The sequence below is a fragment of the Scomber scombrus genome, chromosome 17 (assembly GCF_963691925.1).
Source record: "Scomber scombrus chromosome 17, fScoSco1.1, whole genome shotgun sequence".
Taxonomy (NCBI): domain Eukaryota; kingdom Metazoa; phylum Chordata; class Actinopteri; order Scombriformes; family Scombridae; genus Scomber; species Scomber scombrus.
In genome coordinates, this window is record NC_084986.1 from 23131128 (window position 1) to 23419485 (window position 288358).

Genomic DNA, 288358 nt, shown 5'->3' on the forward strand with positions numbered 1-288358 from the left:
GCCTGTCAGTGTGAGACAGATGGAACATGATGATCACAGTGGTGAAATTAAGCGATACCACATAAAAAAAAACGATGATAAAGTGTCAGATGTTAAGGATCCTAAAGGAATGGGGACCAATTGAGCTCGATCCAGTAACCTTTGTGCTGTTTGACATTAGTCCTCTGTGTTGGCTTAACATTTAATTGACCAGACAGCAACCGTGACTGAAGCCCCTGAGGGGGGCAACATTAATCCCACCCGCTGGGACAGCTTTCCATTTATAGCCTCTGTTAGCATCCCATTACCTGCAATTCATATCAACTCTTTGGTGTAACGAATATGAACATGTGTACACCTAAAACAAAAATGGACTCACATGCAAACCTACCACATAGTCACATGCAGATGTTTACATTCACCTGACCTAAAGCTCTTTTAGAAGGTTAGAAGTTTCCTCCTTTTTTCTATTATTGTCTCATAAAATATTTAATGACAGGATTGAAAATGACTGTCAGGCCACATAGTGTCATAGCTAGAGACGGGCGCTCATGTTGAATTGTCACTTTGACATTGAAGGACATTGAAAGTGCATCTTTGTGGGATGCTCTAAGCTCTGCAAATACCCAACAGCATTATCCTCTTCAAAATCCCTGTAAAAGAAGGCGTACTTTGGTTCATTTTGAATAAGATGGCTACATTTTTGGCAATATTTTCTGTACTTCTTCCATTTCACATCAAAAGGTCAGCCAGTATAGTCCATATAAACCAGCCAACTGAGAAAAATAAAGAGAAGTAATAGAAATTGATTGCAGCCTCACTCTCAGATCATTGATGGATGATCTTCAGTGACCCAACAGTCTTTTCTCAACTTCTCTACAAAACCTGTATTTTTCATACCTATCAACCTTCAGTTTGCAATGATACACTTCATTTAGAAACGTTGCCCTCATATCAGACACTCAAGCTCACCATTCAAAACATATTTCATGTAGAGTGTAGCTGTTAAAAATAGCTTTCGTGCCTTTCATCTTATCTCACTCTGCTACTGTATATGTGAATGTTGTACTGTACCCTGCTCTACTTTTCTTTCATCAATTTAGCAGTTCTCTATCAGGCAATGGGAGGAAATGTATTAACAGTGTCTTCCATATGTTTTATTTTAGTTTGAGTTTATAGAGCAAATTAACCCTGTAATGCCAAGTGAATCATTTTTGATACATGAGTTTATGAGACCTCTACATCATCAGTGTGATCTTTTTTTTTTCATGAAAAACCTGATGTATGATCGCATACATGTAGTACACAGATTAACCAACAGGGGGCAGAAGGCATGCAACAGGGGACCTTTAATTCGAGGCATCCAAGATAGAAGTTGTCAATCAGTGACCCATATTTTTTAGGCCTGGATATTTTTGTCAGTTTTGAAAAAGTTACCGTAAGAAAAACTTTCAAATAGTTAGTCATACTTCAATAGGAATAGTTACTGGATTGATGCAATATTGAATTACTAAATATTTTGCAGATTATTTTATGGTAAATTCCTGTTGAAAAAGAGATTTTCTTCAAATTAGATACAGCATGTATAGAAGGTAATGAATCTGTAAATCTGTCAATTGTCATTTTAGTGCATTTCATGTGTATCAAATATGATAAAAATTAAATATACTGGCAATTATTTGATGGTTCAGACTTTACAGGGTTAAAATATTAAATATATTAAAAATGGATGATATTTTTCAAGAGACATCTTTGTTAAATACATGTAAAAGTTAGTTGTCAATACTGAGTTTCACATTCATAAAACTATTCATTTTATATGAGCATATGCCCCTTTTTCCCTCTAAAATTATAATAGGTATCAGCCTTTTGTTTGGCTGGAAATAATGTGATGGACAAGGTTGCATTAGTACCCCCAGGGGCCCCTGGGTACTGAAGCTCATGTCACCCCCAAACTAACTTTTACTTTATTCTGATTGGATAACATTGCTGTCATTGGAAATATTTAGTTTTGGACATAGGTTTCTGATAGTGACCATAATTATCAACGTCAAGAGAATGGGTCAAGACCTGTGTTGTATTTCTGTAGAGCCTGACATCATTGAGGGCCCCTTCGTGCTAAAGGGCCCCTGAGCATTTGCCCAGATTGTCCGTATGGTAGATCCGGCCATGGTGATGGAATGGATGAAACAGTATGAATGTGAAGCAGGATGAGGAAAGAAATATTATAACTGTCCTCAGATGGAAATGGTTAGATGAAGTATATAAGGTCAGCACCTTTACTAGAGTCTCAACATTTGCTAATGCATGATAGAATCAAACTACTATCTATTCATCACGTGAACTATTTACTGTACAGTCCTGGGTGAATTCCCATTGGAATAATCCCACCAGCCCGATGCTTCTACTCTGAGGTTAAGCTGATAACTTCACCCGAAGGCTTTCCTCCAGTCCTTGATCACATCACTGATTATAATGAGATGAGCTGTGAAGCAGAGAGAACAATCATGTCAACTCATGAAGAGGGTCTAAAAATAATCTGTGTCTGCCATCAGGCCTGACACTGCTGGGAAATATTTTCACACAGAGAGAGGAGGAAATGTTTTCTATGTTATAATCATAGAATCTAAACTGGCTGCTTTACACTGGATTTTACTGTAGGAACAACTGCAGAGACTGGTAGGAGGATTGAATGATGATATTTAATTTTGCTGGTGCCTTCAGAAAAATCAATCAATCCATCAATCAAACTTTCTTTTTATAACAGCTTTCATACAGGTTAATGTAGTTCAAAGTGATTCACAGTTGATTGACAATCTGATAATAAGACAGAACTAGTGTAGACCATGGACAACATAAAGAAAAGGAATACAGACAATGAATTAATAAAAACAAAGAACAAATTACAAAGAAAAAGAACAAATTGAAACCAATGCATGCAAGAGAAAAACAATTAAAATAAAATAAAATATATATAAATAATTAAATAAATAGAAATAAGAGAGAATAAGAAAAAAAAGTGTATTAAAAGTTAGAGTAAAAAACAAGGGGAATAAATAAATATATATATTAAATTAAATAAATAAGAAAAAAATAAATACATGAATGAATAGATAAATCAATATAAGTAAGAGAGAATAGGAAAAAAGTGTATTACAAGTGAGAGTAAAAAATTAGAAAAGAATTTAAATAAAGTAAAATAAATAAGAGAAAATAATAAATAAATAAATAATAAGAAAGAATAAGAAAAAATGTGTATGTATTAAAAGTTAGAGTAAAAGAAACTAGGGCAATAAAAAGGATGTTTTCGTTTAAACCTACATTATAGAAGATACAATTTTATTGATTGTTTTGCAGAACATCACACACACGTCTACAAATAATGAAAAGCAATTATTGAATCCAGAAATTGACCAAAATGAATGGTTGTACTGTTAAGACATTTATTGATAGTATCATTAAACATTTTGCACTCAAAGAGTAAAATGACTGCCTTTAAATCTGTACACTGGGCAGTATTTCATTCCATATTTACATATTTTGAGCCGCCACAAGAGGGCACTGTTGCCACGAAACTAGGATAAATAAATCAGTTATTGTTTGGTACCGTACAGTGTTTTTATTACTATGTGAACAGGCTTCAATTCTTCTTTGCATCCATAAAAGATTTTGAAAATGATTTTTTATTTGATTTTTAAGAAAATGAATCAAATATGATGCTATTTTCTGTTTTGACAGTGTATCTAATAAACTGGGTTGGGTTTATCCACTAAAATGAACAAAAAAGCAGGAATAGTCTGCCCAATTAGACTCATCAATTCCTCCAAAAACTGGATTGTTTTAGTGTATTTTGCCTCATGCTTTCTTCACTATTACTGTGCAGGTTGCAGAGCTATATTAGCTGCACATGACCAGGCTGTGAAATGTAGAACTGAATCGACCTTTATCCCTGCAAACATTATGACTTGTCACACAGGTGTTTCTAATAGCTTTTAACTGCAAATAATCATGAGTTGCCACATTTAATTACAGTAATTACTAGGAGGGAGCCATCATTAATGTAATTAGTCGCACCTGTGCCTTTTACTGCTACGACAAGTCGATGAGTCAGCTGAAAACAAAAAGCTCTATGGATCTGATTTATGTGGGAATGATACAATAAAGAGTGTGCTGATGCAGGTCAGAAGGATTTAACAAAAATCAGTGATGCTCATCACATAAGTCAAATCCAAAAGGTGAGGAAGCATATGTCTTAAGTTTAGTCAATATAATAGAAAAGCCTTGTATCTTTTTTTATTTTGGCGGTTCAGGCAAGGTTTAACTTGGATTGTTCATTCCATAAATAACATAAATTATGAAATACTGCCTGAAAAGGGACATGCATCTTTAATCGTCATCTTTAATCATTTCTGTTTCAATAAACCTCCGCATGTAGTCTCAATTTACAGGTTAATAAAAAGCTATCATTGTACGTACCCAAAATCAATCAATCTAACTTTATTTGTATAGCAATTTTCATAAATGGTTATATAACAAAGTGTTTCTTTTTTTTTTAAAGCAACACTGTCATAACTAGGATAAGGAATCTGCAGTGAGGAAACATTAATTTAAAAAAAGGTAGTATAAAACATTTTGACTAATTCAAACACAGATATGACTAAAAAGTTTGAGCACTGCTGATCTTTTATGCAGGAAATTATACACATTCATTTATATAGTAGCAACTCAAACAATAAATCATGTGTAAAAAATATAAAATATGCTCTGCAGTTGTATTTTTGACAAATACAGGAGACATAAAGATTATGTTTGTGCAAGTTGATCTTTATTCATTTTCATGTACAGTGCATTTTTCTTTTCAGTCATCCCTTTTAAATCAGTCCCACCGCACTGGAATACTATTTAGTGTACAATAAAGGTCCAGTGGCCTAAAAAAAAAAAAAAAAAAAAGCTGGGGGGAGTTTGAATCAAACATCATATCATATTTCTTCAAAACAGCATAAACATCAGCTTTTCATGGACAGCACACACATATTCCAAAAACATCATATTATGGCCAAGGTCTAGAATCAGCTGTGTCATGACATTTCAGAATAAAACCTGTACACAATATTACTGGTCTGGTTACACACATATATTTATCAGCTGTTTGTGCTGTTTGAAATGAGTCCTGAAGGAACATGTATTCATTGCACATATGACACACATTTGAGGAACAGTGCACTTCTTGGTTATCACTACATCCTGACATGAAAAAATAAAATAACACAGTTTAATGTGTCTAGCATTATTTTTAATTAAACTGCCAATGTGAGATTTTTCACTGACAAATGAAACAAGATTAATGTGCAAAAATACATATTTGAAGTGGCAAGATGTTTTTTTCAGAGCAAGGCTAATTTTTCACCTATATCCACCTAATCGACATTTTGTGAAGTTTTCATACAAATTCGAGTGTTTGTAATTCATACCTATCTTAAGGTATCTTATTATGCTGCTCTCAGTTATATCATGTGACCTCCTAGAAAAAACGATCACAAAATGCTGAATCTCCAATCAGTAAACTTAGGCAGACAACTAATATCAGACCACTAATGATGTTTATTTTTGAAGTGCACAGTATCATTTCCTGTTTTGCGCTGTCAAAACAACCAATATCTAGCAGTTCTTTCTACAATGTGAGCCACAAAAGTCGGTAAAACAATGTTTAGGTGTGTGTTTGGCCTTGTTGCAGTCTCACGCTTTTCGTCGCATGACTTAAAAGTAGTTCCCATCAGTCTCAGACCACAGAAGTGGTGCTTTCTGGGTTGATCCGGACCGGCCTGGTGCTTTTCCTCAGGTCCTGCAGCTGTTTGGCCGGCTTCCCCACGCCCTCCTCGAACCTGCGCTCCACCACGGGCAGCACGGTGTCGTGGAGGAAGGAGGCGTTCTGCAAGATGAAGGATTTCTTCTCGGGGTCCTGCTCACAGCGGAGGCTGTAGTCCACGTGCTGCACAGCCACCAGGATGATCTCCCTGAGGCTCTCCAGCAGCACCATGTGCAGCTCGGGGAAGTAGAGCTTCAGGCCTTCCTCCAAGAAGCTCATCATCTGCTTGGTGAAGGCCACGATGGTGTAGCTCAGGTTCACCCAGCAGTCGTCACCGGTGTACTGCTCAAAGCTGCCCATGCCACAGGTACGCATCTCGTCCTGAAGACAAAAACAGAGATGAAAGCTTAAACAAAACCCAATGCCTGCTAGTTTGTTTTGTAGAAAAACCCGTCTACACTTGGGTAGAAACCACTATGTAATAATAATAATAATACAATTTATTTAATATAGCACCTTTCATAGAAATTAAATTCACAAAGTGCTTAACAAGAATAAAACTTGAAAAGACCATGAAAACACAATCAATGAGGTACAAGCAAGAAAAACAATAAAGTCCAGATTAAAACATAGAAAAAAACACAGGCAGAGGACCTTAAAAGGAAACACACAACAGAACCAAGCACTAAAACAGTTTAAGGTAAAAGAAAGGACAATTTAAACAGGTGAATCTTTGCTGTTTGAGTTGCTTTTTAAAAACTTATACAGAGGCTGCAGATCGTAAGTCTAAAGGTAGAGAGTTCCATTGTGTTGGAGCCCTATCACCTTTTGTTTTCAGAAGGGAACGAGGGACAACCAGTAGGCCCTGGTCAGCTCAATGACCTACTGGGTATATATGGAAGGAGAAGGTGCCTGATTGTGCAAGGCTCCGTAAATGATTAAAAGAACCTTAAAATAAATTCTGAACCTGATGGGGAGCCAATGTAATGAACATAAAATGTGTGTAATGTGTGACCTCTGGCTGGACCTGGTAAACAGCCTAGCAGCAGCATTCTGGACCAACTGTGGAGATGTTTTGCTGAGACGGCATTGCAATAGTCATGCCGGGACAACACAAAATGCATGGATGATGATCTCCAGCTCAGGCCGAGACACTAAAGATCTGAGATTTATGATGTTTCTTAATTGGAAGAGACATGCACCAGTCAACGTCCTGACCGAAGATAACACTGAGATTTTTTAAGTTGCATCATATAGCAGAGGAAAGAGAATCAATGCTCTGAGCAACCTTGGGAGTTAATGAATGAGGCAATAATGAATAGTTGAAAAAAATGGTTGGATATCCAATCTTTCATGGCGATAAGACAGTCTCGCAAGATAAACAACTTGTGGGTGTTTTCAGGTTTAAAGCAGATGTGCAGAGGTATATAAACTAAAATGTAAGGTAAACATATTCACTGTACAATTAAAACACTGTTAGACTTGTATTCAAGTAGCAACAGAAACCTTAAGAGACAAGAGAACAAAAGAAGACGGAAAAACAGACCTTGAGTTTAGTCAGAGCCTCGGGGGTCATGAGGTTCATCCTCCTCCACATCTCCTCTGAGTTCCGGTGCTTGGTGGCTTCGATGATGATGTCCTTGTAGCTCAGCAGTCCTGCCTTGATGTCTTTGACCAGCAGGGACTGCAGGGTGAAGGTCAGGTCCAGGCCGATCTCCGTCAGCTGCTGGCAGTGTTCCTTCGCCACTTTGACGCACTCCGCCGCCGTCGACAGGCTCTCCTTACTGTCGAACACCTGATGAAGACCAAAAATCACTTTATTAATCTATGTTTTAAAATTTCACTAAAATAAACATAAACATTTAGATTAAACACTGCACCATCTGGTGGCCGTGTATGAGAATTACGCCTCAACTAATGATTTTATTGTGTTCATGTTCCATCTTTCCTAGCCTTCTTAATCAATAACTTTCCAGGTTCTTATTTGTCTGATTCTCCTTCTACCTGCTTGGTGAAGGCATCCACAAACATCCTCATGGTTGATCTGGACCAGACAACGAAGGCAGAGTAGCAGCCCGTGTTCCCCGCAAAGTCCATCTCAAACTCCTTGGCCGTCTCCAGCAGGCAGGTGAAGAAGATGTTGCAGAGTTTGTGGATGTAGAGCAGCGTGGCCCCTTCGATGCGGAGCTGGCGTATGGCCGTCTGGACTGCTGCGGCGCGGTTCTTCAGAAACAGCTCGCAGGCCTTGGTGGACTGGCCTGAAATATAGATGGAAAACATTGCCGTAATTATCGTCTCAACCAAACCATATAACAAATTCCACAATTTCATCAAGTTTGGCAATTTATCAAAGCTTTCACACCCAAATCCAAATCTATAATTACATCACTAGGTCAGCCAATAATTTCCACCCCACCTTTACAACTTTTTCTAAATGTTCAATTAGATTCAGAGCTCCTATCTGTTGGAAATGTTTACCTGATCATATTAGAAATTCCACCAGTCTAAAAGCATTTAAGAAATTAACCATACTCTTCTTTCTGGATCAATTAAGTAATGCAACATCATAACCGCTCTCACTATCATGTTCTATGCATCGGTAATTGTCACCTTTCTTGTAACACCTTTAGTTTTTTTAATGTTTTTGTTCAGCTTTTGTCTGTATATGTCAGTATTATCTGAATAACAGCTATAAACCTCAAAGGTGTCCTGTTGATTATCATAGAAGACTATGAAAGCCAGCAAATATACACCACTGAGAAGTATTTCTGCTATAAAATGATACATACATACAAAATTAAATGATTAATTCATCAAAATCATTGAAGATTCATTTTCAATTAAATAATTGACTGATTGTTTCAACTCCGAGAGACAGTAGGAGTATAAACATTATTATGACAGTATAATAAATCAATTAAAGGGTGTGTGAAGATATGAAAGGTTGTTAGAGGCTCCAAAAAACAAGACAGAAACCTTAACCTACAAATGCTCTACAACTGAGAAGTTTAAGAAGCTGCACCAAGACTCAAGGATTGGGGAAAAATACAGATCTAAATACATGTGTCTGTAAGTGAACAGCTGCACACACCGATTATAGATCTAATTATGTGCACTTTAACAGCCCTGAGGGGCAAAATCAGACAGCACGTGATTTGCATGCCTAGTCCAAATATTCAAATGCATTCAACAACATGCAAAATAACTGCAACCAACATGGATGATTGAAGTGAATGAGTAACCCTCAGGCTGCCTTTTAACCAGGAAACACTGAACTGGACCAGTGTGAATATGTTGAACTGTGAGAATGTGAAGAGGAGCGTTCGTGTGTGAGGTGTTACTAAAGAGAAAATAAAAGGACCTAGTCTGATAAGCTGGGACACGGCTCGCCTGGTCGCTTTCGGTCCACCGCGAAGTGACCGATCTGGAGACAACTCAAATACCAGGACCTCCGTCAGCTGCCGTACACGCTCTTCCACCTTGGACCTCAGCTCTTTCACCCTTTGAGTGACCGGCTGGTCTTTGAGATACTCGTTGAGCTTGTCCAGCAGGTCCACCGCGCCCTCAAAGTCTCTCTGAGCGATGCACACGTCCAGATCTTCGGGGAGCTCCTGGATCCACTCGAGGCTGAGATCCACGTTCTCTTCGGCGCCTGCCTGGTCCTCGTCATCCTCCATGTCGAAGGGGTTGTTGGACACCTCAGCCCTCACCGGAGAAGTGGGGACCTCCTCCTCTTTCTTGTGCCTGTCCTTTGTGACTCTGCTCTTCTTGGTTTCATCTAAAATCTCCAACCACTCCTTCTTGACTTTGCTGTTCTCCGCCTGGAAGATGCGGCTGTCGGGGAACATGAGGATCTTGAACATGTCCTTCATGGGCGGGTTGTCTTTCACGTTGACCACGGCGAAGCTCTCCAGGTCGTACAGGGCGTTGTACTTGTACTTGACCGTGCCTCGGCGGTTCGGCAGCCAGGTGGCGATCAACAGGCAGTCGTTCATCAGGAAGGCGTGGACCTTCTGGATGGGTGACATGTTGTCTACATCAAACTCAACAAGGTCTCCATTGTAAACCAAGTGCCTCCCAGGGGTATCCATGATGTTTTTACCCCCTTCCACCTTCTCCAGCAGGGAGGTCAGCGTCCTCTGCTTCACCTCCTCTGTTTCTTTGGGGAAAGCAGCCTGCATCTCCTTGGAGGTTTCATCTTTGTCAGCTGACAGCAAGGCCTGAGTGATGCTCTCCATGATGGTCTTCTGCTCGGTCAGGATGTGACTGAGCTGGTACATCTCACTCTCCAGGTAGGAGATCTCTTTGGCAGTTTCGATGAACTGTCTGTAGTTCTTGTAGACATTTTTCTTCAGGTTTTGAGCCGTCTCATCGGCCAACGTTTGGATTTTCTGACGGTGTTCCTGAAGGTCTCTGTCACCATCGGATTGTTGGGACAGCTGCTTTACGTAGTTTTGAGGGTCGAAATTGGGAGATTCGAGAAGCTTCCGTAGTCGATTACCCGTTTCCGACATCTTGCGTCGTGTTTATTCGACTTATTTAGTGTTTATAAACAGACACACACACAGAAAGAGCTCATCCAGGAGACGTCTCTTGCAACCCAAACAGGAAGTAGTACACCCTAAAACGTCACGGGATTCAGAGAAAAAGGGCTGGCCAACAAAATCGAATAACAACAAAAATGTATGCTTAAATTTGGTCATAAATTTGAGTTGTATCCAGATTTTTAATTGTTACACCACTTAAAATATAATCAATGTTTAATATAAAAATGACATAATACACATTCACATTGATTTAATCAGAAAATTACAACCGAAAACGCTCAAGAGAGCTTTTTTGGTTGGCCAACTCCCTGTAGGGAAGAGACTACACATCCCAGAATTCATTCTGTTGAGTTCAAAATAGGGGGCGTCAAGTTCCCGAGTTACTCAGCTCTAAAGCGGAAACGAGGCGCTCAACTGTGTCACAACAAAAGTAAAGTATTGCAGCTGTTAAAAAAAGCATTTGTGTAGCAACAGTGCAACAGACACTTGTTCTTATGTAAATAAATAATAAACAAAAAAACTATTATCTGAACCACACTGTTTCTCTTTATTGACAAAATGATCCAAATATTTATCTTACAATTTGCAGAAGAAAAGAAACAAACAAAACAAATAAACAACAACTCTGAGCAAGAGGGAGTTACAGCACATAAAAGGATTTGAAACATAAACAGGTGTTATTAGTTGCCACAGCCTTTGGATGACAGGAAATGAATCAATGTACTGAATGACCTCCTTTGTGGAAACCAAATTAGGCTTTTTCCCTGTAAATTTGCTTTTAAGAACATTCAATTTAGCCAGTAAAATTAAAGGTTTTGTCATATATAGCTGAGAATTTAATGTTGGTCTTATCTTTTAGTATTCCAAAAAATGCATGAATTAAATCAGATACTGTAGCACTCTGAGTTTAACTATGAATGAAGGTATTTTTTAATATGGTTATGCTATTTTTTAAATTATTATTAGTTGTAGTAAAAGTAGTAGTAGCATAATTATGTTATTCACAAAAACTTTTTTTTAAAACCAGTACCAAAACAAGCGAACAGCAGTTTCAATTGATTTACACCGCTACCACATATGTAGTTTTATTTTGAAGTCCTCAACGGAAATGATTTTGCTGTATGGTGATACACTTGACAGATGAACAGTTGGCGCTAGCTTTGGACTGACAGCTAGCAAACATCATCGTCCAACATGCAAATATGAATGTTTTTACTGATTTTATTGATTTTATTTGACTTTGGTGGTGATGTCAGATGTTGTGTTAGAGATATGTACAAGCTACATTAGTTAGTTAGTTGTTTTTTTGGCAAGCTAACGTACACATTAACCCAGGCTAGGTGGCTAACTTCAGGTACCTCCCAGCATCTCTTCTCTTCTTTTATCATGGATGATGATTTTCTGCTTGCTATCCAGCTTCAGGAGCAGTTTAACGCTGAATATGAGTCGTCAGTATTTCCATCAAACAGCTCTGGGGATAATGACTTCGGACACAGCAGTAAGAAACGGAGAGTGGAGGTAGCAGGAGGGGGCGGCAGCAGCAGCGATGTTGTCCCCTACTGGAAGCCGACCCCGCAGCCTGAGAGGCCGCTGTCCATCGTGGATGAGTCCTGGGAGACGCTGGACCCCAACCCCGATGTCAGAGCCATGTTCCTGGAGTTCAACGACACGTTCTTCTGGGGGAAACTCTGCGGAGTGGAGGTGAAGTGGAGCTCCAGGATGACACTGTAAGTCACTTTCTATTGTTGTCATTTGTTATGTGGTTTTTATTGTTAGGCTAGAATGTCACTGACCTCTATTTCTCTTCTCATGTCTCATCCTGTAGGTGTGCTGGTGTGTGTTCATATGAGGGTCGAGGTGGACTGTGTTCGATCAGACTCAGTGCACCTCTGCTGAAGCTGAGACCTCGAAAAGACTTGGTGCAGGTGACACAGATCTTGATTCTTTAGAGTGTTTTATCAAAAGGACTCTCTTGTAACTTTTTATAGAAGTACATCACAATATGCACCAAATACAACTAACCGGTCAAAGTGAATGACCAGAAAGACATTTACAGTAGGCTCAAAAATGTCTATCAAGATTCTGTGTGCACTGGTCACACAGCTCATAATAAGACGTACGCTTTATAAAACCAGTTTAAATATAGCGGACATAGGGTTGAAAATGTATAGCCTCTTATAATGTAAATACTGGTAAAGTGAAGTGGTAGGTCAGATAAAATAAGGGCCCGATCAATACTGGGGGAAAAAATTCTAATATCTATATATTGTTATATGTCAGAATAAACATAATAAAACTTTTTTTAGCAATCATCCCGCAAATGTGTTTATCAAACACTTGTGACAAAGATATGTAATGAAGGTGTGATATTTTACACTTTAATAATACACATTATTGTGTACAATGGCATCAGTGCATTGAAAGTGCAAACTTCAGTGGGAATTTAATAATTATATATTAAACTTGAAGTAAGAAAAATGATCAAGTATACACAAAATGCTGCTTATATAACTTTATTTTAAAAATTGGCACATATCGGACAACATATCCGCCAATATCAATATACCGGCCAAAAATATCAGTTGACTGATGTATCGGTTGGGCTCCAGATAAAATCCATCAATACACAATAGTTTCTTACTTTCAATTTCATTTAATTTGTCCTTAATTTATTTGTTCTCCAGCTCCAAAGTGTCAAGTGTGTATTAGTATAGGAGATTAGATCAGAAAATATGACCAGAAAGATTTTCTTAGATTGATTTTTGTGGTTTGTGTGTTTGTTTGTTTCTGCAGACTCTTCTCCACGAAATGATCCACGCGCTCCTGTTTGTGACCCAGAACAACCGAGACCGTGACGGTCATGGACCCGAGTTCTGCAAACACATGAACCGTATCAACGAGGCCACTGGGACGAGTATTTCTGTAGGTGTATCTTCTTCTACAGTTTTAAAAAATGTAGCTAATATCTTATCAGCGATCTTATCAATAGAACCTCTCAACCGTCTGTCCTCGTCAGGTTTACCACAGCTTCCACGATGAGGTGGATGTGTACCGGCAGCACTGGTGGCGATGCGACGGGCCCTGTCAGAACCGCAAACCCTACTTTGGCTATGTGAAGAGGGCCATGAATCGAGCGCCGTCTTCTCTGGACCCATGGTGGGAGGATCATCGGAGGACGTGTGGCGGGACGTACACCAAGGTCAAGGAGCCTGAAGGATACGGAAAAAAAGGAAAGAAGAATGGAAAAACTGATGGGAAAACCTCAGAGAAGAAGCCCTCCGGAACTGGAAAGCCTTCGAGTACAACTACAGGTAAAATACCAGTACCTCCTCTGTGTATTCACTGGTAATAGCTGGCCTATTTTTCCAAATATTGTCAGCTATGTGCTACTGAATACAGTTACTGCTACTTAACAGTGCTACCCTTTACCCTACACTTAGTTAAAAATACAGTACATTGGGTTCTCTGTAAATGCTTCACAATAAGGCTGTATTCAGACTAAATCAGGCATTGCGGCAAAAACACCAGTCCTCCCACTCATTTAAATAGGGGTAGTGTGTTCAGGCTGCTGGGGTGTTGGCCACAGAGAGGAAGTTGATCCAGAGTCAACATTCTGCAGTGACCAATCACAGCCAGCAATCACACTGACCAGAACTGAAAAACCCTGCCATGAGGGAGGATGAAGACATTACAAGGACGAGGGGAGGACATTTCTTTTTGTTGTTGTCAGCTTCTTGATTCATTTTAAAGAAGACAACAGATAAACCGAGAGAGAGAGAGAGAGAGAGAGAGAGAGAGAGAGAGAGAGAGAGAGAGCAGCTGTGGTCAAGCGAGCTATAGAGTGATTGAAGAGTGGTGGAAGGGAGAAAGACAGTGAATCAGATCAATAAAATGTTATTTTTGGGTTGTTTCAAAGCACTTATGTTCTTAACTTGTTCAAAATCTCAAACAACCGTGCGACAATTTTCCACAACGCCTAATTTGGTTTGAACTTGGCCTAAAAGCCACTTCATCTTTCACTAGTTGGCTCCTTATAATAGAAACTAGCAGCAGAAGGAACTGTTTGCATTGGCAGTGATGTCATACAGCTCTGATACCACTGTAGGAGAGAACAGTAAACAGTGAGACACCATTACTATCAGTGAGGCTGGACTACATGCGTGTTTCCATCTGAATCCCCTAATCTAAATATATTGAATGGGTATTGGATAAAAAATGTAGACTTTAACTACTTTAAAGTGGGATTTGATTTCATGAACATCTTCAGGATTATAACTTTAAGTAGAGTGAATGAAGTTTCACTTCTCACGTCTCAAAGAAAATCTCATTTCTACCTTTTCCCTCTCTCAGGTTCTGGATCTCAGGATATAAGAAACATCATACCATTTAGTGGCAAAGGCTTCTCACTAGGAGGAAAGTCCTCCACGTCTTCCTCACTATTTAACAAGCCTCCAGTGCCTGCTGGGAAAACAGCTCCATCCAGCTCCATCTCCTCTCCCAGGAAACCCCTCACCCCTTCATCTCCAGCTAAAGGGCTCAATACTCCTGTTGGCTCAAGCCTGAACAACCCAACCACAGGAGTCTCTAGCACCTTTCCTTCCATTAGACCAGTAGCCTCTGGGGGGCAAAAGCCACCCATAAAGAGGTCCGTCAGTAACACAAGGGTGTTTGTCAGCGTCAACGGGTCACCGGTGAGACTGCCAAAACCCCACAGCACCCTGAGCAGCAGCCAAGGAGCAGATAGAATCAAACAGAAGTCCATTGGGGGCCTTTTCAACATTACAGGCCTCAGGAAGTCCACGAGTCAATCCTCAACCTCAATCTCAACCACAGACACTAAAAGAGATTCACTGATGTCACCAAAAGGTACTATGGGTGCTACCTCTGCCCCTTCCTTCTTCCCTAAACAATCTAGCAACCATTCATCTTCCACCTCCAGCATATCCAAGCCTAATCCCAACAATTCCAACCATTCCAAATATCCACCCGTCATTCCAACCAAAGGCAGCCAAGCCAAACCAACACAGTCCAAGTATTTCCACGATTCTACCAGAGACAGTAAACCAGGAGCTTCCAGCGGGGGTCAGGTATCGAGGAAGAGGCCGCTGGACGATAGCGGCGGCTCAGCCAGCATCTTAAACTTCTTCCATAAGACATTAAGCAGCGATTCAGATACCTCAAGGGAGTCGGTAAAGATAGAAGCACCTGCAATGCAGCAAAGAACTGCCACCGCTACCGCTACCTCCTCCACCTCCTCCTCCTCTTCGGTGATGATGGTCAGCTGCCCCGTTTGCCAAGCAAAGGTGCAGGAGTCGAAGATCAATGCACATCTTGATTCCTGCCTCTCCTGATTGAGGACTGATAGAAGGGAGGTTGCAATAAAAAGGTTCCAAAAGGAGAACGTTTCAGGGAGTTTGCAGTGTTGAGTTTTAGTGCTTGTATTATATCTCCTTTTTAGACTCTCGCCTGAAGTTTTTGATACATTTTCATATTTAGAAAAAATGACATCACTGTTGGTTTGAAATGAATTTGCCTCTGTTAAGTTTTACTACCAGGTTGGTTTGTTTTCTTTAAGCTTTTCATATCACTTAACTGCAATAAGGATCATTCTTTTCTCACTGGTGCCTGTTGGACAGTTTGTGCCTTTTACTGATAATGTAAGCCAACAAGATCAGTTCAGTTCAAAACCTCCTCCACTCTTTTACCACCAATTATGGTTTAAATTTAGAAGTTGCTGTGTTGTTAAGTTATTTTCGCCTCCTGTGGGGGGGCGGATGGATCGTGCAGTTCCTGCAGTCAGATGTATCCTACACCTCAGATCCGCCTCCGCTGCCCTTCAGACAGCAGGAGACAGCGACCGACCTCTGCTGATCTGCAGGAATCAGATTTCAGACTTGGAAGCTATTTATTTCTGCAGGTCTTCACATTTACACTGCACCCAAAAGCCAGGCAGGGTCAGACAGTGCAAGGGGTATCTTAATTTATGTTTTAAGTTTTCAGAACTGCACAGGTATTACTATCAATCAGATCTACGGAAGATTATTTGACATGCTTTTATTTAGGAGGGTGGGGTGGAAATGTTCAATTTTATATGTGTATTTTTAATTTTTATGTGTTGTTTGTTTCTAAAGGAAGCTGCTGAATATGTGAAGGTTTTATTACTAAATAAAATATTTTACAATTATGGTTTCTTAATTATTTAGTTTGAAGCTGAATTCATGCCATCATCTTACAATTAATCGTCGCATCTACTGAGAGAAACTCTGATATGATAAATTACCACAACAAGTTAAAGTAAAGTAAAGTAGTTCATGCTGTCAATAAAAGGAGTACTAACATAAAGAACAAAATAAAACACAATTTAGTGACATCTTCTAAAGTGATGCTATTAGAAGTTGTTAACACATTCATTAATCAAAGTGGTTGTTTTTTATTTGATGTGTGCATATTATGTTATGGATTTGGGTCTTGAAATAAGGTTTATGTTGCTTCAAACAGCTTCAACCACTTGCTCTCATCACAGGGTAAAAAAACAAGACCAATTTGAGGGACTTGCAACTTTATAGTGAACAGAGGCCCCCTGCAGACAGCGGGGGTAGATCAGGCTGATGGTGGGTGTAACGGAGCCCGTGGGGGAGCAGAAGGAGGGCGATGAGGGGAGAGGTCAGAGGTCAGACAACGCAAAGCCAGCTGCCGATCAGGACTACGCCCTCCCGTCCCCGCAGGACAGATTGGAGCGAGGCCAGGGGCAGTGACACAGCGTGTCAGCATACACCCGTTTCATTTTAATGACCAGGGTCTGCTGCTGCCGCACAAATCCTTGATTACCATCTGGCTGCATGCTCATCACCCTTTGAAGTGGAAAAATAGATCTCGAGAGAAAGAAGATGCTTCAGGTGCTGAAATGTGATGGTTAAAGAAAAAGAAAGGGGGAAACAGTTCTTACATGTTCAGATTTGTTATTTACAGCCTTAAGTGTCTGAATGACTATTTCTGACTTTTGCACTCAGGGAAAAACAGCTTACTTACTTCAAGATTCAAGATTCATACCATGGCACTAGAAGGTAAATCATATTTCCTACTTCTTCACAAAGAAAAACAGTTCACTTTCACTTGACCCAACCCGAAAGTTCAGTCAGGAGTTTTTGACCCTACACACCTGTAAATAAGACTAAATGGTGCATGAAGACTGTTTTGAAGTTGAAGGTTATGACTACGAAGGACACTTGAAGGCTGTGAGGAATTATAGTGCATTCCATTTGTACTCAAAAGACAGATTTTCCGAGTTCCCAGTCGGAAATTTCAACTGGAAAGACCCCTGAAGTCGGATTTCCGACTCGGAAGGTCGGACGAACCTCACCAACCTGACTTCAAAATCCACCCAGATAGCAAATTTACTGTGGCCCAGATGAAGCCCACCCCCAACACTTTCGGCACTTTCATCTGGCCCACATACAGCGTTGAATGATAGCACTGGGGCGGTCAGATCTGGGCCACAAGCGAGCCATAGCAATGCCGTATGTCAACCAAGAAAAAACATAAACCAGAACTGGCCAACATCCTGAATACACATACCTGACAGCACCGCATATTTACCAAAAAAGGTCCACATTTGATATGGGATATTTAGGCCATATTTGCTATTTTACATGTGGGGCATTCCATTTGGTCTGGGCCATAAGAAGGCCAACAGTGCTGCATCATTGCCTGAAGTGGCCCACTTCCATATGCTTTCTGGGCAAGATGGTAGCCATCAACAGTGTGAAAGTTGTGCTGTTTATTAGCACTTCTGTTTTATTTGTGTCTCATTAAATCAGTCGTACACACAGCACTGTCCAACTTCTATCTGTGGACATGTTGCTACGATGTTTGTATGAGCAAAATACAGCGAAATGCGTTTTTATCGACTGATATTGCTAACAATGGTTAACCTGGCTGGTTTTCTGACTTCTTGAACTGGAACAATTAAAACTCGGGTATGACACTGACTTCCGACTTCCGAGGTAAATGGAACACGGCATTACTCGTTGTTTCCTGTCATAGAGAGGAAACTTCTCTTACTTCATCCCCATCATAGCTCCAGAACAGGAACCTGTGTTTTTATTGTATTTTCAATGTAGATATAGATTCCACATATCCACATTGATTTGTAGTGGTTTAAATCATATCAATATCCAGCCATCACAATAACTACACCTCAGCATGACTCCTTTCCCTTGTTTGACTCAGGAACCTGTCATCCTCATCCGCTTCCGAGGCCTCTGAGCAGAAGGAAACCCCATGTCATTGACAGCAGCTGTTGTTAGCAGCTATTCCACATCCATGACCTGCTGCATGCTGACACGCTATAGGAAGCTGACCTCCTCCAAACACACACACACATATTATACACCCCCTCCCTTCTTCCTTTCAGAGCCTATTGTCTCTCTTTGACAATGATGTGTCCCAGAAAAGCTCCAAGTTCAATGTGCCGTTGTTCTGTTGGCTGTCGCGGTAGCTCGATGAGACTGAAAGCACACTTTCTGATAGAGGTTCCAGTCCTTCCACTGCAAAGATCATTCAAATATGTTGATCTTCACCTTTGAGTAACCACAAAAACTTTTGAACAGCAGTTCAAATGTTAATAATCTACAGACACTGTCACTTTTTCTTGTTCAAATATGTTTCTATCCATAGTAGTGGCCTTCAGTCACATTGGTTCAAACTGAAATATCTTGACAGCTGTTATGTGCATTTCCATTAAAGTTTTTACAGACATTCATTCATGGTCCCCAGACAATGAATTGTACTGACATTTATATTGACTTTACTTTCTTGCACCATCATGAGGTCGACACGTGTGGTCCAGATTGAAATATCTCAACAACTTTCCAATGGACTGCCATGAAATTTGAGATAGCAACCCTGGAGGCTCAGTTCTAATGGAGCGATGATCGTCTAGCTTTTCATGCAGCTCCACCAGCAGGTCAAAGTTTTCCCTAATTCAGCCATGAAATACTGTACAGATATAGATGTTCCCCAGAGGATAACATCTATTGACTGTGGTGATCTTTGAACTTTTCCTGGAGCGCCAATATAAGGTTGAGATCTTTGTTTTTTTACTGAATTTTCTCAACACTTTTTGGATGGTTTGCTGTGAAATTTGATACTGAGATTCATGGTCCCCAAAGGATGTATTGTAAAAACTGGATCCCCTGACCATAAGTCATTAGTTCAGAATTGTAAATTGCCCTTCACTGGTTCATGACCAATTAATCTCAATCTCATTATACCTGTAAAGACTCAGAGTCATAAGTATGGTTTAGACTCTTAGTTTTGCGTAATATATACTTTAATTTATGCAATGTTAAAAGTGTCAATCACCAAACTACCACGGTGAAAATCCATGTTATTGTAAATATGTATATATATATTGTGTGTGTGGCTCTCAATAAGAGAAACTAATTGTCAATATTCTATGGCATTACATGGTTTTTCCTATCTCTTGTAATGCAGATAAAACTTACAGCATTGATGTAGGCTACTAAATAATGCCATGTTCAGTGAAAGCATCTGATTTCAACCATAATGCCCAATGTGCCAAAATGTATGAAAAATGTTTAAATTAATATTCTATGCATGGTGGGAATGATGCTATGAGGCAAGGCAAGGTCACCTTCATATTCAAATGGTTTATTTTGTCCAACCAACATTCAAACATCCAAGGAAATTAAATATATAAGGATACCAAGAAGAGAACCACAGAAATCTTTGCTCGATAAATGACTTAAATGATATATCTGGGATCAAAATTGTCAATAAAGTATCTATTGACTGGTTTATCATTTTTTGGTTGTTTAACAGCAACACATTTGATATTTGAAGTGGCATAAGGCATAAAAAAAATGTAAAAGGATGGACAATAAGAAGGAAAATTGGGAAAAAAGGGAATAATAAAATAATGTAGCAAACAAAGTAAAAGAAGCGATTAAAGTTTATGATGAGATGGTCTTTTCCTTTTACTGTCGTTATTTTGGTCTTTAGCGAGGTAGCACTTTCCAGCAGAGATATAAGCGGATATCCTTAGACCGTTATTAGCCGGCCTATAGACTAAGTGATGCAAACTCTTTGTGCTTTTCATCAGGCCGATTAACACGGGACTGCTATGTTTACATGCATCCCCAGGGGGTGCCGTCATATGCCTAATCCTTTGATCTTAGGGAACAGTGATGATGGTGGTGGTGAAAGCTTATAGTGGGGTATTTCTGCTTATAAAACCCCTGAACAAAACAGATTGTCCTTGGTCAGGCTCTTTAAACTGTGCAGCTGTGGACTGTCAGCTGATGGCTAATTGTTTTAAGCACAGGATTAGGCTGTACAGAGGGGATGGGATGCTTTTCAAGGGCGAATAAAGCAATATGATAGTGTGTTGACTGATAGCATGGTGATAAGTCAAAAGCAATTAACAGTTTGAGACACAAACCCTGTTAGTTCATAACGCTATTTAGCTGTAAATACAAGAGTTTTATTTGTTGAATCAACATTTAATGGATTTAAATAGAAATTTTAACACATGATACAGTAGATAACACATTTTAGCTAGTGGGCTAGCTAGCTAGCTAATACAACTTGGTAATATTGTTTTATTATGTTTATAACATTATTTAAGTCTTCAAGTCTGGTTCTTTGTAGATATGTGTGATTTATTGTCTCTTTTTTCATTATGTCAAACAAACAAAAGCTAGAGTTAGCTGTAGCTAAGACTGTTAGCATTTGTTTCTAAGTAACATTAGCTTTTGACTTTGCTTCCCATGATTAGAGGTAAAAACCAAAAGTATAACACTTTATATTTCTTTTACATTTGATTTTAATCAATCAACAAACTATTTATGTATTAAGTTATATTTTAACATGTGATTTCTTTTACTAGTCAACGTTTATCAGTTTTAGGGCTCCATGAACGACATCACTGAAATATTTTTGTAACATTGACAACTATGTTTCGTATAACATGCTGTTACCGTTGTTTTTGCTGAGATTTATAAACTGCTAACCTGAGATTGATACTAATGTGCTTATCAAATTTTCAATAAAATCTATTAAGCAACTTTCCCGAACATGTTGAACTATTCCTTTTAAACAATCCATAACGTTTTAACATTTTTTTGAAGTCTTTCTTTCAGTTTTTTAAACAATTATTTATTTGATATGAAATCAAAATATCATCAAAACATTATTTCTTCCTGAACAAAATAATGGTGGTAAAAATGCGTATTGCACCTTTAAAAAAACAATTGTTTTTTGTTTTACTTGAGACCTCACCTGGCTGTAATAGGGTCTTTTTCCCTTTTATTGTTGGGTATAACGAGCACATGAAAAGAATGATGAGGTTTGATGTCTCAACTGTAAGAGAGAAGTCAGTGAAATGTAATTCATTTCAGTCGAGTGATTAGGAATACCACGCTGCAGGCTCCATCCATCTGCCTCACTTTGTGTGTGTATGTGCATGTGTGTGTGTGGCACAGCACATGCCTCTCTCTTGTTGAGGAGCGTGTGTGATGCTTTAGTCTGCCGGTTTCAATGTTATTGTTGTGTTATTGTTGTGTTATTGTTGTGACGGCACTGCAGGCTAGGGGGGGGCGGGAAATGAAGCCCACCATCTGTCCTTTGTAGTGTCACCATTGTCCCCCACACACGCGCACACACACGTTCCTGCCATGACTTCTCAAACCCTGTGTCTAAACTCTGCTGTTATCAGGGGAATTTATTATATTGTTTTTATTGTAGGGACTCAAAATAACACAATTTTCCATTGAGAGCCAGCTGGCAGTCATGTAGGTGTAATGTTACACATTACACCTACATACAGTATAGTACACACAGTCACACAGTATTGACATTGCATGTGGGTGATCATTTAACAGAACATTGTAAAGTATATATCTATAAGATCATAAATTATAATTCACTCAGTTTATCAGCAAACTTAAATATATAAATAAACTTTTAGCCTTCATGTTGATGATATTGTTTTACAAACTATATTTTATATTTTTATTTATTTATTTCATGAAATCCTTTTAATTGAGACAAAAGTCTCTCAATCAATATCTTGAACAAGAATCAATATACACTTAATATATATTGTTTTTTTTAAATATAGGAATAAATCTGAATGCTGGAGATTAAAAACAGAAGAAGAAAAGAACCAGTTTTCATGCCTCTAAAGTGTTTGCAGGGAGACGCCCAGCAGCCACTGTGTTTAAAAGACAGGAAGTGGATGTTAGTACTCAGCCAGAATCCAGCAGGCAAATTTGCAACAACCAATCATAACAGGACCAGAAAGTAAGCTTCACAGTAAAAGCTGATTTACCACATAGCTCTTGTTCCCACATGATAGCCTTTAAAATACAATCTTTCTGACCCTGTACAATGTTGAAATATATGGATGCCAAAATAATCCAGCAAGTGCAGTTAATCAGAGCGGTATACTTTCTACTACTCTGGAGTTAATACAGTATAACAATAAAGTGTAAAGATCTACTACACACAATAAGATAAGATAAAAATTATTCCTTTATTAGTCGCATGGTGGGGACATTTACATTATTGAAGCAGCAAAAGTGGACAGTGAAATTAGAAAGAGCATAAATAAAAGAAAATAAAGAACAATAAATAAGTAAGTAAGTACAAAAGCAATAAAAACAAAAGTAGTAAAAATACAGTTTTAAAAAGTGTTACATAGATAGTGTTAAGTATCCCACATGGATTTGTAGGATGCCAAATAAATAATAATAATACATAAAAATCTCATATCCCCTTTTTTTAAATTTAAAAATAAAAAATCAACTCAAGTCCCAATTCCCATCTTTTTTCAGCCAGTAACCAAGACATTTATAAGAGGATACTCTTTCAATTGCTGTCCCATTAAGAATAATAATAATAATCAGTTTTCTAGAAAACCGTATGCATTTTGTTTGATCATATTTTAAAAGTAATTTAAGATTTAATTATAATTTTCTGTAGTCTACAGTACATCCTGCACACCAACAGGCTGACATACTGCCAAGGGGGAGAAACATCCCAAACCAATTAACTATTCATTATAGTACATTGCCTAGTGCCTGTAATTACCCTCCTTTAATGAATAATAAACCTTTAACATTTGTATGGAAGATGATTAGGGCCACATGTAAGAGAATATTTGAGTACTGAGATTAAAGTTAGAATTATGACATTTCTCAAATTAAACTTCAGAATAAACAGAATTATGACTTTAATATCAGAATTCAAATAATTGTTCACACGTTGCCCTTCTTATCTTCCATACATGTGCCATGTTTATCAATCATGCTTTGATTGTGATTATCTCACCGGAAGTCACCTCAACTCATTCCGGCTCACTTGACGTGGCGTCGCTGACCGCCTCGGCAGAGAAAACCACGGCTGTTGCTCGTTGTGTTCAGTGCGGGGGGACGGTTGTGTACTCTTGGGACGAAACAGTCGACATCAACGTAAATACTCATATTATTACACTCAGCTGCACACGGGGGAGATGAACGGTAAGTCAGCGAACGGCACAGCGGGAGGAATGGCCTGTATTGAGGGTCTACCCCCGCTGCCGAAGAGCCTTAGCGGCTTGCTGAACTCCAGCGGCGGCTCCTGGAGAGAAATGGAGAGGATGTATGTAAAGAAAACCATGATCCAGGACGACCTGAGCAGAGGCAGGAACAACGCCGACAACCTCCTGGCAAACAAGCCGGCCAACCTCGACGCTGCTCTGGCTCTTCTACGGAAAGAGATGGTAATATTTTAGAAAACATATGTCTCATTTTATCGAGAAGAAAGTGTTTTTCACCGCTGGTTTATCTTGTCTGTCCAGTCGCGTTAAGCCAGACTCTCCTAAGAAACTCCAGCAGCCTGATGTCGCCTGGTTTATAGGCAAATTTACACACCTCTTAGCACACAATTTAAGACCTTTTACACATTATTAGCGTATTCTGAAAAATTCGGCATATATGTAATTTACCATACAACACATTTTATAAAGTAAAACATCTTCTTTGTGAGATTGGTTTCGCTCGTTGCAACTGCCCACTTTAATTTTTTAGTGAAGGAAGAATATCAGTGGAACAAACCCCAAAATGACAAGTAGTGTAAAATGCATCTATATGAGAGTTATTTTGGGAATTTAATTGTAGCCGATTTTATCAAAAGGACCTATTGATTCAGGATGTGTAGAACTTTTTAATCTACTCAGTATTTAACGTCGTTTTTTTGCATTGGAAGTTAAAACTGGATTTTTAACAATGTAGTCTGGTATTAAGTACATAATCCTTAAGAGACAACAGGATCAGGGGCAACTTTGCTGTATAAATCCTGTAAGGATCAAATGAATGTTATGACATGGATTGAGATGCAAACACAATAACCCACTCATTACACTCAGTTAAAGTGCTGTCCTTTGCCAGCAGCAAGGATTTTCATATCAGAACCAGACCAGATTTCATTATCAATCACATTCCTCTCTGGCTCCTGGACAATAGTCAGTTTTTTGCCTAAGCCTATCCAGTGATTAAGATGAAACATGTTGCTGAAAGTTGATCCTTTGGCTGTTTGTATTTTTGTTACAGGCTTTGTTAAATCCTATTTCTGCTTCATGTGCTTTACCCTACTTACAGCAGTTCCCCAAGTGGAGGCTTATCGCTTTATTGCTGTTAATGTATTACTATGAGTTTGTAGCCCAGATAAATTGTTGATGTGCTTTATTTTAGAGGCTGTTTGTCCCACCCTAGTTTTCAGAGCGTAGTGCTCAGTCTCAGCTGTTTGAACTGACAGTGACTTTGCATGTGTGTCCACTGTGATTTGTTTGGAAGACAAAGCAGTGACCCTGAGTTCATACACACTGCATTGTCAGCTGAGTGTTATGCGGCAGAAAAATGTACTTTTCAACCTTGACCATAGTCCTTTTTTTGGACTTGAGTTAGTGATGTCATAATGTCAGGTGAGGCTGCAACACATTATTATTTTAATTATTGACTCAATCTGTCTTTTTTTAAAATTACCTGATGACGTCAATAAAATAACAGTTGAAAACTGCTTATCGAGCACTGCTTGCTTTGTTGAATCAACATTGTAAAAAAAAAACACATTGATATTCAATTTCCAAAGATGTAGAAAAGCAGCAAATCATTACATTTTTGATGATGAAACTAGTTAATCTTTGAATTTTTTCTTGATAAACAACATAAACCATTACTTATTTGTAAACATGGTCAGTAGTATTCCTGTTGATCATATAATTGATGAATGGAGGTATTCTTTGAGCATTGTTGACGGGCAGGTAATGTCATTTTCTCTATAGTTACCTGTAAAGCTGAGACACTGAAATAAGTGGAAAATCAATTGTTGATTGACAGAATATAAATGCGTTATATTATATTTTACATTATATTCTAATATATTATATTATAAGAATATAATATTGTGAGGATTTGCTGCATTGAGGTTTTAGACTGACTAGGCTATGGGTTTTAGACTGTTGTTGAAGATGTTGCCTTGGATTATTTTCCACAGTTATCCAACATTTAAAGGACAAACAATCCGTCAGTAATTTAGAACCGGTAAACTGTATATTTGAAAAACAGTTCAGAAAAGGCTATAAAAAAGTTGATTCCATCAGAGAAATGTATCACATACTAATCCGGATCTCACTACCACCCCCTCCAGGTGGGTTTGCGTCAGCAGGACATGTCCCTGCTGTGCCAGCTGTGGTCGCTCCACGAGTCCATCCAGGAGTACAAGGGCAGCTGCCAGGACCTGAGCGCCGCCTCCAGCCTCAGCATGATGGAGAACGGCTACTTCGACGAGGATGACGAGTTTTACCCCGAGCCGGGCGCCACTCCCACCGGGGAACAGCCTGACGGGGAAGTCGGAGACGGGACAGGAGCAATGGCAGGGGCCAAGAACGGGAGCGGCATCGGCAAGGACGACAGCTGGGACTCCTTTCACGTCACCATCTGAGGCCTCGTTCCCAACATTTCTTCTGTAGACAGATGCATATTTTGAGGGTAAAAGACTTGAGATAAGCTGGAGGAAGAAATGACTGGCTCCGTATACTTTTTGGACCCTGAGAAGGGAGTGGTTGGTTAGAGATAGTAGCTCGTTACTGTAATCGACTATACATTTAAATCTCCAGCTTAACTCCAACTCCTCCTCAGGTGAAACATATACCTGCTTGTGCTGCAGAATGTTTTTTCTTTTTTGCAGCGTAATCAGGAGCTTCATTAGACTGCGGGCATTTTTTTGACAAATGGCCTCCTAAACACCCTGTGAAACACTCAGGAGTTGAGATGGATTGTATTCAAAGACTCCCAAGACTCTGTATACTCAACATTTGGCAATATATTAGTTCTTTTTATTACCAGCTCTGCTGCTGCTTCTATATCCAGTGGTTTTGCTCGCCAGTCACCCCTTTTTGGCAGAACTTTTTCTACATATTGATGAACAAAGTTTTATTATTTATTATATAATATAAAAAACATGATCTTTGCTTTCCTTTTTCTCTATGGAAGTTTTGTACTGAAACTCTACCCAGGTACAAGGGTACAGCATTTACGGGTTAGAAGTCCAAGGAATTTGAAAGAAGGCGGGATTTCTGAACTCTTCAGCCATCGTGGTGTAAAGAGACGATCAACTTTTGTGGACATGTTGACGGAGATGATGTGAGCATTTCTTCTAAGCATTAATTGTGACTGTTTAGAGAGACGTAGAAGAGATCATCTCAAGAAAGGAGAAGTCGGTGAAGTGCTCACACCTGAATCCAGAGTAAAAATGTTTGAACGCAGAGGTCGACCACTTTTCCGACCTTTTTTCAAGAGAGCAGACATTTGCTCCGAAATGTGAAATGTTCAAAAATGCTGGAGACAGTTTTCGGCTGTCTGCATAGAATTGAAACCTGGAAGTCCAGTGTACTCGGCTGCAGATAGTCTACTTCAATTAACCTGACTGCGATGGCGCATCACAGGCAACTTCGATGTGTCACTGTTTCCTGACTTGGTGGTTGGTTGGTGTAAAAGGCCCTGATAGCATCCGTGTAATGGTTTGAAACTATATAGTTTGTATCATGTTTTAGTATTGCCTTTTTAATTACGATACATCTACAGAGAAGTTCAAGGATAATTCTTCTTGATTACAACTTGGATTTTATTAGTATTGTTTTGGCCATCACATATTGATAATAACATGTACATGCTTTTTGAAATCTGGAAATATCGATCTCAGCAATATTACAATATTATATAACCATATCCAATAGAAATGACAGCAATTCCAATAAGTGAGAAATATCCTTTGATATATCCAGGTAACAAGTGCTAACCAGCCAGCATAAATAGAAAACAGAAAAAAAACTGGATGAAATGAGCTTTTTAAAGAGCTTATTATTCAGGCCATTGCTGCAGCCAGCCATTCACCACATTACCAGCTTTTAGACTTTTTATTCTTATAAGTGTTGCAAAAAGTTGAGCAACAGTGATCAGCTGTGATCAACTCACACAATTTGCACTTGCTAGTTTGAATGTTTGTTTAATTATAAAGGTCACATTGAGAGAGAAAAAACAACAAAAGTGCATACATTTGATCAGCGGATGACGGTAATTGAGTTTAAAAGGTTCAGTTCTAAAGAGGTCTAACAAATTTGTTGAGTTCGTCTAAGCAGCGTGGCCTTCAGATGTTGCTCATTGTGAGAACACGCAGCTGTAGCTCTAAACCTGGTAGCAATGATGAATTACACACAGGGTACTTTCTACTTTGTATTTTTACATTAATCGATCTCATCCTAGCAACACATACTCTGCTGCATGATGCGTTTAAACAGGCTAAAGGCCAGTCTGAACATTATGTAACACTGGTCGGGTGGATGTATTAGGTATTATGTCAGTGTTTCAATATACCTGCATACCTTCTAGGACGGGGGTTTTCAAAAGTCTGAGACTGTGGGCCTCCCCTCAGACAAAGCTTGGAAAAAGGTGCCCCTTTCCTGGATTCCTCTAGGATCTTGATTGTTATTTGAGCCCATAGACGCTCAACTATTGAGCCAAGATTAGCCTCATTTTGTTGTTTGAAATAACTTCAGACTTCACCAAATACATAAAAAGGTCTATTTGAAGGCATTTATTAGTTTCTGACTCTACAATTCCCCCAAACTATCTCTGAACTATTCCATTAACCAAATCACACACATTTAGGGTATTCTATTTGATCTCCTTTGGATGACTAATATATATTTTTTCACTTCCATTCACTGAGCCTCCCCTCAAAGTGTTTGGAGTCCCCCTCCGACCCCCAGGGAGGCCTGCCTCCCACTTTGAAAACCTCTGTTCTTGTAGGGGCTGTTTAATTATGAGCTGTAGTAGACGACCAGTTTTTATTACTCGTCAATACTCGTCACTAACAAGATTGTAGCGTTTTTTTAATTCAGGAGAACTCGCCTTCATTATACGCCTGTGAACAAAATTTGGAAAAAAACCTTTCTCCTGTACACTGAAAAACACTCTGCCAGTGAATATCTGCTCCATGTTTGAAGGGTGTTTTTTGGTAGAAACGTTCGACAAAAACTCTCCGCAAAGGCAGCCTTACTTTCAACTCTAGGTTGTCTCCATTGTCCTGCAACAGGCAAAGACGTTTGGATGTGCAATACTCTTAACTTATACTACATATGCTTGGTCTTCTTTAATATCTAAACTTCAAAAACAACTTCAAAGGTCTCTGCTGACCTTGTAGCATGTAAATCCATTACTCTAAACTACAGATAACATTCTGCCAACACCTGCCGTCACTGTGAGAAGGTGTAGACCAGTGGTCTCCAACCCTGCTCCTGGAGAGCTACTGCCCTGCATGTTTTAGGTATCTCCTCACTCTAACACACCTGATTCTAATAATCAACTCGTTATCAAGCCCTTTGACGAGCCTCAGCTGCTTGATAACGAGTTAGAGTGAGGAGATACCTAAAACATGCAGGGCAGTAGCTCTCCAGGAGCAGGGTTGGAGACCACTGGTGTAGACAGTTCAATTTCTTTCAGTGGCGTGTTGATTATTGTGTCTGTATAGATCGTGTGACGCCATCTGTTTGTAGACTTCTCCGTAAATTGCGTGCTTGTGAAACACGAACCAAAGAAAGAACAGCACCTAACGAACGAAATGTGTTTGGTTTCAGGCGCAGAACTAAACGGCGTCCTAACCAATGTCTCTAGAATGATTTACGTTTTTCGTAAAAAGGTACAGCACCCGATGATATCTGATGTCTTGAAGAATGTCTTTACAAGTCAATGTGCAACTGATGAACAGAGTTGGACAGTGACTGTAAGCATATTTGTTCTGTCCTTTGAGGACTGACGGTTCATCGTTGCATTGATAACTACGCCTTTAGCGCACTCGAAGAAACCAATGTTTTACAATGGAAAACAGTGTTTGATTTCTTATACCGTTTTTTGTGAAAGTGATGTCAATGACTGACAAGTGAAAGTCTGAATGATGCTACATTTATTATAAAACACATCTGCAAAAAGTTCTGAAGTCACAAGTGTAGGAACAGTAACTATACAAAACCAGTAATTACATGAGGATGTACAGCAGTGTGACATTAAAGTAATAGTTTGACATTTTGTTCGCTCCTGTTCAACTCGTTAGCTTATACTTATACTTTTAGGGTGTTTATGCAGGACAAGACGAAATCGACAACACACGAAAGTAGTAGAGCATTTTCCCCGAAAATGTCAAACTATTCCTTTTTAATCATTTCTTTCCAAAATGTGAGGTAAAATGAATACCTTTCCTTTCCCATCAGTTCAAGTTCTGATCAGTTGCAAGATGTATTTTACCTGACACACACCTCTCAAAAACACACCACTACATTCTGTATTCTCTTCATATCTGTAATGTATTTTTTAGCCTCTAAATAGAACCAGAAAATGACTTGGAGGCATTGTAAAAATATGATGGTATTCGCTCCATCGTCAAATATGTTGAATGTTTGTTATTTTCATGTTTGTTTGATGAGCCACAACTGATTTGTCTGTACAGTAAACCTGAATCTGAATATTTGTATTTCCGTTGTATGGCTGCATCCAATCAACCTATCCCAAGCTTAATGCACATTCGATTGAACCGTTTGCTAATCGATGCCGTTAAAAACACACCAGTAAAAAGTTTTCATTGGATGTCTTCACAGTTAGTGCCTTTTGTAAAAACTGTCAGCTCGCAGATCTGTGGCGTGCTGTTCAAAGATGGGAGAATTTGTTCATAACCGTCGATCATTTGACTTGCTTGACATCGCACTTGGTTTTTAAAGCTGCTACAAGTAGACTTTGAAAGCTGACGACTTTAGCGACCTCCTAAATCCTTTAGTGGTTCAATCAATGCCCCCATGTAGCAACTACAAATCCAGAAGTGTCCCAGAAAGAGCATGTTAGGAACTCATTGGTTCCAGATTTGGATAAATCTAAAAAGATTCCTCCTCATAGTTTCTTACTCATTCAAAGGCTCTTTTTGCATTTGGTAGTGTTGAATTTGTATTGCTGGCACCCTTTGTCGTTTGAGGTCTTCATGGTCAGTCAGTTCTCTTGTTCTCTTGGTTTGATGCCCTCCAGGAACAGCATGCATCAAACATGAACTACAAACTGTCAAGACTCATTTGAGGCCAGCATCGTCAGGCACATCTACACGTAGCAGCTTTGAATACCAAAACTTGTACCAGCCTTAACATCAGTCATATCGTTTGCAAAATAAGCAACATGGTGCACTCCTCACTTGTACAAACATTCCAAGTGTTCCAGTGATACGTTTGCACTTGTTTGAGGCTGTTCTGTTTGAAAACCTCCCCAAAACTACCAACTACCTGCTCCTCTTTGAGTTGGTACAACACAGTGACACTACTGTAACTGTAAATCCAGCACAGTTAGAAGATGTGGGAGCTTAAAATCAAAGCACCAGCAAATTGTTCCCGAAAATCATACATTTCTTTCTTGTACAACCTAAAAAGATTCCCCTTTTTTCATGTGGTTAGTGGAAATGTAATGTGGTGATATCACCTCAGAGGATACTTGGAAAAAATGTCGTCTTGTGTTGTTCCCTCCTGGTTAGGAAATGTCAAGATAAATTCACATGAGGGGAAAAAAATTATGCTAAAACGTTTGAACATAGTTATACTTGTAATGTGTAGTTTGGTGGGTTTTTTGTTCATCTATCACATGATATTATGCCTACATACTTCCAGCGACAACAATGGATTTCATGTAAATCAGAAATGTTATGTTTTGGTGCAAGTCTCTCCAATTAAAGGGCTTTCTTTCTGGACCCGCCACTTTGCACCATTGTTGAACAATCACATAGAGAAATCTGTCATTCAGAACAGCAGAGAGACCAATTTTTCAGTTCAAGTGGCCTCAATAGACCAGATTGCATTGCAACCACAAAAATTTGATGTGTTTTGACTTAAGTGAAGGGTATCTCTGCTATCACGGTCACGCCTCAGCATTTGCACCCATGCTTAAGTGGTTGTTAAAAGGCATTCTGGCATACATGGGACATATTTGGAAGAGGGTGCACCAAAAAGGCAAATGATAACACTTGATGATATTTAATGATGCGGTTCAGAAGGAAAACTTTCCATATAACATGCTGTGAAAGGAACCCACATTTCTGCTACCTAAAATTATCTTTGCTCCTGAAAAACAGCCTGTAAATGCATAAAAACACGTAAAAATGTCAGTTTTTACAGCCAGTTATTACTGTTGACATATTGGATTTATGTTCAGATTATAATCCACCTTTTCTCGTTACCGGCTTTAGCCGTTAAATTGGTTTGATATCGGAAAAGTGAATTGTCTTAACTTCATATTTATACTGTATATCATTGATCATAATCATTCATTAAATCACAATTATAGTGGAAAGAAGGTTTTAATGTGTTTTGTGTTGCATAGACAAAATGAGAGTTTTCACAGAGAAGATGTGAAGGCTGTCGTTACCGTCCAACCATTCCTCCTGTTATTTAATCCGTGAATGACCATACTACTGTTTGTTTGGACGATAGTCTCCGTGATCTCTTATCATAGTTACTATACTGATATGAATTTAATAAAGTGATTCCATACATTTCAGGTTTGGACTGAACTTTTTTCATTCTTCTATATGAAGCACAGTTTGGATAATTGACCTTTGACGAATCACCTCATACAAACCATAAATGAGGCTGGTGGGAATGTTGTTTATTCGTTTTGTATTGGACACATTTAGGTTTCGATCTTCCGGCGCTACACCAGATGAAAAGTTACAGGATCACTAAAGTTTTTACAAGTTAACCTGATAGGAACATGAGTGTGTGTACAAATGTCATGGCGATCCAACCAAGAGTAGACGAAATATTTCACTCAAAACCAGAAACGTCAACTTCATAGTTACACTATAAGGAAATTCAGGAGGTCAGCAAGTTATTAGGATGTATCCTCAGGAAACCACGAATGTCTGTACAAAATTTCATGGCGATCCAACAGTTCTCAAGATATTTCACTGAAAACCACATATGTGACCCTCATAGTGACACCAGGAAGTCCAACAGTTGTTGAGATATGTCACTCAAAACCACATATGTGACTCTAGAGGACATTTCAGGAGGTCAGCAAGTTATTAGGATATATCCTCAGGGAAACAAGAATGTTGCCATCCTTAGAGCCATCCTGCTACTGTGGCTTTGTGCTACTTCATACTCCTATGTACTTTTTACTAGATTACATTTATCATTGCTAATCTCTTTACAGTATATAAACAGTGCACCTCATCCAGCTATGACATTAAACATGTTAATGAGTCAATAATGGTAATAATATAGTACTTAATTATAACAATGTATCATAATAATGTAACCATGAGAGGGCATTTTGCTTGTATAATGGAATAAAAGTGCATTTTTCTAATAATACTTAAATTTAAGTAAACTTTTAACGCCAGACTTTTACTTAAAACAGAGTATTTTTTTTGTCCTGTGCTACTTTTGCTTAATTAAAACATTCTGAATATCTAAATACCTCTCCCACCACTCTAGCCTAATTAATCCACTGTCCCCATGGCAACCCCTTACATACAGTATGTGGCAGTATTTTTTGTGATGATAATGAGAAAATCCTTCATTAAGTCAGCAAAAACAAATGAAATGTAGGCTTCTTTGTCTTTTCCATTATGTTTTTTACTGTACTGCTTGGTGTCCCTGTAGCACCAGCCAATAAGCTTCAGCCTCAAACTGCCTGCAGCAGCAAATGAAAAGAACAAAAGCAGCCCTATATATCAGAAAACAAGCATTCATTTAAAAGCTTTTCTAAAAGGGTTTTTTGAAGTTGATGGCCTTCTGTACAGACTGTTGTGCATCATTTGAAGCTTATTTGGCTTTTCTCTCTCTCTCTCTGTCTCTCTCTCTCTCTCTTTGCTCTGTGCTCGGGTCTCGTGTTTCCTTTCTGAGCGTCAGTTGGGAGATTAGAGCAGATTAACATAATCTTGACTGAGAGAGCAAATCCAAGGTGCACATCACTCTCTCCACAGGAAGGGAGGGATTGGGACACAGTGCGGCGGCCGAAGGCTTGTTTTTCGCAATAACACAGACATGCATGTTGATTTAAGTAGAACTCTGATATCTGATTTATGATCTTTTGGCAATAAACCCTCCTGTTGTCTTCCTGTCAACCGTGCAACTTTTGTTCCCTTGGTTTGACTTTTCATAGAGCATAAAGTATAAATCATCACCCGATTCCGTGTTAGAACTTTGTAGACAGCTTCATTCCAATTTATTACCACAGATTTTACACATATTTTTAGAAATTATACTCAATAGGCCTCATTTAAATGAAAGTATACCTTGTTTTTGAGTCCCGAGGACAACATTAAACGAGTCATGTGTTCCTCTGTCTCACATAGAGGTAGTCATCTAGAAAGACTACTCCTTTAACATGAAGCTTATTGGATTTTCACATTGAATGCCAAGTGTGCCGCTTAATCTAAATGAGGAATGTGACCTGCCTCCTCTCGTCTAACGACACTTTTTTCCAACTGTTTTATCTGAAACTGCAATGATTCATGAAGGATTCCCCTATGTTTATTCATTATCTAGTTATTTTGTGTTCTATGGTGGTAGGAAGTTGTTTTGGTATTGCCCATATTACCCACATTAACATCAGTATGATTGCAAAGTTGGGTACAGTAATTTGGGGGGTTTAATGCTACAAAGTGGCAGGTTGTACAGGGTTTGCGCAATCTTATTAAAAAAATGGCTGATTTGCACCAGCAGGATAAACTGACCCTCCGGCCTGCTCCACTCCTCCTTTTCCCGCACTCTAGTCCCCAGTTAATGGATGTGAGGCGACTGCTGTTACAGTAATCTGATTAGTCAGATTAAACTTCTGCATGCCAGAGTAATTGACCAACACTTTCCAGAAACTGCATTTAGAAAGTCTCTCAGGAGGTTTGTTCACAAAGGTTTGGTCTGGGGGGGGGGGGGGAATCAGTGGGAACAAGATATACTAGTATATGTCATAAATGTTGGGTTTGTGCATCGATTTAAGGAGTCTGGAAACACTGAGAGTAAAACAGGATGTAATAAATTGTATCAGGGATGAGACATGAAGTAAAAAGCTTGTTTTTTTCATGCACACCCACTGACATCTTGCAGTGGATCCATAAAAACATCAATGTACCTCTGGCAGAATAGGACGCTGTTATGTTTTTTGGCGGAGTTGGAATTTTAAAACTATCCAGACTGCGTTTATCTCCACAGAGACTGAAACAGAGATCCACCCAGTGTAACAACACCTAACAAAACATTCCACTCGCGTGAGCTGTCTCCTCCTCTGCTATTCACTCCCTGCACATACAAATCTGAGCCATTTCAAAATAAATAGCATTTTATTTTCTCCCCTTTTTCATCCCTCTGTGTGACAGGAAGTTTCAGAGCGTACATGACAGCAATTATCAAGCGTTTCTCTTGCAGTTCGTTTCTCTTCAAGTTCGCTTTACGTTATTTGTCACGCAAATCTCGTCTTTAATGGAACCACAGACGCTTCAACATTACTTCTTTGACATTTACAACAACAAAAGGCACGTTTAAGACCGTAGGAAGTATGATTCACTTTTGAAGAGCGCAGAATATTTATGATCTTCTTTTCAAGAGTCAGAAACAACAATGCGACAAATATGTGGGCGAGCTACTGGGAGTTTTTTTCTATCCTAGTAGCTGCTGCTCAAGGTAATATGACAACTTCCAAAGTTCATTGTTTAAAGCTGCTTGATGTAAATATATCTTTGGATCAATTCCAAAAAAACTTGTAGAACACTAGCATTAATATCACTGTATAACCTGCTAGAGCAGCAGTATAGTACAGTATACTTATGTCATGTTCTTTTTGACTGTTAATTAAAGCATAAAGTAACTTATTACCACAGGTTTTACACATATTTATGGTCAATTATTGTCAATAGGCCTCAGTTAAATGAAACTATACCTCATTTTCTAGTAATCTGTTGTTCTCTTGGGTCAAAAGAGGAGTGTTCATAGCAGAAAATATACATATCTTGAATGATAACTTTAAAAAAAAACACCCAAAAGAAGGGAGATGGAGCACAATGTTTTAGAAATAAAAACACAAAGGCAATAACAGTGATATCAGATAGAATAAATCATACGTTTTTGCTGATGAAACCAGTGTCTCACTATTCATTTTGATAATATATAGATGCTCCGTGCAGCACTGAATGTCAGTATGAGTGCTGCAGGGTGAGTTCTCACTCAGCAGATGGTTTTGTTCAGGAGGAATTCTGCCTGTTGTCACGTGCCCGTCTCTGCTCTGCTCTGCTACAGTTCATCATAATGTCACAACTCCTGCAAAGACTCCTGGTGGGACCGAGGCTGTGTTCAGCTGTGGTGAAAAAAATCCACACACACATACACACACACACTGTCGGTCTGCCGTGGACGTTTGTTTAACTGATTGAACGTTGCTCTGTTTACAGACGCGCTCCACATTCCTGAGGCCGACAGGGTTTATCAGCTGCAGTCTATCAACATGTTGATTATGATAATAAATACTATAAATCAGATGTCAGCTGTGGTTTCATGCAACACTCTGTAAAAGCTGACTCAGCTTGCCTTAAAACAGCAACTAATAACTTCAGTGGTGACTTTCAGCATACTGAGCTGCTCTAAATGTTATTGCAGCAGCTTCACAGTGACAAAAGTAAATAATGTTGGTACTTTGTAACTGGGCTGTCGTGAGAATGATGAAATCGGATGATGTAGATTAGTTGAGATTAGTCAGAAATCATCAAAATAATTGTTTTAATCATTTGGGAAAAGACATGTTCTGGTTGCAGCTTTTTAAATATGAATATTTGGAGTTTTGGAAAATCGGTAACACAAAACATGAATCTGAAGCCGTCACTTTGAGGTCTGGTATGTGCGTGAGGAGCATTTTTCACTTTTTTATGACATCTGACGGCCTAAATAATTAATTGATGATGAGAATAATTAAATTTAAAACCTGCAGCTCTAATAATACAAATATCAAAGTAAAATATTGGTCATTAACAGCAGTTTTAACACCAGCTTCCTTACTTCTCTCTACCTCTTCTGTCTATGATTGGTCGATTAACTGATTAGTTGCCCACTATTAGATGAATCCCCAACTATTCTGATAATTGACTATTTGTTTTGAGTCATCTTTTTAAGAGAACATGTGAAAATTCTCTGATTCCAGCTTCTCAAATGTTATTATTTTCTGGTTCTTTTGTCTTCTATAACAGTTAAATTCTTTGACTTGGACAAAAGAAGGTATTTTGAGACAGACATTTTCCTCCTTTTTCTGACATTTTATGGATCAAACAACTAATAGATTAATCAAGTATAAAAATAATAGCAAATCACATTGGCACATACAGTTTATAATCTGTTAGCATAGAAATAAACAAGGTGAAAGTCAGTAGTGCTGCACTTATCTCTTCCACCATGTGTGTCTATGTTTATCTGTGTGTGTACGCGTGTGAATTAAGGTAAGAATGTGAGCGATGAGCAGAAGAATGCGGAGGGAGTGTTGGGCTGGCTCCTGTCTAAACAGAGAGGTGGTTATTGTCAAATTACGACCTCGGGGTCCGTGTTTATGTCGTTTTTTCTTGGGAGAACGTGGACACTGGAATTAGAGCATGTTTAACAGTCATTGAGATCAGCAGATGTTCCCATTGCTGTAGTTGCTCCTCTCTGGGGCTTTCTGTAAAAAAAAGAAAGTAAGTTCTGCTTTGGAAAATCTCAGCTCAGGAGCTTGTTTTCCATATTAAAAACCAAAAATATGAAGAAAAAAAAAAAAGGACGAGGGCCACTGGCAATTCCTCTGTGTCCTTCCAAACAACAGATGGGATATTTTCTCTTTTCTCTGCTACACAATCTTGTCTTTCTTTCCATGAGTCTTGCAAGTTAACAGAAGAATGTCTAACATTTCTCTTAAGAATAAATATTTGTCATGTCATGAAGGTCCTCAAAAGTTGGATTCAGCATCCTTCATCGTCATCTTATTTGTCCCTGAGATAATTGGCACGTCTCAATCCGATAAATTGGGACGTTCAGTCAAATGTCAACATGTCCTGGATGCTCCACGGAAGCCTGGTGACGGCCTGAGCCATGCAGGTCTCCGACAGCAGGCCAACGCACACGGCCGTCAGCGACAGACGCCTGCTGCTGTTCAGGATCACTGGAGGAGAGACGGAGGGGAGAGAAAAACGACAAAATGTGACACTTTTCATTCATCGAGCACGCTCATTTGCCTTTCCTGCAACAAGACATGAAGGACTTAGCAGGACTTTAACTTTAAACATTCACACGCTCCTCCAGCACACTTGGCATCAGACAGACACTCTCTCTAATTTGTTCTTTATTAAAAATGACGCAGAGAAACTCCTCAGGAGAGCATCAGACCAGAAAATCACTCAACAGCCTCTCATTGTTTGCTCGTTCTCAGGCTAGCTGCCAGACGCGACGAGAGGAACAGATTTATGTTCCTGCTCTCAATTAAAAAGAGTGAAACAGCGAGAAGAAACGTGGAACTGAAGCTTTTCTGTTATGTAACGCTTTTATCTTCAATGTGTGTGAGTTCAGTGGAGTCTGGAGCAAAGGAGCAAAGAGATGTAGGAACAAAAAAAGAAAGGGTGGTTTCGCAACCTACTGGTGATTGAAAAGATTGTTTAGAAGAAAGGAGAACATTCCTCATGTCTCACCATATATAGTGACAGTTTCCCTGTTGAGCTGTGATGGAAGGTTTGTAACAAAAAAGACAGACTGTGGCACTAAGAAGACTAACTTTGAGATACATACACTTGATTTTGACCAGTTTGCACAGCTCAAGATTCACAATATTCTCAATATTCGCATGAACAAAGATGTGAAAAAGTGGGGACACTACAGCGAGTGTCAGGATAATTCCTATATCTGCACAGCACGGTAATCTAAAGTGTAGGTTTAGTACGATGGACAATATTTCCTACGCAGGTATTAATTTAACGCTCCAAAGAAGAACAAACCAGAAACTATTTACTACTTATTTACTTAAATCAGGTCGGTTGAATCAGTTTTCTCTTTTAAGTCCCTTCTTAAAACATACTTTTATTGGAGGGCCTTCCCTAATTATATTTGAGTTATCTCCTTTAAATACAGTTTGTTTATTCTTGCTTTTTTCCTAAATTGAAATTTTACAAAAAATGTAAATTGCTCAAATAGTTTTTTATATGTTCTATTTTGAAACGTAATTATTTTAGGATTTGAGTATTTTGCTCCCTTGAGAAGCACTTTGTAACTTTGATTTTGAAAAATGTTCTATAAATGAAGTTTATTATTATTACTAGTATCATTATCATTATAACTATTATTATTATTATCATTATTATTATTATTATTAATAGAAAGCCTGCCTCACTCCACCTGCTCAGCCTACCCACTACTGTAGGTGCATTCATTAAACCAGCCAATAGGTGGCAGTAGCACATCTGGGAATACAAACTGCATTAATATAACATGTATAGATCAATCAATTCTGAACTTCCTATTTCTGCAGTTCCAATTATAGTTCCAGCTTTTCTAACATCATATTTTAAATTATTATTATTATCTGTTTTGGGATGTCCAATCAGTTTTCACTTTTTCAACACATTTTGCCCATTGATGAATTAAGCGAGATCGGTGAGACCTCCTTCACAACTTCAGAGGTGACTGCTGAGTGGTTGAAGGATCTCTAGAGAACTTCCCGCTCTGGGGAACATTGAAAAAGGTTTTGTTGGTGGTAATCGCTCCTGCTGTTCAAACTGACCAATGGGAGATATCTTCCAAATGTGCTTACAGTATTAACGATGTTGGACAAAATCCACAGTCCTCTTTTGGGCAAAACTATATCTAAAACTATATCTGAAGATAATATGAGGCTTCAGCAGTTTGAGTTAGTCAAATCAAATGGATATCTTCCAAACTTAAAGTCATTTTAGTCTGAAATTCCCTTATATGTGTGCCTAGGGACAGAATTTCCGATGTATCCATTAATGAATTATTATTATTATCTTCTTTATTTCATTATCTTTTATGTCTTTTCAAATCAATTTAGACTAAAATAAATCACTCAATCAATTATGATACATTGTGTATTGTTATCTGAGAGGATTGTAAATCAGCATGGTGTAAACACACTGACAGTTTCTCAATATAAGTAGTCCCAAAGTAACCTGTTCAAAGTGAGTTCATGGATTATCCAGACTGAGGTGGACTTTGTTTTAGGAAAATATTGAATATCTTAAATGTATTTGGTTGGATGCAGAGAGTTGGGTGGACCAAAAACCTGAGCAAAGAAAACAAACAAACAGAAAATGTTCTCTTACCTCTGATAGCCTGTGAGTTTGAGGTGAGCACAAACAGCTTGATGAAGCCCAGGCAGAGCGGGGAGTAGTCATTCTCCCAGATGACTGCGGGGATGAAGAGGACCTTGCCGTAGCAGGACAGCAGCAGGGCTCTGAGGAGCAGTCTGAGCTCTATGGTCCTGCCCTGAAGACGACCCACCACCATCCAAAGGAACCACAGCACTCCACAGCAGAACGCCGACAGCTCTGCAGGGACGAACACAAGACATTCCTGAAACTCACAAACCACATTAAACTAACTATTTTAAATTTGATTAGATTTACATTCTGAATTTTACTAAAAAAAAAAAGATCAACAAATTAATCAATAATAAAAATTACCATTAATTGGAGCCCTACTGCAGATTTAACAAAAAAGTCATCATCGGTTGTTTTAGGGTTGTAATCGATCGATTAAGCTGTTGAATATTTTCTCGATTGATCGATTAATTGTTTGGTCCAGAAAATGTCAGAAAATGGAGATCACAGTTTCCCAAAGCCCAATGTGACCTCAATATATTCAGTTTACTGTCATAAAGGACTAGAGAGAAACTGGAATCACAACTTTTGGACTTTTTTCTGAGAAAATGACTCAAAACAATTAATCAATAATCAAAATAGTCCGTGATTAATCTAATAATTGGCAACTAATTGAATAATCAACTACTTGTTTTTCTGAGTAAAATTAAAGGAAAACATTAATTGTTTTGATAGGCGAGTCAACACACATCTGATGATGATTACACCGTCATGTGTTCGCATTTGATTGACAGCTCTGGTGCTCCATACAAACATCAGTATGTCTGATTCTCTTACCGAGGGCGGCCAATCCAAACATGCCGTAGAACTCCCATTCCTTGGTGTACCTGATGATGTCAGCAGGGTCGCTGCTCTGCTTTGAGCCATGAAGTGAAGACCACCTGAGGTAAGCCTCACACAGCAGGCAGAACACACACAACTTCCAGTGGATCTGAGGAGGTGGGGGAGAAGAAGTACAATCACAGCAAATGTGTGCGAGTGTGATATAAACACTGATGGTATAAGATGTTCTGTGACTTAGAACAACCTTTTCAGAGTTGCAGTAACCAGGGTTGAATGAGCATAAGAGTTAAAACCACTGAGGAAACTTACATCCAAGCTTGTGTTGAACAAAATGTGTCTGAAAGCTTGCGTCTTGCACAAAAGGGCATCAATCAGGATGATAACTGGATCATATTCAATGTACTTGTCCACTGGCTTCTGGCAAGACTCCTACAGAGAAGAAAAAAAACACACACGAGGCATCTATAACAACTCCAGCTACTACATAACTAGTTCATCTGTCATTTTCCTGATTGCTGCTTAGAGATTACACTAGTAGCATTAAAGATATTCAACTATTATATGTGAGCGTACATAACAACACGTGTATTATGAAAGAGTCTTATGGTTAGTATGAACAGGAGGAATGATTATAACAAGAAAAACCTGTGTCATTGTTCATTTGGGCTCCTGACTGTTGCTTTAAGACAAACTTGAAAAATTGTGAACTCGTCCTTTAACTAATGTTGTCAAAGTTGCCGTTTCCTGTAAAGCTACCAAATTTAAATACGCAATATTTTGACAGCCTGGTGACATGTGTGAAGAATTTCGTGGGGCAATGACTACATAACAAACTGACGAAATGATGCGGACATTAGCTAGTTATATGGGCACTTCAGTCGTGTTGTTTTAAAACAGGTTTAACAAGAGGTTTCGGCAGGGTGGGTACACGTTAGCTAGCATCACTATCATAAACAGCGACGTAAAATCAAGCAACTCAAACTCACACATATGGTTATCTTCAGGATCCCGTTACTGTAATCTCTGTGCAGCTCCGACGCTTTTTCATTACATTCAACACACCTGTAAGCTACTTTCCCCATTCTTCCCTCTGTTGACAGCTACGAAAAGCATGCTAACCATGCTAACCAGAGAGAGCGAGAGAGAGAGAATCAAACAGGAAGCAGAAGTCCACACAGTTCTACGTTCAAAATAAAAGCATATAAACTGAAATAAATATTTATTTGATTGTGTTCATTCATGGTCTCAATTACTATTTTCAAGTCTTCCTCCATACAGCATGATTTTCATTTTGTAAAAATATGGTCTTATTAAGTTTAAATTTCAGGGCATGGCTACATTGTGGTTGACAAGTTTCTGTCATGGCGACCACGTCGATTCGATAACATAACTGTGGCATAACCCTAGATTCAGTAGCCTATAACCATGTAACATTATGGTCACCTAAAAAAGTCTTGTTCCGTGTTTGGTTGTGATAAAGGGCCATCTAAGGAGTCTGCTGTTCAGTTTTTCTAGTAAGTACATTCTATTTGTATGGTTTTAGGCCTTCTTTTCATAAGCAAATAATAGCAGTAGCAGTAGCATTATCACAGTTAACCATAGACTGTAAATGGACTGTACTAACCAAGCTAGCAGCTAGCACTACGGTCAACTCCGCCCTCTCATCCAAATATGGTCATTTCTGGCTCCAAAAAAACAAGATGGTGACGGTCGCTTAACTCAAAGCTTCAAAACGGCAGTCCACAAACCAATGGGCGATGTCACAGTCCATTTTTTAGACTCTTGAAATGCGGATGTCACTGTCAATATTAGCACCAGCATTGATGTGTTTCATCTTTTTAGTGTGTTTTTCCCCCCTGTATGCTTTGAATGCTGTTTCTTTCTTGCATGTTCTCATTTTCTTTCATCTTTTGTGTTGTATAGCATTTTGTATAATGTTGTGGGTTTATATATATATGTATTGTTTTTCTTTGTGGAACCCAGGAAGAGTAGCTATTGCCCAGCGCAAATGCTAATGGAGATCCTAATAAATAGACAAAAATAAACAAACACTACAGTCATATTAGTTTATAACTCAGAAAACATGTTTTAGTGTGCAGTAACCTATCTCTGTGCGGTCTGCGACAGAGATACTGTCCACTAAAGTATTAACCAAGTTGCGTTATTGGTATAAACGTTCTGAATTAGGGACACTGACATGTTTTGTTGTATGAGTAAATTCAATAGCCCTTGTGTTCTACTAATATTCATGTTTCACGTGACTGTTTCAATCATTGTTATATTTTGTTGTACACAAATGTGTCTTATCATTATTCAGAGTGGACACAAGAACTGTCTCTAACTCCATCACACTGGATGTTAACTTCCAGAGCTTTTTTACCATATGTCACTCTTTAGTTGCAATGGCTGTATTTACCCTCTTCTCCTGTGGTCACTCTGCTGTGCTAAATCACATTGACTGAATCCACTTTAAACGTAATGTCTAATAGTTGAGAACAATATGTGTTGAATCCATCCCTTCATTTAGACACAAGGCCCTGCTGCCAGAGAATAGAGCTGTTTTCCACTGAGTAACTCACAGCCTCTGACAGGTGAGAGAAATCTACCATCTCTGATCACACTCACATATGTCAGAAATGTTCCTGTTGAATCCTGGTCATTTAAATAGTTCCTAAACCAATACATTTCTATGAACATAAAATATAATCACAATTTATACCTTGATTATCAAATTATTTAGTTTGAACTTTATTTATTACTATATTTATGGCTCCTCTTTTGTCACTCACTTTGGGCTAGTTTATGACAAATAAACACGGTTATGGAATTTCAGTTATAAAGGTGGATTCACAAAGAGTGGTTATCTTCAGTATTTTTATTGAACAGATTCAAACCCAGAGTCTCAATCAGACTAAGAGCCCTGCACAAAGTCAAACAGTCAGTCTTGCAGACACGCCCGTCTCAGGATGCATCAGATCATTCTGTTACACACTCTATGACTGCACTCTAGTTTATCACATCAGTAACATCAAACCACATGATTGAGAGTTTTATCCTAAGCAAATTTGAGTACAGACCTTCTCACACCATTACACATACATTTAGGTACTCTCTTACCAGATATGGGCTGATTTCCCATTAAAAGCAAGACATTAATGTTCAATGGGTTAGAAGTATTGCATTCTGTCACGTTTATAATACACAATATTACCTCTGTCATAAAATACAAGTGTGTTTAAGTTGTTTCTATGATTGTAATAGTGAGCTCACTATGACACACATCTGTCGGTGCCTCAGCCAGTATAACTGAAACATGATATGTTACTTTCAGCCACCTTTTTTTAAGTATCTGCATATCCACAGATAAATGCAACAATTTATTAATGCAGTTTTGAGTTAGCAAAATCTCCTTGCAATATTTTTCCCGAAATGATTATTTTGAATGCCAATCGGAACCAGCTGTAAAAGAAACCATAGATGAAAGGATTAAGCATTGAATTTGACAATGCGAGCCACATAATTGCTTCAGTCACAGGAACAGAAAATGAATTATAACCAAAATAATTAAATATCATGTAACTAAAGAAAGGAGTCCAACAGATTGTAAAAACTCCCATAACAATTGCCAGAGTTCTTGTGGCCTTTGTCTCCATCTTACTGACAGAAGTTCCAGACTTTGTGGCCTGGATGCTGCGTGCCTGTCTCCATGCAACAAGGAAAATCTTTAAGTAGATAAACAACATAACGATTAGTGGTAGGTAAAATGTTACAATAATTCCCAGTGTGCCATTGATGATTGCCAGTGTGACATCAATTAAACATTTTTCTTTGCATATATGTTGATTTGATCCTACCATTACAAAGACAACTGCAGTAACAACAGAAGCACCCCAGATCCCCAAAATCATAATCACGATAACACGATCATTTATCTTAATTCTGTATGTCAGAGGCTGACACACTGCATGATATCTGTCAATAGAAATACAACATAAATTCAGAATGGAAGATGCGGTCAGTGTTATCTCAAATCCGTCTCGTAGCTTACAAAATAAACCTCCACTGTACAAACACAAGCTAAAGGAAATTGTCATGCTGAGAGGAAAGACTAAAGCACCGACAAGCATGTCCACCACAGCCAGAGAGAGGATGAGGTAGTTAGTCGATGTGTGTAGCTGTTTGAAGTAAATGATGGAGATTATTACAAGAAGGTTTCCACATATTGTGACAACTGATAATAAGCTGCAGAAAACATAGAACAAAACACACATTGTGGAAGGGTTGCTGGTCAGTATGTAAGAAACATTATCTATTTCATAGCAGAGATGTACATCATCAACATTAATCCTGTAGACAGTAGATTCAAGTTTCATACTATGAAGATCCTGAAAATGAAATCAATATATGGTCAGCACTCAGTATTGTAAAAATACAGACATGATATTTCTTAAAATATAAACAATGAGTATTTTGCTCATGTCAACTCTCCAAAAGGTTTTTTTTAACAGTACCAACCTCAAGATGGTCTATGAGTTGCCGATGAGTCTCAATAGGAGCTGTGGCACTGCAGAATGTAACCGTGACATTTATCAGCACTTTTTACATTACCATAATTAAGACAAACTTTAGTCATCCAATCAGATGTGAGGAAATTGCAGCACAACTAGATTAATAAAGAAGTGTGTGTTTTTAAAAGAGATGATGTAAGATTTAATGTATGCACTGCAGTGTGTGCTGTAGTTCAGTACTTGTGTTTGTTTTACACAAACAATATTTGACAATGTCATAACTGCTAGATCATTTTCTGCAAGACATTGTAGGCCTACATGTATATATGTACATGGGGTTTGATTTTGAGCCTGAATCCAAATGAACATGGAAAAAAAAGTCAGAATTTACAATCAAAGACTCTCTGAGAGCACAAATGCTTAGGAAACACCGCAGAGTAGTTCTCTATCACATGGAGAATTTGTTGCTAACTCCTAACCAATTAATCACGATCCTACCCTCCAATCAAAACATAATCCACTGTAGGTTTTGCTTATACACTAAGTCACCACTCGGTGGTGCTAATGTAACAAACTTAAAGGCTGTAGGAATAATGTCATGTCATTTCCCATTGTGTTATGTGTGCTTACGTATGCTACCCAACAGTAGCTTTTAAAAAATAGCTACATAGCTCCACTTTGACCAGCCACAAGAGTAAAATGTAAAATGTGCAAATTATAAATTAGTTTAACTCCTGTCTTTGTATCCTCCTGGTGATGCCTCTCTTCCCTAACTTGTAACTATAAAGTGTGATTGTTGTTCAGAGACTCTTAAAATATTTTAGCTCTTCCTACTCTTCCCACATTCAGCACTTTTATAAATGTATGTGTATGTGGGTATTATATATGTATGTATTCTTGTAAGTTAAGTATGCCATATTAAATAAGCACAGTTTCGTTTTAAGCCCCTTTTGTACTAACTCAAGTACCACACCTAAAGTTGTGCTTTTCTGGTTTATGGACCAAATATGGTGTCAACTATATCTCTTATTGGATATTCACCTTGCCTCCCTGCCTGTCTGGGATAATGATTGGACTGAGGTCATGTGATTATATACCCAACCCATTTTGCTAGATACCCCATTGGCTGATACAGTCTAGATGCACATAATTGATTATTTTTGGTGTTTTTTTTACCTTTTTGACATTTTTCTTACATTTTTAACTAACCCATCTAAATTCTGTTGATAATGTGTTTTACGATGATCCTGATGATGGCAACAAGCCGAAATGCTTTGGTCTAACAATAACGTTGTTCTATATATTACAAATGCTTTTTGGATTTTTTTTTTCTTCTGCGTGCACCTTGGAAGTAGGGTGTAGTAGGGTGTAGTCACACAGTCGAAATGATGTGCGTAACTGAGTTTGCTTTATTTTTGCATTCATATGTGACGCTGGAATGCAGTAAAGCAGGAATATTTATTCCCCAAGTTCTAATCATATTTTACATGAGTACATATGTTTCGGAGGAGACACTGCCATGACTAAATACAGTGGAAAAAAGTCTCCTGTGCACAGTTAATACCATAGACTGAAACATGATGTCTGCAGTTTTTCTCTGTGCACTGATGCATATCTATGGATATTTTCATGCAGGCATACAGTCTATTGCTCTACACAGAAGTGGGTATATTTTTATAGTACCTGTTTATAGCAACCACCTGCAGACTCATCACTCATCATCCTGATTGACTCTGTGTTTTTTGCGGTCATTCATTCCTTTACATGTATCAGTTTGAGCCCGTATCAGGCAGTATTTAAATCACACTAACTAACCCTGGAACTAGGCCTACATCATAGTTGAAAGTGAGCTTGACTTTCCCTCGATTCCCATTGTTGCTCTGTTTTGCAATTCATTCAAAAAAACCAATAACATATACTTAACTGACTGAAATTGTACCACGCTGCCTCACCTGCATAAAAAAACACCTGAACTGTATCACTTCACCAGCACAAGCAGGTTCATAAACTGGCTTTAAAGTGGCTTTATAACACAGACTTGTGCAGTCAAGCATGTATAGTTTGTTGTTTTCCACATTTACTTTGGTTCCTCAATATAAAATGTCAGAACAGCACAGTAACATGACCGAGTGTCATGTTACACGTCATGTTAGTCAAGTCATGTTACAATGAACAAGTGTAAAGATAATGATCTTTATTGTACCAACGTTGATTCAAACTATACTTTTGTGGATAAGGTCAACACACACTGTCTGCATCACATCATTTAAACCCAGTAGCACACAATGCATTTACCATGCAGACAGAAGAAGTAATCAAGGTACTGTAGTCTTTTCCTGTGGAGCAAAAGTAATAAAATTGTCCTCAGTCTACAAAAAGCCTATAAATTGATTAGTTTGAATATCTGCCTTGGGTCAGAGGCCTTTACCATCTCTGCAGTTGCCCTCTGAATGACACAGCAATGGCAGGAATGTTGTAACCTAAAATGCTTTGGTCCCATTCATTAGTACCTTCCTTATTGTGTCTAAACCACAGAAGCCTGACTACAACAGGAACCCTGCTAGCTTCCATGGTGATTTGTGAAAGAAATGTATCCGTGTATCGACCAAAGTAATTTGTACGGTAAGGTGAAGTTAGTGATTCCCGGATCTCACATACCTACATCTCACATGACACTCACAGCATGACAAGCAATAATTCACTCTTGTGTGATGATTATCTATTATTATTATCTAACATATAAACCTGAGACTACACTACACTACACTAGACTAGCATATAATAGAATAGAGTAGAATAGAATATCAATTAAATGAAAAGAGACTTAAAAAAGTAAAATTTAAATTTAAGTTAAAATCTCTCTCACACACACACACACACACACACACACACACACACACACACACACACACACACACACACACACACACACACACACACACACACACACACACACACACAAGCATACAGTAGCATACAGTACTTAGTACCTACATAGACAGCCAGATGCTGCTTGTATTGCACTTGTGTAGCAGTAGATGTATTGTACATGATACAAATAAATAAGGATATTGCACTTCATAGTAAAAGATTGTCTATGATGCCTTAATTGCAGTGTTCTTTAGTATAGTGTTTAGGAAGGTGATAGCTTTTGGATAGAAACTGTTCATGAGTCTGTTGGTGTGTGCTGTGATTTTTCTGTAGTGCCTTCCTGAGGGCAGAGGGTCAAATAGGTAATCGATAGGATGCGGTGGATCTTTTAGGATGCAGGATGTCTTTTTATGATTGTGATTTATGATGTTTTAAATAATTTTATGATTGTATTTGTGTAAGAGCAAATAGACTTTCTTCATTGATATAAATGTTCACGGTGTCATTGTCAGAACTGTTTCTAACACTGCAAAGGTGTGGGGGTAAAAAAAAAAGATAAACATGTACATTGTTTTTTTTTCCATGAAAAACCTCCTACAGCATGTATAATACCACTCGCAAAATGACAGAATTTCTGACAAACCCGACCTCCATTGAAAGTTCAAAGGGTTATAGTAGCAGGCCTAAGATGTCCAGTAGCAGCACTAATCTCGAATGACCCTTAGGCTAAAATACTGATAAACATCAGTCATCAGTGTCACTGATTGTATCAGTCATTACTAGAAGTGCCTTTTCCAGCTCAGATTTGTAAAACAATGTGTTACTTCCTGCTTAACAACTTAGTGACAATGTGAAGTAGCATTGTAGTGTAACAGCATTAAGAGCAGCAATGCGATTGCTAAGTAAGCTTCAAGACAACAAACCTACAGTGACTGCAAATCTGTGAACAGATCAATCTCACCTGAATCAGCAAAGTCATTCATACTTTCCATCTCCAGCAGGCCTGAAAGGCTAAAGTAAATAAATATTATCTGACCCAATTATTGTTTATTATTGAACTGGATCTGTATTGATATGTTATGACTTCACACTTTACTTTAATTTGACCTTATTGTTATCACTGTAATATTTGTTTTGCTTCATATTGGTATTAAAAGCAATATGATGATGTAAAAAACAACGTACTTTTAAAAAAATCAGAAGTTTAATACACATAATTATGTCTCCAGTTGCAACAGCCTTCAATTAGAGGTGTGAATGTATGGTGTGATTGTTGGGTCCCTGGGCTACGTTTGTCACAAAAACATACAAACACACACACACACACACACACACACACACACACACACACACACACACACACACACACACACACACACACACACACACACACACACACACAGACACACATCCCCTGCCTGCATTATCTCACCTCTTCAACCTGGGTCCTCATTGTTTTCTAGCAGTAACTAAACTAATAGAACAAAACATATCCAAGGCAATGTAATGATCTTAACAATGGCACAATACACCCTTTGGTTAACACACTAAGACTAATTAAACAAAAAACAAGGATCAAACAATAAAATCTGAGAACAACAGTCAGCAATTTCCACAATATCAGTCGACTTTGATAGTCCAGGTCATAGTTGTGAAAGTAAATGGCTAAAATGATGCTGTCTAGTCACATTACAGCATCGTCATCCTTTACTAACCAGCTGGTAATGTAAGACAGAGAGAAATGCAACTAGTGATAAATAAGAACTAATCAGAAAAACATGTCAGAGTGTACATCTATATACGATGTTCGTGTCTTTATACAGTAGAAGCCTGGGTTCAGATTGAAATCAGCACTATGTTAAAAAAAAAAAACACATTTATAACAGTGAGACTACGGCTATTGTTTCTCTTTAGGTAGGGAATCTTGCCCTTGATTGAATGTGTGTCTTTTATAGTATGATTAACTATCTTTGGATCAAGTATAAACTTAGGTCAAGATTAAGTTCATGTATTGATTTAACACATAAACCTAACTTTATCTCAGGAATCGACAATCAGATACAGTTCCAAATGAAACTTGTTTGAAATATACAGCATGTGTTGAGTGTAAATGGTGTGTCTGTATAAACTACACATGCAATTATATTCTTGCAGGGTAAAATGAAAGGCCTTGACAAGCAAGTTAAGCACATGTATAATTGATATTAGTATGATGTGAACCAAGAAAGCCCAGACTTTAGCATTATTTTTTATTACTAACAATTACAATACAAATACACCAGATCAGATCCCAGGTATTTTCCATTAGTTGTCAAGGACAAACCTGCTATTGTGAAATCAGTGAGTTGAATGTGTACAGAAGAACATTCCTGAAAGTTAACCAGTTTTGATTGATCCTTTTCCATAAAGCCAGTTCCCATGCTATTGTGATTAACTTGTAAGAGGGGACTTGAATATTCGAAATTTACTGTCTGAACCAAAACCTCAATGGTTAAAGTCTCAATGGTTAAAGTTTAGGAAACTAAAATTGCTTGGCTTTCGCAAATTTCAAGCTTCATGGTCATTGCCTTCACCAACCATTAGCTGAAGTTTAATGCCAAAACTGGTAAGGACTGCCCAGCTTTGGAATGTTAAACAAACCAAAGCATTTGACAAGGATTGTAGTGAGAGTGACACTAAGTGTGTAAAGAGTTTCGAAGGTAGGTAGTTTTTAACATGAAGTCAGTCCCTCCAGGATTGTGATTGCAATAACTAACACAAATTCAAGAGATTCTCACAACATATGAAGAGCTTACACTTTTGCTAAATTACTGCAACTTTTCAGCATGACATGGGCAAATTAACAGATTGTACTTGTAATGTGTACCAGTTGTTGCACTTCATGTCATGGTAACTATCATAGACCAAGCAAAACAATGAGGTTTGCATTCAATTAATCAGAAGATTACAAGATGATTTTGTTCAGACAGCAAAGATGGACATAGTCTACCTAATTTTGGAAATGAAACTATAATTGTATGTTAAATCACTTTGAGACAATAGTTTTCATGAAAGAAAGTACAAAAATTAAAAAATTAGCACTGGAATACAGTTGTTTCTGTTATATGAGGTATATAAGTCATTACATATGATATGATTTTTCATTGGTCATTTTTTTTAATCACATTATTTTCTTTTGCCAGCAATTGTTCCAAATTCCTGCAGCTTTACCCTAATAGGAACACATACAACACTTCAAATTGTATCAGTTTTGAGGAAAATCTGTTGAAAAAATCAGTAAACACAAAAAACTTGTTGAAATCATGGAGGGACAGTAAAGTAAAGCTCCAAAGTAAGCTGCAATCTATCTTACTAGCTACAGTCGAATTAGTGGTTGTGTTGGAAAAAATAATGTGTAGTGGTTCCTCATTGTCTGGAAACAAGGAAGTTTTCAGAGTTATTGGTAATATTAGCAGCTGTTCCGCTCTTCATTGGACTTGAGGAAGCCTACACTCACTTACACTTACACAAGCCAAACTCCATCGCAGAAATAGTGTCAGACAGAAACAGACAGACAGAACACCTTGACTGAAATGTTTAACATTCAATATTCCCATTGACAAATTATACTTAACTGTCAAATCCTTTTCATCACTCACCACAGCAAAGGATCTCTGCACTGTCCCTGCATCCTGCACCTGTCTCTGACTCACTCTCATGCTCCTAGATGTCAGGAGAGGTGGTGGAGTGATCATTATTTAGTGAGCAGTATCTATTCTTTCATGTTTATAATCAGAACAAATTATACTGAATGTAAATACTGAATATGAATACTTTGGGAAACTCTGACACATAAATCTACAGTATACACAAAGAAGGTCATCGTGTCCGTAGTGTTCAGCGATGCAATCGACCTGTACATCTGATGACAATGATCAGTTCACTCAACTTGCCAGACAGGTGTGTGACTCAGACAAAGAATTCAGGAAGTTGACTGTCTCACACATCTAGTCAAAGCTTATGTTGTGAGACGTTCAGAACGATGTCTGTGCTGTCTTGACAAGAGCTCTTTTGGGAAGACAGAAGCCCTGAGAGGTAAATAAATGCAGATATCTTTTACATTGACATTTATCCAATTTTACCGAACAGATCAACGTATTTGGGAGCTATTTGTGGGTAAACCAGAATACATCATTTTTTCACATGTTCTTTATAAATAGAGAATGCCTTTATTGTAGATTTTGTAAGAGAATCTTGAGCACATTCTATTTGCAGTAAAAAAAAAAAAATGTAGCAAAAGACTGCTATTGACTGTTGTATTTTTTCTTTGCAACTTAGCAATAATTGCTCTATATAAATACAAACAAACAGTTGTGGTTTTAACGTAGTTCATCTGTAAATATGTGCTTTCATTAACTGCAAACAAGAGAACTTTCACTTTGTGCTGTGTTGACTGTAGCTAGGTTCAGCTCAACTCCTCGTCCAAAGCCAGTTTAGCACACACGCTATCAATTAGCATTAGGAGAGTTTAGTCTTGAATAGATCTTTAAAGGTGGCTCTGAAACAGCTGAAATCATTTGGATTACTTTTACAGGGAAATTATGTTAATTTCAACTAGCTAAATTATATACAGTACACACTGTAATTTTGAGGCTTATTTATTTATTTATTTGGATCCCCATTAGCCACTAGCAAGGTAGCAACTACCCTTCTTGGGATCCACACATAAATGAAGGAAAGGTCCTCAAAAGGCAATACTTTGGTTAAATTGCAGGAATAAAGACGATGGAAAACATTTTTTTTTAAAAAGGATAAAAACTTATGGATGGATTCACAATGGCATGGTTTTTGTTGCCATAATCATTCTTCCTGTTCATACTGACCATTAGAAGATCGCTACATAATGCACTTTCATTGTAAGGGATTGTTGCAAAATCCACAGTCTGCCTTCTGTGCAAAAACTAATATCAAATATTTCAATGTTACAGTGTTTTTAGTGCCAATGTTCCTCTTTTTGTTTCTATACTTCCACCACAGCTCAACAGGGAAACACTAAGAGGGAATTTGATGCTAAAAAGACTGTAAATGTGTCAGATATCACTTGATATGACTAACTCAGACTGCTGAAGCTGAATATCAGCTTCATATCTACTTTTAAATGACTGTGGTCACACTGTGGATTTTGTCCTCCATCACTTCCATTGAAAACACATGTGAAGGAGATCTTTTAATAGTCAGTATGAACAGGAGGAATGAGTACAGCGAGGAAAACCTCTTTCACTGTTCATATGATCACCTGAACCTGAAAATTGTGAACCCGTCCTTTAATGAGATCAGCAACACACTCTCATATGCAACACATTTATATTTAAAATTTCATATTTTCCAGGAACTTGCAAAAAGCAGTGCAATATTAAATGAAAATAATAAGATGGTAATAATTATCCTGTTTTAATGTGACAATTTGTGCTTAACAAAACCCTACAATGTGGACAGAGATACACATAAACATAAAACTGTAATCAATTAGAAATAGAAAAGAAAATTGGATATAGGAAGCAATAAACAAAATTAGGACAAAAAGGGTAAAATATACAACTAAGTCTTATTTAGTCTAAACAAGATTTAAAATTATTAACAGAATCAACTATTCTATAATGATAACCTGTTTTAAGTTTAGGGATTACAGTTGCTCTGTCCTCCAGTATAATTTGAGGGCAACAATTCTCAAACAAACTGGTGACTGTCTAGAATGAGAGTTTTAACCAGTTTGACTGGATCAGTTAGAGAAATAAGAGCCAGAAAAAGTAACTTTAGCCTAACAATGGCGTGATTAAGACATGAATGAGGTAAAAGGAATTGACCCAACCCAAGATCATAGGTTTGGTTTGTTTAGGACTTTTTCCATCAGATGGCTAAAATAAGAAACACAAATAAAGAGCCAGGTTTCACAAAAAGTCTACTTTATTGAATATATATTTGCTGGCACTCATTTAAACAAATGTATTGAGATTTTGTCTATGATTTAAACTGATATGTTACATTTTAATTTAATCATATAAATCTGAGTCTAAAATGAATATTTCAATTTTATGTGATATGTTTTAAAATGTATGACGTGAGTAATGTGCTCTGTTTGAACCGATTATCTGCTGTCAACCAAGCACACATTGAAATTACTGGCTAATTAAATTTATAAATAATGTCCACGTCATAATAATCCATTTACAAAAATAACTCCACTCATGGAAAAGAGAAAGGGATTGGTTTATATAAATATTTCACATAATAATGTCAAAGAAGATTCAGATTCAGATCTCAGATTCAGATAATTGTATTTTACCCGTAGGTAAATTTGATTTACATTGAGTGAGTCATCTCATGTCATGTTGTTACGCCCACTGACAGACAGTAAAAGACAAGAACATGATAGACAAAGTAATGACAGTGCTCAGACTAAAAGGAAAGATTGATGTTTGTAGCCTATCGATCACAGAATATTCTTAATTTAATCTTACACTGTAGACACACATAAGAGCAGTAATGTGATAGATATCTGCTATTTCTAATGAAAAGTTTCACATTATGTTAACATACGCACATTTAAAAAAAAAAAAAAAAAAAAAACTGACAAAAATGTCTCACAGAGATAAAGAAACAGTTCCTGGAACTGATAATGAGATTGGAAAATTGATACTATTGTATTCAAGCTATCAAGCTAGCACCAGGTGAGGGTTAGCTTGGCATAAAGACTGGAAACAGGTGGACTCAGCTAGCCTTGCTCTGTCCAAATATAACCAAAGCCACCTAACAACACATCCAAAGCTCACTAATAAACAAGTTATTTGTTTAATCTACACAAAAAAACAGTTTGCAGTCTTTATGCTAGAATAAGATAGCCAGCTGTTAGGGTTAGTTCCACATTTCTCACACGGACATTAAAGTGAAAGCAAATTTGTTTCTATGCCAACATGCTGAACCACAAACACGGACAGTGGTAAATGGAATGCCAGCAAGCCTTTAAACTTGACAAACAACTATGAGTTTCCACCCCAGTACCCAGGAACATACTGTATTGTATTTTTTTTTTTTTAAATTTCTGGCTTCCTTGGGAGCATTTTGAACAAAGCTACAAGAACCTTGTAGATTCAATACATCAAGATGTTGACCTATAAATCAAGATGTGTTACTATTAATAACACAAGGAACAAATGTATACATTACACCTGATTGTTCTGATTTGATAATTAGATATTATTGTGTTGATTTCCCCTCTAGTCAGGATGGCGTTACTAAAGGCAGTAGGGTTCATGATTGTCCTTCTGGCTGTGTACTACAGTCTGGAAAAGCAGGGATACACAGAGTCACTGAATGTGTTCTTTGAGGTAAGAATAAGAGTTTATACCATGAGATACTAGTGTGATTTGACAGCATCACTAAACATATTAAAGGCCATTTGTAGTATGACTGATCAATAGTAAATTCATATGTAGTTACTGTTGTTCTATGTTAGTGGCAATGGGCTTTACTGTGAAAACACAAGTAATGTCTGATGAAGTTATGATATGTTATGACAAACTGAAATTGAACTAATCAGATACAATTATTTTTCCAGGAATGGATGGATGCAAAACTGTCACACGCCAGAGAAAAAAGAGCGAGTGAGTAACATTTTGACAGTATCGAAAGATTGTATGAACTTTATCAGTGAGTAGCTTATTGCTGAAGATCCCCACCAGACATGTTTTACATAGCATATATAACAATACTCTGCTTTAAATAACAATTCACCTAATATGTTTTTGCTCACTAAAACAGAATCAGGAAATGAATATGCAGAAAGTCTAGGAATGTCAGACTATGCACATATATCATTCACAGTGAAGCTCAAACATCCAAGTTGCTGAACAAGAAGCAACAAGAAGAATTTGTCCTTTATTGTCACTGAATTATGAACTATCCATTCATTATACTGAGTTTGTCTGTTTCATGTGTTCACAGCTATCATAAATCAGACTGACTTTGTAATCGAAGTTACTGTATCTCTCTCTGACCCTGACCAACTCAAAACGGTTTTGGACACATTCACTCTTCCAATACAAATCAGTGGCTCATCTGTAATAACCAACATTAAGACCACAACAGGTAGGATGTCCTTCCATTTTGGAGCCCTATTGTTTGCCACTGTCAAATATATCTTATTCCTAACGGTAAACATGTCATTGAATCTCGACGATGTGTACTACTGTTTGTTCGTATAGTGTGTTCACCAGATGTGGCCGGATACCAGTGCAGATGTGAGGAGAACTTTGCTTGGTCATATGACAACTGCATTAGCCAGCAACCCTGTGATGCCATCATTGGTAACACATGTGGATGCATTAAGAGCCTTCCAGACGATGGCCAGTACTGTCAGCTAAACACCAGTCAACCAGGTAGGCTTAAGCGCTGTTCTCAGCACAACCAGAAGAGATGATGACTCAATTTACATTGTTTTATCATGCACTGAGGAAAAAACATACATGTGGATTCAGTCTTCATTCTTTGTAACATACTTTTTTTTGGTACTTTATACTTCTACTACATACAGCTGTAGTTAATAGTTACTTACACATTCAGATACCTCCATTCCACCATTATTTATAATCCTGCTGCAATAGAGTCTAACTCTATCAACCAATGAACTAACTCCATTTACTGTAGGTTGAGTTTAAATAGACCAACAATCATAATTACCATGATTTGTGTTATTTTTTAAATTTTTCTGGATACTGTTAATGGACTTAATGTTGCCTATAAATCAGGAACATTTATGGGTAAGTGTGTATTGTCTTGTATCAGGTATTTTTAGGGCTATTGCCTCTTTTGGCCATCAAATCCCCTCCAACACTCTGTTTGTGGCTATTTTATCAAGGAAAAGCATTGTAGTTTTAAGATTTAGATTTATTTTTGCTTCAATAAGTGGCCTCCAGTGTTCCTCCATTCTTCCATTTTCAATCTTCCATTTTTGGCAAGAGGGTGAGAGAGAAGTAATTGCTACTATAATCATGTAACAAGGAACCAGTGACAATCAGTTAAATACTCCCTCGTGTTCTTTGGCATGAACTGTAATTGTTCTAATAGCTGCTTTTTGGTATGAGGAAAATCAAGTTTTGCCTTGCATGAATAAAGTACAAGAGATTTGTTAGCTGTAGTGTTAAACATGATTAACATATAAGAGACATTTAAAAACATCTACTGTTTAGTTCTGGGAGTTATTTGCTAAAAACTGCATTAAATGTCCTGCATGGTTTTGAAAAACTAATACAGTGTGTAATTGAATTCCCCAATTCAAGCACCAACTGAAAAAGTTACATTTTCATGTCATGATGACTGCATTTGGTGAAAAATGTTGTGAATATTATTCTGTGATTGTTGCTCTGAGAATTTGTGTGTGAAATTGTGAATTGAACTAATCAGAAACAATATTAGATATTATTATTTTCTATAGAAAAACTGCATTTAATGTCCTCCATGGTTTTGCAGTTATATACAGTGTGTAATTGAAAATATAATAATGCGTTTTTTTTTCTTTGTTTTTTTACAGCACCAACAACACCATCCGTTATAACAACGATTGGTATGACACATGAACATATTGAAGATATTATTGTAGTATGACTGATCAATAGTAAATTCATATGTTGAGTTGTTCTATGTAGGTGGCAATGGGGCTTACTGTGAAAACACTAGCAATGTGTTTGATTTGTCAATGCTAATTATGAAAAGTGGTGAAATAGAACTAATCAGATTTTTTTTCTTCTTTTCTTTTCTTCAGTGACAACAACACCCTCATTCCCTCCGCTAGGTATGACACATGAACTTTAGATATTGAAGCTTTGTGTGTTCCTGAAAATTACACTGGCACTAGAAAAACTGAGAAAAATCTAATAGCTATTTCAGTGGTTTGAAATATACACTTTGCTGTAGGCTCAAACAGCCTCCATCCACAGACTGCACATACACCATGGACATTTCCAATTCAAGCACCAACCAAAAAAGTTAGCCAAAAAGTTACAATTCATGTCATAATGACTGCAGTTGATGAAAAAGTGTTGTGAATATGTTTCTATGATGGTAACTCCCTTTCTTGTTCTCCCCCACAGAACCTGTGGAATATGATTTATCCCTTGAGTTGCGCATCCCAGTCGCCAGTGTGCCATCAAATTTCATTGATCTGTTCAGGAACTTCCTAATAAATTTGGACTATCCACAACTCATCACCAAGTCTTTAAGTGTAACAAGCGTAAATTTTACCACAGGTAAGAATTACTGTTCATTTGTATGGCTGATTCAGTGCTGTTTTATAGAATAGTGTATAATCTGACTACTGTGGTTTAACTTTCTTTAAAGGCTGCTATCCAAACTCCACCGGAGGACTGTTATGTCAGTGTGAGGAGCAGTACGGTTGGTCATGTGACCAGTGTAACACCTACGGCACATGCAGCAATACCACCAGTGCAACCTGTAGCTGCATAAATAGCATTCCTTCTAATAAACAGTTCTGTCAACCACTCACAAGTAAGCATAGAGTGTTCAGCTGTTCCTTTGAAAGTATTGAAAGATGACAAATGAGGCTAAAACAGTATATAAGTATATCTGATGTTGATTATTATCTAAATGATACAGTTTTATATGGAAAAAAGTATAAAAATTGAATGTTCAATTTCTCTGCAGGTATCACGCCATGTCCAACACCTACTGGTATGGAAAAAAGTTTGCCTGTATTTTTTCTGGTAACAGAAGATACTTGAGGTCTGTTTCAGGAAGCAGGTTTAACAAACTCTGAGTCTATCTCTGAACTCTGAGTTGATGAAGTTCAAGATGGGAAAATCATGAGAGTTTTAGGATCCAGAACAGATAATCAGAGTCAGTTAAATCAACCCTGTTGACCCAAGGACAACAGGAGGGTTAACAAATGTAGATGAACACAGAAACACTGTTAAAAGATGCTCTGTAAAGCCTGTTTTAAAAACTCACTTTACATTTAGCTGTGCAACATATAAAATCTTAAAAAGTATTTTCAGCTGTACCACATTGTGATACCTGACTGTGACGTCACTTCATAAGAAATATGAGATCCGAATCTGATAGGTGTAAAGCATCAACAAGATTTTAAGGAGAACTGTTCAGACAACCTGAAAGTTATAGGAAAAAAAAGTCTACCCCCAAAAAAAGAGTTAAAATTATGTTTAAACCTGGAATGGATTTCCACATTCACTCAACCTGCTTTCTTGAATAGACCCTTTTTGGGAAAATAAAACAGCATTCATTTACCTAAAAGAGCATTTAATGATGCTTAGTATTGCTATATTGTTATAGCAATGTCCACACCAATGACAACAACACCAATGCCAACAACACCGATGACAACAACACAAATGCCAACAACACCAATGCCAACAACACCGATGACGACAACACCAATGCCAACAACACCGATGACGACAACACCAATGCCAACAACACCGATGACGACAACACCAATGCCAACAACACCGATGACAACAACACCAATGCCAACAACACCGATGACGACAACACCAATGCCAACAACACCGATGACGACAACACCAATGCCAACAACACCGATGACGACAACACCAATGCCAACAACACCGATGACGACAACACCAATGCCAACAACACCGATGACGACAACACCAATGACAACAACACCAGCGCCAGTAACCATGACAACGACGCCATTGATAACAACACCGCCAATTATGACAACAACGCCAATGGACACAACAACAACAACAACAGAGGGTATCACACATTACATGTAGAGAATCAAGTTGTGTATTTCTTGGGATGCTGCTTCTTTGTGATAACAACTGTCTCTGTTGTAGAGATGACCTTTTCATTCACCATCGACATGGATTTTCAACCTGAATTCAATGTTCCAACAAACCAAGTTTACATAAACATCAGTAACACTGTAAGTCTTAATGTGTCTTCTGTCTGTGTCATTCTGTTTTATCACAGTGTTGATGCAATGAATGTATTTAATATTTGATGTAATTGTACAGCCTATTTAAAGTAGACTATGTTCTGTCTCTAACAGATTCAAAAACAATGTGCTGCCAGCATCTCAGGTTTCAAAGCAGTTACACGACTTAATTTAAGGTAAGCTGATTCTTTTGATTTTACTCTCCTTAAATCCATTTTGGGAATAACATAATTTTCTACTGACAGTTTGACAGTTGTTGAAGTTGGCAGTACACTATATAAGAATATTGTCCAAGTAATTATTACTATGATTATTATTGATAATTAGGTAAAGAGAAAAGTGGTGGCACATAAGTCCAGAAGCCTCAGTCTGATATTTTGGAGGTATAGTTCGATTGATCACAGTGTGGTCTTGTAACACTATGAGTGGCTAAGTTAAATATGCATTGCAAATTTTAGTCATATATGGGGCTATTTACAAATGTGTGTATTTTCATTTCACTTACTCATTCCATGTCAGAATCATGTTTGAAGCTTACATTGCCTTTAGCACTAGCCACCTGCCTAATGCTGGTAAAATATGTGACCAGTAGACTTGCTTCACTCACCAGCCAGAAAGACAATGGTAATCTATTGAGCGGCTGGTGGAATTTCAACATTCATTAGCCATTTGGTCAGTGGACAAAAAAGTTAATTTAGAACCCCCATTTATTTTGAGTAACAGATCTTAACTGAACATAAACCAGAAATCATACAGTTTTCAAAACTCGTCTGTATGTAAGTCGTTAACGTCATGTTTCCAGAGCATATATAATGTGGTCTTAAATGGATAACATGATACCTGCTGGTGGCTCACTGGGATTAATTTCTACATTACAGGAGTGGAAGCACCATCGTTGAGTATACTGTCACAGCATCTGCTTTTAATGATGCAGAAATTAATGCACTACAATCCGGGATCTTTGGAGATCTGAAAGACACATACCCTATAATATTTGACAGTAAGACAATTTTACACATTAAAAAAATAAATAAATATATATACATATACACTAATGTGTAATAACTGTCTGACCATTGTGTTCATTTTTTAAAGGCACAGAGCCCTTAACGTTTGAACCAACTACAGTATTTTCTGGGGAGAATGTGATTGTGACGTGCGGCCGTCAAGTAGAGAATCTCAATCTTGACAGTTTGACTGCAGAGTGGACACGTGACGGCATCAAAATAATCGAAGATTCTTTACATACCTTTTCAATTAATAATGGAGAGGCCAAACTAACTGTGTCAAAAGCCTTTGACACTGACAGTGGTAAGAAAAGCTTTGGATCTGCTTCACTGCAGTCAATGGGGGGGATTTGTACATTGTTTACACATTTACAATGCAAGTGCTGTCAAGGACACTTGCCCTAGTGCTGTGACCTGCATGAATGCAGAACTCTGATTGGCTTGTCATATGGTGCAAAATCAACACTGTCGCTACTTTCAGTGTTTAGCCTGACCTAACAATGCTAACAAAATGTATGTGCACATGTTATTTATCACATGATAATGCCGATACTGATAGTAGGGAGTAAAACAATTCCTATATCAATATATCAACCAAAAATCTCACAAATACAAATTATATACATAAACGTTGTTATTAAATGCTTGTGAATATACAATATGTACAAAATATTTTAAAGCATTTTCTATCAACTATTTAACAAATTATGTACTAACTGAGCTTGGCACCTAATGCTGGTGTCATCTCATGTATTTTATACATAAACTGACGATCACCTCTCATTTCAGGAGTTTATGAATGTGAACTGAAACAAGGCCTAGCGGCTTTCCGACAGAAATCCAACAGACAATTTACTATCCAAGAGACACCCTTGATCCAAGTGTCGCCGATCACAAGCACTATTGAGTGTTCGGTTGGGAAAGTGGTGTCAGTGCAGTGCTCTGTCCAAAGCACCTACACGGTTGAGATTATAGGCACAACTGCAGCAGGTAACCCTGAAAAAAAGCACTAAAAGGCAAATCAACAATTGTTAAATAATTTGTGAAATAATTTAGTTCTTTAATAACTATATGAAAAAAATTATGTATATATTGATTATTTAAAATAAATTCTTCTTCTACTTCTTCTAATTGGAGTACTGTTTTATGTTTTTATGTTTAGGCTCAAATAGTGTAAACCATCAGTTCTCAATCCAAAGTTGTCCAAGCTCGGAAATCACATTCACTTGTCAAGAGGAAACCCATGATCAATTTAAACGCACTATAACCCTGAAGTTCACAGACAGTAAGTACTGATCCAGACATTACAAAACATTTATTACATTTCACTTTTAGATTTTTTTTTTCCTGTACTGTTTCTGAGATAATAATCTATTTCTTTCTATGCAGCCTTTGATTGTCGCAATGATCCAGTCTTTGGCAATGGAACTGATGGTGACGTGGCTGAAGTTCCCTGCAAGCCAGATGAAGCGGGAGAACAGACAGCCGTTTGTAGTGGAACTGAGGGTAAATGGGTCAATCAACAAAGCAACTGCATCCTAAAGGCAGTTCAGGATCTGCTCGATCAGTCTGAGGTGACCTGATTCTCCTGTTTCTGAAACAAAATATTGGTTTTATCCAAGTCTTAAAAGCATTTAGGGATGGCAAGAGAAATTACAAATTTGCATGAAAATTATGTAAGATAATCATGATTATTTGTTCACCTAGAAGTTTTTATTTGCCAATTATTTTCTCACTCAAAATTACTAATACATTAGTTTGTATATGATATATGTGAATCTTTGGTAAGGGTGATCATGTTTAATAGTTAAAAAAACATATAACCATTATAATAACTGGATACATGCTTTTAAAAAGAGTGTATACATACTGCAAAACACACAAGGCTGTCCATTCAGATCAATTCAGTCAAGTTACTATGGACATATTTATTTATTACTTTGGCACCATCTAGTGGTCATTTCTGTGTAGAATTTAAACACAGGTGGCCTGTGACTTCAGTAGGTATTCAAATCTCCCAACAATACATCACAGTCAGTCAGGGTCTTCCTTCCAGGAAACAATCATTAACATTGATTGATTGTAATATAAATGACTATGTTTTTGCCCTCATTGTAGAGATCTATCGTTCACTGTGTTTAGAAATGTCACTGTTTTTATCACGAATGCACCTAAACGATACTGTTCGCCACTGACAGCACATTTGGAGTGGCATAGAATATATTAACATTTGGGAGGATGTACAGTACCAGTCAAACATTTGGACAGATTTTCTCATTCTCCTGAATGAGAAAGTGTATCCAAACGTTTAAATGGTACTGTATATTTGTTTATATTTATTTCAAATGATTCGTCATTATTTAAGCTTACCAGTTGATAATGTATTAGCCCTCATAATGATGCATTCAGCTTCACTTCCAAATTGCACCTGCCAATTCCTAATTTCAGCAGGATTATTTCATTTTTCTACAATCTCATGCTGTTTGAATAAATTTTAAAAATACGATAAATGAATTAAAACCATGTACATAGTAGCTTTAACTTGAACCTTTAATTATTGTGTAAATATAATGTTTTTCTTTTAAATCTCACAGGACTTGACTAGCCAGTCACTGCCAGGATTCTTGGAGCGACTTAGCGGTGTTACTCTCAACTCCACAACGGCTGTAGTTGAATCTGCCAATAACATTAATGCCATTGTTCAAATACTAGACAATGTAGCAGCAGTGTCATCATCATCACAAATCACAGTATCTAAAAACTCAATGCAGGTATGTGTATTAGTCTGCTGAGATTAACACCTGTCCTAAACAATTCATGTTAATGAAAATATTAACTGCACTTCACATCGTCTAATATCTTCTTTCTTTTTAATGTAGGATGTCCTATTTGCTGTTGGTGTCCTCACCACAGATGAGGCAAGGAGTTCATGGGACAATCTAAACAATAACGAAACCAGTCCAGTAACAAGAAGTGGAGTTGAAAGTGCCAGCTCAACATTATTGCGTTCTGTTGAGACCATAACAAACTCCCTTACCAATGACTCTTTTACCATTAACACACCCTTTATTCTCTTGAACAAAACTGCAATTACAGGGACTTTCAATGAAGACTTTGATTCTGCAGTGGTGGTAGACATACCTGATGGTGGAAGCAATAATATCACAGTCATAACATTTGCCTCAATGGATAACGTACTCCCTCCAAGAGTTGAAAACAATTCAACCATCAAATTCATCAATGGGAGAGTGGTTCTTCTTCAGTCCAGTAACACCATCAATAATGTATCATTCACATTCGATATTACAAATGACACTCTGGGAAAACCTCAGTGTGTCTTCTGGAACTTCAGTCTCTTCGATGGTCTCGGAGGATGGGACGATGAGGGCTGCGAGTTGGTATCCAATGTTAACGAAACTGTCACCTGCAACTGCAACCATCTGACCTCGTTCTCAATCCTAATGTCACCCAACAGTCCAGATGACCCTGTGTTAGATATTATATCCTACATTGGCGTTGGCATATCCATGGCTTCCTTGGTCATATGCCTCATCATTGAAGCTGTCATATGGAGAAAAATAAGAAGGAACAACACATCGTACTTACGCCATGTTTCTATTGTTAACATTGCAGTGTCTCTCCTGATTGCAAATATTTGGTTTATTATTGGGGCTGCCATTTCAGATGCAGACACAGAAAACCCACCAGCATGCACTGCAGCTACATTTTTTATCCACCTTTTCTACTTAGCCCTGTTCTTCTGGATGTTAGCCTCAGGTCTCCTGTTGCTTTACCGCACAGTCAATGTCTTTGACCACGGTTTGACTAAAAAGTCTATGTTGGCTATTGGATTCTCTCTAGGCTATGGGGCACCCTTAATTATTGCAACTATAACTATAGCTGTAACAGCATCCAAAGATGAATACATCAGAGGAGAAGGGGTCTGCTGGCTCAACTGGGACGAGTCCAGAGCTCTGCTGGCGTTTGTGATCCCTGCGCTGCTAATAGTAGTGATAAACCTCCTGATCTTGATCGTGGTGATTTACAAAATGTTGAGGAGAAGGGCAGTTTCTACACAAGCAGATGACAGGCACGTTCTACTGGTCATTATTAGGAGTTTGGCTGTCCTCACACCATTTTTTGGAATAACTTGGGGACTGGGAGTCGGAATCTTGACAAACCCAAACAACAGAGGAATCCATATATCATTTGCATTCTTCAATTCGCTGCAGGTACATACATATGATACAGTAACACAGTAGTTACTAATGTATGTTTTGTTGTTATGTTATAGTATGGAACTTTCAATTATTCAATTGACTTTTTAACTCTTAGTTTGCTTTGCTTACCTGATGTTACTCTGTGTGTCTTTATAAAGGGTTTCTTCATATTGGTTTTTGGAACGCTGCTGGACAAAAAGGTATGTATGTCTACTATTATATACCAATGTTTAATATGTGAATTTGCTGCTGAACAGCAGAAAGCCAGCAAAGAGTCTCCAGAGTGATAAATGAAACAAATCCTGGGACATCATGATTTTACTGAGATATCTATAGATTATTGATTTAGTATCTCAAACAAAAAGGTCAAATACAATTCAGAAAGACCATTTTGAATGATCCATTCATTTGTTTAAAGGTTAACCAGACACTAAAACATGATTTATAATTCTATGTCACAGGACTTTAAAATTGAACCATACAATAGCAACAAGCATTTAATGCTCTGGTTTGATGAGGGGAGATCAATAGTAGAAGTAATTAAGTAATCTACGCCCGTAATAGATTATCCAGTACACTTATTCAAACTCATCACTGAATTTTTTAAACAAGAATGAAGTACAACTCATCAACAACTGTGTGAAAGTGTGAAATGCAATAATGCTTTTGCAGAACGCTCTCCTACCCAAGTCAAGCTTTCACACCTTTTAGTCATAACTTCCTGTAATAATCATAACCAGTAATAATAAAATGAAAATGTATTTGAGCATGCCACTGTCAGAAGCTGGCTTGATAGCTTTAGTATTAGCATGTGTTGCTTAGCCGCTGCTTTTCCTTGCAAGGCCTGCCCTACTCTGCCTCTGATTGACACTGATATTCTTACCCTAATTCGGACCAATCTCATTCATTATGCCAAAACCTAACCAACCAAACAATGAACAACGATCACTAGCCAATCAGAAGCAGTGTAGGGCAGGTCTTGCTAAGAAAAGGAGTGGGATCCATAATATTACCTCATTGAGCAATTGCTGATGAAAGTAAATTAGTGGCAGTGGCGGGTTTGGAACCCAAAACAATGGTAACAGTTTCTGCCTCAAATAAATAAAATTATACAAATTTAACCTCTAAACATGTTTTCTTGAAAGCAAACGTATTCAGTAAAATAGTAATTTTGGTGAATTCACTTTTCAGGTGCGGTCAGAACTTGCACCCAAGTCAGCAAGTTCCAGTGCAACAAAGGTAAGAACAGTTTTCTTATTCATGTCATTTTTTGTAAGTAGCTCACCAGTCCCTTTTCGAATATTATGGCAATTCATGTTTTCACCTTTATTCTTGATTTTAGACCACCAGTGCTGGAAACTCATCATCAAGTGGATTGGGTTTTTTCCGGAACTTGAGAAGAGGAGGAAGAGGTATAGCAACAGTTGAGAAAACAGAAAAAAACAAAGCCTCATTTTCTAAATGCTCGTGAAGATCGTTATTTGTCTCTCTGGCAGTATACGGTTTATCAAATGTCACTCCAATACTTTGGCCCAGAGGGAATTATCTCAACAATAAGTTGACGGCTTATCATTATGTTTTGCACAGACATTCAAGACCTGTTAGCAGACTTTGGTCATCGCAGTTACTCTGTCAATGCAGTCTGACCGTACCATTTAAAAGCACAGCCTCTTCTTTTAATATCAGCTGTATTGTTTCGCCACAGACTGAATCATATTGTTTTGTCACTGTTTTTTTCAGATGGTTACAATTTGTCGTCCAATCTCTCCGATATGCCTAACTCCATCAGCACTTGATCTGAGCAGACAGCTCCTGTTCATCAGAATGACAAACATAACTATTGCACTTTCTTCATCACCGCTATCACAAGGTTAAAAGTGTGAAGGTGAGATCTAAAGGATTATCGAAACACATGAGAAGAGACCGTCTTGATTTGGGAACGTTGGACAAAGCATTAATTCTGTCTTTCCAATACTTTATTTTGTTAAAGCACTGCTAATAACAACAGACAGATGTTAATGAATATTACATGCTGCATGTTTGATGTATAGTATTAATTGTATTGTAGTAGTAATTGTATTTAACATGTAACTATTTTCCTTCTTTGTTTTTGTTTTTGGCAAAAAATCATAAATTTACATGTACTTCTAAGGAAGAGCACATGCATAAGATAGTTTTTATATCTGATGTTTATAGAAAAAAGTGAATGAAACCATGATTATTTAGTTGTTTTGACATTTGATACATTGAACTGTATCATTTGTAGGTTTTGTAGTTTATGATATATATTTGCATATCCACAGTGCCACTATAAATACTTAACCATGCACTGTAAAACTGAATAAGTTCAACAGACTGATTACTTTAAAAATGTTTAAGTAGCTGTAATGATTTTAAATAAATATTAAGTGAAAAATACTTTCAGTTATAACTGTTTCTGTTTAGTTTAAAAAATACATATTTATCTAAACTTAAATATAGTGCATACATTTACTAATGTGTTTAATTTCTGCATTCTACATTAAATTGATTCAGTGATACTTGATGAAGTTCAATTCCACTGACTCATCCTTAACCCTACAGGCTACATTTAATATCACTGTGTCAGACCCTTGTTGGAACGTTGTTGTTTTTTGGTCAATTATTTTATTATTCACTATTTAATCTTTTTATTATCATCCACAAATCCCACCAAAAACCCAGACTCACAGTGAATTTAACCTTTAAGGACTGTGTGTGTAGCTCCAGCCTTTTGAGTAAACTTGCCAACATGTTAATATTACAGCTGCTTTTTGCCTTGAATAAATCAGTTTTCATAGGACAGGATACAATGTCAAGTACAGAATGAACACAAAAACATGTCACTGTGCCTAAGACGTAACCACGTTGGGTAGTTTTTAAAAGAACACTAGCTGGCTTACACAGCTGTGTGTATCATTGTTTCTGTCCTTGTTAGTGTAGTGGACAGTATCTCTGCACTTTACTAATCTACCACACACAGAGCAGCCACTGGAAGCAATTTGGGGTTAAGTTTCTTGCCCAAGGACACTTTGACATGCAGACAGGAGAACTGGGGATTGAACCACTGACCTTTGAGTTAGTGGACAACCCGCTCTACCTCCTGAGCCACAGCCACCCATTGAATCAGCTACTCTAGAGAGCTATTCAGAGTCCCCCTTATCCAAAATAGAGTGTGTGAAAATAATTACATTTAACACTTATAATGAAAATTAAATCAGATTTTTTAGATGAATTATTTGGAAGCCTAAGATATTTCATCTTATAGAATGAAAGTAAAACCTTATAGGGTGAAAATATATATGCTATAACAAACCGTTTATTTAAAATGTAGTTATGTAAGTGGAATGACCCCCTCCCTCTTTTGTGACATCCGTGGATTCAATTGAAAAATGAGTCTGTGTTTCCTCACATCACAATATGTAAAAATAGTAAGATTGGAAGCCATTTTACACCTCCTTAGTTTACATTCACAAGGTCCAGTGACGGTGTTGATGGTATATTACTTTTGTCCATCTTGGTAAATAATCAGAAGCTGATAGGAAACTCAACCGTTTAGCTAAACCGCCCTAAACCATTTCCCATTCATTCTCTATGGTAGTGCTGAACCAATACGGATGTAATGCACGTTCTGGCCACTATGTAAACGCTTTAACTCCGTCTCTCTTCCTCAACTCTTCATTCAGTGTCAGAGACTGGAGAAGATAAACTCTAGTGCATATAAGAAGATAATTGGTAAATAACTATTACACCTAAAGTTAGTAGTCAATAAACAGGAAAAAAAGCTCTGGAATGTCACATCCAGAGTGTTGGAGTTCAGAACAAATGCAATAAAATGTGTCACTGTCCTGAATTCAGGTATATTATCAGCGACCATAATAATCACTACTTAAATGAATACTAAAACATTGACGTGTCTGATGGTTTGTGGGTACAATTCCTCGTTAGTATAGTGGACAGTATCTCCGCCTGTCACGCGGAAGACCGGGGTTCGATTCCCCGACGGGGAGGTTTCTATTTTCTACCAGCTCTTCATTATTTACCAACACTAACAAAACAACAACATCATGCATGTTCCTCCCTGTCAAAAGCAGCGAGGATATAAACCTGTGTCATTCACACACAGAAATGAAGTAATGTGGCAAATATAAGTACATTTACTCTAAATAAAATAATAATACAATATTTATTTGTTTGGAAGAATATTTGTCAACCTGTGTTGTATGATGTTTTACAAAGTTTATCAGCTGTGCGGTTGTATATGTTCTACAATGAATTTTAGAGAAAACACGATTCCAACAAATAAGTGTTTCCGCCCGGTCTCGAACCGGGGACCTTTCGCGTGTGAGGCGAACGTGATAACCACTACACTACGGAAACTCTCAACACGTACCAAAGAACTGTACAAGAAAATTCAGGTTATAAGGACAAATAACTTTATTAAGTTCTTCGGGTGAGATGAGTGCCCGGCCATTTTTTTCAATTAAAAGCATAACTTTTATGTTAAGCTGTAAAATCCAACAGCAAAAGATGCAAAATGACGGTGAGCAAACTATATGTTTATTTCCCTGCTTTGCCCGCATTTGGATTTGCTCTCACAATTTGAGACGCCTGTATTATTAGTGTATGTGTTTGTGTTCCTTTTTTTATTATATTTTTTTATTGTTGCTTTGACTGCATTTTACATAAGTTTGTGACCAGTTTCATGTTCTCATTGACATTAATTGAAGGCAACAAGTTGTTAAGACAAATTTGATAAAACTCTAGAATTAATATCTGTTTGGTCCTTTTTTTTTCTTTTATGATTAAAAATACATGCATATACGGTATATTACAGTTTCCGTAGTGTAGTGGTTATCACGTTCGCCTAACACGCGAAAGGTCCCCGGTTCGAGACCGGGCGGAAACACTTATTTGTTGGAATCTAGTCTGAGTTCAAATAAAACAACAGAAAGTATACAACAGCGTGTGACACTGATTATACTAGTACAGGAAAAACAGTACCAAACAACAAATGACAACACCAGTGAATTGTTTCATGCAAATATTTAGGCTAAACACAGGGGAGTATAATCATGATGACTGATGATAATGATATCACCTGCTTGCACACAGCTCCCGCCCGGTTCGAAACAGACTGTACAATCAACACTGCTCCCAGTAAACCTCAATACGTAAATAATGTAAATAATGTCAAGGCTAAAATTTTACTACATATTTCTTACTATTATTGTTCTTATAGGGTTGTTTTGTACTTAGTATTTATTGTTCTCTATTCTTTTTCTTATTGCTGCTCTTATATTCTATTACTGTCCACTTGCTGCTGTGACAATGCACATGTCCCCATTGTGGGAAAACAGCGTAGAAATTAATACAACACAGGTTAACAAATATACTCACAAACAAATAAAAAAATCCTATATCATACACACATATATATATTTATTTATTTATTTTAATTAGAGAAGCCTAAATGTACTTATATTTGCCACATGATTTTATTTCTGTGTGTGAATGACACAGGTTTATATCCTCGCTGCATTTGACAGGGAGGATCATGCATGATGTTGTTGTGTTTGTTATGTTAGTGTTGGTAAATAATGAAGAGCTGGTAGAAAATAGAAACCTCCCCGTCGGGGAATCGAACCCCGGTCTTCCGCGTGACAGGCGGAGATACTGTCCACTATACTAACGAGGAATTGTACCCACAACCCATCAGACACGTCACCTCACACAATCATTTGGTATTCATTTAAGTAGTGATTATTGTGGTTGCTGATAATATACCTGAATTCAGGACAGTGACACATTTTATTGCATTTGTTCTGAACTCCAACACTCTGGATGTGACCTTCCAGAGCCTTTTTCCTGTTTATTGACTACTAACTTTAGGTGTAATAGTTATTTACCAATTATCTTCTTATATGCACCAGAGTTCATCTTCTCCAGTCTCTGACACTGAATGAAGAGTTGAGGAAGAAAGACGGAGTTAAAGTGTTTACATAGTGGCCAGAACGTGCATTACATCCGTATTGGTTCAGCACTACCATAGAGAATGAATGGGAAATGGTTTAGGGTTTAGCTAAACGGTTGAGTTTCCTACCAGCTGCTGATTATTTACCAAGATACTCCAACACTAACCGATAACCAACACTTTCATTAAGTGAATCTTCTCTTAGTGCTTCTTGTATTATTGCCTTTTTTTCTGAGCTCCGACACTGGCGTTATGATTAATTAATTAATCGTTAATTTAATGTTATTTTAAAAGCAAAAACAAACAAACACGGGGAAAAAAACACAAAAAACAAAACACTAATAATAATTTAAAAGAGGTTTATGTGGTGGGTTTTACCTGTGTTATCCTCCAGTCACTGACACTGAATGAAGAGTTGAGGAAGAGATACATTTTAGAAAACACATTTACAAGTGGCAAAACATTTTCACCAGTCCCGAAACAAATGTACAAATGACACAATCCTCACGGAAAGGGAATGTACCAAATACCAGAAGTGGTGGCAGAGTGAAGTTTTTTGTTTAAATCAATAAAAACAGAAACTGAAGCCTATTTAAAATGCTTTTTATGAAGGACTTTATTAGGAGTGGTTTAGTGTTATCACATTTGTTTTAAACAACTGTAAATATAATCCAGTATATCAGCTGTGAGGTTTTATATATTCTACAATGAATTTTAGAGAACACATGATCAAATAAGTGTTTACTACACTACGGAAACTGTTACAGATAATAAAGAAAATGTAAATCAAAATCTAACGACCATATAAGTTCTTCAGGCGAGATGAGTGACATGCCATAATTTTCAGCCAACAGCAGAAATTCAGTGTTTAGGTTAAACTTAAAGAGTATGGTATAGACCTGCTCTATGTGTAAAGTTCCTTGAGATGACTTTTGTTGCGATCGGGCGCTATATAAATAAAGATTGACTGATTGATTGATAGGTTAAGCTGCAAAATACCACAGAAAAAGATGCAAAATGACGGTGAACAAAGTATGTGGTGGGGGTCCTCTGACAGGTAGGAGGGGCCCTTTACATGTCTGTGACCTGGGGCCCACTGTCAGTCCCTCCATCATCATTATTACAGTCCTATACTTACATGTGACTACCAGTGCAGTGGAACTGTGTGCAAGCAGGTGATATCATTATCATCAGTCATCATAGTCATCATGATTATGTTTTCCTGTTTATTGACAACAAAGTTTAGGTGTAATAGTTGTATTTATTTACCGTTTCTCTTCTTATATGCACTAGAGTTCATCTTCTCCAGTCTCTGACACTGAATGAAGAGATGAGGAAGAGAGACGGAGTTGAAGCGCTTACATAGTGGCCAGAACGTGCATTGCAAATAAACCATATACAATATACAAAGACAAATAGGATTGTTTAAAATGTGTTTTTCCTGCACATTAATTCACTTTGAATACTTCATCCTTTGTATGAATGCTTCATGAATAACTTTTTATTATTATTGTTGTTATTATTACTGCTATTCCAACGAAATGATCCAATGAAAATGTCCTACAGTAAAGTGAAGACTGCAAGCTTCATTTAACTAGAGGAAATATGGAGTGGAGGGAAATCATATGTACTGTTTTAAGCTCTGATCATTATTGTCTTCAGGGGTCAGTATCACATCTTCTTTTCTCTATGAATCACACATTTAGATATTACCACAGACGTTTCCTGAAAATACTACTGTTCTGTACATACTTGTGTTGTTTTATAAGTGTATATTATAGAAGTGTTTCCGTCTGTAGTTTTATTAGAAACTTGCTGTAGATGATCATGGAGGCCTCTACACAGCCCCCCCAGCATTACATCACTGATATAGTTTTGTTGTGCGCTTTATTTCACTGCTTCATTCAGCTGCTGTCGTCCTAAATGACTCTTACTATGTTCAGTTCAAAGATTATTTACAACCAGTGTTTTTTTATTTTTTTTATTTTCATTATTTTAAAGTTGCAAGGACAGTAAAGAAAAAGAAAGAAAAGATAAAGACAAGACAAGACAAAGGAAGCTATGGAAGTATATTGCTGCCACGCCAGAAAATGAAAAATCAGTATCAGTATCTCTTCCTCCTCCTCCTCCTCATTGTCTCTCGGCCTCTTTGAGCGAGCTGTTGTTGTTGCTCGTCTCCGACCTCCTCTACACACTCCTCCTCCTCCTCCTCTTCCTCTTTGAGCGAGCTGTTGTTGCTGCTCTTCTCCGACCTCCTCTACACACTCCTCTTCCTCCTCTACACACTCCTCCTCCTCCTCCTCCTCACAGGACAGCACATGAAGTTTCTCAAAGCCTTCATACACCTCCTAAAAACCTCCCCACACATGTTGTTGGCAGCAGTAGGAGGAAGAGAAGAAGTCAATTCTTTGTCTTCTACAGCTTGCCTCTGTCCCTCTGTGTCTCTGATGTCAACGAGACCAGTGTCAATCTTCTTTTGGACACAGTGAAGGGATGGTGAGAGTCTTTTTCTCTGTCTTCCTCCGTTTGGTCCTCTCCTCCTCCTCAGGCAAGTCCTCCTCTTCCACGTACACCTCCTTCTCTTCTTCATCCTCCTCCACTTCTTTCTCTCGCTCTTCCTCCTCCTCGGTGTCGCTCTGCGTCTTTGCTGCCGCTCCTCCTGAGGGTCCTCCTCCTTCTCCTCACTGGACTCCTCCTCCTCAAAGCCTTCATCTGGTTCCTGTTCATCAAAACACTCATTAAACTTACCTTCATAATAGTTAAACTGCTCCTCCTCCTCCTCCTCGTCCTCCTCCACCAGTCTTGTCACCACGATCTGGTTGAAGGCGATTGGAGCTGACAGATGTTCCGGGCTGCTGTAAACCTGCAGTTTCAAGAGAAAAGCATGTCCGTATTTGGTGGTGAGAAATGGATTTACAGTGTCAAACAGCAGCTGGATTTAAAAAGTGTACCTCAGTGAAGCGGTGGGCCACCGAGCAGAGGTACGGCAGCTCCACAGTTGGTTCCTCGTCACCCTCGTCCTCCTGGCACTGCTGGTCTGCATCGGCTTTAGAAACCACAGCAACAACCATCATGCATTAAGTTAAAGAAAAGGAGAAAAAAAGTGTGTGTGTGTGTTGGCACTTACAATTAAAATAGCTGGTGTCCTCCTCAGTCCTCAGCTGGGGGATGAATGGAGGCTCTTCGTCCATAAGGAACCTCCAGCAGAGACCTCTAAAAAACGGGTGAGCCTTCACCTCTCCGGCTCCTCCTGGAGAACAAGTGAGACAAACAGACGTTGTAAATCCAGACAAAAAATAGTGAATGTGAGGAAACAACAAGTCTCCTATCAGCTCCCATCCTGTCTCTATCCACGTCTTCATCATTGGTGAATGTAACACTAACCTGTCCCCAGACGAATCTCCGCATTCTTCTGAAGGAGAAGGCTGATCAGGTCCTGTGCATCAGATGATGGGGCTGCTTCCCCCTCCGGCCAGACGATGTCATCTGAGAAACAACAAAAAGTACATACAGTATCAGTAATCCAATAACAGAATTCAAAGTTTATCTCCATCATAAAAAAAACAACAACAACAAAAACACTGAATATTAAAACAAGTTTAAAGTAAAAGAAACAAGAAATTCAACCACATGTTGCAAGGTTTTCATGAAAATCACAAAGTAGGATAATGCACATTTTGAATCATCTTTTAAAATAAAGAAAGATTCATTTAAATCTGTTAGCATGACTTAAATATAGAAGGGTCAATGACCTTTCCACCTTCCATGTGGTTTAGTCAAATTTAAAGTGGCTAAAATTTGAAAATAAACATCAATGAACTTGCACACATTCTTTTAGGCATGATCCAACATGATAACTTTGTATATTAAATAAAGGTAATGGAATACAATTGTTCTAAATATTACATTTAATCTGGGGAATCATGTCATTCAGGAACCATTTCCTTTTTTTAAATGAAGTAATTATTAGTATAAGTCCACTTAAATACACTGTAGGTGGATAAAATATTGAATATGTATCATTCTTTTGTGGTTACACCATTTGACATTTTCAGGAGCATTCAGTCTTACTTTTGGTAAAAAAAATGGTGCAAATGTCATTTCAAATGATGTGATTTTTCACCGACCCAGAAAGAGATGAACTGAAGTAAAGATTCTTACCTTCAATCACGTGTTGGAAGAGGTCGTCATAGTCGTTCCCATCAAATGGAATATCACCCACCAGAAACTCAAAGAGGATGATGCCTAGGGCCCACCAGTCCACAGGCTTTCCATACCCCGACTCTTGTATGGTCTCTGGGGCCATATAAGGAGCACTGCCCACTGTCTGAAGGTAGGAAACACAATATGATTAGAACAACCATCCAGGTTTGAGCTCAAATAAGCAGAGAAGAGAACGATCAAAGACTTACCTCTTTGTCCGTGAACTCCTTAACGATCCTGTTTACCGGTGCTTTCTGAACATCTTGGGCTATGTTCAGTGGACCTATTTTGGAGAGGCCAAAATCGGTCACCTTGATGTGGCCGGTGGAAGTGATCAACATGCTACAACAGAGGAAAGCAGAAACATGTCTCATGTTAGATTACACACCAAACTCTAACTCTACATGTCAGATTGATGGGACAGATTGATGACTCACTTAGCAGGTTTCAGGTCCCTGTGTATGATTCCAAAGCTGTGGAGGTATTCCAGAGCCATGGTGGTTTCGGCGACGTAGTACCTGCTCATCTTCGAGGAAAAGCGCTTCCGGTTCTCCAGCAAGGAGGCACAATCCCCACCTAGAAGGACAAGAGGAGACATGTTCTGAGTGTGTGTTTGGTGGGTAGCATGGATGGGCTCCATAGATAATAGAGGAAAGTCAGTTTAAAGCTCATTTATCTGTTCTATCCCTGTCTAAACAAACAACCTTCTTACCTGCTACATACTCCATGACAACACGGAGGTCTCTCTGAGTCTCAAATGCACAAAGCATTGATACTATATATGGGTTTTGGGTATAAGAGAGGATGGCTCTCTCCACCAACACCTGCTGAATATCATCCTCCGTTCTCAGGTTCTGCCAGTTGATGACTTTCATGGCAAAAGCCTGACTTGTTTCCCTGTGGCGCACAAGGTTTACAGATCTGCACAAGAAGGAAAAGGAAACATGAGCAGCTTCTACTACTGAACATCAGCTCTGATTTAACAAGAAACTACAAGATTCTTCAGTATGACGTTTCTCTGTGTTTGGACTGAACTCTCTGTGGAGTCCAAACAGGCTGTTAGAATGTAAAGAAGTCTTACTCACCCAAAGCTGCCACTGCTGAACTGTTTTATTGTGACAAAGTCACCCTCCTCTGGTTTTCTGGGTGGAGGGCAACACACTGAGCGGGTCTAAATCAAACACACAAAAGAGAAAAAATCTCTGTTATTAATGAGACAACTAAATATAATAAAGTATGCACTATAAACAAAGGGATGTGTGTGTTTCTTAAAATCAGTTTGGAAAAAAGAAACATGGTTGAAATTAAAACACCTACTTCATGGAGGAGTTTCTCCAGTTTATCCTGGAGCTCCATGAAGAACTGAGGACAGACCAGTTCTCTTTGGACAGTAGTCTCGCATTGTATAGAGAGCTCCACCAGCTGCCTCTGAATGAACTTCAGCGCATACGAAGCCTGGAGCAGTCCGCAATCACTGAACTCTGTTACTGTGTTCATTTTCACTGAGGAAGAAAGAATTTAAAATCAGGATCATTATTTCTGTTTTAAGCACCGTTAAAAATGAAAGACTGTAAAAGTTACATGAGACGATTTGAATGGAATGAGAGCAAATTTGATGGATTCAGCATGAAACAGAGTTTTCACTATATTAAATAAGTGAGAATGTAGCTGTTACTAAATCTGAAAATGATGTTGAATAAAATATGTTGGATTTAGTTAGTACAGGGTCCTTAAAATGTCTAAAATATTATTTAAGTTTAGTTTTTGATATTCAAGGTCTAAAAATGTCTGAAATTGTAGGAGTTAAGACATTACATTTGATTTGAGCGGAATTATATTTGTTCGGTTTACGTCATTTATCATTATTATCATTATTTTCTGACTATTTTGCATAGAGAAAGTAGAAAGAAAGAAATACTTACTGCTGCTAGTTGCTGCTGAGGTCTCAGGATAGATGTCCAACTTGTGGTTGAAGATGGAAGATGTAAATTCAGTTTTCTAACACTGATGTTAGAAAACACGTTTTTTTCTTCCAAACAAAATAAAAAAGCTAAAGTTTGTCTTTTTCGGATGTTAATTCCCTGCTACTGAACACAAACCTGACTGTCTTCTGTGGTTCAATAACTGGCATGAAGAATCATTTCAGTCGTCTGCTTACTGAAAGTTCCAAGATTCTATTATGTCATGCATTATACTGTGATGTCATGAAGGTAATTTACATATAGAACACTCTGTCTGTCACACACACACACCACTGTATGTAATATTAACCTTTTTTCTTCAACCCATATATTTCTCAATAAACTCTACTTATAATTGTAATAACCCTGTTTTCACACAAAGCTGTGGTTTCCTTGCATCTCTCCAGGCATCCATGATGGTAGGGACTAAGACATAAGGGAAAGATGCAATTTAAGAGATTTGGGAAACACCTTAGGAGACATGAGACGTATGCAGCATCACCAAATATAGCACCAAAAAAAAGCCTGAGCAGCAGCAGTGTAATCACTCAAAATACACATAAATGAGAATTTTGGGGGAAACTTGCAGCTGATTAGATTTGGTGGACTCAACCAAGTGGGCTGATTTGTAGGGGAGGTTGTTTGTACAGTTCGTTTTCTTGCTTCCTTTTGATCACTCCTGTTATCAGCAGCTGATGTTAGTGAATTGTTTAAATCTTACAAGAATTATTACTAAAAGACAAAAGACATTAAAAACATTGCACATGTGTGTTTATTATCAACCGCCCTGTGCTATGATTGGTTGAGAGGGACCGTGTTGTCACTATAGGGGCCTCCATGTTCTCATTGCCATTAATTGAAGGCCACAAGTTGTTAAGACAAATTTGATAAAACTCTAGAATTAATATCTGTTTTGGTCCTTTTCTTCTTTTCTTTTCTGATTAAAAATACATGCATATACGGTATATTACAGTTTCCGTAGTGTAGTGGTTATCACGTTCGCCTAACACGCGAAAGGTCCCCGGTTCGAGACCGGGCGGAAACACTTCTTTGATGGTGTCCTCTCTTCATTGTAGAATATATAAAACCCCACAGCTGATAAACTCGATAGCACTTCACTATTCCTAATAAATTCATTTATTGAAGCATTTTATATACAGTTTCTGATATTATTGATTTGAACCTTAATATATTTCTCTTTACAAGGTATAACTCTGATTAAAACAGTAGAAAATGCATTTTAATCCTTAATAATATAAATCCACATCGTCATTGTGCTATACTATATTCTACTAGCTTCTTATTATTGGCGTGTGAAACGTTGTTTGCAGTTTCCGTAGTGTAGTGGTTATCACGTTCGCCTAACACGCGAAAGGTCCCCGGTTCGAGACCGGGCGGAAACACTTATTTGTTGGAATCTAGTCTGAGTTCAAATAAAACAACAGAAAGTATACAACAGCGTGTGACACTGATTATACTAGTACAGGAAAAACAGTACCAAACAACAAATGACAACACCAGTGAATTGTTTCATGCAAATATTTAGGCTAAACACAGGGGAGTATAATCATGATGACTGATGATAATGATATCACCTGCTTGCACACAGCTCCCGCCCGGTTCGAAACAGACTGTACAATCAACACTGCTCCCAGTAAACCTCAATACGTAAATAATGTAAATAATGTCAAGGCTAAAATTTTACTACATATTTCTTACTATTATTGTTCTTATAGGGTTGTTTTGTACTTAGTATTTATTGTTCTCTATTCTTTTTCTTATTGCTGCTCTTTTCTTATTGCTGCTCTTATATTCTATTACTATATCGAACCTCCCCTTTCTCTCTAAGATCCTCGAGAAAGCAGTTGCTAATCAGCTGTGTAACTTTCTAAATAATAACAGCTTATTTGAGGATTTTCAGTCTGGATTCAGAGCTCATCATAGTACAGAAACTGCACTGGTAAAAGTTACAAATGACCTCCTAACTTCATCAGACAATGGACTTCTCTCTGTCCTCGTCCTGTTAGATCTTAGTGCTGCCTTCGATACTATTGATCATCAAATCCTGTTAAAGAGACTTGAACATTTAATTGGTATTAAAGGAACAGCATTAAACTGGTTTAAATCCTATCTGTCAGATAGATTTCAGTTTGTAAATGTTAATGATAAATCCTCCATGCAAACAAAAGTAAAACACGGTGTTCCTCAGGGTTCAGTGCTTGGACCAATACTATTCTCCTTATATATGCTTCCTTTAGGAAATATTATTCGGAAACACTCAATAAATTTTCATTGTTATGCAGATGATACTCAATTATATCTATCAATAAAGCCTAATGAAATCAACCAGTTAACTAAACTACAAACATGCATCAAGGACATAAAGGCCTGGATGACCTGTAACTTCCTGCTGTTAAACTCAGAAAAAACTGAAGTTATTGTGCTTGGCCCTAAACACCTTAGAAACACATTATCCAATGATATAACTACTCTGGATGGCATTACTTTGGCCTCCAGTACTACTGTAAGGAACCTAGGAGTTATATTTGACCAGGATCTGTCCTTTAATTCCCACATAAAACAAATTTCAAGGTCTGCCTATTTTCATCTGCGTAACATTTCAAAAATCAGACATATTCTGTCTCAAAATGATGCTGAAAAACTAATCCATGCATTTGTTACTTCTAGGCTGGATTATTGTAATTCATTATTATCAGGCTGCCCTAACAAGTCTCTAAAGACTCTCCAACTGGTCCAGAATGCAGCTGCACGCGTTCTGACAAAAACTAGAAAGAGAGATCACATTACTCCTATTTTAGCTTCACTGCATTGGCTTCCCATAAAATCAAGAATAGAATTTAAAATCCTTCTCCTCACTTTTAAAGCTCTTACTGGTCAGGCTCCATCATACCTTAAAGAGCTCATAGTACCTTATGTACCTACCAGAACACTGCGCTCCCAGAACGCAGGCCTACTTGTGGTACCTAGTATCTCTAAAAGTAGAATGGGAGGCAGAGCCTTCAGTTATCAGGCTCCTCTCCTGTGGAACCATCTCCCAGATTCGGTCCGGAGGGCAGACACCCTCTCTACTTTTAAGAGTAGGCTTAAAACTTTCCTTTTTGATAGAGCTTATAGTTAGCAAGCTCCTAGTTTATGCTGCTATAGGCTTAGACTGCCGGGGGACTCCTACCTCCATGATGCACTGAGCTCCTCTTTCCTCCTCTCTCTCTCTCTCTATCCATCCATCTATATCCAATAACATTCATGTACTATTAATGCATTCAGTAACCTACACTTCTTCCCCGGAGTTGTCTGTGCTTTCTCATCTCACAGGCAATCTGGGCCTGTAGACGTCCGGATGACAGATTCCAGTCCCGGACCTTCTAGCTTCAATGTTTATTTTCAATGTGCTACTCTCTCTCTCTCCTATTCTTCCTCTCTCTCCCCTCTACCCCAACCGGTCGAGGCAGATGGCCGCCCACTTTGAGCCTGGTTCTGCCTGAGGTTTCTTCCTGTTAAAAGGGAGTTTTTTCTTGCCATTGTCGCTAAATGCTTGCTCATGTGGGAATGTTGGGTCTCTTTATAAATTAAAACTTGAAGAGTACGGTTTAGAACCTGCTCTATGTGTAAAGTGCCTTGAGATAACTTTGTTGTGATTTGGCGCTATACAAATAAAGATTGATTGAGATTGATTGATACTGTCCACTTGCTGCTGTGACAATGCACATGTCCCCATTGTGGGAAAACAGCGTAGAAATTAATACAACACAGGTTAACAAATATACTCACAAACAAATAAAAAAATCCTATATCATACACACATATATATATTTATTTATTTATTTTAATTAGAGAAGCCTAAATGTACTTATATTTGCCACATGATTTTATTTCTGTGTGTGAATGACACAGGTTTATATCCTCGCTGCATTTGACAGGGAGGATCATGCATGATGTTGTTGTGTTTGTTATGTTAGTGTTGGTAAATAATGAAGAGCTGGTAGAAAATAGAAACCTCCCCGTCGGGGAATCGAACCCCGGTCTTCCGCGTGACAGGCGGAGATACTGTCCACTATACTAACGAGGAATTGTACCCACAACCCATCAGACACGTCACCTCACACAATCATTTGGTATTCATTTAAGTAGTGATTATTGTGGTTGCTGATAATATACCTGAATTCAGGACAGTGACACATTTTATTGCATTTGTTCTGAACTCCAACACTCTGGATGTGACCTTCCAGAGCCTTTTTCCTGTTTATTGACTACTAACTTTAGGTGTAATAGTTATTTACCAATTATCTTCTTATATGCACCAGAGTTCATCTTCTCCAGTCTCTGACACTGAATGAAGAGTTGAGGAAGAAAGACGGAGTTAAAGTGTTTACATAGTGGCCAGAACGTGCATTACATCCGTATTGGTTCAGCACTACCATAGAGAATGAATGGGAAATGGTTTAGGGTTTAGCTAAACGGTTGAGTTTCCTATCAGCTGCTGATTATTTACCAAGATACTCCAACACTAACCGATAACCAACACTTTCATTAAGTGAATCTTCTCTTAGTGCTTCTTGTATTATTGCCTTTTTTTCTGAGCTCCGACACTGGCGTTATGATTAATTAATTAATCGTTAATTTAATGTTATTTTAAAAGCAAAAACAAACAAACACGGGGAAAAAAACACAAAAAACAAAACACTAATAATAATTTAAAAGAGGTTTATGTGGTGGGTTTTACCTGTGTTATCCTCCAGTCACTGACACTGAATGAAGAGTTGAGGAAGAGATACATTTTAGAAAACACATTTACAAGTGGCAAAACATTTTCACCAGTCCCGAAACAAATGTACAAATGACACAATCCTCACGGAAAGGGAATGTACCAAATACCAGAAGTGGTGGCAGAGTGAAGTTTTTTGTTTAAATCAATAAAAACAGAAACTGAAGCCTATTTAAAATGCTTTTTATGAAGGACTTTATTAGGAGTGGTTTAGTGTTATCACATTTGTTTTAAACAACTGTAAATATAATCCAGTATATCAGCTGTGAGGTTTTATATATTCTACAATGAATTTTAGAGAACACATGATCAAATAAGTGTTTACTACACTACGGAAACTGTTACAGATAATAAAGAAAATGTAAATCAAAATCTAACGACCATATAAGTTCTTCAGGCGAGATGAGTGACATGCCATAATTTTCAGCCAACAGCAGAAATTCAGTGTTTAGGTTAAACTTAAAGAGTATGGTATAGACCTGCTCTATGTGTAAAGTTCCTTGAGATGACTTTTGTTGCGATCGGGCGCTATATAAATAAAGATTGACTGATTGATTGATAGGTTAAGCTGCAAAATACCACAGAAAAAGATGCAAAATGACGGTGAACAAAGTATGTGGTGGGGGTCCTCTGACAGGTAGGAGGGGCCCTTTACATGTCTGTGACCTGGGGCCCACTGTCAGTCCCTCCATCATCATTATTACAGTCCTATACTTACATGTGACTACCAGTGCAGTGGAACTGTGTGCAAGCAGGTGATATCATTATCATCAGTCATCATAGTCATCATGATTATGTTTTCCTGTTTATTGACAACAAAGTTTAGGTGTAATAGTTGTATTTATTTACCGTTTCTCTTCTTATATGCACTAGAGTTCATCTTCTCCAGTCTCTGACACTGAATGAAGAGATGAGGAAGAGAGACGGAGTTGAAGCGCTTACATAGTGGCCAGAACGTGCATTGCAAATAAACCATATACAATATACAAAGACAAATAGGATTGTTTAAAATGTGTTTTTCCTGCACATTAATTCACTTTGAATACTTCATCCTTTGTATGAATGCTTCATGAATAACTTTTTATTATTATTGTTGTTATTATTACTGCTATTCCAACGAAATGATCCAATGAAAATGTCCTACAGTAAAGTGAAGACTGCAAGCTTCATTTAACTAGAGGAAATATGGAGTGGAGGGAAATCATATGTACTGTTTTAAGCTCTGATCATTATTGTCTTCAGGGGTCAGTATCACATCTTCTTTTCTCTATGAATCACACATTTAGATATTACCACAGACGTTTCCTGAAAATACTACTGTTCTGTACATACTTGTGTTGTTTTATAAGTGTATATTATAGAAGTGTTTCCGTCTGTAGTTTTATTAGAAACTTGCTGTAGATGATCATGGAGGCCTCTACACAGCCCCCCCAGCATTACATCACTGATATAGTTTTGTTGTGCGCTTTATTTCACTGCTTCATTCAGCTGCTGTCGTCCTAAATGACTCTTACTATGTTCAGTTCAAAGATTATTTACAACCAGTGTTTTTTTATTTTTTTTATTTTCATTATTTTAAAGTTGCAAGGACAGTAAAGAAAAAGAAAGAAAAGATAAAGACAAGACAAGACAAAGGAAGCTATGGAAGTATATTGCTGCCACGCCAGAAAATGAAAAATCAGTATCAGTATCTCTTCCTCCTCCTCCTCCTCATTGTCTCTCGGCCTCTTTGAGCGAGCTGTTGTTGTTGCTCGTCTCCGACCTCCTCTACACACTCCTCCTCCTCCTCCTCTTCCTCTTTGAGCGAGCTGTTGTTGCTGCTCTTCTCCGACCTCCTCTACACACTCCTCTTCCTCCTCTACACACTCCTCCTCCTCCTCCTCCTCACAGGACAGCACATGAAGTTTCTCAAAGCCTTCATACACCTCCTAAAAACCTCCCCACACATGTTGTTGGCAGCAGTAGGAGGAAGAGAAGAAGTCAATTCTTTGTCTTCTACAGCTTGCCTCTGTCCCTCTGTGTCTCTGATGTCAACGAGACCAGTGTCAATCTTCTTTTGGACACAGTGAAGGGATGGTGAGAGTCTTTTTCTCTGTCTTCCTCCGTTTGGTCCTCTCCTCCTCCTCAGGCAAGTCCTCCTCTTCCACGTACACCTCCTTCTCTTCTTCATCCTCCTCCACTTCTTTCTCTCGCTCTTCCTCCTCCTCGGTGTCGCTCTGCGTCTTTGCTGCCGCTCCTCCTGAGGGTCCTCCTCCTTCTCCTCACTGGACTCCTCCTCCTCAAAGCCTTCATCTGGTTCCTGTTCATCAAAACACTCATTAAACTTACCTTCATAATAGTTAAACTGCTCCTCCTCCTCCTCCTCGTCCTCCTCCACCAGTCTTGTCACCACGATCTGGTTGAAGGCGATTGGAGCTGACAGATGTTCCGGGCTGCTGTAAACCTGCAGTTTCAAGAGAAAAGCATGTCCGTATTTGGTGGTGAGAAATGGATTTACAGTGTCAAACAGCAGCTGGATTTAAAAAGTGTACCTCAGTGAAGCGGTGGGCCACCGAGCAGAGGTACGGCAGCTCCACAGTTGGTTCCTCGTCACCCTCGTCCTCCTGGCACTGCTGGTCTGCATCGGCTTTAGAAACCACAGCAACAACCATCATGCATTAAGTTAAAGAAAAGGAGAAAAAAAGTGTGTGTGTGTGTTGGCACTTACAATTAAAATAGCTGGTGTCCTCCTCAGTCCTCAGCTGGGGGATGAATGGAGGCTCTTCGTCCATAAGGAACCTCCAGCAGAGACCTCTAAAAAACGGGTGAGCCTTCACCTCTCCGGCTCCTCCTGGAGAACAAGTGAGACAAACAGACGTTGTAAATCCAGACAAAAAATAGTGAATGTGAGGAAACAACAAGTCTCCTATCAGCTCCCATCCTGTCTCTATCCACGTCTTCATCATTGGTGAATGTAACACTAACCTGTCCCCAGACGAATCTCCGCATTCTTCTGAAGGAGAAGGCTGATCAGGTCCTGTGCATCAGATGATGGGGCTGCTTCCCCCTCCGGCCAGACGATGTCATCTGAGAAACAACAAAAAGTACATACAGTATCAGTAATCCAATAACAGAATTCAAAGTTTATCTCCATCATAAAAAAAACAACAACAACAAAAACACTGAATATTAAAACAAGTTTAAAGTAAAAGAAACAAGAAATTCAACCACATGTTGCAAGGTTTTCATGAAAATCACAAAGTAGGATAATGCACATTTTGAATCATCTTTTAAAATAAAGAAAGATTCATTTAAATCTGTTAGCATGACTTAAATATAGAAGGGTCAATGACCTTTCCACCTTCCATGTGGTTTAGTCAAATTTAAAGTGGCTAAAATTTGAAAATAAACATCAATGAACTTGCACACATTCTTTTAGGCATGATCCAACATGATAACTTTGTATATTAAATAAAGGTAATGGAATACAATTGTTCTAAATATTACATTTAATCTGGGGAATCATGTCATTCAGGAACCATTTCCTTTTTTTAAATGAAGTAATTATTAGTATAAGTCCACTTAAATACACTGTAGGTGGATAAAATATTGAATATGTATCATTCTTTTGTGGTTACACCATTTGACATTTTCAGGAGCATTCAGTCTTACTTTTGGTAAAAAAAATGGTGCAAATGTCATTTCAAATGATGTGATTTGTCACCGACCCAGAAAGAGATGAACTGAAGTAAAGATTCTTACCTTCAATCACGTGTTGGAAGAGGTCGTCATAGTCGTTCCCATCAAATGGAATATCACCCACCAGAAACTCAAAGAGGATGATGCCTAGGGCCCACCAGTCCACAGGCTTTCCATACCCCGACTCTTGTATGGTCTCTGGGGCCATATAAGGAGCACTGCCCACTGTCTGAAGGTAGGAAACACAATATGATTAGAACAACCATCCAGGTTTGAGCTCAAATAAGCAGAGAAGAGAACGATCAAAGACTTACCTCTTTGTCCGTGAACTCCTTAACGATCCTGTTTACCGGTGCTTTCTGAACATCTTGGGCTATGTTCAGTGGACCTATTTTGGAGAGGCCAAAATCGGTCACCTTGATGTGGCCGGTGGAAGTGATCAACATGCTACAACAGAGGAAAGCAGAAACATGTCTCATGTTAGATTACACACCAAACTCTAACTCTACATGTCAGATTGATGGGACAGATTGATGACTCACTTAGCAGGTTTCAGGTCCCTGTGTATGATTCCAAAGCTGTGGAGGTATTCCAGAGCCATGGTGGTTTCGGCGACGTAGTACCTGCTCATCTTCGAGGAAAAGCGCTTCCGGTTCTCCAGCAAGGAGGCACAATCCCCACCTAGAAGGACAAGAGGAGACATGTTCTGAGTGTGTGTTTGGTGGGTAGCATGGATGGGCTCCATAGATAATAGAGGAAAGTCAGTTTAAAGCTCATTTATCTGTTCTATCCCTGTCTAAACAAACAACCTTCTTACCTGCTACATACTCCATGACAACACGGAGGTCTCTCTGAGTCTCAAATGCACAAAGCATTGATACTATATATGGGTTTTGGGTATAAGAGAGGATGGCTCTCTCCACCAACACCTGCTGAATATCATCCTCCGTTCTCAGGTTCTGCCAGTTGATGACTTTCATGGCAAAAGCCTGACTTGTTTCCCTGTGGCGCACAAGGTTTACAGATCTGCACAAGAAGGAAAAGGAAACATGAGCAGCTTCTACTACTGAACATCAGCTCTGATTTAACAAGAAACTACAAGATTCTTCAGTATGACGTTTCTCTGTGTTTGGACTGAACTCTCTGTGGAGTCCAAACAGGCTGTTAGAATGTAAAGAAGTCTTACTCACCCAAAGCTGCCACTGCTGAACTGTTTTATTGTGACAAAGTCACCCTCCTCTGGTTTTCTGGGTGGAGGGCAACACACTGAGCGGGTCTAAATCAAACACACAAAAGAGAAAAAATCTCTGTTATTAATGAGACAACTAAATATAATAAAGTATGCACTATAAACAAAGGGATGTGTGTGTTTCTTAAAATCAGTTTGGAAAAAAGAAACATGGTTGAAATTAAAACACCTACTTCATGGAGGAGTTTCTCCAGTTTATCCTGGAGCTCCATGAAGAACTGAGGACAGACCAGTTCTCTTTGGACAGTAGTCTCGCATTGTATAGAGAGCTCCACCAGCTGCCTCTGAATGAACTTCAGCGCATACGAAGCCTGGAGCAGTCCGCAATCACTGAACTCTGTTACTGTGTTCATTTTCACTGAGGAAGAAAGAATTTAAAATCAGGATCATTATTTCTGTTTTGAGCACCGTTAAAAATGAAAGACTGTAAAAGTTACATGAGACGATTTGAATGGAATGAGAGCAAATTTGATGGATTCAGCATGAAACAGAGTTTTCACTATATTAAATAAGTGAGAATGTAGCTGTTACTAAATCTGAAAATGATGTTGAATAAAATATGTTGGATTTAGTTAGTACAGGGTCCTTAAAATGTCTAAAATATTATTTAAGTTTAGTTTTTGATATTCAAGGTCTAAAAATGTCTGAAATTGTAGGAGTTAAGACATTACATTTGATTTGAGCGGAATTATATTTGTTCGGTTTACGTCATTTATCATTATTATCATTATTTTCTGACTATTTTGCATAGAGAAAGTAGAAAGAAAGAAATACTTACTGCTGCTAGTTGCTGCTGAGGTCTCAGGATAGATGTCCAACTTGTGGTTGAAGATGGAAGATGTAAATTCAGTTTTCTAACACTGATGTTAGAAAACACGTTTTTTTCTTCCAAACAAAATAAAAAAGCTAAAGTTTGTCTTTTTCGGATGTTAATTCCCTGCTACTGAACACAAACCTGACTGTCTTCTGTGGTTCAATAACTGGAATGAAGAATCATTTCAGTCGTCTGCTTACTGAAAGTTCCAAGATTCTATTATGTCATGCATTATACTGTGATGTCATGAAGGTAATTTACATATAGAACACTCTGTCTGTCACACACACACACCACTGTATGTAATATTAACCTTTTTTCTTCAACCCATATATTTCTCAATAAACTCTACTTATAATTGTAATAACCCTGTTTTCACACAAAGCTGTGGTTTCCTTGCATCTCTCCAGGCATCCATGATGGTAGGGACTAAGACATAAGGGAAAGATGCAATTTAAGAGATTTGGGAAACACCTTAGGAGACATGAGACGTATGCAGCATCACCAAATATAGCACCAAAAAAAAGCCTGAGCAGCAGCAGTGTAATCACTCAAAATACACATAAATGAGAATTTTGGGGGAAACTTGCAGCTGATTAGATTTGGTGGACTCAACCAAGTGGGCTGATTTGTAGGGGAGGTTGTTTGTACAGTTCGTTTTCTTGCTTCCTTTTGATCACTCCTGTTATCAGCAGCTGATGTTAGTGAATTGTTTAAATCTTACAAGAATTATTACTAAAAGACAAAAGACATTAAAAACATTGCACATGTGTGTTTATTATCAACCGCCCTGTGCTATGATTGGTTGAGAGGGACCGTGTTGTCACTATAGGGGCCTCCATGTTCTCATTGCCATTAATTGAAGGCCACAAGTTGTTAAGACAAATTTGATAAAACTCTAGAATTAATATCTGTTTTGGTCCTTTTCTTCTTTTCTTTTCTGATTAAAAATACATGCATATACGGTATATTACAGTTTCCGTAGTGTAGTGGTTATCACGTTCGCCTAACACGCGAAAGGTCCCCGGTTCGAGACCGGGCGGAAACACTTATTTGTTGGTATTCAGTCTGACTTCATATAAAATTGAGCAAATAGTCATTCATATACAGCAGCATGTGGCGATGATTATACTACTTGAGGAGAAACAGTGCAACACCACCAGTGGATTGTTTCATGCAAATATTTAGACTAAACACAGGTGAGTATAATCACAACGACTATGATGACTAATGATAATGATATCACCTGCTTGCACACAGCTCCACTGCACTGGTAGTCATATGAGAGCAAGATGGCATGGCACTCTTCTCGTCTGAACTATTTAAATAAAGTTATATGTCATTTAAATTTTGAGATACAGTTTTATCAGCATGATTAAGAGTTTCCGTAGTGTAGTGGTTATCACGTTCGCCTCACACGCGAAAGGTCCCCGGTTCGAGACCGGGCGGAAACACTTCTTTGTTGGAATCCAGTCTGAGTTAAAATAAAACAACAGTAAGTATACAACAGCTTGTGACGCTGATTATACTAGTACAGGAAAAACAGTACAAAACAACAAATGATAACACCAGTTAATTGTTTCATGCAAATATTTAGGCTAAATACAGGGGAGTATATAATCATGATGACCAGGGGCAATTCTAGGATCAGACCTTTAGGGGGGCTCAGCTCCTAATGTGAATGTGACATACAATTCCCTGCAAGTGTTCAACCCCCCTGCTAAAAGACTCATTTCACTGGATAACGTAAATTACAACAATAAGTATTAATACATAGTAGAGTGGTCTAATATAATATATGATAATAATGGTCCAGAATAAAGAATCACAGATTTCTACAGAGAGGACCCAAAGATAGTTAATGAACCCTGAGAGAAAGACAATACTAATGACAGAACTATCCAAAGTACATTAAAGCTGTTAAAATAAAACCATTTGAACCTGTAGCATAATTGTTTGTCCCATCTCTAACAGACAGGCTCGCAAAATAATAATTGTTATTACAATCATAATTTATTTATTTTTAGGGGTGCTGAAATCAAATTTAGGGGTGCTTGAGCACCCTTAAAAAGGGTCTAAAATCGCCCCTGATGATGACTATGATGACTGATGATAATGATATCACAACTTATATTTGCCACATGATTTTATTTCTGTGTGTGAATGACACAGGTTTATATCCTCGATACATTTGACAGGGAGGATCATGCATGATGTTGTTGTGTTGGCTTTGTTAGTGTTGGTAAACAATGAAGAGCTGGTAGAAAATAGAAACCTCCCCGTCGGGGAATCGAACCCCGGTCTTCCGCGTGACAGGCGGAGATACTGTCCACTATACTAACGAGGAATTGTACCCACAACCCATCAGACACGTCAATCTTTTAGTATTCATTTAAGTAGTGATTATTATGGTCGCTGATGATATACCTGAATTCAGGACAGTGACACATTTTATTGCATTTGTTCTGAACTCCAACACTCTGGATGTGACCTTCCAGAGCTTTTTTCCTGTTTATTGACTACTAACTTGAGGTGTAATAGTTATTTACCAATTATCTTCTTATATGCACTAGAGTTCATCTTCTCCAGTCTCTGACACTGAATGAAGAGTTGAGGAAGAGAGACGGAGTTAAAGCGTTTACATAGTGGCCAGAACGTGCATTACATCCGTATTGGTTCAGCACTACCATAGAGAATGAATGGGAAATGGTTTAGGGCGGTTTAGCTAAACGGATGAGTTTCCTACCAGCTGCTAATTATTTACCAAGATACTCCAACACTAACCGATAACCTACACTTTTATTAAATGAACGCTTGTATTATTGCCTTTTTTCTGAGCTCCAACACTGGCGTTATGATTAATTAATTAATCGTTAATGTAATGTTATTTTAAAAGCAAAAACAAACAAACACGGGGAAAAAAACACAAAAAACAAACACTAATAATAATTTAAAATAAGTTTGTGTGGTGGGTTTTACCTGTGTTATTCTCCAGTCACTGACACTGAATGAAGAGTTTAGGAAGAGATACATTTTAGAAAACACATTTACAAGTGGCAAAACATTTTCACCAGTCCCGAAACAAATGTACAAATGACACAATCCTCACGGAAAGGGAATACCAAATACCAGAAGTGGTGCCAGAGTGAAGTTTTTTGCTTAAATCAATAAAAACAGAAACTGTAGCCTATTTAAAATGCTTTTTATGAAGGACTTTATTAGGAGTGGTTTAATGTTATCACATTTGTTTTAAACAACTGTAAATATAATCCAGTATATTAGCTGTGATGTTTTATCTATTCTACAATGAATTTTAGAGAACACATGATCAAATAAGTGTTTACGCCCGGTTTCGAACCGGGCGTAAACGTGATAACCACTACACTACGGAAACTGTAACCGATGATAAAGACTGTGTGGTGGGGGTCCTCTGACAGGTAGGAGGGGCCCTTTACATGTCTGGGGACCTGGGGCCCACTGTCAGTCCCTCCATCATCATTATTACAGTCCTATACTTACATGTGACTACCAGTGCAGTGGAGCTGTGTGCAAGCAGGTGATATCATTATCATCAGTCATCATAGTCATTGTGATTATACTCCCCTGTGTTTAGCCTAAATATTTGCATGAAACAATTCACTGGTATTGTCATTTGTTGTTTTGTACTGTTTTTCCTGTACTAGTATAATCAGTGTCACACGCTGTTCTATACTTGCTGTTTTATTTTAACTCAGACTGGATTCCAACAAATAAGTGTTTCCGCCCGGTCTCGAACCGGGGACCTCCTGCGCGGCAGCCGAGAATTTATATACAGTCTATGGCTTTAGCTAAACACCCTAAAACATTTCCCATTCATTCTCTATGGTAGTGCTAAACCACTACGGATGTAATATATTTTCAGCCGCTACGACTTGGTGGCGCTGTTTCCACCTCGCTCCTCTAGAGTCATTCTTCATTCTACACTGACGGTTCACTTCATACAGTCATTTTTCAAAGGTAAGACACGTAGTTTGTGATAAATATGAGTAATAAAATAGTAATACACTACAGGATGAATATACAGTCATGTCACCGGGTTTGTGTTACGATCTCATTCAAACTTTACCGCTGATTCACCTGTTGAGTGATGTGAGGGAATAGCTGGCTTTTCTCTTTTAGACAGGTTTGGTGTAATTACGGGATACATTTATTGTTTTATTATACTGTTTTTTTTTATGTCACGATGTTAAAACGTTAAAACGCGTCGTCAGTAATTATTTTATTTTAATTATAATGTGGTGAAATTCTGCCTTAATTCATGAATGAACATGAACTTTTTTTTACACTTATCTGAATAGTATTGATGTTGAGAGGTCATGTTATCGTGTATACGGCTTGCATGATGACTTGTTTGGTAGCTCCTATCAATATTATTATTATTATTATTATTATTATTATTATTATTATTATTATTATTATTATTATTATTATTATTATTATACCATTATAGCCGCAGTATTATTCAAATGTATGTTTTTACACTGTATTTCCATCACTGTCCAGACCACCTGCTGAACCCAAAGGAATCTGCACGAGCCACTAGAAGATGGTAATTGCACTATAGGTTGTTTGTCCATTTGTAATGTATTTCTGTTAATCCAATAAATAAATGATCTTATGCACTGTGATAATATGAGTAATATTTCAGTCATTTACTGATGAAAGTTTTTTGTTAGCTGATTGTCGTTCTGTCCCTTTCTGTCCCCTCTTGTACAGTGAAGAGACCTGTGTCCCTTCCTCCTGAGCTGCAGTTTCTGGTGAAAGAGCTCCCTAGTCCACAGCAAACAGAGACAACTGTCTCAGCACCAGGTGTGTATCATGATATGATATAATAATAACAATAACAAGTATAAATGTTCTGACCTCTCACTAATCTTTTTCTTTTTTCATCCTTGCTGTCTCAGCTGATCCTTCTGTTGCTGTTGCACCACGGACACTCAGACCAGCCCCACAGACCTGAGCAACCATGCAGTAATATGTTTTTATGACTACTCTGAAGATGTTACTCTGGCCTTAAAAAGGGTTTCATTTATTGTACAATCTATGATGATAATAAAACGTATAAAATGACTTCATCTCACCAAATATATTTACATTTTCATCCTTGTTACCACAGTTCCCAGTTCTATTCTAAAAATGTCATTGTGCCCAAAATATGTCCGTTATTAAACAGTCTATAATTAGAAAAATAGCAAGTGTAAATGTTATGACATCTCATTTATCCACTTTTTCTTTTTTCATCCTTGCTGTCTCAGCTAATCCTTCTGTTACCGTTCCCCCACGGGAAGGAAAATAAATAGAAGTCTCTGTGGTGCTCTGCTGGAAAGTCCCACTCATTAGTGCCTTCCTTAATGCGGTCTGAATTAGACAGAAACCTGACTACAACAGGAACCTTGATAGCGTCCATGGTGACTTGTGAAATAATATTTTGTATACTTGTATATTGTGTATGTGTATTGACTGATGTAATTTGGATGGTAGGGTGAATCTAAACTAGTAATGTCTGCATGTCAGGTACCTGAAAGTGTGTGTAAATTGTGTACTGAGTAATGTATTTGATTTTCCACTGAAGGCACATGTTGGAGTGGGTCTGATTAAAAAAGCTTTTCAATGAAAAACTTGATTTCAGCTTCAAAGCATTGGTCAGCTTATTTTCAATATGAATAATAGGTCAAAGAAGTTATTTTTAATTCATTTTGAATGCAGTAGTATATGATACAATATATGATATACTATATTACATGATATACTTTGGGCCTTCCTCTACAGTTATATACAAAAAATGATACACAGATTCCACACAGAACAGATGTTGATTCTAACGTGCCTCATGTGAAATTTTGAATAACTCTAACCAGAAGTTCAGGACCACTGACATGGAAAGCAATATTCAGAACAAAGGACAGCAGCCAAAAAGTGCTGCAATCTGATTGGCTGGCAATGAGTTACAACTATACGCGGCTAGTTTAAATAAAACAACAGCAAGTATAGAACAGCGTGTAACACTGATTATACTAGTACAGGAAGAACAGTACAAAACAACAAATGACAACACCAGTGAATTGTTTCATGCAAATATTTAGGCTAAACACAGGGGAGTATAATCATGATGACCGATGATAATGATATCACCTGCTTGCACACAGCTCCACTGCACTGGTAGTCACATGTAAGTATAGGACTGTAATAATGATGATGGAGGGCCTGACAGTGGGCCCCTGGTTGAGGGGGACCATGTTGTCACTATAGGGGCCTCCATGTTCTCATTGCCATTAATTGAAGGCCACAAGTTGTTAAGACAAATTTGATAAAACTCTAGAATTAATATCTGTTTTGGTCCTTTTTTTTCTTTGATGATTAAAAATACATGCATATACGACATCTTGCAGTTTCCGTAGTGTAGTGGTTATCACGTTCGCCTAACACGCGAAAGGTCCCCGGTTCGAGACCGGGCGGAAACACTTCTTTGTTGGTATTCAGTCTGAGTTCATATAAAATTGAGCAAATAGTCATTCATATACAGCAGCATGTGGCGATGATTATACTACTTGAGGAGAAACAGTGCAACACCACCAGTGGATTGTTTCATGCAAATATTAATGATATCACCTGCTTGCACACAGCTCCACTGCACTAGTAGTCACATGTAAGTATAGGACTGTAATAATGATGATGGAGGGACTGACAGTGGGCCCCAGGTCACAGACATGTAAAGGGCCCCTCCTACTAGTCAGAGGACCCCCACCACACAGTTTGTTCACGGTCATTTTGCATCTTTTTCTGTGGTATTTTGCAGCAGGTCTATACCGTATTCTTTAAGTTTAACCTAAAGACTGAATTTCTGCTGTTGGCTGAAAAATATGGCATGTCACTCTTCTCGCCTGAAGAACTTAATAAAGTTATATGGTCGTTAAATTTTGATTTAAATTTTCTTTGTAACTTTTATAGTTTCCGTAGTGTAGTGGTTATCACGTTCGCCTAACACGCGAAAGGTCCCCGGTTCGAGACCGGGCGGAAACACTTATTTGATCATGTGTTCTCTAAAATTCATTGTAGAATATATAAAACCTCACAGCTGATATACTGGATTATATTTACAGTTGTTTAAAACAAATGTGATAACACTACTCCACTTCTAATAAAGTCCTTCATAAAAAGCATTTTAAATAGGCTACAGTTTCTGTTTTTATTGATTTAAGCAAAAAACTTCACTCTGGCACCACTTCTGGTATTTGGTACATTCCCTTTCCGTGAGGATTGTGTCATTTGTACATTTGTTTCGGGACTGGTGAAAATGTTTTGCCACTTGTAAATGTGTTTTCTAAAATGTATCTCTTCCTAAACTCTTCATTCAGTGTCAGTGACTGGAGAATAACACAGGTAAAACCCACCACACAAACTTATTTTAAATTATTATTAGTGTTTGTTTTTTGTGTTTTTTTCCCCGTGTTTGTTTGTTTTTGCTTTTAAAATAACATTAAATTAACGATTAATTAATTAATCATAACGCCAGTGTTGGAGCTCAGAAAAAAGGCAATAATACAAGAAGCACTAAAAGAAGATTCGTGGCGTTCACTTAATAAAAGTGTCGGTTATCGGTTAGTGTTGGAGTATCTTGGTAAATAATCAGCAGCTGGTAGGAAACTCAACCGTTTAGCTAAACCACCCTGAACCACTTCCCATTCATTCTCTATGGTAGTGCTGAACCAATACGGATGTAATGCACGTTCTGGCCACTATGTAAACGCTTCTCTCTTCCTCAACTCTTCATTCAGTGTCAGAGACTGGAGAAGATGAACTCTAGTGCATATAAGAAGAGAAACTGTAAATAAATACTACTATTATTGACCGAGCGGGAGCTGTGTGCAAGCAGGTGATATCATTATCATCAGTCATCATGATTATACTCCCCTGTGTTTAGCCTTTAGCCTATTTGCATGAAACAATTCATTGGTGTTGTCATGTACTGTTTTTCCTGTTCTAGTATAATCAGTGTCACACGCTGTTGTATACTTGCTGTTGTTTTATATGAACTCAGACTGAATACCAACAAAGAAGTGTTTCCGCCCGGTCTCGAACCGGGGACCTTTCGCGTGTTAGGCGAACGTGATAACCACTACACTACGGAAACTGGAATATGCTTTATATGCATGTATTTTTAATCATAAAAGAAAAGAAAAAAGGACCAAAACAGATATTAATTCTAGAGTTTTATCAAATTTGTCTTAACAACTTGTTGCCTTCAATTGATGGCAATGAGAACATGGAGGCCCCTATAGTGACAACATGGTCCCCCTCAACCAATCATAGCAAAGGACGGTTGAAACCGAGTTTTCAGAATTCTCTCTATCAACGGCTGCTGGATTCTCCAAAGGTCTCTCCATAAGACTCCCCCAAAAGCAGATTGTTTGTCGTGGGTGGAAGTTCTGAGCTGCTGTCCAGAAGTTATCCCAAACAGTTATTTGATAACTCCAACCTAGAGACCGTTCCAGGTGAGCTACATCTAATTCTTGACCCCCTTTGAACTGTAGTTTGATATAGTGAACACTGTAAAGACTGAGCTGTTTATTTTTACCAGAGGTTTCCTGTGTTCCTGATAGAGAAGGGTAACTGCTGTGTTTAGACAATCACTGAAGGGTTAAACTGAGGAGAACTGTGTTGCTGTTATAATTTTAGTAAATCCTTATAATAATGCTTATTAAAGTCTAAATTCAATTACATTCTTAATTAGCCTAAATGTTTGTATGAGTAAATTTGTTAGATTCTGTGTTGTATTCATTTCCATGTTGTTGTTTTTCTAGTTTTAATCAGTGTTGTATAATTGAAATAGACATAGATAAAGGTCTAAATGAATAATGATACAAAATAAGAACTTTAATGAAGGATGTTATGGTGCTGTACTTTTATCAAATTTGTATTTAAACAATTTTAATTAAAGTGCGATTTATTATTATTATTATTATTATTAGCCTATTATCATGCAGTTATGAGTATTAATTAGTTTTAAACATCTGTAAATATAAACCAGTATATCAGCTGTGAGGTTTTATTTATTCTACAATGAATTTTAGAGAAAACACGATCAAATAAGTGTTTCCGCCCGGTCTCGAACCGGGGACCTTTCGCGTGTGAGGCGAACGTGATAACCACTACACTACGGAAACTACTCACCTTTCATCGACATGGTATTGAAAAAATTGAAAGAACATATGTCATCTTTATTAATTTTTCAGTGTGAGAAAAATGCCATTCCATCTTCCAGTAGAACCTTTTACACACTGCGTCTCTTGTTTTGATGATACAACAGTGGGCTCCAAAGGCACTTGCTTCATAGTGAACAGAGGGGGAACAGTATCTTACAGTAATATTCCAAGCTGTCAGGATGCGTTCCCCCTGTTTTAAATGGTCAAATTTAATGATATCAGCCTGAAAATTACAGGACGTATCTGTTGTGGGGAAAGAAGTCAGCAGTATGAATTTGAAAGATGTGTGAGCCTCCTTTCCTATGGAACAGAGGGGGAACAGTATCTGATAGTAATATTCCAAGCTGTCAGGATGTGTTCCCCCTGTTTTAAATGGTCAAATTTAGTGATATCAGCCTGAAAATCACAAGACTTATCTAATGCAATGTTTGCATTAGAAATGTCACTGGTGTTGTCATTTATAGTGATTTACTAAAACTATGTTTTTACTGTACTATTTAGTCTTTTTTGATATCTTAACTCAGAGTTAGTTCAAGCAAATAAGTGTTTCCGCCCGGTCTCGAACCGGGGACCTTTCGCGTGTTAGGCGAACGTGATAACCACTACACTACGGAAACTACTGACCACGATTATGTAGGCACGTGGTCAAATACAAAAGAAAAGGGAAAAGAAACATAAAATTGTGAGACAAAATCCAAACGCGTGCATTACAGGAAAATATAAGTGAAGCTTGTTGTTGACAGTCACCTCTGCTTTAGTTGGTAATGTTTTTTTGAAATTATCCCTTCATCTATTTATATTAGATAAGATTACATTTATTGTCCCGAAGGAAATTTGTCTTGGGCTAAAAATGCCAGGTGCAGCTGTACATATACAACAATACATAATAAGCACAGAAAAACAAAACATACACTACAACACAAATCAGAAAAGTGCTTCAAAGTGTAGCATATTGCACATAATAATATTGCCCTATTTACCTGTAGGTTTATATCGTCGCTGTATTACTCTGTTGGACAGGAGGAGCATGCATGATGTTGTTGATGTGTTGGCTTAATGGTGTTTAATGTTGGTAAATAATGAAGAGCTGGTAGAAAAAAGAAACCTCCCCGTCGGGGAATCGAACCCCGGTCTTCCGCGTGACAGGCGGAGATACTGTCCACTATACTAACGAGGAATTGTACCCACGACCAATAAGTTGTCGGTACAATTCCTCGTTAGTATATTGGCTGCAGGCTGTTTACCTGAATTGGGGGCAGTTACACATTTTATTGCATTTGTTCTGAACTCCAGCATCAGAATGTAACCTGAGTGTGTAAACTGTAACTATTATCTGTTATCAAACTAGCCTGTTGATAAATGTGTTGCCTGTGCATTATCTGGATACTCATATGAATTCCAGTGGCCCCTAACCTAATCCAATAATCAATAACCTATACTCAATGTAAAATAATGAATAATTTGATAATTTGAATATTAACTTCATATCATCTAAAATAACAATTTGATGAAACTACGTTTTATCAACCTAAAATGAACTTTTAGTAATATATTATAATTATACCCATTGTAAGAAAGTGAAGTCTGCATTTGTATCTACAAGGTGAAAATGTTTGTTATTCTACTTCTTGTTTTGTCATGCTGCTACTTTTTGTTTTTTACTTTTTTGTATTCAACTCAAAAACGAATAATTCATATTTGATGTATAATACAGTGAACACTATGTTTGAAAAGTTTAAGTTGCACATAAACCATTTTATTTGAACTCTCATCAGTAACATATTAACTGCTACACCATATAAATGTTGTGGAAAGTGTCTTGCTTGCTGTTTCAGCACCATCTGGTGGTTAAAAGCCTGAATAGCTCATCTCCTGGATGAGTGCAGCAACAGACGGACAGCTCAACACAGGTCCAGCATGATTTATTTGGATCAGAAAGGAATGGGAGCTTTGTGAATAGGTTAATTAATCACAGACACATACATGGCATACATGCAACTGAAGCCAAAAATGAAACACAACATATTAAAGTCTCAGTAAAATGCTTGTAATATATAGTGTAAGATCAAACTGAATTCAGAATCACAAGAATGTAGTTCTCTTGTGGTTCAAGTCAGTCTTACACTGGCTCACTGAAAGAAGTGATGCAAACACAAAAGAACTAAAATAAACATTTTGACCTTCTAAAGTTACCCTGACCTTTATACATATACCAACCTCACTCCCTCTGCTCCAAATGAAAAACAAAACATACCTGAACCACCTGATCAACCTGAAATCAACTGTCAAAGACACTTACAAAACAGTGATGACATACACAAGACAAGACAGAGGACAGCAGACAAGATCCAGACTGACAACATGAAGACAGAGAACACAGAATTGACAACATGACACTACAGAAACACAAAATGATGACAACCAGTGGTGATGACAAAGCACAGAGTGAAGTGCTTTAAATCAATCATTTAGTGCAGTTAAGCCAAATTAAATCCAAACCATGAGGTGCATCACAAAAACAGAAGTATGATTTTAATGCTGAACAGAACTACCCATCACACATCTCATAGGTTAGGCTATCTTTTCTCATAGACATGATCTTTTTAAATAATGTAATAAGAACGTTACAATTGTGCTAGGTAACAATTAAAATAAGGTTTCTGCAGGATGTTTATAACTAACACAAAAAAGTAATGTCAAATAATTGCAGCTTAAATCTGAAAGTCCAACTTTATTTTTCTACAAGAGAGTCATATGATGGCAGGCGGGATATCAAAACTAAACATAGTGCAGATGATCCTCAGACCATGGGAACAGGTTGTACCCAGCAGGAAAAGCAAAGACTTAAATTACAAAGGCAGAATATTTAGTTGGCTCTCCTGCAGATATGAAGGAAACAGTTAGTGGGAGTGTCTCTTCTCCAGCTATCTTCTCACAGACAGGTTTTCATTAGGAGTTAGCTGCAACTGTTGGGCTCAGACTGCCTCAGACAGTGTTAGTGATTCCTCTTTATCATCCTGAAGGACTCCATCCATCCTCCAGCAAGCTCTATTTAGAATACTTCAGGGCAAGCTGCATGGGAAATAAAACCAAAAAACACATACTTTTCAAATCTGAACTCTTATGTATCCATCAGCTGTGGAAGAATACATCCTTTACTTCAGTAAAAGTACCAATAATGAAATGTAAAAATGCTCCATACAAGTAAAAGTCCTGCATAAAAATGGTAATACAGTAAAAGTACATACATATTATCAGCTTGGTTTAGATGAAGTATAGCAGCAAAAGTTGTGCTTTGGCCTCTGACTGACATATGTAACATATATATTTATTATATGATATCATTAGATTATTAATACTGAAACATCAGTGTGTAAGCAGCATGTTACTGTTGTAGCTGCTGGAGATAGAGTTAATTTAAACTACTTGGCTGGTTTAGTCCAGTGGTTCCCAACCTAGGAGTCAGGCCCCTCCAAAGGGTCAGCAGATAAATGTGAGGGGTGGTGAGATAATAAATGGTGGATGAAATAAGAATTACAAGTTCTGATACACAAATGTGTTTACAATTTTAGGACTTTTTCTCTTATCTTTAATTTTTGCTGAAATATTGGATCATTTGAATATTTATTGAAATGAAAGTTTACAGGAAAAAAAATCACTATTTGGTGGAGCTGTTAATAACGCATAGACATCTGAAATGTGAGCCCGACTACACACTGCTTTTTGTAAGACGTCAAAAGACAAAAAGGTTGGAAACCCCTGGAAACCATTGTGTCAGCTCAACCTCGGAAAAGTAACTAAAGCTGTCAACTAAATGTAGTGAAGTATAAAGTACAATATTTCCCTCTGACATGTAGGAGGGGGTGGAGTATAAGGTAGCATCAAATGGTAACACTCATTTAAAGTACATGTACCTCAAAATTGGACAGAAAAAGTACAGCACTTGATTTACTCAAGTAGCTACTAAATGGTAGGTACATTTAGTTGCAAAACTGATTATTGATTATTTATGTTGTAGAAAAAGTGTTTGCCATTGAAACATCTGCATGTTTAGGTCACCTTATGAGCGGTGTCTGCAAACTGCTGGGCTTTGTGCATCAGCTCCACAGTCTTGTCCTCAGCACGAGTCAGTCTATCGCCACGCTCTCCAAGAGCCACATTCACCCTGTGAACTACATTACCCATAGCGCTCCCTTTGACACGCTTGCCAGGCTGAACTGTTCATACACACAAAAGAAGAGAAAATTAATTCAGGTAAACAGTCAAAAATAATAATAATAATTCAAAAAAATACAGTTTAGAACAAACATTCTCAATCATAAATAATTAAAAGCATCAATAAAACGGGTGGAAGGCAGTCACCAAATACATTTTTCATATGTTTCATCCTCTGGGATCTGTCAATATCCACAAGGAGCATTCTGACCTGGTGCCAGCATCACTGAGGTCATGTGGGACAATGAATATGTAGACTATATATCCTGGCAATCTGTTCCAGAGAAAGATGTCTCAACAACTAATGGCCATAGTGTTGACAGACTGAAGAGTGTGAGACACCACAGACTGCTAAAGTTGTTTGGTGAGTGCTTAAGTGTCAATGTGAAAAATTCCCACCAGCTTCAAATGTTTTTTAGATTCAAGATTAGATTGGATTCAACCCTGAGTCAGTCAGAGGTTATTCCCTTTCTGATTCACTGAAGCATCACTCTGTTTTATCAATAGTACAAAATATCATAGGTCGACTGAGGTTAAGCATGTTGCAGTGCTGTTTAAGTGTAAGTTGGTGCCTTGCTGCAGCCTGGCACCTCTCCCACCCATTACACGGCCCCTGTCAGTGGGTTCAATGGTGCACCGTGCTCCCTCTCAGTCTCAGGCCTCGTAAAGACCAGCCTTTGTGTCGACCTCCCCGAAATAAACAAAGTCTCTTCTCATCTGACCGTCACATCACAGAGCACAGAGACGCCTTTCTGCTGCAGCAGAGAGGTGCATTACAGTGAAGACAATAGACAAAAAGGCAGCAGGGAAAATAACCCAGAGAAACAAGCCCAGGGTAATATGACCTGAGGAGTCATGGTGTCATACAGTGAAGGTGTTAGGGACGAAACCTATGACAAGAAGTTGTTTTGAGTCCCAAAATAGAGAATAGGCCAAACATAGTAAAATGCTCAATATCCCGTCAAACGATACCTGCAATCGATCCTTTTTGCACCCAGAGCTACAAAATATGACTATTTTTATGGACTTGCTCACAGCCAATCAACGCAAGCATTCTTCAAATTCATGCAACATGTTATCTGCCCACTGCTACAGCAGCTACAACCCGTCTGTGGTGGTAAAGTCACTGTGAATTAGAGTTAGTTCACTTAGCAGTTCAGCAGCTAAAATGCCACCTAAACGCTGTGTGGCTACACAACACGCCTGTTACACCGGATAAAAGCAGGTGCACAAAATGTGTGATGGGTATCGAATGAAGTACTCAATTGGTATGGATATCACTTTAAGGGTACTTGGATAGTACTGGTATTATCATTTTTCAAATGATAGACTGCCTGAGTAGTAGAGCACTGTGAGTGGTCAATAAGACTAGAAAAGCACTTTATAAATGCAGTCCATTTAAGATCCAAAAAGACTCAATCCTACACTTCCCATAATGCATCCAATTACAACCCTAGACGCTCCATACCTAGTAAACCACATTTTTTACACTCCACACACCCAGTTTGTAAATCAGACATTCTGTTATTTATATGAAGTCCCTAGGCTTGACTTATCACACTCCTCTCACTTATCACCTTTATTACCTGAATTTGGAAGAGTTGCCTTCAACCTTACCTTGACCGTGTGAATGAGTTTGGTTTGCAATCATCATATTCTTCATACGATTCAAGAAGGCTTTGCAGCGGTAGATGACCAAATTCATGGTGCAGGCATCTGGCAGAACAAGGATAAAATGTTACAACAAAGGACATTAATAAAATGATTTCCAGATCTTAACCTGCATGCAGTCCTGAGCTGCAACGTCTAGCAATGAAATTGAAATTGCATTTGGCCCCTTCAAATGTCACGTACCTCCTGTGAGTTTGGACTGGCAGTTAATAAACTCTGTCTGTTTGGGGGGAATGTAGCTCTTCCGTCGGGCTTGCAGGGCTTTGGATGCAGAGGTGGGTGATGAACCACTGGGCCCAGCTCTGACCTCATGATGAGCACCCTGGCTCACTTTCCCCTGGTGGCCCGCCTTGCCCAGTTTCCCAGGCTTTCCCAGAGTCCCAGCCTTCCCATCCCAGTAGGTTTGGCAGGCATGGTACAAGATCTGGACAAATATACACTTCTCTGCTGATGAGCTGGCCACCCACTGGTCAACAGTACTGTCAAACACCAGGTCGAACTCCGGGCTGTCCTGAAAGAGCAGAGCACAGGCAGGGTATTCTAAATATTCAATTGTATGGGCATCTTTTAAATAATTATAACAAAACTTGTAAACAAGACTGGGGCCTGCCGATAAACTTGTTTTTTTGTGTGTTTCTGAGTGCTACTGACCTTTTTGGGGTTAATGCCGTTGACCTGTCGAAGCTGCTCCACTCTCCACTGGGACCTCCTGGTGAAGGCGGAGGAGCCAGCAAACTGCTTCACCTTTGTAATGAGGAGCTGATGTGGCCTTGTGTTGGTCACTACACAGACAACAAACAAGATCCTCAGGAAAGTGCTCTTGATATGAATTTAGGGTTGCCTCTACAATCTGATATGAAAGCCTTCAATAACTTTTTAGCAATAGAACAGCTAGGGAACTGCAGAAGACATAAGAAGCTGAACGTTCATATTATTCACCATCAATGGAAAATGGTTGGGGTAGTGGAATGAGCAGCAGAAGCAAACAGTGTTGGCATTGGGGAATAAGCAGGGTATTAGTGAGCAGAACTTTTTAGCAGTGGGGCTTCCCCAATGACCAGTGACAGCACTATTCAACCCAGCCGTGATATACAGTACACTACTCCTTGTTTTAAAGCTTATTGAAAGAACTCTGTTGCAGATCTTTATCTTGTGAATGGGGTTTGTATGGACCTAGCCTCGTCCTGATCTAAATATAACAGTTCAAAGGCCTTATTTATTGAACTGGAACATCACAGAGTCTTAAACAGTGATGATGAATCATCAAAGTGATTAATAATCTCTACCATCAGTAATAACTGACAGTCTATGAAGCCCACCATTTGCATAAATGTCATGGGATGTTATTAGTTGGCTCAAATGTAATGTTAATACAACTCACTATTTATAATGAGACATTTTAAAATTGTTCTTTTCATGCAAAATTAAATAAATAAATTAACATTGTTTGTTTTGGTGGGAAATGATACAGTTCAAGGCATGAGTCAACAAATGTCAATCCAACCATGACACTAGGACAAATTCCTAATCTTCAATGTTGACTGATAGCACTGCTCTCACAGCTCTCACAACTCTGTACTCTCCCAAACAATGACTGCTGTGATGCACCGTACATCAATGCATCTCTTCTGAGCCACAGTGACTGAGTTTAACTTTAAAAAAACAAAAAGAAAACAGGCTTATGTTTTCAGAATTGATGGTGGACTAAACTAAAACTGTTAAACAGACTGGCCTGTGAATCTGTGAATCCGATTTTGCTTCTGAGATACTACCCATCTACCCATGAGCAATGCTTTTCAGTTGAAACTACTCAAAGTGATGCTCACTGAAGGCCACTGGATGTAGAGCAGCTTCTACATCAATTCAGGGCTTAATTATAGCCAGCGATATCTCAAAGACTGACCCATCTGTGAGCAAATGATGACACTCTTTGAGGCGTCCTGAAAAGACTAGTGACTAAGACACTAATCATTTAACTGTAACATGCCTTATTCAGTCCCGACCAAGGACCTTTGTTGCATGCCATACCCCTTTCTCTCTCTCTACTTCCTCATCTGTAGGCTAGGAAGAATACAGTGTAACAACTGATGGCTATGAAGTCCTATCTATCTATCTATCTATCTATCTATCTATCTATCTATCTATCTATCTATCTATCTATCTATCTATCTATCTATCTATCTATCTATCTATCTATCTATCTATCTATCTATCTATCTATCTATCTATCTATCTATCTATCTATCTATCTATCTGTCTGTCTGTCTGTTTGTGTAATCTATCTAGCTCCTGTTACTGTCCTACAGCTAATCTTCAGCATATAAAGAAAGCCTACAAGTCATATTTAACCTGAAACACAGATGAATGTAGCGTAGTTTCCTTTGGCTCCAGTGGGCAGGAATGACATCCGCTTTCTTTGCCTCCTCTTCACCTCAACTGCCACTAGCATCCGCTCATCACGAGGGATAAAGACCTCTTTGTTGATGGAAGACTGAATGTTCATTGTAGTCCCACGACCTACACAGGTGATAGATGGAAATGACTGTGCTTGTTAGGTCAGTTCAAACATTGGACCAATATCCAGCTAGTGTATGGAGCCAAATCTGGGTTCGTTTTCTTCATTCGAAAAAAGAGATTTTAATACATTGTTGTATTTTTCAGAATTCAATATCAAAACTTGGACTTTCAGTTTCAAATCTCTTTTTCGAATGAAGAAAATAAATGACCCAGATTCGGCTCCATATTAGTGTAGCTGGGCAAAAAGACAAATCAGGGTCAAACCAGTTGCTTTTTACCGAGAAGTGTCTAAGACTAACACAAATCAGATCACAGATCATAGCCAAATACTGCAAAAGATTTGATTAATGATTGTGATTTTTTTTCATGTTAGGTAAACACATTCAAGATATGAATAAGATGAGAGAAAATCACTTCGGTATCAGCTAATTAAGTAACAAGATATGTTCAAGGTCTAATAGAAGTGCCCCCATTACATAGTTTGTTCATACTTACATTGTTTAAGATTGTCAAAATTATTTAATAATCAAATTTAAGGGGTTCCTGTGAAAAAATGTTTTCATGTTTGTATGTATTGGCTGTGACTTTCACATTTAAAACACTTAAGTCAAACATAAAATATATGTGCATAAAACAAATGTGATCATGTGAGGAATTAATAAATTAATTTAAAGTGTATGATGCTCATTTTGTCCATTATTCTATAAGAAATAATAAAGTTACATTTTACAATACATTTCCATCTCCAGAGTTTAGTGTCCATAGATTTTGTGTTCTCAATTTTGACTTTTGAAGTTCAGGTGTATTCAATATAAAGATCCTCAAAAGTAGTAAATATCTTCATCTTTATAGTCACAACAGTATGTTCATAATTCTAAAAGCATTCCTTTAAAATTAAGAAACATACTGTAGGTGCAAATGATTTGAGTTACCTGTCCTTGTCCTGTTCTCCACCAACAAATCAAGCGTGAATCTTCTAGTGGCTTCTGGGAGGTTTCTTGTTAGTTCAAAGTGTTATTAGTAGCCTGTTAGATTTACTTCAATTTCCAAAAGATTCCATCATGAATTTATACTCTGGCAGAGTGCACACCAAGAGGCATGCCCTGCTGTGAAGGCACACACACACTGCAGTCCATCCTATTTGAAGAGGCTGACATGCACGTGGAAATGAGAGAACAGTCACCATCTGTGCCACACATGCACGCGCAAACACTCACACTCACACTCACACTCTCTCACACACACACACACACACACACACAGTTTGGACAGCCTAATCCCTGATCCCCACTGTTCACGTCTACTCTGCTGTGCGTGTGCATCGCTGCACTGCTGCGTCTCACGCGGTTGGGGTGTTCAGGGCCTTGACACACAGGAAGTAGCAGTAGTGTGTGCGCTCTTGTTTTTTATTTTGGTGCTTTTTTAAATTTTTTGTCTGTGTTGCATCACCTAGAGATTCGGGCCTACTGTCTGCATGATGCCCATATGTCTCAGCAAAGTCATATTGACATAATACCTGCAATATTACACCTTTCACTATAATCTCAATGTCTATATGTGTAGAATATGTCAGACATGAAGTGAATGATATCTACATCTGATACACTGCCTCACTGTTATCAGAGTGACTCCTGCTTTCCCCAAATACCAGAGACAGCTGTGCCACATCTCACGGACAGAAGACAGTGTCTCTCTCTGACAAGATTTAGTGCTGCCCTGTGGATGGTTCAGTAACAGGACTAGTTACAGTGTTCTGACAATGATGATCTTATAATTAACATTGGTTGACATTCTTAGATGAACACCGTTTTTGGGACTGTTTGCTTATTGGTCCCTGACCTCAGTGTGGTTCTCTGTGATTATTAATTCATATTAATAATTTGATTGATTTTTTTTTAACAATTATCTTCTTTGTTTTAAAGAAAATGAGACTAATTGGGGAGTGGTTGATAAATAAAACTTAATAAAAAAGCTATTAAAGTGACTCAGGCAGGTCTAAAAGTTGGATCACAATAATACAATAATGTTCAGGTATCACTCTAATGTATCTTGTATTTTTCATAAACACATTTGTGGGTGTTTGTGAGAAAAAGGTTCTTACTGTGAGGTTACACCTATCACTGTATTTTGATTACGAATTTAGATTCTAAGTATAAATAATAACAATATACATTTATAGTGTAGCAGTAACTAAGGACCAGGTTACTACGGACCAGGACCAGGACCAGGACCAGGACCAGGACCAGGACCAGGACCAGGACCAGGACCAGGACCAGGACCAGGACCAGGACCAGGACCAGGACCAGGTTAGGAGGGAAAAGTACAGCTGGCTAGTTAGCATGAGGAATGATGGCTGACATGTTCAACAGACAAAGAGAGTTCTATGACCTCCCATGAAAAATCTAAAAAGCACACACTGAACACACAGAGAAGAAACACAGATGTACTTAAATGTATGAATGGAGACCAGAGAGGAGGTGTAGGTTCTTTAATTTTAATGAAAAATCAAAGATCTACCAAGGTAAAGCACCACATCATCAAGAATGAACAGGACAGCGAGGGCAGAAAGAGTGAGCATGACAACAGAATTGTGTGCAACGAAGGGTATTATTCATTTCAATCAATTCATTTCAATTCAAATTCAAAATCACTTGATGTGAGCTGTAGTCCATTGTTGAATAGTTTCATTCTAAAACAGCAAATGGCACTTTGAAAAATAATTAATTTTAACTATTACTAAATTATGAATTAAAGTCATAATAACTGACTTTATTCCAATTATTGATCTACAGCTATTTGAAATCTGATCGTTAACTTACTAAAGAGAATGAAAATGAACCTCAGCCACTGTCCTAGGCAATAAAAAGCTGCTGGGTGGAGTACCCCAACATCATACTACCATCTCTGTCCTCAGTACAATAGCGCACACTATTCCGACTTCCGGACAAGGACTCTCTAGACTGTATGTTCTTGCTTAGATATGGCACGGGTCAAGGTAAGCCTAAGGTGTTTCCACAGGAAGAAAAGTGTTGATGTGTAAACAAGGACAGGATGTTCAACAGTAGCATTATACATGAGCAGAGAAGGAAACACCATCAGTGATTGTCAATGACCATGCTGTTTATACATAAGCAATATATGTTCATGGAGAATTGTTATGCCACTTATTATGCATATTTGCAATGATACCTTTTAGTACCAGCCCAGCAAAATTAGGATATGTGGATTCCTGTCTTATTTTACTGTTTAACAGTGCTTGGGACTTTTCTCTATCCTTTTTTGGGGGGGCTTTTTTGCCTTTATTGGACAGTTAGTGGCAAAGAGGCCAACAGGAAACAAGGAGAGAGGCAGAAATGGGTATGACATGCAACAAACATCCCTAGCTGGACTCAAACCAGGGGCATTGCAGTTATATGGCATGCGCTGTAACCACTCGGCTGAGAGGGCGCTTATTTCCCTACCCTTTACATACTATAGTGATATTAGATGCTTTAAATTCAGCCTCATTGTTGTAGGTTTTTACAAGCGTTGATAAAAGTATAAACATTAATGCCAAAACTCTGATGGTTAGAAAATTATAGTACACAATATTATCATCTTGAAGACAGATAGGAAAATAGAAAGTGAAAAGAAAACAGAGGGATAAAATGCATAGCAGGTGCCCATCATGTGCTAGAATGACTTAAGTTATTTTATAGATGATGTGAATTATAGTGAGCATGTTTCAAAAAAATATGAAAAGGTACCACATCTCAAATTTCCTAGTTGAGGAGGACCAAATACCAACATTTCACTTGTTTAATTGGCTCACATCACAATAGAAAAAGTGCTTTGGCACAGAGCCTTCTTCAGTTACATTCTTCAGTTCAGTTATATTGTGATGTGAGCAAAATAAACAAGCAAAATATAGTATTTTGTCCTCCATGACTCGCAAATTTGAGACGTGCTACCTTTTCATATTTTTGAAACCCGCTGGATCTTGGGTTTATTACACGACTCAGAATCCCATTGTTGAAGTGCAACCTCCTTCCCCAATTCAGTTTGAATTGTAGTATTTTTAATAAACAATGATAAAGTTGCTTTTTTATATCAACATAAAAAATTAGGTTCTTTAACTTAATTACACCTTATCCACCATAAGCATAAGTGTAAATCCTAGTATTGTGGGAAGAAGTCAAAATAACAAAGTCAATGTGAAGCATTACATATCCTCTCAAAACATGACAAGGCATAAGGCTCATTTACTAAAGGGAATAAGATACATAAACACCAAGTATTAAAATCAAACATAAAAATGTACTATAAACATGTATCACAACAAAATAATGAACAAAATGTAAAAATAAAAAACAGTTAAAAGTTTAATTTATGGCAGGTTTGAATGCTTCTCATTAATGTTTTAAATGTACCTGTTCAAACTTGTAGATTGGGCAGGTTCTAAATGCTTGTTTGCATGCTTGTTTCTCCATTTCTCAGCAAAACAAAGCACATAATCTGTGTACATGGCACTTATCCATAACATGCTTTAATTCCTTGAAAAACTCAAAATTCTTAAAGATCCGCAAATAAATGTGTATAAAATATTCTCAGATGTCAATTTTTCATGGATGTCAAACCTGAGTCAGTCAACATTCACAAGCACTATTTTATTTAAAGTGTTTGACCCTGGTCTGATGAATGAATGATCATTTGGTAGGGCTGGGTATCACCAATCCAAGTACCCTTAAAGTGATACCGATACCAATTGAGTACTTAACTTGACACTCATTCCACATTTTGTGCACTTGCTTTTATCCGGTGTAACAGGCATGTAGTGTCGCCCCACTTTAGAGCGTTGTGGTGGCATCTTGGCTGCTAAACTGCTAAGCGCGCTAACTCAATGTGTTGATTGGTTGGGAGCAAGTCCATAAAAATGGTCCTATTTTCCAGCTCTGGGTGAAAAGGGACTGATTGGAGGTATCATTTGACGGGAGACGTTTCCATACTACTTGGTATTGGTTTATTTCGGTTGATACCTTAAAGGTATTGAGTACCGATACCCAGCCCTATAATTTGGTGAGATGCCTCAGAAGAGCAGTCAAACATCGAACCATATGCTGTATGAGAAGTTATTGTAGTGCCTCATATTTGACTGACATTTAAGTCAGACATCCTGCCATTATCTAAAAGAAAAACCATGGTTTGTTGGCAACGTACAAACATTTGGCCACCATTTTTTGTCACCTAAACAGTCAGTATTATGTCCTTAATTCAGAAATAGTTCATTCCATGTAAACATGATGATATGACACAACTTGGTGTGAGAGAGCTTCAGTTGAAGCTTTGAAGTTAAAGCCCCATGAAGTGATATTTTTCACATTAAAGGACTGTTTCACATTGTTTCAGATTTCTTCCTAAGGCTGAGTGTCCATATAGCGTTTTTTTCTGAGCTTCAGTGTCTTTTTTTCACTTCGCATATGCAGCAGCCTCGAGAATAAGCACTGCACCCAGCGTCTTTTTTTAGACCACTTTGACACTTGTGTGAGACTCCTTTGCACTTCTAGCGCAAAAGCTTGGAACTTTTCAAAGAAGTGCTGGTGTCATCACTGTCTCTCCTTTTTTAGGCAACCAATCATATAGGCTATAAGATGGGGGAATCCTCTGATAGCCGCTCATGGTAAAAAACAATGTCAAACAAACAGATAGTAGCCTAAGAAAAACAAACAGATAATAAAAGGGGTGATGCTACTCTATCATACGACGGAGTGGTAATATGTTAAGATATTGTTGTCATAGAAACAAAACCTCTCACTGCAGAAGTACTTCATCTTAGTGCTCCCCAGCGCTTTTCTGCCAGAGAAAAATGCTATACAGACACACATCCTAAAAGCAGCTCCTCTTACAGTAAAGGTCTTGTAGGTTTTAATGCTATTTCTCTGTTTTTCAGGCGAGTACTTTCAGCTATACTTAAAAGTAAAATTCAAGGTTTATCTGAACCTGACATATTTCCCATGCTAGTTTGGTTCTCTATGTCATGTTAATTTTGCTCTCTCCAGCTCCATTACAGAGATTCTAGCGATTCACAAGAAGACATTTCTCCCACAAAACAACGATCGTCTGTGTAAGCTGCATGGGCATCTATAGTCCCGTTTCCATTAAGGAAGTTCTGGAGGCAGGAACTTTACAGGAATGTCCTCCCACTTGAGCCCCGTATCCACTGAAGGAACTTCGGGGTAATTTTACGGGGCTGGGGCCGTTGGTGCATGTCTCCATAGCAGGAACCTCCCCCGAAGGACAACCTCCCGGAACTTTTACGGGGGCTAACCGAGCCCCTGCCTCGGGGTTGGTACTCTGAGCGGCCCCAAAAAAAACCCTGGGCGGGGCTTGAGGTTGACTCTGTGCTGATTTGGTATACTCAAAATTGGGATGTGGCGTCAACAGAAAGCGCTAATATAAGCAGCATTTTTAAAAACCCAGCAGAAGACGAACAGTAGTAGAAAGCGTTCATAGCGTCCACCGGCATGTACATGAACACACAAACCAGAATCGTGGCAACCACCACAGCTCCTTCCATGATTACCTCCTCGTTGTTGTTTTCTTTGTTATGCTTTTGGCATGTCGCTTCGGTAATGTCACGGTCAGAGTCCGGTGGGTCCTATCTGGTATGGAGACACAACGGCCTAGTCTAGAGGACCGAGTGAGAGGACGTTCCTGTAACTGTTCCGCCTCCTATATTTTACCAGTAACTTCCTTAGTTGAAACGGGACTTTGGTCCTCTCAGCTGTTGTGTCTCCATTACAGAGTAGGACTTTGATAGGACCCACCGGGCTCTGGAGCTGATATAATCATTCTGCAACAGTTTCGATCACTGCCCAATCACTTATTTTGGTTTTCTGTTGACGTCACATCCAGCTTTGAGTATACCCAATCAGCTCCGAGGCAACCTCAAGCCCCACCCAGGAATTTTCCGGCAGTGCATGGAGTAAATAGCCCGAGGCAGGGGCTCATTGCACCCAGTAAAAGTTTTGGGAGATTGTCCTTCAGGGGTAGTTCCTGCTATGGAGACGCGCACCAACAGTTACGGCCCTGTAAAATTACCCCGAATTTCCTGCAGTGGAAACGCCTAACCCTAACTCCTATACCAGTGTGCTAGCTAAGCGAACCACCCTGCATATTCATCCTTGCATGCCAGTTTGTTTACATATATGAGACTGACTTTGATGGTTTAGACTGTAAGGAAACAAAAAAATCTCAAAGTGCAAAGACGGTTTATCTCGTGTTGTGAAGATCATCATGAGTCATTTCTCTTTGACTGGCAGATTGTATTTATTTGAGGACCGTCAGGAAAGTCAATGTACAGAAACGGTTACCTCAAATAACCTGGACCTGATGTACTTCTCTAGGCAGTCAGTCATGATGCCCACAGCTATCTTTGTGAATCACTAGAATCTCTATAACAGCGCTAGAGAGAGCAAACTTAGTGCGACACATACAATCACAATGGCCACAATTTATAGGAAACATCAGGTTCAAATAACCAGAATTTCCCTTTAAGTAATCAAGTTACTTTTAATATAAAAGTCTACATGCAGCAGATCAGTAACCCTATTTTTCCCCCCCCACTTTATTTTGGAAGAATGGCTCACTGATTTCAACCGTAGCAGTGATAGAAGAAGCTGCTTCTAGAAATTCTTTTCTTTTTTGTATGTGTTGGAGATGACAGAGCAGTGAGAGGACAGGCAGACTTTACCCGAGTTTAACATGCTCAGTGGTGGAAACTGACTCATTTAAGCTTCTTTGTTTTAGTTTTACTCTGATACATTTGCTTAAATTTACTTGGAATGGAATTTGATTTAATTATTTTAAATACAAAAATGCATTGCTACGTGCTATGATCTGCTCTGACACTTTTCAGCATGTTAGAAATAAGACAAGCTGATGGTAAGACAAAGCTCTGTTGCATTGAGAGTATTTTGAAAGCCTTTCTGCCCCCTAGTGGTCAAATTCACTTAATGCTGCTTTAACTGGGATATTTTGACAGACTGTTTCTGATTATATAGAAGTACTCTGGTTTTAAGATTCAGTTTCTGTGCAGTGTATTTCATTGGAAAAGAATTCCCTTATCATAGCTGGCCTTTTCTATAACATGACAGTTCCATGTTCACTTAAAAGATGGAAATCATAAGACTGACATATTCCTCATAAGGAACAAGCATGGGGCTAGAACAGTCTGGACACTGGATGCCAGATGGACAGAACTTCTTAGTGAGACAAGTAACCATCAGTAGGAGCGTAACTGATACAGGCAACATAGTAGGGTGCTTTGCACAGGAAACAGTTGTTGCTGCTGAGAGAAAGGACCAGGAAACAGAGGACAGGCTTTGATTGCAAATACTAAGGGCTGGGCTCGGGCACAGTGTATGTCCACCAAGTCAAAGGTCACATCGAGGTTAGAGTGTGTAAACTGGGAGGAATTTAGATGTAGTGTGAAATCAGTGATTGTGTGTGCGTGTGTATGTGTGGGTCAATCCATTTTCAATTCACTCAATTATAACAGTCATTTCAGTTTCTTCTGCTAGCATTGTGTGAAGCCAAGGACCACGAATATTACCAGGGCTGGGTATCGTTTAAAAAATTATGATACCAGTACCAATCCAAAGTGATACTGATACCAACTGAGTACTTTATTCGATACCCATCATGTGAATAGAAGCATTAAATTGCGACTTCACCACCACAGAAGGTTTTAGCTGCTGTGGCAATGGGCCAATCACATGTCACATTAAACCAACTGAGTACTTTATTCGATACCCATCATGTGAATAGAAGCATTAAATTGCGACTTCACCACCACAGAAGGTTTTAGCTGCTGTGGCAATGGGCCAATCACATGTCACATTAAATTGAGGAACGCTTGCGTTGATTGGCTGTGAGCAAGTCCATACGTAATTTCTAGCTCTGGGTGCAAAAAGGATCGATTGCAGGTATCGTTTGAGGGGAGACGTTTTGATACTACTACTACTACCTTAAAAGTATTGAGTACCGATACCCAGTCCTAAATATTACAATGAAATCATTCAATAAATATTGAAACTTTAGTTGCCATCTGTGATCCCACCATGTACGAGAACTACAACTTTCTTTTGTTATGTTTTGTATGTATTATTACTGCCAAACATTACGCCAAACTCAACTCAAATTATTTTATAGTTCCAATGTCTCGCATTTCAGAAATGTATTTGTAACAGTATGTTAAATTATATATTTTTATGTTTAACACTTTTCAAAAACTGTATAAAGCCCTAATTATGAGGAAACTCTAAAAAGAAGAATGAAGATGCCATATAGTGTAAGCTTTTGGTTCTTGTTTCAAAAGGCATGAATAAAAAGTGAATAGAAAGTGAATTGACCTCAGTGATGGATGGCTCTAAGTGTGTGTTAGATTGAACTTGTGTTATGAGGTGTCTGTGTTGTCTTCTGCAGTTTCAAGTGGCTCTTGTGGTCTGTACATGAAGGTGAGGAGGAACAGAGCCACATCATAGGAACACCAATAGGCCGTGTGTGAAGTCACTGCCGACCAGTAGCGGCTCTCCACCATGCCCTCTCTCAACTCAAAGTCGATGCGTCTCTCCAGTTCCACTAAAACACAGAAAAAAGGACACATTAGTATCAAGTAAAGTATATAGTTTTGCTATATACTGTACATTACCATTATCCTCCAACAGCAGCCTCTCTGGAAGTCCATATGAAGTCAGCACGGGCCCCTTGCAGACTGGATCTCTTAAATGTTTCGATCTGAGACAGATTCCCGATAATGATTGATGCTACACATTAAGAGGATTTCTATGAACTGTCTTAAATGTATACTGGCGTTTCCCAAAGAACTTTAGCATCTCAGAGCGAGTGCACCCAAATGTCATTATGAGCTTCTGTTGTGTTGGCTGTATGTGATGATGAAGATGATGCTGAATACATTTTAAAATTATTTTGCATATTTGACTGTGAACCATGCTATTTATTGAAAGATACATTGCATAGTAAGAAAAAGCTTATTGAGCAGTGGTCTATTAGTCTATCTAATGGCGCTTTTCAACTATACTGTACAGTTCTAGCAATACTCGGCTCGACTCGGTTCGACACGGTACGGTTCCAGGAACGACCTTTTCCATTACAAAAATGTACATGTACAAACACATAAACAACGGAGGACATTGAGGCAGTGGTGTACTTGCTGCTGTATGTGGCTTTTTGTAACACACAAAGCAAGAAAATTGCTGAATGACTGTAACGCTGTTGCCGGTATTTAAAAATGCCGGGTTTGATTCTTGTGTGGGACGGCTCAAGACTCGTCCAGCGACAACTCTTCTGACCAATCAGTGGCCGGCAGTCTGTTGACGTCACATTTAGTATCGGCTCGGCTCGCTTTGAACCTCACCAGAGCAGTTACTAAAAAAGTACCAGGTACCAGGTACTTTCCCTAATGGAAACGCAAAAAAAACGAGTCAAGTCGGGCTAGAACTGTACAGTGGAAAAGCGCCATAATAGAAGAGGCTGACATTACTCTTATTGAAGTTTTAGTAGCAGGACCATACCTTAAATGCTCTTACATTTAATTCACCCATTCATACATTCATACATTGATGGCAGGCTACCACGCAGGGTGCCAACCTGCTCATCAGGGAGAAGCTAGCCATTCATTCTCATTCACACAACGGGAGCAATTTGGGGTTAAGTGTCTTGCCCAAGGACACATTGACATGTGGACTGGAGGAGCCGGGAATCGAACCGCCAATCTTCCAATTGGAGGACGACCTCTACCTCCTGAGCCACAACCACCCTACCATCCTCTCTTCCTCTATCACTCTTGTATTTTGCGCTTCACATGTGGGCAGTCTCAGTCAAGCTTCTCACTTTAACCCTAACGCAAGACACAACAGTCAGACCACAGCCAAGTGTCCCAGTGGAGTCGCTGTGCTCAGTGGTGCACATACTGGCCTTGTGGGCAACTCCACTCATGCTCCTCTAATGTAGTTCCAGTAGATCTGAGGCCTCTTCTCCTCATTCAGCGAGGGCTAAAAACCATGAACTCAATGCAGGAGCAGTGTCTTCAACCCCCACTCCTCCAGCTGCCTCTGTACAGTCTGGGTTACTATCCACTGTGGTGAACTGACATCTTCTGTCTTTATATCCACAAACAGAACCCGAACTTCAGTAACTGAATCGTTGCCCACCTCCAACAATTCCTTTAAGGGAAGGCATTCACTTCCACCGCAGCGACATAAAAGCCAGACTGTTTCATTATTTACTCAGCAGCAACAACACACACACAGTGCAGTTGAGTAGTCTTGCTTAGGAAGGTTCTGAACTGATTGAAATGACTCAGGAAGTATTTAAGTGGCAGCCATGATAAGAGCTGGTCCTTTAGCTCCTTTAGGCTCTGGCATAGGATACACCTGACCAACCTTTATGAAAGGAAAGGAGATAATTCCGTCCGACAATTCCTTGAGGCGGCAATATTTAACATGACCAAGTGACACACCATTCGTAAACAATTAAACCTAAATTACACATCCACAGTGGTCAATGTGCCCTCTGTCAAAGCTGTGTTCAATATGTTTGACACGTTCAATATGATACATTTGTTCCTCCCAAACGTATCTCCATATCTGTCTTAAGTGTAACTGAAGGTTTTGGGGGTCTGTTGCTGCCCATGTGTTACGATGGACACCCTATCAACTTCCCGACAACGCAGGCAGCAAGCAGAATAACCACGCTCATCAATCGTTTTTCTTAATATCTTGTTTAAACGCATCTTGTTGATGGTGTGGTCTTGGCTAGTGAATCGAAGCTTATTCGGTGAAGTTTCAGGAGCAGGACCACATCCTGAGGGGGTCTGTCGCTGTCTGTTGCTGCCTGGATGCTACAGCAGACTCTCTATAAGCTTCCCCACAATGCAGTCAGCAAGCAGGAGAACCATGCTCATCAATCATTTTTCTTAATAAATCGTTTAAACACATCTTGTTGATGGTGTGGAAAACAAAATTCAACAAACAAACAAATTAAGCCTAACATGAAGCAGTGGAGGTCATACAAGTTAAATTAATATGTCATCTCCTGCGAATGTCATCCTTTCATCATTTCAGCCATAAGATTCTGACATATGACATTCATTTGAGGTCCATTTCAGTAAGATACTAAAAAAAAGCACAACCATACTTACAAGAGGTGTGGTCCAGGACTGCTGAGGTGGACAGGGACATGGCAGGCTCTACCTCCCTTGTTTCCTCCTGTATTTCTTTGTCTTTATCCTCACTTTCTGCCACTGGCGCTCCTTCCTCTTGCGATGCCAGGTTTTCCACTTCGGAGGCTACACCTTCAGAATCTGACGGTTCCTCCTCCACTCCTCCCACCTGGCCACTGGATCTGGAAAAGCGGGAAAACAGGATTCCCCCGATTCCCTTTCCGAGACTTGCAGCACCTGAGGGGCACAAAGGTTCATGGGTCTTCTGTCTTTTCTTTTCAGTTTTGGTATTCTTGCCCAACTTTGTTGCCATTCTCACAAGGTTCCAGTTGACGTTGCCACAAGCTTTTATGGCTTCCTTGCTCAAGCTTATCAAGTCTAAAAATAAGTCTGCCAGCCAGCTCTAATTTACATGTTTGTGCCCGTTGGGTGAACTTTTACTTGCAAATTCTCACCGTTGACTTAGGCTGGGTATCCATACTCGATACCTTTAAGATGACGATCGAAATAAATTGAAACCAAGTAGTATTGAAACGTCTCACGTCAAACGATACCTGCAATCGATCCTTTTTGCACCCAGAGCTAGAAAATATGATTATTTGTATGGACTTGCTCACAGCCAATCGACGCAAGCATTCTTTGATTTAATGCAACATGTGATTGGCCAACTGCCACAGCAGCTAAAACCCATCTGTGGTGGTGATGCCTAGCAGGTCAGCAGCCAAGATGCCACTAAATGCTCTGTAGCGTGGCTACACTACACGCCTGTTACACCAGATAAAAGCAAGCACACAAAATGTGGAATGTGTATCGAATGAAGTACTCAACTGGTATCAGTATTATTTTAAGGGTACTTGGATTGGTACTGGTATCATAATTTTTTAAACAATACCCAGCCCTAGGTACTGTCATATTTTACTTTTTTAAATCAATGCTGCTGTCACATAAATTACTATATGGTGAGCCCCTTTAAGACATGAGATGCAGTTGAATTAAAAATGAAATAGCAGTTTTATATATAAGAGTATAAAGACCTAAAATGTCTGTCAGCAGCTTAAACTGGCCGATAGAATGCGTCTTGTCCACTCTACAGCTGATGCATACAGGAAGTAACATGATGCTGTCAGTCCAGGAGACAGGTGCTAATTGCTTCTATTGATTTGTTTAGAGAGTGCTTAATATGCTATAATGCCAGAAAAACAAGCACCTGCTGTTGCACTCAGCTCAGATCAGGTGTACAGTGTGCCTGTTACAGACAAATAGGATGACCCTTAGTTTCACATTCATCACAGATCTTTTCCTATTTTACTCTCGTTCTCGGTCTCGCTCAAGGTCCAGTGTATTACACTGGTTCTTCATCATGATAACTAAATCCTATACTTGCCATCAATACAGTCATAACCCTCATTTATATGTGCTCACCCATAATGCTGGCCTTGCCAAGGTTAGTGATGGATTCTCCATAGTGCCGTCGGACCTGAGGCGGGGAGGTACACGGGCTGGGAATGCTCTCTGAGTCTGACATGGATGTGGTGTCCTTCTGAGGGTTCAGCAGTGTGGGCCGGATCTGATCATACGGTGTGGGGCTGGTGGTATTATACCTACACATCAAAGCCACATCAACCTCAAGTCACTGAAAAATACAGTCATCTCGTCTTCAGTTCCAATTTCATTCAACTGAACATACTGTAGCTCCAGTTACACTCTGATTATAAGCATCACTGACAGAATGCAATCATTAGTAGTTTAACTTTCTTATACCATTTGAGTTATGTAAAGTGGTTAAAGCAACAAAATCATTTCACAAATATCAGATAAAGAAAAAAGAAAGAGACAGAGTATAAAACAATTCACTTTCATTGAGGAAAGTTCACCACTAACCATCATATTTTCTCATATACCACCACATGACTTGTCTTACCAGTTGATTTGAACAGGTGAAATGTTACTATAGTGCTTTAAGACAAGAGGCTCCAGTCTGTAGGCCTGAAAACAAAAACAAAAACAACAACAAGGTTATGTAAAAGAGTTCGCGAAAATGTACCTCTCAGCAATGTTATATTTGCACATTTTGTTCAATGTAATGGCCAGTTTGTCATTTAGTTTTATTATTATTATTATTATTATTTTATTGTGTAATTGGACCTTATACTTCATTCTGCTTAACTTTGACCTGTTGTTCTTCGTTTGTACACACCTTTTTGTGCCACCTAGTGGTAGCAAAAGTACAATACATCAATCAGTGTAAAACGAGATGGCAGGCATCTTGGCCGAGTCAATCATCAACCGATCCCCAGACAAAAGTGGACCAGGTACAAAATCTTATCAAATGTTATGGTTGAAACTTGTTTATTTATGCTTAATAACATTTGTAGTTTGATATGCTATACTAATTTGACTAATTTTAGCAATAGCAATAAGCTACGACACTGCTAATCAGGAAGTACTCATATAAGGGCAATGGGACTTTATGATCGTTCATGCAAAGGGAAAGAGTTAATGTAAGGAAATAAATAGTTTTATGAATGAATCGTTTTATACAGTAAAGTAAACCAATTGTCCCCATATGAGGACATTAATTTTTCAAAAACGACTTCCTGTTCAAAGACGATGCTTAGTTTTTGTACAGATATCTAGGAGAAATTAAAAATGCATACCAAACAAAAGTTTCAGGAAGCAATAGTATCCATTAAAAGTTTGTAACCAGCCAGAACTATTCCTAAAATATGACAATCATTGGCAGACAGATTTTTAAAAGTGTGTGACATTTGTAGTCTCAGCAGGACAATAAGAGGACTCACCACGGGGTCAGTGGGATGGAATATGTTGAAGAGGCGTTTGCAGATCGAAGTGGGGATGATGTGGTCCTGCACACCGTTACTTCCAGGACGAATCCCTCGTAATGCCAAGAAAACCGCCAGAGGAGAGCCCATGCAGAAGAAATTCTCTACCTATAAAATATGAGGCAATAAGAGACACTCCCCCTTGAGATGCTGTCAGAAACTACCTGCTCCAACAGAGTTGCCCAGTGGCAAGGTGTGTGTACTGGGCTACTCCAACGTGTGAATATGTACAACTGTGTATGTATACAAGAAGCAGGTTTCTGAATGAACTACTGACTCAACGCTCTTTTACTAACCATTAATATAAAAAAAAACCTGTCATTGCTTCCAATCAAGCACATTTTCAAACGTTACATCTTAATGGCGGTTACTCTTTGAAACTGGTCACTGTTTTATGAATGGCTGCATGCTGATGTCTACAGAGTATTCCTATATTTAGAAAAACACATATATTGTTACTAGTTTTTTAACTGTATTTAGTAATTATTGGAATTCCCTTTTAAAATTTGATTTGGAAAAAAAGTTGAATGGTGGACTTTAAACCCTTTAAAGAATCATGTATTTTCCTGTGGTGAATTGGTTTCTGCTTCCTTTCTTGTTCTAATACTGGATGCTCACTGCTTCTCATGTATTTGATTACCTTACCAGGTGCAATGCTACCTACCTTGAGGGGAATCACCTGTGTGTTTGCAATTTAAAGGTGCAGTGTGTAAGATTTAGTGGCATCTAGTGGTGAAGTTGCAGATTGCAACCAACTGAATAACCTCCCCTCACCCTCTCCTTTAAGCGTGTAGGAGAACCTATGGTGTTTGCAAAACTCACAAAAAAGCGAAAGGCACTCTCTAGCGCCAGTGTTGTCCATTCTGGGTTACTCTAGAAACATGGTGCTGCAACTTGGTGGTCTCTGTGGAGCAGGACCCACTCCCCATGTAGATATAAACGCTCATTGTGAGGTAACAAAAACACAATGATTCTTATTTTCATGTGATTATACACAAAATATAACTATGACTTTTATACTCTGTTTCTTCCAAGTCAATTCCACTAGATGCCACTAAATTCTACACACTGCACCTTTAAAAGGCTGCCACACTGCATGATTGTGACACTGATAAAGGTGGAAAACACTTTGCTTGTTGCTTGCTTTTGTAAAGAAAGAAAGTGATCTAATGTCATTGAGTGCAATCCTTAGAGAATGAAATGTCTGCAACACTATTACATGCTTTTCATGTTGACATGCCACACTTTACATACATCCAAGGTCAGGGAATACCATCTGTTACTTCCAGGCAGAGCGTTTGCACTTTCAGTCAGAGGGTTTGTATTTTGAAACATGTCTAGGGAACATGCTAAACAGCAAATGCCTGTCATTGGCCGGTGAGAACTGATTAACGATACTGTAAAGTACTGCACTTGTCAACATTACCTTGAATTTCAAGGCTGGCACTGCAGCACAGGATGAGGTCTGCAGACTCTGGAACTGATCTTCCAAGTCCCTTAACCTAGGCAGGATGGATGGATATGATACAATATGAAGATTCAAATGATTCAAATGTTATGCAGTTTGTTGAAATTGAAATGGGCATATTTCCTCTAACACTGTGGGCAAGGGTGAACACAGATGTAAACTCACTATGATCCACTAACTTTGATAATTAAAAGTGATAGCAAGAAGTTCACCTCCACACACACACACACACACACACACACGCACATACACACTGCTCAAAAAATTAAGAACACTTAAATCACACATCAGATCTTGATGAATGAATTATTCAAGTGTAAAATCTTTACTGCTGACATTGTATATTTTTTTGAAAACAACAGTGACAAAACAACAGTCAATGGAAATCACATCATCAACCCACTTCAAAATCAAACCGAAAATCAAAGTAAAAAAAAAAGAAATCACAGTACCTGAGGCGTGTCAGTCTCAGCTGCTCCTGAAGGTGGCGCTCTTCATCACTCGGCCACCGGGCCTTGGTTTCTTCTGGGTCTAGCACTTCTTGATGATGAAAGCGAATGGGGTCCCAGCCAGTCATGATGTCGAAGGTAATGACACAGCCCAGTGAGTGTGACACGATGGAAACCTTCCCGTTTTTCTCAAAGTCTGGATTCCGCGAGCAGAAGAGTGAGTAGAGACGGTTCAGCTCCAGAGTCAGACCCCTGTAAATCTACACACACACACACACACACACACACACACACACACACACACACACACACACACACACACACACACACACACACACACACACACACACACACATACACACACACACACACACACACACACACACAGACACACACACACACACAGGGTGAAAGTGATAAAAATAAAATAAAATAAAATATACAATAAACAATCTCTGTGTAAATAATCTGCAATTATATAAATGTGAAATATGCATAAATTCCTAATTGTATATACATATTTGCAGTGTTCCTGGGATTAACATAGTAAGGACAGCATCAGTGTTTTTTAGTGGGAGTGGGAGGTACTGGGAGCTGTGCTGTTGTACAGTCTGATGGCTGATGGTACTGTATGAAAGAGTCCCCCAAGCATTTTGAGGCATGTGGCTGTTATTGTATACTTACTATTTTATAATACACATTTTATTTGGACAATAAGATTTAAATACATTTGGTGGCTTCAGAGTCTCTGTTATTTAACAGACTGGCAGTAGACCATAATTAAATTGTGTCTGATGGGAGTTCATACACAGTCATGACTAATGCTCCCAAAATCTGAGACTGAGACTAAATGAAGCAACACAGCTGTGAGGAGACAGAATGAGGCTGAACTTAAAGGCTGGATGTGTTTGTAGAAAAACAAAATCATAGTCTCACCTCGTCTCTGTACAGAGGACTGGTGTAGTACATGATATCCATGGCACTGCTGTTCAGCATGTCTCTGAGACCTCGCACTTTATCCGGAGTGATGGAGTCCACTGTGTCTGCAAGAACACATCAACACACGTCAAACTGCTGTCGAACGTTGGATTGAGAGTCTGATCAGCTGTTAAACACACACAGTATGTTCATGTTTTACACTGATGGTAAGTAGATGTTGATGATCAGTGGGATGGTGCAGTTTGGTCCAGGGTGAGTCATGACAACTGCTAACCTAACGATCCTGGGATATTACATCAAGCGCCTCCGTTCAGTCAAAATGGCTCTTTGACCAAACCTTTTGTTCATGACAATCTATCACAAAACTTTTTTTACTGAGTGATGTTATTATTGAGTGGCATATTAATAACAAAGTTATTAGATGGGGGGGTTATAGTTTAATTGTGAGGGTCCTCCTTCTTCTATTTGCTCTATACTCACAACTGTGAGAAATACTGGATTAGTCCCCATCACAATGTTACTACCTTTAAAAAGTAGACAGGTGGATTTCTATAGAATCAGTTTTAAGGTAGAACAGATAACACTAGTGCAGTTTTCCTGCATAAGGACATCTTTTGTTTTGGATGATTGTGAGCAGAGGTGCAGCATACCTCCATCCAGAGCCAGTTTTGACCTCCATTCCACAGGAAGGAACTCTACGTGCTCTGTGGTGCGATCAGAGAAGTGCTTCTCCTCCATCTTTCTGGCAGCGTCTCTCATCCTGCACACCAGCCGACACAAAACAATTATTCTGGAGAATGTTTCTGATTGTGTGCTACTGCTGCTCCCACTGAACAGCTGCAGTTAACTCACATGCTGGTGTTCCTGATGATGCGGCCCTGGTCCATCTTCTGTCCGATGCCGTGCACCACGAACACAATGTGGGTAGTTTCAGGCGGGGTGTCCTCTGGTGCTGCCTCCTCCACGTAGCCCCGATGGAGACGGGTTCCGCTGCTGGAGGCTGGGAACATAGAGAGGACACATCAGTCGTTGAAGCGACGTATTCCACAGCAGTGTGTCTGATGTCACTGATGAGTGTGACAGGTTGATAACTTCTTCATCTTTATCTTAATCTGATCTTTATGGTCTACTGTTTTATCAGTGAGCGAGACATCAGCATACTACATTCATATTTCATAATAATCTTTAATAATTTGAGAGAAAATAAAGACTAAGTTAAGCAACTAGTGTAGTTTATTATGTTATATTGAGTTCAATGGCAGTTGTTACAGATTTTTAAATGTAACTGTTGATTTCAAGATGAATACTTAAAACCTAAAAGTTACTAGTAAATACTTTAATTACTGGAAGCTTTATTCTTCATATATGTTGATTTTCATACTTGTGGACAAACTGCAACTTTCTGTATGGTGACCTGACCTGCTGTACACTGACTACCAATTGAACACGAAAATTATTAGGAAATGATTTGGACTTTGCCCACTGGTAATATAAAGTTTTGCCAGTAGTTCTCATCTGAGTCCACAGCACTTTTATGATGCTTCATCCATGTTGGTTCAAAGATATTAATTCATTATTAATTAACTGATCCAATATAAATAAAAAGTCCTAAAGAAATTATAGAAATCATAACAGTTACTCAGTATCTCCATGACAACCAAACAAACTCCAACCACTGATTAGGGTATCGGTACCTTTAAGGTACTGACCGAAATAAATCGATACCAAGTAGTATCGAAACATCTCAAATGGTACCTGCAATTGCTCCTCGATCCAGAACTAGAAAATATGACTATTTGTATGGACTTGCTCACAGCCAATCAATGATAGCGTTCTTCGATTTAATGCAAAGTGATTGGCCCACTGCCACAGCAGCTAGAACCAATATGTGGTGGTGAAGTCGCAACTTAATGCCTCTATTCACATAATGGGTATCGAATGAAGTACTCAACTGGTATCAGTATCACTTTAAGGGTACTTGGATTGGTACTGGTATTATCATTTTTTAAACGATACCCAGCCCTACCACTGATGAACATATAATATGGTCCACACCATGGGAAAAACGATTGGTTGCTCAAAACTGAGTTGGGTAATCATTTGTTAAAAGTTGTTTTCATAGGGACTATTTCTTTGGTAGAAAGTAGTCCCAATGAAGACTGTTCACATAGACTTTTTCAGTTCAAAATCTGTAACTAGTCCAGTTATTCTAACAGTTTGGACACAGAATACATTAAAAATAGCATTAAACTGACATATTTGAATCCAATATTTTATGAATTGCCAGATAATTCATCTAATTCTTGACTTAAACCAGTCAGATATTGTTTGTTCTTCTGACCATACCATACTTCTGTAGATAAATAGATACAGAAGCATCTATTTGTCTACAGTGCTCTTGGGGTGTAGTCCTTTGGTGACCCTTGACCTTGTGTCTCACCAAGTCAAAGTCCTTTATCTCATGAGACTGTTTGGCTGAGCGAGACGGCCCACGATCCAATCTTTTCTCTTGCTTCCGCACATTGATCCACGTACCTTTAGAGAAGCCCAGTTTCTGAGTGACGGTGCGTGCTATCTTAGAGGTGGTGGCATCGCTGTACAGGTACACCTCATCCACACTGTGCCAGTCCACGTGACTCCGGCTCAGCTTCAGACTGTGGATGGCTGGGAGACAGTCACACAGTAATTAACACAAGCGAAACACTTACATCCAGTTTAATTAAATCACTATTCCCTGTGAGGATGAGTAGAATGTGTGTGTGGGTGTGTGTGTGTATGTGTGAAACATGTTAAACAAAAGTCTGAATGTGCCTCGTCTTTTCTCAGGTGAGCTTACTATTTGTTCAGATGGAGTCAGCTAAAACAGCATCACCTGACCTGTGCTGTGGCCTTGTTCTGAATGGCAGTTACACACACACACACACACACACACACACACACACACACACACACACACACACACACACACACACACACACACATCCCTTTCACAGCACCTGCAGCCATTACCTGCCTTTCTCTTCACCTCTGTTTTTAGCCATCAATCTAATTCCATAACACACTAATATATTGTCCACATTTACATCTTTCTAGGTCTACTTTCTTACATTCTTTAACATCCTTGCTCTCCACTGTGGTGGTCACCGACTCTAACTCATAGCTGTCCCACATCTGTTGCCCCCGGAAACGGGCGAGGTGTTCCAGCTCGATGAGGTCGCTCTCGTCCTCCTCCAGGGGAAGCCACGTTCCATCAATGAACCACTGACCTCTCATCACAGGGATACGGTCTTGCTCTGAGGGACAGCACATGAAGTTAACCACACTATCAGAAGTTGTTGTGCAGCCTGTGTTTGTTTCAAAATCAAAAGCTTAACCTCCCTCTTTCATTCGACTGTTTTTCAATGAAGAATGTGTAAAATGATGGAGAGGCCAGATTGGATGTAGTCTATATGGTATAACAGCATTATAGCATCTGTGTGTGAGAAAAGCTGCAGAGATATGTGTGTGTGTGTGTGTGTGTGTGTGTGTGTGTGTGTGTGTGTGTGTGTGTGTGTGTGTGTGTGTGCCAGAAACACATTTCCACTGTAAATAAAAAATGATCAGCTGTAAGTTATTGCAATAATAGCATCTAGGAGGGTTTTTACAGTCTTAATTTGAACTGAACTGATTAGTCTATCAATAAGAGAGAAAAAAATAGAAAATGACTCTATTTTAAAAATAGACTAATCGTTTACGTCATTTCTTCTTAAGTAAAAATGCTTAAAATGTGATTGTAAATGTGGTCTGAGCCTGTTTTTCTGGCACATGAGCAATGTGAGAAAATACGTGACTAATGTGCATAAATCACAAAGCATTCAATTTTTTTTGTTGCAGTTTTATAGGCTAAATAATTTGATTTGAAATTAAATTAATTGATCAAGACATGAATCAGCAGTCTAATCGATGATGAAAATAATCATTAGTCACAGTCCTAATTTAATTAGTCAAAGTTTTTGCTATCTAGGTGAAGTGAGGGAGTCGCAACAGAACAATTTAATTCTCAAAGGTATATTCTTAATTAAAACAAGGATTTAATTAGTTAATCTTAAAAGAGGGTTGACATGATTAGTCAATGAATTGATTGGTGGATCAACAGAATCAATTAAAAATGTGATAAGCCATTCCTTGTCAGAATAATCCATCAAGACAAGATGCTTCATGTATCAATGTAACGTTTAAAGTAAGGCTTTGAGGTTTGGACTATTGATCGAACCATACAAAGTCTCTCTGGAGATCATCTTGCTTTGGGAGACTCTGAGGGGGATTTTTCCACACTTTTCTAACACTTTATAAAGCTATTGTTGAAAATAGCTCACAGATTAGTTGAGAATGAAAACAGGAGTCAGTTGCAGATCTATTAATGTCACAAATAATCATATAATCTATCACAAAGTAGAAGAGCCAAATGTGATGTTTTCATATTGTTTGTTTGTGTGTGTCTGATGGTTAAGTGGCATTGCATTACGCCTATATCTGGAACAGTCATTCATAACAAGAATAATATGGATAGTGGGATAATAGCCATGCTGGATGTGCTATCAGTAGCCTATAATATGGTAGTCCTAATAGTGGTAGTGCTGGGATGGTACTATAGTAAGTATGTCAGTACTGGTGGAGTTGGCAACAACATTATTATAATATTATGAATAAAATGAATGCAATATTTTACTTCTTACTTCTTATTGGTTACAGTAGGAGTTATAATTCAGTAGAAGTGGGTTGGTTGAAAGTGAGCCTATTAGTAAAAGTAATGGTAGTAATTTTGGAGATAAATAATTGTGATGCTCACGGTTCCAGTAAACAGGGTAGCACTCCTTCTCCCTGATATCCACTTCATACAGCCCTCCTCTGACACACACTGCCTCCACGCTGATGTTGATGACCGAGTGTTTCATCTCTTCTGACACCGAGCTCCGCTGCCCTCCGCCCTGCTGCACCGCCGGCTCCGCCCGGACACTTCCACACTCCACCGCCGCACTTTCGGGCACAATCTCCCCGGACTTGGCTGTCTCCTTCCCCTCAGCAACGACCGGATCAACGGGGCGTTTGACCTTGTCGGGGTTCTGCTCAAAAAATCTCCTATAAAGAGTCTCTATTTTTAAAGAATCGTGTCCGACGAAAGGCTTCCACGTCCGCTTGTCCTCTTTGTAAAACCACCGAACCTCCTCCGGTCCCAGCTCCGTAACGACCTCACCCCGGTGCCTGGAGCTATTGGACCGGATGCGTTTCTTGGTTGTGACATTCCCATCACTTTCGGTGTAGTTTGGGTCGATGTCCAGATAGGATGAGCATGGAAATTCCTCCCCGGCCAGGCCCAACATGATGCCATCCTGGGATAACCGGTGCGAGTCGCCCCGTAGCAGCGGCAGGTGTCTGTCCAAGTCGGGCTGCGTTGGGTCCCTCTCCCCGGGGGTGACACCGTCTCCCATCGGGTTCTCGTCGTAGCCTGACACAAACACGTCATTTGCCATATCCCATTCGCTACTGCTGACTGAGTTATTCTCCGAGCTCTGTTGGCGGATAGTCGGTGTATCCTTCATATTGCTCATGTTTTTTATCGCCAACTATTCAACTAAAAACATAAAAATAGACTAATAAAAATATGACTGTTGTGTCTCTATCCTAACACTATTACAGCTACCGCTATGCCATACTAACCGCTTTTATCCCTCAGCTGGTAACATCTGTATGCTGAACCGCCCTGACCCCAACAACATTTCTTAACATTTTAGCGATAAATTTGAAACTATTAACACCGCTGGCAGTTTAAACGACATATTTCCTCCTGTTTTCTGATGTCCATATTCCCGTTTCCCCTCTCTTACTGCTGGAATCATCACTGAATGGTCCTAGCTAGGATGGTAATGCCCAGTCTCTTTATAATGTCAAGTTTGACAATTGACGAATGCCGCTTCCGGTTTAAGCATTCAAAATAAACTCCAGGCGAAATACGGATTTACATCGTAATACAGAAGAAACCACAGGGGCAATATTAGATCCTTTTTAGGGTTGTTCAAGCACCCCTAAATTTTATCTCAGCACCCCTATATTATTTTGCAAGCCTGTCTGTTAGAGATGGGACAAACACTTATGCTACAGGTTCAAATGGTTTTATTTTAACAGCTTTAATGTACTTTGGATAGTTCTGTCATTAATATTGTGTTTCCCTCAGGGTTCATTAACTATCTCAGGGTCCTCTCTGTAGAAATCTGTGATTGTTTATTCTGAACCATTATTATTATTATACATTATAGTAGACCACTCTACTATGTATTAATATTTATTGTTCCAGTGAAATTAGTAATTTAGCAGGGGGTTTGAACACTTGCAGGACATTGTATTTCAAATTCTCATTATTAGATCCTAGAATCGCCCCTGAGAAAACAAACACATAAGAAGAAATTATAATGGATGAAAACACCACAAAAATATTAAAGTACTTTATAACCTCAGTTAACAGGTACTTGATCTTCAAAAGCTGCTCATTTAACTAGCTATGTGAAGTTTGTGTCTTTTAATTTGAAGGCATATTCACTCTAAAACGGTGTTTTTTCAAGCTATCACTCGACAGCAAAATATAAGAGCCAGCTTCACTACAAAAAACTGAGATTCTATTTAAATGTAGTCTACTGAGATTCCGTTTAAATGTAGTCTTTAGCGTATTTAAAATAAAAAGATAGTGTATAAAGATGATTAATTCCACTCTTGGTGATAATATGTAGCCTGCTGTGGTACTTTTTTTTGGTAATATGTCTAAAATTCGTTGAACACTTTGGGACCTTTCAGGCCACCGTAGTTGTTATTGGGAGTTCCTGTCATGGCGGATATCAAAGTGTTTACCTGAGGATTTTGGAATAAATTCGCTTATTTTATGGCTTAAATGAAAAGGAAATGGCAGCGGTTTTCCTGGTGACCTTGTATGAGTACTCACCACTGTTTTACATTAGTGTGGTGTCTTTGTGCTTCGTTATTACTGCCGCCATGGTGCTCGGCTGGTAAGTGATATTTAGCAAGTTAGCTCAGGATTAAAGTATTCATAACATCTCATCTTTACGACTTCGCATGTAGACTACGTTATCACAACGGACGTAACCATGACAATATAACCTATATTCATCTGATGTACATTTCACTGCTAACCGTGGGAGAGTGAATGGCCCTGCCCCAATGCTCTGACAACACTAAACCCACACCAACGGGAGTGGAAGGGCTGAATGTCAGAGGAAAAACTGGATAGCAGCAGCAATAATGTTTTATATGGGCATCAATTATCTGTGTATCTAAGCCCAAACATGTCTAAAACACTGCGACTTCATCTGACTTAAATTTAGTTTGTATGGAAGCCCAAACATGTCTAAAACACTGCGACTTCATCTGACTTAAATTTAGTTTGTATGGAAGCCCAATTCTGCCAATGTTATTAAAAAGAAGTAAGTCTTTATAATGAGAAGCTTTCTCAAAATATTGACTTAGTATGTCAAAATATTGACATAGTATGTCAAAATATTGACTTAGTATGTCAAAATAATGACTTGGTTTCTCAAAATAATGACTTATCTCAAAATAATGACTCAGTATTTCAAAATAATAACAAACTATCTAAAATATAATGACTTAGTATTTCAAATGATTGAATTAGTATCTCAAAATAATGAGAAACTATCTAAAATATAATGACTTAGTATTTCAAATTATTGACTTGGTATCTCAAAATAATGACTTATCTCAAAATAATGACTCAGTATTTCAAAATAATAAGAAACTATCTAAAATATAATGACTTGGTATCTCATAATAATGAGAAACTATCTCATAATAATGACTTAGTATCTCATAATAATAAGAAACTATCTAAAATATAATGACTTGGTATCTCATAATAATGAGAAACTATCTCATAATAATGACTTAGTATCTCATAATAATAAGAAACTATCTAAAATATAATGACTTGGTATCTCATAATAATGAGAAATTATCTCATAATAATGACTTAGTATCTCATAATAATAAGAAACTATCTAAAATATAATGACTTGGTATCTCAAAATAATGACTTAGTAACTCAAAATAATGACAATTCTCAAAATAATGACTTAGTATCTCAAAATAATAAGAAACTCAAATATAATGACTTGGTATCTCAAAATAATTACTTATCTCAAACTAATGACTTATTATTGCAAAAATAATGACTTAGTATCTCAAAATAATGAGATTGTATCTCTAATGAGAAATTATCCAAAAATAATGACTTAGTTACTCAAAATAATGACTTATCGTATAGCTTATTAGTATCTCATTATTTTCAGATACTAAGTCATTATATCGAGATAAGTCATTATTTTTAGATACTAAGTCATTATATCGAGATAAGTCATTATTTTCTAGATACTGAGTCATTATTTTTAGATACTAAGTCATTATATCGAGATAAGTCATTATTTTTAGATACTAAGTCATTATATCGAGATAAGTCATTATTTTCTAGATACTTAGTCATTATTTTCTAGATACTTAGTCATTATTTTTAGATACTAAGTCATTATTTATAGATACTAAGTCATTATATCGAGATAAGTCATTTTGACTTAATAAGTCATTATTTTCACATACTAAGTCAGTATTTTGAAAAAGTTTCTCACTATTTTGACTTACAGAATCTTTTTTTCATCACACTGGCAGAAATGGGCTTTGATAAGTTTGTTTTATTAACAGAGAGACAACATAGTATTTTGATCAGAGTCTGACCGATATATCATTCAGCCGATATTATTGGCCGATATTGACCTATCACAGATATATCGGTATCTGCGTATATGTTGTCTGATATGTGCTGATATTTTTATTTCTATAAGCAGTATTTTATGTATATTTGACCCAGTTTTCTTAATTCAAGTTTAATATATGCTTCTTTTTTTTTTTTTGTTTCGCATGTTTTTTAAATTCATATCTAATTCTAATTATTACATTTCCAGATAGGTTTACTGTTTCAGAGCACTGGTGTCATTTCATGCAATAAAGTTTATTGTTAAACTTTAAAATATCATACCCTCATTACATTTGAGGGATCATTACAAAAAATTGTTTATATTCTGTACATATAACATTATCGGTCAATATATCGATATCGGAATTTTTTACTCCCTAATATCGTTCTCAGCATCAGCTCCAAAAGTATAGTATCAGTCAGGCCCCGATTTTGATTTAGAGATCCTAATCACTCAGTCAAGCACATGTATCAATAGAGTTTTAATTTAGTCTTAATAGTCTTAATTTGGTCTCAGTGTGGAAAAAGATCAACTTTTCCACAGATTGTCTTTGTGCATACAGCTCTCAAGATCATTAGAGATAACAGCTGTCTAGAACAGGACTGCTTGGTGTTCTTTGACAGCTATCACACTGTGCTTCATGTCCTGTAGGTTTGGGTTTGATGTTCCGGTGATCTTACGCAGCTCTGACGAGACAGAGTCCATCCTACCAACTCCTGAGAAGCAAATGGTCCAGGTGACCAATCCCTTCTGCCTGGAGATGTGCTCTGGGCCAATGTCAGTCACTGGTGAGAACAGCGTCGACATCTACAAGTACCAGTATCTTTAGAGTCCCAGGTCATGGTAACTGTAGGTTACTCTCCCTTGCAGATGGTGTATTTCTGAGGGCTTGCTGCTTGGAGCCCTGTATCTTGAGCTGTTTTTGGGGCTGTGAGATTGGCGCCCTGCAAGGAGCGCTGCAGGCTCACCAGCATGGCCCGAGACTCAGCACCCCCAGACATTTCCAAGAGGCCCTGCGCTTCCTCTACTCCTACTGCCAGAGCTTCTCGTATCCTTTATAACACAGTTACTTGTTGGTGATAATATGCAGGTTAGCGCCACCTGTCCCAACTTACCTTTCCTAACCGCAAATATTCAATTTGGGTTGTTTAGTGCATTAATGATCAGTATTGTGAAACCTGTCCTTTGAAGTACATTAATATCACTATTACAGCATCTGTCAACAGTTTAAACTTCTCCAATGAAGATATATTTTATATTATTACAAATGTGATTTACTGATTTGTCGTTCATGGTCTGTTTCTATAGCAGCCACCACAGGAAGGGTTATAATGTTTTGCTAGAATAATAAAATACACCATCTGGATCTGGAAATTCAAAGTAATTGTGCATTCGGCTTGTTCTAATGTTTCAATCATGGTCAACACACACACATGCCTGAGATATACTATCTTCGTCTTGTATACATTGTTCCTACATTAGCTCCTCTTGTTAGGCTCTTTGACCCCACCCTCTCAGTATCAGCAGTGAAGACAGAGAGGGGCACCATACACAGATTCCAGCTGACCAAGGGATCAGAGATTTTGGGCTGTTGCCGAGGAGATGCTACCCCCTAGTGGCTGTGCTGACACTGGCAGAGCAAGAAGCCAGGGACACGTACAACATTGTAAGTCCGTCCTAACTCTACCGATAATTAATTATAATTAATTAAGTTTCGATTTTGGTGCCATTTATCCCATTTCCACGCCTTGTACTTTAACCTCCTCCTCCTAGAGAATTAACCCGACTGACTTCAAATTGGCTCAGTGTCATCTTAAGACCTTGGAGATGAAAAGTTATCAAAATCTTTTGCTTCCATTATACCTAATGGGCATGGTGATGCGGCGAATTTGGATGTTTCGCCGTAAAACAGCGCTGGGGGGGGGGGGGGGGGGCAGTGCCCTGTCTCTCTGGGTACATTTAACCCAATTTAGCATAAAGACTAGAGGCATGTTAAGTTTATTTGTACTGTATAGTCCCCTCTACACAAGGATATACAGTTATAAACTCTCAGCATATGAAAAAAATACAAATCCATGATCCTCTCTCTCCTCTTTTAGGTGGCCAGTGTGACAGTTATTCATGTTCCTGATGACAAATACAGCCTGTCTGCAAGGATCGTCTTTCAGTACCTTTTCACCTCACAGGGGAACATGTATGAGCTAAAGGTACGTCACATTCGGTTTGAGCAGGTTGTTCCTACTTTTACCTCAAACTCAGATTCACACGTTCTGTACAGGAGTTGGATATATTTGGATCTATATTCTGTATTCTGGCTCACTGACATGGCACTTTCTGTGATATCATAACATTACAGCATTATATGTGTTATTCTTGCTATCATAAGTCAAAATGAAATTGAAAACCATGTCTCCTGCAGCCTCTCTTCATGTCAGCTGGCAGTGAGGGGGCATCTGGGTCTCCTGAATCAGACCATAACATCCAACAACCTGGTGAACCCACAGAGGAGGAGGCCAGCAGAGTGGAGCCGGTGCTAGAGGAAGAAGAAGAGGAGGAGGTGGAGAAGGAGGAGGAGGAGGATGAGGAAGAGGAGGACTGGTCAGATGGGAGGGGCAGAGACTGTGTAGTGTGTCAGAATGCAGCAGTGAACAGAGTGCTGCTGCCCTGCAGACACGCCTGTGTGTGTGACAGCTGCGTGTCTCACTTCCAGCACTGCCCCATCTGCAGGGCCTTTGTCCTGGAGTCCTTCGCCCTGGCACAGGGTGTAGCTGCTGGAGAGCAATGACTCCGTGTACAGCAAGAGAAGTTCCCCAGATAATGTGCAGGAATCATGGAATCATAAGTTCCATGAGTAAAAAAAAAAGGTCGCTAAGATGCAAAGGTACAGGTGCACTGCAGCAACTGCAACAATATAAAAAAACTCCATTAGACTGTATCTAGCATTTCAAACATTTTAAGATATATGAAGAAAAATAAGGAGAATGAAGTCTTACCTTTCAGGCTGCAGTTTAGCACCATCCTTTCTGTTGCAGCTGCCAGCAGAGATACAGGTATTGAATGTGAGGCTGTCTACATATGATTACTGGCAGAATCTGTGTACGACTTGAACCATGATGCTGTGTCCAAATGTCCCTCTACATACTGTATACAGTAGGCACTAATCTGTACTAGAGCCTGACCGATACTGGAATTTTGGGGCCAATGCAAGTACCGATATGAGGGTGTAAAAATATTCCGATATCAATACATCGGCCAATAATCTGATATATACAGAATATATACATAAACACTTTTTTTTCTTCAAATGTGGTTACAAAACACTTGTGACAAAGATATGAAACGGAGGCATGAGTTACAGTTTAAAAATAAACCACATTTTTCTGAAAGTGCACTTAAACAGTAAACCTCACTGGGAATTTAATATGTATATATTAAACTTGAATTAGGAAAAAAGATTAAATATACATATAATGCTGCCTTTGTATCTTTAAAAAAATATCAGCACATATTGGACGGCATCAACACAGATATGATACATCTGCGATAGGTCAATATCGGCTGATAATATCAACTGACCCATATATCGGTCGGGCTCTAATCTGTACTTTTAGTATACAAGAAATGGAAATACTTGACCACTTCATACTAATAGGACATGTATGATAGTATCAGACATCAGTTGCTACTTACTATCAGTTGAAACTCACAAAGAAGTGATTTTGCACAGTTTGGTTTTTTTTTGTGAGATCTTATTGGAGCTGTTTTACCACCTTCTTGCAGCTGTGTGCGTACATCATGGAGCAATTCTATACAACAATAGCATACTCCAAAGTGTTTTTAAGTCTGCATACTGATATCTTAGAATTAAGATACAGCTGCATTTTTTCAGTGGAGAGAGCGATGACATTTATCTCACATTTGAACGGTAACTGCATTCGCAAACCTTATACGAACAGAGGTTAGAAACATGCTCAACACTCCTTTCAGCAACAGACATGACATCTCCATGGTTACACTCATAGAAATACATGGACTGTTTAAGGTATTATGGTCACAGAGCAGCTAAACTGTTTATATGGGAGCTTCATTACATTACTTTAGCCTGTAATGATTTAATTTGAATGAACATGAAGTATAAGTGATGATGTTATATTAACTAGATGATATACAGACACTGAACTAAGCACAGCATGAGTTCAGATTAAGAAGTTGCTTTCATGTATGTAAAAAATGTAGATAAAGATTGACTGATATTTACATGTACAGATTGTTTACTCTTTCTTTTGGATGTGTTTGTTTTTAAAGAGATTGAGCAAGTTGAGTTTGACCTCTTTTACAGGACCGGTGCAGTATTCACCTGCCACAATGAAATCCTCATCTTTAATCTGATTCAGTGTGAATGATAGCGAAGAACTGAAGGCTTGACATTAAATGTGTTATTATCGCTCAGCGCTGCTATAACATTTGTTCTCATCGCAAAAGTATCACGTTTTTCCAGTTGACCAACTCTTTCCAAAGCTTTCAACCTTTCAGCTGCTGATTAGGACCGTGGACAGTTGAAAGCTCTGGAAAAAAAACTAGTGAGTGGACCTTGAGTGAAGAAATGTTCTGATAAAATGACTTAAAATGTACTCCTGATCTTGAAAACACTCTAAATGTGAAGTGTTATAAGGACCAGTTTTAACGTTTTAGTGGCATCCAGCAGTGAAGTTGTTTCAAAATTCTTACTTGGAACAATGTAGAAAAAAATTTACTGAAAAATTTCAAAAATCTAACAGTATTATAAATGTTTCTAAGTAATGAACTAGTTGAACTTGGATAATCACTTCTTCTTTCTTTGTTTCAGAGCTGAAAAGTTATCATTAGTCTTTTTTGATGGTTTGTTTGGAACATTTATGAACTGGCCAAATTTCTTTCCCATGCTTTGAGTGTGACCTTTTTGCTGTGTCATCACCATTCATACCTATACAACCAGTAGTGAAATGACTAAAGCACTAACTTTTTTATAGATACCTCTTCATTTTGCTGTAAGCATGCACCAGAAAGATGCATTTGACCCAAAGATATGGCCCTGGACACCCCTCAGTTAATTACTTTCACTCAATGATGATGAGAGAAATGAATGGACAATGTGAACATAGAATTTTAGTTACAATGGTTTATTTCCAGATATATGAAGATATTTTATACAAGTGTTGTGTGGGATATCAGGTGTGACCAGCCTCTTTGAGCCAGTAGTACTGAGGCAGCTCAGACCAAAAAAGTGGAAACAGGAGCTTGCTGTTACCGAGTAAAAATCACTTTGTTGGCAAATATAAGGACAACATACTTTTTTCTAATGTTGCTTCCAAAAAAAACCACGAAGAAACGGTTGGCATTTAAGCGTACAACACAGCAAGTCAATCCATGAGAATGCAACGCATAAAATGTCAGGTAAAGAAAAAGAACTATGACACAGAGGGTTTATACAGGCTTGTAATCCAGCTTGGACTCCAGCTTCTTTGAATCGGCCACCTTACGCACAGCTTTCATGAAGTCTTCCTGAGTTACGTACTCGCGGTCCGCCCGGATTGCAAACAAACCTGAGAAGAAACAAGATTACATGGATGAGGCTGTTCATAGATAGAGCAATGACACAGTGAATTAAATGACAAAAAATGTTTCATATCTAACCTGCTTCTGTGCACACGTTTCTCAGATCAGCTCCGTTGAAGCCATCTGACAGCTTCACAATAGCTTCGAAATCTGAAAACACAAAACATTCCACTTTGATTTGTCTCAGTTCCAAAGTTACTGCATCTTTTTCTGTGTTTATAGAAATAATAACCTTTGACCTTCTTGGTGTCAGTGGCTTATAATGTGACTTATCTAGAGAGTAAAGCTGAATGTGCTGCTGGAATCACTGAAGAACTACAGTCCATCTTCTTCCACTGTTTACTATGTATTTTAACCCTTGTAACGCTTTGTAAAAGAGCCACTCACAAACAATCAGCTTTTCAGTATTGCTGAAATTCTAACTGTTACACCATTACTAGTAAAGTTCGGTATCGTTTAAAAACGTACGATACCAGTACAAATCCAAGTACCCTTAAAGTGATACTGATACCAATTCAGTACTATATTCTATACCCATTACACATGTTGTGCACTTGCTTTTATCCGGTGAAACAGGCGTGTAGTGTAGCTACACTTTAGAGCGTTTAGGTGGCATCTCGGCTGATGAACTGCTAAGCGTGCTCACTCAAATTCACAACTTCACCACCACAGACGGGTTGTAGCTGCTGTGGCAGTGGGCCAATCACATGTCGCATTAAATCGCAGAATGCTTGAGTTGATTGGCTGTGAGCAAGTCCATACAATTAGTCATATTTTTTAGCCGTGGGTGTAAAAAGGATCGATTGCAGGTATCGTTTGATGGGAGACATTTCAATACTACTTGGTATCAATTTATTTCAGTTACAGATACCTTAAAAAGGTATCGAGTACCAACACCCAGCCCTAATCACTACTGAATAATAGTCATAGAAATAGAACTGCTTATTGTCAAATATAATTTAATATTTTCTCAAGTAATCAATAAATAATCTACTCTGAGAACTGAAAGCCAAATTTGACATGTTGATGCACAATTCAATGGCTGAAAAGATTATTCATTTATCAAATTAGATTTAGATAGATGTATTTTCTATCAACTCGTAGACCGATGACTCTAGACAACAACAGTCATTCATTCTCTCCAATTACTCTCAACTCAAAAGAAAGAACAGAAGAATGTTCTGTAAAATACTGTCAAATATGCATTGTTTATCAGCCACAGTATATAAATGCATCTCAGTCCAAAAAATTACACAACTTTGCAAAGGGCTTTAATATTGAAACGACCAACACAGGAAGTGGAGATGAGTGGGAGTGAGAGCTCCGTGAACCTCTGTATGTGACACGAGTGAGCGTCAGAGATGAACTTTTTGTGGACCACCCTGCTTCCATTTATTTCCTGTCTCTCACACTGAAAGTGCGTCATGGAATAGCAACAGCTGATTCATTTAGTCAAAATGAATCAGCTGTTGTTGTTGTTGTTGTTGTTTAGTCACTCCAAAAATGTAACTGAGGTAGCAGCTGACTGGAGACAGATGAACTCACTGACCTATTTCTCCGTGCTTGGTGATGGGACTGGAGTGGATCTTGAGGATGTCCAGACGAGCCTGTTCATTGGGCAGTTCGATGTCTGTGGAGTAATAGAAGGTTAGGCGTGCTGCGTGAGATCATACAGAGCTGACAGACGGTGATGATGATGGACAGGAACAGGAGGAGTGTCTTACGGATTTTGCGGTCCAATCTGCCGGGTCGCAGCAGGGCCGGGTCCAGAGTGTCGGGTCTGTTGGTGGCCATGATCATCTTGACTCTGTGCAGTGTGTCAAAACCGTCCATCTGGTTCAGCAGCTGACAGGAAACACACACATTAAACTCAACCAACCATTGCTTTTCATCATCTCGTACATTTCATTGTTGCACGTATGAGTAAAATCATCTATCTTTTTAATTCAATAAAGTGGGCCTGCTACTGAGTCATGCTGCACATGCTGCACTGTTGTGTCAAACTCCACAGAGCAGATCACACCAAACAGGAAGTCAGATACAGAGTCGGCAAAAAACTTATGGTCAATTTTCAAAATAAAACAATCTGTGCAGGCTTCCAAAGCACAAAAATGAAGGAAAATGCCAAATCAACTAAATGTGAGCAAGTTCACAAAATCAGGCTGTTTAGTTGTACTGCTACTGCAGTAATTATGGTAGCCTAAAGGCACTCGTTAGGATTTGATTGAGCTGCTGTAATTACTGTATTAACAGTACAGCTTAATTTAAAAAGGTAGATTTCTTGCCCGGAGTACACTACGCTCTGCTTCTGAAACACTCCCTGTGTTGTCCTGATAGTGCGCTGTGCAAAGGACGGAGCAAAACTGTGGCACTAACGGATCGCAGTGCATCCGTGTCCGGTGGAAACCCGGGTAACAAGGAAACTAAAAAGGCCCTGATAGCAGAAGGACTGATACATTCAGGATTACATCCAGTGGGTGTCGATGCTGATTGAAAACTTGAAATATGTGTTTTCTGACAAAACAATTTTGACCACTTCAATGGTTAAAGAAAAAAATTGTGACCAAAATATACACTGAGCGGGACATTTACAGTTGAATAATAACCATCAAAAAACATAACACTAACAGACAATATAAATGTATCTATATAAATCTGTAAATCTTACACAATTAAGTACTATTGGTAAAAGAGCCACTGTTAGCAAAAGAGATCAAGGTATTTTGTTTAACTCTAATTTGGAGGAAACGTTGTATTGCATTCTTGATTTTTCTTCTCTTCAGTAATAAATGTGTTTTCCTAATGTCGTCCATTTACCTCCATCAGAGTCCTCTGGATCTCTCTGTCAGCAGAGGTTCCCTCAGAGAAACGTCTGCCGCCTACAAGGACACAGCAGAGTAGAGACAGTGTATATTCAGTACACTTTTAAGTTACAGTACATTACAGATAAAGGACCACAACAACAAACATGCTGTATTAAAAACAGTTTCATCATAACAAACCCTGCAGTAGGGAAAGACCACCACCAGTTATTCTGTACTTGGGAAATGAACTACTTGGTTGTATAGTCTGGAGGTTACATCAAACATCTATCCAGTCTGAGCAGAAACTGTAAATTAGACTGAATGCTCAACACAACACACAGCGCGACAGATTCATGAGAGGCCAGAGACTGCTGATTGCTTTCAATCTGTATGGGTGAATGCAGCATAAGGCTACAGAAAACATTAGCTGCTTCTCAATAAAAGCCTTATAACTATGTCATGAACTAAAAAACTACACAAGCTGATGGACGTCACTCACCGATGGCATCGATCTCGTCCATGAAGATGATGCACGGCTGGTGGTCCCTGGCGTAGTTAAACATCTCTCTGATCAGCCTAGCACTCTCTCCAATGTATTTGTCCACAATGGAGCTGGACACCACCTGCAGCACACACACACACACACACACACAAACACACCATCAGCTAACTGACTGCACTGCGGCATGGAAGAACACACTGATGATGATGGCAGTGACACTACCTTGAGGAAGTTACAGTCCAGCTGACTGGCAACTGCTCTGGCCAGAAGAGTCTTCCCAGTGCCTGTGACACAAACAAACTCATCAATATCATAACAGGATTAAACAAAAACAATATGGATGTCATTGGTTTGTGATGTGGTGCAATAAAAATGCACAAATTCTTACTGAAACTTTTTGAGGAGGTCAGTTTGATACATACACATGATCAGACTACTAACCTGGAGGCCCGTAGAGAAGGCAACCTTTAGGAGGGATGATCCCCACCCTCTGGAAGAGCTCAGGGTTGGTCAGAGGCAGCTCGATCACCTGCCACGAAATCATAACAGCATTGGTTTGAAATCATTGGCTGGAAAAATCACAATCTAATCTAATCTAACCTTCTGATCTAAAACAGAACTACTGTCATTAAAGCACAACTGTAAACTGTCAGATAAACTGGTCAGAATGTGGCTACCAAACTCCAAAAAACAGCTGATGCTTGTCCTACCTCTCTCAGCTCTCTGATCTGTTCAGACAAGCCCCCGATCTCAGAGTAGGAGACGCTGCCAGGGTCCTCATGGGACATGTTGTACACCAGAGGGTCCACCTCTCTGGGCAAGTACCTTTGAGAGAACAGGAAATAACACACGCTGAGCATCAAACATCCCCAGCTATGTATATGGTTCACTCACAGACAGCTTTTATGGCACGTTCAGTACTAATGTATACTACATTCAAAGTTGTACATTTTGGGAGTCCCTGCTTGATATGTTTTTGGTGTGACGAGGAAAACGTACAAATATTAACAACAAAAAGTGTTTTATTAGCTGTAATTATTTCTGTAGGGGGTACACAGATATTTACAGATGCTCAATAATGACCCTAGAAAACCTAAGAGTACACATGAATAATCTACTGTACTGTCCACCAACAGCAGTGGCACTATTCGACACCAAAAACACCACATGGACCCAATCCACCTACTGATACTGTTAATTCATTTCAATGTGATAATCGTGTCTAGTCTACCTCATTATGGTGAGCGTGGTCATGTCCAAAGCCACTCTGGTGCCAGGCTTCAGCTGTGACTTGTCCAACTGGGATGAAAAATGTTACAGATTAGAGTTGACATTTTTAACACTAGGGCCAAGATTTACTGCATTGTCCTAGCTAACTGAATTTATAATCCAACAATGTTGTTTAAAAATAATAATAATATTTATTTAATAAATGTGTGGCCAAAATAATATGTACCTTAATTTATCATGTATTTATTTTCATGGATAAAGACAGATATAAAAAACAATGATAGATTAATGCCATTGATGCAGAAATCATTAAAAATCTAATTCAGCATAAAGCAGTCCTGCTTAGTCATTAAAACATTTCCCACATGTGAGTAATACCCCAAAGACAATAAAGAAACGGATACCCTGGTATACAGCATGACTAAACCTAACAATTGTACAGTATGGGTTAGTCACAATGTTTAGCTGACTCATCTTATTAAAACCATGTTCTATTGACCCATCACAATCTATATGAAGCTCACCATTAAAGTAAATTCAGATTAATTATCAACCTGACCAGTCTATTTCATGTTGTCATAATGTTTTGCGTAGTTTGACAGTAACTAAAGCTTAAGGTCAGAACATAAAATGGGGTGACTTGATATGCATGTAACCATAATCAAGTCTCCATGGAATTTGTCAGTTCTTTCATTGATGTTGTCATGAGAAGTTTCTAACCCTATAAGTTTAGTCATGTATCAGAAAGAGCTAAGAAACCCTGGAGAAGCTCTGAGTGGTCAGCACCTACCTGTCTACGGCATCCAACCACATATCGGGGGCCATTGGTTGCTTTGACAATGACTGGAATTAAAAACAAGAACCACATTAACTTCACATGTGTGACACAGTTTTACATAGAAATGTGAGATATCTGCCAGTGAACTTACATTTCTCCTCAGTTAGCTGTTTGAGCACTTCTCCGACAATCTGCAGAAACACAAGGCACACGTGGTTAGGTGAATAATTCAGCCTCTGCTCCTCTCCATCCTGGCTCTACTGTATCATCATCTTTACAGAAGTGTTTACAATTAAACTGAATCTTTAATAAGGCTGGATGATACAGAAAAATTATGTGATGTGTGATAAAACATGTTGGATATGATAGCAGCATCCACCATGTCTACTATTTTAACATGCCTCTATATGCATGTGCTAAAAGTAGAAATCCATCAGATGATAATACATGATAATAAATGGTGTTTAGAGTTTTGAACGGATCCCTGTCCATTTGACTTTGCCGACAAATGGATATTATTTTCACTGCTGATTAATCTTGAGCTATATTGATTACTGGGTTTCCATTACATTCATTCAGGAGTGGCATTCATTTGGCCTGTGCAGGAATGTCAAACCCAATACCAGATTGAAAACTTCCCACTGTTAAATTGATTTAAAGATGCATCTGGCAGTGATAGACTTAATCAGCATTGTGCACACTTGTTTGGAAAGGGCTTGAATATAACAATATAAGTTCTGCACTGCAGTTTTAAAATGACATATACCCTTTCTCCTTCATTACAAATACCAGAATCTATCAGAACATATGCAAATGCAGTCACTGACCACTTCATTAGGTACACCTGTGCAATATAATGCACCGGCTCTGCTTTAAATTATACCTGAAGGAAGCTTATACATGTTCAGTTTTTGTTGACATTATTAGAAAGATGATAATTCACCTCAATGTTTATTATTGAGGTCATAGTGGGTGGTGCTGGTGTACTGGAGTGCATTATATAGAAAGGTGTTTCTTATATTTTGTCTACCCCATTAACTTTCATAAAGGGGCTGCAAAATATTCGGAACACTTGTCAATATAATGCACTTCAATACACCAGCATCACCCACTATGACCTCAGCAAGAAACATTAAATAGTATTATCACCTTTCTGATCATGTAAACTAAAATGAAAATGTATGAGTTTCTTTAAAGCAGAATTTAAAGCAGAGCTGTTGTATTAGGTTGAACAGGTGTTCCTAATGAAGTGACCAGTGACTGTATATTGATCTTGGGGAGATGAACTGTTAGACACAAGAGGTATCGTATGACAGTCTAGTGTCAGTTTATGTGCACTGGAGGCTTCAAGCTTCCAGTTCACACTGGTAGAAGTTGAATATTTGACTAGGATTGGCTTCCTAACTAGTTATAATGTCCCAAAGCATGCTTGTAGGCCTACATCTAAAAATCTGATTTTCAATGAGTATAGAGACACTTTCAATTTTCAGTGACTAAATGTAAAATAAACAAAAACAAAAAACAGCCTATTGACAACATTCTGCACAGTTTAGTTCAAAACCTCAACTGTAGGAAGAATAAGACAAACACACTTATGAGTGAAACGTGCTGTAAAGAGTCAATACTCAGTCTACGGCTACAACAACTTCAAAAGCAGCCTTACCTGTCCAACACTTTGCAGAGCCTTGAGGTCGTTCTCTGACTTCTCATACTGTTTAGTTTGTTCTCTGAGCTGTTCCCTCACTGGAGATAAACAGAAAGGGATCAGATGTAACGCCGTACTGCAACAATCGTAGTTTAACACAGTCAAACATTTTCGTGAGGCTATTTTAGCTTCACGCTAGCGTTAGCGCTGCCTAACGTTAGCTTAGCATACAGCTCTTAACGATAACAATAACAGAAAACATTACGAATATCAAGGTATTATCATTTTGGGTTTAGCTTAACCGACTTTTATAAGTTATTAAACAATTTAATGGTTGTCTGCTTCTCGTTGGCCAATTTAACGCTCGCATTTTCTACGATAACGCTGCTGCATGACAAAGCACTAGCTAGCCGGTCAGCTAGCTCATTCTGACTGTCCCCACACAGTTTCATGTCATCGAAACAAACACGACGTCTTTCTGCCGCAACACGAAGACCACTTTTAGAAGTTGAATCCTCACGTTCTTTTAATCGTCCATCCACTTCTTTGTGTTCGAGTAATTTTTTCCTGTAATCTTGCAGCGCTTTATCCCTGGTTTCCGCCATGATGCTCCACTGACTGGCTGCTGGGTAACTGCAGCGTCACTTCTGCGTTACACTGTCAGTGCCTCCCACTGCATCGTGCCAATTTATTTTTTTGCCTAGGATTGTGAAGTCATTACCAAACCTACTCTGCCTCTAACTAACTAACTAAGTAGTACTCATTGCCTTGGTTGGTTGGGTTGGTTAGATTTAAGTATGAAGAGTGAGACAGGTTAGGGTCAATACAACAGATCTGCTATAAATTCTTCACTTATTAAACGTATACATTTTCAGTTTTTATTGACATTGTCCAAAAGGTGATAATTCCACTACACCGTACTCAAAGACCCATCCCACCCAGGTCACACTTTGTTTGAACTGCTGCCCTCAGGCAGACATTACAGGACAGTTAAAACACAGACAAGCAGGTTAAAAAACAGTTTTTATTCTAAAGTAATAACTGCTCTAAAAGCTCCAAAAACCTGATCCTGTAATAACTGCAACACCAATTTTGAGTGTAATATTAAGGGGAATTGTGCAATATTGGTGGCAGTGAGTGGAATGTTGTGTGTGTATTATGTGTTTTAGTTAGTTTAATACTTAGTTAGTTTTAGTACTAATTACTAATTAATTGTATTCTTTTACAAGCACCTTCTTTTTTCTTTTTTAACTTACCATAAGGATTGCTTTCAATTTCGTTGTACATGTACAATGACAATAAAGACTATTCTATTCTATTTTATGCTATTATTGAGGTCGTACTAAGTGGTGGTGATGTATTAGGGTGCATTATATTGACTGGTGTTCCTAATATGTTTTCCACTCTATCAATATACATGAGGGGGGCAAAATATGGGCAAAGATATCGTACTGCATAAAAACATACAGAGAACACTGTTCAAGCTGGGTTTCAAGTTCCAAGACTCTTAATGAAAACTCTTTACTTTATTGTTTGTTGAACAGAATATACGATAGAATAAAAAAAGAATATACAAGCAACCAGTCATTCCAGTTCATAAATAAAGGATAAATAAAGAAATATAAGATTTAATCATAATATTATAATAATAATAATCCAATAGAAAGAGAGAAAAATAAATAACTAAATAAAAAGTAAAGGTAAGTGACAGACATCTCCAATTAAAGCATTCTGAATAGATTTTTGATAACAAATAAACCTTTTATTGTTTTTTATATACTGTAGAGACTCGAAATAATATTTTATTTTTTATTTTAAAAACTTAAATGATGGGTTTGTGACTCTTAATGGAAACATTAAACACCCCAGTGTATGTGACCATTTTCTACCTAGACAGTTCCATAGTAGTCCAGCAGTGGCGCTGTTTGCTCGGAGCTGGCGGCTGCATGTGTGCGGCGTGTCAATCGGAAGCCCGCCTACCGCGCAGCCGCGCCCGATGCCTGCAGAAAAGGAACTGCGCACCACCGCAGCACGATAGAGGGGGCTCCCTGGGGCAGGAAACACGGAAACCTGGACTGCCTTTAAGAAACCACCGATTCTTGTTCTCAAACTACACCAAAAACATGACAGCGACTATTATTTCTCCCATGTTCGAGTACGGTGAAGTCTCAGACAAGGTATGCATATCCTGAAGTTTTTTTTTCACTGAAGTAAACATGCTAACATTGGCTTAGCCAGTTGTCTGACTGCAAGTTCGATGCTAAGTTTTAGGGCAGTGTGTTACATAATCCACGTTTGTCGGCTAGTTTTATGGTATGTGTCACGGGCTCAGCTTCTGTAAACCAAACAACGTAAGTCAAAAATAGGTGTTTGTGCTGCTGGCTGCTGCTGCTAACTACCCTCGTAATATTAGCGAAGTTAGGTTCACTGTTAACGTTCTTTCGAGATTGAAGCCACATACAGTAACGTTAGTCGGTGTTTAATACCAACATGTGTGCTGAAGTAGAGTACCTTTATTCAAATGTACATATGAAGTCATAATAGCTTTAGTACAGTTTTATTACACATAATCCAACAGGTTATTTGAATGCCATGTGCAACTGTTAGCTTATATTCTTTGCATTTGCCGTATGTATATTATATCAGTGTGTTAAGCAGTGAAGTGAAAGCTGTATTACGTTGGCTTGATTTATGCTTCTGCCTTCTTAGCCATCGTTTTAAATGCTTACTTAACGTTACTTACAGCTGCACTTCCCCTTGACACTTGAGGAACTGGGTTTTGAAACTGTAGCGTGGGCTGTGTGTGTTTGTGTGTGTGTGTGTGTCTGCGGGGGTATGAATAGTAAGTTGGCTTCTTTGTAGTGTTAATATTAGATTTTTACTCTGTTTATTGTGTCCTTTACGGTATGGAGCGAAATTTGGGCCATTAGTTTTCTTCGTTTGCAAAAGAAATTTAAAACTGAAAGTCCAATTTTTGATATCAAAGTTGGAAATATACCATGTTTTAAAAAAATATATTATTAATTCTTTTATTATGAATACATTGTTTATTTTCATTCAAGTCTTTCCTTTTTACAGTTTCAAATTTTATATTTTCGGGTTTTGGCTTTCACTGTCAGACATTTGGCCTTGACATTGCTGTGGGGGCGTGGTAAGAAGACATGGGGTTGCAGATAGAAATGAGCTATTAGCTAAATCATGTCCAAAGCATCTTTAATCTTTTTTGAGATTAATGTATTTTGTACTCCTGATATAAATACATTAAAAAGTCAGTTTTAGGCTGAGGTCGAAACGCACCTCCTATCGTCTTTTCTTTTCCACTCTTCCAGTCCGAGGGCACAGGAATGTTGTGAAGGAAAATTCATGAGAACCAAGGAAAAGACAAGCAGGGTGCAGTTATGTGCATCTTAGATATGGGGTCCCATGCTTTCCCACGGTGTTGTATCTTGCAGGCTGTGGAAAACTCTGTGAAAATTATTACTGCATTACTATGATTTGAACTGAATTAAAAAATGAATATAGGCTGCCAGTTACAAAACTGAAACTAATTATTTGTCACATTGAGAATGCCCATGCTCACCTTTTCCAAATCCCAATTATTGGATGAAATAGGCTACCGGTATGGAAGACAGGACTACAAATATACTACTGTACATCTTTCCTAAATTTCAAACAATTAAAAACATCATCTGATATATCAGATCCCTTTTTATTGAAACACTTCTGTGTTATTGTTTGTATGCCGATTACAATCTGTTATTAGCCTATGCATATAGTAGCTTAAGAACCATCATACAACTCTTCAACACCACCATAGATGGATAGATATATAAATACTTCCATAGCCGTGGTAATATGATTCCATTTGGGGGTGTTGACTATTATCACCCACCAAAAAATGTATTTGAGTTTATTAAATACCTTCCCTAAAGTGGCAAGTCTGGTAACTTCATTGATTATCTAAGTCAAGACAGGTCAACCGGTTAGGATCTAAAGAGATTCCTAGTTGAGCTACAGTGGAAGTATCATTAAGGAACAACAACAAAAAAAGAATTTAGCCCTATAAAAAAAAAAAAGATATTTGCTTGAGGTTATTAAATACCTCCAGCATCACCATCCACCCCACGGCAGAATCTATAAGTGCCACTTCATGCAATACATACAAAAACAGCATGAAATCTGCACCTCATTGGCTGTAAGGCAGTGTTTCTCAACCACTTATGGATACTTGTTTGATACATTTCTACATGTAGATTTGATATTTTAATATCATGTCTATACAATTCATTTGGATACTCTTAACAGAGTTGAAATATGAACTCCAGTTTGATTCTAGGTTTAGGTGGTAGGTTTATCTGATTATTATTAGACTTTAAATTTCAGTTTCTATTCAGAAGTTCTTGTTTCCATAGACTTATAGTTCCCATTTGAGTAAAGAAAGAAATGAGTCTGTGTTGAAAGCAAAGGCCACTTTATGTGCATTAACAGTAACAAGTATACAAAGTAACATGTGTCATAAATGACTTGGGCTTGGAAGGTAAAATAAAAGACATTTTAACCAGGTCCTGTTGAAGTTTGTTTTGAAGTATTTACTTGTGTTGGATGGTAAAGCACTTGTTTATTCTTGAGCATTACGACCTTGCCAAGACATCAAAACACATTCTTATGCAACACTGCACAAAATGCTCTCTGAGTTCTCATACCGGGCCATTAGTTTTCTTCCTTTGAAAAGAAATTTGAAACTGAAAGTCAATTTTTTTATATCAAAGTTGGAAATATACCATGTCTAAAAAAAAAAAAGTATTATTAATTATTTTATTTTGAATACATTGTTTATTGTCATCCAAGTCTTTCCTTTTTACAGTTTCAAATTTTATATGTTCGGTTTTCTTTCACTGTCAGACTTTTGGCTTTGACATTGCTGTGGGGGCGTGGTAAGAAGACATGGGGTTGCAGATAGAAATGAGCTATTACCTAAATCATGTCCAAAGCATCTTTAATCTTTTTTGAGATTAATGTATTTTGTACTCCTGATATAAATACATTAAAAAGTCAGTTTTAGGCTGAGGTCGAAACGCACCTGATGGGAAAATACAAATGTCTTATTTCTCACTACTCTGTCTCACTTCCTATCGTCTTTTCTTTTCCACTCTTCCAGTCAGAGGGTGCAGGAATGTTGTGAAGGAGAATTCATGAGAACTAAAGAAAAGACAAGCAGGGTGCAGTTATGTGACAGCAGATGTTACAAGTAGTGCATCTTAGATACGGGGTCCCATGCTTTCCCACGGTGTTGTATTATGCAGGCTGTGGAAAACACTGTGACAATTATTACTGCATTACTATGATTTGAACTGAATTAAAAAATGAATATAGGCTGCCAGTTACAAAACTGAAACAAATAATTTGTCACATTGAGAATGCCCATGCTCACCCTTTCAAATCCCAATTATTGGATGAAATAGGCTACCGGTATGGAAGACAGGCCTACAAATATACTACTGTACATCTTTCCTAAGTTTCAAACAATTAAAAACATCATCCGATATATCAGTACCCTTTTTATTGAAACACTTCTGTGTTATTGTTTGTATGCCGATTACAATCTGTTATAAGCCTATGCATATAGTAGCTTAAGAACCATCATACAACTCTTCAACACCACCATAGATGGATAGATATATAAATACTTCCATAGCCGTGGTAATATGATTCCATTTGGGGGTGTTGACTATTATCACCCACCAAAAAATGTATTTGAGTTTATTAAATACCTTCCCTAAAGTGGCAAGTCTGGTAACTTCATTGATTATCTAAGTCAAGACTGGTTAGGATTGTTTTGAAGTATTTACTTGTGTTGGATGTTAAAGCACTTGTTTATTCTTGAGCATTACGACCTTGCCAAGACATCAAAACACATTCTTATGCAACGCTGCACAACATGCTTTCACATTTGATACTAATATATGACTCATGTAAACAGAAGCACATTAGGTGCAACTTTCAGGAACAAAGATCATATTTGTTTATAAATCACCAGTTATTATTCATCTGGAATCAGTTCCACTTCTCTACTAGTTCTCGGTTGAGCACTCCGCTTGGCATGTGATCATTTACAGTAACTCCCAACACGTCACACTTCACCCAAGACTTAAAGCTGGAATGCAATATGTTTGTCTCCCCCTTGTGGCAGTCAGAGTAAAGGAGTAGGAATCTTTGGAATTCTCGTGACTCAATTAAATTCCAATTTGAATGGATAAATAAAGTAAATTATATTTATTTTATGGAAAGGATTACTTTCTCTCTCCATCTGTATAAAGTCCATAAATCTTGATGACACTACCTGATTGTTAAATGATTGTTTTGCAATCTGCAGTCCAAAAATAAAATATTAAATAAATAAATACATTCCTATTTGATTGAGAATAGTTTCTCCATTGAATGAAAGATAAAGGGGCCAATTTTCCGTCTGTTGCTCCAGTATACTGTGTGCTAAACCAAAAAAAGCTAACTGCTATAATGAATGAATTTGAAAGCATGTTGCAGTCTCCTGCCTGTATGAGAATAACAACATGAGAGGGAGTTGGAATGCCCCGCTGTGATGTTATTAACCCTTACATACTATTCAGGGTCAAATTTGACCTTTTCTTTTACATTTGAGAGTTGTAAAAACACCGTTAAACGTTTCTTCTAACTGGACTTTTCCTAATGTAACCGACAGTATACAAACATAGAAATAAAATGCATCTTTTTTTATTTTGGTGCAGCTGAAACACATTTTGAAATATGCAAATGTACAGGTTTGATGTGTGCTTATTGAAAAAAAAAAATCAAAAATCACCATGTATGTTGTTTATATTCAATCTGAGGTTAATCAAACATTTATTAATGACTGATGGGGAATTGAATTGGTGTAGAGACTGATTATGGGTCAGAATAGGAACAGTATGTGAGGGTTAACGTCATGTCTCCAGCAGTGGAGAGCACCTCTCTGCTGCACTGTTAGCTCAGGGAACTGCTGTTGTCCAACACACTGAGTGGGCTGAAACAGACTCAGCACAGAGTTACTTTCTTCACCTCCAGCTTGATTTGCATTGTTTAATACTCAGGGTGAGACGATAAACTCAGCTCACGAGATCGAGACGAGACGAGATTTTAACTATATTTTTAAGAAAACTTCTATGAGGAAATACATTACTGTTCTTTTATTTAAAATTCACGAAAGGGAAATTGAATTGAAATGTTTGAATTAATCATCTTGTAATGAATCACTTTTTTCTACTTTCTAAATATATAATTATCATATGCAGTATGCAGCACTGTAAAAGGTTTCCCCATATAGATATTTTATACATGGATAATTTTGGTATTTATGGAAGTAACAACCAAAAATACAAAAGTTAGATACAGTCACAAATACTAAAACGTAAATTGTAAAGAGTAGAAACAATTCTAATATATAAATATAATACACTATTATAATACACCAATGAGTGATGGTCAACCAGTCTCGTTTGTTACTACTGGAGTTTGCCGCTCTGCTCGGTTAATGTCAGTCTCTGAGGGGAAGTCTTTTTTTCTTTAGCATGTGCTTGCTGTAGATCTGACCTGATTCTAATAATTAACTCTTTATCAAGCCCTTTGACAAGCTTCAGCTGCTTGATAATGAGTTAATTATTAGAATCATGTGTGTTAGAGTGGGGAGATACCTAAAACATGCAGGGCAGTAGCTCTCCAGGAGCAGTGTTGGAGACCACTGGTGTAGACTTTGCAGGTGTTGCACCGCCCCTGCAGCTGAATTCCGCCATTTTCACTGCATCAACAAGTTTTGACATTTATGAATTGATTCAGAATCATCCACGTCTGCATTGCGATAAAAACATTTTTTTTTCCCCCAACCCCTAGTTATGTGGCACGCTCTCATACACGCTTTTGACGACAGGCACACAGAGAGGGCCTGAAAAAACGGATATGTTTCAACAGTCCACTGGGATTTGTGCTAGTATGCATTGTCCCTAACCTACTGTTGCAGCTGTAAAACTAGATAAATAGTTTTGAGCCTCATCCAACCCCCTCCATTTGATCCTGTAACATTTAAATGTCTAGAAGAGCCACATGATTAATGGCCAGCCCAGGAACAGCCTGCCCAACATGGGATTTAAAAACTCCAGTATACTAGAGATTTATCTTGGCAGTGCTTGAATGTAATGGATATTCATTTCTATGTAAGTGTTCTTTTAAATCACAGAGGATGAAATAGTGAGCTGGCTAACTGAAATGTTCTCTCTTTACAGAACAAAATGTTGGACTACAGCTACAACAGCAGACTCGGTGGAATTCAAATCACATCTGTCCCATGCAATGACGACCTCTCCCCCTGCACCCCCACTGAGTCCCTGCTGAACAGGAGGACGGTGGGAGCCCCCTCTGCAGGGGGTCTGTTCCAACGCCGTCACTCAGTCAATCTCTCCAGTGCAAAATTCAGCCAGAACCAGTTCATCAACAGGCTCAACGCGGATCCCTCCGTGTTTTTGGGCGGCAGTAACAACAAGGAGAACCGCGTGTGCGAGAGGTCCTTCTCGGAGCTGGGGGACAGGCCCGGTAGCCTGGCGTGCGTGCTCGGAAGCGGCCAGGTCAACTCGAGCCGATACAAGACGGAGCTGTGCAGACCCTTCAAAGAGCACGGCATCTGTAAGTACGGCGACAAGTGCCAGTTCGCCCACGGCATGCACGAGCTGCGAAACCTGAGCCGCCATCCTAAGTATAAGACTGAGCTGTGCCGCACCTTCCACACCATCGGTTACTGTCCGTACGGACCTCGCTGCCACTTCATACACAACGCAGACGAGTGCCGCGGACCCCCGCCCCTCGGCGCCTTCAACAAGATGGAGCGCCCTCGGCTGCAGCACAGCTTCAGCTTCGCCGGCTTCCCCAGCGCCGATGACCTCCAAAACAGCCCCACCTCTGTCACACCCCCACCCCTGTTCTCCACCGAGAACCTGACGGAGTGGCAGAGCAACCCTTTCACATACTCCAGCCAGGAGTTCGCCAGCCTATTCGGCCCCAGCCTGGGGTCCCCACCTTCGTCTGAACCTCAGGGACCAGCCCATCCTTCAGTGAACCCCCCCTGCTTTTTCCAGGCCGCATCAGAGAGCCCCCCCAGCCCCCCTGACTCTGTGTCTGACCAGGAGGGCTACCAGAGCAGCCAGGATAGCCACAGCGGCTCTGAGTCTCCCCTCCTGGATGCCTCCCGCCGCCTCCCCATCTTCAGCACGCTCTCTGTCACTGATGATTAAGGTTTCCTCATCACCTGGGCTTGAGATGGAGTGATGGGGTAAAAAGATAGAGAGGAAGATGGAGGCTTTTCTCCTCCCTTATCTCCCTGCTCTTTCTCTTAGCCCTGTTTACAGGAGAAGCAAACCGCTCCGCATTGTTGTAGCCACTGAGTCACATCAGAATATTGAATGCCTTATGACGACAGTCTTTTACTTTAAAAGACAGCCCCTCCCCCCCAATTCAGATCAAGTCTCTTCAATATGATGAACAGTTGGTAAACCCACACACTGGTGCCATGGTGGAATGATTGTGAAAAGTAGCTCAGAGATCAGATTAACATGGGTAGTCCCAGTGTGGTCAGAGTCTATGTGATCATGTTTGTGTTCCAGTACAGACTGTCTGGACTGTACAGTTGCAGTATTGTGTGGTGCCACACATATATTATTATCATAATGATGATCATTATTATTATTATTATTATTATTATTATTATTATTATTATTATTATTATTGCCTTTGCTGCAACCTTTACACCTCCCATAGGTCTGTGACACATCAGTGTTAAAGGCTGGGCACTGTAAAATTGACAACAGAAAGTCTCGGTGGACAGTTAAATTCTAAATGTGCCTTTGAACTTTTTTTTAGGTGAAGGCCTCATCTATCTTTTCCTCTAATCATCATGGGGGTTGTTTTCTTTGTTTTCTCAAGGCTTACTCACAGATTGCCTTGCCTTCTGTCAGGCTGGAATAACTGCTTCATTGAGCTGGAGGCCAGTCACTCTCTATTTGCTGCAGACCATTTGAAAAATCACAGCCAGCATTGGGTTTTTGAATAGAAACTATCTTTTGAATAGGACTCAAAAGCGGAGGTTGACTTGAAGGGAATTTCACCCAAAATTACAAGAACACGTTTTCAAACCTGTAGTGGTATACTGTAGAAATGTCTATCCCAGTACAGTAGAGGTGAATGGAATGCAGTTTTTCCGACTCATAAATTCAGCGACAGCCTCTTTGGTGGGGAAAAGTAGTTTTGAATGAAAATTGTTCATTAGATTATCCACACCATCACTGACAAGTGGGTGTTGATTTTTATAAAAAAAAATCATACTTTCAATACTACTAAAGAGAGAAAATGTTTTCATAAGTAATTTTGGGTGAAATGGCCCTTTAAGAAACTGCCAGCAGTAGGGATGGGCATTTGAATAAATTTCCTTGATCGATCATCAGGAAAATTAACGATCAATTATCAATTAATCTTTCTTTTTTCTTAAAAATGCCATGAATATACAAAATACAGTGTGTTTCTCCTCAATGAAATCTTTATTCCAATAATTTATAGTCCAACAACAATCCTCTTAGACAAGAAAGTTAAAGTTCAACTGTTTAACTTAAACAAAAAGATAAGCGGTGCTCTTTAAAGCAGCTTAGTCCGAGGCGCGGAGCCAAACCTCTTCACATATCAATCGCTACGGCGCTCTTAAACACAATTGAGCCTCTTTTAGGAACACTTCCAAAAAACAATCAAATCTAAAAACAACCTAATCAAAAAACAGAATATTACTCAGGACTGACAGTTTTTGCCAAAATATAACGTTAAAGGACTCCAAAATGCACCCAGCCGAGCCTCGAGAGAAAGAGGCAGAGTGAGTGAGAGAGATAGTGTTACTTTACAATTCTGCTTATTTAACCAGAGCCTCATAAAACAACAAGACTGACTCACCCAAAGGCTACAGTGGTAACTGTCCATTCCTAAGAAAGTAAAGTAACTCCAGCCTACTGATTCTTGTTGATTAGCATGTTAGCATGCTCAGGGATCAGTGAGCGCAGCCTTGTGACAGTCAGTCCAGCAGCTGAAAACAGCTGCTCTGAGGGGACCGGAGTAGCCGGGAAGGTCCCACGCCAAACTTTGCCATGACCTCTTCTTTTATGTTTCATATCTACGCTAGTAAGTAGCTGAGTCGTTTTCTCTGTCAAATATCGCCCCCTATTGGTAAGATATCTCATTGCTGCCACATAGTGAAATTCATTGCATTGCTTCAAGACTCACACTACGCAACACAACACAACCTCTATTTGATACCAGCGTTTGATCAATTAAAATTTCACGTGATTGACGAAATTCTTACCGATCAATTATCGATCATCGATTAATCATGCCCATCCCTAGCCAGCAGATGATGTTGAGCAGCAATTGGTGGATATACCTTTTAACAAATTTTAAAACTCTGCAGCAAGGTTTTTTCTATAAAATAAGAGTACTCCAGCCTTTTCTTTCCAACTCTCTCTTACACCAGTTCTCGGTCTGAAGTGACTCAGTCAGCTGTTTGAAATCACATCAGTATAAGTGCCCCCCCCCCACCCCCGTTGATTTCACGATGTATCACCATGTTTTTTGTTATTATAAATACCATTATTGTCTAGTTTATTTTCCAAGGCCTTCAGAGTAATGGCTTTGAGGTCACTGCTTATTTATCAAAAATGTATTTATTGCTGATCTTAAGCATTTTTATTTTATATTTATCTGTTTAATGAGACAACAGAATATATATTTTCTTTTATGTTAAATTATGATCTTCCATATTAATTACAAGATTGTGAAAACCTGTTTATTATACTGCAATGACTTTTGTAACACTTGATTCAGTGATCTCTTTTTTTTTTTTTGAAAGTGAATCCTAATTTAAACAATGCACAGAGGTTTAGCATTTTTATTTATTGTGTGCTCCTCCCACAGTCTGAAGGCACAAACGGACTGGAAGTGTTTCCACATCCCTACAAACTTTTCACTTTTCACTTGTGAAATGTTGGAAAAGCTAAGAATAGTAATTAATTGCAAACTAATCAGGCAACTAAGCTAGTGTCATACATTGTTTAATGTATAAATGTGCACAGGATGCAGGTGGTGCTGATAGTTCACACAGGGGCCCATTTCCAGGCTTTTCAACCACATTTGGAAATTGCACTAAAGAGTTTGAGGAAAATAAGATGCATTCTTGAGATACAGATATCAAGATCAACACATGCCATGACCTTAAACCCTCATCCTTTCAGGAATAGCAATGTTACTGGAGAACAATCCTCTACCGAGCATCTGTAAGATATTGATCAACTGGATTTGATCAATTTCAAAGTGTTGTATAATCCCAAAATGTTGAAAGAGTATTTGTGTAGTAACCCGGTTTACATCTCCACTTTATGGATAGCAGCTTATTTCATCCTCTTAGAATGTACACCCAATCAGAGATACTCCCCTGAGTGTCTGATTGGGATGCATTCTCATTTGATTATCAAAGTCTAATCAGTCTCAGTCAGTGATTTAAGACATTTTAAGCTTTCATTTTGAAAGGATAACCGCAGCTTGCCTTTCCCACAGTATCACGCACAGACTTACAAGCACTTTGAGTCACAACGATGATGTAAAGGTTAGTTTTTGGCCACCTTTTTTCCCATTAAGTGCCTATAAATACATTCCAGGTTTCCCAAATGTTGTGCCTTCATATTTTTCTATAACTAGAGCGATAAAAGCTTCAGATGTATTCCTGTAGTTTAGAGGTTAAAACAGGAAAAGCAACTGTTGAATGTATTCTCCAGCAGCCGTTGCTGTTCACTACAGTAATTACTTTGTTCATGGTTTATTTTGTAATGACAGATTGCAGTTAAAACCAATAAAACATTTATATTGAATGTGAGTTTGTGATGAATGTTTCTTTTCAAGTCAGCAAAGCACAAGTTCCAATCATATTAAATCCTGCTGGCAAAACATTGACAGAACACTGCTGAGGTTGGAGATCAGGACCAGACTGTTATTTCTGCAGGTTTCAGCCCTAGTACTGTGTCTTGCATCACTGCTGTCTTTTTGTAGATTTTAACCGGCATATATTAAATTCCCACTGGACGAACAGCGAAGAAACATGGAACCTTCTACTTCAGTGTTGAAGTGTTTCGTGATGAGTTCGACTGAAGTTTGTATTGTGTTCCTACTCATCCTTTCAGCTCTTTACAAACCTCACTGCCAGATACCAACACACAGAGCATGAGAGAAAACACTGCTCTGTCAATGACAACTACACACCTTTATTAGTATTAGTACAGTTCTAATGTGCGCAGATACAAACTCCATCAAAAGTTGCTACATATTTTGAAGCTGACTGACAGCTGACCCAGCTGTGATCGGCTGCCACCATCATCAGAGACGGATATTGCTTCATGTGACACAAGTTGTTTTTTTTGTTTTTTTAAATAAATTGATTTAAAACATTACATCACACATTTTAAATAATTGGCAACTTTCCAAAGACTTAGTGAATTAATTTTAGCTTGTTTAAAAAAAAATTATTCTAATTCCTAACTTCTCAGTTTTACATATTGTATAAAGTTTTTAACTATATCTATCTATCTATTTATCAATTAAATCCATCTATCTATCTATCTATTTATCTATCTATCAACTAAATCTATCTATCTATCTATCTATCTATCTATCTATCTATCTATCTATCTATCTATCTATCTATCTATCTATCTATCTATCTATCTATCTATATACATACATTATACAAATATATTCAAGTCAGTAAATAGCAACAGCAAAATAAGCTGTTTGTCATTGACAGAGAATATTTGACAAATTATAGACTGTATGCGTGATGAATGTGTATTCCATTCATAGACTGTATATAAAAGATTCCATTGTTGTTTCAAAAAAAAGAAAATACAGGAACATCCGCTGCGAATGTAACAAGACTTCCTGTCAGTTGTGGAGGCAGACGTAAAGATGTCTGCGTCTTTGCGCGCCATTTTGTCTGCAGCTTGGTACGGCCCCGTCATTCTCATCTTGTCCAATCAGCGAGCTACGTGTAGCGCGCTGAGAGTTCACAGGTTAGGGGTTGCCAGGGTGAGAGGATGATGGCGGCAGGCGGTATGAGCTGTCGGCAATGCTGAAACGGATTTAGTCGGTAAAGAGTAAAGCGCCTGTGCTGCAGAGTCTGACCACCACCCGTTTAAGGACTTTACCTACTGTCAGAAGGAATAAGGACACTAATGGCGCTGCTCTATGGCTTGTTATGGCGGCTCTTACTGGTTCTGGTCCACGTCAACAGAGCGCTCATCTCCTGGCTCCGTGTCTGGGTAAAGAGCTGGAAGGGCCGGTTGTGGGAGAGGGCTATGGCCGCTTTGCTGCTGCCGTTAGCCCTGGCTGGGTTCCCGGACCACCAGAGGAAGTTAAATCATAACCCTGACGCTAATGCTAACTCTGCAACTAGGAACCGTATTGCCAGTCGCCGGTCACGGTGGCTGTCTGACGGCAGGTCTCTGGAGAAGCTGCCGGTCCACATTGGCCTATTGGTAGCCGAAGAAGAGCCCAGCTATACGGACATAGCCAACTTGGTGGTGTGGTGTATGGCTGTCGGTATATCATATGTCAGCGTCTATGATAATCACGGTAAATATTTGACACTTAACCTAACTGTGTGGTACTACTATGGTCGGTATCCGTCTGTGTGGGCTGTACTAGCGAATACACACCATTAACGTTGTTACCTTTTTATTGTTTTATTGATTTAAAAAAGCACATTAAAGCAGGCAGCAAGTAGTAAGGATAGACTGTTCTTATGTTACTACTTTCCTCCTCCTGTAAATGTGTTAATAGGCAAAAGCGTGCGTATCAGTAATAAACTAACGTATATGGAAAGCCTAAAGTGCCACTAATCGCAACTATTTCGACACGATCCTTAGCTAGTTTGCTCATTTTTGAAAAGTGAACAGCTGTTTCCTGTCACTGTCAACCTATACAGTCTCGTTTATAAGACTGTGTAAACTAACTATTGTCATATCTAATCATTTTAGGCATCCATTGTGTTTGATTTGTTTGATTAGTTTGATACGTTTGTTTGACTTTCATAATACATACAAAATGATCCAGCTCACTGTGACTTCTTTCAGTCATGTCATGTGACTGCAGAGGTTATATTAGTTTGTTCCTCATGAGCCAAAGCTAAGCACAGCCTATGCTCATTTTCCAAAAACAAATGGCTAAATGTGGCTTATTCATTACGTCTAGACTTTCAAAATCTCAGATTTATTATTACAGTCTAACATATTGTCCTAGTTAAATATGGGAAATGATGAGATTTGTTCCATTAATTGGATGTAAGTCCTGTGCATATACATTTGCATATTAGCAGTTTAGAACTACTAGGCTCAAACTAAGTAAACACCGCTAAGTTTACAGTAGTGTGCAATTCTATCACATGAACTTCTCATGGTTTTATTACTTTTTGAATATCAATAATTCTGTCCTCTGTAATGCTGAGCAAACAAAACCAGTGGATATGAGGACAACTGGAGTAAAACAAAGAAAAAATAAATGTAAAAGAGGGGAGAGGTTGGCTGGGCAATTCATTATTTAATTTTCATAGCAAGGGGAAGTATAGTAAAAGAAAAGAACAGATGATCCCACCTTTTGTGGGACACTCCTGATGAGCTTGACTGATGGTGACATATTTATATCACTGTCTTCGGTCTCTTCCCTCAGGGATTTTTCGGAAAAATAATATCCGTCTGCTGGAAGAGATAGTGAAGCAGCAGCAGGACTTGCTGGGGGTCGAGGGATCCAAATACAACGTGGAGTTCCTGAGCAACGGCAGTGACAAACATCAGCACCATGGTAAGAGCTCAGCACTAGGATGTGAAGTTTACATACTGTATGTCATTTATTGCCTCACACAAACAACGCTACACTGTAGGTGAAGTTCATTCAACAGTCAAAGGTCGAAGGATTGTAACGCAATACTTGTTTTCTTAACTTCCTGGCTTGTGTTTAATTCATTTAGTCATTCAGTGCATTTACACAACTGTAATGTATCTCATGTTAAACCAGAATGTAAGCAGTGATCACAGTGCAGATCTCTGGGTACTGCAGGGGTTGTGAGCTCCTACGGCTTAATGACAATCTCAGCTGCTGAAAAGGAGTTTAAAATGACTGTATCACTACTGTCATCTGTGTCTAATGGTTCATGCACGAACATTGTGAGCACAGGATACCGAGCTTCATATCATCCAATCTAGCTATGTCTATTCATCTGTACAAACTGATCTTCATAATATTAATAATAAATGACCAGAGGTATTCTATACAATTTTATCTTTGACATTTAAAATGAAACCACCTGTTAAGTCATTGTTTCAACATAAAAATGTTAATGACTGCCATAAAACTCAGCTGAACTCATTTATACACGTAAGGCCTCATTCACAAACAGTGTGTACTAGGGGTGTGACGATACTCTGAGCTCACAAGACGAGACGATACATGATATTGGGTTCAGGAGAACGAGACGATGATATTTTAACATTTTTAAGAAAACTTTAATGATGAAATATATGACTGGAAAAATAGTCTTTTATTTGACTGAAAGTCACAAAATGCAAAACAGTGCAGGTGCATTTTTAAAAGTTTTAACATCTTTTAAAGAATGTCACTTCAGTTCTACTTTCTAAGTATGCAGTATGCAATATGCAAGCACTGTGAAAGGTTTTGCCACATCAAAAGCTAAGTTGAATATAGATTGTGAGTCACAGAAACAATCCAGAAATAAAACCACTTACAAGAAAGGTTTAAGATCAAAATTTAAGTTTAGGCCCTTAACTGATAATGTATTAAGGGTAAAGATGTAGGTTGCCTCTTTCAAAACATCCTTTTGAAGGAGGCATTCTATATGTTGCAGTGTGCAGATCCTCTTTCTGGTTTTTGCCTTGAGTTGATTTTTGAAACCAGCACCTGTGAACGTTTTTAGTTGTGCGTACTCATCACCCTGTTTTGTCTACTGTAACATGACCCAGCTGTGTTGATAATTCGCCCTTTGCAGGAAGGAAAAGCACATTTCTAATGTCAGAATGTTATTTTAAAAATCAAGGCACAGCGTTTGAAGCATCGGTTGCTCACTATACATAATAATAATAGCATATGTAATAACTGATATCTGATGTCTGATATCTTTGACATCATATCTTTGCTGACAATTAGACTGACTTTACCCTCATCCCTTTCATACTGCGTGGCAGAAACCAAAGACAGGAGTGTTAAAGTCCTCTGTGCAGTATTAGACTTTTTCTCCAGGCCATTCTTCCACAACACAAAAGACATTGAAATTGAAATAGTCAAATAGAGATTGAGATAGAAACCCATATCCACAGGTTTTTGTCTCACAGTACAATAAGATGATGATGTTAAATGATACATATCCAGATAATTTATCCGTTATTCATCAAGGTAGTTTTTAATTTTTTTTATTGGACCTTGACGGAAAACTGACTTCATTTGACTTTAAAAAATATGAAACACTAACCAAAACTTACAGTACCAGTCAAAACTTTGGATATTTTCCATTCACAAGTATTACAGCGTGTCCAAATATTTGACTGGTACTGTAAATTATAACAAATTGAACCTCTGAGTTTTAAACTGGTAGTCGGAAAAAACAAACATTTGATGACATTAATGAAAAATAGTGAAAAATATTCAAATTTTCACTGTTCTGATGTTTTAGAGGCCAACCAATGCAGTGTTTCCCCTAGGTTGACTGCTTTAGAGTGGCTGGCCAGTCTCTTTTAAAACAAAATCAAACTGGACTTTGAAATAAAAAAACATGTGGATAATTAAGCAAAATGCACTTTCGGCTGGAAACACACACTGCTGCAGCTGCCAACATTTCAATGTCTCAGTCATACATTCTTCCCAATACCTCCCAATACAGTTTGTATGTGGGTGATGTTTTTGACTGAGGAATGTGTAACAGGTGCAGCCAGTTCACCCACTGCTGGCTGAGGCAACATGTAGCTTCTTGTGTCTGTACACTTCCATTAGGCTGCAGCTCCTGTATATACAGAAATGATTTGACAAACTGCTTCATCATTGATAATAGTGATGATTGAAAAGATCAAGAGTGGATTGTCTTTCTGACAGAAATGACCTCCCTGACGACGTGTGTGTGTGTTTGTGTGTTTCAGTGGTGTCCTGCAGGCCCATAGTGAAGGTCCTGTCTCCAGAAGATGGGAAGCAGAGTATTGTTCAGGCAGCACAGCAGCTCTGTCGTTCTGTGGAGAACAAAGAGAGGAGCTCCAAAGACATCAGCGTGTCCATGCTGGACGCACTTCTCAGAGGTACCACTATCTTTGTGTTTGTATGTGTGTGTGTGAGTGCAATTGTTTGGTGGGCATGTATTGTATTGTTTTTGGGATGCATTTGTTGGGCCTTGGTTACAAGTTTGGCTATCAGCAATAATTAATGATTATCAAAGATAGTTATTAATTATTAGAATCAATCAGCCCACACCAAACTGACTGGGTTGTCTTATTTCTCAGCGTGTGTGTTTGTTAGACACATTAGAAACCCAAATACATGCGCACATAAGCACTGAAAAAGTGAGTTTTTTAGTAAGTTCGTTTTTTTTTTTTTCATTGCCCATTTAACTTAACACAGCCTCCCTTAAATCTGACATACAAAAAAACATTAACAGAATGAAAATATACAATTATTTTTTAATTGAAAACTCAAGCTCTTTGTAAGCATATGGTACAGTATAATCTTTCACAATCTCTTACTTCATGCTCTATATTTTTGGCAACCCCCTCCCCATGCCTCTGCCTTATGCTCTCTCAATCGCTCCCTCCCTCCCTTCCTCCCTTCCTCCCTCCCTCCCACCATCATGCCTGAATTAGTCATGTCTGTAATAAAAACATTACAATAAGCAGTAGAAAACCTATACAAATAGTACCTACTTCCAACTATAGCCTCTTCTGTCAAAAAACATTGGCAGAATGAAGATATATGTTTTACAATTATTTAAATTAGGGATGTTCATAATTAAACATTTAACCTTTAACCAGTAATAATAATGTTGACCTCTAATACAACAGAGCCTCCAATTGTTATTCATATATGTATAGATGCTTCAAGCTGAGGAAACGATAAGCAAGTTATACCATAGCATCAATTCACTAAATAGGTACACTACAGACTATGTGAAATAACGATGGGAAAAAGAGCTGGACATCGATAAAACTGAAGGCATGTGGCTGAATGCCTGAGAAAACCAGTCATCCTCTACCAACCCCCGGACCTGGAGAGACTTCTGTTAGGAAAAACTGGATTGGCTTTTTTGTCACTTCCAAACAGAAATCTGAACCAACTGGCACCCAGCTATGTTGCTGGAGGGAGTCTGGAGGAATCATGGGCAAACATGCTCATGTTTTCTGGTCCCGTCCTCTATTCTGACCTTCTCAATGGAAGAAGTGATAATCATCTCAAAAATTATAGTATTAGGACAACATTCATATCCCTCTACCTTGGTCATATGATTGGCTAAGTAGTGAGGATACCTGCCTTCCAAAGATCTTGATGGCAGCATGTAAAAATAGTAAAGTTAAGGGGTGACAGACGTGTAGGGATGGGAGCTTAGTCTTCTCCAAGTCCAGAGACAAGTTACCGGAGTTAACAAATTCCAGAAAAGGATTCCATATATCTTGGAATTTCTTGGTCAAGCTTTTAGAGTTTTTCAAGTTCTAGATTGTAAAGAACTTCCTTGACCCATCGGTTATGTGATGGGGGATGGGTGAGCCTCCAATTGAGCAAGATCAGCCTCTGGGCCAACAACGTCGTACAGGCCAGAGCCCGCCTCGTTGCCACAGAGAGGTTATTGTCCCGAGGGGTGCCAAAAATGGCTGATAGTGGGTTGGGTGAATAATTTTTACACTTGGATGCAGAATGAATTAAAGCTGGAAAGTTTGTTCCAAAGTCGGCTCATATATCCTGTTTCTGCTCAGACTTTCATGAAGAGAATGTCCTGTTGGTGCGAAAGACAGAGCAGTATCCAGTCCTAACAACAAAAACAGAGCTGATGACTGATTATTATAGGAGGTTTTGCAGAAATATTCAAAGTTTGTGGTACCAATCACTGATTTACTTCAGGGAAAAGCTAAATTAATCTGGCCCTGGTCTGTCAAAAAGTTGTATGGTAGACGTGCACATCTGGAACAAAAACTTTTGTACACTGTAGCTCCCAATGCAGATGTGGTTTAATGGGTTGTCAAGAGTGACGTTTCTATCACGGCTCTTCTTCAGACTTAAACAAAATGTATAGTCGCAATCTTAAATAGATCAAGGCTCAGGTCACCTGACAGTCACATGATGTGTTGATCCCATTCCATATTTACAGGTGTATATCTAAATGTAAGGAAAATAATGCAACTTAAAATAGTGTACACAATAAAACAAAAGAAAACATTATATATAACAAACAAACAGAAAAATATATAATGATAATGATTCCGTACATATAAGTTAGGATCCCAGAGTACAATAGAAAAACATCAGGCCCATAGCCATCGTACCATCAATATGGCTGTGCCTGTGGGTAATAGCTATTGCTAAGGCTATTACACTATCTATTGCTGTGATTGTTATTGTGAAAGCCAGACACTCCTGCCACGATTCAAATCTGGTTCTTTAGTTATGACAGATGTCTTACTCATACACCACAGGAGTGCAGGAATAGCTTCACCACAATGGTCAGCTAACACAAACATGTTAGTTCAGATAGTGTTACATTCAAATCTGTCTATCACAGCCTTGCTAATCATAATAGCCACAGTAATAGCTACAATCATAGCAACAATAATTCCCACACGTCCATGGTCTAATCCCAGTTTCAGCCGCCTTTCACAATAACAGCTCCGGCAGCACCCAGTCATAATAGTTTATCCTCCATTAATTATCTTAACAGTGCATGCAATATAAACTTGCAGAGTCATTCTTCATTTTCAGCTACCAACTCTGCGAATGGGAGATAGCAGCATCATTCTCAACCTACATTGGCAGATAGACTAGCTGACGTGAACTACAGAGCTTTACACAGAGTGAAACTAAAATACATTATTCATTAGGTCGACATACTGCAGGGCTAAAATGTCACCAAACTTTTACCGTATAAATGCCAACATCTTTTGATATAGCTAAGTTTTGTTTAAGCACCCAACCTACACCTATCCTCACAAACAGACACAGCCAGTCACAGCAACTGTCCTGTTAACATAGCCAGTGGCTGGAGCTGCTGGATTCCCAGACAAATTAGTACATTTATCGATACACATTTGGCAGCAGTAAATTTACTTTACTGAAATGAACTCACTTATTACCTATTCAATCTGCTATCTCCTATTTTCAAAAGTATGTCTCATTAGTAGAAACAACTAATGTTTTGTACAAATAGTGTGTTCTCAGTAGGGCTGGGTATAGTTTAAAAAATGATGATACCAAGGACCCTTAAAGTAATACCAATACCTGTTGAGTGCTTGATACAATACCCATCAAGTGAATGGAAGCATTAAATTGCGACTTCAACGCTTGCTTTGATTGGCTGTAAGCAAGTCCATACAAATAGTGATATTTTCTAGCTCTGGGTGCAAAAAGGATTGATTACAGTATTGATTGTATCCAGGATGAACACGTTTGTACTGATTTCCTAATAAGGACTTAAAACAAACACATGACAGTAATACAAAACAACATGTGAGCACATCTGGGCAATACCATCCAGAGTTCAGTGTGAAAAAAACAGAAGACCACCTGTTTACCTGAAAATGGACTATACCTCAGAGTAAATGTCAATGTCAATGTCAACTTTATTTATATAGCACATTTAAAACAGCCAATGGCCTACCAAAGTGCTTTACAGTAAAGGAAGCAGAAACAATAAAAACAAACAATAAAAACAATAAAAAACAAAATAATATAGAGAAATAAAACAGATAAAAGACCCAATAAAAGCGGCTATACTCCGCCAAAGTGAAAAAGTGTTTTTTAAAGGAAGTAAAGGAAAATAAGGAAGCATAATGCAAAAAAAGTATCACAATATTGGTGGCAAATATTTTCCATTGATAATATATTGCATGACAAAATATCATAGCATGTAGCTATTAAGATTAATTGTCTGACCCCTCACTGACTTCCAGTAGTGATGAAGAAGGGTACTCAGCATGCTTCTTCACATCATTCTCACTCATATATCCTGCAGCTTCCTGAGCTGACCTTCTGTCCCCAGCAGCAGTTACTGGTGCAACAGAGTGCATCTCTGAGTTGCACTGCATTGAAGTGATGTTGGTATGGATAAAGCAGCTGTGGTGATAACACGCTGTCTGTCTTTGCGCTTTTTTTCAGAATCAAAGTATATTCCTGATCCCGAGCTGGTGGTGAAATTCGGTCCGGTGAACAGCACGCTGGGCTTCCTCCCCTGGCACATCAGACTCACTGAATTCATGTAAGATACTCTGTCACTTAATCACTGCCTGAACTTTATTAACAAGCTTACAAATCACATTCTTACTTTTCTAAATCGTATCTCTCCGATTCACCATATATAATATGTACTGTTTGTCTGTGTTCAGTAACTGCCATACAGGAGTATCGATGCAATGAACAAGTCCAATAACTGAATGTCAATGCAAGCTGTAGTTTCTACAGCAACATTGTTCTGCTAGTTTAACTCATAGCAAACATTTCCTCTACCAACAGAATAGAACACAACTTCAATATTTACACATATTTATTAAAACTTAGAGCGTCTATTAGGGATGCTTGTTTTAAATTGTTTTCCTGACCAATAGCCAATGCTCATTGACTGACCATTAAACATTAACCAACATGATTAAAATGTACTATTTAGAATGGATGACTGTCATGTTGCATTAAACAATACCAATACAACATTTTTTTAATAAGAAAAGGTTTATTTTTTACATGTGCAAATGGCAGCATAGACAACAAGAGAACATGAGAATTCACCCACCTGCAGTGCTACTGTGAACAGAATAAAACAGACAGATAAAATAAACCAATAGGCTGACACAAGAAATATTGAATTTAAATGAATGTTTAAGTAAATAGCAAACCGTAATCTGACTTCCTAATGAACAAAAACAGATGAACAAAACCAAAACACACATTAAATCCTTCATCACAGATAGCGCTGTATAACTGGCATGATAGCCTAGATCTGTCATGTAGGAAAATATTTCATAACTTATTAAAATGAATAGTAAATATTTGCCAGACTTTATAATGTATGAACAGATTAACAAATGAAAACACATTGAATCTTCCCCCAATTGCGTCAGCGCCATGCTGGTAGCACACGTTTCCATAAATTTTGCTTTTGCTGCTTTTCTCTTTGGTTGGTGGGTTTGTTTTCTACTACTGAAAAAAATGCAGACGTCATTGTTTTATGTGTTTCGTTTATTATTGTTTTGGTGACAGAGATCACAGGAAAACAGGTTTCAATTCCATGGATAATAGCCGGTCTTGATGGGATTTGGTAATTAGGCTCGTTATAGCCCAGTAGCCACATACCATGCTGATAGGCAAACTTTCTTCGTCCACCATGGAACAGATTCACTGGTTTATCTCCTCATACCATCACACATCACTGCATTGCCTATCTTACTAAGCTCGTCTTCCACACAGTACTTCTTTTTGTGTCGGCTTCATTTAGCTCAGGCTCAGCTAAATATGGTTGTAGGCACGTGTGGTTGGTTGCACGTGTCGACACGCCCCCATGAGCTGATTGATATGTATACACTATTTTTCTTTTACCATGCAGCAAACTTTTAAAATTAATTTTAAACTGTTTACCAGACACGTGCACAACTTTTTGACATACAAATACATATATTCTTTTTTTAGACTGCTTTGCTTTTTAAATGTTACATGCCTCTATTTTGAGTGCAAACAGTCCTTCACACAGTAGATGGCACTGTAATCTTACATTTCATCTTGTCTCTGAAAGTGTTGAGTTGTGTACAGTTTGATATTTCCTGTGTTTGAAGTGTGTATCCTTTTCTGCTCTGCCCTCAGCTCCCTGCCCTCCCACAGAGACATCTCCTACGAGGACTTGTTCGGTATCCTGCAGCGGTACGGTGTGTGTCAGCAGCGACTCGGCCAGTGATGTGCGGGGCCAGGGTCGAGGCCTTCACGCAGGAACAAATGTGGTTTGACAGTCAGACGAGAGGTGGGGGCAGGCGGTGACCCCTCCATGCCTTACCGAGTCCCTCATTACTTCTCCTGAAATCTCTTAACAGACTAAGAAAGCTCAAATATGAGGAAACCAGGAGACCGGTCAGCTGACTTCCTGCCACCAGCCCTTGTCTTATAATAAACTCACATTCCAGAACTTCTGGAACCGGCTCTCCAAGAGAAAATGGCACATCAGAAACACGCACTGACATGAGAAGACTGTCTATAGACTCAGTGTACCACAAACCCTGTTTTGTCTTCTCAGACCCTCTGGCTCACTGTTTGTCATTCAGTCTCCAGCTGCTGTTTACTGCTGAAGCCTTCACTCAGCAGACAACAAAGAAGAAACAAGGCTTTGTGCCCAATCCGTGTAAGGAATCCTGGGAAATATAGCTACATGTAGGAGAAACTCAATCACCACCAACACTCGAGCTTGCACAGAGGAAGTGGATCTCGGACAGAGTGGTTAATGATGTGTAAATATGAAAACAAATTAATGTGGCTCTGTGTTTGTCCCTGTGGCCTCTTGCTTGTGGTCATGTGTCACATACAGAGGTTTGTTTAGGGTTCTTGTTTGACCAATCAGAGCCCTGAAATAAATAAATGCACTGTCTCTGTGTATATGTCCAAGGCTTATATGAAAATCTTAATACAACTTCACAAAATCATCTTACTATAACTCTAAAGAAATGCACTGTCTCTGTGTATATGTTCACAGCTCATATGAAAATCTGATTACAACTTGACAAAATAATTTACCTCTAACTATACTCTCCCCTCCTTCCCCCCATATACTGAAGAGTGTTGAGAGATATCACCTAACTGAAGCTCTGTACTTGGGTCACACAATAAAATGATGACAGTGAGATGTGGTGAAGGGCTCCAGGAGAAAGCTAGTAAGTGGACCTTTAGGTCAAATGATTTTGTCAAACTACTCTTTAAAAAAATGTTGACTCTTATTTAGTTATATTTGACACACCTCCCTGACGGTTATCATTACCTGAACTGCAAAGTTCAGTCTTGATCTTGGAAACAGCAATTGACCAAATAATCTTACCTCAAGGTGTACTTACTAGTTTTCCAGTACTTTCAACTACAGCTCATGGTCTTTCTCAATGGGTGGAGTCAGTCTACTCAGTCTTCAGTTCCAAAGTACTGCAATTCCAAACTGAAGTAATTACAACTGAGTGACTCCCCCCATCCACTGAGGAAGACCATGAGATGTGGTTGAAAGCCCATGAAAACAGCTGATGGGGGTTCAATCCAAAGTTTAAAATATTTTGCTTAAAAAAAAACTATATTTTGTTTATTTTTGTGTTAGCTGATTCAAAAATTACACAATGTTCTATATGGTGGCAGCTAATGTAGCCTGTGGTTATCTGGAGATGACAGTTGGTGCTCATGATAGACCTTTTTACAGCAGACATTTTGACGTGACAAAGCAGGAGTTTGATGGCTACATTCCATTTAGGTGAGTCGGTTGCAGACTGATGTTGTGGCTGACTGACACCTAATGGAATGGAGCAATCATTACCTACTGTTATCATTTACATGTACTAGGGTTGGGTATCGTTTAAAAAATGACGATACCAGTGCCAATTCAACTACTGTTAAAGTGTTACAGATACCAATTAGGTACTTCATTCGATACCCATCACACATGTTGTGCACCTGCTTTTATCCGGTGTAACAGGCGTGTAGTGTCGCCACACTTTAGAGCGTTTAGGTGGCATCTTGGCTGCTGAACTGCTAAGTGCGCTTACTCAAATTCACTGCGACTTCACCACCACAGACGGGTTGTAGCTGCTGTGGCAGTGGGCCAATTACATGTCGCATTAAATCGATGAATGCTTGCTTGATTGGCTGAGAGCAAGTCAGTACAAATAATAGTACAAATACATACTTTCTAGCTCTGGGTGCAAAAAGGAATAATTGCAGTTATTGTCTGACTGGAGACGTTTTGAGACTACTTGGTATCGATTTATTTCGGTCGATACCTTAAAAGGTATGAAGTACTGATACCCAGATCTAACACACTAATGCTTTTTCTGCTTTGTCAAGCTTAAGTATCTGCTGTAAAAAAGAAGGTCTATGATGAAGTAAAGTGGAGACTTTATCTGTTCTATTGTGTCTTTATCTCAAGTTGGCGAATAACTCCTCTTTGACGAAGTACTCTGTAGAACGGATGTCTGAGAAAATGTGACATTCATGGTGTGTTCCAGTTGTACTCAGAAGTCAGAATTTCCGAGTTCCCAGTCGGAAATTTAACTCATGAACCCCAGAAAAATAATGTTTTATATGTGGAGGTGACGTCATTATACAATATTTGTATCAAGGTAGAGTTTAAAAAAGGAAATTGTTCTCGAACTCCAAAATGCAAGCACAGCTACTCTTTGCTTCTGTATGGAATCCCTCCTGGAGTGTGTTAAACGTCACACACTGAAGATAACAGTGGCGGAGCATGTTTGTGTGTTGTTCATGCAGTACTCTTGTGTGTATGTGTGTATGACAATTGTGGCTGCCTTGGGAATTATTATCTCCGTCCATGAACAGAGCCTCGGCGTTGTCATGTGAAGTCAGTGTGTTCATGAGTTGGTTTTTCTTTGTCTGACTGTTAACATTTTCACCACCATGTAAGGAATCATCAAATGCAAACTACATGCTGTGAGACATATTGACTGCATCCATTGATGTCGCCCTCCAGCTTTAAATAGACATGTCTGTCACACCCCACATGTACACTGTGTCTGGGTCTGTTGGCATTGTCTCCTGCATGATTGCATTAAATTTCTTTGTTTTTCTGCCCTTTGATCTCATCTTTTACTTTTCACACGTACAAATCCATTTCCAACAGAATTCCTAATCCATCTCCGCTTCACATTACCTTTCAATAACAGTAAATCCAATACAGACAAGAATGAGCTTGCAGTGACTTGAGTGGGAACTATCACACTTGAAAACAGTACCTCCAGTTTGAAGTTTTTGTGTCCAGTTTTGGGAAAGAAAATGTTGAGCATGGAACTAATAAGTCGATGTCTTCACTCAGTAAATGTTGAAATGATGTAATGACATTATACAGTATCAATGGCTGCAAATACTAAGTTAAGCAGCACCACCCTGAGGGTCAGACCTCTGTGAGCAGTTCCAAAATACATCTGAAAGGTCATAAGATGATTAAAGACATAAATAAAATCTCTGTTGCACAAAATTATGTTGTTGCTTTTTGTAAACACACTAATGTTTGCATTTTTCATGTGAAACATTGGATCCCTCTCACTTAAACTGGCCCAATACTTTTGATTGGCCCAAAACTGATGAAGCCATTTGTGGCAAAAAACATAATAATGGCTGATAACGTAATACTGACCGATAACATAATAACGACCGATAACGTAATATTGACCGATAATGTAATAATGGCCAATAAAGTAACAGCCGATAATGTAATAAAAACAGCTAACATAATAACGTCCGATAACGTAATCATTTTGCCAATTTTTACGTAATAAGCTGATAACGTAAAAACTTGCCAATAACATTATAAAATGTTTGAACATTTAGCCAATAACGTAATAACTTTTTGACAACAATGTAATAAGTTATTACGTCATTGGCTAGGTTAAAAAAAAATCCTTGGCAAATGTAATAACCGGAGCCGATAACTTAATAATATGTTAATATCACTTTATTTAGGCTAAGTTTCATTTATTGAATATAAAGTGTTTTTCCATGCAACAATACATTCTTCCAAAGTAAAATAAAACTTTTATCGATATTTTCAATAATAAAAGCACTAGGTTTTGCCAGAATATCTTCACAAATGAGCTATGCCAAAATAAATGTACAGTAGTTTCTAGACATTCATAACAAAAACTACAATTCACATGAATGTCTCTTTTTAAGATAATTTTTACTTTATGAATGAGTTTAAAAGAAATATCCTTAACTTTATTGATGATTAAGTATCAATGTGGTAGACACCAGGCCTTCTTCCACACCATGCCATCCACAAATTGATTCCAATATGAAATCACATATGGTAATGTAATATCTCTTTGGAACAGAGCTCATATAGATCTGTTGTTGTTTTTTTTTTTTACTAGAATAAGCGTATGTTGGAGATAACAAGGACACTTGTTGGACATTAACTCTCAGTTGAGATTTAAACAGCATACAGACTCCAGAGAGTATTGCCCCAAATACTTTTGCATAATCCCCAACAGGTGTTACAGAGATATTATATTTGGACAGAAATTCTTCATAAATTAAAAGAAGACCTTCCCTTTACTGATCAACCTGCACAATATTATTTTAAAACCAATATTCCAGAAAGTGGAGTCAGACTGATCTGTGTTCAAACATCCTGATCTATTACGTCTTCCTTCCTCACTGGGTTAAAGGACGCCACCTAGTGGTACAATCAGCCCCTCTGTGTTAAATACATGCAGGACCTGGTTTGGAATCTCGCAGCATCTAAACTAAATAAGGACTCCCAGCAGCAGGTCTGCTCCACCTCATCATCTCCACTCTGTGCGCACTGCTGTGTATCCCTACATACCTCTGCCTGCAGCCTACACACGGACACCAGGAGGGTCCGTGAGCCTGCCCTCCCTCCCCACCCCTATCTTCCTCATCCTCCTCCTTCTCCTCCTCCTCCTCTCCCGGTCCTCCTCGGAGCAGAATGCGCTGATCTCCGCTCAGCCTGTGGAAGCATGATTTCTGTCGTCTCCACTGTGGAGAGCGTTCCCAGAGGTACGGGCACCCCGGCGCCGAACCTTTACCAGCGGATCAGGAAGGTCTTAACCAGGTAAGAACAATGAAATGATAACGGCCGCTGATCCGAGCATCCTTTTACATTCACTCCACGCTCAGCCAGCAAGGCAGCAGCCGCTCAACACTGCGGACGGACACCGGAGCCCGTTTTCCTTTTGTTTCAGACACAACCTGTAACATCCAACCCATCATACAGTCTGCTGCTGCAGGGAGAGGGGTTGTGCAACAGATGTCAACATAACAACCATACACTATCTTCAGTAAATTTGCATGATTGTCACATCATGTGTGTGTTCAAGCGTCCAAGTGGTGGGGGCATTCCCGCAACCTATGGTACCGGAGCCTGGAGTGGTTGGGTACGTGGTGGCATAGGGGGGGTGGGGGTCTGCCATGGTGGGGTCATCAAGCCTGCACCGCTAATGTGCTGCACAATGGCTTCTGTCCCTGTCTATGTCTCTACTAGAACCTGACGTTATCCATCTCAGCTACACCTGCCTCACTCTCACTAGTCATTGCAACCTCCTTTTGTTTTCCCTCTGTCACGCAGAGAACACACACACGCACGCACACACACACACACACACACACACACACACACACACACACACACACACACACACACACACACACACACACACACAACTTGTCTCTTACGCTTTCTTGCCATCTGCTGTTCTTTCTGTTTGTCCTGTGGCTGTTGGATTGGCTTCAAGCTGAATTTGACAACAACAATCAGGCCCATGACAATGTGTGTGTGTGTATGTGTGTGCGTTGTGGTGCTATTGTTGCTCCCATGAAGCTTTTATTAAAGGTAGACAGACAGAATAAGGCAGGCTACATACCAGCGAGGAAGGCGACATGTTAGACCAATAAATAAAACACACACTAAATAAGTACACGTTCACAAAGAATAAAACTGATAGATAGGACCACCGTGTTGGATTAACGGTCAAAGTCACAATTAACCAAGCAGCAAAGGGGCTGTTCATGACCTCAAATAGACAGTCCAAAATTTCAGTAAAGCCAAAATACATTTTGCAGCACCCTTTAACCATTGATAATACAGATCAGTTGATAGGGGATATTTAAGGCTGATAGAGATATTAATCTGAGAGGGTTTACTGTACATGGGATCATGGTGCTGTGGGAAAAGGCAATGTGAATCTTGTGAATCCAATCTTTCATGGTCCACAAGGATCATTTCTCTGTATGTGGGACATGCATGTGTGTGGAAATAACAATAAAGTGGAACTTGAACTTGAATACCAGTTGATATCGGTTTCCTTTTTCATAGAGAATCCTTCATTTCGGTTAATAAAGAGTAGTTCAGAATTCTAAATGCTGATGATACTCAGTATGCCTCACTGATATCTTATAATGTATGATGGAATGCCACCTTCAGCTCAGTCTCTCTAAAACTGAACTCCTGGTGGTCCCAACCAAGTCAGGACAACGTTAGAAGAATGCAACCATTCACACATCGTCTTTATCTGCCCAATTCTAAAATCGTTCTGCCAACTCATTATAATCTCTATAATGAAAATATTCCAAATGAAACAGGTACTATAACCAAAATGTGTTGTTTTAGGTATGACACAATCTCACCATCTCTGACTTTAGAAATAGAAATGGTACTAGAATACTTAACTGGAGGAACTGGTTAAAACATACACCCCCTGAACTTATAGAAGCAGAAATTAAGAACTGAAATTTGAGATGGTAAAGTGAATGGTATGAGCCCCAAAGCTAAACAATATAGAGGATTTATCATTACAGAAGGCGGATAGAAGGATTCAGCTTTGGGAAGTAACAGCTGTAATCAATTCAATATTAGACATATGTAAAAATGATGATACCAGTATCAATCAAGTACCTTTAAAATGATACCGATACCAAGCCAGTCTATACAAATAGTCATATTTTCTAGCTCTGGGTGCAAAAAGGATTGATTACAGGTATCATTTGAAGAGAGACTTTTCGATACTACTTGGTATTGATTTATGTTGGTCAATACCTTAAGGGTTTCGAGTACTGGTACCCAGCCCTAGACATATCGGCTTAAATGCTTTTTAAATATAGATGGATAATCATGTTGTTTTGTTTGTTTGTATTACATATTACCATCTTCTCTCTGGTCTGCCATTACACTGATGAACCTGGGGAAAGCATGTCTTTATGTAGCCAGCGGACCGTGTAATGTAGAACCAGGAAAGACACAAGAAACACATACTGCTTATACACTGTATGCTGGAGCATCAAGAATTCCTTTTATTGTAACAAAGAAGCTGAAACAAGAAGGAAAAACAGGTCCAGCCCTCATATAGTGTGTTATATTGTTGTTAAAATGATTGTCATGAGTTCACGCATATGTGTCCATGTTAAACAAAGAGAGATATGTGTAGTGTAACAAGCTGAGTACTTCTGGAATAGTAGGGCTAATACTAACATGTTTTTGACCCATGTCGTCTGTCCTCTGCAGGGACCTGTTGGTAACCTTGGCCCTGGGTCAGGTCCTGTCCTTGTTAATCTGTGCAATCGGACTGACCAGCAAGTACCTGGCTGATGATTTCCATGCTTATACGCCGGTGTTCCAGAGCTTTCTCAACTACATCCTGCTCTTTCTGGTCTACACCACCACACTGGCAGTCAGGCAAGGTACAGTCAGAAATTCAGAGCTATGTGTGTGTGTGTGTGTGTGTGTGTGTGTGTGTGTGTGTGTGTGTGTGTGTGTGTGTGTGTGTGTGTGTGTGTGTGTGTGTGTTTTAGACTGATGACTCCTCTATTTTTGAGATGCAATACGGATATCAAAATATATAAAAGAGTAATTGGTTGAAATAAACCGTTATTGATTTTTTTTTTTTATTTTTTTTTTTTAAATCTCTCTTCTTTGCAATTAATTCATTATTGAAAAATGATTGTAAAAGTAACATCTGCAGGGCAGGCAAAAGGGGAAAGAGCAGTTTGTGTGAAGCCATGAGAAGAGAGCAGAAGAGGATGGACTCCTGCTGTTCTCCTTATATCAATTTAATATATATTTAATAATTTAATAGTTATTCTTTTCCATGCCAATGTATTATTGGCCAAAACAGATCAAATGGAGGACATCCTCCCTAACCACTCAACAACCAGAATATAATATTGATGTGTTCGTTCAATAACAGTTTCCAAACTTCATATTCAGTTTTCTACCACTGTATGCAGTAATGATGTTTCACACATTAGCATATTAGAAATTAAATTATAATGAGCAAATTGTGTATTACTTTTAAACACACCACTAAAAAAAAAAAAAACCCAATTTATTACAATACAAACAAAAAGTACTTTTTCCATCTTTGGAAATGAGTTCAATCCTTCACACTTCACAGTTCTTTTCAGTTCAAGTGTATGGTGTGTGAGTATTGTTGTCGTTCCATGGGTAGTGTGTATGTTGAGATCTCATATGCTTAACTGTCCAGGGGCTTGTACTATGAAGCGGGATTTGGGGTTAGCAAAGTAACTTCAGGTTTAATTTTGGGTCTTCGGTCCTATGATGATGGTTCACTTCTTAATAGGGAACATCACCGTGGTAACTCATATTAATACTTACATTCCCTGAGGCACCAGCTGAGGAGTTGCAGCCATTTTCAGCTCAAGCCTAATAATCAAGCCTAGACCTAAACTTAATTATAACTCATCTGAAAGCCTTGTTCTTAGTCTTTATCACCCAACCTGGAAATCTTTACAGCCAGTTCTATTCTATTTGTTATAGTGTACCATTCTCCTGGCATACTGTGAATTTTTATCCGACTTTTTAGAAACTTGGTCCTTAGTAGGGATACATTCAAAATTATAGTTGATATCTAGCTTTTGCCTGTATATCGTTGTACACACTTATTGCAAGTCGTTTTTGGAGAAAACCATCTACCAAAGTGATGTAATGTAGTGTCAAAATGAACACACTGATGCTCTGGTGTTTCCATTATCTTCTTTATGTGTCTTTCTGTCTCACCAGGTGAAGGAAACTTGTTGGCTATTCTGAAGCAGCGCTGGTGGAAATATATGATCCTGGGATTTATAGACATTGAGGCCAACTATCTGGTTCTGAAAGCCTACCAATACACTACCCTCTCCAGTGTACAGGTTAGTTTGTGTCTATGTGTGTGTGTGTGTGCACTTGTAGAGTTTTGTTGTGTTCTTTGCAATAGAAATCCTCAGGTTTCAGATTAATAAATGAAAGCGTATTAAAGGGGCATTCACTAACTTTACACATAAGTCACTTGGATATTTTACCAGCATTTGCTGCTAATTTTGTGCCCTTCTGCAAGTAAAGCAATGAATCTTTATATTACATTACATGACATTATGGCTGCATGTAGGTAGTGAGGCACTTATGTTTTTGGAATAAAGGAATTAGCTTCTATTCCTGGATCAGAATTGCTAGAAATCAATAGCACTGAAAATAGTCAGGGCCATAGAGATGATGTGGCAGCATCCCTCTAGGACAAACAGGCCCCCGCACAGAGCGCCTGCAGTGGCTGTTCACAAGACTGTCTGGCACAAGTACAGAAGGAGATGATATTGTTGTTCTGCAGACACACGCACGCACACACACACACACACACACACACACACACACACACACACACACACACACACACACACACACACACACACACACACACACACACACACACACACACACGCACAGACGGTCATTGGTTTTTACCAAACAAAAACACTGACACATTTCTAACATCACCCACTAGAAAACCACATTTTTTTAAAAACATCATCATTTCACACAGTCTAACTGATTAAAGCATCTCTTCATCATCCCTCACTGTGCACAGCATAAAGGTTGAAGTCTTCATCCTGTAGCAGGCTTGCTCCATCCTGAGGCGAGCCCTCAACGGTCCTTTTATTACCTGCTCAGAGGAAACACAATCCACAGCCTGGAAACGTTTCTCCCAGCTAAGCCAGATATGAAATTAATGAGTTTGGGCACACTTTTCTTCCTGGCTGGCCCAAACACAAATAGCTGAAAAGAAAAGACATCACATTATCCCTAAAACTATAGAGCCAAATCAGCACCAATAGTTTTCTTTATTTGAAAAAGAGATTTCAAACTGAAAGTCCAAGTTTTGATATTGAATTTTGTCAGATTTTTTCAAACTTTGTTCCAACTGAACAAATAAATGCGCTAGTCTCAGACTATGAACAACACAGACAAGCCACCATATGTTCAGGATCTGTATGTGCTTTTAGTGGAGATCAGTGAAAGGAGGCATGGCCAACTCACTCAGCCTTTGTTGGGAGGGTGGGATGCTATATTTGTAGATAGTTAATAGTTCTTGTCCCAATGAACCCACCCAGGGGGAAGAGAAAATTCCAGTGTGTGATCCCCTTTTGTCTGTATGAGTTTTCTATGTGTCTCTATCCCTCCCGTCAGTTGTTAGACTGTTTTGCCATCCCTGTGGTCCTGCTGCTCTCCTGGTTCTTTCTCTTGGTGAGGTACAAGGCTGTCCACGTGGTCGGGGCAGGACTATGTCTGTTGGGTATCGGCTGCATGGTGGGGGCTGACATCCTACTTGGCCGCCAGCAAGGCCTTGGTGAGCACACGCAACCACACACACACACACACACACACACACACACACACACACACACACACACACACACACACACACACACACACACACCTGAAAAACAAACAGCATTTCTGATCTCATGAGGAAACACAAGAAAGTGAGCAATGAATGAAACACATTTCAGTTCATACTGCATGCGCATGTGGATGTTGCCATGTAGTTTTTGCATTGTTGGACACACATAGAAGTATGTGTTTATTTCTTTCACTCTTTCTTTCTTGTTCTCTCTCATCTGTCCAGGAGAGCAGAAGCTGTTTGGGGATCTTTTGGTTCTGGGAGGAGCAACACTTTATGGGATCTCCAATGTCTCTGAGGAGTTCATAGTGAAAAACCTGAGCCGTGTGGAATTCCTTGGCATGATGGGCCTGTTTGGATCCTTTTTTAGTGGCATCCAGCTGTAAGTATGTGCAGTATTAAGTAAGACATAAAGATTGTATAATAAACAGTTACCACAACAGCATTTATACGGTTGAATATGATCATTTGTTGATGAAGGTTTGGTAAATGTGAGGTGAGAGGATCGAATCTACAGGTGAGTTGTTGTATTCCAAACCAAATCAGGTGGGGGCGTTGACTGCGCCAGGGTTGAGTCAAGGTGTGTGGGGGTGCGGGCGTGTTTATTTGTGCTCTAAAACATAACCAGCATGAAACAATAAGAAAATAAAATGGTATTGATCTGATTCACCGATCACTTTCTCTCTTTATTCACTCTGTAGCTCACTCAACCACAGCTGTTCTCTCTATCTCTATTTCTCACGCTGTTGCTCCCAGCTCTTCCTGTTTTTCTTGCCTTTTTTTAAAAAAAATGAGTTGCGAAACCAACAGCAAAGTATAACTTTACTTTTAACATTATCAAATGAATAGAAATGGCCTCTATTCCTTCTGGTAACATCTTTGTACTCTCTCATGGCAGGGTTTTACAGCTCCGATTAGTCTGATCGCCGGGTGTGATTGGTTGGGTTGACATTTACAGTCAAGACATTTACAGTCTTTTTAGCATTCAATTCCCTCTTTGTGTTTCCTCGGACAGTGTTTCCTTGTTCAGCTGCAGTGGAAGTAGAGTATCAAAAAGAGGGACTTTGGCACTAAAAGACTGTAATGTTGAGAGATATCTACTTGATTTGACTCATTTGGAGGACTGAAGCTTCATATTAGCTTCAGATAAACTTTTAAATACAATTCTGCACAGAATGAGGGGTAAAAGTTCCACACTGCAGGTTTAATGCTGATAATAACTTATTTAACTGTATATTTTAATAATTAAGTGAGATTCTTCCCACAAATCTGTGAAAGTACCACTATGACCACCTTGTGACTCTCCTGTTGGATCTATAAGCAAACATTAGTACTTGATTGAGAGACTAAATAAGTAGATTGATCAGAAAGAAATTCCACAGCAAAAAACAGCAAGAATGACTAGTACTATGCATGCAAGGAGTCTGGAATAGACCCTTGAAACCTGTGTTGGTGTTCTATTGCAGGGCCATAATGGAACACAAGGAGCTGTTGAGGGTACCCTGGGACTGGCAGATAGGTGAGACTGTACACCTAAGAACATACACACATCTACACATCATCAGTGGTTCAGTGGTTAGTACTGTTGCCTCATAGCAAGGAGGTCCTGGGCTCAAACCCTGGCTGTCCCAGGTCCTTTCTGTGTAGAGTTTGTATGTTCTTCCCTTGTTTGTGTAGGGTTCCAGCATGTTAATACTCCGGTCAATGCCAATGACCAAACCATTAGCAGAAGAACTGGACTTGGTCCAGTTGGGGGTCACATGCAGACCCCTGCGAGAATCAATGAAGTACTTCTTCTCTCAAAAAAGAAATCCCAGAAGAATTACTATCACTACTCTCTGATGAAACTAAGGTTGAACTGTATGAGAAGAACACGCAGCACTATGTATGATGTAAAAAGGCTACTGCATACCGATTTCAAATGGTTCCTTTACTTGTTCTTGCCACTGTACATACAAGTGATATGACCACAACATGTAATCTAGTTGTAATACAGAAGTTGTGTGTTTGCAGGTCTTCTATACATTGGGTTCAGTGCCTTTATGTTCGGCCTGTACAGCTTCAAGCCAATAGTAATGAAGAGGACAAGCGCCACCTCAGTCAACCTCTCTCTGCTCACGGCTGACCTGTACAGCCTCTTCTGTGGCCTATTGCTCTTTCACTACAAGGTAACATCACACTGCCAAGAGATGCTGATTGATGTGTTGGACCTGAGCACCATTGGGTGCTTGGGCCAAATTAATAGTAATTCCTTTCGGTTACAATAGCATCTTCCCATCAATTGGTGATTGGGCCCTAATAATTCCTTCAGATGCAACATGGCCTTTGCATCAATCGATAAAACTAAATTACTATAACTAAAACAGCCCGGAGCAGTTTGTAATACTCACAGACAGGATTTTACAATCTCTGAAATCCTCTGAAATAAATCCATACTTAGTAGTATCAAAACATCTCCCATCAAAAGATACCTGCAATCGATCCTTTTTGATCAGCCAATCAACACAAGCATTCTTTGATTTAATGCAACATGTGATTGGTCCACTGCCACAGCAGCTACAACCCGTCTGTGGTGGTGAAGTTGCAGTGAATTTGAGTTAGCGTGCTTAGCAGTTCAGCAGCCAAGATGCCACCTAAAAGTGTGGCTAGACTACACGCCTGTTAGACCTGATAAAATCAAGTGCACAAAATATGTAATGGGTATCAAATGAAGTACTTAAAGTCTGTGTAAAGCCAATTCATTGATTTACTTCTTAACACATTACACATGTTGGAAAGTGGTACAGAAAACATGTGAAAAGGCAGTACTGAATTGTAGAGATAGAGCCTTAAATTTACATTTGATAGATGCAAAAATTGCAGTAATTTTACACCTGTCAGTGCTGATGCAAAATGATTCATAAGTGACTAAAATGTCAATTCACTGCTCATGATAGAGAAAACTCATTTCAGGCAATTCAGTTGTTTATTGGCCCTGACTAGGCAATCAGACTTCAAAGCTTATTGTGCTCCAAGACCGTTTTTCTCCATTGATGTGTGTCTCTTCTGGTGATGAAACATATAATTCAGGGAAACTTATGTACCAGTCAAATGAATTCCTTGTGGTGTTCCTCTATGTTTTTGCCTTGGTCATACAGTGACCTATGGCAGGAGGTTGATTAAAAGTTTGACCATTCCTGTCATTGTGTTTATTGTTCCTGTCATGTGTCTTAAGATATTGTTTAAATAGTTAGAATGCCTCTGCCAAATAACATAGACTGGTGACCCAGAGAAGGTAATTTCACTAATGTGCCTTTGACAACATGACAGTAAAAAGTCATGACAGTAAAGTTTGTTTTGTCTCTGTGTTGCAGTTCTCAGGCCTCTATCTGTTGTCATTCTTTATCATTATCTTGGGCCTGGTCCTTTACTCCTCGTCATCTACCTACGTGGCCCAGGACCCACGGGTCTACAAGCAGTTCAGGAACACAGGTAGCCAGCCGGTCAATGACCCGCCCCAGCTAAGTCCTGGAGTCATAGAGCCTGCTGTCACCTACACCAGCCTGGGTCCTGAGCCAGGGGACGAGCCTCCTGTACGTGTAGCCTAAGATGATCTCCAGGAGAGTTTAGTCTGTCAGCCTGGTGGATCAGTCATTCAGCTGCAGCCTCCAGGTTCTGCCCACAGTAGTGTACAGAGAGAGAGTACTGGCTGTACCCAGTCTGCTGAACAGGGCAGCTGGGTGGTCACCCAGGTACGTCAAGGTTTTGATGTTATGGCCTGTATTGAGGGATGAAATCTCCACCCACTCAGTTACCAAGTTATGACAAATTCATGTACCCAAATATGTACCTGCTAACTGAATGACAAGAATGTAATTAAAAAGCAAATAACAAAGCAAGTGAAAATGTTGAGTCCACTGTGATCAAAGAGTAGACAGTAGTGACTGTAAATGATCATTCATGTATATAGAAGGTAATGTAACTGCTTTCTTTTTGTATCTGTCAAGAATATTTGTGCTCAATCCCTGTGTACATGCTGTATAATTGTGTTGATTTCTTCTGTACCTAGGGTTCTATTGATTATTCTGCCAAGTGCTTGATGGTTTTATCAATATTGTTTCCACATTTAATATCTGACCAGAATCTAACAGTGTTTCCAAATCCACCTGCTCTAATTGAACAACAGATTTAGTTTTCTGTTAAAGTAATATACACTGGAGGCATTTAGTACTTCGCAGAATTCATTTACCGACATGTATAGTATCATACAAGCCTACAGTAATGTGTTATGTATGGCGACAGGGTTGTAGCTACTGAGCTAAGTTAAGTCACGTCTTCTGTCTTTTTCTTGGGATAGTTTAGTAAAACTAACGTGTTGGATAATTTATAGGCAAGTTCCACTATGTTTACACTCAAAACAAATACATTTTACTTTTTTAGGCCGATGAAATAGAAATGACATAATAGAAATAAAATGAAAGAAATGAAATAAAGGACTGCCAAACAAAATGTCATTCTGACAGTGTGACGAAAGCTTTCAAAACAGCAAGTAGACCTTCATCTTGAGAAACTGAATTTACAGAAAATATATAAATAGACTGATGAGTTAAGGCATACTATTTAGGATTTTCCTAAAAAAACAAACAATTTATTGATTCATACAACAATAAGCCCTCTATATAATCAATTACTAGAAGTGTGTGGCGGTGTATGTATCTGCAGAGATCCTGCCCTTTGCCTGTATATTCCTATTTTCTTATTATTTTGCTGTGTTCAGGACATTTCTGGGCATCAACCTTTGGGTGTGAGCCCTTAGCTAATAACAGAGCACAAGGTGTGAGGTCGGGACTTGTAGCATAGCCACCAGGTTTCATCACTTTCTCTGTCTCTCTCCTCTCCTGTGCTCTGCTCTGCTTTCTGTCTCTGTGTCAAGGATGTGTAAAGAACTGCAGGTCGTGTATCTGCTCAACTGAGGGCGGGGCTGAGACACATACAGAGCAGAGAGGCCACAGCAGACAGGATGAAGCTCTGCATTCACACAAAATCTGGCACCTTTCATGCAGTGTTGTGTAGGTGTAGGTGTTTATTTCTGCTTCAGAATGTAACCACTGAGAAACAATCAGAAAATGCATTTCATTTATCTGATTTACTACTTTGTTCTCACCTGCACTGCTCACTCTCTCCAGTTCGCTCGACCACTGCTACTACTCTCTCTCTCTCTTTCTCTCTCTCTCTTTCTCTCTCTCTCGCTTACCCCTAGAGCTGGGTAAGATGGTTCAAAATTGACCAACAAATCCTGCACAGTACACCCTTGACTGTTAATAGAATGTGCAAAGTCCAGCAGGATTAACATGTGATAGAGACTTTATTTATAGTGTTGAGTTAAACTATTTAAGGGTGTGGGGGCTTCTACTTGAATTCTGTTATGGCCCTGTATTGTATGGGCCAAAATGTGTGGAAATTGGTCAAAATACAGTAAAGGATGGGTGCACACTACAAGACAGGATCTACAACCTGGTTTGTACCATTTGATCTTTCTATGGCGAGGAGAAAGTTATCCATGCTTTTATCAGTTCATTTCTTCTGTTAATCAAAAGTCAGTCTGGTATACACCCACCTGTGTCAAATCCCTGGAGACAAATGGAGACCCATCTTGCACAGGGTGTCATGCAATGGTGACATAGTCTATAGGTGCCTTCACAACCTAAATCAATGAATAAGTGGGTGGAACCCCTGTGGCCTCATTTATAACTGTTGAGTATGCACAAAACAGGACGTGAAAGACGCATAAATCACTTCTCACTAAAAACCTAGGAATTTATAAAATCAAAATTGACCGGAGAATGTGTGCACTTGTACAGAAACTGTCACCCAACATTTTGGAGATAGGCGAAATTGGTGACACAGATGGTGAGGCAATGAATTGAAGCCTCCATCCTATATATATGTGTCATAAACATTCAAGGCAGCAGTGTTACTTGTGATTGTAGTGAGTTATAACTATTCCATAAGCACCTTTCAATTTTAAAAGACTATTATTCCATATCAAAGCCATATCAAATCTTAACTAACAAGATTAACTTCATTAAATATTGAATGTAAAGTGCTCTCTCACCATCACACTCCTAACCTCCAGAGAGCACCAAACCACTGGTTTAGATGTCTATAACATGAGTCAAAATTAAAACCCAGGAAGTGCAAGCCTTCACAGAAAACGTTAACTCAGTGGACAGTAACATCAAATTAACATGAAAGGATGTCAGGAACAACAGCTTGGCCCTTTTAGATGGTGCTGCACACATTGCAGTTGACAGGAACCTCCACATTGGAGTACACAGGAAATCCACACACACAGACCAATGCTTACTTTTTGAATCTCCCCGCCAACTGGAGCATAAGGTAGGCTTTATCAGGACCCTGTACCACCCAGCTGATGATGAACCAACAAGAGAAGGAGCACAAACACTTGTAGGAAGCATGCATACTTTGCAGATCCAACAACTGGACCTTTGTGAAAACAGTCACATGATACAGGAACACCAATACTGTAGGTGGTGAAGAAAAGAAGAATAATCTGGACAATTTCGTCATTACTTGTCATGTACATGTCTGGAGTATATGAGAAACTCAGAAGGATTTTCAACAAATACAGCACCCTGTGTTTTTCAAACCCAGCAACACACTAAGACAGAAACTGGTCCACCTGAAAGATCACACACCCATAAGAAAAGCAATTTAGTGTATACAGTCTAATGCAGTGAGGAATGCACAGACTTGTATATCAGGGAAACTAATCACCAAGCAACACATTGGTCAACACAGGAGGGCCAACTCCACAGGTCAAGACTCAGTAGTTTACCTATACCTGAATGATAAGGGACGCTATTTTGAGGACAACATCGCGCATATTTTGGACAGGGAGGACAGATGATTTGAAAGAGGAGTGAAGCAAGTTATTTATGTCAAAGTAGAGAAACTATCTTTCAACAGAGAGAAAGGTCTGCAATCCCCACCTACAATGCTGTCCTTTCATTCCTTCCCAGGAGATTTAACAACCATTCACATTTGGCCTCATGTGAAACTCCATCGACTGTTGTGTACACTCTTCTTCAGGTGACTCGAACGGTTCTTAACAACTGTTGTCTCAAGAACCAGGACCACCAACGAACCAGTGATCAGTGACCAAGGACCTTGATAACGACCCCACAGAGGTGAAATACCAGGAACTCCCCACTAGTCATTGAAAACTGAAGAAGATCTTCGAATGAGAGGTGAAACATCTTCAAGTATCTTCAACAATGTCCAGTTGTGACCTGGATGACTGAGAATCTTCACTGATATACAGTAGATGCTTAACCAATACCAAGTGGTGAACTTCAGTGTCCCACTAGTCCATACCCTGACAGTGTGCAGCAATGCACCTCTTGGTATACTGCCATGTTTGAGCACTTGGTTTAATTTTAGGAATTGCTCTGCATTACCAGCTGCTGCAACCATCAACCTCTCAAACGTTATTATAATACTGCTGCATGTACAATCATTCATGGTTAATTGTGATAGTGGAAGGGGTGGGATATGAAGTTTGTCCATGTGCGCACATTCTCAAGTTGATTGTGATTTACAAAGGGAAACATGTTTGCATTCATGTGTGTGCACAGTGTCATAAATCTGATTATATTTTGGTGCACACCATTTTTGGCTTTTGTGTGTGTGTACACTTTTGGATCCTGCACACTCTTTTATGAATGAGGCCACAGGTTTGGCTTTTATTGCTTAGTGTGCATGCCAGCACAGGATACATGTAAGACTTTTGTACAGTACAGCAGTTGTGAAGCATAGGAGCATTGTTGTTTTATGTTTCTTCTGTTGTGTTGGAAGGCTTTGATTGACAGCAGAAACACCACAGGGTGTGGGACTGGACTAAAAATAAAGCTGTAATTGGTCTGGTTCTTCACTGTGTATAATTTCCTGCCCAGGTCATTTACAAAGGATTTTCATCATTTTCCTCTTTTTGTGTTATTTTGGATGTAGTGCACTGAATCACTGTAAACAATGTTGCTTACAATGTTATTGATTGTAAAAAATAAAGCATCTTTGTCAGAACTGACTGGGTTTGTGATCAGTGCACCAACTGTAATTATTGTGTCTGTTGTGTCTGCATAATAATATTTTTCAAATTTTTGAACATATACATAAATGAGGGGTAGAATTTCATTAAAATGGATCCCTATTCCTTCAGAAAGTAGCATCTGTCATGGACCTCAAATCACTGTATCAGGTATTCATTTTTCTGCTGTCAATACACAGTATTGTCCTTTGGGGGGCAGCAACATGCGTGTTTGCATCTTAACCTCCAAACCTTGTATTAGAGAGAGAGAAGAAGACAGAAGCTAGAACAGAAAGCATCATCCATCTTCTGGGAAACGCAGCCATCTCTGGTCTTAACAAGAAAAAATAAACATCAGCCATCATGGGAGCCGTTCTGGGGTTGTGCTCCATGGCAAGCTGGGTAAGTAATACACACCTTTATCTCGATAGCGAAGAAAGACAGTATCATTCATGTTGTTTATCGCTGCTTCGTTCTTATAAGTGCTGTCATGACTGCGCAGTTACACCAAACCGCAGGCCGTTGTTGTGTCGAAGTCTGTCCCCCCTCGAATAATATTCCTCCTATTAAAATTGTGTGTCTCATAGCACCACATGTTATGGTTACGGTTAGCTAGTTGGGGTTAAGGTTAAGCACCTCAGAAGACGACTGGTTGGGGTTATGGACAAGGGGGAACACATATCGACGGGGGAACAGACTTCGCCATAACATCGGACCTTTCCACAGCGGCGGAGCCATACACAAATAAATACGCTTTGTTTAGTCAAGGTACACAGGTTGTAATTAATTATTATTATTAATAATTGGCTCATACAACAACAGAAGGTTTCGTTGGGGCTAAACGACATATTGTTCTTTGTTAAAAAAACGCCGCAAACCTCAACCTAAATAAAGACAAACACGTCGAGGCTCGCTTCTGTTTTTGTTAAATGATGACCTAGTTTAACTAAAACTGCGTTATGGGTGTAGCATTTTGAAATGTATTTGATATGTTTGTGTGTAGTAAATATTGTAAACACGTTGTCATCGACCAGTGCAAGGTCTAGCTGTTGCAATACCGCCGCATGTCAACAACAGAGTCAGGTATCAGTCCGCCGCTGGCAGCAGTGCAGTCAGCAAGCTGTTTACTGCGACATGTGATGGTGCGTTCCAGTTCTACTCGGAAGTGGGAATTTCTGTGTTCTCATTAAATCAATCGTACACTCGTACACACACACACACACACACACACACCGCTGTCCAAATTCTATTCATGGACATGTTGCTATGCTGTTTGTATACGCAAAATGCGTTTTTATTAGCTGGTATTGCTATCAGTGGCTAACCTGGCTACAATTGGTGACTTTTACTGGACAATCTCGGGTATGACGTCATTCTCAGGTCGGACTTCCAGCTTCCGACGTTAATGGAATGCAGCAGGCAGTCAGAAACACACACACACACACACACACACACACACACACACACACACACACACACACACACACACACACACACACACACACACACACACACACACTGACGTCTGAACGTCCTATAAAGACGTCCTGGTATGCTTCCAAAATAGTTACAAACTGAAAGTAGAGCCGACGTCTAGGACATTACCTAGCAGTCAGCGTTTAGTCGACGTCAAAATACGTTCTATGTTTTCCAATAACAGAGTCAGATATATTTTCAAGTCAACATCAGTTATATCTAAAACTGTGTCAACTGCTGAATCATTCCTGCTGTGTTTATTAATGTGGATCTGTTCCACCAGCAGAGGCATGTCTCCCTAACTACTCCTGTTCAATCAGACCAGGCAATAACAAATCTGTCTGAATAGATTTGCCATGTGCGTTGACGAGCATAACGGTACGTTTCCACCACACCAGTATCTATGGACAGATAACAGGCACAGACTTTAGCAAACACTTCATGCTCTGAAGTTGGTAGGCAAACAAGCTGAGGTTTATCAATGTAATGTTAAATATTCCCCCCAAAAAATCAATGCTCTCCCAAGCTCAGCAGAGATGAAGCTTCATTCCAGCACTGCATCACATCTCAAGTTGCTTTAGTCCCAAGGCTGCTGACTTCATCCATAGTGGATGATGTGTTTTAGCTTTCCTGGCACACCCTCTTATGGACCTTACATTAAAGGTCCCATATCCCACAGCATTTGCAGTCTGTGGATTACATTGTTATAGTACACTTCTTTGCTTCTTACTCACAAAGCTTATATTGCACTTACCGTAACTAAAGAGTTTAGTAGTCACGACTCTCCACCGCTGTCTGTCTGTCTGTCTGTCTGTCTGTCTGTCTGTCTGTCTGTCTCTCTGCTGCTCACATGGAGGCTCAGCCCCACCCCTGCTGAGGAAGAGGAGAGAAGCAGTGAGACAGCGACTATAAATGACAGCAAAATAGAAGAGACTGTTTTGTTTGTTATATAACAAAATGTTTAAGTTTAATTTCAATTCAACGTCAGTCTCTGATGCAAATACTTGTTAAAATGTATCAGCTCGCTGTCCCCTACGCTGTTGTGTTAGCAGATGTGGTCGAGCAAGCTAGAGAGTGAATGAAAAGAGGGAGCGCTGGCAGAGAGAAAGCTGCTGAATCAGACCAATAAAAGGTTATTTTCTGATTGTTTCACAGTAGTTATGTTCAGCACAAATAAACACCCCCACACACCTCCACTCAAATCTGCAATGCTCCATGCACCGCCTGCTTTCGTATGAATACAGCATCAAGCCTTGGAATGCTGGCATGCTATTTAAAAGCATTATGTTGGCTTTGGTTGGTTCAGTGTAATAAAGCAAAGGCAGGATGGATCTTTACGGATATGATGCAGGATCTCTAAAAAGAGCCGTGTGGTTCACTTGGGCCAAACTGAGCCCTTCTTGTGTGTGTGCTAATCACACAGAGAGACAATAAACCAGGTTAAGTACTTGCAGTGACAACAACTGCACTCGTTATATTGCTGTAAGTGCAATAAAATCTACTGGAATAAAAAACAGAGAAGAGTAATTTAATTTAATCCACCCAAATGGTGGATAGACAACGGGCGGGACAACACAGACCAAACTATTTATTCTACAAATTAAAATGTGCTATATCGGGATAGGTATCTGTTATCTGGATATAAAATGACTTAAAACGTGATATGAGATTTTGGTCATGTTGCCTAGCCCTAGTAAGAATCAGAAGAAGTCAAATCAGTAGTGATGCACAGGTCAGGGTTTATAATACCTGCATCCACCTGACCACCTTTTCCTGTTGTTTATCCAAATAAAATCCTGTTGCATGTCAATATTGACTATAAGGATTATCTTGTTAAGGTGTATAACATATGTCTGGGTCACACTGGATGTTGGTTGGACCGTTTCAGAACATATAGCATATTAAGTTTTTAACCTGGACATATATAATGTATAAAGCTGCAGAATACACACTGCATACACTGTTTACTTTAGCACAATAGCTAAATAGGCCTGTTGATGATGGTAACAACATATTTCAGTGTAGCTAGAATGCCCAGGAATGACATCAAGCTGATGGCCAAGTAAAGTCCTGGACATTGGCACAACTTTTGTATTTTGTAACTGTTTTTTATAACAGGATGTCTTGATTTGGATGTTAATGTTTGCTGGACTTATTTTGCTTATGAGAACATAAAAAATGTAATTTCATTGACATTTCTCCTTTCAAACCATGTTAGACACAGGTCCAAAAATACACTAGAATTAGACTTGTCAAATCTAGATTATATTATTTTTTTGACAATTATTTGTTGTTATTGGTATAGTGGATTGTGATGTAGATTGGATGATCTGGATGGAGAAATCTGTGAAATCACCATTTTTCAGTTAAAATAGAAAAAGAAAAGGTATCACAAATGTGTTTGTTACCTAAGAAGCTTCATAAATAAGTGGACGTATTCTTAGTTTTGCTCTGTCTCCATCTCTATCTATTAATATGATTAGAAACATCATTTTAACACGTGTATGTTTGTGCAGGTCCCATGCCTGTGTGGCAGCGCCCCCTGCCTGCTGAGTCGCTGCTGTCCCAGTGGAAATAACTCCACCGTGACTCGTCTCATCTATGCTTTCTTCTTGTTGCTGGGAGTGGCCGTTGCCTGTATTATGTTGATGCCTGGCATGGAGGAGCAGCTGAAGAAGGTATCAGACATACACTGTATACATCACAGCTGAAACAATCAATCATTACTCAAGTGACTGAAAATGAATCAGCATCTGTTTTATATTTATTATTGATCCATTGTTCAAGTCAGTTTTAGGGTTGCACCGTTTGTGAATTTGTGGACCGATATGATACCAATCTTTAAAATAAGATAAGATAACTGACATATACAGATAACTAACTGCTTCAATATCCCTCCAGCCTGATATACAATTATCTACTTAATAAGAAGAATTTTCTGTACTTCCATAGCTACTGTTGCTACTACTGTCTGAGTCAGACCGATTGACTGCAAATAACCAGTCTCAGCAAGGGGAATATCGGCCGATACCAATATTTTGCCGATATATATCGGTGCATCCCTAGTCATTTTTCTTGCACAATTTCCAAAATGTAATTATTTATATTGTGTGTAATTAGTAACTGAATATCTATGTTTTGGACTGTTAGTCACACAAAACAAGAATTTTCAGTTTTTCTTGCCATTTTACAGATGAAGCACTTCATCATTTAAACAAGAAAATAATCAGATTTATTGATAATGAACAATTGTACATAAAACAGTGGGGTCAACTATAAAAGTCCAGACACAAAATAATTTAGGAAACACTAGATGATGTTTCATTCTGCTGTGACTTCTCTTGTATATTATTGATGTCCAGCAACTACTGGTGCAATGATTGTATTATGTTATTTTTATTGATCCTTTTTTCCCCCACTGAATATGTTGTTAGAAATATGACAACAACAAAAATGCCTCGTGACCAAGTGGGTAGCTCACTGTCTGAAATGTGCCTTAAACCTGCTTTCTTTCCAATGGCCAGCAGGGGGAGACTTCACTGGCTCCAAAAAGAAGTCAGTTTATATAGAAGTCTATGGGGGAATATGCACTGCTTCTCACTTGATGTATTACCTCCAGTAAACACTTTGCTAATGAGTTTATGATCCTGAGTCAAATCCTGTGTGTTTCTATAGATTCCAGGTTTCTGTGAAGGAGGGATGGGTACATCCATTCCTGGCGTGGAGGGTCATATTAACTGCGACGTGCTGGTCGGCTACAAGGCTGTGTACCGTGTTTGCTTTGGCATGGCCATGTTCTTCCTGCTCTTCTCTCTGCTCATGATCAAAGTCAAGAGCAGCCAGGACCCTCGTGCTGCACTGCACAATGGGTGAGTCAGCATCCATACATTCATACATCTATCCATACATATCCATACATTCAGACATATGATCAAATATATCTATCCATACATACAAACATACACATACAGTGTGGTCCACATATCACTTTTTCATTCAAATGTATGGGAATCAACTGTAATATAGAAACTGCTTAAAACCCCAGTTTCCTGCCCCTTTATGCATGTCCACATAAAAATTTGCAGCAAGCAGCAATTTGCACTGAAAAAGAGGAACCAGCTCAATAGGTCAAAGTTAAAGTCACAAGCAGCAACATGTAGGTTTCAGGCTTCACAAAGGTGACCAAAGTTACTTTAGTTTAAAAAGAAACTTGGCCTCACATTTCTAAGGAAGTACATGCACTGTTTATCATTGTTCTTAGGCCAGGTTTCATCAGGTTTGTACCCTGTGTGGTAGCCCCTGCTATCAGTTTATGAATGTGTGTGAATGGGTGAATGAGACCCAAGCTCTGAGTGGTCAAAAGACTAGAAAAGCACTATAAGTACAGTCCATCTACTGTTTACCACAGCCACAGAGGCTGTTATACAACTGATCTGAGTAGAACTAACCATGACCAGAAAACTGAGCTTTATATGTAGAGTCAGTGAGTGCCCCTTTAATACGCCCATGTTTTTAATCTTAAGTCTTAGAGGATTTAGTACAGTGCATTTACTATTTAATAACCTGGAACAAACTCAGTAGGATTTTACCTCTTTGAGGTTTTGAAATTGGCAACACCAGCATTTGTATTTGCAAATCCAACCTGCTGTTGACCTGTGCAACCTGCTCTCATGTCTTCATGTCTTCACAACAATACACCTGCTTTACTATATGGTTTACTGTAGTTACTGCCTTTCATTCAGTGGACACACAGAGGGAGTGGAGGGTCACTTCCACTGTGTAACAGTTGTTCTAGAGCTGCAATTAACAGTTCTTTTTCTTATAATGAGTATAAAATAATCTATCCATTATTTTTTCAGTGTGTTTTTTAGTCTATAAAATGTGTGAAAAAGGTCCGTCCATAGTAGCTCATTATGTTGGACCAACAGTCCAAAACTCAATACACTGGAGAAACTAAAGTGAGAAGATGTTTGGCATCTTTCTTTATGAATAACTGAAATGATTTATTGACAGTCAGGGTGATATAGTATAGTAAGAACTGTTGAGCTGTGTCAGGAACGTTCTAATACCAGCAATGTCTTTGTTTTGCAGGTTTTGGTTCTTCAAATTTGCTGCAGCTGTTGCCATCACTATTGGATCATTTTTCATCTCAGAGGGTCCCTTCACTACTGGTAACTGTCTAGTCTATTGTTGATTTTTCCTAAAACATCTTAAATGTAGTAGTGACCGGGTAATAACACGTTCCCTGTCACTGTTTTCCACAGTGTGGTTCTACATCGGCATGGCTGGTGCCTTCTGCTTCATTCTCATCCAGCTGGTTTTACTGATTGACTTTGCCCATTCCTGGAACGAGTCCTGGGTGGAGAAGATGGAGGAGGGCAACTCTCGCTGTTGGTATGCAGGTATGGTGACAATAAACACATGGATGAAAATTGACAATTTGATTTATGACAACTTTAAAAGAGCTTAGTGTTATTTATAGCACGTCAGCTCTCATGGAGATGTTTAAAGTAGAAAAATGGACTATTTCACCGTTTCATATGACAGCAGGCAGAGATGAGTCATCAGCAGCAAAACATTATCGAGTGTAGTTAAATAGAGTACTATAATATTTAAGTTAAATAAAGTACTGTTATAATTAAGTTAAAGTAGTGTTCAAACGTTAATTTAAATAAAGTACCTGAATCAAATCAAATGAAGAATAATCCATAAACAGCCAGTTTAATTGTATTTGTTCTATTTAGATCGGTCAGTCTGTCCTGTTATGTCACCAGCTATAATGAGCTTGTGTTGTGTGTCCACAGCTCTGCTGTCCGTCACCGCAATCAACTACCTGCTGTCACTGGTGTCACTGGTTCTGTTCTACGTCTACTACACCCACTCTGATGGTTGCACTGAGAACAAGGTCTTCATCAGCATCAACATGCTGCTCTGCGTCGGTGCTTCTGTCATGTCCATCCTGCCTCAGATCCAGGTTCATACCACTTACTATTGTTTAGTCAGGGATGTGTGTGAAACAGCTGGTGATGAGTCACATTCACTTTTTCACTTTTTACTATCTCTGTGGTGAATTCTGAAGAAGTAGGATGTTAAGCTTTGTATACATGTAGTTCACAACTATATTGAGCTGACATCACCATACAAGGGACATGTTAAGAACTGATGTTGTGCAGCTCTGCATTAGGGAGACTGACAGAAAACACACATCTGATGGTAACTTAATGATGTGCTTCTGCTTGTTTTTCTCTGTGTGAAGGAGTCTCAGCCCAGGTCTGGTCTGCTGCAGTCCTCCCTGGTCACTTTGTACACCATGTACCTGACCTGGTCTGCCATGACCAACGAGCCTGGTAAGATGTTTCACCTTGCCCTGTTGTACTGTGAACTTTCTCTTTCCCCGCAACCTTAACATACAACTGTCTGTGCTATCTACTAACCTCATCATATCACCCTCAAATCACTGCAAATCAACGTTTCCTCTTGTTTGTATCTCACAGATAGGAAATGCAACCCAAGCCTTCTGGGGATTATCGGGCTGAACAGCACCAGCGCTGCAGGTCAGGACCATGTGGTTCAGTGGTGGGATGCCCAGGGGATTGTGGGGTTGATCCTGTTCCTCATGTGTGTCCTTTACTCAAGGTGAGGAAGCCTTGTGCAGCAATCCAGCTGTTGATAACCAGCCTGCAGATGAATAATTAGTCTCTTAGTTGTTGTTTGACCTAGCGGTTAACATCACCATGTCTTCTCTTGTCTCTCTTTTCCTCTGTGGTCCATCAGTATTCGTAACTCATCCAACGCCCAGGTGAACAAGCTGACTCTGACCAGTGACGAGTCCGCTCTGATCGAGGACGGGCCGCAGAGCGATAGCTTTGAGGAGGAAGGCCGTCTGAACAGAGCTGTAGACAATGAGAAGGAAGGCGTCACCTACTCCTACTCTTTCTTTCACTTCATGCTGTTCTTGGCTTCACTTTACATCATGATGACACTCACCAACTGGTACAGGTAAGCCTCACACTGCAGAGGAGATACCACACACTGTCAACAAATCCCATTAAGTTGTTTTTAAAAGTTACTTAACAAGGAGGAGCTAGTGCATTTGTTGGGGACTATTTTTAGCAGTGGATTGATTCTATATTTGGTGTTCCAGTGGGTATTTCTGACAGCAGGGTGGTGTGTGTGGGATTAAATCAGTGTTGAGCGAGAGGACATACCTATTGGCTCTTTAATGTTTCAGTCATAGACAGTGACATTCTGTTCAGCGTAGGACTGGGCAATATGGCCTATAAATAATATTTTTAGGCTGTATATATATGTGTCTATGTTTCAAAATATTCTCTATAAAGTTAAGTTAAACAAAGTACTGTTATAATAGAGTTAAATAAAGTTGTGTTATAAAGAGTTAAAGTACTGTTGTAATAAAGTTAAATAAAGTACTGTTATAATAGAAATAAATTAAGTCGTTATAGTAGAATTACATTAATTATTGTTATGATAAAGTTAAATAAAGCACTGTAATAATAGTTAATAACTGTACTGCTACAATATAGTTAATTGCAGCACAGTTATAATAGAGATAAATAAAGTACTGTTATAATAGAGATAAATAAAGTACTGTTATAATAGAGATAAATAAAGGACTGTTATAATGTAGTGAAGTATAGTACTGTTATAATAGAGTGAAATAAAGTAGTTATATTAGAGTTAAATAAAGTTCTATTATAATATAGTGAAATATATTACTGCTATAATATAGTGAAGTATAGTACTGTTATAATAGAGTGAAATAAAGTACTATTCTAATGATGTTCTCTCTCTGCAGCCCTGACTCCAACTACGAGGCCATGACCAGCAAGTGGCCGTCCGTGTGGGTGAAGATCTCCTCCAGCTGGATCTGCATCGCCCTCTACGTGTGGACGCTGGCGGCTCCGCTGGTACTGATCAACAGAGACTTTGACTGAAAACACACACACACACACACACGCCCACACACACACACACACCTGTCCTGCCGTTCGTGCTCTGCATCACCCGTGTTTTTGTTTCAGCAAAATCAGTGAAAGTAGCTAACCCCCGGGGCTGTGCTCAGACTGGCTAGAACGTTCAGGTCGGGTTTAGTGTGGGCGGCTGCGGCTCCATCCTGGCAGGGAGGCCGATTCATGAAGAGTCTCTGAAACGTCTCCCAGCTCTGACTGCAGCCCAATCTAACCCTATAGTGTCGTTGTGAATGCTCTGCAGCCTGTCGTCGTAGTCCCCATGCTGTTGCCATTGTAAATATATCCTATGTATTCCAGTGATTGACTTTTCTTTCACTTAAAAACAGAGCTGCATGCTTTTTCCATTGAAACTTGATGTGACATTAACAGTAGCCGTACGTGAAGCTTTTTATGAGGAGGATTGTTTGGATCTGTGGGCAGCAACGGTTGAACTTGTTCTGTCTGTAGTATTACATAAAAAAATGTGCTTACGTGTAAAATAACTGAATTATGAATGAGCAGGACTCCAGCTGTGGCACAGAGAGATCACTATCCAGTTTAATAACTAGTACCATCACAGACAAGCAACAAGTGCTGTGTATTGTGTGTGTTTGTGTGTGTGTGGTATTCTAGTTATCTAGTGTTTATCTAGTGTTAAGCTAAGCTCTTACAAGCCTGTGCACTCGTCAGCTCATACACAACAAAGACATTCCTGTTTTTGTTGCTTCTGATTTGCTTTGAATTTTAAATTTTAAATGTAAAAAAAGAAGTGGATTGTTTTAACTTTTAGGTAAGTTATTTGTTTAGCATAAGCATGTAGTTTCTCACAGACTTCTCAAGTGTGTTTTTGGCTATATATTCCAGCTTTTATCCTGATATGATTTTTTTTCTTTGACATGTAAAAGTATGTCGTAACTCATTTCATAAAATTTAGAGAAAAGAAACCATGTCTGTTGTGTCTTGCTTCTTTTTAGCATAACATATCTACTTGATTTGACTCATTTGGACGGCTAAAGCTAAGTATTAGCTTCAGATAAACTTTCAAATACATTGTAAGTGCATTATGAAGGGATCTAATGGTCAGTATGAACAGTGTTAGGGAATTTTCCATAACTTGTGTCATTGATTAGGCTTCATATATTTAATGAAGGCTACAGTAAACACATTCTGTTGTGTCAACGTCAAGACTACTATCTCTCCACCCGAGACCAATTACCACTTAGAGAACCTGTGTTACATGAACAATGAAAGCAGTATCAAGTATCCAGGGTTGGGAAAGTTACTTTGGAAATGTAATAGGTTACAGATTATTAGTTACTCTATTTAAAATGTAATTAATGTAACTATTTCAATTACTTCATCAAAACAATAACTTATTACTACAGTATTGCAACATTGTGATGATTGTGTTTTTTGTCAAATATGGGGCTCTATGACAGAGAAATGAGATATGGACATAGTTTCAGGCTTTGTTAGGATGAACTGATCTCTTGTTTTAGTCTCCTGAAGCAAGATAAGCAGCAATAAAGCCTCAAAGAGCAATAAATGAACACTACTTATGCTTTATTGTAACTGCAAGGCTTGTAACAATGACAGATTATGGGATGGGGATGGAGGGGGGCAGGTGACAGGAAGTCATTCTCTGGCTTTTACCAGAATAAAAGGAGACAGGATGCAGGCACTTCTAGAAACAGACACGAGAGAGCAATCTTCTATTGATCACAACATGAACATCGTGAGGCGAGGCAACACCACGAGCTGTACATCAATAAATCATTAATGAGATCCAGTAGCTCTGCATTTAGCTCACACAAGCACACTTGATTACAAGCCACCTCCAAAATGTCAGTTTCCCTCCCTGTTCCCAAACTGTGAGCGGTGTTGATTTACTGAACAGGGGGCTATGAGATTTGAGGACTGAAATTAGGGGGTGTATATTTAAAAATGTGATGTTTTTAGCTTTCTTGACAACTGTGACAGCAGGTCTTGTTACTGTTCAAGTATGTTATTGAATTTAGGATAACTTGCTACATGGGGGGAAGAAATGATTGCAAAAATGATCAAACTGATTCAAATAAATGATCTATGTCCAATATGGAGCATTTCATGATTTCAACTGTTTCAATATAATCATGCATGTTCCTTCTGGTCCTGAACCTCTATAAAACCATGACGACGCATCCTCCTCAAGTACTAAATTAAGGTATTTCTTGTATTCTTGTGTCAAAGATGAAATAACATTGGTTGAAGCTTGTCTGATGTTTTTTGGGGAGTCCGTTGTTTCCCTCATTTTTATTTTACTTCAGCAAATCAAATAAAAAAAACAGTCACTCTTTATTTCTCACTCAAACTAACACATGAACAATGTCGCCCGATGATACCGAAGTTCCACCTCTTCTCTGCCATTTACGGTCGCAGCTGGACGGCAGCATCACCACATCAGGGTTTAATGACAAAAAAATGATATGGACACACCGTTCATTTGTTGCGACGTTTTCACAACACACACAGTAAATGGATATGCGGAAGAAATTTGTTGTCATCGAATGAACTTCTTGTCTCTCAGTCGGTGGTTTCTGAGGTCAAGAAGGAACTTTAAAGCTCTGATTGTGAAGTTACAGTATATTCTGATGCTGGACACACACGGATTGCATTCTTTACAAACTTAACTCATCATGCTCCATTGTTTTGTTGTTTTTTACGAGCCACCTCCGTCAGATCACTCCCCAATGTAACATCTGAACCCAAAAACTAGCTGACACATTCAGACTGGCGATCATCTTTGGTAACCCCTGCTTTAAAATGGTGCTCTAGAGAGTGTTGCCTTCATTGAAACAAATGGAACTAAATCAATCTTCTAAAAGTCTGAACTCAAACCGAACCGATCTGGCTGAGATTAACGCTATTTTAAGGAATGTGGCTTTATGAAGAAGAAATGTAGCAAAAGAAACAAAACAACAACAAAAAAAATTGGCAATAAATAGATTTTCAGAAGTATGTACAAAAGATTCAGTCGGCTAATAAGCGGTCAGGTGCCTCCTTGCTGATGTTGTCATGTGGTGCAGATACTTGAAGAGCAGCGACCGCTAAGCTGTGTCGAGGGGAATCCAGGTCCTGTGCTTGCACCGGTCACAGCGTGGGCCCCATGTCAAGTTTAAAAAAAAGGTCTCCTATCAATTAAAAACGAAAAATGTTTAACAGACACATGGCAGGAAAATGTGTGGACTTTTCTGAACCTTCCTTGGTCCTATTTATTTACAAGCTAATGGCAAAATCACTACATGTCATCACTAGACATGTCACATCTCTTCTAAGATAAGTTGGCCTACTCAGAAATGCCATCAGTTTGTATGACAGTGGTATAGAATCATATTTCTGTAACTTAGATTGCTATCTTCAATAAAAAAGCCATATGAAGCACAAACTGCAGCAGTTCTTCAGCCTGCGTGGTGCTTTTCTAATGTTCTGACAACTCAACAAACGCACCCTAAGGCCAGAGAAGTGTGTGTGTGTGTGTGTGTGTGTGTGTGTGTGTGTGTGTGTGTGTGTGTGTGTGTGTGTGTGTGTGTGTGTGTGTGTGTGTGTGTGTGTGTGTGTGTGTGTGTGTGGGGGTATTGACAAACTGTCAGTACTGTCTCGAGGATGGAGGGGTGGTAGTCTGTGGCGAGCCAACATCAGCGGGATCAGCATCAGCATCAGCATCACAGGTCTGCTGCTCACAGTCTGTCCAGCAGGGAGGAGTCGGCATCGGGGCCGCCAGGACTCAGTTCACACAGATAGAAGAGGGACTCCTCGCTTGCCTCGGCCTCCGTCAGAGGCTCGAGGCGGATCAGGGAGCTACGGCCCGGCTGCTTCAGCTCCAGGCTGGTGTCCAGCAGCTCCGCGGGTGGCTCGGCGTCCACGGTGCCGGAGCTGGAGGATGACTGGAGGAGTGTGTTGGAGGCGCCGGTGCTGCTGCTGCTGCCCAAGTCCAGCTCTGAGGGAGAGGTGCAGCCATCGAAGAGGGACAGCAGGGGGCAGGTGGTGTACTGGATCAACTGCTTATCTGAACACAAACAAAAGAAACTGTCTGAACTATCTGAAGTGGTGTTCAACTGTGACATTTTTAATTACAAAAAAAAGTTTAAAAAAGTAAGATAAAAGGAGCCGAAAAATAGAGATTATTTTTAGTAGATTATTAACTCATTTTCTTTTTGTTAAAATTAATATTATAAAATTGGTATCAACACAAGTATTGCTCACAAACTGGTGTCAAGATATCAGTACCAGTATTCAAACATTTTTGTTGAGCTCGTAGGACTTGACACCCTCCTTCATTGGTTTTTCGTTGATAGGCCCACAACACCTCCAGAGGGCTCAACAGTGACACCTGGTGTCCCAGAACGATAACCAGCCCTATACAAAAACCATGCAGGCACAGTTCTTAAGGTCATCTGAGGCCGGAGTGTGTGTAGCTCCACTCACCTGTGTTACCTCCCTCTGTCCTGCCTCTGTTCAGCTGTGCTGTGTTCTCTTTGGAGGACGCACTCTCCTGGAAACACAGAGAGGAAATTAAACCCAAGAAGAAGAAGATATGGCCTAAAAATGGCATTAAATAGAAGTGTTCCTAATATTTTGCCCCCCTCATATATGTTAATGCAGTGGACAACACTTTTCAGTGTAATGTACTGTGGTGTAATGGAGTAATAATGGATATAGTGGATAATTTTGTTAACATGTTTCACATTACTCTACGGAATATGTAAACATGATGTCACACTCTCAACAGTGTGTTTCTCAGCTTATCAATAAACCTGAATGGGAACCAATTAAAATATGTTGTGTACAGTCTGCAGACATATTGAGTCATTTTACCTCTAGGGAATCAAAATCCAAGCCAAACTGTTTTCCATAAAGCATGGCCTGGAAGTCCTCCAGACTGCAATCAATACTGTCCAGATAGTCCATCAGCTCCATCCTGACACACACACACACACACACACACACACACACACACACACACACACACACACACACACACACACACACACACACACACACACACAAGACCATGCTCCATTAGTATCTTGCAACTTATTTTTATGATCATTATTATTCTGCACTTATATTTCGTCACCAATATATCAGGAACACATTGCCCCAGAAAGAATAACACTGTAGGGTGGTTTCAGTACTGTGGCCTTTGGCTGGAGGGCATAAAACAGCCACTGTCTAAACACCCATAATGTATAAATTAAGTGAAAGACACATAGATGATGTGTTCATTACCATCTGCATTGTTCTCCTGGTCTACATTGATGTACTTACTTGCCCAGCAGGTTGATGTTCTGTGATATTGCTCCATTCTCATTCAGTATGGAGTCCATTATTTTGAGAGGGTCTTCCAGACTGAAGCCTGATGGTTTATTGAGCTGCAGGGCGCTACTGTTTGGTCCGCTGCTGTCAGAAGTGCTGCTCCTCTGCTCGTCCGCCGTCGCTGACATGGCGCCCTCTGTCTGTTTGGTGTCATCTGTGCAGGTGGTGCTCGCCTCCGTCTCGCCTATCAGCCCTGTGCAGCTGTCCAGCTCTACTTCCACGATTTCTACATCACTGAAGGAGTTTCATACAGCTTGTTATTATGAAAGACACACTACTGACTGATATACACTGGGGCTGTTGGAACCAATTTCGGAGGTCAAACATAATTCGAATCGGGAAAAAAAAGGTACTAACCAAGTACTGAAACGACTCTTCAAATGTGTATTTTTTATATTTTTATAAATGTATTGGCTAACGTTAGTGTAGTGACATGTCTGTCCTCCCTCCTGCTCACTGTGGTAAACACATGCACCTGTTAGGCACCAGGTATTCTCATGTCTCCCTGGGTCTGGGTGCTGGTTTTCAGCAGAAACTCTCTGCCTGCCCACTCCATTTAGGAGTGGGAACAGAGGTGAGTTTAAGGAGTTTATATAGGCTAAGCAAGGTAGTGAGAGATGAGCAACACCTATATTTGAAGACGCTCCAGCAGCAGTTTGCTCAAGTAAGCAGAGGGCTAACCAGAAGTTTGGCAGCTCACCTAAGGAATGTCTCTAGTCTCTTGTGGGTGTGTTGATTTGGAACTGCCATGAAACAATCAGAAAATAACCTTTCATTACTCTTATTCACGTGCTTTCTTGCAACCACTGCTTGCCTTCTTCATTTACTCTTTAACTCCCCTGACCACCACTTCTTTCTCTCAATGTGGTGAAAACGCCAGTCCTCCATTTCATTTAAATGGAGGTAGTGCATTTAGCCTACAAGGGTTTTGGCTGCAATGGTGCCTTAGCAGCCTGCAGCAAGAAAGTTAATCCAGAATCAACCCGGTGTGCTAGCCAATCAAAGCCAGCAATCAAGATTCATCAGTGCTGTTTAATCTTACCATGAGTGAGAACAAAGATATTACTAGGAAGAGTGGAGAACATTTCTCTTTGCTGTAAATGTTATAAAGTTAAGTTAGGCTTACTCACTCATTTCTAAAAAGATGAGAGAAAAAGAGAGCGAGAAAACAGAGAGAGACAGAGAGCAGCTGTGGTCGAACGAGCTAGAGAGTGAGTGAAAAGAGTTAGCAGGGGTACCAAGAAAGCTGGTGAATCAGATCAATGAAACATTCTTTTCTGACTGTTTCTCAGTGGTTATGTTCAAGAGCACAAATAAACACACCCGCATACCATCATACAACCCTGCTGCAATGCCTGACTTGGTCTGTCACGGCCTACCTCTGATGTCTGTGATCATGAAGTCTTTTGAGCACCTTGTACTGTGAAGTTCCTTTACATCCATCACAGACCCACTCCTAAAAACCCCTGCAGTAAACATCCTCTAGCATCTGGACACTGTGGGAACCTACACCAGAGTCCTGTTGGTGGAATTCAGCTCAATCAACCTGGTTTTTAACATAATCAACGTGGTTTTTAACACAATCATACCAGCCCTGCTACAGGACAAGCTCTCCCAGCTGCATGTGCCTGGGCCGATGTTCACTGGGCTCATCACTGGTGGGGATAAGATCGCTTACAGGGGGGAGATTGACCACGTGGTCAAACCAACTTGGAGCTCAACACTTTTAAGACAGTGGAAATGGTTGTGGATTTCAAAAAGGGATCCAGCCCCTGTTAGCCTGTGTGATTTCCCCAGTTGACAATGTGGAGTTCTTTTGCTTCTTGGGAACCATCATCAGACTGGACTTAAAGTGGTGGCTGAACAACAGCAGCCTCACCAAGAAGGCTCAGCAGAGGATGTACTTCCTGCACCTGTCAAAGTCAATGATGGTACACTTCTACTCTGCAAACACTGAGGCCATGCTATCAACTCCATCACCATCAGGTTGGAATATCTGAGCTGTACCAGATTGTTATGGATGATGTGACAATACAGTTTATCCAGCAGTGAAGACATAGAAGCAGGAGGTAACTAACATAGACACTGTGGTAAGCCACTGTGAAACTGTTCCAACTTTACCCTCATGTATAACATATACCAACAGTGTAAATGCATTACAACAGTGTGAATAGTGTCAGGTCAGTAGTGTTACCTCTGCTCATAGGCTCTGGGTGAATCGTCTGTGACTTCAGCAGACAACTCAGCTTCACTCTCTGTCAGGTCACAGATGATAACGTCATCTGACATCTCTGAACCCTTCACACCATTCAGACTGTTGACAGATGACTAGACAAGACACACACATAATCAAAGAGTGTAGACTGCAGAGAAGTCCCTTTTCATAACTTCTCCCATATGGTATATTCTACGATATTTACTTTAATGTATAATATATAAAATATGATAAGAAGAATACAATAATTCACTGTTGTACACTATGGTTGATATTTGCCATGTTTATGTTAGTGGGTAGCGATTGTTACTGACCTGTTCCATGCACACTTTGTCATCATAGAGCTGATGAATGAATTTGGACTTCTTTCCATTGCTGTTCATAAGAATTGGCCTGTAGATCATAGTTTACAGTATATTAGTGAAAATACACAGATTAAAAAATGAAGATGTGCTTCGTCATTAACATATTACTGTAAATTCAAATTAGCAGTGGTCAAACAAACAGAAGTACTTTTCAGGCAGCATTTTGAGCTTTGATAGTTCCAGGTTGGAGCAGTATTGACTGACCTTTTACGTTTTAAATTCAGGATGCGATTGTTCTGTACCAATGTGACGATGAAATGTATCAACTGAAAAAAAAGAGAAGTGTCAAAGATTTTGAAGAAAATGCAACTGGATTTGAGATCTGAGGGAAAAAAGGCTGTTTATTCAATGTATTCAGAATGAAACAGCTTTTCTGATTTATGTTTTTTACTTTGATTATTAGTGGGATCTCTAAATGAAACATCAACATGCTCCCAACCTTACCTTCTTGATGAGTTGCTGTTGCTGGGCGTGTTTCTGTCTCAGATCGGAGATCTCCCTCCACAGTGCTTCATTCTCTCTAAACCATATAATAATATAGGTTAATTTACATTTGAATGAATGAAGTACTGGGTACTGATTTATCAAGCTTCTACAGTAGGAGTATGAAATCACTCCTAACTGGCCAAAAATTCTCAGTGACCCTTTTTTTAGGACTAGGAGTAAAAGCATTGTATCAGCTGTCTTTAGGAAATCACTCCTATCTCTGTCAATATTTAGGAGAGCTCCAGAGGTTTCCTAACCTATTAGAAGTTTCCAGGAGACGACGTTCAGGTAGATACATTCTATCACAGGAGAGATGCTTTAGGGACACTTGATGTGAATGAACTTATTGACAGATCATTCAGAATGTCATTATTATTTATGTGGCCTATTTTAAATATTGGAGCAGTAGGGCTTGGGATCATTTTTTGGACTGATCAATGCATCTGCACTGACCTGGCAGAGTAGATGATGCTGTTGTCGGCTCTTGCAGTGACTTACAAGTCCCAAAAAGTGTCTTGTTTGGTATTTAGACAATCTGACATTCATGGGGTGGAGTCATGGGGTTGTGCAATACAGTAGAAACAATAATCACCCTAAAGGGACTGACACACCAACAATGCTGAAAGAGGTTATGCTCATTTCAGTCTCTTTATTTTTGCACTCCATTAGAATAACACTGCATGACTCACAGTTAAAAAAAACTCCTCAGTTCAGTCTCTGTCTCTTAATGGTCCATGTGAGCCCCTGTCTATTTAAGACCCCCTTACAGATAAGTCCCTCCTGTTCTGACTGGCCCACTTTCTGGAAGCTTGTGTTAAGTTCATCGGTTGTAATGTTTTCAGTCCAAGGTCTCAGTCAATCAGTACAATTGAGAGTGAGTGAATACAGACCCTCCACTAACCTTGACTGAGTTATCTACATTGACCATCTCTCTGTGTTCTGATCATGATCTATCCACTTTCTGTGATGACTTGTATACTGACCTCTTCAGTGTTGCCAGCCTGACGTCGATGCTTTCCTGCTTGCTGTGAACACTCTGAACACTTGCTAAGATCTTGCCCAGGTCTTCCTGTCGAATCTTACTGTCCTCTGGCCGGGTGTTGGAGACCTGAAAGACAGAAATTGCAATCAAATCTTGCCATTACATTATCTCAACACTGGAGCGACAGGAAACATAAATGGCAGAACATCTGTGATCTCAGTCAAATTCATGTGTTTTACGCAAGACATGACAATAATCACCCAATCAGAAAAGGAGACAAATAGTAGGGGTCATTCAGAATATTTTACGAGTCATCCATTCTTTACTATAGGTAGCTACCTATTGATGTCAAGCACTGTTGGAATCACTTGAGAGTCTTTAGTTACATTTTAAACAATCAATTATGCAGTGGTTAAAGTAAGAAAAGATTTGTGAGCCTGAAAAATTGTCCAATAGGAAATGTGTACAATGTATTGAATTAAGTGTTCTACTAATTTAAAACTGCTCTATGACTGAAATCAGGCACAGTGCCTAAGAACCTGTGATTATGTAATAGCAGCGCTATAGATAGATGGATAGATTAGGTAGGTAGGTAGGTAGGTAGGTAGGTAGGTAGATTAAATAGATAGGTGGAGTAGAGTAGGTAGGGTCGACTAGAGTAGAGTAGAGTAGAGTAAGGTAGAGTATAGAAGGGTATGGTAGCGTAAAGTAGGGTATGGTGTAGGGTACGGTACAGTAGAGTAGGTAGGGTAGGGTATGGTAGTGTAGGGTAGGATAGAGTAGAGTAGGTAGGGTAGAGCAGAATAGGTAGAGTAGGTAATGTAGAGTATGGTAGTGTAAGGTAGACTAGAGTAGAGTAGAGTAGGGTATGGTAGTGTACGGTAGACTAGAGTAGAGTAGGGTATGGTAGTGTACGGTAGACTAGAGTAGGGTATAGTAGTGTAGGATAGGTTAGAGTAGAGTAGGTAGGGTAGAGTAAGGTATGGTAGTGTAGAGTAGAGTAGAGTATGGTAGTGTAGGATAGGGTAGAGTAGGGTAGTGTAGAGTAGGGTAATGTAGGGTAAGGTAGAGTAGAGTAGCATGGAGTAGAGTAAAATAGAGTAGAGTAGGGTATGGTAGTGTAGTGTAGTGTAGGATAGGGTAGAGAAGAGTACAGTCGAGTACAGCAGGCATAATTTAATCAGCAAGGAATTTCCATCAGCAATAAAATCAGTACAAATAGCTAACCACACTCCACCTTCCTCTTTATGTTCTCCAGCAGGTCATCCTGTCCATGTTTGAAGTAGGGGTGCTGAAATTCCACTGGACCGTCTCTCTCCTGTTTCACAATGCCTGTGTCAATGTGCATCACTTTACGGAATCCATCTGCACACAGACGCAAAAACACACACAGTGACACGTTAAATACAACCACAAACACAAGTGTCCTATGAGAAAATCAGAAACTCAGGGGATATCATAAAGCACTCTGAACACAACGTCAAACAGTCAGGACCTGAATTGCTGGTGATGTTTGATGTACACTTGTATTCTATTATGGTCTTCTACTTGGTATTTGGTCTCTAAAGAAGTTTCTGTCAACGGATGAATACCAGAAACTACAGAATAAGAAATCAAACACAATATCTTCATCTCTCAAAAATGAATCAAAAATTCTAACACTGTCAACAATAGGGCTGGGTATCGGTATTCAATACCTTTGAGGTATTGACTGAAATGAATAAATACCAACTAGCATTGAAACGTCTACCGTCAAACGATACCTCCAATCGATCCTTTTTGCACCCAGAGCTAGAAAATATTTGTATGGACTTCCTCACAGCCAATCAACACAAGCATTTTTCGATTTAATGCGATATGTGATCGGCCCACTGCCACAGCATCTACAATTCATCTGTGGTGGTGAAGTTGCAATTTAACGCTCCTATTCACATGATGGGTATTAAATGAAGCGCTCAATTGGTATCAGTGTCACTTTAAGGGTACTTAGATTGGTACTGGTATCGTGATTTTAAAACGATACCCAGCCCTAGTCAACAATAACTGCTGGTCTATAGTATCAAATGTTTTTAAATGGTACAGTTCCTATTTATCTGGTATTTCCATGTACAATCCATTCAAAGCACTGCCCATCTGCAGAGTTAAGACCTTAACTGAAACCAAGGTCTAAGGTTAGGGATGGTCAATAATCCAATATGACTGCTTATTGATTTTCAGTGGAATTAAGAAAACTTAGACAATATGATAATATATACCATAACACACTAATTAATTAATTGTCAGAGATTATGACATGCTGCACATACTATGACTGCTAAAACTGTCTCTGGTTGTGTAAGGCCATTTTGAAATTGTTGCAGATCACTTGACAGGACTTTACAACAATATTGGATTTTTTGTATGATTTTTTGATCGGTGTGAGTAAGACCTTTCATTGGTCAAGTATTTAATTCAATGGATTAGCCAAAAACAGACATTCCTACCCATTTATTTTACCAAATGAATGGTTTCTCAACTGTTTTTGAAAGCTAACTATCTACCCACAATTAACTACCATTAACTGATTTGGCCACTTTGGGTCTTGGACACAACGACACAAAGTTATTATCACACTCGGAGCAACATTATTATTCATTTAGATTCCCTTATGAATGTAAGTCACTTTTTTAGATCTGTTTCTGTTCTTTACCAACTCCTGAGGGAAATATTTGACTATTTAGATGCTAAATGCTCCACTATGTCCACCAGCTAATACTCCACTAAATGTGTCTGCTGGGTTCAAACTCACTTTAAAGCTCTGTAAAGCCGAGAGGAGATGCACAGTCACTAATAATTATCTGTAGGTTCATCACCATGAGCCACGCCTCTCACATTACACACTGTTGTTTAATACATTGTTATTATGTTTATGTTATTATTATATCTATATTTCCCATTCCTTACTGGAATCACATGGAAGTTGAGTCTTATGTAATGCACAACACTAGGCCATAATTAATTGATTTGAACATTTATTTACATGTGATTCTGCATATGTTTGCCTTATTGTGATGTACAGTCACTGGCCTCTTCCTTAGGAACACCTGTACAATCTAATTTAATCCAATACAACAGCTCTGCTTTAAATTCTACTTTTATTAAGTTAATACATTTCCAGTTTTTGTTGACATTATCAGAAAGGTGATAATTCTACTTTATGTTTATTACTAAGGTCATAGTGGGTGGCCATTAACATACATGAGAGGGGCAAAATATTAAGAACACCAGTCAATACAATGCACCTTTGTACACCACCACCACTTAGTATGACCTCAGTAATAAACATAAAGTAGAATTATCAACTTTTTGACAATGTTAACAAAAACTGAAAATCTACCAAGTTGAAAAAAATTGATATGGAAGAGCTGTTGTATTGGATTGAATTAGATTGGACAGGCGTACCTAATGAAGAGGCCCTAACATTAATCCCAAGCCAAATATTCTGCACTGGACCACTCCACTGTGTCTCTGACGCTATATATGAAGCATCTCTATCCCCCAGCTTATAAAATGTTTACATGTAGTGTTGTGGATACTACAGCATTTGTCCAGCTTTGTTCAACACTGACTAAACACTGATCTCTGTCCCTGCTTTTTGGCTTTATGTAGAGATGTATCAGTACTATGACATTCACCTGCCAGGCTATTTACATACTTATATTTAAACTAAACCTAAAAGTATAAGTTTGGCTGTATTTGTGTCACTACTGAATCAAACATACCTATTCAGGAGACACTCTGGATAAGTCCAAAAGCAGACAGTGTGTACTGTAGTAATTACAAACACAAGATAAGACACAAATGCAGTCTTACACATATTGAGCTGTCTGATGAAGCTGGCCATGTTGTTGTGCTTGAAGAACTTGGGGAGGATCTCCTTGGCAAAACGCTGCTCATCCAACACCAGGAAGCTGTTGCCCTCCTGTAAACAATCAACACCACCATGACACACACAGAACAGCTCCTTATAGGGGGCTAACGTTAAGATGAATGGATGTATTTTTAGTGTCACTGAACGCCTTCCTCTTAACACTGTGCTGAGCTTTTACAATGACTCAGTGCTCCAAAACTGAAATGACAATGTGATGACGCAGGGGCATATTATCAGTGTATAGCTAACCAATAGGTGCATAATAAAGGAAAAAGATTGTTTAGCTTTAGCTGTTTGCTAATAGCTTTAACATATACGCTAAAACGAGACGGTGGCATAGCATGCATGGCTAATAAACTACTCATTTTCATTTTCGTTGTGTGGCGAGATGCTTCACTCACCCGCTACGTTAACTCCAGGCTACCGCCCCCCCTAAACTAGCTTTGCGTTAGCTTTCCTAACAGCAATGCTAAAGTATGCATAGTTGTTGTTTTTTTAGCGTTACCTGACTCCAGCAAATACATTCATTGGTGTCTGCATCCTCGACCAGAGTCCACAGCTTGGTGAGGAAAGCTGGGACGTTCGAATTGTGTTTCATGTCGAAGGTTTAAAGAGAAAAACGCAAGGCAGGCTTTAAATGCGCAATATTCGCTGTGTTTTGACTCCTGAGTGAGAAGCTAGAGAAGTGTGTCGCTTTGAAGGAAAATGCTAATGTCTTACAACTTCCGTTTCTAGAAGAGAAGCGGATTGGTCGGAGAGGTGTTTACGTAAGAGTCCTCACGTGGAGTACCACGCAGACAACAAAAAAAGAGTTGTGTACGTGTCTCACATCAACAGCCAAAATGTCCAACATGAATATGCGAAATAAATGAAAAGGGGGTTCACTGCTTTTTCTCCACCCAGAGCCTTATATAGAAGAGAGTTGCTACAGCAGGTCACGTGACTCATGTATCGAATAGTTCCAAAATGCTGATTCAGATGTATTTTCCACAGAGAACATCAAGATTCACCATCAAAAACCCTTTTCTTGTACGCAAATGTTGTGTATAGGTAATGTGAAGCTTAGATCACAGTGTTTAAATGTTTCCTTCTTCTCCTTCTTCTTAGTCTTTGTACGGCTGTAGCAGACTATAATAGTGCATAATCGCCACCTTATGGTCTGTAATGATTACTGCAATGGTTTACATACCTAAAAACACTTAATTAATACAAAATGCTAAAACAAAAAAAAAATCCTGTTGCTTTCAAATACTCTAAAACACATCTGGTGATCTTATCTTATCTTTGACAGTCTCCACCTTTATATTTCACCTGAAAACGTACTTTCCGAGTGGCATACTCTGTCTCACACTAACTATGCAATCACATTCTTGTTTATTTATTGTACCATTGCTCTATGTAGTCATATTCATATTTATTTATCTATCTTTGCAAAATTATACTAATTTCCACATCAATTTATATTGTTTTATGTACTGTCGTTGTGCTATGTGTGTCATGTAAGGTGTCCTTGAGTGCTTTGAAAGGCGCCTTTAAATATAATAATAATAATAATAATAATAATAATAATAATAATTATTATTATTATTATTATTAATAATGAATACACAAATTCACATTCATAAATTCACCATCAGTCATTAATAGTTGTTTGATTAAGCCTTAGACAGACATTTGCAAATCACTATTTTATGGTCCAGGAGAACATTTTATAGAATATGAAGAATACAACAATATGTTTAAACTGTGTTTTTTGAATTTTGAACATTTGCATATTTAAACATGTGTATCAGTATCAGCAAAAAATTTGTGCATTTTATTTCTATATTTGTGGGTCACATTAGGAAAAGTCCAGTTAAAGAAATGTGTATACTGTATGGTGTTTTTACAACTCTGAAATGTAAAAAGGGGTCAAATTTGACCTTGAACAGTTTATAAGGCTTTAAAAAATAGAAAATTCTGGTTGCTGCTGACTGTGTTTTGTAATGACATTTTTATCTGATTGGCCTGTTTTTGATGCATCAATGCATTTGATTGGTGTGTGGTCCAAGACGGGGTGTTTTCTAGTTTGCAAAATCCATTTTAAAGCACAAATTAGATATTAAATCAGTAACAGATGAATGTACAAATGTAAATAACTACTTTACTTCATTTAAACCATTTAAATGATATCTTATAAAAGTAAAATTACTGTGTTTGGAAAAAAAACTCAAAAAAGTACAAGTAAACAAAACAGCTACTCAATTAGAGTAATGTGAGTACTTGTCATTAGTCACTTCCACCTCTGCTTATTGTTCATATTTATTTCTATGTGCATTCTCTTTGGAAAATTGTAAGTAAGGACCAAAATAAATCACTACTGCTAATGTTTGCAGTAATCACACAATGCAATAAAATTAAATTAAGTGCATGTGAGCCATGCAAAAAAAGCCCTGGCTCCAAGTGCTCTGGTCTGAGCCCTGCCCTCTCTATTTTCCTTTTCAGTTCCCCTTTTTTCATACTGTTAATATTTCATGAGACATGAGAATCTGCATGGCATGTTGAAGTATATCATCAATAGCTCCACCTTGTGACAACTAGTGAAACACCGCCATGCTACTTATTATCTCTTCAATGTAACATTCCATGGTAACCAAATTCAGCAAAGTTGTACAGATAGGGATGCTGAACACTTCTGTAGCATTTCATACATTTCACCTGTTGGTGGTGCTACAAAATTAAAAAAGAAAATGCTCCTGGAACAGAACCTTGCAGTGGCAGTAGCAGAAGTTGGCAACAACAGCAGACAGCTTGCAGCTCTTACATGCATTTTCTTTATAAAAGGCAAATATTATAGTCATGTTTAATATACTGTTGAGACTGGTGTGACCAAACCTCCTCCTTGATATAATGTCCTCCTCCTTTCTATTTATATTGCTTCCTTTCATCTCTTTTACTTTTATTTGAATGCTGTAGGGCAGGGCTATTTAAATATATTGTTTAGGGTGCCACATTGTCAGAAAGCTAAGGGCTCCGGGGGACATTTTCCTGAACTATTATACTCATTATGCATATATGCTGCTGACACATTCACACTTTTGTTTTTCAAATCTTTATTATTCTCTTCCATACATTTTCTGATCACTAACTAATTCTGCATATTTTCATTTTCATATAGTTATATCTTACCGACCATGACATGCTTCAAAATATTGTTATTTATTCATTTATTTAGCTTAGATGTAGTAAAAGTAGATGTGTAACCCAATGTAATATTAATAAAGGTTGAAAACCAACTTTTACCACCATTCAATACTGCTTTTAAGTCTGCAAATGTCTAAAATAAAATTTTATTAGGCTACATTTTATTCATGAGGTTTCAATTTCAATATAAATATTTGATCTGTTATTCATTAATTTCTGCTCCAGCACTAATTTTCAACAGGCCATACAACCTAGGTCAGGAATACATTTAATGTTTTTGATAATCAGTGGGCCCAAAGTGGAAGACTCTCTACAGACCTCCTCTGAAAAAGTGGACTGGTGACCTCCAGTGGAGGATCCTGCGTGGTACTATTGCCAACAATGCTTTTGTATTCTGTCAAACAGAAACAGACAACACAAACATCTAGAAAAATATAAAAGTCAAAAGGTAACTAAGCTAACTAATAAATCCTGTTTTACAAATATGCTGTGCACTTTGCAGTTAATACCAATTTAACTCAGTTTTTAAACTTTTAAGCAGTTAATATGAAAGTTGATGTTCAATTCCTCTACCCTCTCCCAGGGCAAGCAGGACCTTGAAATGGTGAGAGGAGTGTCAAAACCCAACATCCAGCCTCTGAGGAGAGGGATGAAAGAACATAGAGTTCATCAGTGTTTTTGTCAAGGGTGGTGTTCAAAGCCACTGATAAACTCAAGCTGACGTTTCACAGGACACCCAGCTGAAAGATGCCTCTTTGAGTCCACACTTGATTTCAGTAGGCTGGCAGCCAATCATTGGGCCTTAACATCTGGCAGCCCACTTTAATGTAGCATCCCTTTTGCTGGTCAGACTGCCAGATTTCCCAAAAGTGCGTATCGCTGACAGCAGTTTGGTGGTACTGCTTAGTCATCGCCACTAGCCCAGCAGTAAAGAGGGGAACCTGGCCACATCTTATCATATCCTCTATTACGTCCTCCACAAGAGAGACTTCGCCTGAATGTGATAGCTAAGAGGGAAATAAGTTTGAATGATATATTTATTTTTAAATTTCAGGTTGGCATTATACATTTAGGAACAGTCCTCAAAAGTAAAAACTGCCATTATGCACATTCTTCTCTACTGAAGCTATGAATGCAAGAATATGGTCTGTCTGTATGGTAGTCATATGGTTTGAACAACTCTGCTTCTAAACTGTACACCCTTCATATTAATAGCTTGTTCTAGATAGTGGAAGTTATTTGAAACAGTTTTACCATGTAAGTAGACATCTTAGATGTCAAAAGCCATCTCAAAAATTAATGCTGCTCGGACCTCAGCACCTTCTTGTTGTCCATGCTCTGGTAAAGCGTATACAGGGGGTTGCATATTCACATCAGGGAGGTCTTCATAAAAATGATCACCCTTTTGTCAGCCATGTTTTCAGGGTTTAAGTTGTGTCACCAATCAAAAAGTTTTCAATTTCATGTCCAGCAATGTTCACTTTGTCTTGACTTAACCCTCTACTGCACAACGTTGCCCTCGGGCAACACAAAGTTTATTAAAGCCCCATGTCCAAACCATCCAATCACAATCTAGTGTGGTTTGGGTGCCACTATCATGCATCATTTGAAGGCGGGACTTCCTTTTCTGATTGGCAGTCGCTGGACCACATGGCGTGACAAGAAGGTAAGATCATTTGCATTATTAATGGAATTTAATTTGATATAAACTTTAAATTAAAAATACCTTGTTGTGTATAAAGGTGTAAAGAAGCCTTTAAGAAGGTTTTTTATTTTTTGTTTGTTTAGAAATACACTTTTTCTTTTTGTTGCTTTAAGGCAACGTTGTGCGATAAGGGGTACTTTTTTGGATGTTTTTGTTATCATTGTTTTGTTTGTGTGTGGGTGAGTCATCACATCTTCACATGCATTTATATACAGTAAAAGCTATAAATAAGTGCTATAAATAACTTCTTTTTTATTTTAAATAACTTCTTTTAACACATTTTGACAGACAAAATGGACATAAGATGTTAGGGAAATCCCATCTGAGAGTGAGTACAGTGAGGTAGAGAGCAATGCCAGTGAAGAGTTGGATACAGAAAAAGGTTTGAGCAGAAGTGGAAAAATAGGGTATTAAATACTGATTCTTAATGTTATAGATCAGGACAGCAAAATAAATATTGATGTTTCAACTACTAGGCTATTGCATTCATATTTTCTTATTTGCTGTTTTTATCATTTCTATAGACATCCAAGATGGTGAGGATGAGGAGGAAGATAGTGGCCAAGAAGACTATCCTTCTGTAGAGAACTATACTACCCAGACCCCAAGATGGAAAACATCCCATACCACTGCCTCTTCAGTACATCCTCAATGGACAAGCATTCCCCAACCACCTGGTGATATTCAGTCACCTTATCTATACTTTAAAAGGTTGCTCAGACGAGATACTCGAATGCATTGTTCATGAAACCAACTTGTACAGTGTTCAGAATAATCCTGCCAAGCAACTCAATCTCACAGTCGATGAATTTGAACAGTTCTTTGGCACAGTGTTGCATATGTCTCTCTTCGGCCTCCCAGCCACCCGTATGTTTTGGAGCCACAGTAGCCGCATTGCGCAGGTTGCAGATGTGATGCCTCTCGCACGGTGGGAGGCCATTAAAAAATGTCTCCGTTTCAATGACAACAGTGGTCAGCCCACACGAGATATGCCAAACTACGATGAGCTCTACAAGATTCGGCCTCTCCTTGATCACATTTTACCTAAGCTGAAAGATCTTCCAATGCAGGAGACCTTATGTGTGGATGAGCAGATGGTGCCATTCAAAAGGCAAAAGTAGAATAAAACAATACCTACCCAAAAAGCCAAAGAAGTGGGGATACAAAGTTCTCGTCTTTTGTGGATCAGATGGCATTCCACACAATTTGGAGGTGTATGTGGGAAAGGCTGTCCATCCACCTGGGTTGCAAGATGTAGGAACAAGTGGGAACGTGGTATTGCGCCTGGCAGAACCAATTCCTAAAATAAAAATTTCAAGGTTTTCTTCAACAATTGGTTTACTTCTGTCCCATTGATGCTCGTGTTGGCCCAGCAAGCATCCATTGTGTAGGTACGGTGCGCTTGAACCGCTTGCCAGGCAGTTCTATGGTGAAGGATGAGGACCTAAAAAGGTCTGGCCGTGGGTCCTTCCAAAAAAAAAAGCATGTGTTGGTGTCACAGAGCTGTATGCTGTCAAATGGTACGACAATAGGTCAGTTACCCTCCTCAGTACCTATGTAGGAGCTCAGCCCGTGTCCCAGGTTGACCGATGGGACAAACGGCAAAAAAAAATCATTAAGGTCCCACGTCCTGCAATCGTGTCCACATATAATCAGCATATGGGAGGTGTCGACTTGCTGGATTCCCTGATTGCCTTGTACCACACAAACATAAGGTCAAAAAAGTGGTATCACCGCCTTGTCTTCCACATGATTGACCTGGTGGTGGTGACATGTTGGCTCATCTACCGGCGGGATTGTGCTGACAATGGAATGACGGGAAGTGACCTGATGCGACTGTATGCCTTCAAGTCACAGATTGCACACAGTCTCTGCAAATACCAAAAAGATGGAAGAAAAAGAGGGCGACCTAGTGGTGGAATGTCTCAGCAGTACGAGGAAAAGAGGAAGAAGCAGGGACCAACGGCTCCCATCCCCAACCAAGACATCCGCTTGGACAAAACCTCCCACTGGCCAATGATGTCTGAGAAAAAAGGTATGATGTAGGGTTCCTGGGTGCAAAGGAACACCCAAAGTTGTGTGCAGAAAGTGTAATGTGCACCTCTGCTTTACTGCGCAAAGTAATTGTTTTGTTACATTTCACACTGAATAAAATAAGAATGTTAGGCCTACATGATGAATAATCCAGTGTGTCATATGTCACAATGTGTTACAAGTGTTCTTTTTTACTTAGTTGTATGATAATGTCATAGAATTGTAATGTTATACTGCTTTCTAAGCATTGTCTATTGCTCTGTTAATGAATAATTGTCTGTATGATTTTTCTTTTTCTTTTGTGCAGTAGACGGCTGACTTAATATTTTTTCATTACTAAACCTTTCCCACAAATTTGACTGTCTGAGTACACAGGTATCATTAACATTTCCTGGAAAGCACACACTATATCAGAATGTGACTTCCGTCTATAGCCCCCACACACACAGCGAAAGTTTAAAAAGTTGCAACTTCAACAAACATTCTTTCACCAGGAACTGCGATGTGTATAAGCACTGCAAATCAAAGCATTGTACACTGTGCTCATGCCCACTCCAAAGCTCACTGTCTGATACTCGCTACTTGTAGCCAGCTTCCAAAGTGACATGGCAACTCGTTTTCTCACAGGTACACACAACCTGTAATGTGGCGACAGATGTAATCCTCTGATTAGCCTCAAAATCTAAATAGCGAAATATAAATAATATTCATTAAACAATTGGCAGTTGTAGTATCTGTGAAGACCAATGATAAAATACACTGAGTGGGTCTGTTCATGTACAGCAGGTCCTGAATAAATTCTGGGCAGACAACCAGCCTTTTCAAGGAACTTCCTAAATAAAACTTCAGCAGATGGAGAGGGTTAGACTGTCGTAGATACTCAGTAGAGACAGGCCACGGTGAATTCTAAAGAACCAGTAAGTTGCTGGGTCTAACTTGCCACGCCATCACTGCAGACTGAGTTTGACAGTATTGGCCTAATTGGATTGGAGGGTAATATTACATCAAAAGACGTCACCCACTCCTTTAAAATGGCTATAATTGGGGCATTCCATAACTCAGAAACATGGGAGATAATGGAGGAGCAGGAATCAGACACATGACTGATTCCTACATGACACATTTCTTACTGCACATGATAAATGTACCTAATACTATAAACTATAGACAGGGACATACCACCTTTCACTTCCTCTTAATTTGGATATTAATTAGGACAAGAAGTCGCAGTATTAAATGTGAGGCTTTGCAAGAAACATAGGACCAGAAAAGTTTCAAAAGTTTGCTCAACAGTGATTGCAGTATAAACTATAAGTGTTTTCCATCAACACCATCAGTCTGAACTCATGTTCTTTCTCATAAGCTAGAATTTGAAATTGTCATTATTCAAAGCCACTGTCTATTTGTAGAATAATCTAAAGCAAGAGTCAAGGTCATTGTGTGAAGGCTGACCACAGTGTACAGGAAGCACATCACACACACACACACACACACACACACACACACACACACACACACACACACACACACACACACACACACACACACACACACACACACACACACACACACACCAGTATCTTAATTTGAGTTCTGACTGCCACTTCCAAAAAGAAAAGAAAATCATAATCAGTTACAGAACAGTTATAGAAATATGTTGAAAGATTGATATAGAAAGAGGCAAAAAAAGGTAAGACAACAGTGTGATGACTGGAATGGTTAACTGAGGATGGTCATGAACACATCACAGAGCACTCAGCAAGATCTGCCATTGAACTGACAGTCTGAAGGACATCTTACTTCATGGCCAAAGACAATTCAGACAACACTGCCAGAAGATTTTAGACTGCAGCAAGAGCCCATTACATGAACCAAAAAAACTTTGATCAGTGACAAACTGTTATAAATACTTACTTGGCACAAAACAAGTGAAATACTTACAGAATGATATAGCAGTTTTTGAACATGTGGTCACTGGCAATGTAAACCACTGAAATGAAGTTTTTTTAAATCCATATACTGAATGTCATTTCCTCCTCTCTTCACATTTTGAACTATAGCAGGTCTGTGTTGGATCATGTGAATCTTTCATCAGCTCTAACCATCCTTGTAAACTTGTTGTAGCACTAACACACAGTACAGAAAGTCATAGCCATAAAATGTTAATGTGATTGCTTAAAAACCTGTAATATGCAAGGCCCTGGGAGAGAGAGACACTGTGCCCAGTTGCTTTCATTAAACAACCCCAGGTGGTCAATCAATGAAAGGGGTACATTTTTATATACACAGCTCATCCACTGGACAGGATATTGGTCGTATTTATAGGACACAGAGGTGTGAAGGTTATATAATGGCTTTCTGTGGTAGTGTATGCATGTGTCTTTGATTGTGTGTGATTGTGTGTGTGTGTAGTGCAGAGCAAAACCATATGGAAGCACCGAAATGTACCATTCTCTCATCTGCAAAGAAAGTAAGCTCAGTCAGGTGGGGAGCTACAAAGACAGGATATCATTAGTGAGGGCTGATGTCACAGCTATGGTATCAACACTGCATAAAATGAGGTCAGTCCTGTAAGCAGATGGTGGAAGAGGAGTTACCAATTAAATATAAATATGAATGAGAAAGAATAATCAACAAAGAATGGATCTTGCGACTTTGATATGAGATGTTTCTGCAAAGCACTGATTATTTTCTGTGATATCATTTTAAATTATCATGGCCAGTGTTTTATCTTTGATTATTCTTACATTATCTGTGCATGGCAACAACACCCTAGTTAAAGGTTCAACATTTTGGAAACTAGATTTATTTGTGAGTCTGGAAGAGTCGAGTTGGGGTAAGCCGAGCCAAGTCTAAAGACCGGAAGCCAGGGCAAACAGCTTGCCTGGCTCTGTCTGAAGTTGAAAAACACACTGAAACTCTGTGTGGATTCAAGACTTTAACTCTCTGGGTTCACAAAAACATGCATACAATTTATAAAGTTCTCAAGACTTTTTTCTAACTCCCACAGCTGAGCATGAATGGATGTAGAAATGCCCTCTGCCCCATAATGAAAAGAACAGCAGTCACTTGCTGAAGGCTTCCATTAATGCCATAGCAACATATGCATTACCATGACTTGTTTCATTATTTCATTTAGCAGTTAACCAATCTCCTTCATCAATATTACATGTCAGAAAGAAAATAGATGATTTACTTTCTAGTACCATTATTGAAACAGACATTACATAGTCTGTCTGTCATGATAAAGCCTGAAATAAAAAGATCACTCACAGGAAAATAAAATAAAATGATAAAACATTCAGCTACGTTTCAGCTGACAAAGAATGACTGTGACCATTGTCTGATAGAAGAGACACCAGATGAAGCCTAACTTAACTTAACTACCTGTGGTCAAATGATTAACAATATGTTTTTTAGATCCTGACTTGAAACTGAAATATTAGCTTAATACAGACTGTTTTATGTTCATTCAGTAGCTGTAAACGTGTGTTTCCAATGCAGATCCAATGTGTCTACTCCTTGCATAAACTTTAATTAAAAAGAACAGATGTCTGGGTATGTGCCCCCCCCCCCCCCACACACACACACACACACTTCCCCACACACGCATACACAAACAGTATATGCAACAGAGGTGCTAACAGTGAAGCTTTTCATATTTCGACCTTGAGCTCCCTGAGTGTAATCGTCAGGAGCTGGGAGTAGCTCAGTATAATCATACCTCATATTTGCTTATCAGAGTTACTCTGGTGAGGAGTGAGGGGTTGACCATCAGTGGCTCACATTGTATTTGGATCCACTATATCCATTGTATCCACTATATGGTGCTAGAGATCACCCAGTATTTGTGTGCCATGTTTCGGGATATTATGTTGAGAACACACCATGTTAATTTCAAGTTGGATGATGTTTGTCTCATAAAGCTGTCTCCCTGTTCCTAGTAGTTGGCGCTATAACTATGACTCAGTATTGAAACATAGATGTGTCCAGGCCAGGACTGTTATCATGCACAAGAAATTTGGTGCAGATTGGAACATGTCAGTTAAAGTTACAACAACTTCCTACTTCATGGCAAAACATTTAAGTTTTTTTGTGTCGCTATGGCAACAGCGTCCAATCAAACTTTTCGTTGTAAAAGTCTTTAGGTGACACTAACCAAATTTAAAGTTGATTGGGTAATCTCTCTAGGAGGATTTTGTTAAATGCAATATATGCAAATGACAAAATGCGCACAAAAATTGCAAATTATATCCAAAATGGCCGACTTCCTGTTGGAGACAGGGTATGGCTTCAGGAGACTTTTTTGAGCATCCGTACATCATACATGTGCCTACCAAATTGTATTAATGTAGGTCAAAGTTACAGATAGGAAATTTTCTAGGATGCTTCCTTATGCCATTTTGTAACACCCATTTCCACAACCCATCAAATACATTGAATCCCTGCATATGGCACTTTAATATATTTCATCAAACTGGACTTTAGATTGTGCATTGTTACCTGATTTACTCTGAACGTAGTAGTACGTAAAAGTATGAAGCCTATAACGATTAAAGGAGGGGGCTTTTAATTTGACATTTTCAAACATTAATAGTGGATTTAAATAGGTGCGCCTTGAGGAGTGATTTGAATGTGATGAGGTTTGTGCAGTCACGGAAGGATTTGGGAAGTGAGTTTCATAGGGTGGGGGCAGCAACTGAGAAGGTTCTGTCCCCCCAGGTTGGCACTTGGTCATGAGAGGGGTAGAAAGGAGGTTGGCATCTGTTGAGTGGAGGTTATGGAAGGGAGTGTACGAGTGGAGCAGGTCAGACGTTGTACGCCAAAGTAAAGGTAAACAGTAACTGGGTTACTAGTCCAGGCAGGGAGTTCCTGTCCTCTGAAATGAGGCCAACGCGGAAGTAACTTAAAACTGCATTCTATGAAAAGGCCACCAGGGGGCGACTGTTTTGGTGTCAAAAGGACTTCCGTCTCTATATAAGTCAATGGAGAATTCACCAACTTCTCACTTGATTTATAACCTCAGTAAACGTTTTCAAAATGTGTTTATGGTCTCAATCGCTAGTTTAAAGCCCTCTTCAATGCAGTATGATGTTCATTTGTGAAATGTTGGCCTCCCTGATTTTATATTTGATGATAAAGCAGGGTATGCATTAGGGCGTGGCTACGTCGTGATTGACAGGTTGATTGGTTCACAGGTTCAGGAGGGCGCCTCCTGATGCCCATATAAGTAGAATCTGTGTTTTTATTTTTCCAGGCATGCACCTGAAATTTTCAAGATGTCGCTGCTCAGATCCGATACTATTGGCCTACGAGCAGCAGTCCAAAACCAATGGGTGACGTCACGGATGTTACGTCCATTTCTTATACAGTCTATGGTTAAAGTCCGTGTCAAGTAAAAATAAATGTGTTCTGAGTTTGACATTACACAGAAAAGGGTGTTTTTAACCAAACTGCCAAATTTGAATGATTAGAAAAATCACCAAATATATGAAATTAGGCTTCAAAGTTGTGTAAAAGTCTGCCTATTTCTCTTCTCCCAAACGCTGTGGGAGTGCGCACCGAGTTCGCTGAAACCCCGCCATTAAATCCAGACACAGAAATCTTGAAACACAGTTTGTGAAGCCTAGCTCCACAATTCAAATCTAAATGGTTGACATGCTTTTTACACCTTTTTTAGAAATACATTCATGACCTATTTACTGTGTTTAGAAGAAAATGTCTGAATTCACTTTACACGGTCTTTAAGTCATGTCAACGTTTTACCTAACCTAATGAATTGGTAGAAAATACTTACCGTGTCATTTGCAATTAATTGTGTGCGACACCGATTCGGCATACAGTGCAACGGGACAAGTTAAGCCACATTCACGTAATGTCACGTAAAGCCGAACATGTCTCGTAGTAGTGCAGTAGTAGTTTTGCTGTTTGTATGCAAACATGATTGACGCAGTGTGAGATCGATTCCTTTTAAGTCGTCAAACAGTTTGTGTCACTGTGCCATGGCCTGTATAAGAAAAAGTATTGTAATCTTCTAAATGTCCTCAGTCAGTGAACATTTTTCATTACCACCTTTTACTTTCTGTATTGAGCAAAAAGCAGCAAAAGCGTTACGGGAATATAAGGAGTGTACATGTGATTTTACTTATTCATGGTAGTGTGAAATCAATGAATGCAAAAATAATCGTGATAATCGTAATATCGTGATTATTTCTCGTGACATCCCTACTCTGAAACAGAGCAAACTGACATGTGACACGTTCGCTGAAAAACTCCAACAGCAGCTGTCTAAGAGGGAGGAGAGCTTCAGGAAGGAGCTCTTAGAGAAAGAGATGACCCACATGAAGACACTGGCAGAGAGGGATGAGAGATACTGGAAAGAACTCTCCGAAAAAGTAGAGAGCTGCCAAAAACAGTTCTTCCAGAGAGAACAGGACTTGAGAAGGCAGCACTCTGAGAAAAATAGTTTCCAGAAGGAGCTTTCTGTGTTCAGTGACACCTGGGAGAGGAGGGCACTGCAGTGGAACAAAGAAAAGCGAGAGCTGGAGGAGATGCTGCAGACCACACAGCAGACGTGGGTCCAGAAGGAGGCAGAGAGGACGGAGGAGATCCAACGTCTCATGGAGGAAAACCTCCACCTTCAGGTATCTTTTACATTCTAACTACTTAGATGCCTCAGATGCCTTGAGGGCTTTGGAAGTAAAATCTAAATTATGTTGTTTTTCTCCTTTCAGGAGCTCTTTATGAAAAAAAAAAAGGAGAGACGGATGTTCAAGAAATAACGGCAGCAGCAACACCTCCCTCTTCCCTCAACCACCTCTCCCTCTTCACCCTTTTATCATGCACCCTCCCTATCCTCACCTCCACCTTTACTACTAACTACCCTAACCCTTTCCTCCTACCCTCTACCCTTACCCTGCCTTTACCACAGCCTGCTATTCTTACCCCTTCCCCTTAACCCTTCATTCAAATTCACAAACTGTGCGAGTTATGAATTTCTCTTTTATTAAATTGTGTTTTAAACTGTGACATTTCTCTCTGACATGCTTTCACACATCAAGTAAACTAAACAGCTGTTTTGGGCCCAGTGGTGTCCAGGAACCCTCTAAACAAATTAGGGCCCCAAAAGTCTCCTGTAACTGATAAATGATTATATGTGACACCATTAGATTGTAATTGTTGAATTAATGTATCTACAGCTGGTTTAATCTTTATAAAATGTATTTTCGTCGTGGCTCTGGACTTGAGGTCAGGGCCTCTCTAAAGGGTCACAATATAAACCAATCACAAGAGAGGAAAGAAAAAACACCATGTTTCTGCTTCACAAATCTGTATCTGTATTTTAAATCACATTTTAATCAGAAGCAATGTGTTTATTCAGTTATATCATAAAACACATTAAATCTTAAATTAAACAGTACAATTAAAATGACTATTTAATCAATAAAAGTTACTGATCTTCAGTCCAGGAATGATCTGAACTTGCACATTTATGGAATTATTACCAAGACATAGTGACAAGTGACTTAAGATAACTTTTGTTGATTTGTCTTTTGATGATTTGTCAGATTGTCCACTAATCAGAAGATCTGCAGTTCGATTCCAGGCTCCTGCAGTCCACATGTCAAAGTGTCCTTGGGCAAGACACTGAAACCTAAATTGCATCCTGATGGGTACGTGGTAGTTGCTACCATAGGTGTGTTAGTGTGTCTGAATGTGGCTTGTAGCGTACAAGTGCTTTGAGGGGTCAGAAGACTAGAAAGATGCTATAAGTGCAGTCTATTTACCATTCAAATGATGCTAAAGAATTTTTTTAATAATATTTGTGGTCAATCCCAAATAGCACTTAAAAGAAAGAATTGACACAATAAACAGGTTTAGCGAACCAACTACTAAGAGTGCCATGCTTGACAACCATCGCAATAGAGTAAGCTGCTTCACTAAAGCTGACAAGAATTGCAATACCTAGCTGGAGAGTCCATCCTTCCATGCCTTGGAGAGAAGAAAATAAAGACAGCTGAGGCCAGACATTTTTACGGCAATTCCAAAAGTGCTGAATTGAAATAATTTGCTTTCATATATCTCCATGCACTCACTGGTTGCTACAATGTGGTTTGCACGCAGGACTGTTGACCTGAACTTGTTCTCCTGCCAGAACTTCTTGATGGTGGCAACACAGTAGGAAACTTGCATAGCAAAAAAAGTGGACTTGGCCACAATGCTCACGTCCATGAATTTGAACAAAAGAGCAATTTTATTATAATTGTTTCCTGAGAGGAGCACATTTGTGGCCAGTGCATGAAATCCCTTGTCTGCATGCCAAACTAGAAAACTGAATGGGAGTTCCAATTCCAAAGGCGGTGACCTCAAGAACAGCACTGTGAAAGACAGTAAGAAACATAAAGTGAAATTACACATAAACAATGCCAACTCCACACAACTGTATGATGATGTAATGCTACATCAAATAAAGTGGGCAGTGTGTGTAAGATAAACATGGTTTAACAAGGTATTAGAAGCACTGGAAAAACACAATAAAACTTCAGTGCAAGGTTGTTACAAAAGACCTTCCTCAACCATTCATTAGTGATTGCAGTTCCCCATGACTGAATGATGACCTCAAAGGATTGAACAGCATCACATTTTACTCTTAGGGCAGAGTTACTGTACACATACTTTTTGAGTGGGAATTTGAGAAAGCTTGCAAGTTGCCTGAGGTTTTAGAAGCTTTCTAACCAACAGTGTCATCTTCGCATAAAACCTGCTTCTAATCTGGAACAGATGAGAGGTCAGGCATTGAGCGTTATTCATTCCCTCTGAGATTGTGCACGATTTCTTCAATACCTGCAGTTTGGAGTGTTAGAACTGGAAAAGTTCTCTTTACCCCTAAATTCCACCGGATCCGGATCTGCTCCGGAACGACTTGAGGTCTGGCTCCGCCCATTATGACATTTTCAAGGTATAGTGCTGGGAAATATGATCCGCCATGAACACTGTGTATTTTATTTTGAAAACCAGACGTTTTTTATTTTGTATTTGTGCTCGACTTCCTGTCCTGCACGATCTGCTCTGTGCTGAATTGCTGCGCCGTGATCTGGCATCCGGCAAAAATAGAAGCTCTGCGTATGTCCTCCGGACTGCCGGAGCAGTTCCACAGCCATTCCCGAGCCGTTCCGCAGCCGGTGGAAGTACACACATTGACTAGAATGGAAACGGAGCGGAGACGGACCGCAGACGCATCCGGTGGAATTTACCAGTTAGGGCACTGCTAGTTCTATTTTTGAGAAATATAGTAGATCACAACACCAATCCCATCCACCAATCTCACATACCTTTTATAAATGCTGTACATAAAAGAGGAAATTCTAGACAGAACACTATGGAGACTGTTAGCTGTCAGGATACCCTCTACCACTCAGTCTATGTGGCTTTATGATTAGATATCTCTTCACTGACTACTCCTCAATGTAATAGAGGTTCCACATACTGAAAAATATGACTAACTACAGATGAAATTGTATGTATGTCATTGTATGGATCAACATTTTCATGGTATATCTGCCCCTAAAAAAGTTATGAACAGACTTTAGATGATGTCATACTGTTCCATAGTGTTGTAGTCAAGACCACCTAACCCAAAATAGAGTCAATATTTTGCTGTATCGCTTATATCGTCCAATCATACTCCTTACGGCAGTATTTTTCATCATTTGGAGTATTTTTCATGCGGATTATGTTGTTAACTTTGTAAGTTAAATTGTGACAACTCTTCAAGGCTGTGTCTGCTGCACGGAGGGCTCAGCTCCGCCCCCACTGAGACAGAGAAGAGGAGCAGCTAACGTTAGCCTCTGCTGCACTTTGCTGTCCTTTCTCGTGACACTGCTCTCCTCTGCTCACAGAGAGTTTGTAGTCTGCTGCTACTTTATTCCATCTCGCTATTCTGTATAAAAGGTCAGGACACTGAATGAGGGGGAGTTTATTCGCCAATAAGCAGCTACAGAGTTAGTCACAGAGCCGGTTTAGCTGACGCTTTTGTGTTAGCTGTGGTTGAGCGAGCCAGACAGTGAATGAATTATGGGGGTGCTGACAGTAAGAAAGCCAGTGAACCAGCTCAATAAAACATTATTTTCTGATAGTTTCACAGCGGTTACGTTCAACAGCACAAATAAATTTCCCCACACAACTCAACTCGACCCTGTACAAAAACAGTACAAGTAGTATACAATAAACCATCCAAGAGAACACATTAATATAAACCCAAGTACACAATGCTATCAGCTTACCAATAATACAAGGCAATCCTTCAAACCCACAACCCAAATAATATAAATAAGCTCAACCAAATGACCACAAGGACTGGACGAGAGAAGTATAACACAGGAAACCAAGAGGACAAAACATAGTGCATAAAAACCACAAGTCCATAACATACACACTGTTCATGAGGTTGTTTATTTCATCCTCATCAATGTCCTGTCCATACTCATGGGACCTGATTTACTAAGATCCCAAATAAAGGGTACTGAATTGCATGCACAGTGCAATAGATTGCACGTTTAGTTTGCATGTGTTTGCGGGTGATCTACTAAGAATAACTGTGTAAATACTGCATACTGGATACATAAAGTAAAATGGTGAAATGTATAAGTAAATCAAATAATATCTCCAATGAAATAGAAAGTCCAAATCAATAACTCCTGTTTTACCCAAAAGTGAAATTATAGATTTTTATTTTTACCTTTCCTGCCACACATTTGCTCTATGTTTTCTTGAGCACAAACCCCAGGAATGTGAAAACTGCCATAGCTGCAAGTACAGACAGATTGCAAGAGACTATGACCTATAGAGACTTTGTGGATAATGTTTGTAATACATTGATTTGAAAACTATATTAGGTTTCAGCATACATATGATCAGTTATTTGACTGCATTCCAATCTACAATGTTCATAGTTACAAATGTACACTTGCAAGCCTTCCACAGGGCAAATTATTACTGTTTTACATCAAACAGGCTTTCAAAGGCGACTCCTTCTGAGGGACCTCCGAAGGATGCATTAAGGATTAGGATTTCCTGGTTGCGTCACCAGATGTTCCCGCCCTTACTGTTACGTCACGATTTCTGAAGCCCAGGCCCACGAAAGTAAGAGAGAAAGAGTAGAAAGAAAGTTTAAAAAATAATTGAGCCATAGCAATTTTTGATTTTATTTTTAATCTTCCTTGTTCTGGAGGAAGAGGAGAAGCGGCTCTGTTGGCTGCCGATTTTATTTCGGGATTGAGCAGCGGCGCGCAACGGATCTTGGGATATTGGAGGCCGCGAAGTATAGTAGCGGTGTGTCCTCCAAAAAGAGGGAAAAGAAGGCCACATTTGAAGGCTGCATTCGAAGGAGCCTTCGAATTGGGACGGCCTTCGAAGGATGCAGCCCCTGAATTGGGACACAGCTAATGATGGGATAGATGCCCAAGGACCCTTTGTGTACCTTTCGTAACTGTAACAAAAGGATGGAGGTTGTAATAATGTATCAACTGGTGATGTCATGTCAGACAGGGTAAACTCAAATTTTTTTTAGCTGGTATAGGGTTGGCGTTGGGGATTTTTAGTAATCGGACATACATTACAGTTATCTATCTTTTCAAAAACAGTTTTGTAGAACTGGTTATGACGCTAGCCACCTCATTTACATTACATAACACTCAAATTCAAAGTCCCAGGCTCGTGTTCAGAGATATACTAATTACAGAGACATTTCCACAATTCCAAGACAATAATCCATTGTTTAGGTAGCGTAAATATAATAGCTATATAGCCTACTCCAAATATTCTACAAATACCAACCTGTCCAATAACAGTAAAGTAACATCTGTGTTTTCCTTTTCTTTCAGCGCTCTCCAATGAGGAAAAGCTACACCAATGATTATGGTCCTCATTGTCGATTGCTTTCTTTTATTGGCCTTAATCCTTCCTCTGAACACCAAGGTTCTTTTTATTGGAAGCATCCACTTTCTTGGATTCTATTTAAGCTTTTCTGCCATAGGTTCTACCATACTCCAAGTTGTTCATTTATATGTAAGTCCCACATACCAGCTTAAAATGTTTGAGTTAATGCAACAGACTTGTAAACACAAAATCAAAGCTCCTAATACATGACAATATGAATGTTTGACTTCTTGCTACATATTAAAGGTCTCAGTCTGCCTCAAGCTAAGTAGTTTGATGTGTTTTCTGACCTTTTCTGAAGTGTTTTCTTGCTAGAAGCATGTCGTCACAGCTTCATCCTGACTATATCCCCCTGCAAGCCATCTCCGTCTCCAATAACTCAGTGTCTGTTGAGTGTCTTTATTGTCTGGATGCCATAAATCGTCCTAATGGAGAGAACCACATACACTTTCAGACCTTCTTCTAATGTGGCATTTAAAGACTGTGTAAAGTGAATTCAGACATTTTCTTCTAAACACATTAAATAGGTCATAAATGTATTTCTAAAAAAGGTGTAAAAAGCATTTCAACCATTTAGATTTGAATTGTGGAGCTAGGCTTCTGGATTTAATGGGCGGGTCTTAAAACCGGCGGTGTTAACCAATAGCACGGTTACACACCGGAGCATAAACCCGCCCCTGCTGCTGTAGGTATAAATCATGCGGGGAGTTCCGGTCCTCTGAAATGATGCCAACGAGGAAGTAACTTAAAACTGCATTCTATCAAAAGGCCACCAGGGGGCGACTGTTTTGGTGTCAAAAGGACTTAGTCTTTATACAAGTCAATGGAGAATTCACCAACTTCTCACTTGATTTATAACCTCAGTAAACGTTTTCAAAATGTGTTTATGGTTTCAATCGCTAGTTTAAAGCCTTCTTCAATGCAGTATGATGTTCATTTGTGAAATTTTGGCCTCCCTGATTTTATATTTGACGATAAAGCACGGTATGCATTAGGGCATGGCTACGTCGTGATTGAAAGGTTGATTGGTTCACAGGTTCAGGAGGGCGCCTCTTGCTCCTCCTGATGCCCATATAAGTAGAATCCGTGTTTTATTTTTACCCGGCATGCACTGGAAAAATTTTCAAGATGGCTTAGCCCAGATTCGAAACTATTCGCTTCTAAGCAGCAGTCCACAAACCAATGGGTGACATCACGGATGTTACGTCCATTTTATATACAGTCTATGGTATAAAAACATTCAGCGCACACTACTACTACTACAGTCTACAGTTAGCCAGTTAGCTGAGTTAGCCGCCGAGTTAGCCACCAAGCTAGCAGCTGAGTTAGCAGCAGAAAGCTCTTAGACCTAGCGCCCATGTTTCTGGTAGAGGTGGTGACTTTGATTGACAGGTGACACTTGGTAGGGGGCGGGGTTTCAGCGAACTCGGCGGGCACTCCCACAGCGTTTGGGAGCTGAGAAAAAGGTTGGTTTTTACACAACTTTGAAGCCTAATTTCATATATTTGGCGATTTTTTTAATCATTCAAATTTGGCAGGGTGGTTAACAACACACTTTTCTCTGGTATGTCAAACTCAGAACACATATTTATTCTTACTTTACACGGACTTTAAGGTTTTGCACTCTGTTGTTGCTGGGTTAACTGGGTCGGTTTTGTATTCCAACATTGGAAAGGCAGTTTCAGACACTGTTAGACAATCTGACAAGCACTTTGTTTGAAGCATACTGAGGTTTTAAGCCAGAGGATACAACTTCTGTATCAGTGTGTAATTAGAGACCCTCAGTGAATGTCTGCTGAGTCCATGCAATGGCTGTCTATTTGTATACGACTAACTTATGCACGTCATGTGTGTAAATTCAGATTGACTAAAAGTACCATTAAAGTAAGAGAGGGAAAGTACAACATTCCAATTTGAATGTAGTCTTTTTAATAATTAGCTTGATGAATCAACGTTTAGAACCATTTAATTCTTAAATATAAGTTCACTAATGATCTATTACTAGCGGCTGATTCTGGAAACTGTTTAGTTTTAATTCTGTTAGATCTAAGTTCTGCTTTTTATACAGTAGGTCATCACATTCTAATTGACTGTCTAGAAAACTGGGCTGGGATAAAAGGCCTGGCTCTTGAGTGGCTTCGCTCCTAACTATCTGACAGAACCTTTTCTGTAATGATTGGATGTGCTTCCTCCTCATGTGCCCCCCTTTCTTGTGGCGTCCCTCAAGGGTCAATCCTAAATCCATTATTATTCTACATTTACATGCTTGGGTGTAATCTTTGACTCCAATCTCACATTTGACAGACAAGTATCTAATGTTGTACAGTCATGCTTCCTCCAGTTTTGATTTCGGTAATAAGCCTGAGCTGGAGGAAATTCCACTCCACCCCCATCCGTGGAGTTACTTCAGAAAGCCAGGTTCCCTCTTTGTCTAAGCTCAGCTCTGGCCTTTACACAGGGCAACCCCCTATTGTGAAGTTACTTACACATTCTGGATACGCTCCTTGACTCACACAACATCGCATAATACACACACACACTCACACACAAACACTAACACACTGACACACAGTTAGTCTATACTTGTTAGGATATTGCATTGACTTCCATTTATGTGAACAGCCTAACCCAAACCTATAACTTGACCGTAACCAATTCACGCCTATCCCTAACTTTATCCTAACCTCAATTCATACCTTAACCAGACCCACCCCCCAACACACACACACACACACACACACACACACACGCACACACACACACACACACACACACACACACACACACACACACACACACACACACACACACACACACACACAGTCTCTCTCTAACTCCAGGAGACAATAACCTTTGTGAGTTAATAACTTCATTTCAGCAGGATGGACTTTTACAGCCTGACTAATACGGCTGAAGCATGATGGGATTGTGGAAGCTGCTGCAGGGCCTCAAAGCAAGAAGAATTCAACAAAGGACTCCTCTCATGGGGCCCTGATAAAGGCCTCTGTAGCAGAATTGTGACTTCTAATGAAGCAGATTGAGTTATTGAGGCTATAAATACTCAGATTGTCTCTGGACTAACATTTGTTGAGTGGATAAGAGAGGGTCTGTTTACTGGTGTGTATGTGTGTGTGTGTGTGTGTATGAGGGGGAGCAAGTTTCTGTCTGCCTCAGTTGGTACTTTGTTGACGTGCATAGAGGATTGTGAGGTAATAGAGAGATAAACAAGCTGCATGTGCAAATGAATGTGTTGCATTTCTGAAGCTCTAATCTGCCTTGGCCTGGTTGAGCCTACAGTATGCTAAGCAGTCAGTGCTGTAGTATTTACTGACACTAAATGCTAAGTGCTGTGCTTTTCCCCTGTGTCAGTCAGTATTCGATACAGTGATATTCTGTCCTTGGCGGGGTCAAGGTATGGTGTGTGTGTGTGTGTTAGTAACTAAATAAATGTCGCTGTTTAATCTTGGATCATGCAATTTTAGATTGTTCAAAGATGGTCTTTTGTGTCAGATGTGAATATCCTCTTTGTTTCGTCCACTGACTCCTGGTCGATGACCTTTAAACCAGTGGATGCTGTTATTGGTTTGGGTCTGGTTTTCATACAGTCCCTTGTCCAGTGTCCTTGCTATGGAAATACAGCATGTTGTCCGTGAATATTTTATAGCCGTGATCAGAATGAATATTTTGTGACTTTGTAGATGAGTTCATTAAAAACCTCTCCCTTAATATTGATATAAAACTTAATTATGGCAGCTTTGCGATACTTTAAGAATGTATTATAGTATATAAACATGACAATAAACATCCCCCACTTTTACACAAAGATATCAAACTGTAATAGACACATTTACATGATTCATGTCACCCAGAGAATGAACAGTTAAAACTCTTTGAGCTTTGCAATGTTGCCAGCATCAGTTTAAAATATTCAGTTGTATATAACACACAGTATCATTTTTTTCACACAGTTGGAAACAATCCTATAATTCATCAAGCTGTATTTTATAAATGTGAAAATTGCTACTGTACTGCTCTCAGTGATGATACAAAATGATGATGATTAGTAAATTAACAATTGATTGCTCATTGTTGAGTAACCTATTGAGTGTCTGATGGGTGATTTTGGACATGGCTTGTGTTTATTTGCTACTATGTATTGACTTTGCAGGTATTAGCTGCTATCTAACAATGCAAGAACACACCGTCTGTGTGCAGTGGACACGTGGCATGTTTTTATATCAGCTCAGCAACTGATCTTAAAACATGCATCATCCAGGCTTGAGTCTTTTGTTACGACCCGGCCTAGGGGAACCCTGACCCAACATGAAAGAAGGAGACTCCCCTCTTCCCAGCTCCCAAGAACCACTAGTACCAATGCAGCCCCTTGAGAACTAAAGCTAAGCAAGCTATGCACAAAGAGACAAAACAGTAATCTAACTACTCATGGTAAACAAAAGTGCTACCCATCCCTACCACTAGGGCTGGTAACTCACAACACAACTTCCTACAACATTTCACACTGAAATATAGCAGCTGGCAGGTTGGTTGGAAGTGGGGTGAGAAGAGCCCAAGGGAGCTGGAGGAAGCTGGCCTTAAAACCAGAAGCCTGAAGGCGAGATCCAATCAACTTTTGGGAAAAACCTGTAAATTACGGTAACAATCATTCAATTAACCTAGCTCACCTGCAGCCCATCACACACACACATGCACACACATATACACACACACTCCGAGTCTCATAAAAAGCATTTTAAAAAACAGTTTAAGAACAGCTAGTGTGACAGCTTCTAAATACTTCAATAAATCATTATTCCATTATAACAATCAGTGATAAAGTGAAATAAATATTTATGTATGTGTAAACTGTGAATTAACACTTAAACATGGTGGTACAACATTCCATTTCTTTGTGTTGTACAAATGTTCCATTGTCTGCAACAATGATTAGATGACTGAGGCAAATAAATTGGGATTTACAGCTTTGGCAGTCACTTCCCAAACTTGCAATACGCGTGCAATGTGGCAAAAGCTGCATCAATAAATGAGTCAAGAACTTCATAGTGACTAGTTAAAGGAATCACTGTTTTATTTCACACCATTTATGTTTCTATTTTTAAGTAATTGCCCCCAATTTAGTTCCTGTTAATTGGCAGCATGTGTGTTGATGTGTTGATCCAATTAGAGCAGCAAATACCACTAAGAATGTCACACTGAGGTCTAGTTTGGGGCTCAGCACTAATAGTATAAAGTGGTTGCATATTATTGCTGATCTGGTTTGGCAAGTAGCTGGTTTCAGCTTTGTGTCAATAATCTGATGAAATCCCCTCTCTCCTTAGTGCTGATCTTATTGGATTGTTTAAACTTAAATAGTGATGTAGCAAGAAACACTGGATCTGGAAAAGAACAAAATTTGTACAGTCTTACTGGGAAAACAAAACAACAACAAAAGCAAATCTTGATCCTGATAACCACATACTCCATGCTTGTTTTCTAACTGACTGTATTGCTACTGATTTGACCTGGTTTGGTTTTTAGACTTTCTCTGTGGATGAAAGCAGGTGTGGTTTGTGGTGCATTTGAATATTACTATGATCTAGTAGGAAACCTAGTGGCAGCAAAACAACCTCAATAACTCACTTTAGCCCCTTCATGTCCTCCACCAAATGTGATGGAATTTGTGGGATTGCTTATATTATCAGCTCAATGTTGCTGAAATCTGGTCAGTTTTTGACTGTTAAACTCAAAGTAGAATAGAACAGAATAAAATTAAATAAAACTTCATTGTCCACGATGGTAGAAAATTGTCTTTGGCTCACCAATAACAGACATACAGTGTACAGTACATAGAATCCATAACATTACATAAAATAATTCTTAAAATACATAAATACATAAAATATGTAAGGTATAGAAACACAATTGCATAACAGTTCCTGTGTGCATATTGATCATTTGCGTGATCGTAGTGTTCAAATTTTAATTGCACTTAGGATAAAAGACTTCTTATAAATACTCGTCAAAGGAACTCTGTTGTGTCTCCGAGAACTCAAAAGCTCAAATTGGTCAGAGAGAGGATGAGAAATGTCAGCGACAATGCTCCTCGCGCTTCCTCGTCCTCTCAGTGAACAGCTGGTTCAAAGAGATTTGAGGTGAACCAACTATTTTACTTGCTAAGACTACTATCTTTGAGAGCTCGTTCTTAGATTGGTAGCTCAGATGACCGTACCAGGCTGGGAGATGAAAGGTTAGAACACTCTCTACAAGACTCTTGTACACAATTTCTAATATCTTCTGGCTGATACCGAGGCTGTGGATCCATCTCAGAAGATAAAGTCATTGTGAACATTTTTGAAGAATATTTTCTGTATTAACAGAGAAAGTCACCCGAGAGTCCAGAACTGTACCAAGATACTTAAAGTTCTCCACAGTTTCAACAGACTGGCCAATGAGTGAAAACGGCTTAATGATTCTATTTTGTAGAAAGTACCAGTTCCTTTGTTTTATCCACATTAATGACAAGCTAGCTGCTGTAGCACCAGGTTTCGAAAGCTTTTACCTTGGCTAAATATGCAAGTCGGTTTTTTGTAAAAGCCCAACAAAAAAAACTTTAACTTTAACTAAGTTGTAAGCAGCTCCTTCACAGTAACCAGAGCAAACCATTAGAAATGCCAATGTGTATTTCCCTTCCCTCCTCAGCCACATGTGACACAACCTGTAGTTATACACAAGAACCAACGCAAAGAGAAAAAAGTGAGAATGTGTAAAGAAAAAAGGAAGTAGGTGCATCTGAGAACGAGGTATACGTACATGTTACTGAAAAATGTACAAGCCAGAACCACCACTGCTACGAGCTTTTATATGTTTTCCAGTACTACAAAGGCATAATTTAACATCCAGGAAGGTGTTGAAGGTAAAACTTTATGTTGAAACTGTGAGTGATAAATGTTAAGTGAATCTGTATTGCCACGAAGGGAGTACGATAAGATCTTTGCTGCAGAGTAATTGAGAAGCACAGTGAAGTTACCATTGAGAGAAACCCGACGGAATTGCACTCTATTAATCTGAATATCCTGGCCCTTTTTTTTGTTTATCGAGAGAAACTTCTGAAAAACTGTTTCTGTCTGGGGATGTCCAATGCTGCTTTCTTTTCTGGATATGGATTTCTGGATGACTTGTCATTCTCAGGATGGTAGAAGAGCCTCAGCTGAACAGTAATGTACTGCTACTTAACATAGGTTGCATATTGTTTTACCTGTTGTTCATATGCTCAACCTTTGTTGATAGCTGAAAAGAACCTGAAAAAGAGAGTTAAATTGAACTGATGGGTTCATAAATACATACATTTGCATTCTACTTAAGTTGCATGTGTGCGTGTGTGGTCTTTGTGGGTTGGAGGTCTGATTACTCTCATGAAGGGTTGCTACTGCCAATCTCTTTATGAACCTAGTGATATTTGGAACCCAGAACTGTGTGATTTTGAGCATAAGAAATTCTGAGAGCCTGACACAGATCCTATAGATTTCCCCCACTCAAAGTCAACAGTGTAGACCCTCTGTTGTGCAGACTACGGGTCAGATAACCTAAGTGCTACACTTACTTATATATATATATATATATATATTGTTAATTTCGGTATCATATTCAAACTCCAAAGTAATTCAGGATTAATAGGAGATTAGAATTGTAAATTGTAAGTGTTCCTCTCGAGTGAAGAAATGCAGAGATGATGCATGACACATACAACATGTCTGGTCCACTCATAAGTTTTGTTCATACATAAGAGAAAACTGATGATTGTCACAAATGTTCTGGAATCACTCGTACATGCATTTTGAGAACACATTTGTTTGTATGGGTGCTTCTTGCTTGAGGTCCAATGACCCTGTAACATGCATGCACTTATAAAACTGTAAACCTTGGCAGGGAAAGGTTGTATATCCTTAGCAGTGTGAGAAACCGTGCAGTGCAGAGTGATTGATGGCCTCTGTATATTTACATGGCCTTTAAATGCTCAACACCTCAACACTCAATCCAACAGCTCGCGGCTTGGCTGCTCACATTGTCACCAGCTGTGATCCAGTGAAACACAAACACTCAATGGGTTCACTCCTTTTCTGCTTTTGCTCTGATTACTTTTTTTTTTAGGATTAGTGGGTATCATACAGGAGTGTACTTAACTTAAAGGCTTTTTAAATAACGTATTCTTTTGAGCAACGATCCTTTCACTGGGGATTCCTTACCCTTAGTGAGAGGATTTGTTCCCTCTGTGACAGTAATGAGTAGCTCCCACAGAAAACTATTGTGTTGAATAATTGACTGTAAACACTCAGGGAATGTTAATTAAGCCTCTCACACAACCAAACGGATTCAGTGGGTAATTTTGTGTTCTGGGGATGGGGTAACCTCATGCAGCTCAGTATGTAGAAAGCAACTTCAACATAAATTTGTTGAAAGCAAAAAAGCCTTTATGCTTCCATCAGTTTGGACTAGATGGTGGTCTGCTGAGCATTCACAAGCTGAATAATGGCAATAGCATTTGAGCAAGAAATCATAAATTTAGAGGAGAATAAAACCAGGACAGCAAAAACGTACTGCACTGTGCTGATACTCAGCTGAAGTAAAATAAGTAAAAACATGATTGTTGGTCCTATTACACCACATAAGGCTTCATTATTGTTACATTACTGTTAAATGTTTGTTTTATGTAAAGCACATTGAGTTGCCATTGTGTATGAAATGCGCTGTATAAATAAAGTTGCCTTGCATTGCCTTATGCACATCCTCCAACTTAAGACCTCACTCTGCCAATGTCGCATTTTTGTTTTCATCCCCCTTAAGGAGAATGGAGTAGAATGACTTCCGGTTCATGCAGTCTCTTATTGGTGGTCTCTGAACCCTGATGTAACACCTATCAGTCGCACAGATGACACCATTGAGGCCACAAATGTGGTAAAAAACAGCAGCAGACGCAGCTTTCTCACAAGCACCAGGGGTTAAAGGTTGGTCCCATTGTACAAATGGGTGTTGCGCACTTCTAAGATGACCCTATGTGTTGATGAGGGACACATCAACCTTATAAGACATCTCCCTAAAGCTGTTTTGGTTGGCCAGGAACATCAGCATCTTCTTTGTCACAGGGACTGGTGGTAGACCTCGACAGTCTTCATTTTTTACGCACTTCTCCTGCAACTTCATCAGGAGATACTCAAACTGTGGCTTGGTGAGTCTGAAATGGTGTGCAAAAGTGTTGTCATCCATGTTCAGCATGACCTTCCACTAGTGTTGTAGTACTCAAGATCGGTCTTGGTCTCAAGAGTCAAGAGCTGTTATATTGGATTGAATTAGATTGCACAGGTGTACCTAATGAAGTGGCCGGTGACTGTATATCAATTTGTATTTTACTAACATTCATAAATAATGCTTCATTTTAGCAGAGGAATAATGTAAATGTTGAGCCACGTGATTATTGTGATTACAGTAATGGTCTTGAAAATGGTCTTGCATTTGTTTGGTCTCGGTTTTGATTCAGTCTCGCCCTCCTCAAAGTCTTGGTCTTGTCTTGGTCTTGACTTGGTCTTGGGTTAGGTGGTCTTGACTACAACACAACCATCCTCTCTGTTCCACAATCCTGTGGTATTCTTATGATATTAACTATTCGCAACCTCAAAACTTGTTATAACCTTACTCTGGTACAGTGCATCAAATGGCAACATTAATGTTTGAAACTGTACAAAATCACTAAACATGGCTCTTGCTAGAGAAAGTTCATTGAGGATGAGACAAGTTTTCTTATTTTCTTATTAATCTTAATTGAAATCTTTGGAACATTTATTAAAACACATTATACGTATCCCATTTAGCAGACTCATACATATCCCACTTAGCAGACAGCAGTGTTACATTTATAGGTAGTGCATATTCATATGGCTTTTTGTGCACTGGTAACGGAATTACCAATTGAATGTTATCCAAAAAAAAAAATTCACAATGAAGTACACTGAAAAACAAAGAAACCTTCTGCGCCTTTTTTTGAGGTCTATATTTTTTTGCAGACACAGGCCTTCCTGCCAGTGTCCGTGTTGTTCCCACTTCTCCTGGAACGTGGTCAACTTCCGACTTCCGATGTAAAAGGAATGCACCATTTAAGTCTTTTAACATGTGCTCAGCCAATGGTAAGAGTGCTGGCCCAGATGGTTTTGGTTTTTTGGCTCCAGTCCTGCTTAGGATGTTTAATCACTCATTTGAAACTCAGATTTGTCTAAGCTCCTCATATGAGGCTAACATTTCATTAATCCCAAAGGAGGGGAGAGATGAGACAGAACCCTCATCTTATCGTCCTATTGCATTGCTGAACTCTGATATGAAAACTGGCTGTATCTCTGGAGGATTCTCTTTTTTCAACATTAGAAGACTAATGAACATAATGTACCATAACTACAATAAGGATCAGAAGGTGGCTGTTCTCTACTTAGATGCTGAGAAGGCTTTTGATCAGCTAGAATGGGCATATATGTTGAGGGTATTGGAGGATTTTGGGATGTGGACCATCATCTATCTTTGTATGCAGATGATGTAGCAATCTTTACATCACAGCCTTAGCAGTCCATTCCCTTTCTGATAGACCTCCTAAAGTCATTTTGCAGAGTTTCTGGGTATAGAATTAATTGGCAAAAAAGTGAATTTATGCCTCTGTGATAACCTTGAAGCAGAATTCTTGCATAATCTCCCTTTCAAAGTTACAGATAAACTGAAGTACCTTGGATTAATCCTGCCAAAAGACCCTAAATTAATCTTTAAATTGAACTTTCTTGAGAAGGTGGAAAGATTGAATGGAGATATTGGCAAGTGGCGCACACTCCCGCTCTCTATGGTGGGTCGTATAAATACTATCAAGATGGTCTCATTATCAGTATTCCTATATTTTTTTGAAAATCTTCCTATTTTCCTTACAACGTCATTCTTTAAAGTACTAGACTCAATAATCATGCCTTTTATATGGGGTTTCAAAGCCCATAAAATATCAATTCATTTACAAAAACCAAGAGAGAAGGGTGGTTTTGGGTTACCGTGCTTTCAGCATTACTACTGGGCAGCAAACCTTAGAGCTCTTGCCTATTGGCGTAAAGGTTACGCCTGGGGATTTGAACAATCACTCCTGCCTGGGTAGCCATTGAAAAGAAAGACGTCATAAACAGTTCACTTCCAGCACTCCTTTTCTCAACACCTGGACTGCCTGAAAAAACAAAGGTGAATAACTGAATAATTAACTGTTTGAAAATATGGCAACAAATTAAGAAGTGCTACAAGTTGCCTGGTACTTCTATTTATACTCCAGTGTGTCATAACCATGCATTTCCTCCTTCACTTTCAGATGTAACTTTTTTACAGTTGGAGGCTAAAGGACATAGTACTTTTACAAGATCTGTACATTGACAAACAGTTTGATTCATTTATTCAGTTAAAATACCCATTTTTCCTTTCATCAACAAACTTCTTTAGATATCTACAAGTCAGGAACTATGTCCACCAAAATGTGACCAATTTTGAGTCTCTCCCTGAGGAAAGCAGGGTTTATAGACTTTTTCTTGGTCCACCTGATTCAAAACACTAGTATCACAACACAAGTATTTTGACATTGTTTGGGAGGATGGTCTCAGTAGAATTCAATACTGTTCTATTAATGCCAGACACCAGTTAATCCAGTTTAAGATCATGCATAGACTTCATTATTCAAAAACTAAGCTACATAGAATCTATTCTACTGTCTCCCCTTTGTGTGATCGATGTGAGTCTGCTGATGGTTCCTTAGCCCAACTTTTCTGGACATTTTCAAAACTCTATGACTTCTGGTGTGAAGTATTCAAATGGTTCTCTGAAATGTATAACTGTTTGTTTAAGCCTGAGCCAGAGGTGGCACTGTTTGGCTACTCACTGTCTCTACTGACTCATAGCCCCTCTTCAAAGTGTGGCTAACAGAATGTACCTCTGTATTGCACATGGAGAAAATATGATATGACATGACCGAAAATCTCAAGAAGTTCTACAAGACTTGGCAGCCATTCTTAGACAATCTTGCTCAATTTGATAGAGATCCTGGGCCTTAATGGGTTCCACAATGAACCACTCACCTCTTCCTTGAAAATGTGGGTTTTAATTTAGAGTAATGCAACAGTATGTTTCATGGTGTTGAATTGTACGCCCTGCTCAGTTTTTTCTTTTTGCTTTATTTATTTTTTCTTTTTATTATTTTACCCTTTTCTCTCAAGTTTAATCCTGTTGAACGTTACCATAATATCTTGGGAAAAAAACGTAATAAACATATTGAGCAAAAAAAAATGTGGTCAGCCAGTTAAAACTCCAACAAGTGACACAAAGATGAGATTTGTGTTCTGTCAGGCTTTTTTATTTACTGTAGCAACAGAAAACATGAACCATGAAGATTAACTGGTTAGTTTAATAAATGTAAATGTTACATTTGGTTTATTTCTACACTTCTGATAACAATAGCTGCAGCTTTCTCACTCAAACATACTAACAATGCTGTAAAGATGATAGCACAGTGATGGCATCCTGTCCACCTGATAGCATGATGTTTGCTTGGTGTTAGCATGATGTTAAATTAAGACTGTGTAACATGCAAGTATACCATATAAGCTAATTATACTGTAAGGTGTACTGTACTGTATTTGACATTACGTCATGTTAGACATCTAATCCCCATCCATCCCATTGACTTGGCCTTTATCAGATGGCAAAAAGGTCCTGTATAGAGTTCACACTACCACCCACAAAATGCATCACATGGGCTTCATAAATAACAATACCTGTCTATAGTGTCCAAATTCAGTGGATGGGTCTTTTATGCTTTCCCAGTTCTGCATTTTTGGTCTGAGGTAATGGACATGCCTTAGAGTCCCTCCCTTTCCATCCATTTGTCTTCTGGGTGATCTCTCCACACTTCAAGTCATAAAGCAGTTCATTCCATTAATTCTAATAGCTCTAAAATACCAAAGGAGACTTGGTGTTGGAGAAGGTGGTTGCTTCTGAGCTTCTGTGCATTCTAAATAATTGTCTTGGATAAGCTTATCATTTCCCTCTAGCTAATAGTCTCCCTCACACTATGTGCCTGATACAACTTTCAGACGGCCGACGTGCAATGAGAACTGCGTTAGTACCAGGCAGTACGCTGTCACCCTGCTTCTACTGTTCACAGAGACTCGTCAGTACCATTTAATTGATTTCCATTCCTGGTATCAACTTCAGGTCATCAAAGACAGGCAGCCTTGACCTGCATCCAACCCTGGTCACGAGGAGGGTTGACTGACTTGCGTTGACCCCCACAGATGGACGCCTGATGTGGGTTCACCCAGTGTCACTTAGCCAGTCTGAATGAGGTTTGAAAGTTTGTCTGTACATTTGTGTGTGGTCTTACAGAAACAGGGCTTAGCTCAAACAGTGTCCAGCAGAGGGCCTTCTTTAATCATCTGACAGTACGGCATCATTACAGAGGTTAAGGCACTACACAGCAAAGTAGTTGTTCTGTATACACTCACACACACATCTATCTATCTATCTATCTATCTATCTATCTATCTATCTATCTATCTATCTATCTATCTATCTATCTATCTATCTATCTATCTATCTATCTATCTATCTATCTATCTATCTATCTATCTATCTACAGTATATCCTGTCCATGTATTTATGTGTGTCTGTGTTTGAATGAGTACTTTTAATTTTCAGAGGCCATTAAGCTCTATAAGATTTAAAATTGCAGTTAACTTGTGAAAGTAAATGTTCCTTATGTCATTGAATGTTTTACATTGTAGGAGGAAGTTCATCTCTGTCTCAACCTCAACTATCTAACAGTGACTGCGGCTGTGGCTCAGGGGGTAGAATGGGTCAGTAGAGAGATATTCTGCCCATTCATCATCTCTTTTTAGGGCCAGATATTATTTTAATCTACTTTAGCTTTTAGTTTAGTCTTTCCAATGTTCTAGATAGGTTTCTTTGCATTGTATAATCATTTGATTTACTCTGATTGGTATTTTGAAAGCAGTGTTGGTGTCAGACTGGTCAGAGTGTGTCTAAGAGGGGCTTTTAGTCTCAGCACCAACTGACATACGGAACTCTTTTCTGGGTTCATCTTGGGTTAGGAGGCTTTGGAATGGAGAGTGTCCAAGGGGCTGGATTTGAGTAATATGATTATTTATGATGAACTGGTATTTTTTTCCCCTGATATCTGGGGCCTTTTTGAAAATCATGTCATTAGTTTCTTCATATTTAGGTTGGGATAAATTGATTTATATTGATATGTTATTCATCAGATTAAGTGACTTGAACCATAATGAATTTTTCAACGATGCCTCAGGCCCGTATATAAATAGGACTTAATTTAAATAGTTTACTGGGTTTCCTTTTTTATGTCCCTCATTTGATCTGAGAGTTTAAAGAACACATTTATTGTGGTCTGAAAGAGGTGTTGTCTGACAGTGAATGCACTAATAGTAGAAGGGTCCTGTCAGTGATTTCAAAGATGTAATTACACTAGACCAAAGAGCTGAGGAGTATGTGAATCTCCTTAAAGGGGCTGCTCTGAACGTACCAATAACTATGCGCAGGCCTGTGGTCTCACAGAAATGCAATGCCTCCCTGCCACTTTGATTTGAGTGTGTGATAAACCCTGTTCTACTTGTCTGTACAACTTTTAATGGCAATTCATCCTAGTCCAACCAACTGACTGACATACCCTTTGCTACACCAAAGCTCTAGCATAAGCTAAAGACAGAAACATGTTTGAGAAAAATAGCAACATCTAATTTTATCCATGAACATAACACCAAACTATTTCCTGTTGTTACTTTCTGCAGGTGGGTTGAAGCTGGCACAGAAGGGTTGGAATGAAGATTTGGGATCAAAAACACAGAATTTCAAATATTGTGCTTTAAAACTGGTTGAGATGACAGTATCACATAACCTAATTTTCTTCTGATCCGGTATACACTGTCTCTTTGAGCTTTGTTCTTGTTAAAACACCTATTTGTAGTTACTGGAAATGCTTCACATTAGATTAGATTAGATTATATTACATTAGATTAGATTAGATTAAGGGATGCACGATATATTGCTGACCAAAAATGTTAAAAGATGAATTATCATATTGTCTTGATAGTGGAATTTCATCGGATTATTGTGTTTAATGATACAGCTGAGACTTGGCATTACTCAAATTCTGGGTCTGAATGGGGTCCCATCTCCTCAGCTTTCCTTTCATGGCATTTTTGCATGGGTGGCGTGACTGAGCTTCACACGCACATACAAACACACAGAGCGGGCAGCGAAGAGGAGCAAAGAGGCCACAGCTGAAACAATGTAACGGGACTTTAGTTTATGCTCGTTGCCATAAGTGCCACAAAATCAACCTGCAAGGGAGATGGAACAAACAATTCATCAAACAACTGCTGAGCAAGCAAAACATGCAAAAAAGCGACATCTGTGACATAATGTGCCTACAGCCAACTCGCTGCCCCCTCTCCCTACAGCAAGTAGGGAGTAGTAGTAATTACATGTATTGATTGAGTCTAATTGGCTTAGTGTCTTAAAATTAGTTGGATTCTTGTAGACTTTAGGCTGAGACTGGCCAGCCCCTCCTCTCTAGCAGCAATGACTCTCTGACCAGCAGCAGCAGAGGGAAGGGGGAAAGAGGAAAGCAGAAATTATGCCAAAGAGCTAACCAATTTGTTGTAAAAGACCAGCCGAGAGCTTTATTTAATTATTAATTAGGTCAACATTATGAAAATGTATTCCAGGGGTCTTGTCAAAAGAAAATAAGTTGTATTAATAATTATTATACATATTAAAAAGATAAAGTAAGGTTGTTATAAACAAGTTTACTATAAATAAAGGTATTATTTGGTGTTGTATTAGAAAAATAAACCATCAACCTAAAAAATACATATTGTTATCTTCACGTTTTTGCATTTGTAATAAAATATTATTTGTTATCATATTGACATCAGCCAGAAAAAATATAACCGATAGTAATCGGTTATCATTATCAGCCCTGACATTCCATTTTCGTGCATCTCTCAGATTAGATTTTACATTAGAATATATTAGATCTGCTAGATCAATAGAACAAGCTACAGTAGTCACAGATATAAGGGTTTAAATGGGTAGAAAGTCCAAAATCAGTTAAGAAAATAGAAAAATAAATTGGTCCTCACATCATTTACCAGTTAGTTGAAATGAACCTCAGGCAGAAAACTACACAACAGCTGGTCTGTGCAGTGTCTTGTGATGTGATGAGAGCACTGATGCCTATCTAACACATCAAACCACACCCAGATAACGCTGGAATCCCTTAAAGTAAATTAAATCAGGGGACGACATAAGTTAATTCAAAAGTTTTATTTGCTCTGAATTCCACCCCCCCACTCTCTATCTATTCATATCCATGTACCAATTCTGCATTTGACTAACTAACTTAACTTCTTCCCCTGAGCTTTTTGTGCCCTCTTGTCTCAGATTCCTGCGGAAGCCTGTCCAGTGGAGACTAAGACCCTTGTCCTGTTTGACACCCATGGGTTCTGCTATTATTATTATTATTATTATTATTATCATCATGATTCATGCTTCTATTACCGTTATCATCATTGTTGTTACTGTGCCTCTCTCTCTCTGTGTGTGTGTATCTCGCTCACTCTCACTCTCCCCTTCCCCCTTTCTCTCGTAACCCAACAGTCAAGACAGATGGCTGCCCACCTGCAGTTCAGTTCTGCTTGAGGTTACTTCTGTGATGGCTGATGTGAGCTGGGACCCAAAAGCAGACTCGTTCTCAGAGGTAATCAAAAAGACAGTCCTTTAATCAAGCCAAAGTTGGAACACAGGTGATCAGGCAGCGGGGGGCAAAGGTACAAAGACAGCAGGCAAAAGGACTCAAGGGAAAATTCAAGAAAAAGGCTGAAACGCTGTCACAGAGGAACAAAGACAAACTGGCACAAAGGGTAGAAAACAAACAGAATAAATACTTTACAGGGAGGGGAGACAATAAGACACAGGTGAAACACATTAGGGCGGGGAAGGTGATCACACAGGCGGGAAACACACAAGGGCAGGAAGTGAAGGACCTGAAACAAGACAAGAGGTGAGTTTCAAAATAAAACAGGAAACATAAGACAAGACACTAGGAGAACCAAAAAGTAACTCAACTAACAGAGCGAGGTGTTACATCTTCTCATTACAGAGAGTTTTTCCTTGCCACTGTTGCTAATGCTTGCTCATGGGGGAAGGTTGGGTCTCACCCTTGAGATGACTTTTGTTGTGGTTTGGCGCAATATTGAAAATAATTTAATTGAATTGATATTGAATTTGGCAACATAGACACCATGGACTCTTACTCAAACTTTATCAGAAACTCCAGTTCAGTCAGACACATCAACAAGTTGGCAAATGGTTATATAGTTAGATTTGGATGAATGGCCTTTTAGAGATAATTCAGAATTAAAAAGTGTGCTAGCTACACAGGTTAATTTAATATTCAGTCAACCACACCCAAACAATTAACATCATATAGTTTGTTTGATTTAGAATCTGTTTATTTGTTTTTAACCTTACACTGTCTTACATAAAGTGCATACATTTTACACTATTGCACAGGTAGTTTTTCTATTATATAGAAAGGTATATTGTTGGAATTTGAAGAATAAATAAATAAATGCATTTTCCCAAAACTGTGATTATGTTCCAAAACCTATAAGATCCTTTAACTGTCAAAGATTTGGACATACTACTGTGGTAGAAGAAAGTGTGCTAGATGTGGGGATGACCATAAGTATGAGCACTGTGGGTAAAAGATGCAAGCAAAATTTTGGAATTTCAGAGGCTACCATGGGTTGGGATATGGAGGATGTGAAGTAATGAAAAAGGAGGTAAAGATTCAACAGGTCAAAGTGGTCAAAGGGAGAGATACAGGAGGCTCAAATGAAAGGCAACATGAACAGGAACAGCCAAAAGTCAAATATAAATATAAAAGAAGCTAAATTATAGTAAAAGCAGCAGAAAATCATCTGAACATGAATGAACTAACATGGGAGGAGGTGAGAAATGATCTCAGTGCTCAGGCAAGTCAACAGTAATCATGGGTTGGGCTTGCAATAATATGGTTCATCTGTTATAATGGAATGCAAGACGTTTAGTGGCAAATGGAAGGAGCTTAAAACATTATTGATCAATTAACCAAGTGCACCAGATGTTGTTCGTTTACAAGAAACGTGGTTAAAACCAAATTTTTAAATCTTTAATTTGCTTTTCACTTGAAGAGGAATTTTGGAAAGGTACATTTATTATACCTATTATTCACCCAGTGTCAGCTCTCCCTCTTTCCTCACTAGCCATGTTCTTTCTTTCTTCTCTCTAACTTTTCCTGCTTTCAGTTTCCTCATCCCTTCTTTCATCAATCTTTAACATTGATATAAGGTGATGTAAGTACTGCTATAATTATAAAGACTTCATATTTATTATACCCGTGTCTCCTTTACAATATAGCTGTGATTAGAAGGTATGACCTCTATATTTACTGGTCCAGGGGTGAATCGTGGTGCAGGGGTCCTCATCTTTTTGACCACAGGGTGATGCATTAATATGGTGGGAATAAGATCTGCTCTCAGCCTGGTCTTACCCTTGTTGGTCTTGGCAAACTGGTCTGCTTAAAAATTTTCCTGCAGAGTAATGTGAGTTTATTTCCCACACACACAACAACTCAGATTCGTCCACCCACATACATATACCATAGTGGTTAAATGCACAGTATAAGGTGACACTTTATTCTAATCGGACATGTATACACTCTTTCCATATGTAAAAAACAACCAAGAGCATTAGACTTTATACAAAATCATATGACATCAGTAATTGATGCCACTTCTCATACTGTACTTTGTTAAACATCAGCAGCAAAACCTGCTGATGATCATGACTAATAAAGTTCCATGACTTAAGACTTAAGAACTGGTTAACAGATGATAACCTAATTAATTAAGGATCTTGTACAGGAAATATATAAAATGGGGAAAAAATGATGGGTTAACTGTGGCTTGGTTGTAAGTTAAAATTTTTTTTTTTTTTTTTAAAAGGTGTTTTCCTGCGTGTATGTGCACAGCCTAGGCAATAACTGTTGCAATTTACATGACCATGGTTCATGACACATACTTTTTCTAATGATCTTAAATGTGATAAATAGAGAATGATTAGATTAAATTAACTGTATTGATGTTATTTGGTTATGGGTATATGAAAGAACATGTGTGAATATGTGCGCACACATGACTTGTGACCTTGAGCCTGCCTGAGGGGAGCCTGGTGAACATGTGGTGGCCAGTGTGTTCAGTTGTTAGACCTTATGTGACATCCATAGTATAATATCATCAATATACTGAGTCAGACCATGTATGGGATCTAAGTCATCGGGAGATAAGGATATGTACAGTTGTGAATCATCTGCATAATTTTGGTAGTTTATTTTGTGTTTCTGTATAACATATGCCAATGGTAGCATATGGAAATTAAATAGAAGTGGTCCAAGAATCGAACCTTGGGGTACTCAACACATAGTGCTCACTCTGTCTGAAGCAAATCTTCAATGGACACGAGACATTTACCACACATACACCTATATAACATACATAGAAAGAAATGTATATATGGCTGGTGATTGAAAGACTGTGCTACACAGCAGGTAATACTTACCAAACAGATTACCTGCTGTAATCTTTGATGCTGAGGATGTTTATGCTGTCCACTGTGGATCAGGTTTGGGCTCCAGCTTGCATGAATGTATCTCAGAAGTTGAAATTTTGAGTAAAGAATAAGAAAAAATAGTGAAATCGTCCTACTATAGATTATTTCATGGATTCATCGATGGTGTAGCCTCTGGAGCGGCTGGAAGTCAGCCATGATGCAGCTTTTGGAAGTAGCTGCTTTGGCAGTGGTGGGACAGGTGGGAAAATCTAATAGCTTAGGAACTACTTTTGCTAGCATTTTTGCACATCTCTCATTTCAAATCCGATGTTTTCATGTGACTCATAACTTGTTTGCACTGGTAGCAAATCTTTTCTCAGACTCCGGATTCCAAACAGTGTCTTTGAACTCAACAGTGCTCTTCTCAGAAATACTACCTTTATAACAACGCTTTAATTTCCTGAGGCCTTAAAGCAGTGGAGTCACCAGACAACTTTAATAAAAACCAACAATCCCCTGTAGATTTGACTCAAAGCATTTTACCCCCTGAGAAGAAACACACACACACACTCACATAGCAACAAAATGCAGACCTCAGAACATTCATTGCTTGCACAAGTAAAACAATAAGACATGGATATACGGAGCAGATATGAGATAAAGTTATAAATCCATGAAGAAGATGACAGCAAAAAATAAAAAGTTATGACTGCAACTTGATGTAATGGAAAATTCTCTTTATTCTTTTTATCTGGCCTTCATTCACAGGCAACTAACACTCATATTAGTAGTGTGTGAGTGTTGGGTTTCTGTGTTTTTATCTACCACTGCCGTCATAAAGCAGGGAATTGTAAAGAGCTTGGCAACAAAAAGCAAGGTCACAAAGAAAGACAAGGGAAGGAAGGAAGGAACATTTTGAGGGTGAACTCATGGACACACAGTGTGCAGCAATTCTGTACAGTATGCATAACTGCATACAGGTACACATATAAAACTCAAGTACACAGACCCTATGTTCATGGTTCAAATTCACCTACCAATGACCAGTTGGGTATAGGACCATTCCAGTGGTTTGCACGTTTAAGCTAATTTACTCCACCTTATGAGGAATATTGACAGTGACGCTGGTATTTGTAGTTGGATATTCCTGTCTTATAGGGGGCTATTGATTGCTGTTAATTGACTATGCCATGAAAATTACCATGAAATCTATTGTCATATGCTTTAAATAGTACCAAAGTATAGCTTCCACTGCAAAGAGAAGCTTGTTCACTGGAAACGCTCTTGTACAAAAGTAAAATAATATAATACATAAAAAGTGAGACTTCACATAAAGCATGTAAAAGGATGTTCAACCTATAAATATGTAACGTAAAAACATTTTCCTATTAAATGTGAAAGCACAGCATTATAAATTGAAACACACATTAGTGGCGCCATTACATATACTCATCTGGAAAATCGATGACTGTCCCCTTCGAATTGGAAGCAAGTTGTCACCACAAGTAAAGGATTTCTAGTATTTTGAGGTTTTCTTCAGAAAGTGAGGGTACAATGGAGGAAGGCTTTTACAGTAATAGAGGCATTGGACTGTCAGGACAAAGAAAATGTATCAGTCCTTTTATACAAAAAATACAATACAGGTTTCAGTTGAGTACTTTCTGTTTCAGAGTGTTATATTTGTAAGTGCTTCAATGCTGTTGTGATGTTTCTTTGAGAGTTTTGATCTCGTGGTCCATTTAAGAAAGCTGTGAACGCGCACTAATCACTTACACCTGGCTCGACATAGTTGCACCTCCTCATCCTGTCTTGAAAAATGTGCAATGGATTAAACCAGGATGCACTGATTAGACTAGGCCAAGCCTCACTTTTTTATTTATCCTGGATTTCTGAATTCTGCTTTTGAGCAATAGCCCTCTGCAGTAAATTGAATTATCTATAGTTTGGTGCAACCATGGCTGTGTAACCTTAGTAGATGGTACATTCCAGTTAAGTGAGGGTTAGAAGGTAAAAGGTCAGTCACTGATCAGTTGAGATTGAGGAGGGAAGAGAGTGGGTGGTATCTTGCTGTGAGGCTAAAGACTGTGTTTGTTTGCTTCAGCTTAAGTTATTTCTGTCGAATTTCCAAGGTTTTATCTCCTGCCCTTTATACGAGGGGGGGCAGCAGTACACCATTATTGAAATGAATGGACACATTGGTTTAAGTAGGCTAAGTAGGAAAACAACAGTGTAGTCCTTCAAAATGAATGCAGCAGAAGCAGAGATATCCTGACTTTTTGTCCCTATTACGGTTCAATTTTAAAAAGCGCTGAATCCTGCACTTTCCCAGTATGCAATTCTATTGTGTCTCTCTTGAGACCCGTCATATGCCTGTTAAGCAACCTTGTCTGTCAAATTCCAGACCCCCAGTTTGTATCCCAGGCTTTCCGACAGAAATTAGTAGTCTCCAAACTCAAGCTTAGACACCTTGGTGATGTCACCACATAGGTTGCTCTCTTTCAAAGATTGAAATGGTGACCAGAAACATACTGATGAAGAGATAAGAAAATGTGTTTTTATTGATACTCTTAAATAACTGTTAAACTGAACAGGAGAGTGGGATGAGATGGAAAATCACTCTTGCTACAGCAGATATTAAGTTGCATTAAAGGGCTTTCCATCCCTTTTAATAGCTGGTGTTATGTAACACCCCCTGGTATTCCCAGATGGCTTCACCCCCGAGTATCCCTGCATGTTTTATACATGAAAAGCCTATCTTTCAGACTTTGGGTAATGTGTGTGTGTGTGTGTGTGTGTGTGTGTGTGTGTGTGTGTATGTGTGTGTGCGTATATGTGTGTGTGTATTCCAATGTATCTGTGCATGTGTGTGTTTGTGCTGTTTGAGATTGGCCAAGAGGACAGACAAAGCTGTTGCTAAGCTAGATCTTTTGTTGCTGCAGAAATGCAGTGTTTGTGCTAGGTTGTTTGGGTGCCACCTCCCTGGTGATGCCCTGAACACTGGCACCCTGACTAGGATTCTCTTGGCTGGGTGCTGCCTGTATTATTGGGTGTTCTTCTACCTTAGTCTTTTTTTCTGCAGGCTCAGAACCAAAATTGGGTTAAGATTAAAATATTAATTAGGATAAAATCCACCTTTGTTTAGAATTGATCTTAGGTGTTATTTCACAAAATAATCTACGAATCCAGAAACATTTGTGTGTGTGTGTGTAGGTGTGAGTGTGTGTGTGTGTGTGTGTGTGTCCAGAACGCAAAGGCAGTGAGGTTCAAAATGAGGCTAGGAGGCCACGTGACCAGGCTTCTGAAACAGCAGGCAAACACTTGGCACCCATGGGATACTACATCATTTGGACAAAGGGGTATTCATGTGCACATATATGCAGAGCCATAGACTCACATATGCACACACACCCACACAACATACACACACACACACACACTAATGAGCTTTGCACTCGGTTACATTCATGCCCGTTTCTTTTGAATGACTGTTGTCACGTTTTCTGTGCAGTTGCAGGTTTACAGACTGCCTTACAAAACCAGTAGAGTCATTGCCACTTGAAACGGTCTCAATCCACCTGTCGAGGTTCGTATAGTGTAAAACCCAAAATATCAGAAAAACTCAACGTGACAATGTCTTTATTTTTCTCCCCTCATTTTAAAAGTAAATAATGATAAAAATATAAAAAAATAAGATAGTTCTTAAAAATTAACCAGTGTGGAATGATTAATATCAATCACAGAACACGTTTTGCTAGCTTGAGCTGTAGTTATATTTGACTTGTGTGCAGTGAGCTTGCATGAAAAACTTCGACAGGACTCGATTGTTAAAAAAAAAAAAAAAAAAAAAAAAAAAAAAAGGAAGGTAAAAGTAAACTACAATAGCCAATTTACAGGAGTGAATCTCAGGCTAAGTATAGGTGTAAAATGACAGGAGACTTTCCCCAGACTCAGAGGGCTGTGCTGCTGCTTCTACTTTAGGCTGTGCTGCATTTGAATTTCCCAAATAACATAAATAAGACATCATGTCTGATCATATCCACTGTCTGATTTAAGAAATCTTAAATGAATGACATTACTTATGCAAGCTTTAAATTTCACCATTAATCACACATTAATGTAAATTATTTACTTTCTAATTGGGAAGTACTGATCACAATTTGAGGGCACTTATGGCTCCTCACACTAGCAGTGGAACTTGTGTGGCGGAGCTAACTTCTTGTAATTGCAGGTATTATTCCAGCCCACGTTAACCTCTGCCTATAGACATGAACCATGAATAACAATGGAATGTTCCAACACCATCATAAAACCAAATATAATACAAAGCAATACCTTATTACGATATTAAATTACTGTAAATACTAATAGTGTAACACCTAAAGTAATAACAAATTAATAGGTTCTATAACAGTCAACGCAAATGTGGGCTAGAAGTGACTTGGCTCCCTCATGCAGGCCCGTAATTGTCCTCTTGACTTGAGACAATTACCAGAACAAAAATAAGACCCTTCTTTTCATCTTCCCATTTCTTATTTGATGAACTGTTTACCTGGGCAACCACATATTACTAATACATAGAAAAACTGTCTTTATGACTGCCTCATTCAGCTTCCTTGAGGACACAGACCTTGCTGATGAGTCTACCTAATGTGCTCATCTTCATCTTCACCTTATCCTAGCCTACAAGTTAATTTTTAACTGGGACAGCCTGAACAACCCTCTCCATGACCAAGAGTTGCATGAGGCTGAGTCATCAATGATTAACACATCTTCAGCGGAAACATTTCAAGACGCGTCCACTTCTGGTGTTCCTGTAGCTGAGGTGAATACTCTCTGGTCCATCATTTCCAGAACATGTTTGCCATATACTGGACTTCCATTCCATATTCCATCTTCTGTGGATGTAGAGATCTTTTTTGATGAAAAGCCCTGGGGGCAGAGATGGCTAGGTCTTGAGGAGCAAGAGGTGCTTCCAGATCATTTGGGTAATTGGATGCTTCAGTTATTCGATAGCTTTCGATGACACAGAAAAGTGTGAAGGCTTTCCTCTTCCAATGTTGCTGTCACTGGCTGGAGCTATTCCACTCTTCAATAGCTCTCATCAGCTCCCTCTCACCTCCAACAAATTTAATTCCATTGTCACTGATAGGCAAAATTGTGTTGTGATATTGTGTTTTTCTCTCATTATAAGTTCAATTTACACCCCAGACATTCATGATTCCACCTGAGTAGTCTGCCCCACACCCTGAAAAAAACAAAATGGCAATGTACCTTTGGACAAGAAACAGAGGCTGTCTATCAGTGTGTCCTATCTAGTAGTGTTGGTGCCTATCCTTGGCCCTTTGTACAGTCTGCGGTTTATTGGTAGGAAAAAATACCCCAAAGCAAATACTCAGGGTTATCTCGTCTCTGCCACAAAATCCCCAGACCTCAGCAAAATAAATGACTTCCACAGGCACTCACATCTTGTGTGCGCAACGTCAACCAACTAACCACTACCGGAGGTAAATTCTGACAGCATTGGAAATATTTGGAGAGATCCTTTATAGATTTTTTTGGGAACTGAGCTATATAACTGCATTTCTACATTTTGGTGTTTATAGTTGAATTCTGGCTCTTGAGCTCTTTCCACTTCCACTTCACCTCCTAACCCTGATTAATGATGTCACCCACAAAAGTTGTGTTGTCGACTTAGAATGAGGGATTATTGACAGTCTTGTTAGGTTTAGAGCTCACTGTTCATCTACTCTGAATGTGTTAGGCATCTTGATGTCCTTGTTCCTCAATGGAAATCTAGCATACTACATGACCATGTCCAGGTCTTCTTAGTTTTGCAAGACCAGACAATCAGGGATCTCTGCCTACCAACGTCTACACCCCCTACATTTTGTCAAGGACCAACTTGCTGGAAATGATGCTCTCCCAATTCTCTTCCACAAAAATATGCATGACACTTCCTCAGTATGGAGGGATACCCTAAAGACTTTGTGTCTGCAATTGTTTAACAAAAAAAAAACCAACAACTCTTTATTTCTGTCTTCAGACTGTAGGAGTGAAGCACTTCGAGAATGACCTGTGAATCTAGTCTTACCTTGACATCAAGCTGTTTTTCTGACAGCATTTGGAAAAGTCAACCTTGAACTGTTGACTTAACAGCTCTTCCAGCACTGCTACTGATATGTGGTTAACAGTAACCTGACTAAGTCAACTTGTAGTCCCGTGGCCAGTGTGGCCAACCGTGTCCTTACAGCTTGCACTGACCTGCCAAGGTTACATCGCTTTGGGTGTGTTAGTCACAGGGGAGTGTGACAGCAAGCAGACTTGGCAGTCCAGCCTCTCTTTTGAAGCTTTGCCTCTAGAAGTTACCTTCTCTTTGTGATACAGATTTTTCATCATGCAATTCCCCATGGTGTGCTTTTCACCTTGGCAAAAGAGACAGGGCTTGGAAAATACACAGACTATGCCATCAGTTTCACAGGTGTGGAGGTGGTAGGACCCAAAAGCAGCACGGAACCAGGGAGCAGTTTCAAGTGATCTTCACTAGGTAACAGTACAGGTATACTGCAAAATGTGGAAGGGGGCAGGCTGGGCTCAGGGACAAATATGAAGCAGGGTCAGCTGACAGGTTCAAAGCCGGAGGACGCCAAAGGCAGACATCAACAGGCGAAACTCGAGGTCGGGGACAGAAGGCTGGTGCATTTACCAGGGTAGACACGACGAGAGGAGGTTGAAAGGAAAATAGTCCGTGAATGAGTGCTGGAAGGTCTGGCATGAAGTTGAAGACGATCTGGCAAAAAGTGAGTGGACAACAGGAGTATATATACTGGCTTGATACAAAAGCAGGTACCAAAAAATACCAGGTACCAGGTACTATCCCTAACTGAAAAGCCAAAAAAACCAAGTAAAGTCGAGTCGAGCCGAGTAGTGCTAGAACTGTATAATGGAAAAGCTCCATTAGAATGCGGCAATGATGGTACCGTATTTGCTTTATGATCCATTCAATCCAATAACATTCAGAAAGTCTAAGGGAGCCGCATGAGAAATTGGAAATCAGCCAGCTCAACTGATGTGCATGCTCTTAACTGGCTCGGCTGGGGAAGGACTCTACTGACCATGTTCTATGGTCCCAAAAACACCAAAGCAACTTCATGCACCATTGAGAAACTTTGATAGGAATGAAAAGGGCACCATCTTTGAATGCTGTATTCAGTCCTTCTTAATACATTTGTGATACTTGGGGCAGAGGGAGATAGATTTGAAGGAGATGGCAGTCATGGAAAGCCACATTGCTCTCTCTGGTATTTCCTTTTTGTTACATTCTGTATTTTGGCCGGTCATAGGCACTGGACTGTTTGTAGGTGTTCCAGGTTCATGGTTCTGGTATGTACATGTTGAATTACTGACATGGCTTACTGGGACACTTACAGGGACATGTGCTTTTCCTATTACACCATGTCTAGCTGTGAATAGGTTTATTATCACGTGTCTGACCAGGGCTGCAGTCCTCTTTATGTCAAAGTATAATAAATGTAGATTCACACACTGGAAGAAATGCCTAACACAGCAAAGTGTGTGGGTTATGACATCAATCAAATCAAAAGACTGCTTTGATGTTGTGTTGTGTAGGGGCAGAGGGTGCACAAGAAACTCAGTGAGATAGAGAGAGGGAGGGAGACAGATGGGGGGATTTTTGGAGGGCTGAGGTGTCAGGACTTGCACAAAGAGTAGCACCAGGGTGTACCAGGTTCTGTCCAGACCTTGTTACCAGCTGTGAAAAGAGAGCTTGCACTGCCTTCCCACCACCAGTGCCCTCCATGTGCTCCATTCTCACAGACAGGGCATGGTGGAAATTCACAGGATGTCAAGCACCATTCCTGAACAGATGCACTGGAGATCTGAAGCCTAGGTTTAAAGTCATGAGACACACAGCAAGAACTGCTTTGTCCATGTTATGTGTCATATAACAATGACTGCAATGGGTATAGCAGTCAACCATCCAGAAATACTTTCACATGATATGTACAGTGGACCATCACATGGCTGTGGCAGCTCTGGGCAGAGGCCAGGAGGTGGGGTGGGGGGACAGTGCCTCTGTAGCAACATGTCTAGATTACCCTGTACCACAGCTAAAAATGCAGTTTGTATTATTTGACAGATATCTTCAAAAAGTGGACACTTATTTTGTTATCATTGCTATATATTCCCATATTTTCACTGAGTTTCTTCCAATGTATGAAACAGTGTGAAAGGTCAGAAGTGGTCCCTGTCATGTCACTTTAAAACTGTGAACTGATAAGTCGCTGGAAAAGACACTCTGAGGTGAACCGTGAAGGCACTCAAAGCAATAGAAAGTTAATAACTTGATATAAATGAAGCAAACAGGAGAGTTAGCATGTTTGTCAAAAAATAATCTCCATGAAAGAAAGAATGTCTCTTTGGCCACTAGTTTCTTTTCTGATGTTTAAAAGTTCTGACGTATTTATCTCCTTAACAAGAAGTCAGCATAAAACAATTCCAATACCCTGTAGGTTGTTTGGACACTAAAGCTATTGTGTTAAAATGAGCTGGTCCATGAATTCAATCACAGTGACAGAACCTGTTTTATTTAGTAATGATCAAGTTTAATGTACTGGTTGTTCAGTCACCTGTTGATGTGTGGTTTAGGTCAATGAGTTTTTTTCCCTGTCCTGTATAATGACAAATGACCTCAAAGTAACAAGAATGCTGTTGTCTTTTAGGGTATTTGTTGTATGTCATGTATATAGAAAAGAGTGTGTAAGACATATTTTATACATGCATTTATACTTTTATTTTGATGTAAACACATTTTTAGATTTGTAAATGTTTAATGTTCAATCTTTTAGATTTAAGTACTGATCAGAGCCTGTACCAGAGTATAATCTTTATAGTACTTTATAGACTGTATAATAAGAAAATATATAGGAAGAAAGTGTAAATCATGTATGATATGTGCATAGTCTCTTTGAATATAATGATACTTTGTTATTTCAGTTATTAAGTTATTAACTTTGTTGGTAAAATGACACATGTCCTACTTCATACTTTATTTCTTTAGATGACCTGTCTGACTTGGATTAGTTAAGAGTTAATGTAACTGGCTCCTGTCTTTGGGCAAGGTACTGAACCCCAAATTGCTCCCAAAGGCTGTGCCAGTGGTGTGTGAATGTATGAATGCATAAGATCCTCCTGATGAGCAGGTTGGCACCTTGCATGGGAGCCTGCTATCAGTGTATGAATGTGTTTGTGAATGAGTGAATGTGGCTAGTAGTGTAAAAGCGCTTTGAAAGAAGACGTCAGAAATTGTGAGTCCAATTGCAGTCCACTAACCAAAACAATAGCTAGCCCCTGTCAGGTCCCTGTGGTTTAAATGACTTAGAACTGCCACCGTCACATTGCCAACACTTTTACCACTGGATTATTCCTGGAGAAGTTCAAAAAGCTGTCAAACACTTGCATTGGTGGTATTCACACGGAATTTTGAATTACAAACAATTCAAAATTGTTAAACGAGTTGCAATTTAATTAGAATTGTCTCATATAAGTCCATTTGAGACATGAGAGAAATGAGAAATCTTAAATGAAGTTATTTTTTGGTGTATTTTTGATCAGTCTAGCTCATCATATGTTACCTAAGTATGTGGTAGGTTACAGTCTGGTAGGCTGAAGAGTGGGTCAGCAGTAGGAGAGTAGGAGGTTAGGTGGTAAGGTGACAGACAGGAGGGGAAGTCGATGACATGAAATACAAGTGCCAAACTGCAAATAAACCAGGATTTGGAGGTTATTTGGTAGTTCCGTATCTTGCCTAAACAGATTTCAACAATCCTGGAAGAGCTGGGATCAAACTTTAGAATTCCGATAAGTGGACAACGCCTTCTACCTCCTAAGCCATAGCCGCTCATAAAAGACTTGCTGCCTTTCTGCCAAAACAAACGGGGATTCAACTCCTGCTAACAAGCTTACAACCCTCTTTCAATACACTGTCCTTACATTTGGAGTTCGCTGGGTGAAACATGCAGCAGGTGTTTTCTGAGCACCTGTTGGCATGTTCTTGACAAACAGCATGTGTTATAAACACAGATAATAGTTTGGATGTTTCGCTGTAAATACTTCCTCATGGAGATTAAACATAAATACGTAAGATGCTGCACTTGAGGAGAGAGTTCAGTCACAGAGCTGAAAATAGTTCCAGCTTTATTCAATTATGATGATATGAAGAGAAAGCAAAAACCATCTGCTGTCCAGGGAGAGCTGTGTTTAATCTGTGCGTGTGACTAAGAATACACTCTATTGTGAAGAGACAACAACTCCACAACACATGTGGAGTAGGTTAAGAACCACAATGATTGGATTAACCAATAATGACCTTAAATGGTGCACGTGTGCTCACTTTCCTTCTCTTTCTTTCTTACACACACACACACACACACACACACACACACACACACACACACACACACACACACACACACACACACACACACACACACACACACACACACACACACACACACACACATGTCACTGCAGTTGACATGGGATGTCTTCCATAGTAATGGGCTGAAGATCAAACACCCTGTCTGTATTGCAGCTGACCTGCTCCACAGTGCTCATATGGTGTAGAGGAAGACATGTCTACACTAGAAAGGTGAGCACACACATACGCACGCACACACACTGACAGAAGAGGTGCTTTTAGTTCAAAATCATGTGTAATTGGTTGGCAACAGTTCTATAATTTCTCTCACCATTTTAATCTGATTAGTGATGAAAAGGGTTCTCTGTTTAGTTGTTTCTCTTCAAAGGTTTGTCCATCCAATTTTGGACTAGTTTTGTACCAGACATGTTTTTACTGAAAGATGACATGATAATGTAATGCAACACAAAAGGAGCGGTCAACAACAAGATGATATGCTAAACCGTACGCTGTTGTCACTTACATGCACTGTTGCATATTTGCATTGCTGCAACTATCACAGAGGCAGAAGGCCCTTAAACCGTAAGCAGTAACCCAGTTAATATTGTTAGGTTTATAAACCATAGGACATCGATATTACTTAACACCGACATTACTCTTGTACATAATATTACTATTTTCTTACAAATTTTTCCACTTGCTGCTGTAATACTAAATTTCCCCATCATGGGACTAATAAAAGATGATCTTATCTTATAAAATAGAGAAATGAATGTTCTCTATCATTTATGCTGAATTTAAATGTTCATACTTAAATAAACCTTTTTTTAGTACAAGGTTTGTTTTGCTGTTCTGTAGTTGGAGTCAAAGCTTAGTGCACCAAGCTAGACAGCAACATTGCTAAGCAGAAGCCCACAGTGCCTGTGGACCCACTGAGTTATATCATCACCGGCAACCACTGGCACTGAATACATACCATAAAAAACACTTTCATGTGTTTTTTATGCTATGTATACCCCTACATACTATATGTATTGAATACATGTATTGAAAACATGGTGAAACAGCAACATGGAGGGTGGTTCCTGCTGCACATTGTTTGTTTGTCTGTAGTGTCCCCATTTATAGTTTGCTTTTGTATAGTGCACTAAGCTTTCCATGTGCATGTGTGTATTAATCTGGATTATCTGTATTAATGTTAATTAATTAAGGTGCAAATATGTGGAATGAAATTGAGAGGAGTAGAACTGCTGCTCTACATGCGACTCCTGTACAGCCAGGTAGTGCAGTGCTTGGCAAACAGTCTCATGAGCACCTATCAGCTGTACAGCAGGACTGAGCTCCTAGAACTTCAGGATTGCGAAGTGTCACCATCACCAAACTTGCTGAATAACATTCCCAAGGAGCAACTATGGCAATTCAAACCACTGAGACTGGCCTCTTGCTGTGCCAAGAAGCAGGGCAAGAGGGGAAGCATCAGGCAGCCACCTATGCTACTCTGCAGTCCTCGCTCCCTGTGTAATAAGATGAACAAACTGTGCACACAGGCTGGAGCTTGCTATGAGTTTGTCTGGCTTGCTGTTTTTTACAGAAAGATGTCTTTCAATGATGTGCTGGACAGACTTATACAGATGGATGGGTTTTCCTGTGTGTATCTCATTTCTGACAGAGATGAGAACTCCAGTGAAACCAGAGGGGGTGGGGTGTGTATATATATTAAAGACAGTTGGCGCTGTAACTTTGCAAGAATCCGTATATACAATCCTGACCTGGAACTTGTGAGGTTTTGTACCCCAGACATAATGTAATGACAGAGTGGTTATTGTGGTTTGAAGTGATGCTGTGAATCACTGACTCTAAAGGTTCACAGCGGGGACTAAGACCTCAAATTCAACCCTAGGATACAGAAGTGAGAGTATGTTTCCCCTTTCTCTAAGTGCAGAAGGCCACCAGCCGATACCAGGGATGAAGAAAGTAAAACAATACGGGACAGATAGCGGACAGTTTAAGGTTCCTGTGGGCTAATTAAGAGGAACTGGTCCCAAATTAATTATCTATTTTTGCCAGATCACAGACCTGAGTCAACAATAAACTTAAAGCATATGACACATACACCTATTATATGGAAAACCCCAAAAGTAGGACAAAAGTATCTAGTGTGAACCAATGAGGATGTGGCACATAGCATCACCCAAACTGCAAGGTATATAAGGAATTAAAAATGCATATTCAGGGCTTCTTCTACAGAACTTCTGAGCAAAGTAGACAGCTGTGTATGATTCTTTGCTTTGTCAAATAAACACTTTGATATTTGAACTCTCAATATCGACTGCATCGCTTTCCTCAAATTTTGAACACGACAAACTGCTGTGTATCACTTTGCAACCTTATTAACTTCCAAGAGAATTTACCCTAATATGTCGGTACTGCGCATGTTCCACTGAGTGGGAACGCTGCTAGAGCAGCTAGTCAAATTGTAGACTGTGTCCACCTGCATCCAAGTACAAAGTAAATAAAGGTCGAGGGCAGGAAAAGCCTGTCTGTACAAATGTCTTTTAAGGGACTGAAGAAAATGTTGAAACTGAGGTGGTGAACCTACAGCTGAGTGTCATCTGCATGAAAGCAAAAGTGTAGTAATGTCCCATACTGGAAGCATGTATATTGAAAATAATAATGGACCTAAGACTAACCCTTGTGGCACGCCACAAGTATGATGGGAGGTTTTATGGCTGAGGTATGATTGAAAGCAGCAGAGAGTGGAGTCAGGAATGCCAACCCATTTCTTGAGGACACTGAACAGGATGCTGTGGTCAACCATATCAAATGCAGCACTAAGGTCCAGGAGTATTAGAACAGAACAGTCACCAGCACCTTAAAAGACCAGTTTCTGTGCTGTGATGAGATCTGAAGCCAGACTGAAATTTCTCAAAGATTGTATTGCTATTCATTAAACATACATATATAACTGGGATGAGCAGACTTTTTCTAGAACTTTTGAGAGTAATGTTCATTTCGAGATCGGTCTGTAGCTGTTGATGTCTGGGTTTATAATGGATTGAAGGATGGAGGAAAGGTAGCCATTTTGCAGTGTTATCTGAAGCTGAATGAGCTCAATTTTATTGATGAAGTGCTGTAGAAATTGATCATATTTTTTGTGCTAGGGAAAATTTGATCTCATGGCTGGCAGGGGAGCTGATGACATGCTGAATTACATTAAATAAAACTCTGCAGTTTGGTATATGGACATGTTTTCATGTAAAATTCCTAAATTAACTTGAAGTTTATTTGGTTTCCATATTTATTCAGCCTTCCTGCAGATGTGCCTCAGAGCCTGAGTGTGTTAATTAAACCATGGCAGGGTTCTGGGTTTGGATTTGTTGTCTCTCAGAGGAGCAATAGAGTCTAAAATGGCTGTATTGTTAAGTATTGTTAAAACTATGAACTAGTTCTTCAGTGGTTGGGAAGAGATGTAAGAAAGGTGCCAGAGTTAATGTTGCTGGAAAAGGCTTCACAAAATTTGCCCACAGACTCCCTGCCAAGGAAATGAAGTCTAGATGATTTGATTGCAGAGGTATACAACATAGTTGTAGTTGCATCTATCAGAACAGACTTAGCAGAAATTCAATAAAATATTCATAAGTATGTTTTAACTAGTGTACAATCACCTGAAAATAAGAATCATTGTATTTTTGTTACTTAAGAATGAGAACTTTATAGCTACATAGGGAGCAGGTCCTCTTCTACGTAGGCCGCCATGTTGCACCACCATGTTTCCACAGTAGCCCAGAACAGACAAACCAAACACTGGCTCTAGAGAGGGTCTTTCACATTGTTTGTGAGTTTCGCAGCCACTGTAGGTTCTTGAATAAGCTTGGCAGAGGAGGGGTATTCAGTTGGTTGCAATCTACAACCTCACCACTGGATGGCACTAAATCCTACACACTGCACCTTTAAAGCTTATTGTATTGTGATCTGACATACAGCCCAGTGCTGGTATGCATCGAAGGCAGCCAGGGAAGGGTGGCTCAGAGGCCGAAACAAGTTGTGACATTAGAGAGGAGGGCGATCGGGCCACCTGGGCAAAAAGGCTGGAGGATTGCTTTGCCGGGCAGCAGAGAAAAAACTTTAAATCATCTGATCCGTCTTTTGAAGTTCTGTCATCAGGTGATGGATGTCCTCCTTCAACTGTGAGTTGAATTCAGTTCCTTTTATGAAGGCCTGTCTGAAGACAAGTCTTTAACAGCTTAAGATTGATGATTAAAATCCCTTATCCAGGTAAAAGATAGGATAAAGACGACCAATATCTAAAAGTGTATGAAAATAAATATGGCCTTAAACTGGATAAAAACTGGATGGAGAGGTGGTTACTTGCAGAGCCTTTGCTGGGTACTCAGAGACGCTGGCGCATGCATACCTCTATGCATAGTATGTACAAACGAACTCAGAAAAAAGTCCCCCTGTGTAAACGTAACTGCTATACGCATTCATCTTCCGATCGGTGAACGACCTGCTCTACCTCCTGAGCCACAGCTGCCCCCAAAGGATGAAGTGTTGTTTGTAATTTATGTACTGAGATGTGCATGTTTTTTGGGAAGTATGCCTTGGAAACCTTTGTAAGCTTGTAACAGTGTTAAATGGCTTAGTGACAAATTGCTAAATGCTGGTACATTTGCCTCAGTTTGATAAATGTTAATGAATTTAATGTGTTTTTTTATTGCAATGTGGTTTGCAATGTCTAGATGATGCAGCAGTTCACTGGAATCCAAAACAGATTTCTATTTTCTCCTATGAGAGACAAATAAGCTTGACTTTTACATACATTGTTTAATAGTCTACATAGCAAACACATGGCCCATTATTATTTCATCACAGTGAACTCGATTTAGCCTCTCCATTTGTCTTTTGTAATGTGATATATGACAGTGGTTTTGGGAATCTGGTTTCTTATTATTTTAAAGTAGTTAAAATACATGTCAGACCCACTGGAATGATCAAGATGTTACCACAACTGATGAAAGATTAAGTTTTGGTTTCCAATTGACCAGTTGTTGAAAGGTCTGGGGTGAGATTTAGGGTTATATTCATCAGGGTCCTGTTCTAGTCCTCCTTTGCAGAAGTAAGTTGCTCTTAATGGAGAACAACATAGTTTAGCTAGGTTAGACTAAACCATGTTAGGCTAGGTGAAGTCACACATGGAGCATAGTGATTATCTGCTTTAATCTCTCAGAAAGTCCTTACTGGGTAAAGGTCAACATGATTTGAAGCAGAGGAGAAGATATCTCATTATGTTTCTACCCACTGCTCCCCAGCTAAAAGAATGTTATTAATCTGGCCTTCTCAAGAGTCCAACCTTTCCTGGCCAGTGGTCTACAGGCTGTTTCAGAGGCTTTCTCACCCTGAAAAGAATGCATTTTTGGGTGAAACACTGAGGATATGGGGCATTTTATAGTGAAATACATACTATTATACTGTCAGTATCAACCTTTAAAAAATATACAATTGCAGGTAACAATGTGGTTGTGTGCTACATTCCTCGAAGTAGCACATAGCATAGCATTGACTCAGTGTAAGTGGTTTTTTACTGTCTTACAACAAGATGGTCTTGGGTTTGAACCAGGACTCAGTTTGTGGAGTATGCTTGTTTTCCCCTGCTTGTGTAGCTTTCTTCTGGGTGCTCCGGTTTCCCCCCACAGTCAAGACATGCAGTATGGTTAACTGGAGACTGTAAATTGCCCATCGTACAGTATATCATTCTTATGATAGACTTGAGACATGCCCATGATGAACCTCACCTCTGCCCCTGCGGGACCTGGGATGCCCTGCATGGGAATTATTATGCTGTATCACTGGTTCAGGGAAAAAATCAAGTACATTTTCAGTAACTGTTCCTTTCGACTGATTGCGATTTTCACGGACTGAAATTCAAGGTGCAGCCAAGAAAGTGAAGCATATCCAATTTGGGGGTCTCAATATTGTATTTCTGCATTTTTTGTCTTTGACAAGGGATTTACTAAACTATAAAGTGGCACTGAGTCAGGTTGGGATTGTATTTCAAAGTTGGCAGTGTTTGGGATTATATTTGGGGTTTTACCATATGGACTGGGTTTGTTTTTCAGCTTCATTGTTGTGAAGATATCTATCCATCCATGATATTGATAGTTTTGTTCTAAAAACACAATTTTTCAATAATTACACCTAAATTAAAACCTCCAGTTTGTCAGTCTTAGCCAGTTCACCGTTTCTGTTGAAATAGAACAGTCTACCAGCTCACCAGTTTAGCATACAACTGAGCTGTAACCAAGATTCTCTTACCTTGTTTCTTCCAAGTAGAAAAAGAAGTGCCCTGTTTCTGATTTTCAGGCTATGGGAGAGTGTGTCCACAAATGTACAAAACCAGCATGTTTGGCCCTTAATGAAAAAAGTAAAACTGCAATGAATGGTCCAATAAAAAGAACCAGGTATTCTCAGCCCAATCTGAGTACCGCTCTGTAATTAATCCCTGAATCAATTTTATTACACCCAACAGTTTTATGATGCAGTCCTCCGGTATGTGGAATGAAAGCACAGCAAGGCAACTCTTGTCTTGCTTGGTTTTTGAAAATGGCTGAGATTTAGTTGTCAGACAATTCACACCATCAGTGCCAGATACAAATGGTCTCAGAAATTTGGTGAAAAAATAATAAAATCCTTCTGGAGAGCAGATGTGTGTAGGTTGAACCAATGAGTCAACATTGTCTTTAATGAAATAAGCACCCCTTTCCAATTTGGGCAATGTATTTAACAAACTGGGAAAGAAAAGCATCCATTAATGCTCCAATTCACTTTTAGCTGAAGTTTCAAATAGTTTAAAAGAAGCATAGCTGTTGACTAGGATGTTACAAGAATGTGATGCTATATCTTCCCACATAGTTATTTCCACACATGCATCTTCTATGTCTAGACTGCTTCAATCATATAAATATACAGTAATAGTTTCAGTGGATGTCTGTGATGAGATTAAGTGTTTGCAAGGACAAGGAACATAAAACTACACAGAGGATTAACAAATGTTAATAAAGATAACATGACAAATAGTTGGACAAATGATGGAAATGTTCAATGTCTCTAAGGAGAAACATGATTTGTTTGATATCACAACTTAATTCAGTATCGTGTTCACATATAGCATATTTCTATATAAACTTGTGTGTAATCAAACTACTGCACAGCAAACCTGGAGCCAGGCAGTATTCTAATACTACAATAAACAATGCACACAGAGGGAGGAATGGAGGGTTAAGAGAGACCAAGTCATTTTTTATTTTCCCTGAAGCCCCATAGCAGGTCAATCCAGCCATGCAGCTGATTCTAGTTATCTAGTCAAAGCCCTGGCTCTTAAAGAGGAGGTACATCATCATTTTCTGTGAGGACTCTCCCTAACTGTATGTTACTTTTTTTAAAGTAAGCAGTGCAAGGGTGATGAGTAAACATGTATGAGGTGTGTCCTCAAAGTTTACATACTGTGTTACCATGCAGGTGATGTGGGGACACGGGTAAACAGACTGGATAGTGATGTAAAGCTGGTTGTCAGAGCTAACCAGTCATTAGCAGCTCCTGACAGACTCCTCATGTCTGTGCTGGAAAGACAGACAGTCCAAATGTAACTTAGCAAATAACCAGACTGGCACCAGCCTTCCTTGTTGCTGGAATTTTATAGCTGCTTTAATGAGAGGTGAATTTGTCAGGCTGTGTGATCAGAAGTCTGCTGCTTGCAGTTTCAGTGTGCGACTTAGTCACAGTTGTTTCTAATATGCAATTCCGGTTTGATAGAGGTGGCTTCCAGGAGACTGCGGACCTGGATAGAAAATGTATCATGTGTTATGATTTTTAGAGAAAATGTTTTTTACAAAGACATGTCAGAAAACAAAGAATGTGTGCACACTTCCTGTACTGACATAGTTTGAGTATGAGTAAAACCTTAACTATATATTTCACGCATCTCATATAATGAACTTTACAAATTAAGTGCATGTCAAGTATCTGGATTTTTCTTTGGTTTCTTTTTGCTGAAAAAAACACAGGAATGTCATATAGATTACTGGTACTGAGTTGTATGTGTGTGTAGGGTGGGGGGCCCTGTGTTGTTAATCTGGCCTCGCCAGTCATGGTCTGGGACACCATAATCAGGTTATTTCCCACCACTTGAAGGAACTAACTCGTAGTTTGGATTATTAGTGCTACTTGCTGCCACCTCACTGAAATTCCTTGTGTCATGTCAGCTAGCTAGAGCTGTCAGTTGTCTACCATCGTGTGAAGTAAAAAAAAAAAAAAAAAAAGAAACTTTTAAAAAGTAATGTGTGCCTCTAGGCAGAATGCACATCTGTGACTGTTTGTAACTGGCAAACCCACTTGTGAGAATAAAATGTTAACTGGTACGAAAAGTTATTATCAAGATGGTACTAAGATCTATACATCTTTCAAATTATGAAACAACACAGTCCATTAATTAACAAGTTGAAACAGTTCTTGTCAACCTGACATTTCTCTTGTTCACACGATCATAACTTCTCCACTGCAAACAACAAAAGGCTCTCTCATACATGACTAATCTGACAACAGATTAACATAGTTGGAACAGCAACCCACAACCACAAAACATACGGGGGTTGTAGCTTTGACTACTTGATTAGCCATAGCTTTAGGTGTGGCTTTAGGTGTGATCCATTGGCTTGCAATGGAGCCAGTTTAAAGCCTAGAGTTACATTTGGAGCCAAGACCTTCCAAGTAAGTAGTGTCTGGTGTTGCCCTGCTACCTCATACCCAAACACAACACTAACTCACTGTGCACTGTAGACTTGCGCTAAGATTAGCTAACTAACATGGCAGGTATCGTTATCAATTACCACTCAACTTGCCAAATCATTGAGACTATAGTCTGACTCAGTGCAAGTCCCGGAGCCGGAGAGTGAACTGTCAATCACAACTTTCAATCAACACCCACACAGCAAACATAAAAGCTACTATTTTACTTTATATCTTGTTGATGGAGCAATAATTTCCGAAAATGACCACTAGCACACTTATTAGAGGTCCTGAATTTAGATATTGGTACCATAATTACTTATTGAAAAGATTTATTGACTTAGTATTTCCTGAGAGCAGTTGACGTTTTTTGAATGGGAGTCTATTGGAGCCAGGGACTTTTTGGAGCCAGTATCATAGTAACAGTCAGTGTTATTACACTTTAAGGGACTGACGCAGTGACCGCATTGCAATTTCGAGCTGTGGTTGGTGCTGCTTGGGTGAACTTGGGTAAGACCACCAAAAGAAATTTACAGCTGCATGTGTTAGTAATTCATCCCCACACCAACTTTTTTTTTTTTTTCATATTTCCTTTTATCCTTTTTTGTCTGTATTTTGTATAATTTGGTACTGCTGTGGTCCAATTAGGGAGGAAATAGGAAACAAGCTGCTACCCAAAGAAGTCCTTAAGTTTAATGAAATTGGCCAGTTATTCTTGAGACAGGGTCACATGGCTTCTTTATGTAGTAACAGTGTGTTTATTTGTGTGTTCAGGTTCAGTGGGATAAGTAAGATCGCATGATTTGTAGAAACACATGAAGGCAAACAGGAGTTTTCTTTAGAATGTGAAATTAACCCTCCCCTCTGTGTTTGCGCAAAGCCACTAAAATACCCTGCCTTGTGTGTGTGTGTGTGTGGGGGGGTGTGGGTGTGTGTGCGTGCTGCTGTACTCATATTATAAAATGATCAGCCTTTCAGTCGATTAGTTCCTGAAATTCATACTCATTTCACTGAAGGATTGATCTACTGCACAGAGGTGAGAAATTCACAATCTGGTAATCTGAAATTCATACCCACTTCACACTGGGATTGGTCAACTGTGCAGAAGTGAGAAAGTTGTAAGGGTTTTAGTCACTCTAGCTGACCAATATGGGATTTTTGAAAGCAATACCATTTTTAGAGGGAAAAATTCACAGATAATCAATAATGGACACTGACATGACTATGCAAAGGAACTTTCAACAGTGGAAAATGTATATCTGTCTTTGTCCTCTGATAGATGTATTGCAGGTTCATGTTGCCCCACAATAACAGGACTTCGCCTTTGATGTGCTCTAATGTGCACAAAGGGCAGGTTAGTTTCTTCTTGCTCGTACATTAAGATATTTGAGATTAACTGCTCTGAAAGATATATGTGCGGATTTAAACACTAGAAAACTTTTCACATTCATTTGCTGAAAGTGGGAAGTTTCTATACCCTCATTGTAAATTCAATTTTAATGGATGGGCCTTCAAGCATGATTTGTAACATGACAAATAGTTCTAAGCCAATACTGGTCCAATATTCAACTGACTGAGTGATGTGGAAACTTGAAGCCTCCAGCGCACATACAGTGAGAATTGACTTTTTACAACAAATGTGTATGTTATATAGATCATAAAACATGTTTTGAGATAATCTTTAACAATAAAATGTAACATTAGATGAGTTACCCCTATATTAATTTGTTTGAAGAGTTAATAGAAATGGAGAAATAGTGCTTCCTTGTTGGTGATAACAGGACCCTGCAGCATTTACTCAAAATAGACTCGATTTAATGATTCTGCTATTCACCACTAGCTGTAACAGCCTTTCCATTAAATGTTTATTGTCTAATGATATTAAATGTAGATGAAAAGTCTGTGAATATAACATGGACATATCACTTTGGCTGATCAAAACCATATGTACATAGTGTGTATCGACAGTAGTAGTAATAATGCTAACAAAAAAATATACACAAAGTTACCCTCTACAGACAGCGAGAAAAGAACTGAGTGTCCCAAAACTTGATCCAGCAGCACAGGTTCACAGCACGGAAGACCCTTCTTCACACAAGTAAGGTTAGCCTGAAAATGAAGTAACATTAAGATTTAGTCTAATATTATATTTGTAACATCAGAAGTATCAGTTGGATGCTGCACAACAACTGCAGCCTATTAAAAAAACTGTTGGTTTCCACACAGCAGGTTTTGATGCTGTGAATGGTTGGTGCCAAAAGACTCATCTTGATGGAATGGAAATCAACCTCTCCCACTTCTTTGCAAAGATGGATGACTGACGTGGTTTCAGTCGTACAACTGGAAAGGTTGTACGACTCTTGAGAGTTAACTTTTGTCTATCTGGGACTGATTCCTTGCCTACGTGGACGAGGCTGGAACAGGATGAGTAATTCATCCACAAACTCTCTTACAGGCTTTGTTTGAAACTCAGTGTAGAGCACTCTAAAGCATCCTGTATAACTGACAGTTCAAATGAGATTTCATTTTATTTTCCATCCATTTGCCTACTCATTTATTTATCAATATATTTATTGCTCATATTTTTCCTCTAATTGCTCTTATTCACTAGTCTTTTCATTTTCATTGTCATTACTTATGTTACATACATGTCTGAGCCTGTTTGGGTGTGTTTTGTTGCTATTGTTTGTTCTATTAAAATCAATAAACAAAATATTTTTAAAAATCAGCTGTTGGTGATAGTAATATATAAGAAAGAGAGAAGAGAAATATTTTCATAATTATTCATTTTTGGGCTCAGTTTCATTGCACCCAATCCAATCACTTCTGATGAAAGCCAATGTATGAGAAGGTCCAATAACAAATGATTTTCACAATTTGGTATGGTAAGAGTTCATGTGCAATCAATCAAGTCTCAGTAGAGTAACTTGTGAGTAAAAAAATCATAAACAGTACCTACTACTTTATCTAAACCATAAGTATGTCACCACCAACCACGTTTATGCAGTTTTATATGAATCGATGACATACCTGACATTAGTATAGGATGACAGGACCTTGGCCAGAAGATAATCATTAGCGTCTTATGAACACTTAGGCATATCTGAATAGTTGTGCAAGAATTGGCCCTGACAGGCAGGCAGGCTGGCGTCAAGGTTGGCAGAGAGATACTGAGAGAGAGAGGGAAAAGGCGAGTGAACGAGTGAGAAGTTGGCATGAAAAGAGAGGATCTGAACTGCTGCCAGCTCTTGATGCTTAAATGGAGAACCAACAGCAGAGAGGGGCTCGGTTGTCCGGACCATTAAAACAGCAGAACACTGTTTTCTGTGTGTGTGTTTGTGTGTGTGCGTGTGTGTGCGCGCGTGTGTGTGTGAGCGTGTGCGATCAAAACTCTTTTATTTCCCTTTTACATCTAGTTCAATAAACATCCCCTGGTTGTCAGTGTGCGTACAAAGAGAATCAGAATAACATTGCAGCAGCTCTTTCCTGCTGGAACTTTGTGGTTCTGAATACAGATCTGCTTGGACATCAAAACATAACACTTCTTCAGTCAGAACATTTGCAAAATCAAATGTGTGGCACATATAGCAATGTCCCCACACTGATACACTGAAACATAGGCTGTTTTAAATGCATTTCATATGTTGGTTTGAGGGGTTGCTTCTGTCTCTGCAACTCAGTCGAAGTGCATAAAGGAAACAAGTTGTTTGTTGCTTATTCTTCCATGGATCATCTTATGCCTTTCTCTACCATAACCTCACACTTCCAGTGTACCACCCTGCACAGGAACGTGTAACAAGGCCTCTCTGTGTTTTCTGAGAGGCACTCTGCCTGGCATGTGTTGGTTTCTCCTCCAGTCAAGTCAAGTCAAGCTTTTTCAATCCATACATGAAATGTCCTCCATGGCCAAGGTGTAACATACATGACTGAAGCTACTGAGGCTACTACTATTACAGTGCTTCTGTTTACTGTACTACTGATTTAGCAGATGGTAGATTACGGGACAAATGGCAGATTACATGACAATTAGGCATCCAACAATCTATATGAGTAAGTGACAAGAGTGCACAATGAATACAATAAATCCAAAATTTACATAATAGTAAAACCAAAAATGTTCTTATTACGAAATGTAAAAATAGGTGTAGCTAGCAATTGATTGCACTAATTTAAGTTGCTTGCAAAAATAACAAATAGAGTCGTCAACTCTGTACTGTATATCATTTCTTTAACGATTAATTAAAGATAAGCTATTTTTTGGGTCAGCACCCATGACTCTCTAAAGACTGCGAGTTCAGCATGCCAGTTCTTTTATTAAAATATGATGCAGTGTTGTTCTTTTCATTATTCTTTTTTTTCCCATGACATCAAAGACTGGCTGGCACATAACCTCTTTCAGTTAAACTAGGACAAGACAGACATCATACTCCCCCATGGCCCCCTTCAATCACCTGTCTGCCTACGTCAGACCACATACCAAAAATCTGGGTGTTTGACAGTGATCTACACTTAAATAAACAGGTAAATTCCATTGTCAGGTCCAGCCTCCTCCAACTCAGAATTATATACAAAATCAGGCATTTCCTGTCACCCTCATACCTAGAAAGAGTAATTCATGCACTAATCTTATCCAGACTGGACTACTGTAACTCACTCTACCATGGCATTTCTCAATCTACCATTTCCTGTCTGCAACTGAGCCAAAACGCTGCTGCCCGATTATTAACAAGGTCCAAAGAAATGAGACCACATCACCCCTATCCTTGCGTCCTTACACTGGCTTACAGGATAACATTCAAAATTCTCCTAATTGTCTACAAATTCCTCCATGGTTTTGCCCCCACGTATATTTCAGAACTCACCCCTTATAGCACCAACAGACCCCTCAGATCCTCCCACCTCAGCATGTTGGCAATGCCCCGCTCATGGAAAAAAAAAGAAAGGCTGGTGACAGGACCTTTTTTGTAGCGGCCCCTCAGCTCTGGAACAGCCTGCCAGAGGCCATTAGACAGTCTGTTGATACTTTTAAAAATGCAGCTAAAGACTGCTTTTCTTCTCTGGCTTTTAATTGTGTTTGCTCAGTTTTGTTATCTGATTTCTTTGGGTTTTGCCATTTGTTGCTTTTATATTCTGTCTTGATGCATTGTATGTATTATGTACAGCACTTTGTGTTGAAATGTGATATACAAATACATTTTTTCTTGCCTTGCCTTGCCTTTTTCAGATGGCAAGTGGTTCAAATGACTGTGGAAGAGATCTTTGTGGACCTACTGGTTGTGAAGGTATCCAGTAGTGGCAGGAGAGGGACGCCAATGATCTTGCAGTCTGAGATGTTGCAGTTCCCCTATGAGACATTGCAGAGCTGGGGTGGAGGGACACTTTCCTTAACTTTTGCAGGAGGAGGAGGCACTGCTGAGCCTTCCTTGCAAGCAACGTGGTGTTGGTGGTCCAGGAGAGGTCATCCATGATGTGCACTCCAAAGAACAATAAACAGGCAGCAGTGTTGTGTTAGCGTTTTCCTGAAGTGAATAACAATCTTTTAGCCAATATTTAGGAAGAGATTATTGTTTTTGCACGTTTTGGCTAGTTAGTCGGTTGGCCAACCTTCTCTCTATGATGTTTAATCATTATTGCTGATAAGGTTTCATCAGCAAACTCAACAATGTGACTTGAGTTCTGCTGCTGATCCGGAATGACTCTGATCTCCCAGTAAAGGAAGTCCAGGTCCCAATTGCAGAAGATTGAGGCCCCATATGTCCAGTTTCCCCATGAGCATTAATTGATCTATTGGCTTGATATGCAAATTAAGAGGATCCATGGTATTGGGATAGATTTTGTATCATGTATGACTAGCATCTAAAATCAATTCATGGTGATTGGTGTCAGGTGACTTCATTGGCACTGGTATGATGGTAGTGGATTTGAGGTACTGGGGACAGACAGTTTGAATCAGCGATGTGTAAAAGATATCAATGAGGACATATTTGAGTTGTTCTGCAATGTCCTTGCGGACATTGCCGGCAGCGATGTGGGGGTTGAGGGAGGGTGTTGTGGCACAGGCATCATGTGTCCTTGTTGTCTGACATTCCCATTTGTTTTTTAGTGGGCACACATTTGATTTCCCCGATGCCACCCGATAAATTAGCTTTAGCTCTTCTGAGAGGTGCTTTGTCTCCTGATCTCCGTGATCTTCCATGGTCTTTCTGAGAGTATCAATTTGTACATTTGTTGATGTTGTAACGGGTGGAGGTGGTAGAACCCAGTAGCAGCACAGAACACCAGTGAGCAGTTTTAAATGATCTTCATTATAGTCCGCAAGGTAACTGAACAGGTACAGACAGAATGTGTAGGGCAACAGGCAGGGCTCAGGGTCACCTAAGACAGAGTTGGCAGCAGGTAAGACTATGCCAGTAGCACTCACGGACATGAGGTTGACCAAGCTGGAAGTTCAGTGTCAGGGCTCTCCGGACAGCATCGAAGCCGGAAGACGCCACACAGCCACAGGCAAACAGGAACAGGCGATACTCGAGGTCAGGGACAGAAGGCTGGTGCGTTCACCGGGGTAGACACGAGGAGAGGAGGTCAAAAGCAAGCAGAGTCGAAACCAGGGAATCAGTCCATGAATCAATACTGGAAGGTCTGGCATGACGCAAATGCAAATGACGATCTGGCAAAGAGTGAATGGACAACAGGAGTATATACAGGCTTGATTACAGATGGGGTGCAGCTGAGAGTCCAGGTGATTACTGATGAAGCCCAGGTGAACAGAGTTAACTGATGAGGTGGGTGTAAGCAGTCACAGTCTCTGCATATTCCTGGACGTTGGTGTAGTGATCATAAGTGGCTGTCTCACCCCCTAGTTTGTGTGTTAAAAGTAGTCCAGTGGTGTGGTGGTGGCCCCCTCAGGCCATACTCTGATCTGCTTTGAAATTGGTATGGCAATCTTCACCCAGAGTCTATATACAGGTCTTATAAGAACTGAGATGTGGTCTGAATAGCCACAGTGGGGCTGGGTGGAGGCCTTGGGAAGAACTATTTTGATTTGTGCAGTTGACATTCCCTGCCAAAATTTTTTAAAAATTCACCGGGATGAGCTCTTTGTTGGTGCCTAGCTTAGCCTAGCTTGATCTCTTCCACGTTTGCCTCACTTCTGTCCGTTGCCAGTGCCTGTGGTTTCTCATCATGCTGCCAGTATGCATGCAGCAAGCGCAGCCACAGTCTGAAGATGTGGCAAGTGGTCTTATCACATTAACCATCAATATTGTTGAAGATGTGTGGAGATGTCCTTGTTACATTCAGCTTTCAAGTCGACGCACATACATACTGACCTCTGGTGCAAAGTTCCTAATTTTGCATTTTTGACCGTAGCTTTAGTGTTCTGAGAGTGAAACAAGCAGAATGGCACTTCACAAGATGTTGGTGTTATCAAGGATGATGGAATTATGTTGGTGGTACATTTTTTGGCTTAAAGGCAGTGGAATCTTCTCTTATCAAGTATACAAGTGCAGTGCCCGTGCAAAATCTGTTTTTGTGTGTGTTTTTACTACAAAGTCAGACATCCCAACTCTCCCGCATATTGATAGCGGCTCCCCGACGCCCGCAAATGAGATCCAATCTCCTGGAATCTGGAGCGTGCAAGCAAGATCGCGTGCTAGAGAGTGACTGCGCGTGTATATGTGTGTGTGTGACTAGTAATGCAACGCGTGTGAGAGCAAAGCGTCCTGATAGCACTGTGTTGCCGCTTATCAGAGCATCAGAGCTTAAGACTTTTCTGATCAAATTTCAGGTAGAGCTGTTCATTCCCTAGGCACAGGTCCTAAAACTACAGCAACTGCAACTTCCTGTCATCAGGGGTCCACTTCATCAATGTGGCCTTTTCAATGTACATTATATGGACAAAAGCATTAAGACACCTGGTCATTACATCTACAGGAGCCTTTGTGACATCCCATTCAATATCCTTAGGCATTAACATGGAGTTGGTCCCCCCTTTGCAGCTATAACAGCTTCCACTCTTCTGGGCAGGCTTTCCACAAGACTTAGAGCGTTTCTGTGGGAATTTTTGCCCATTCATCCAGAAGAGCATTTGTGAGGTCAGGCATTGATGTTGGACTTGAAAGCCTGGCTTGCAATCTCCGTTCTAGTTCATCCCAATGGTGTTCACTGAAGTTGAAGTCAGGGCTCTGTGCAGGCCAGTCAAGTTCCTCTACACCAAACTCATCCAACCATGTCTTAACGAACCTGCTTTGTGTGCTGGGGCACACTCATGCTGGAACAGAAAAGGGCAAAATATCTTGTTATGCTGACGCATTAAGATTTCCATTCACTGGAACTAGGGGGCCTAGCCCAACCCCTGAAAAACAACCCCATACCATTATCCCTCGTCCATCAAGCTTTACAGTTGGCACAATGCAATCAGGCAGGTACAGTTCCCCTGACATCCTCCAAACCCAGACTTTCCCATCAGACTGCCAGACAAAGAAGCGTGATTCGTCATTTCACAGAACATGTATCCACTGCTCAGAGTCCGGTGGCAGTGTGCTTTACACCAGTCCATCTGACGTTTGGGATTGTGCTTGGTGATGTAAGGCTTCATGAAATTGGGTAGGATCATTGCTCTCAGCATTCTGGGCATAATATATATTTTTTCACCCAACAGGAAGTCAGCCATTTTTGGATTTGGTGGGTCAATTTTCATTTTATGAACATGTTTGAGGCTTTTAGATTGTACCAAATTTCATGAAACTTTGCACCTATGCTTGAAGTAATAAGTTTTGCAACTGTTATGACATTTGGGCTTTGGTATAGCATGTTTTCTCACTCTTGAAACGTTACACATGCATCTCAAGTATCTCTGTATTGGGTACAGCAAGATGGCTCATTATTAACTATTATTATTGGGTGTTATCTAGCACTACATAGTAGACACGGGAAGCAATAGTGGTCTCCTACATGTATTGTGCAATATTCATGAAAATATATATGCATGTCAGTTGCCTTCTGGTAAATATGCTGTTGCATTAATATTTCACTCATGGTATTGTCTATGAGCAACAGAAAGTAAAGCCAAAGTGACACATACAGTAGTTATTCTTTGAAATGTATTACACCAATAACTATCTGGGCCTTCTCAGCCCTTTTGATGTCCTGATGAATTATCATGACTCTATGAACATGAATAAACATGTGGAACCATTCTAGTAGTTTAGTTTAATGCATTTCCAGTGTATACATATACAGGTCCTGGTGTCACACACAACAGCTCCACTGCTAAAATATATCCTAGGGATCACACTACAAAGCTTTGCATGGATAGACTGTTCAAACACATGTAAAAGCAGACAAAGGCAGTGTAGAATATATGCTTACAATATAAAACAGTACATACATGCAATGTTCAATTTATATAAAACTGTTTTTGGTATGTCTGTCACGTATGTGCAGCGTCTTGTAGTTTTATTTTCAATCAGCAGAGGGAGTTTTGCAGGGAGTTTCAGGATGAATACCACATGTGGTTTCTGCTTCCCTGCCTACGACAGTCAGAGCACGTGAAGAGAGCTCCAACGCACAGCCAAACATCCTGCTATGAAGAACGAACACACACACACACACACACACACACACACACACACACACACACACACACACACACACACACACACACACACAGAGGGTGAACTCTGAGGAAACTGACAACAGACAAACATAGCCGAGCAAACAACAACTAGCACATCGACAGTCCAGCTCTAACATAGCAGAATGTTGTATAACAATCTCTGTCATCAAAATTGCCTGCCTTTCCACATTATTATGTGTGTGTGCGTGTGTGTGTGTGTGTGTGTGTGTGTGTGTCACACTGTGGGATGAGAGGAACATCTCACTATGGGAACAGTGTGAGGGGAACACAGGGTTCCGGCAAGACTCACAGAGGGCTGAACGAACACACACACACACACACACGCACACACACACACACGCACACACGCACACACAAACACACACACACAATTCTGTTTATATATAAACATGCCTCATATCCTCCATTCTGTGGTGAAAATACAGGCAATTCACCCACAGTTATACTTGGGGGAGTATGGGAGCTAACTCTGTAACTCTGTACAGTTCCCCCATGCTATTACTACTAGCTATTAACTGTGAACTGCTTGTTTGAAGGAATAGGGAGTGACATTTATTCCTTTCGGGAAAATTGAGGCAAACTCGTATATCCCTCCTGTTGTCCTGGGGTTGATTCTGACCCGGGAGGACTACAGGCGTTAACTAAAAAATGAGTTATAATTTCATTTAAATGAGGCCTGTTGACCATCATTTTCAATAATATATGTAAAACCTGGGGAAATAAGTTGGAATGAAGTTGGCTAGAAAGGTTTAACACAGAATTAGGTGATAATGTATGCTTTATGCTTTATATTAACAGTCAAAACAGTCTGGGTCAGTTTTGACCAGAGAGGACAAATTTACACAATTGATAGGGAGACAACGGGAGGGATATACATTTTAGTTTTTACAGTCTAGGCTTTGTTTCATAGCTTTGGCATTTCTTTAGCTTACATTAGCTTCTCAGGCTTACTTGTTAGTCACACTCTATGTCACTAGAGACTTTCATTTACGGTGCGACTGCATGTCCATAAGGCAGATGTAATGCTATGTTGTGTTGTGTATTTGATGTTTCACAGCTTTTACTGTGTTTTGCACCTCACTTGGATATTTGCTCATCTCAGTGTGTGTGAAATGTCTTCATTTATGGTACAAGTGTTAGAGACTTTGCTCCATCGTTTGAATTTGTAAGTATTGCAATTAGTATGACAGCTGGGCTTGGATATAGCATGTTGCCTCTAAGTGAAGTCAGAAGTTAACTGGACCATCATCATTCATTCACTGGTCTTAATTTAGATGGGGTAGGCCATTGAGAGCAAGTTCTTTTTCGAGGACTTAACACAAGGACGTTTTTATTACAGTACAGATCCAGAGTGGTTCTTTCACCAACTCCTTCCATCTCCCCAAGTCATTCTCAGGTGCTAAAGTCCTTTACTTACTCATACACAAGCCTGCCATCATTCAGTGTCACCTACTTGCACACACAGTGATTGTGCATGTGAGTACAACTGACACGAGGTGTAGATAATCAAACCCCGGAATGATTATGAACAGTGACGATTGAAAGCTTTGGCAAAATGTGCATATTTTTGTATCTAATCCCCTCCATCCGGCGGACCTCTAAAATGATTAGCTTATCAGTGGTTATGTAACTTTTGCTTAACATGTGGTTATGGCTATATTAGCCACTTTGACTCATTCTGGAACATGATTAATGTATAAAAAAGTAAATGTTATAATCTCCATTACAGCCCTGGCTACAATCATCTCTTGCCATCTATCCAGTCTCGCATGCTGATGCTATGCCTCGGTTAATGTAGCTTTGGCAAATGTAACCAGACTCTTATTTCTCGATTTGCAGCATGATACCAAAATCAACCCTTATCCTGCAGCCCATATTCCCTCCTAGCCCACTCATAACTGCTGACCGAGCTCTCTCACTTGCCTTATTTGTTGAGCAACCCCCCCCATGTATGGAAGGCCAAGCACGCCAAAAATGCTCTTCCTATCGCCCTGATCCTGTAATTGTAAACCACAGAATACGTAGACGGTGAGTGACTGGATGCAGGTATCATCAGGGAGCTAGCGCCTGTCACCTGCAACCGCTGTGTCTTGCCGTCAGGTCTTCAGTCAGGCTATAGTGGAGGACTGCCGGTTGGTTAGCGATGAGGCTAATATGACTAAAGTTTGTCAATTGAAGCCTTTGCACTATATTTTAGTAGAATAATCTCCAGAGGCAATCTTGCCTTTTCCTGTCTGATTTTACTAAGTTCTTACCTTAGGTTTTAAAGTTGCACAGAGAACAGAGAATGGGGCATGCTCTGGACCTAGTTTTTTCACTATGAATAGCAGTAAGTGTGTTCTTTTTTATATGTCATGTAATTTGGATCTGCTTCCCCATAAACATATGTCTCGTAGGCACATTGTTAACCAGAGCACAGCTGAACACGTCACAGCATTATTTGACCGTGATTTTCTGTCATGATGTGTAAACCTTGATCCATTTATTTAATGAACAGTTCTCCTCTTTATTGGGAATAGTGGCTCCTTTTAATAAGGTTAAGGACTGTGTTTTCAATTGTTAAAACATGAGGTGAAAGCAGCTTTGGTTCTGACGGACGTGTGTCTGGTTGGGGCTACTTTCTGTGTCAGCCACATACACTCCTCACACAGGATGGGGTTTTTTGATTATATTGATTATATCCACCAGTTAAACCCCTGCTGTCACCGCTCCAAGTGAAGAAAATCCCTCCAGATGAAACCGAGTTTCTAAAAACGAGCCAAACACACAATAAACCTCCACATTGACTTTCTAGGAGGAAACTGGCAACAAATAAGGAAAATAACTGCAAATCTCCGTCTGGAAGAAAGTACAACAACAGGCAGAAGTCTCGGTTTAAACTAATATCACAGAAAGTGAGGAGGAGTTGAAAGATGAGGCTCCCTTTCCCGGCTGATTCGTGCAAGCTGACTCGCAGTGGAGGACAACAGATCATTTTCAGTGTCTTTTTTTCTGATGGGAAGCAGCAGCCTTGCATGGACAGTGTGTTAACATGGGCAGCGAAATAAAAAACAAGAGGTTCCACAATACGCACTTGCACTGCTGACGCATCCTGTGTGTCCAAGCCCTGAGAATGAACCTAAACAGTGAAGTGTTGCCAAGGAGAAGAAGCAGAGTCACTGACAATTGTCCGTCGCTTCTTCCACGATGCACGCCTCTTACATTACACTGTCATTTGATACATTGTTGATGAAAAATAATGATCATAGCCACTGTGGGTATAAAGCCGTTGATACTTGTTCATCAGGTTTTCTGATAGCCACGCAGCCTAGACAGTCGGAATATTCCAGACTGTCCATGTCATGTGGACAACCTGTAAGAGTCACAGACTTTAATCCAACCAACATCTTAACTATAGGGAAACCAGTATCCTAGTGCCAACGTTTCTTCTTTCTCTGTATGTGCTGCAGAGGGATTTTTAGTGCTAAGTCATAACCAGGAACTGTTCCCAGAGGAGCAGTTTTCCAAAGTGACAGTTTCCTCTGTGCTTAGTTGCTTCCTGTGGGAAGCACTCAGTCAACACAGATCTTTTGAAGAAAGGCTTTTCTGAATGGTGCTGATAAATGTTTTAGGAAACAGGTGTTCCAATACCGCTTCATAAAGTGCCTTTGAAGAATATTCACATAGTTTTAGTAAAATACACACACAAGTTAACCACAGTAAATGTGTGACTCATGACCAGTATTGCTGCAAGGCTGATGTAAACTGACCTGCCTTCAGAGATGGGTTCAATATCCAGTGGCGATTTGAATTTAGTTTGTGGTCTGCAAAAAATAACAGTAGCAGCAGATGCAGATTCGATTTATAGCATCATTTTAATCCCATCAGGACCGTCACTATTGGAATAAGTCAGAGACAAGAATACAGATACAGCATGTGTCACAACTATACATATTTTACTTAACCTTTAGATACTGTTCAGGGTCAATTTTGACCCAATTTTACAACACTTTTTTCTTTTAGCCTCATATTTGATGTCTCTCCCTAATGTGACCCAGAATATACAAAAAAGGATCCAAAATTTCAAGAACGTTAATTTTTCACATTTAATATAATTTGTCGTGTTTTATGTAACATTGGGCCATAATATATGTAATATGAGTTTTGAGTTATGAGCATAATGAGTTTTTGTGGGGTTTTTTATCATAAAAACTAAAGAATAAACTTTCTCTGCTCTCTGAAAGCTTCATTAAAGATAAATCATGTTTATCTATGACTGATGAGGTATTTATGAATGATTTGTGGTTCAGAAGTTTGTTATAGAGACTAATTATGTGAGGAAATCCTGTAAAGGGTCAGAATATGAAGAGTATGTGAGGGTTAAGTAAAAGTTCTGTAGAAAGAAAATTACATTAAAAAAAATGTACTTGAATAAAAGCAAAAAAAGTAGATCAGTTAGCACTCCAAATCAATGTTCTATAGACGGGCACTTTGCAACCTTTGTACATCGGATTATTGATTACAAATACAATTGCCTTCCTCAGTACAGCCTTACTGGAGTTAACCAGAAACTCAGACAACTGAGCAGAAATGAGTATGAAAATGACAATTAAATAAAAAAATGCTATGGACACTGTGGGCAACAAGCATTAAGCTACATTAATTATGTGGGCTGCCACTTTATGTGGAATCAGCAGAATAGAGCATCACCAAGGCAGACAACAAGGAGACACATAAACAGTATAAACTCCATAGTGGCTGCAGCCCACAAACACACATATTAAAGCTAAAAGAGAGCTTGCATAGTTTAACCCACCGCATCGTGCACACGCACACACACACACACACACACACACACACACACAAACACACACACAAACACACACACACACAAACACGCACACGCACGCACACACACACACATGCGCACACACATACACACAACACTAAGTTGCTATGCAACACACTGATTGTTGAGTTGCAGTGAGTTTGTTGTACTCATCTGTCTGAACGGCATTCAAAGCTTTGCACCGTAAAGTCCTCCACCTGTTTCACTTCTCTGATCTTTGTTCTCAATGCAGAGGCTATAACCAGTCCATTAGACCTCTACTGTCCCACTGCACTCCTCAAAGTTCTCAAACATTTGATTTTTTTTGACAAGGATAGAAAAACTAGCACAGAGATTCTGCACACTTCACTGAAAATAAAAGTTTGAAATGTCAAAGATCCACGATGAGCATTGTTACCAGACACTGCATGCATCTGTTGGTCAAGCAACAGTGCAGGTATGTTCCGCCAATGATAGTTGAACATACCTTCTACAGAACGTCAGCTGAGGGAAACGTGGCACCTCATTGGACATGGAGCTCTGCAGTCCTGTAGCCACAGACACGCCAGCAATTTCTTTTCTGCTCTAGCCGCCCATTTGTCTTCTTTGTTTTGTTCTATTATCATAACTTTGTAATTTGGAACCTGACAACCTAATCTCAGGAATTTATATATTTTGTATTTATATAATATATTTCTCCATGTAAATAGAAGAAAACTGGAGGTTACAAAGATTGGACCTAGAGAGAAGCCTCAGAGGACCATTGGTAGCTAATGTGCCATGTTGACAAGCTTTTGACATGAGTTTAAAGGAATAATCTGAGTCTAGGCTCCAATGATTATTTGCCTGTAGCAGAATGGAATTTTCCAAACCAAATCTTGGGTGAATAAAGCCAACAGCTATCAGTCACGAAGGCCAGAAGCCGCTTTAGAGAAAGATAGAATTCCTCTTCAATAATGGCATAAGTTGCATAAAATCAGGGTGAAGCCAGGTATTTTTGCTCTGTGGAGGTGTTAAAAAAGTCTGACATACTGCATACTTTTTACACTTCATTTAGATTAAACATTGCCTCTGTACTACAGTAGACACATCGTGGAGCCATCGGTACTATTCCTGCTTATCTCCCATAACTTTTAACCCAAGTATCTGATGGGATATGGAATGGAAATATTAAAAAAAAAGCAATTATGACCAAAGGTTCAACAACAGGAAATATAATTTTTGTTTATCTTGGAAAAATTCAAAATGTCTTTCCTTTTTTCCATTACTGCCGACGGTTGTGGCTGTGAGTCAGAGGAATGTTGTACCAGCTCTGTAACATTTCCTGGTTACCAGAACCACAGATGGACTGCTTGTGGTGCTAGTTCTGGTGTGGGCAGCAGCATGTTGAATGCCACATTCAACAAGCTGCTGCCCACACCAGAACTACGAAGACTAAAAGAGAGTACGATTTTATATTTAACCCAATACCAAACCCTGGAAAGGAGAAGGATTCAATTGTGTGGCTTCGATCAGACAATACCAATGGAAAGATATGCATATTATTGGATAACTGCAGTCCAAAGCCATTTTACTGCAATAACCACATAACCAAAATGGGTGGTATTTGTTTTTTAACAGCACACTGAAAGCATCCAGACAACAACATCCCACCAAAAAATTGTGCTGCATGACTAAAAGTGTTGAACAGACTGCAAAATTATGGTGCAAAGTATCAGCTGACTGTGAATAGAGCACAAAAATAAACATATTTTTCAATTTCCAAATATGTGTTGTGATTGGCCTAAAGTGTTTATGCATTTTATGCTAAATTCAATTATATGTAATCAAAGGTAGATGAAGCAAAAGCTGCTTCTGGATGGGGTTTTTAACCTTTCTGCCTTCCTCCTCCTCCTCTTTCCCTGAGCGCCTGTTTTCATGAGGGCGGGGCTGAACTACACACACACACACACACACACACACACACACACACACATGAACGACAGCCCAGCGGAAAGGCCACAGAGGAGAGAATGACACAGAGTTTGGGTTATACTAGTTTTTCTGTGACTTCTTTCCCAACACTCAACTCACTGTCTCTTCTCATCCACAGCTGTATGTATGTTTTATATAGTGAACTGATATTAAGAAGCTCAAAATGAACACCATTTTTTTGTATTGATTGAGTGTAATTGACTAAGTATTTTAAAATGAGTTGGATTCTTGTAGACTTTCCGCAGAGACCAGCCAGCTCCTCCTCTCTCCCAGCAGTGAGGGTCGACAGAGGTAAAGCAGAAATGATACCACAGAGCTGTTAGGCTGCATTCATTACAAATCTGGCAATGCAGCACTTCCTTGAAGGGTTGTGTTTAAATTGTCATGAAAATCAATGATCCACATCATGTCATCTTCTTCTGTTCAGTTGCTGCGTGTTTTCTTGCTGCGCTCCACTTCTGCAGCCTAAACACCCCTAGTCAAATGAATGGGAAAATTGGTGTTTCTCATGCATTGCCGGATTTGGTGTGAATGCAGCCGTAACCAGATTATTGTACTCTACACAGTGGAGTCAGTTGAATCAATCAGTTAAACAGTATAAACAGTTATTCCAAGTGTCTTGTCAACAATAAAATAAGGTTTGATATTAATTAGTTTACATCATCTCACAACATTGCATTTAATACAAATGCAAATGCAGTTTATGGATATGTGTTACAAACATAGCTCAGCAAATAAAACTGTGTTCTTCAGTTCATTGAAATCTGTGGAATTCAGAAGCCTAAATGTTAACCAAAATTCAATGAAACTGATATGATCTAAAAAAATGCCCATTAGTTCATCTTAATTTTCTCACTTCTACATAGTACATTTAAAATTAACTTTTACCCTTAACGGTCAACTCAACCATTTGGTAGAGGCCTGTAAAAAAATAACATTTAGGGTGAATAAGAAAAACAATGAATGTTTTATGTTGTCATGGCCCCAAAGAGGTAGGAAAAGAAAAGAAATATTTTGAGTACCATTTTCTTGGTGTGACCTACGAAGAGATATATCTCTTTTTAAAAATGTTTTATTTTGCTTAATTATTTTTCTAGAATTTATTGTACACTGTTGCTTCAGCCCTCGGGATCAATTTGGGGTGAAGCATCTTGCACATGGACACATCAACATGTGGACTGAAGAAGTTCCTCACTAATTGTTTCCTGAACATACACTTTTTTCTCAAATCACATGAACTTCTCTCATTTTAAATAGCGTTTGTGTACTTTCAGGCAATAAATCCTTATCTGTTTTTTATTGCTCTGTACATAATTCAAATTCTTTAAAAGTCACTTTAAACTTTAAAGCCTTCAGTTTATCAGAGTGAGTTTGATGTTAGTTTTTGCCACTATTCTTAAGACTCTTGTACACGATATTCAATAACTATGGCTTGTTATCTTTACTAGTCCTTTTCATTGAATATATTTTACTTAATTTACAGCACTTATACCAATACAATTTATTTCCTGAACTCTCGTCTATTTAATTTCTTTGCAGGCATGATTTGTGCAATGGTACATAGATTTAAAAAAAGGAGTTGTTTTATGAGGGAGTTGAAGGCCATATCCTTTTCACAGATCACTTCCTGTGGTCCAGGGAAATGCTATATCAGCTATATTATTAGATAATGTGTTTCTTAGGTGTTTAGGGCCAAGCACAATGACATCCTTGTCTGAATTTAGTACCAGAACATTGCAGGTCATCCAGGTATTTATGTGTTTCAGACATACTGGAGTTTATTAAACTGATTGGACTCATCTGGCTTCATTGATAGGTATAATTGGGTGTCATCTGCATAACAATAAAACCTATGGCATGTTTCCAAATAATATGACCTACAGGAAGCAGAGATAAAGGGAATAGTATTGTCCCAAGCACTGAACCTTGAGGAACAACTTGTCTAACCTTTGTTTGCATGAAAAATTCATCATTAACACATACAAACTGGAATCAATGTGATAAATAGGACTGAAACCAGCCTCATGCAGTTCCACTAATTTCAATTAAATGTTCTAGTCTCTGTAATATGATGTGATGGTCAATGGTGTCAAATGCAGCACTAAGATCTAACAAGACTAGTAGAGAGAAGTCCTTTGTCCGAAGCAGTTATATGTTCATTGTAACTTTCACCAGTGCTGTCTCTGTTCTATGATCGGCTCTGAATCCAGACTGAAAATTCTAAAATAAACTATTGAGAGAAAGTAAAGATTAGATATAGGTCTATAGTTGACTAAAGTGCCTGAATCAAGAGTAGGCTTTTTAAGAAGAGGTTTAATTACAGCTACTGTGGTAAATAGCTTGTTACTAAAGATAGATTGATCATATCTAGTAAAGACGTGCCAACTGAAGGAAAGACTTCCTTAAGCAGCCTACTTGGGATCAGGTCTAAGAGACAGGAGGATGTTAATTCAATAAGGTCAATTGGAGAAAAACAGTCTAAATATATATCAGGTTTTACAGCTGTTTCTAAGATTCCTGAGTTTGAGGATAATTTGGTGCCTATTGAGGACAGGAGGTGATGAATTTGGTCTCTAATAGAATTGTATCATTAAAGAAGCTCATAAAATGATAACAACTGAGAGCTATAGGAATACATGGATCAATAGAGTTATGACTATTTGTCAGTCTAGCCAAAGTGCTAAAAAAAGGAACCTGTGGCTGTTTTTATTTTCCTCTATTAATGATGAGTAATAGAAAGCTCTGGCATTATAGAGGACCTTACTATATGTACTATTTTGCCAGACTAAGCAAGATTCTTCCAGGTTTGTGGAACACCATATAGGTTTTCACAGTGTTTGCTTTAATTGTAGGTTTGGGAGTTGGGAGAGGTGGGAATCATTCATTGATAGTACTTGCAGCAATATCAACAGTACTGATGGAATTGCTTTCTTAAATGTAGCTACAGCACTATTAAATAGACATCTAGTGAATACACTTTTGTTTATTGCTGTGTAAGCCTTAATTAACTTCTTCCTGCATTGGTATTAAACAAGGTCATTAGATGTAAATACTGAGGTGTCAACTAATATATGAACATGATGGATACTGGGCTGATTTGACGTACTAAGACTTGCTGTAAAGATGAGCTGTGACTTAAGGTGTAGGCGTTGTCATGGCTTCTGCTTTTGTTTTAACTGTTTCCTCCTGCTTTAGGGTTGAAGGCCTGAATCTAAATTTCAGCACCGCTCAGGAGAACTAA

At 39.0% G+C, this 288358-nt stretch overlaps 15 protein-coding genes and 15 non-coding genes across 33 annotated transcripts; 15 read left to right on the plus strand and 15 right to left on the minus strand.

The window, feature by feature from the left end:
- Positions 1-4782: 4782 nt before the first annotated feature.
- Positions 4783-10377, minus strand: exoc8 (exocyst complex component 8). Its single transcript, XM_062437656.1, has 4 exons — positions 9147-10377; positions 7790-8043; positions 7332-7580; positions 4783-6166 (listed from the first exon to the last, which is right to left on the minus strand). The coding sequence occupies exons 1-4, from the start codon at positions 10297-10299 to the stop codon at positions 5759-5761; spliced, it is 2064 nt and encodes a 687-aa protein (XP_062293640.1). The 5' UTR covers positions 10300-10377; the 3' UTR covers positions 4783-5758.
- Positions 10378-11492: 1115 nt separating this feature from the next.
- Positions 11493-16498, plus strand: sprtn (SprT-like N-terminal domain). The gene is made up of 5 exons (XM_062437302.1): positions 11493-12059; positions 12158-12257; positions 13126-13254; positions 13349-13643; positions 14683-16498. Exons 1-5 carry the CDS (start codon positions 11719-11721, stop codon positions 15681-15683), a joined length of 1866 nt encoding a protein of 621 aa, XP_062293286.1. The 5' UTR covers positions 11493-11718; the 3' UTR covers positions 15684-16498.
- A 7260-nt stretch (positions 16499-23758) lies between these two features.
- fam89a (family with sequence similarity 89 member A) lies at positions 23759-32621 on the plus strand. Of its 2 annotated transcripts, none has more exons than XM_062437103.1 (3): positions 23759-24115; positions 26041-29172; positions 29340-32621. In XM_062437103.1, exons 1-2 carry the CDS (start codon positions 23867-23869, stop codon positions 26332-26334), a joined length of 543 nt encoding a protein of 180 aa, XP_062293087.1. In that variant the 5' UTR covers positions 23759-23866; the 3' UTR covers positions 26335-29172; positions 29340-32621. The 2 variants fall into 2 exon arrangements, with proteins under 2 accessions (XP_062293087.1, XP_062293086.1); XM_062437102.1 differs by having other exon boundaries at positions 26041-29169; positions 29379-32621.
- A 2515-nt stretch (positions 32622-35136) lies between these two features.
- Positions 35137-42222, minus strand: arv1 (ARV1 homolog, fatty acid homeostasis modulator). Of its 3 annotated transcripts, none has more exons than XM_062437297.1 (5): positions 42084-42222; positions 41407-41526; positions 41092-41245; positions 40258-40482; positions 35137-38090 (listed from the first exon to the last, which is right to left on the minus strand). In XM_062437297.1, the coding sequence occupies exons 1-5, from the start codon at positions 42177-42179 to the stop codon at positions 37963-37965; spliced, it is 723 nt and encodes a 240-aa protein (XP_062293281.1). In that variant the 5' UTR covers positions 42180-42222; the 3' UTR covers positions 35137-37962. The 3 variants fall into 3 exon arrangements, with proteins under 3 accessions (XP_062293281.1, XP_062293283.1, XP_062293284.1); XM_062437299.1 differs by having other exon boundaries at positions 40258-40507; XM_062437300.1 differs by having other exon boundaries at positions 40258-40507; positions 42160-42207.
- Positions 42223-44477: 2255 nt separating this feature from the next.
- On the minus strand, positions 44478-52174 carry LOC133997388 (trace amine-associated receptor 1-like). Its single transcript, XM_062436963.1, has 2 exons — positions 52115-52174; positions 44478-45482 (listed from the first exon to the last, which is right to left on the minus strand). The coding sequence occupies exons 1-2, from the start codon at positions 52172-52174 to the stop codon at positions 44478-44480; spliced, it is 1065 nt and encodes a 354-aa protein (XP_062292947.1).
- A 3564-nt stretch (positions 52175-55738) lies between these two features.
- LOC133997390 (adhesion G protein-coupled receptor F5-like) lies at positions 55739-67323 on the plus strand. The gene is made up of 16 exons (XM_062436964.1): positions 55739-55840; positions 56471-56600; positions 56717-56890; positions 58601-58756; positions 58848-59015; positions 59172-59198; positions 59817-60266; positions 61546-61761; positions 62247-62447; positions 62847-63031; positions 64052-64228; positions 64337-65689; positions 65836-65877; positions 66869-66916; positions 67020-67089; positions 67265-67323. The coding sequence occupies exons 1-16, from the start codon at positions 55739-55741 to the stop codon at positions 67321-67323; spliced, it is 3558 nt and encodes a 1185-aa protein (XP_062292948.1).
- Positions 67324-70002: 2679 nt separating this feature from the next.
- On the minus strand, positions 70003-70075 carry trnav-cac (transfer RNA valine (anticodon CAC)). Its single transcript has one exon. It is a non-coding gene; the product is annotated as a tRNA-Val (tRNA).
- Positions 70076-70531: 456 nt separating this feature from the next.
- On the plus strand, positions 70532-70604 carry trnav-aac (transfer RNA valine (anticodon AAC)). Its single transcript has one exon. It is a non-coding gene; the product is annotated as a tRNA-Val (tRNA).
- Positions 70605-71321: 717 nt separating this feature from the next.
- On the minus strand, positions 71322-71393 carry trnad-guc (transfer RNA aspartic acid (anticodon GUC)). Its single transcript has one exon. It is a non-coding gene; the product is annotated as a tRNA-Asp (tRNA).
- Positions 71394-78805: 7412 nt separating this feature from the next.
- On the plus strand, positions 78806-78878 carry trnav-aac (transfer RNA valine (anticodon AAC)). The gene has a single exon. It is a non-coding gene; the product is annotated as a tRNA-Val (tRNA).
- Positions 78879-79163: 285 nt separating this feature from the next.
- On the plus strand, positions 79164-79236 carry trnav-aac (transfer RNA valine (anticodon AAC)). Its single transcript has one exon. It is a non-coding gene; the product is annotated as a tRNA-Val (tRNA).
- Positions 79237-81848: 2612 nt separating this feature from the next.
- Positions 81849-81920, minus strand: trnad-guc (transfer RNA aspartic acid (anticodon GUC)). The gene has a single exon. It is a non-coding gene; the product is annotated as a tRNA-Asp (tRNA).
- A 7412-nt stretch (positions 81921-89332) lies between these two features.
- Positions 89333-89405, plus strand: trnav-aac (transfer RNA valine (anticodon AAC)). The gene has a single exon. It is a non-coding gene; the product is annotated as a tRNA-Val (tRNA).
- Positions 89406-89738: 333 nt separating this feature from the next.
- trnav-cac (transfer RNA valine (anticodon CAC)) lies at positions 89739-89811 on the plus strand. The gene has a single exon. It is a non-coding gene; the product is annotated as a tRNA-Val (tRNA).
- An 821-nt stretch (positions 89812-90632) lies between these two features.
- trnad-guc (transfer RNA aspartic acid (anticodon GUC)) lies at positions 90633-90704 on the minus strand. Its single transcript has one exon. It is a non-coding gene; the product is annotated as a tRNA-Asp (tRNA).
- A 4080-nt stretch (positions 90705-94784) lies between these two features.
- Positions 94785-94857, plus strand: trnav-aac (transfer RNA valine (anticodon AAC)). The gene has a single exon. It is a non-coding gene; the product is annotated as a tRNA-Val (tRNA).
- Positions 94858-95343: 486 nt separating this feature from the next.
- Positions 95344-95416, plus strand: trnav-aac (transfer RNA valine (anticodon AAC)). The gene has a single exon. It is a non-coding gene; the product is annotated as a tRNA-Val (tRNA).
- A 1038-nt stretch (positions 95417-96454) lies between these two features.
- Positions 96455-96527, minus strand: trnav-aac (transfer RNA valine (anticodon AAC)). Its single transcript has one exon. It is a non-coding gene; the product is annotated as a tRNA-Val (tRNA).
- A 960-nt stretch (positions 96528-97487) lies between these two features.
- Positions 97488-97560, minus strand: trnav-cac (transfer RNA valine (anticodon CAC)). The gene has a single exon. It is a non-coding gene; the product is annotated as a tRNA-Val (tRNA).
- A 583-nt stretch (positions 97561-98143) lies between these two features.
- trnav-aac (transfer RNA valine (anticodon AAC)) lies at positions 98144-98216 on the minus strand. Its single transcript has one exon. It is a non-coding gene; the product is annotated as a tRNA-Val (tRNA).
- Positions 98217-98704: 488 nt separating this feature from the next.
- trnad-guc (transfer RNA aspartic acid (anticodon GUC)) lies at positions 98705-98776 on the minus strand. Its single transcript has one exon. It is a non-coding gene; the product is annotated as a tRNA-Asp (tRNA).
- Positions 98777-100647: 1871 nt separating this feature from the next.
- On the minus strand, positions 100648-105988 carry stxbp6l (syntaxin binding protein 6 (amisyn), like). Its single transcript, XM_062436965.1, has 6 exons — positions 105835-105988; positions 104137-104267; positions 103669-103996; positions 103420-103530; positions 101659-101816; positions 100648-100671 (listed from the first exon to the last, which is right to left on the minus strand). Exons 1-6 carry the CDS (start codon positions 105986-105988, stop codon positions 100648-100650), a joined length of 906 nt encoding a protein of 301 aa, XP_062292949.1.
- Positions 105989-115349: 9361 nt separating this feature from the next.
- On the minus strand, positions 115350-129729 carry ddhd1b (DDHD domain containing 1b). Its single transcript, XM_062437364.1, has 13 exons — positions 128750-129729; positions 127029-127214; positions 126457-126585; positions 124774-124921; positions 124572-124681; positions 123919-124025; positions 122986-123242; positions 122492-122567; positions 121024-121173; positions 120144-120208; positions 119645-119823; positions 118202-118459; positions 115350-115620 (listed from the first exon to the last, which is right to left on the minus strand). Exons 1-13 carry the CDS (start codon positions 129507-129509, stop codon positions 115436-115438), a joined length of 2610 nt encoding a protein of 869 aa, XP_062293348.1. The 5' UTR covers positions 129510-129729; the 3' UTR covers positions 115350-115435.
- Positions 129730-130778: 1049 nt separating this feature from the next.
- Positions 130779-137180, plus strand: cgrrf1 (cell growth regulator with ring finger domain 1). The gene is made up of 6 exons (XM_062437177.1): positions 130779-130955; positions 133383-133519; positions 133602-133779; positions 134250-134397; positions 134831-134938; positions 135151-137180. Exons 1-6 carry the CDS (start codon positions 130852-130854, stop codon positions 135514-135516), a joined length of 1041 nt encoding a protein of 346 aa, XP_062293161.1. The 5' UTR covers positions 130779-130851; the 3' UTR covers positions 135517-137180.
- A 694-nt stretch (positions 137181-137874) lies between these two features.
- psmc6 (proteasome 26S subunit, ATPase 6) lies at positions 137875-145908 on the minus strand. The gene is made up of 14 exons (XM_062436671.1): positions 145806-145908; positions 145304-145383; positions 143792-143831; positions 143653-143705; positions 142864-142931; positions 142343-142457; positions 142074-142161; positions 141855-141916; positions 141630-141753; positions 141144-141205; positions 140051-140171; positions 139876-139956; positions 138405-138476; positions 137875-138313 (listed from the first exon to the last, which is right to left on the minus strand). Exons 1-14 carry the CDS (start codon positions 145888-145890, stop codon positions 138195-138197), a joined length of 1170 nt encoding a protein of 389 aa, XP_062292655.1. The 5' UTR covers positions 145891-145908; the 3' UTR covers positions 137875-138194.
- A 1413-nt stretch (positions 145909-147321) lies between these two features.
- Positions 147322-158246, plus strand: zfp36l1b (zinc finger protein 36, C3H type-like 1b). Its single transcript, XM_062436672.1, has 2 exons — positions 147322-147462; positions 153577-158246. The coding sequence occupies exons 1-2, from the start codon at positions 147409-147411 to the stop codon at positions 154576-154578; spliced, it is 1056 nt and encodes a 351-aa protein (XP_062292656.1). The 5' UTR covers positions 147322-147408; the 3' UTR covers positions 154579-158246.
- Positions 158247-159451: 1205 nt separating this feature from the next.
- Positions 159452-172426, plus strand: nus1 (NUS1 dehydrodolichyl diphosphate synthase subunit). Its single transcript, XM_062436673.1, has 5 exons — positions 159452-159997; positions 161090-161221; positions 163564-163716; positions 167771-167870; positions 169463-172426. The coding sequence occupies exons 1-5, from the start codon at positions 159598-159600 to the stop codon at positions 169551-169553; spliced, it is 876 nt and encodes a 291-aa protein (XP_062292657.1). The 5' UTR covers positions 159452-159597; the 3' UTR covers positions 169554-172426.
- Positions 172427-174311: 1885 nt separating this feature from the next.
- On the plus strand, positions 174312-183762 carry slc35f1 (solute carrier family 35 member F1). Its single transcript, XM_062437389.1, has 8 exons — positions 174312-174428; positions 176874-177049; positions 178389-178516; positions 179826-179985; positions 180265-180421; positions 181506-181558; positions 182053-182207; positions 183393-183762. Exons 1-8 carry the CDS (start codon positions 174334-174336, stop codon positions 183624-183626), a joined length of 1158 nt encoding a protein of 385 aa, XP_062293373.1. The 5' UTR covers positions 174312-174333; the 3' UTR covers positions 183627-183762.
- A 4634-nt stretch (positions 183763-188396) lies between these two features.
- Positions 188397-198509, plus strand: serinc1 (serine incorporator 1). Its single transcript, XM_062436787.1, has 10 exons — positions 188397-188527; positions 192118-192279; positions 193277-193470; positions 194693-194772; positions 194866-195003; positions 195406-195575; positions 195858-195948; positions 196096-196237; positions 196376-196600; positions 197418-198509. The coding sequence occupies exons 1-10, from the start codon at positions 188489-188491 to the stop codon at positions 197554-197556; spliced, it is 1380 nt and encodes a 459-aa protein (XP_062292771.1). The 5' UTR covers positions 188397-188488; the 3' UTR covers positions 197557-198509.
- Positions 198510-199832: 1323 nt separating this feature from the next.
- Positions 199833-211748, minus strand: hsf2 (heat shock transcription factor 2). The gene is made up of 12 exons (XM_062436788.1): positions 211390-211748; positions 210827-210935; positions 208212-208339; positions 206976-207100; positions 205951-206026; positions 205711-205772; positions 205456-205534; positions 205121-205254; positions 202879-203160; positions 202426-202528; positions 202036-202102; positions 199833-201616 (listed from the first exon to the last, which is right to left on the minus strand). Exons 1-12 carry the CDS (start codon positions 211480-211482, stop codon positions 201288-201290), a joined length of 1587 nt encoding a protein of 528 aa, XP_062292772.1. The 5' UTR covers positions 211483-211748; the 3' UTR covers positions 199833-201287.
- Between the last annotated feature and the right edge of the window lie 76610 nt (positions 211749-288358).

Excerpts from the sequence above, each read along its gene's own strand:
- exoc8 (XM_062437656.1), bottom strand. The coding sequence starts at position 10,299 with ATGTCGGAAACGGGTAATCGACTACGGAAGCTTCTCGAATCTCCCAAT. Across the intron at positions 8,044-9,146 it reads GTCCCAGCTTATCAGACTAG|GCCAGTCCACCAAGGCCTGC; the intron begins GTCCTTTTATTT and ends TCTATATTTCAG. Across the intron at positions 7,581-7,789 it reads TGGATGCCTTCACCAAGCAG|GTGTTCGACAGTAAGGAGAG; the intron begins GTAGAAGGAGAA and ends GGTCTTCATCAG.
- sprtn (XM_062437302.1), top strand. The coding sequence starts at position 11,719 with ATGGATGATGATTTTCTGCTTGCTATCCAGCTTCAGGAGCAGTTTAAC. Across the intron at positions 12,258-13,125 it reads CTCGAAAAGACTTGGTGCAG|ACTCTTCTCCACGAAATGAT; the intron begins GTGACACAGATC and ends TTGTTTCTGCAG. Across the intron at positions 13,644-14,682 it reads GCCTTCGAGTACAACTACAG|GTTCTGGATCTCAGGATATA; the intron begins GTAAAATACCAG and ends TCCCTCTCTCAG.
- fam89a (XM_062437103.1), top strand. The coding sequence starts at position 23,867 with ATGAACGGTAAGTCAGCGAACGGCACAGCGGGAGGAATGGCCTGTATT. Across the intron at positions 24,116-26,040 it reads CTCTTCTACGGAAAGAGATG|GTGGGTTTGCGTCAGCAGGA; the intron begins GTAATATTTTAG and ends CACCCCCTCCAG.
- arv1 (XM_062437297.1), bottom strand. The coding sequence starts at position 42,179 with ATGGGGAAAGTAGCTTACAGGTGTGTTGAATGTAATGAAAAAGCGTCG. Across the intron at positions 41,527-42,083 it reads TCCTGAAGATAACCATATGT|GAGTCTTGCCAGAAGCCAGT; the intron begins GTGAGTTTGAGT and ends TCTTCTCTGTAG. Across the intron at positions 41,246-41,406 it reads TGTTCAACACAAGCTTGGAT|ATCCACTGGAAGTTGTGTGT; the intron begins GTAAGTTTCCTC and ends CCACCTCCTCAG.
- LOC133997388 (XM_062436963.1), bottom strand. The coding sequence starts at position 52,174 with ATGAGAGTGAGTCAGAGACAGGTGCAGGATGCAGGGACAGTGCAGAGA. Across the intron at positions 45,483-52,114 it reads TGCAGAGATCCTTTGCTGTG|GATCTTCATAGTATGAAACT; the intron begins GTGAGTGATGAA and ends TTTCATTTTCAG.
- LOC133997390 (XM_062436964.1), top strand. The coding sequence starts at position 55,739 with ATGGCGTTACTAAAGGCAGTAGGGTTCATGATTGTCCTTCTGGCTGTG. Across the intron at positions 58,757-58,847 it reads AAGCGTAAATTTTACCACAG|GCTGCTATCCAAACTCCACC; the intron begins GTAAGAATTACT and ends CTTTCTTTAAAG. Across the intron at positions 59,016-59,171 it reads GTTCTGTCAACCACTCACAA|GTATCACGCCATGTCCAACA; the intron begins GTAAGCATAGAG and ends ATTTCTCTGCAG.
- stxbp6l (XM_062436965.1), bottom strand. The coding sequence starts at position 105,988 with ATGAACATTCAGTCTTCCATCAACAAAGAGGTCTTTATCCCTCGTGAT. Across the intron at positions 103,997-104,136 it reads ACGGCATTAACCCCAAAAAG|GACAGCCCGGAGTTCGACCT; the intron begins GTCAGTAGCACT and ends CTGCTCTTTCAG. Across the intron at positions 103,531-103,668 it reads CCAGTCCAAACTCACAGGAG|ATGCCTGCACCATGAATTTG; the intron begins GTACGTGACATT and ends TTGTTCTGCCAG.
- ddhd1b (XM_062437364.1), bottom strand. The coding sequence starts at position 129,509 with ATGAGCAATATGAAGGATACACCGACTATCCGCCAACAGAGCTCGGAG. Across the intron at positions 122,568-122,985 it reads CTGAGACTGACACGCCTCAG|GTTAAGGGACTTGGAAGATC; the intron begins GTACTGTGATTT and ends CATCCTGCCTAG. Across the intron at positions 121,174-122,491 it reads TGCCAGCCTTGAAATTCAAG|GTAGAGAATTTCTTCTGCAT; the intron begins GTAATGTTGACA and ends CATATTTTATAG.
- cgrrf1 (XM_062437177.1), top strand. The coding sequence starts at position 130,852 with ATGGCAGCGGTTTTCCTGGTGACCTTGTATGAGTACTCACCACTGTTT. Across the intron at positions 133,520-133,601 it reads TGGGCCAATGTCAGTCACTG|ATGGTGTATTTCTGAGGGCT; the intron begins GTGAGAACAGCG and ends TCTCCCTTGCAG. Across the intron at positions 134,939-135,150 it reads GGAACATGTATGAGCTAAAG|CCTCTCTTCATGTCAGCTGG; the intron begins GTACGTCACATT and ends TGTCTCCTGCAG.
- psmc6 (XM_062436671.1), bottom strand. The coding sequence starts at position 145,890 with ATGGCGGAAACCAGGGATAAAGCGCTGCAAGATTACAGGAAAAAATTA. Across the intron at positions 142,458-142,863 it reads ACCACGCTCACCATAATGAG|GTACTTGCCCAGAGAGGTGG; the intron begins GTAGACTAGACA and ends GTTCTCTCAAAG. Across the intron at positions 141,917-142,073 it reads CCTTCTCTACGGGCCTCCAG|GCACTGGGAAGACTCTTCTG; the intron begins GTTAGTAGTCTG and ends TTTGTGTCACAG.
- zfp36l1b (XM_062436672.1), top strand. The coding sequence starts at position 147,409 with ATGACAGCGACTATTATTTCTCCCATGTTCGAGTACGGTGAAGTCTCA. Across the intron at positions 147,463-153,576 it reads ACGGTGAAGTCTCAGACAAG|AACAAAATGTTGGACTACAG; the intron begins GTATGCATATCC and ends CTCTCTTTACAG.
- nus1 (XM_062436673.1), top strand. The coding sequence starts at position 159,598 with ATGGCGCTGCTCTATGGCTTGTTATGGCGGCTCTTACTGGTTCTGGTC. Across the intron at positions 161,222-163,563 it reads TGACAAACATCAGCACCATG|TGGTGTCCTGCAGGCCCATA; the intron begins GTAAGAGCTCAG and ends TGTGTGTTTCAG. Across the intron at positions 163,717-167,770 it reads GCTGGACGCACTTCTCAGAG|AATCAAAGTATATTCCTGAT; the intron begins GTACCACTATCT and ends GCTTTTTTTCAG.
- slc35f1 (XM_062437389.1), top strand. The coding sequence starts at position 174,334 with ATGATTTCTGTCGTCTCCACTGTGGAGAGCGTTCCCAGAGGTACGGGC. Across the intron at positions 179,986-180,264 it reads TGGCCGCCAGCAAGGCCTTG|GAGAGCAGAAGCTGTTTGGG; the intron begins GTGAGCACACGC and ends TCATCTGTCCAG. Across the intron at positions 182,208-183,392 it reads TATTGCTCTTTCACTACAAG|TTCTCAGGCCTCTATCTGTT; the intron begins GTAACATCACAC and ends TCTGTGTTGCAG.
- serinc1 (XM_062436787.1), top strand. The coding sequence starts at position 188,489 with ATGGGAGCCGTTCTGGGGTTGTGCTCCATGGCAAGCTGG. Across the intron at positions 192,280-193,276 it reads TGGAGGAGCAGCTGAAGAAG|ATTCCAGGTTTCTGTGAAGG; the intron begins GTATCAGACATA and ends GTGTTTCTATAG. Across the intron at positions 196,601-197,417 it reads ACACTCACCAACTGGTACAG|CCCTGACTCCAACTACGAGG; the intron begins GTAAGCCTCACA and ends CTCTCTCTGCAG.
- hsf2 (XM_062436788.1), bottom strand. The coding sequence starts at position 211,482 with ATGAAACACAATTCGAACGTCCCAGCTTTCCTCACCAAGCTGTGGACT. Across the intron at positions 210,936-211,389 it reads AATGTATTTGCTGGAGTCAG|GAGGGCAACAGCTTCCTGGT; the intron begins GTAACGCTAAAA and ends GATTGTTTACAG. Across the intron at positions 206,027-206,975 it reads AGGCTGGCAACACTGAAGAG|AGAGAATGAAGCACTGTGGA; the intron begins GTCAGTATACAA and ends TATATGGTTTAG.